Below are 288,358 nucleotides of genomic sequence, written 5' to 3' on the forward strand. Positions count from 1 at the left end.
ACACTTCCTCCCCAATGCTGTTCCCAAGAGCCCATGGACAATACGGGGTTAAATTTCAGGGGACACAACTGACTTCAGTTGGAGAGGGAAGAAGGAAAATTCATTAGTACTGTTCTGCTTATGCCAGTAAGGATCCACCCCACTGTTATCATATCTTTGCGGAGAGAGAGACCCAATTATTACTTTTAAAAGCCATATTTGCCATTGTAAACAGCCATTTCGCTCACCAAAAGGCAACTCTAATATGCAGTCTAAACAGAACTGCAACTATACCATCAGGCAGCTTTGTTTAGAATTTTTCCTCTGAATATCTTTTAAAGGTAAAGGTAGTTTCCTGTGCTGACCCATGTGGTGATGTCACATCATGATGTTTTCTTGGCAGACTTTTTATGGGGTGGTTTGCCCTTGCCTTCCCAAGTCATCTACACTTCCCCCCCCCCAGCAAGTTAGGTACTCATTTTACCAAGCTCAGAAAGGTGGAAGGCTGAATGAACCTTGAGCCAGCTACCTGAACTCAGCTTCCGCCGAGATCGAACTCAGGTCATGAGTGAAGCTTGGACTGCAGTACTGCAGCTTACCATTCTGCACCACAGGGCTCCATTCTGCGCCAAAGGCAGAACCCAGATGTTTGGGGGCCCCCTGCAGGTAGGTTTTACACGTGTGCAAAGCAGGCGTGATGACATCACCCAGAGATGATGTCATCACGCAGGGCACTCGGTGCATCCCCTCTGCAGTACTTGCCAAGTTCAGTGGGTGCTGCGAAGGGGGACACACTGTTCTTTCTTGGCTTTAAGGGGTTGAGGGAGCTCCCTTGATCCCTTAAAGCCAAGAAAGAACACTCCCGGCACTTACCAACTTTGGAGGGCACTGAGGACAGAAAGGCTCAGGTTTGGTGCGAGTGGGAAGGGGGCACCCGCCCCTGCTAGGAGTTGACGCCCTAAGCAGCTGCCTAGTTTGCCTACTCCCATGCGCCGGCCCTGATCATACATCTTTTTCATCTATATGTTACACCCTTTTGTACTTTTGTGTGTCATGTCAGGTGCCACACAGGCATGTTTCTTGTCATCTCTGTGCCGAGACCTTTGAGGTGGTCATAACTGAAGATTCAGTGGGGTGAGGACAGAGTTTGGGGAAGGAAGGGCAGAGGAGATGTGATACTATGTGGTCAGCCTTTTGAAGCTGCCAGTTTCTTGTTTGGAAATGATCCCTGTAGTCTGGAAAAGCAGTTATTATTCTGGGACTATATGTAATTCTGTATAGTCAAAGCAATGATATTCCCAGTAGTAATGTATGGCTGTGAGAGTTGGACCATAAGGAAGGCTGAGCACAGAAGAATAGATGCTTTTCAGCTGTGGTGCTGGAGCAGAATCTTGAGAGTCCCTTAGACTGCAAGAAGATCAAATCAGTCAGTCCTAAGGGAAATCAACAGCCCTGTAGCCAGGATCTGAAGAATTGGGGGGCCCTGATTTTTTTCAGGGGGCACATAGTGGCCCCAACCTCCATGGCTTTCTCTCCTACCACCGCTGAGGAGGAAAGCTGCAAGCTCACTGCCATACAGCCTCCCCCCTCCCCACAGCTGCCCCAAGGTGATCCCTTTCCACCCCTCTTCCAGCAGCTCTGGTGGGGAGCCACTCAGAGGTTTAGATACGTGCTGCACTGTCTCCTGCCCTTACCTGTAGCATGATCCAGCTAGGCAAGCCCGGCAAGACAAGGGGGGGGGGGGGTGGAAGCTGCCACCAAGTTGCAACTGACTTCTGGAGCTACAAGACCTCTAATTCAGATTTCTTCCTGTCAGAGGGTGAGCCAAGACTGCCCAAGCGCAGCTCCCACCCTCGCTCGAGTGGCCAGCGAGACCAGGCCAGAAAACCCCTGCAGGCGAACATCACCTCTCCACTGCTCCCCAGCCCAGGACTGCAGCCGGGACCTCCACTTGTGTGTGCCAGCCTACCATACCCTGCCCTGTCTGCAATGGAGCCATCTGCCCCCTACCCCTGCCGCCCCACTTGAGGGCCAGAACGGCCTCTTCTTGCAGGTGCCCTCTAGCCCAACATCAGCCCAACATGGACCTTAACTTTCAGTCCTGGGCGCTGAAAGTGCCCCATTGTTTCTGCTTGCTGGGGTGGGGTGGGGGGTCAGAGATTTCTTCCAGCCCCTAAGCAAGCAGAAGCAACAGGGATCTTAACTTTCAGTCCTGGACACTGAAAGTGCTCCATTATTTCTGCTTGCTGAGGGGTCAGAGAGTTCTTCCAGTCCCTAAGCAATCAGAAGCAAGGTGGAGCTGAACTTTCAGTCCTGGGTGCTGAAAGTGCCCCGTTGTTTCTGCTTGTTGAGGAGTCAGAGATTTCTTCCAGCCCCTAAGCAAGGTGGAGCTTAACTTTCAGTCCTGGGCACTGAAAGTGCCCCCTTGTTTCTGCTTGCTGAGGGGGTCAGAGAATTCTTCCAGCCTCGAAGCAAGCAGAAACAACTGTGTATGATCACATCCCCTAAGCAAGCAGAAGCGACAGTGTATGATGGCAGCAGAATGGAGAAGGATGCAGTTGAGGCACTGGAGGCTGGTTAAGGGCCCCAAGTCAGGGGGCCCTGCCTAGCAGTCAGGGGGCTGTGACCCCACAGGCCCCCTCATAGCTATGGGCCTGGAAATCAACCCTGACTGTTCCTTGGAAGGTCAGATGCTGAAGCTGATATTCAAATACTTTGGCCACCAAATGAAAAGGGAGCACTCACTGGAGAAGACTCTGATGCTGGGAAAGACAGAAGGCAAAAGAAGAAGGGGAAGGCAAAAGATGAGATAGCTGGACAGCGTTACTGATGTAACTAACATGAATTTGAGCAGACTTCGGAGGGTGGTGGAAGACAGGAGGGTCTGGCGTGACTTTGTCCATGGGGTCGTAAAGAGTTGGACTCAACTGTGCGACTGAACAACAACAAATGTTATTCTGGAAACCCTACACTCTGCTAATGTAGATCCTAGGACACCAAGTTAAGGAGTTCTTCCATTTGAGGAAGTGCCACTTTTTGTTCCAAAAGCATTATACCCTCCTAAAACAATTGACTTTAAAGGGTTCAGAAGAGTGTAATTCTATTTAAGACAGTACTGTGAAGTTGGAGGAAGGCTCCTAAACCGGAGGAAGCTGCCAATCTTTGCTGAGAAGAATGATTGGCTCATCTGAGAAAACTCTACTGCCCAAGGATTACTTTAGCCATCCACTCACTGCATTATTTTGACAGAATTGTTATTTGGAAAGAGAAAACCAAAATGAATCTGTGTTTATTGTATCACACCATTTTAGCACCATTAAGTTAGTATTCATGAAAATGACTAACCTCCACATTGCATTTCTGCAGTACACCATAATATCGGGCTGACCTGCAGCATTTCTTATATTTAAATAAGCAACAACGCTTTTCATAGAAAGACTGAACATGATTAAGGCTGCAGTCCTCCGTGTGATATGTGCATCTGAAGATAATGGTTAGGACAGCATAGTTAAAGAATCACAGAGCTAAGAAAAGGGGCTGGATTGACTAGGTTGGAGATGTATCTTCTATCTAAAAGAATGGCTAAAGCTGAATGTGTGCTGATTTCTGATCAGCCCTTCTTCGTTTTCCTGGAAACGCCTTTCACAAGACATGCCCCTAGCTGCTTGCATCACAAAGACCCCAGTGAGCTTCATATTTTCCCATTGTTGCAATACCAGCATAAATCTACCAACTGTCTTATGTTATAACAATCAGTGGAGAACAGACTAATACGTCAAAGCCACTATGGCCAGAAGTTGGCGTAGCAGTGACATGTTGTTGCTTTTTGAAAGATGGATGTTTTGAGGATTTAGAATATGTTATTAATGCGTTGGCAGGGCCTAAGATGTTTTGACAACCCAGAGAGGTGTCAACACTGCCCATCAATATATTTCAAAGAGGAGAGAAAGGAGGTTATGTTGGCATGTTTGTTCACCATCGTCTGCTACAAAAAGAGTACACTGAAACTGCCTTTAAAACACTTGAAACACATTTAGCTGAAATAAGATAACCTTGGGAACAATCTTTGGGATGTTTTCTTGTGCAGACTGCCAATGAAATGAATAGCTATCAAGTTGGGGAGATGCTAGATATCAAATTGGTGAGATCATTTCACTCCTGTAGCACAAGGAAGGTAAACTTTGAATGACATCAACCAAAACTCTGGAAGAAAATTCTCTTGTAATTTGGTTTAGGTGTATGTAAACAGAACAAAATGTCTGGCAGATTTCATCATTCGCTTTCCTTTTTCTATTTTTTTTAAGGCTGTACAGTTAAAAGTCTTTGTGAGTCTATATAGATTGTAGTATCTGGCAATGGACATGCTTAATGCAGCTGCCTATAATAGCAGCCACTGGAGAGCAGGAGGTCTTTAAACTTTGTTTTATAGGGAAGAAACTCTGCTTCATAAGGGCAGGGGTTATTTTGATGGAAATAGAACAGACTTTGTTATATGGGAGAAGGGCAATGGTGCTGGAATTGATTTTCAAACAACAGCACACTATTGAAGGTTTCTTAATAAGGGCTAATGATTTCAGCAGGTCTTCATGGCAGTGGATTATCTAAGGCAAAATCTGAGATGATCCACTGTGATAAGCTGGAAATACAAGAGCAATCAAAATTGTTAGCACACCTAGACAAATAAGCTTTGATGGAAGTGTGGAAGGCACTTCAGGGCTGGCACTTCCATTATCAACCCCACTGGGCTGCAGCAACTGTAGGGACATATGGGCTGGATTCAGATGGCCAATTTGAGCCAACACAGGCACTTCAACCAGGCAGAAGTCAATGTCAGACAGGCACAGCTGCTGCTCATTCCACTCATGCATTCAACCCATCCTCCAACATCTCTGAGATGGATCAAATAGCTACCAGTAGGGATGTGGTAGCAAAATCTTCTGCCGGACCTCTCCCACGTTTCCTGCCTGCAAGAGAATGCAAGCAAGGTGGATTGGCGGTGTGAATTCACCAATCTGCTCTAGACACTCACCAGGGGTGCTGCCAGACATACCATTAGTGGTGACACAGCTCCGTCTCACTGACGGATTAAATGTGTTCGTTCAGACATCTACATCTGGCAATCGAGCGTCATCCAGGGTCATCCCGGCTTGCTACGCCTCAATGGCGCATTAATTTGACAGCACAGAAAGTCCGGTCCTTTTTCAAAAAAGCTGCACAAGATTGGCTTTTTCCTGTTTGGACAGCTCACGCGTGATACTGCCTCTCACCTTTTATTATAAAAAAAGCCCCAGCAGACATGTGCATTGCCAGATCATCCGGGAATCTGAGGTGATGCTTCTGCTTCTCCAATCAACACAGGATCGGGGGGGGGGGGGACGTTATCCCACTATTTAGAACAGGAAAAAAAATCTTTTTTTCAATGTGGAGGATTTCTGGAAACTTCCCCCCCCCCCGAAGTAATGTTTGATTTCCCACCTCCAAACAGTTGGGCGCATGTTCAATGGACCCCCCCCTCCCAGAAATCACCACCTGATCACGCATGCTCCAAGAAAAGAGCGTGATAGTATTGGATGTCTGAACGCTCAACAACAGAATGAGCCGCATTCTTGGATGCTCATCTGAATAGCCCTGCATCGAATCAATATTCAGCTGTTCAAATTTGAGCGCCACACACACACTTTTAATGTGACGTGTGACCGCACCCCAGTATTCTTTTTTTAAAAAAATCACTGCCATGGAGTGCGTGAGCACATGAGCACATAGCCACTAAAAATGTATGGGGAAAAAGAAACCCAAACTGCACTAAGGGGATGGCATGCAACGACTGTGTGAACATGCCAAAGTGCCCCCTGCACGATATACAGGGGCCTCACATGGGAGTGTGCGAATGGGATTTGTCCACTCCATTTTGGGGCAGCATGATTTGAGATGATTGAGATCCCATGATTGAGATCCCATGCGCATAGAGCTGCCCGTCTATACCCAGCCATAGTTAGTAGCAACAAGAACTTTAACAAAGTAAACAAACAGGGAAGCTTCAATTGAGAAGGGGTAGGAAGTATTAACTGGGTTCTAAAGGTAAGTCTTGTGGTAGTGGCAAGTGCCATCAGATCATACCTGATTTATAGCAACCCCATAGGGCCATTCAGATCAGGGCAAGTTAGTCTTTAAGTAGCCCTTTTATATTTGCCAGTTAAACAGCAGAAATGGCAGGTTCCAGGCCCTTCTTCCCAGGGCTTTCCTGGCACAGTCAGTATAACAAGTTTCTACTTTGGAGTTTCAGACTGACAGCAAGAGTTCAGATCCTTTGCTTCAATTTCCCCAAGCTGCTAGTCCTGCAGGCGTCCTCTCCAGTCCCACAGGCCTTTTTCTCCTGCAGTTTCCCACTGAAACTTGTGCTCTCTCCTTTTCAACCCTTTTTCTCTAACCCTCTCTCTCTTTCCCTCAGGAATAAGGCGATGGTTTCTTAGGTCAGAGTCAAGGCTGTTGGGAAATGTAGTCCTTCAGTAATTCCATTACATTAGAAAGCTTCTTAAGCAATGTTTGTGGCTCTCAGTCATGTGAACTTCACCTACCATCTGAAGTGGTACAGTCCAGATGTCAAGTTGCCCTCTTATTAGTTTTCTGTAAGTTGATGTCAGGTCCCAGTCTACGGTGAGTCACACCAGCTCCATCACTACCACCATTTTTTTTCAATTTCAGATTTTTTTTTTGAAGGATAAAGATATCAGGAGGCAGGAGGAAACGAGAAAGTATAGTGCATGTCATGAATGGAAAACCATGCATAGTTTGAGTCAGAATTATCAGCAAACACAAATAGCCAAGTTTGGAAGTATTCCTAGTCTATGTGAATACATCTGAACAGATTTACTTGGGAGTAAGTTGACTGATATTATTTAAAATGTTTATTTCCAGAGAATTGTTCTTAGAATTGCAGTCCAGATCTCTTAGTTATATGGTTCATGATTCAACTCAACTTCTTTTGTGTGGTTGACTGGATTTGAAGAAGGCCCAGGAGGATACTTCTAAAATATCATAAGAATAAATAAGACTGGTGGTGGTGGTGGGAGGGATATAATCAGTTGATATATTTCAAGCTCAGATACATAATTCTTACTATGTGTCAAGCGCCGATATTTCTCAATAAGCAGTCTTTTGTTTTAAATTAAAGCTATTTTATTGTTAGAAACTCAGGAGCTGTACCAAGGATACAAGCCTTGGGGGTGATGACGTACACATGGTTACACAGTTGCTATATAGGATATCATCAAAGATTACCATACAGATGCATGCTTGAGTCATGGGTTCAAAGGTTGCTAAACAACTAGCTATTTTATTACTAAGGAATTTAGGCTATTGGAAACATCAACCATTCTCACAGTATTCTGGGAGAAGATAAGAGTTGTCTGTGTGAACCTGTGGGAGAGGCGACTTGAAAGTAATGCCAGCCAGGCTGTAGCATAAACATCCTTGGGCCAGATGGATTTATTACTTGCCCAATGGTTGTAAATAAGGGGGGAGCAGAAGAGAGCTGGTGACCTGCTCTTTCTCTAGAAGAAGATATGTTATAGAAATAAGCGTGCTTGACACTATGGTAATTAGGAGAGCAATGTCCAAGGCAAAAGTGCCATGGCTTTGTTGATAGCACACAGGATTTTAGTATGGCCATTAGAGATGTTACAGCAGAATTCCAAAGGTGCAATGTTCAACCTAAATTCAATCAGCAAGTCTAGTATTAAAATAGTTAAAATACAAAACTAGAGATTATGGAACAAGTGAGAGGAAATGACCTAAGATAGGAACTGGTTGGGTGTTAACAGGAAAAGGCATAGGCATTTCATGTGAACTGTTTCTACAAGCAGTAAAGATTGAAGCTCTCTGGTCTAGAGCTTAAAAAGCTTCCTCAGAGAAACCAAAACATCTAGAAAGAGGTATGTGTGCCTTTTTCATATTACTATACACTTCCCATTAGAAGCCAAGCAAATTTCTGAAAACATGCAAAATGGATTAGAAGTATTAAATGAAAGTAAAGTGGTCCTCTTTATGACTAACCTCACAGGAAGGTGGTGGCCTCGCAGAAGCAAGGTGTAAAGTAGGTATTTCAGTGACAGGATCCAGGCTTCAAGTGTTTGTGATATAATCCTGATGACTACTTTTAGAACAGTTTTTTTTAACCTCAAGTTGCAACCTGCCTATGGCAACCCTGTGGGGCTTTCAAAGCAAGAGAAGGTGATTTGCATTTGCCTGCCTCCACGTAGCAACCTTACAGTAAAAATGTGTTTGCATTGTCACACGCATACATTTTCCTTAGGATTGAAATCATTGCCTCCCATTCAAATACTTTCCAGAGCCAACCCTGCTTATGTATGCCTTTGTTGAATGTAGGCCTGTGCTGGTAAAGAGGCTCTGGTCCAGTCTTGATTAGCAGACAGCTTTGCTACTAGCTGTCAGTACTTTGCATAGTAAGCAAAGACTTATGAGAAATACATTGAAGGAGCCACCATAACTGCAAGAGGTATTATTATAATGAATGGAGTGAATGAAATGGGGAAGACGAGGAGTGCTGAAGACTGTATTATTGGATTGTAAGACCTTGGCAAACCTTGATGACTATAAGGTAGGAGCTCAGTGATTGCTAGTTATTGAAAAGGCAGATGATACAGAGCTGAAGTGACTGATAACTGGGAAGAGTTAACCAGTGTCTTCCCTGACTGCTGATTGACTTGAAGTGAAAAAGAGCTGAAATTAGGGCTACCAAGCTTCTGCTGGGGGCAGAGTTTCCCCTGGTTTGAGGGCCTCCAACCCACCAGCACGGAGCAGGATCCCTGTCCCCAAAGAGCTCCATCATCACATGATGTGCCTGGCATGATAACATCACCTGGAAGTGACATCATCGCATCAGGCACATCATGCGGGGAATGCTCTAGCATTTGGGTAACCCAGATCCTAGAGTGTCCCTGACGTGATGTGCCCAGTGCAATGGCATCACTTCCAGGTGATGTCATTGTGCCACACATGGGAAAAATCTCCCAACAAAGCCAAGATAGGACTTGGCAACCCTAGCTGAAATCACTGTGAGCTGAACTTAAGCTCCTCATGGGCTGTACAAGGCCCTGCACCCTAGTCAAGAGCTACCTTATTTCTTTGCCTGGCAGGAAAGGAGAATGGTTCCTAGGGCAATAGAGCAATCTTTGTGGGAAGAACTCCTGCTTGTTGAAAAAAAACAATTGTGGCATCTTAGATACCCCTGAGGCCTAGAGCTTGTAAAACTCACTGTGCTGTGACTTGTGCGGGTTAGATTATGAGCAGGACTCTCCCCTTCTATAGGACTCTAACTTGTGCTAGTTGTTAATGAACCATTTCGACATTTTCTTGGATTCTGTAATGTTCTTTGCATTGTTTAATTAAATTGTATTAGAATTTCTGAAACATTGGGTGTGGGACAAAAAGGGGATACATTTAGGTTCTGAAATCTGATGAGATTGGGCTACTCAGATCAGGGTTAGAACAGCACAGATGTTGTCAAAAGAGGCACTCCCCACTCAAAATCACGTTGTTGTGATTGCTCCTGTTTCCCAGCTGAATGAAGACAGAAACACTAATTTTAAATGCTTGACAGAAATTTTGCTGAGAGGAAAAAGGAAGTATTATGAACAGGCAGGGCTGGCGTGTGGGAGTCAGCGACCTAGGTGATTGCCTAGGGCACCATCTTCCAGCAGGGGCAGCAGGCAGGCACCCCCTCCCCACTTGCACCATCCCTGAGCCTCCGACTGGATGCTGAGGGGTTGGAGGAGCTCCCCCAGCCCCTCAGCACCCAGAAAGAATGGCGCTTCCAGTTCTTGGCTCCCTCCAAAGCCCAGAAAGAATGCTTCCAATCCTCAGAGCCCTCCAAACTTGGAGAGCGCCAAGGAGGGGAGGTGCCGTGTATTCTTTCTGGGCGCTGAAGAGTCACTCTCCCCCGCCCCCCAAATATGTGTTTCTGGGCTCCAAACTACCTGTTAGAATGTTGCCTAACTCTAAGATTTGACAAACTTTCTAATCTTTTCCCCCACAAAAAATGGGAAAATAACCAAAACATATAAAGCAGACAGATGGAAATGTTCATCATGCCACTGTGGCCACACAGGATAAAGCAATTTAAAAAAATATCATGTGAGTAAGGTTTCATTATGACAATTATAATTCAAAAGCATTTTAAGGTGGATGCTCAGTTGATATAATTTAGTAGACCTTCCAGTGATGACAGGGGTGTGTGGCATATGCAAATGAGTTTTGCAAATGAGTTTGAGTTTTGGTGTAGTGGTTTAGTAGAGCCAGTTAGGTGTAGTGGTTAAGTGTGCAGACTCTTATCTGGGAGAACTGGGTTTGATTCCCCACTCCTCCACTTGCACATGCTGGCATGGCCTTGGGTCAGCCATAGCTCTGGCAGAGGTTGTCCTTGAAAGGGCAGCTGCTGTGAGAGTCATCTCAGCCCCACCCACCTCACAAGGTGTCTGTTGTGGGGGAGGAGCATAAAGAAGATTGTGAGTCACTCTGAGACTCTGAGATTTGGAGTGGAGGGTGGGATATAAATCCAATATAATCATCATCTTCTTTTTTTTTGCTAATGAGCTCTGGCACCTCTTTTTCTACAAAATGACCCCTGACTATGAACATGCATTTTTTATGCGTGGCTGGGTGTCAACCCATGCTGTTAAGAAGCTTAAGAACAGTGACTGAGCACATACACTGTAGGAGGAAGATATCTGGAACAAGCTTTAAGGATTTCATTAGTAGGAATGAAGATTGGGGTCTAACAGTACCTAGAGTTATAACTCTTCTAAACCCATAGATTCCAATGGACTTAAAAGGTGTAACTTTGCTTAGGATGGCACTGTAAGATCCTGGCATGGCCTTGTTGTTGAGTAGGTAACAATGGGCTCGTTGAACCAATGGTGTGGCTCAGGATGGAGCAGTTATGTGTATCCTAATTTACTTATTCTGTTCCATAGGGTGCTGTAGTAAAAATGTGTCTATAGTAGGGTTGCAGAGGGGGGTGGAGGGAACTGTCTGCTGGGCACTCCATTATTCCCTATAGAGACAATTCCCATGGAGTATAATGGAGAATTGATCTGTGGGTATCTGGGACTCTGGGGGAGGCTGTTTTTTGAGGTAGAGACATCAAATTTGCAGCACAGCATCTGATGCCCCTTCTCAAAAGTCCCTACAAGTTTCAAAAAGATTGGACCAGGGAGTCCAATTCTATGAGCCCCAAAGAAAGGTACCTCTATTCTTCATTATTTCCACTTGAGGGAAGGCATTTAAAAGGTGTATGGTCTCTTTAAATGTAATGGCCAGAACTCCCTTTGGAGTTCAATTATGCTTGTCACAACCTTGCTCCTGGCTCCACCCCCAAAGTTTCCAGATATTTATTGAATTGAACTTGGCAACCCTAGTCTAAAGTGTCACAATCCTAAATTTTCCTTCGGATTGAAATTTCCCCATCAGATTTTGGCTTTAATTTATTTAGTTGCCTCAAAATGAAAGTTCTTTCATGTTCTGCTTGGTGCTACAATATTTGAAGCTATTGCAAACTATTCTAGAATCTTGATCTAAAACAAGCCTGTATAAATCAAGCCATTGCCTAGCTCTTTGTGGAGATCTAGGGCTTGACATGACTTCAGTCTCAGATCTGAAACCTGTTCTCAAAACCAGGATTCAGAATTTGAGCACTTGAAGTAATTCTCAGTATGAGTGTGCAGGAGAACCAGGTTCATTTAGATACCAATCACAGGAGAACATCTACCTTGTGCTCTGGGATCTGCAACCTTTAGAATGTATGCACATGTTCTGTTGCTTTATGTTCCTTTATAGAAAAAGAAGTGTAGATGCTTTTGAACATTTCCATCTGCTTAACACAAGGCTAATACCACTGTCAGAAGAAAGGGTGCTAATATATTTACCAACAGGCCTTAAAAATAATCTAACCAGGCCACCAATGTGAATTTTATGGATTGCCTGCAGCTGGCAGCGATAGCTCCTAGGCTGCTTTGGCAAATTTTGCTCCCCTGGAGAGGGAAGAGAGGATCTCGGCCTGTTTGGGCACGAATTTCAGGGGGCGGGGCTTGACTGTGTTAACGGCCAAGCCTCTGCTTCCCCGTGCAGTCAGTTTTGTTGATCGGGCCTGGCTGGGAGCGTGTTGAGACACTCCGTGGGAGAGACCTGTGAGGCACGTCGGGTCTGTGCTGTTGGGTCCTGGGGTTGCTTTCTGCAGCGCTGGGGGCTGTTCTGGAGGCTTTCGGAGAATGGAGTCTTCACTTGCAGGCTGTGTATGCTGGGGGGGGCTGCCTTTATTGCCTGGTTGGGGGACCATGTCCCTGTGGGAGCCGTTTGAGGCTCCTGCCTTAATTCTTTGGGGGCTGCCTCTATTCCCCGGTGGGAGCTGTGTTAATGTGGAGAGCCCTTTGAAACTCCTGCAGCTTTTCAAGGGGGGTAATTGTGGGAGCTGTTTCCAAATTTTTTCCCCGTGGGGAGCCGTGTTGTGACTTGGGGGCTGTTTTCAATTTTTTCCCCGTGGGTGCTTTGTGACATTTGGGGGCGCTCTCTATTTTTTCCCCTTGGGAGCTGTGTGGTATTTGAGGGCTGTTTCTATTTTTTCCCCTTGGGGAGCTGTGTTGTATTTGGGGGCTCTTTCTATTTTTTCTCCGAGTTGTTTGAGGCTCGTGCACCTCCTTAAGGCGGCGGCCATTTCTTAGAAGGATCTTCTTGTTGTACTGCGGCAGCCATTTTGGGTCACCTTTTTCCTTAGGGGAGGGTGGCCATTTTAAGTAACACCTCTGTGGAGACCATTTTGTGGGTCTGCTTGCTGGGTGTTATTTGCCCTTTAAGTGGTGTAGTTATTCTTCAGAGCAAGGATGTCAGGAAAAAAGGGGGCTGGCAAGTCAAAGGGCAAGCAACCTGCGCCAAAGGCCCCTAAGGCCCCTGCCAAGACGCCTCCACCTCTGTTTTCGTCATCTGACGACGAAGGTGATGAGGAGGTTTATATGAATATTGTGCAGAGGCTTTGAGCGCTGGAGGAGGCGTCTGGTTTGCCTCCTGTTGAAGGGGTCATGGTAGAAGGGGTGACCAAAAGGGCGATCCAAGCAAATGTTTTAACCCGGCTGTCTATGCTTGAGGGCAGGTCTGGTGCGCTCTTCACTGGTATCAGTGGTTCAGATGGTGGAGCGGGCCTGTCGACAGGAGCTGCTGGAACGGGGTCATCGTTGGTTCCTGCTGGATTTGCTGGTAAGGCTGGTGAGTTTTCTCAAGCTTTTGCTGTGTCTGCCTGGTCTTGGGGGCCTTGGGGGCAGGCTTCGCTTGCTGGACAGGCCTTCTCGACTGTGGGAGCAGGGTGCCCTTCTCCCTCTGGTGCCAGCCAGTTGTCCAACTGGGCTTGGCCAGCTGGGCAGTGTGGCCCTTATGGTGCTTGGCCGGGGGTGGGGCAACATGGTTTGGCAGGTTCCTTTATGGGGAGTTGGGGTCCACCATCCCCTTATGGGGCGGTTCCGTTTACCGCCTTACCGTTTGGGGATGTGGCTCTGCCTTTTGGGGACCATTTGTTGCCTGCAACTAGGGAAAAAATTTTAAAGGGAGAGTATGTAGATATCTTCTCTCTCCTTTTTCGGGAGCTGGAGAAAAAGGATAAGGAAGATTTAGATGAGAGAAAAAAAGAAAAACTAAAAAAGCGGAAGGTGAAGCGGACCTGGGCTAATTGGCTTCCGGGGTTTTTTATCTATGCTGGGGTGATTGCACGGGCTCAGCCATGGAGGGCAGCTTCCCTTATACAATACATGGATATAATTTATAAGGGGTACTCGGCCTTTAGTGGGCCCGCCTGGCTGCAGTATGATGAGGAGTTCAGGATGAGGACTGCCTTGTACCCTTCGCTGCAGTGGGACCGCATTCACCAACCGCTGTGGCTGCAGGTTATGTCTCCGGCGTGGCCAAATTTAGGTGACCGCTCTGATAGCAGTCATTTGGTTGCTAAGTCTGGTGCAGGCTTTTCAACTTCGGCAAGTTCTTCCCGCAGTTCTGCGGGGCAGGCGGTTCAACCCCACCTGCTTTGTTGGGAGTTCAGTTCACAGGGAGTGTGTAATTGAAAGGCCTGCCAGTTTAAGCACCAATGCCCCATGTGCGGTGGGCCTCACTCATTTAATAACTGTCCGAAGGTCTGGGGGTCCAAGAGCCATAAGAAGCCAGGAAGTGGGGGAGGAAACAATCATTTGGGAAAAGGGGCCCAGCCCGATAAGGGTGGGTTCTCTTGAGCACTGGCTATCTAGGTACCCAAGAAGGGATGATAGTGGCTATCTGTTAAACGGTTTTAAGTTTGGGTTTAGGATCCCTTTTCAGGGGACCCGGATTCTGTTTATGTCAGGGAATCTTAGTTCAGTTAAGGGGTTAGAGCAGGTCGTTAAAGATAAAATTGCCAAAGAGTTGGCTGAGGGTAGGATTTTGAGCCCTTTTTCACACACCCCTGTGTGTGACCTTAGGGTTTCCCCCTTAGGGGTGGTTCCTAAAAAAGTGCCTGGTGAATTTCGTTTGATTCACCATCTTTCCTTCCCCAAAGGGAAGTCTGTTAATGATGGGATTCCTGAGTACTTATGCTCCATCAGGTATACCAGCTTCCGCCAGGCCGTTGCCGTGGTACGACGCTGTGGGGTGGGTGCAGAGTTGGCAAAATGTGATATTAAATCTGCATTTCGCCTTTTACCAGTTCATCCTGCGGACTTTGAGCTCTCGGGCTTTGCTTTTGAGGGCCAATTTTACATGGACAGAGCATTGGCAATGGGCTGCTCTGTATCGTGTTCAGCTTTTGAGTGTTTCAGCACATTCTTGGAATGGGCTGTGCACAAGAAAGTGGGTTTGCAGGATGTCATTCATTATTTGGACGACTACTGTTTTGTAGGTCCAGTAGGGATGGGGTGTTGTGCTTGGCTGCTGTCTGGCTTTATGGAGCTGGCTGCAGAGCTGGGGGTTCCTCTGGCTAAGGAGAAAACGGAGGGTCTGGCTCAAAAATGGATCTTTTTGGGGATCGAGCTCGACACTCTTGTGCAGCTGTCTAGAATCCCTTTGCAGAAAACATTAGATTTAAGGAACAGGGTTATTCTTTTCTTAGTAAGAGGAAGGCCACCCTGCACGAGTTGCAGCAGCTAGTCGGCCACCTTAACTTTGCTTGCAAAGTGGTTGCTCCAGATTGCTTCCATTGTAGGCTATGTGATGCTATGGCAGGCCTCCACTTGCCGCAGCATAGCACATGAGTTACCAGCAGCATGAGGGATGATTTGCGGGTTTGGTGGGAGTTTTTGGAGTCCTTCAATGGGGTCTCATTTTGGAGAGAAGACATGAGGCTTGAAGCCGAGCTCCAGGTCATGTCTGATGCTGCTGGGTCTTTGGGTTTTGGAGTCTATTTCCACGGACATTGGTGCGTTGATGGTTGGCCAGACTCCTGGATTCAGGTAGGTGTGAACCGAGATCTTACGTTTCTCGAGTTTTTCCCTATTCATGGTTTGACTGTGGGAGAAGGATATGACTAATCGCACAGTTCATTTTTGGTGTGATAACATGGCAGTAGTCCATGTCATTAATTTCCTTTCATCCAAATCACAGCAGGTTATGAGGTTGGTGAGGGCCTTCACTCTGTGTTGTTTAAGGCTTAACATTGTTTTTCGCCAAGCATGTTCCGGGGGTGAATAACGGGATGGCTGACACTCTTTCTCGCAAACAGATGGAGAGATTTCGTCAGTTGGCCCCCGATGCCAATTGAGACCCAGTGCCAATGCACTTGGAGCTATGGCTGATTGGAGAGCCGAAGCCTGCAGAGTGATAGGTCTAGCCATTGCGCCCAGCACCACGAAGTCTTATGAACGTGCTGTGCGGCAGTTTGACGACTTTAGGGCTGAGGTAGGGTATTGCATTGTTTGGCCCCTCCCGGTGGAGCAGCTGCTCCACTACTTTGTTTCCCTGCAAGGTAAGGGATTGGCTGTGTGATCTATTAGGGGGCGCCTGGCTGGGTTGGCATTTGCTAGTAAGGTGCTGGGTTATAGGGAAGAAACAGCTGGTTTTCGTCTTCGAAAGATGCTGGAAGGATGTGCCAGAGAAGTTGGTTCTAGGCCCGATACACGGAAACCTATTTCCCCTCTGATTCTGAGGGGCCTGAAGAGGGTTTGGGGCTCGGTGTCCGCTTCATTTTTTGAGACTGCTTTGTTTCACGCTGCATCCCTAATAGCCTTTTTCAGGGCTCTTAGAGTCAGTGAGCTGGTGGCAGGGTCCAGGAACAATGTTTCTGGCAATGCTTTGATGTTAAGCGACCTGAGGTTAGCTGAGGGTAAGGTGGTTATTACAGCCCATCACTCTAAGACTGACCAGGGTCAAAAAGGAACTGTGTTGGAACTGGGTGTTTGTTCTGAGTTAGAGTTGTGCCCTGTTTCTGCTGTGGCTGCTTATTTGGCAGTTCGGGGGCCTGGGGAAGGGTTCTTGTTTTGTCACAGCAATGGTAGTCTGCTCACAAAGCACCAGTTTTCGACTGTGATGTCTCGGGCTTTAGGTAAGCTGGGGTTGTTGGGGGTGTGGTTTGGTACCCACACTTTTAGGATTGGTGCCGCTTCTACAGCTGCTGCCCTGGGGTATCCTTCATCCTCCATTCAGCGTTTAGGCTGCTGGCGTTCTTCGGCCTACAAATCTTACGTTCGACTTTTGCTCAGTACCTAGGTTGGCTGGTTGGTTGAATTGTTATTGGTTATGTTCTTGTTTGACTGTTTTTTATTTTTAGATGCTGTTGTTCCTGGCCAGAGGAGCCGAGTTCTCGTCTGTGGCCATAGTCATGTGTTTTGGGCTGCACATCAGGCGCGGAGAACTTCGGTCGGCTCTCAGCTGGGGCTCAGCCAACATGTTTGTATCGAGTGGCGGGGGCGCCGGGGCCTTCAGTGGCTGGGCCTGCTGCCTTTGTTATTCCATGGGGGTTTAGGCTTACCTCCTCAGGTTTTAATTATTCACCTGGGAGGCAATGATCTTGGGGTAGTTAAAGGCAAAGCATTAGTCTGGCAGGCCCCTGATGATTTTCGGTATATTAAGGAGCATTGGCCAGAGACCACGATAGTTTGGTCCACCATGATTCCTCTCCTTGTTTGGCGCAGTGCTTGGAACCCTGCTGCCATTGAGAGGGCCCGGTATAAAGCCAACAAGGAAATTAGGAAGGCTCTGGAAGCTGGGTTGGGCCACTTTTTGCCCCATCCAGATATCTCTACTGAGTTTCCCAACCTCTACAGAGGGGATGGGGTACATTTCTCAGAAAAGGGTAATATGCTTTTCTTGAGAGATTTACGGCAGGGGTTGCAAGTGGCTTTGGGCCTCCCAGTGGATGCTAAGCCCTAAGTAGAGACTTGGTCTTAGTAGTGGCAGGTTTTACTGGGTTAGGGTACTTTGCGGCTAGGGGAGGACCATGAAGCAACCCCCCCTTTTGGGGAGTGTTGGGGTCTGTCATAAGCAACCTTGGGGTTTGATGACCCGGCTTGGGGAAAATGCAGACTGTCCTGGAGGCTCAACTAGATGGTGCCTTTCATTGAGACGTGCGTCTGATGGTTGGGCCTTCTAGGGCGGGCCTCCCTGCTGGGCTGGCCTGGCAGGAGCTGTGTCTCACAGCTCCATCTGGGGGCTGGGTCTCTTGCCCGTTAGTGGCAGGGGAGCAGTCTGTTGAGACCCCTAGCCCTGACCAGGCCGCTCTTTTGGGTGCCCTTGCCGTTTTGGTTATTATGATCAATAATGTGGCCCTTAGTTGTACCAAAACCTTGTGTCCGACTCTTCATTCTGATCTTGGGGGGCAATTTCCAGCTGGATTCTGTTAAGGGGGAAAATATCAGATTGGAGGACTATATAGTACACCACGTTAAACTTTACATAGTATATCTTTCATAAAGGTGGACTACATTTCCATGACTTCAGTGTTGGTGGATCAGTGCTATTCTACGGACAATCTCAGTAACCATTTAAGAGGGTCTCAGTCTTGTGCTCCAACTTGCGCTGTCAAAGAGATTGAGAAATTTTTGGAATAGGTTTTGAAGGACTTGTATGAATATGCATGTGACTAAGAATTGGATTTGTTTCTGTGGAATATTATGGATTACTTCTTTATGTTGGAATTGTACAAGTGTGTGGGATTGCATACAAGTGTGTATGTCTTATGGAGCGAAGGGACGATAGGACGTACCTTCCTCCGTCTCCGATCCCGGCGCTTCCCCCGCGCCTGCCTGCTTTGCGAGCTCCGGCTGCGGAGGGGGCGGCGTGCTTCCTCCGTGCCTGTCTGCCTGGCTCCAGCTCTGATGCTTAAAGCAAGTGCCGGGACTGGAGGGTGGAGGGAGCAATCCTGGCACTTGCTGTAAGCATCAGAGCTGGAGCCAGGCAGACAGGCACGGAGGAAGCACGCTGCCCCCTCTGTAGCTGGCGCTCGCGAAGCACTGGGTTTGCGGTGGGGGCAGCGTGGAGTGATCCCAGCACTTGCTGGAAGCAGAGCTGCAGCCAGGCAGGCAGGCGTGGGGGAAGCACCGGGATCGGAGGCGGAGGCAGCGGATCGCCCCCCAGGAGGAAGGTGCGTCCTATGGTCCGGAGCGCCTTATGGACCGAAAAATACAGTATATCACAAGAAAAAAAAATTATGTAATTGCACAAGAAGAAACCTGTGAGGAATAACCTACTCATTTTAATAGATCCAGGTGGGCAGCTGTGTTGGTCTGAAGCAGTAGAATGAATTTTGAGTCCCGTGGCACCTTTTAAGACCAACCAAGTTGTATTCAAGATATGAGCTTTCGTGTCTGAGGAAGGGTGTAAGCTTTCATGTCTGAGGAAGTGTGTGTGCACACGAAAGCTCACACCTTGAATAAAATGTATTGGTCTTAAAGGTGCCACTGGACTCAAAATTTGTTCTGCTACTCATTTTAATGCACTGAAGTGAGAGTTGGGTCCATTCTTTGGGCCACTTGTGGACATTTTTAACAAGTATTGAGGTAAAACATATGGCTACAAATTTGTTTGAACCCTGAATGCAGTCTGTGAAACCCTAGTAAGTATCTCAACATTATGTCCACATGCAACCTAGCAAGTTCAGAAGTAGGATATAGACAACTGGACACACAGAAAGTGCTTGTGTTTTTCTCTAGAAATACTTTGTACCATGATCTGATAAAATGAGTTTGACTTACAAAAACTTATATTTGGAATTTCTTTAACTGGACTTGAATTTTATTCTACTAATACCCATCTGGAAGCATATTTGTACCATTATACATTCGATATCTATCTATCTATCTATCTATCTATCTATCTATCTATCTATCTATCTATCTATCTATCTATCTATCTATCTATCTATCTGTCTGTCTGTCTGTCTGTCTGTCTGTCTGTCTGTCTGTCTGTCTGTCTGTCTGTCTGTCTGTCTGTCTGTCTGTCTGTCTGTCTAATACATATATGTGCACAGTTATTAGGGTTGCCAACCTTCAAGTAGGACCTGGAGATTGGAATTTACAACTGATTTTCAGACTACAGAGATTAGTTCTGCTGGAGAAAATGGAGTCTTGGTCATTAGACCCTACAGCATTATACTCCACTGAGGTACTACCCCTTCCCAAACCCTGCCCTCTCAAGAGTCCATCACTTAATCTCCAGGAATTTCCCAACCCTCATACAAATGACTTCTCTGACACACATATACACATACCTGTTCACCCACATACCACACACACATCACTCATACATGCAGGGCCAGCCCAAGGGCAGATGGCGCCCTAGGCAGCCTTGCTGCCTGCCATCCCCCCGCACCCTGCCACTCCCAAGGTGCCTCCCCTCCCTCCCAATTTTAATGCCCGGGGAAATGGAAGTGAAGCGCTGGCACCCATGGCTCTTTCAAGACCACCCCCAGCTGATTGGCAGGAAAAGCCACCGCCAGCTCCTATGCTGGCCTTCCAGCACTCTCAGCACTTTCAGTTCTGGGGCAGTGGGGGGGGGGGGGAAGGACAGCAAACCGCTTAAAAAAGCAGAGGCCGCTGCCACTGCCTCCTCCCCACTTCGCTCCAACATGATCCAGGGAGGAAGTGGCGGCTGCCACTTTTTCAGCGGTTCACTGTCCTTCCCACCACCGCCCCAGTGCTGAAAGTGCTGAGAATGCCAGAAGGCTGGCATAGGAGCCGCCAATCAGTGCTTCACTGCCAGTTCCCTGGGCAGTAAAAATTGGGTGGATGGGAGGGGAGGGAACTAGAGATTTGCCAAGGGGGTGGGGACGAGGGCCAATTTTGGCACCCCTGTCTTGCCGACGCCCTAAGAAAATGCCTAGTTTGCCTAGTGGGTGGGCTGGCCATGCATACATGCTATGTTCTCACACTACTTGTGATTGTGCTCTTTCCTTCCAAACTGAGAGCCAGTTTGGTGTAGTGGCTAATTAGTGCCATTGACAGAGCTGAAGAGCTTGGGGGTATTCCTGGATACCTCTTTATCTATGGAGGCCCAAGTTGCCATCACTGCAAAGGCTGCCTTTTCCCATCTATGATGGGCCTGACAGTTGGCCCCCTACCTTACTCATGATCTAGCCACAGTGATTCATGCAATGGTCACCTCCAGATTAGACTATTGTAACTCTCTCTATGTGGGGCATGACCCTGCTCTGGAAACTCCAGCAGGTGCAGAACGCTTCAGCCCGGTTATTAGCATCAAGGCCTATACATGCGCGGATTCACCCGGTGCTGCGCAAACTGCACTGCAAGTACCAGATAAATTTCAGGGTGCTGGTCCTTACCTTTAAGGCGCTTCATGGTCTGTGGCCTTCATATCTCTGAGACCACCTCTCCCCATACAAGCCCTTCTGGGCTCTGAGGTCAGCTGCACAACATCTTCTTGTGATCCCTGGTCCTAAGGATGCCCTACTAGTTTCAACGAGGACCAGGGCCTTTTTGGTCTGGGCCTCTACCTGGTGGAATGAGCTCCTGCTGGAGATCTGGGCCCTGCGGGACTTATCCAAGTTTCACAGGCAGGGCCAGCCCAATGCCCTGAGGCGCACTAGGTAGACTTGCTGCCTGGCACCCCTCCAAAGTGCCCCCCATGGCTCCCCCCCCCCGCGGCTCCGCGCAGAGACAAAAGAGACATAAAAGGCAAAACACGTAGGCGTGAGCTGCAAAGCCGGCAAAGCTTACTTTTAGCCGGTGAGCAGGGGGAAGGGAGTGAGCGGAGTGCTGCCACTTTTAGCAGCAGCGGGCAAGCGGGCAGAGCACCGGGGGTGGGTGGGTTGGATGCCGCACTGGGGGGGCGGCCGCGGCCCGGAGGGGGCTAGTGGCGGCAGTGGTGGGGGGAGGAAGGCAAGCTAAGCGCTTGACTGTGGCACCGGAGGGGGGGCGAGAGCCCAATTTGCTGCCCCCGCCTCTTGGCACCCTAGGCAACTGCCTCATTTGCCTACTGGGCGAGCCAGCCCTGTTCACAGGGCCTGTATGATGGAGCTCTTCTGTCAGGCTTTTAATTGATCCAGCAGGTGTCCCCTGAAGTCATCACTTTCCCCAGTACCTTACTACCTAGGTGCTCAAGTTATTCTGAATACTACCAGCCTATATGTGGCTTTATGACTTGCTGCCAATGACATGGATCATGGTTTTGATCTAATTTGATAATTTTGTAATTATGATATTGTTCAGCTTGGATGTGGTTTATTTAATCTTGCTGTAAAGTTTTTAATATTGTAAACCGCCCTGAGCCCACTTGCAGGATAGGGCGGGGTATACATGAAAAATTAAATTAAATTAAGTGCACGGACTCTTATCTGGGAGAACTTGGTTTGATTCTCCACTCCTCCACTTGCAGCTGCCGGAATGGTTTTGGGTCAGCTATAGCTCTCATAGGAATTGTCTTTGAAAGAGCAGCTGCTGTAAGAGCTCTCTCGGCCCCACCTACCTCACAGGGTGTCTGCTGTGTATGTGGGGGGGGGGAAGGTAAAGGAGATTGTGACTGCTCTGAGACTCTGAGATTCAGAGTATAGGGCAGGATATAATTCCAATATCATCTTCTTCTTCCTTCTATGAACTTCTTTTCAGTAACACCTCAAAGCCTCTCCTCCTCCTAGCGCCTCCTTGTTTGTAGCTGCATGCTTTAGATATCAAATGTCAAGAACCTCCTATGATACCAGAGCTGGAGGAAGAACCAGTTTCTCTGATATCCAGGCTTCTGCGGCATGAGAAAAGCTCAGCCAAGGGCTAGAAGGTATCGAAGGCTGGATAATGTATATAGCTCAGTTTTCCTCCTGTTTCATTGTTTTAAAATTCCGGCGTCTTTCTTGGTGAATTATAATTTTTTGGAGGGTTTTTTAAAAAAATTGCTTAAAGGTATAGCATTGTAAGTGCCATAAAGCAGCCATTACATTGTGTGTTTTGGGGGCGGGGCAATGAAGTTGGGAGACTGATCTGGAGAAGTATAATAGTTCTCTACATACTTCTTTAAACTAAGCAATGTTGTATAATACTGAGTATTTCCTTAATAAATTAATATTCACTCAGTTGTAATATAAAATCTGGGAGCTGGACTAGGATTTAGGATGATAGAAGCTGGACTAGGATATGGGAGACCCACGTTCAAATTCCTACTCTGTCATGGAAGCTGATTGGCTGATCTTAGGTTAGTCAGCCACACAAAATCAGCCTAACCTACCTCACAAGATTGTTGTGAGAATAAAATGGAGGAGACAAGAATGATGTAAGTCGCTTTGGGTCCCCACTGGAAAGAAAAGTGGGGGTATAAATGAAGTAAATTTAATAAATTAACAGATTTACTGTGAATTGAAATCCAGTACTCTTGTTAAGAATATACATAGCAGTACAGGTATATAATGTGTCTATACCAATTCATATGCCCCAGAGATAGATGGTGATAATTGACTGAAATAGAGATGAACAAGGAAGTTTACTGTAAGAAGAACAAATGTTTACTTACACTAAATAGAAATGCATTCAGCCACAACAGTATAAATTCTGCACATGACAAAGCATGTGTTTTTAAAGTATAAAACAAAAATTACAGCTGTCTTCCTCCACCTTTGTTAACAATACTGTGCTTCCTCTAAAGTGGATATGTTACTTTAACTGCACAGTTTTATCATATTTATATTGGACGTAAATCCTTTCATTTCTCATCTGTGATGTGCTAATGGAATCCTTTTTATACAGTTGATCTAATAATATCTACTGCTCTCTCTCTCTCCTTCCATTATTTCTGTTTCTAAGTGGAAAAGTGCACAGCAAAGAAGAGGGAAAATTCATTGTGAATATCTCTCTATTGATGCTGATGGAAATTTTTCTTGTTTGCTTATACAATTCCATCGCTTTGAGTACTGTGATCACTTTAAATGATTCAGTGTTTGAAGATGAGGAAATGTTGTCTTGCCAAAGCATCTATTAACCCTCTCCCCAACTTCTCCTTATATAGCTTTTGTAGTATCCCTTTTTCAAATGTGGGCATTTCTGGTGCTTCAGAGAGATTATTGAGGAGGGGAACAGCAAAATTTTAGGATAAAAGATTTTCTTTGGAGATTCAAAAGTAAATAGCAGAGGTACAAGGACAAGAAGGTCACTGTCATTTTCAAAAACGAGTAATCTTCCAAATTCCAGTGCCCAAAGCACCAAGTTCTGTGCGAAAGCAGTTGGATGGAAATCACAGATTTTCCTGGAATTTGTTAAGTAGTATTCAGAATTTCAATTTATTTTGCTGAAGCAGGACCCTCCAATTCACCTTGAGTTTCATTTGATCAATTTTTTGCTAGCCAAAATGAAATTCATGCAGGGCTTTTTTTGAGCAGGAACGCACAGGAATGCAGTTCCGGCTGGCTTGGTGTAAGGGGAGGTATGGATATATGCAAATTAGTCCCTTCTGATATGTAAATTAGTCCCTATGTAAACAAACAAAGCCCTGAATTCATGTATATTTCTACAGCAACTTCTACAGAGCAACACTTCCTTCAATTCCTCCTGAACAACCTCCTCCATCTTGCCTTGAATATTTCTCCAGGTGAAATCAAGAAAGAGGTTCTGGCCATTAAATGGATGTGAACTTTCTAAAGCACCAGCAGGCATTCATCACATGATGATTACTTTCCACAGTTACTTTCCTTATGAAGAAAGACTGATGAATTGGAGGGGGGGCATGGTAGAGGTTTTTAAAGCAATGTAAGGTAAGGAGAATATAAAATTTTTCCGCCATAGTAGTAGGACTCAGGACCAACTAGACATGATGGCATTCGTGATTAGACTCATAGACACCACCATCATTTTAAAGTGATTTTAAAATGTTATGAGGGCCTGGCCTGACTAGGTCTGCTGTGTGGCAGTCTGAGGCATGCTTGTTCCTCCTTGCACGTTTTCAAGTACTAAAACAGCTGCATTCCCATGGTCCTTTCGGCACTTGAAAAGGCTTGGAGGGCGACCAGAATGCCTCAGCCCACTACTTCAGGCCTTCACACTATTTGAAATTGCTTTAATTAAAGGACAAGCAAAAATAAATAGTTTATCATGCTATGCATGTTAACTTATGGAATTCACTGCCACAAGGTGCTTATTTTGATGTTTATTTTAAATTCATATCCCACATCTCCCTAATAGGGTTGCCAATCCCCAGGTGGGGGCAGGGGATCCCCCAGTTTAGAGGCCCCTCCCCCACTTCAGGGTCATCAGAAAGCGGGGGGAGGGGAGGGAAATGTCTGCTGGGAACTCTTATTCCCTATTATTATTCCCTATTAAGATTTATTCCCATAGAAAATAATGGAGAATTGATCCGCAGGTATCTGGGGCTCTGGGGGAGCTGTTTTTTGAGGTAGAGGCACCAAATTTTCAGTACAGCATCTAGTGCCTCTCCCCAAAATATCCCCCAAGTTTCAAAACGATTGGACCAGGGGGTCTAATTCTATGAGCCCCAAAAGAAGGTGCCCCTATCTTTCATTATTTCCTGTGGAAGGAAGATGTGTGGTCCCTTTCAATGTGATGGCCAGAACTCCCTTTGGAGTTCAATTATGCTTGTCACAGCCTTGATCTTGGCTCCACCCCTAATGTCTCCTGGCTCCACCCCCAAAGTCCCCAGATATTTCTTAAATTGGACTTGGCAACCCTACTCCCTAATCAGGATGCAGAACAGTTTACCACTGCATTCTTTCCACCACTGAAAACTGTAGAGACTGACACAAACACTGAATGAAACACACTTTCCAAAGCCAAACACACTTCCCAAAAATCCCAAATAGCAAATTGAACCCAAGGACAACAATTTAAAAACACAATTTATTATTTTTTTCTTTAAAGAAGAGAGAATAGGAACTGTTTCATCTAGCAAATAAATACAGTTAATTTCACCACCACCCTGCCCCAACTAAATTAGCAAAGACGTATGGGGGGAAGCTGTATGGGACATCTTTCATGCATTTATTTAAATCCCAGCTGGAATGCTTAGGCTTTTTAGTGCATAGATCTTTAAAGTGTATGAAAAGGAAGAATAGTAGTCTGCCAAAATATTTCACAATCAGCATCATTTACTTTTTAAAATTTTTACAATGCAATCCTCAGCAATGTTACACCTTTCTAAGTCCACTGAAGTTATTGGGACATAGGAAATACACTATAAAATATATCTGGCATACTAGTGTGTACATCTGGAATCATTTTTTGTGTCTGGAGATAAAACTTGCCCATGGGTTTCTTACCCAGAGGTTTCAAACCAATGCTGCTCCATTAATCCTCCCTTTCTGCTCGTCTAAGTGCAGCAGCTTCCACTTCCAAAAGAAGGCTATTCCATTCTGCACCAAGTTTCTGTACTTAGCTGAGCGAATGGGTGGATCCAGTCCCCTGCTCAGAGAAGTTTAGTCCTGTGTAATATTCTTTTTCCTGAAGGAGAGCTTGAAGACAGGAGTGTCTTAGCTGAGAACTGGCTTTGTCTGAAGGCAGATTTGCACCGGAAGTGGAAGGCGTGGGACGAAACAGCAGGCAAGTCCCATGTCCATCTGATCTCAGGACTCAAACATGATAACATATGACAGGAGTTGTGTTGGGGGAGTTGGTCTCAAGAGGGCTAAACGGGGAGAAAAGGGATTTCAGCCTTCCTTCCTATGCCATTGTTCTGAGTGGAAACAGCCACTCAGTTTGCCCTGTTGTGGGGCTTCATATGTACTGGGGTCATATGACTGAGAACATGTGAAGGGGCTCAAGCAACTCTCCTGAGAGCAACAGAGCTTTTGAAGGTGAATTCTCTGATCATGCGTATTTCAAGTCGGATTGGGGGACCCTTGGCTGGACTTGCATCACACAAATAGTGTAGTTTGACCCCACTGTGGGCTGCTAACTCCAACCTTGATTTGACCCAGGTTTTGCCATTTGTTGAAATCTTGTGAAACTTACATAGCAATTGAGAGATTTGGAGATTCTGTTTTAAGAAAGCCAGATACATAAATTCTAAACAACTGTATCTGTATTTCTCTTTTGCCTAGCATGCGTTATTGCACACTATTTTAGCATCTGAATGTATCTGTCTTTGTTGTGAATAAAATGTTCACTTAAAAAATAATAATTTTTCCAGACTGAATACTGTCATTTTTAACAATAAAAAGGAATTATTCATGCATTTCTGCAAATTTATGTTGTTTCCCGAGAGTATAACAGCTTGTATCCTCCTGTTTTTATGTGATCAAACAAATGAGTTGATTCTCTCCTTTTCAAATTGTGCTTTCGTTTTCTGTTAAAGTCAGTTCTCACAAAGAAGCAAAAATCATGCCTAACTGGTTATTGCATAAGGAAAGGATCAGATGGAAAAGTGCTGTTGACTTCCAGGGCCTTGCAAAAGCAGCACATGCTCTTTAAATTCACTTGAGGGTTTTTTTTAATGACCAATTTGCTGTACATATGACTACAATGGTTTTTAATTCATTTAATTTTCTTTTTGACCTGAACCAAGCATATGTGTGTGTTTTAAGAGACTATATAAATAAATGTTTAATTATAAAAGTATATATCTTCATCCATTATTAATAACCAACTGTGTGTATCCATTAGGAAGATAAACTGACTATGGTCCTAAAAGCAACAACAGAATTTCATCTGTACATATGGATTTAGGGGGGAAAAACTTGCTGAGTAAGATTTTCAAAGGTACAGGAAATAAATTGAATTCCATTGCATATGAACAGAAGAACTGCTGTCTTGGGCTGAAGTCCCATAACACAACAGCTAGAGAGAAAGTCTGTAGAAACTCACAAAGAGGACATGATGCCAACTGCCTTACCTTGTAACAGATTTCCAGAGGGAATTGTCTCTGAATATGAAGCTTCACTAGCTATTATGACTCAGTAACTTAAAAAAACCCCTCTATGTATGGTCTTTTATCATATTTTGTGCATTTTACAGCCACTCTAGAATTCTATACACAGAATTCTCTCATGTTTGTATATCCTCCCTCAGCAGGGATAGCAACTATGAAATTCTACAAACCCCCCCCCCCCCCCCAGAATTTTCTTTGTGATGCTATACAGAAAGTTCAAGATTTATAATCTAAGGCTGTTACACAGCTCTGGCTGGCAAATATGATCTCTTTAGGAATTGTATTGTATTGTATTTGTTTCTTGTTTCAATGGATATATTCATCGGGGAGTTATGCCAGTTTCAGCAAAGAAGGTTCATGGGAATTCCGTTAGTTGTTTCAACATTAGTGATAGCAGACTTGAGAGATCTCCAGAGCTAGTTCCAGACACTCACTGGTTTCATGACAAGATTCCAGGATGCTGCAATCTATGTCACAGTCACAGCTGCAGTCACCGTTGCTGTGGTCATCACTTGAGGTTTGGTGATATCTATGGGAAGGGCAGCATACTTGCATCAACCAGTTTTCACAGACATCAGGCAACATGAACAGAAAGTCCCAAAACTGGCAGAACAAACAAGCCAGGATGAGTGTGGCACATTCATCTATTTTCAAAAAGAGAAAAGAAAGGAGTGAGTTTCCCAGAATATATTTAAGAACAGTGCTATTTATCCAATTAGTAAACATATAGCATTACACACATCATGTGTGGAATGGGATACCTTATATTGAATCAGAACATGGGTCCATCAAGGGCAATATTGTAAGAACATAAGAGATCATATCAATATTCCATCTAGTCCAGCATCTCACACAGTGGCCAACCAGTTCCTCTGGATTGCCAACTGCAGAGCATAGAGGCTGAGACCTTCCCTTGATATTGCCTCCTGGCTCTGGGATTCAGAGGCTTTGTTGTTGTTCAGTCGTGCAGTCGAGTCCAACTCTTTGCGACCCCATGGACCAAGTCATGCCAGGCCCTCCTGTCTTCCACCATCCTCCAAAGACAGGCAGGCTTAGTGCCTCTGAATATGAAGGTTCCCCTCAGTCACCATGTCTAGTAGCCATTGATAGACATATCCTGGCTGTTTTATTCACAAAACCTTTCCTAATAATCCCTAATCGAGTTTGTCTTCTTCACCGCTGCAGCACACTGGGCTGACACTTTCTTTGAGATATCTACCACAATCTGAAGATCTCTTTATCTCTCAGGAAGTTCAGATCCCATTAGCCTATACTTGATTTGGGATTTTTTTTCTCCCAATGTGAATCACCTTACACTTGCCAACAGTTGCACTGCAGATCTGGACTGTGCTTCTATTTTCCTTCAAGCTTGCAGGTAGTTTGCCAGAATGTAGCCAAAGGCAAACCCTTTGAGATGAGCCAAAGGTGTCTTGGCTCTTGGCTATTAGCCCTGGCTCAAAACTTGTGGTCTTGAGTGACTAGCTCAGAAGTAGGAGTTCCAACTGCACATTTTTTGTTGTTGTTTGTCTAAATTATATATGTGTTTCCTTGGCTCCTCAGCTGGAAGAAAAGAAGGATGGAAATATTTAAATAAATACATGAAGTGAAGAGATTTGATCTGATTCTGAAGTGAGCTAATGCAAATTAGCAAAGAGAATTGTGCTTATTTCTGAAAATGCAATACAAGGGAGGAAGAATTAGGCTTTAATCTCCTGGAAGGTTTTTGTGGACAAAAGTTTTCTTGCAAAGAGCACCTTTATCACCTCCCCTCTCCTTCAGTGGTCTGAAATCCCCCCAAGCCTGTTCCTGGGGGTTCCCTGTTCCCCAGGAAGATTTTGTATGGGGGTATTTCAAGGTGCTGCAGGACAAGAAAAGTGAGAAAATTGTACTCTGAAAGTGCAAATCCCTCTGCCCCGAGAAAACCTCCTGGGGATCTAAGCTGTCGTTTCTTCTGAGGACCCTGAAGAACAGAAACTTAAAAAAAAATGAATTGTAGACTTTTGAGGAATGAAAAACTGGTTCACAACTTGCTCTGGTAGGTTTACAAATATGAATAAAAACTGGCCAGGCAGGTTTTCTATTCTAGCTCAGCTTCTACCATTCATAGCTGTGTAAGCCACAGAAATTCAGGAGAAACTCTTCATGCATATGCAGCAATGAAAAACAATGTTTTATTTGCTGAATAACTGCCTGTTACACTGCTGTTATTGGTATAAGACCCTTTGTGGGAAGGGGGAACCCCTGTTGGCATCAATAACAAGAAGCTCTTCTTAAGCTCAGCATTGTAGTTTTTAGGTGTTATATGCCAGTGCTCAAACAAAATTTTCCTGGAAGCTCTGTTTAGATCCCAACTTGTGATTCTTTTAATCTGCTAAAAAACATTTCCATGATTTTGCATACTAATTCACTGCCCACTCTCTCTATGACTGCTTTCCATTTCATCCTATTGTCTGATGAAGTGTGCTTCTAGCACATGAAAGCTTACATTCTGAATAAAGGTCTTAAAGGTACTACTTGACTCCTGCTTTGTTCCAGATCACTGAGTATTATCGACTCTCACTCAGAGGAGAGAATCCACACAGTGTGGCTAGCCTGTCAAGGCTGCTGTTAAGCTTTCTCCTCTCCACCCCCAAAAGTGCTTAACCATACAATCTCTCTTCAGACTTGGCACTTCACTCACATGCTTGTAAATTTTAAATTATGAGAAAAAATATGAGAGAAAAAAAGGGGAACTAAATAATCCATACTGGGAAGAACCAGCCATGCCAAGAAGTAATGAGTAGTGCATAATTGCCTTACAATATTCCAGGTGCCTTGGCAGTCACTCATTAGATGAAGTATTTATAACTTGTCCCATGCGTCTTTATTAATATGCTGTTGTACTCACGGAAGATGAAGTTTTGAGGCATACTGCTCCTCTCGTTGCTGCAGATTTTCAAAAAAAATATATCTTTCTCATACAGGAACTCATCCTGGAACCTCAAATGGCCACTTTCTACAAAATGTCTGGCACACATCGGCCCATTTTGCTTCTGCATTCTCTTGAGTTCCTTTGGTAGCAGCAGCTCTACAACACTGACCAGCTTTGACCATTGAACTGTTCAGAAAACTTGGTTCCTCGCATTTGAAATTTTCGTTCATCTCCCTTTCCTTATTCTTACTTATTTTAGGCTTATAAACTAATGCTGCAAGTTTTTTTTTTTTTTTAAAGTCCACATTCCAGAAGAAAACTCCATTTTCAAATGTATATAATTCTGAAATGAAGAACCAACCAATCTGTTCCTGTTTTATAGTCAAGACCAAGAGTGCTCTGGATCACAGTAAAATCTCTGACTGGTTTGCCTACTCGGGGCAAGGTTTGACTCAAAACAACATACATGGGTTAACTTGAATGAGCTATACAGAGACCAAATCTAATGGATTTCCATCGCTATAACTAATTATGCTGTCCTGACTCTTTCCCCCATTGCAAAATCTGCATAATAGGACCAAACACAAAGGGGAGAGAATCTTCTGCATATCTGGAAGAATTCAGGTATGGCTTTTGAAATTAACCTTCCCAAGGGAAAAAGCCCCAACTAAACTACTTTGGCACTTTGACCCCACAGTAGAGCAAAAAGCAAACCTGATAGCTTTCTCAGTTATGGCATTAGCTACTAAGAAAAAAAATCAGGCCTCAAGAATAACTCCCTTCAGAAATGCAAAGGAGAGTCAAATTTGGAAATGGGCTCGAAAATAACCCTCACTGAAAACATCTAAAACCCGCAAAAATGTAAATGCTGTCAAATTGACCCCACCATTTAAAAAGCAGATAATACAGTTGGGAATCTATAGAACTGTTTATTTTAAAGAAAGCAATCATTGTAACCTTCAATACATACACCCCAAATATGTAAAGCTGAAAAGGTGACTCAGAGGTTTGGAAAATTTGAAGGTGAATAGTTCAGTGCATGGGTGGCTATGGATCACCTAAAGTAACTTCCCCCTGTAAAAATTCAGATGGACACATCAGAGGTTTGATGGACAAAGGGAACCAATCAGCTCAGTGGACTGGTGGCTGGGGTCATCTAGAGCAGTGGCTCCCAACTTTTTTGGCACCAAGGACCGGTTTTGTGGAAGACAAATTTTCCATTGACCGGTGGGGGAGTGGCACTGCGATTTTTGCCACCCTAGACTGCCCCCCTGCTTGTGCCAAACCCCTGCGCCTCATGGGGGTCTTTAATGGGATAGGGAGACTGGGGCTGTTTCTTCTGTCTCCCCACTAGGGGGCCAGGCAGCAGAAGACCAACCTGCCTCCACCTCTCATTTAAACATCTACAAATGAAGGATAGGCTAAGGTCACCAACCTGGGAGGACGAAAGAGGTGGTGTGGCTTTGCTCCAATGCTGCCTCCCTAAGGGGAGCAGCTTCAGAGTGAGACTGCGCTGCCTCTTTCCTCCGCCTGAATCCCAGATGGGCAGGGGTGATGTGGCACCTCTGCCCCTCCATGGCCCGGTTGCTAGCAGGCCGTGGACCAGTACCGGGCCACGGACCAGTGGTTGGGGGCCCCTGATCAAGAGTGCTCCCCCCCATATGTAAAGTTGAGAAGATCACTTCAAGGTTTTCAAAATTTGAAGGACAAAGGGAATAAAACAGAAAACAGACAAAGGGAATAGCTCAGAAAACAGGAGGCCAGGGGTCATCTAGAGTTCCAGGCTTCATGGCTCCTTCAAGTCTGGAAAATGTGAGGTTCAGAGGATGCCTTCAAACATGTCCAGGCTTAGCCTACTATGGGATAGAATGACTCCATTTCCAAAAGTGCAGCACAGTTCAATTTGAGCTTTTCCATGAAGCTGTGGGCATGAGGCAAGCTTTGACAGAACACAAACATAGGGCTTTTATCTGCTCCTACTATATACTCAACAATTCTTGCTGCAGAATGCTTTCCATTGGGGTCATTGCACCCCCAATTCCAAAAGTGGTGTAAAACCACAAAGCCAAAAAAAAGTATCTAGATATAAAATATGAGATTTTTTGTTTTGTTTTCACTGCTTGCTCCACCTTTCAAAAAATGGAGATAATAGGTGCTGGTCCATCTATAACAGAGGTGTCAAACTCATTCGACACCCCTAATCTATATAAACATGGGAACAGTGCTAAAATCATCCCCCCCCCAGTGCTAAAATCATTCCCCCCCCTCCCAGTATTTGTTGGCATAAATGAAACCCCCAGTGACTATTATGCATAGTGCTTTCATTTTCAAGCCAAGTCTATTGGGGGCCAGATTGACCCCATTTCCCTTTTCATGAAACTCAAAATTAAAAAAAGAAAGGCAGTGGGGAGGGGAGAGAGGGACTTCAGGGCACTACAGTTCACCAAGGAGAAGGCTTAACAGGAGGTTGGTGCCTGTAGAAAGCTTTAAATGGGTAAACCATTTTTTCCCATGACTCCAGGGTGACCCCCTCCTCGATTGCTTGAGAGGGTTAACCAAAGGGGGCAAACTCTAAAAATGGCTTTATGAGCATGTCATTTTTACCACATCCCTTCCCATTTTGATTAATCGGCACAATCATATTTTCCTGCATTCCTGGAGAGTCCTTCAAGTAGAAAGAGATTTCTGCTTTGCATGTTCATGGCCCACTTTTTCTGCTCCCCCCCCTTTACTGTTTAGTACTGATATAGTTGCAATTTTACCCAATGTTCCCTTCCCCCACTACCAACTTAAAAAATGGGATCTATACCTGATCACCTATCACCTGATGCACCAGGTTTCTGGTAAAGATACTGATGCTGGCTTAAAACTTGGTATCCCAGGTCTAAATATACAGTATTAAATGTTCTCTTTCTTTCTAATTTACAAATGCTTTTAATAAGCAAATAGAAAGGAAGCAGGTTATCCACATGTTTAGGTTGCTGTAGAGCTTTGACTGAAGAAAAAAAGTCAGTGTGAACTGATTGTACCAATAGAGTGATATTGGAAGTGCAACGACACTGACAAAAACACAAAAGGTGGCTGCAGTCTAGAAAATGCTTGAGCAACAGAAGTTTTTCTTGATCTGGCTTGAAAGGAAAATCCCTGGGATCCCCACGGGGTAAGAAACAGCCCAGATGACCATACATTTTATATAAGCAAATGCAGCGCACATCAGATGGTTTTTAATTACTTAACACACTGAGTCAATGTTAGCTTGCATCATTCATTTTACTGTTGGCTGAATTAGTGGAGCCTTTTCCAGATATCATGTTTGGAGATATCCAAATCATGCATACTGGGAGAATATGCTACCCACAATCCTCTCTGTATGCATGGCCACCATTTTATCTGAATAAGATTTCATGCATGTTTTCAGCTTCATTGCATGCTACCTGCATGATGTCAGATGAAAAAGTGACCATGCATATTGGGAGAATTGCAGGTAGCATGCACTCTCATCTTGCACAGTTATAACATCTGAGAGCAATGCTGATTCTGTGAATTAGACAGATCATGAGAAGGAGGGCAGGAAGGGTTGCATCAGTGCTTAGTTCTTGTGGCCCTTTCTTACACACTCAGGGAAATGCTGATTGCCACGTTGGGGTCAGTCAGCAGTTTTTCTCCAGGCCAGATTAGCAAGGGATCCTGGAGGTCTTTGCTGACTTCTGAACATGGAGCAGGGCTCATTGGGGATGTATGTGTGGGGGGGGAGGTATTTGTGAATTTCCTACAGTGTGCAGGGGGTTGGACTAGATGAACCTGGAGATCCCTTCCAACTCTGTTGTATGAATCTACCTGGAAAAGGCTATGGAGCTAATATGCCACAGTGTTCAACCAGTTGATAAATTGGTTAACTGTGTTATCCTCACAAGGAAGAGAAGCATGTTACTTTACATCTATTCCCAATCTGTAAACTGAATAAGCAAATAATTCATAAAATCCTCACCACCAGCTTGCAGGATGATACCATAACTCCTTTACCAAGAAATGATGCACATGCTATGGTGAGTTACTACTTGACAACTTGTCATCTGTCACCCTTTGATGTGCATTTATGTATAGAAGTCACATCATATTTCACAAAGCTCTCTTAACAGGGCCGACAAAATGAGACAAGGAGTTCATCCCTAGATACTTTCAAACACTCACGCAAACGCTTCCTTAAACACCCCAAATGTTACATTAAAATGTAGTTTTACAGCATCAGGTAATAATACTAGGAGGCACAGCATTGAATTAATTTCTATTAGTAAGCTATCACCCATAATATTATCAATTTTAATAGTTATCTAAATTTGTCAGGGATCTATTTAAGTTCAGACAAGCACAAGTAACTTCCAAGTCAGTCCGGGAGAATGAAAATGACTAGATTTGGGAGATACTTAGTAAATTCATGCTTATATTTTTTTCTGAGTAAATGAACTGAAATAATTATCAAATTGAAACATTTTATAAGGTGACACTGCTGCATTTAATTGTATGAAATTTACAGTGTAGAAAATGTAATCATTTTATCCAGTAGTCCATGGTGTAATTAAGGCTCTTCTCTTTTAGGTACCATATATTTATGAAATATCCCCCTTTTCTCCCTTTTGCACTGAGATATAAAGGATATCAAATTTGAAATTACTCATCAATTAGAGATCTTTTCAGTTCTCTCTTGAAACATAAGATCTGTTTCCTTAATAATATGCACAGTCTTCAGCTTATTAACCTCGTTGGCATCTGCATAATTTTAATCAGAGAATGGATATTGCTCTTAAGGCTCCCCCCCCCCCATTATTCTGGGGAAAGGACCACACAAAAAAGCTCAACATTTCACTAATAAAGTAATGTTTCAGTGCATAGACTATGCTGTACCGTAAAGATGCTTTTAAATCCCCATCACAGCACACACCACAAAACTGTGCTAATGAAAATTACCCCTTTTGCAAAATCTGCATGTGTGAGCATTGCCCCCTCCCACCCGTTTTAAGACAGCAATGTATATAAATAATAGATATTAGCAATTAAACATTCATTTCTATGCATTCATTTATATATTTGAAAATAAAATAGCCATAAACTGCAGCAATGCAGCTGCAGCGCTTCTATTTTCCTAGCTTGTTCACTAAGAAAGAGAGAAGCGTTACTGCATTTATCTCAATAAGAACAATGACCTCACCTTGCCCATCGGTAGATTAATTATTGCAAAAGAATCAGGTTTAATAATGTTGCTAGGCTGACTTCACTCAACAGTTCCATGCTCTTGGTGGCTTCTGGTTGTCAAGCCAGTCTTGATTTACACTGCCAAATCTCCTAAAACAGGACCTGATCCAAATATACCATATTTATGTCAGATTTTCCACTGATGTTTCTGGGCTGATGCTAATAGAGCCATTTTTGGAAAGACAGCTATGTTTGTCCTTCCATTTGTGTCATTCATTATGCTACACTGCTAGCTTCAATGAAATATGCTGTTTGGATTTTGCTGTTACATCCAGATTTAGCTTTCTCTCGGCTTCTGCCTGCGCTGCAATTCTGCAGAATTTAGAAAATATTTTTGACCTCAGCATAACGACTGCATGTCCCCCATGTTTCATTCAAGCCAAACATGGGCTACAATCCTATATATATTTTCCTGGAGGGAAGCTGCATGGGATAAAATAGGGCTTATTTCTGAGTAAATATGCATTGAATTGCACTGTCAGCAGGGAGGGACTGTGGCTCAGTGGCAGGGTTTCTGCTTGGCATGCAGAAGGTCCCAAGTTCAATCCCCAGCATCTCCAGTTACAAGGGCCAGGCAGTGGGTGATATGAAAGACCTCCATCTTAGACACTGAGTAGACACTGCCAGTCTGAGTAGACAATACTTACCTTGATGGGTCAATGGACTGCTTCAGTATAAGACAGTCTCTTTGTGTGCGTGTGCGTGCGTGTGTGCATACCACCTGGTGAATTTCCTCTGAAATTATTTCTACTCACAGACTTACAGCTACTTAAAGCTAGAGCATTTGCAGCTGTCCTTTGTCATGAGCAATCAAGTGCATTATACAATGCCTGGAGCAAGTGTTCTATTACATATATGGAGTGCATGCATGGAAGATCTGTCTGCTCATTTGATGGAGAAAAAACATTTCTAACCGCTTGTGTGTATGAACTATGAAGTCACAATGAATGCCATTGGTGGGAAAGAGTTCAGGAGCCCAACACTACCTAAGAATCATCTTTTTAAAATTCTAATCTGTAAATACATATATCTGTGTAAGAGAGAATGGTGTAGCAGTTAGAGTTATGGGCTAGGATAGGGAAGACCCAAGTTTGAATCCTTACTCTGCTGTAGGGCTGCCAAGCCCCCAGTCTGTGCAGGGAATCCCCCACCTGGGAGGTTCCCAGCCCACTGGCCCAATGTGGAGGTGGGTCTGGCGTGATGTGATGTCATCAAAATGGCGACGCATACGCAGGCCGCTCTAGGCATTTCCGGGGAAACTCTATTGTTTTCCCGGACGCTCTAGCCACTTTGGAGGTAAAATTCTATGGTACAATAGGTACCATAGAGTTTCAGCCTCCCAAATGGCTAGAGCATCTGAGAAAACCATAGAGTTTTCCCAGAAACGCCTAGAGCGGCCCACATGCGCGCTGCCATTTTGATGATGTCACTTCCAGGTGACATTATTTTGTCACACATGCATGAAAGTCCCCTGCCGGGACTTCAAGAGGACTTGACAACCCTACTCTGCCATGGGAACATGCTGAGTGACTTTGGGCCAGCCACTTCCTTTCAGACTAACATGCCTGACAAGGTTGTTATAGACAGTGATCCTGTAGCTCAGCCATGGGGGACTGGATATAGGAATTTGGCTCCCAGCTCTGGGTGGGGTGCCACTGATACCAGCACTGAGAGTAGGAAGCTTAGAAGTAATACTGGATGCCTTATTATCCATGGAGGCCCAGGTCACCCCAGCTGCCAAATCAGCTTTTTCCATCTTTGGCAGATTAGGCAACTAGCCTCCTACATTTCCTCCCATGATTTGGCTACAGTGATTCATGCAATGGTCACTTCCAGGCTTGCAACCTGCTCTACACGGGGCTGCCCTTGTACCTGACCTGGAAACTGCAGCTACTGCAAAATACGGCAATGTGCTTGCTGACTGTACATCTTCATGAATGTACATTCAGCTGGTGCTATACCAACTGCACTAGTGGCCAATAGAGTTCTGTATTCTGTTCAAGGTGTTGGTGTTAACCTTTAAAGCCCTTTATGGCCAGGGATCAAAGTACCTACTGGACCAGCTCTCCCCATATGTGCCCCAAAGAGCCTTGCACTCAGTAGATCAACATCTACTGGTAATCCCCAGCCCCAAAGATGTCCATCTTACCTTGATCTGGGCCATCTTACCTTGACCTGGTGGAACAAGCTCCTAATAAAGATTAGGGCCCTCCAGGATCTATTACAGTTCTGCAGGTCCTGAAAATGGGTTGGTTTTGCCAGGCCTTTGGTTGAGGCAGCAGATTTCCAACAAATTTGGCCCCTCCTGCTCAACCTGCCCTTGATCTTGATGGCAGCGAATCTACCACTCTAAGAACCCATATCAATCAGTTTCCATATTTACTAGAAGTGGCCCAAAACCCCAGAAATGCTGCCCTAGAGCAGCCATTTGAGTGGGGAAGCAAAAAGGACCACTCAAATGGCTGCAAGCCTTCAGTGACCCTGATTGCTGGGAAGGCTTGCAGCTAGTTTAGACTAACCACCTGAACTGACTGCAAGCCTTTTCAGTGATCAGTTTTGCTCCTCTCCACCTGATTAGAAGTTGGGGGAAGCAAAACTGGACATGGAATGGCTAGCAGCCATTTTAGTGGTCCTTTTTGCTTCTCCCTAGGGACCACTCAAATGTCTGCCAGCCATTTCTCTCAATTGCCTATCCAGCCCCCAAAATGTCCCACAAAGGTCCCCCCTCCCCGAATGGTAAGGAGACCTGGCAACCCTATTTCCATCATTTCATTTTAATGGTTCATGAAACTTACATAGAGAAGAGACCATCTACATCTGAGGAGCCCTTTCCGTTAAAAATAGCTAGGGTTGCCAAGTCCAATTCAAGAAATATCTGGGGACTTTGGGGGTGGAGCCAGGAGATGTTGGGGCGGAGCCAGGAGCAAGGTTGTGACAAGCATAATTGAACTGCAAAGAGAGTTCTGGCCATCACATTTGAAGGGATTGCACACCTTTTAGATGCCTTCCTTCCATTGAATATAATGAAGGATAAGGGCACCTTCTTTTTGGGGCTCATAGAATTGGAACCCCTGGTCCAATTGTTTTGAAACTTGGAGGGTGTTTTGAGGAGAGGCAATAGATGATAGGCTTCAGATTGGGTGCCCAGAGCCCCAGATACTGGCAGATCAATTCTCCATTATACCCTATGGAAATTGGTCTTCATAGGGAATAATGCCCAGCAGACATTTTCCTCCCCCTCCCTCCGCTTTCTGATGACCCTGAAGTGGGGGAGGGCCTCCAAACTGGAGGACCCCCTGCCCCCACCTGGGGATTGGCAACCCTTAAAATAGCTAAAGTTCTCTTGCTATAGGAGGACATGGGAGAGTTCTGATTATTGTGAAAGATCAGTCATAAAATAGATCCTACCTAATGGTTGCTTTGGAGCATTGTGGTTTCTTCGGCTGATCTGTACTTAGTATTTCTTAGTTCAAGGATCATTAATATGATAGATGTGACACAATCCAGCCCTATTTGATGGTAATCCATTCTATTGCTGTCTTCTAAATAGCAATATCAGCAACTTTTCATCCAAGAACAAAAGCATCCCAGATGTTGTAGTGGGGCATTTCATGCCTTTGGAATTTGAATGTTTAAAATCAAAGTCAGAGACAGTGTAAACTGAGATACATCCCTTTGTGACAACTAAGGAGTCATGGACTTCCTGATTACAGAAGACTTGAACATTTATGGAACTTACATAATGTTACAAGTGAGCCAGGTAGGTGTAGCTGAAGGGAAAAGGTATGGGGAAAGAGGCAAGATTTAGAGAGAGAGAAGCAAGGCAAAGGTCAATAAAAATAAACCCAGACAAATATGAAACACAAACAGGAAATCCTGGGTGGGATCCAGCCAACTTTTCTGTCAGTGAGAAAGGAAGGAGGGAGTCTCTCTTGATTGTGCAAAAATGCTATGCCTGTGTATCATGGGACATGCATGGACAAAAGTAATGTGAGATTGAAGTTGTGGAAAGAAGCAGAATTGACCAGGACTGACTGAAAAAGATGACCGGATCCAACACTCTGCCTAAAGGTACTGACCAGCCTGTCTGCCAAAATATTCTTCCTGGTTCCTTTTAATTAAGCCAGTTGAAGCCAGTTTTAAAAGTTTTGAATAATTTAGTCTAAACCATTAGATTGATTTAGTTTTTTATTTATTGTCAGCCCTAATTGGTGTTTTTAAACTGTGACCTTTTAAATACATTTTTTAAAAAATAATTGTTGTTTTTATTGTGTTTGTATAATGTTTTGTTTATATTGTTAATATAAACAAGGGGAAAAGGTGGCTAATAAATGTTTTAAATAAAGAAATAAATAAATTTCACTTGAGAGGACCTGGCTGAGGAAGTATTCCTGACATAATAATGTGATCTTTCTGTGTGTCCCTATCCATTTCCCAATTACTAGTTAAGAACATAAGAGAAGCCATGTTGGACCAGGCCAATGGCCCATCCAGTCCAACACTCTATGTCACACAGTGGCCAAAAAACCCAGGTGCCACCAGGAGGTCCACTGGTGGAGCCAGGACACTAGAAGCCCTCCCACTTCCCCCCACCAAGCACCAAGAATACAGAGCATCAGTGCCCCAGACAGAAAGTTCCATCAATACACTGTGGCTAATAGACATTGATGGACCTCTGCTCCATATGTTTATCCAATCCCCTCTTGAAGCTGGCTATGCTTTAGAGTCCTACATTTCCACTTCCATATTTAAGGGGGAGCAATGCTCAGGACACCTCATTAATGGTGGATCTTCCAAATACTTTTCTGCAGTGCTTTTTTTTTTTGTAGAAAAAGGCCAGCATGAGCTCATTTGCATATTAGACCACACTGGTTGGCCTGAGAGCACGTGGCTGCCACATGGCAGGTCAAGCCAGCCAGAGCCCTGGCTAGCCCAGGCAGAGCTCCGCTCTTGTGAGCTCTGGGAGAACCAAAGCCCTGGTTTTCTGTAACAGGATACTAGGAAGCAGTTCTGGGGACCACCAGCAACTAACTGAAATATAAGGAACCAGTCAAGATCAGTTGGAGGAACAGCTGCACTGTGTTACGCACCATTTAGAAGTGTGGTGGTGGGGGGAGTATTTTTCAGAATAATCAATCTGGGGGTTTCTAGGGTTCTGGGGGCTTGTTTTTTGAGGTAGGGACACTGAATTTGCAGTGTAGCTGCTGGTGCCTCTCAACTCTCCTCCTTCAAAAAGACTGGACCAGGGGATCCAATTCTATGGCACCAGAATAAAGGGGGAAAGGGACACAGTCTCTTTAAATGCCTTCAAGCTAGGTATAACTCCACACTATGACTCCACACCAAAGTGATTGAACTCCAAAGGCAAAATGCAAAGTTCCCTCCAAAGGCATTTAGGTGGGTGAATGAACCCTGAAGGCATTTAAATTTTAAATGCCTTGCTGAGAGATCTCTCTGTTATACCCTCGGCTCCATTATAGCCTATGTAGACTAATCCGTTATAACCTACAGGGAGGGGGCTGTTTTTTGAGGTAGAGGCACAGGGTGTCTGTTGTGGGGGGAGAAGATATAGGAGATTGTAAGCCACTCTGAGTCTCTGATTCAGAGAGAAGGGCGGGGTATAAATCTGCAGTTCTTCTTCAAAGTTGCAATATAGCTGCTGGTGCCTCTCCTCAAACCTCCCCAGGTTTTTAAAAGATTGGACTAGGCCCCCAAAGAAGGAGCCCCTGAAAAGGCATGTAATGCCTTTAAATGCCTGAGTTCACTTGCCAAGTTGTGCCGCTGCCATGGCACAACTCAGCTTCTCCAAGCTGTGCCTGAATAAAATTTGAATAATTTAGCTTTTATTTGGGACTCCATAATTTGGTAGCTGAATCTGATTAGAGAGTGTGATTTGATTTAATGAATACCCAAATAATAGTGATAAGGTATTATTCAGATATTTATTTGGCTTGGTATACTGAATGCACACCTCTACAAGAACTCGTGGGCATTCGATGAAATTGCTGAACAAACAGGTTAAAACGGATAAAAGGAAGTACTTCTTCACCCAAAGGGTGATTAACATGTGGAATTCACTGCCACAGAAGGTGGTGGCGGCCACAAGCATAGCCACCTTCAAGAGGGGTTTAGATAAAAATATGGAGCAGAGGTCCATCAGTGGCTATTAGCCACAGTGTGTGTGTGTGTATAATTTTTTTGGCCACTGTGTGACACAGAGTGTTGGACTGGATGGGCCATTGGCCTGATCTAACACGGCTTCTCTTATGTTCTTATGTTCTCTAGCACCATTTAGTCCTCCAGTCTTCTATGATATCATCTTCCAAAATTTGCCACAGTTAATGTTTTATGCAAGCCTTTATCTCACATTCTGCAAATTTATCTCAGGTGCCTTGTGTTTATCCACTGTTCAGGCCTGTACTTCACACACACATGCAGAGAGGGCAATAAGCAGGGTTGTACCTTTCTAAGTCCACTTAAATCAGTACAAGGATGCAACTCTTGTTTAGGATTGCACTGTTTGTATCAGACTCAATAGTCATTCAGTTTTCCAGCCTTACACAGAACTAATTCACAGAGACACTTTGGGGACTTCTTTTTCCATACTGACTATAATTTTGGTGGACTCACACATCAGGGGATGTGCAAAGCCATTGGCTTACTATTTCTCCATATACCTAGTTTGTTTGTTTTTTCTCCTTCCATTACATATCCACATGTAATTTATACATCCCAGCTTCTCCTAAAGAAGATTTAGATTATTTAGCTTCCCAATTACATTTGCATAGTTCTTTAACATCCAGAATTACTGATGTTGACTTTGACCGAGCATCACAATTTCTGCATACATAAATGCCTCCTTCTCATAATTGCTTCTCTTTTCATCCAATTAAAGTTTATCTCCATTAATTTCAAAAAGTTTTCATGGCATGCCTTCCTTTACCATCACTCCTATGACTTCAACCCAAAATTTACAAAAAAAAAAAAAATGCTTGTGTGTCAGCTTTTAACTCTGCTAAATGTGTTTCCATTCCCTGATGAACTCTTTTAAAATATTCCTGAAAACATCTGTGATCTGTTACCCTATCAGCCTTCAGCAGTTTTGCCTCAAAATCTGCTTTCTGTCTTCAACCCCTTCCTCTTGCATACTATCCTCCTAATATGAAATGTTCTGAAATACTCTTTATCTAACCTGTGGAGGATAGGGTCTACCCACCAGGGGCCCACACCTTGGATGAAACTTCAGCTTTGGTAGGTAAGCGAACAACCAAGCCTGGGGGAGGGGTAGTATTGCTGGGCAAATCTAAGGCAGGTCAAGGGTGATTAACAGCTGTGGTATGAAGTGAGGGTGTGCCATTATGCGTGAGGAGAGGGTGGGGCAGAGGGCCAAGAAGGCCAGACCATAATGTGGGTTCAGTTATTGAGCTGTACCCTTAGAGCAGTGGCACAGAGAAAATGGAAGTGGCTAGAAGGAAAGAAGGAGCAGGAAATCGGAAAGACCAAGCTTACCTAACTGAGTGGGGTTAACTGCCCTGGGGAAGAAGTTGGCTTGCAGCCACTGCCTAAGACTTCTCCTTCCGGGCACAAGCAACCCCATCCATCATCTAGCCTTCTCTAGGCTTCAGCATTGTAGGCACCCTGCCTGACCACACCCATCCTAGGCCCATTCACTCTCTCTTTCCTCATTATTTGCATATTATTCCACTTTTCATTCAGGATCTCATAATTCCACTTTTCATTCAGGATCTCATAATTCCACTTTTCATTCAGGATCTCATAATTCAGGATCTCCCATTGTACCTTTAGGTGTTACTGCACTTACACTCTGACCAGACTAAGATCTCAATGGATTTCATAATTTATTATTCTGGATACATGGAATCATAGAGTTTTGTGTTCAATATTGTGTTCAGTTTTGGATACCACATTTTAAGAAGGATATAGACAAGCTGGAATGCGTCCAGAGGAGAGTGACGAAGATGGTGAGGAGTATGAAGACCAAGTCCTATGAGGAAAGGTTGAAGGAGCTGGGGATGTTTAGCCTGGAGAGAAGGCAGCTGAGAGAGGCAGCTGAAGGGCTGTCATATAGAGGATGGTGTGGAATTGTTTTCTGTGGCCCCAGAAAGTAGGACCAGAAGCATTGAGATGAAATTAAATCAAGAGTTTCTAGCTCAACATTAGGAAGTTCCTGACTGTTAGAGCGATTCCTCAGTGGAACAGACTTCCTCGGGAGGAGTGGGCTCTCCTTCCTTGGAGGTTTTTAACAGAGGCTAGATGGCCATCTGTCAGCAATGAAGATTCTGTGAATTTAGGGGGAAGTGTTTGTGAGTTTCCTGCATTGTGCAAGGGTTGGACTAGATGACCCTAAAGGCCTCTTCCAACTCTATGATTCTAAACAGTTGGAAGGGACCTCCAGGGTCATCTAGTCCAACTCCCTTCACAATGCAGGAAACTCACAAATACCTCCCCCTAAATTCACAGGATCCTCATTGCTTTCAGATGGCCATCTAGCCATGATAGATATACTCAAAATGAGCATTCAACTTGTTTCTCAATCTTTATCTAATGTGTCTCGGTGTCAAACTACACAAGACTTTTTTAATGAGCCGTTTTGATTCCCTGGACTCAATTTGCTTTCCTCACAGATACACAACTGCTGTGGGGAATGTCCTTTTAAAACTCTGTGTGGGACTTATTCTACTTGGACTTCAGAACAGCAGGGCTAGGAGGCAGTATCGGAAAGGCCCTGGGCCGTATATCCTGCTCAGTTGGCCCTCCAGGTATTTGACTGGCCACTGTGTGAAACTGGATGCTTGACTAGATTAACCACTTACATGATCCAGCAACACTCTTCCTATTTATCTAAAACATTTCTGTGCTGCCTTTTCACCCAAATAGGGTCCTCAAGGAGGCAAGCATTAAAACATTAAACCATTAAAACAGCACTGAGAATAAGGCATATATACAACAAATTATTCAATTAAAACATAAAAAGCTACAAGGTAGTCTCCTGTGCAAGCACTGACACCTAACAACACAACCAGCGAGAATGGCCTAATATAGTATGCCCAACAAAATTAAAAAAAAATTCCACCCACTAGTGGGAGACAGACAAATCTCCCTGGAGACGGGGTTCCAAAGTTATGGTGGCACACCCAAAGAGGTTTTCTCTTGGGTCGATATCTGTCTTATCTCAAAAGGCAGGGGTACCTGAAGCATAGCCACAGAAATTGACTGGGTAAGGAGAGTTGCTAGTTCATACAAGTAGTCCACCTACTCCAGCATCCAGTTGCACACAGTGGCCTGTTAGGTAATGCTTCCTAGAACTGGTATTGAGAGGTTTGCTAGTTCTGTATGTGGGAGTTCCCTTTACATACCATGAATAGTAGCCATTGATGGACTTATCCTCCATGAATCTATCCTCTTTTAAAAGCTGTTTAAACTCACGGTCATCATTATGTCCACTGGCACCGAATCCCACTATTTAATCACTTGTTCAGTAAAGAAATGTTCCCTTTTTACTCATCCTGAACCTATAACCCATCAACTTCATTGGGTGCTACCGAGTGCTTGCATTATAGGATAGGGAGGGGAAAAAATCTCTCTTTATCATCTTCTTCCATCCTACACATAATTTTATAAACATCTGCCATGTCCCCCTCCCCTTAATCATCTTGCCTGCGCTCTTCTGTATTTTTGCCAGCTCTCCAATATTCTTTTTGAGAGATAATCATAACCGTACATAGCATTCCAAATGACACCACACCTTAGCTCTAGAAAAGGGCATTACAATATTGGCCATTTTTTATTCTCAGTCCCTTTCCTAAGAATCCCAAGCCTGGAGTTTACCTTGCTTAATTGCCGCAGAGTGCCTCCTGTTTTCTGAATAGTTAATTGTTTTGACTGGCTGTATACACAGTGCAGTTAAGCACATGTCAGGGAAGTAGGATCATGTTCCTCCTTCCCAGCCTTTATGATTGGTCCTGCCCCATCCTGCAATTCAGCATCAAATTGTTCTGACCCCAACATATCTACGCCACAAATATGGATTCTCTATGAGGTGTTCCCTCTCTCTTATTCCCTTGCTCTGTATGTTTCATTAAACACCTGCAGAAGGCACTTAGATTACTTCTAGGAATCATTTTCGTTTCCGAAACCTACCGTTGCTGTCTCTTTCATGGACTGATGTGTTGTCTTCGAGGTAGCTGAACTGTTTCCTGCATTTCTCAAGAGATGATAATGTAGATGTACAAGATTCTGACTGTTTCCTTTCGTTGTCTTTGGATGGCACATCAGGGATGCTAAACTCAGATACTGAGCTCAGAACAATACTTTTCATTGGTTTCTCATCCTTAATTGTTAGCTGATTTTCTAGAGTGGGAAAAATATTGTCAACATCGATTTGTCATGATTTGAAATTTAACATTTGCCATATATACTGCACCCTTAACACATGTACGACCCCAAAGCCACCATATTTAATATTCAGTTTGGTGCTATTGTGGGGGTTATTTTTTGATTGCTCAGTTCAGCTGCCCATGAGCAAAGGTCCTGAATCTAAAAGACTTATCTCACCCTACATATCTATTACTCAATCCACTGAGACTGCTGCTATCAACTTAAAAGAGTGAGGGGCTGTTTAAGCTATATGACAGGGGCGGGGAACCTCTGTCCCAAGGACCGTATGCTGCCCTCGAGGTCACTTGGTGTGGCCCTTGGGGATTGCTGGGCCTAACCAAGCCAAGTGGCAGCCTCTCTGGGGCCTGGCTGGCCAGCGAGGATTGGGGGGCCCAGCCATGCAGCCTCCCCAGGACCAGGCAGGGATCACAGGCCCCAGATGTACTGAACGGCAGCCTCCCTGGGACCTGGCTGGCCAGCCAGAATTACTGCAGAGCCTGGAAAAGTTACTGTCGCAGTTCTGTTTGCACTTGATTATCCCAGATGGTGTGGCCTAATATGCTAATGAATGTGTGACCTAATATGCTAATATTAGGGGATATGGTCTAATATGCTACTGAGTTGCTGCTGGGCTTTTTCTACAAAAAGCCCTGGACCTATGCATTTGCTTAGAGTGGTGGGCCGTGTGTGTGCGCGCGCGCGCCAGACTAGGCTCTCCCCACATTACTTCACATAGAAAAACAATTATTTGCATTAATTTTGCTGGCCTGAATCATTCTCTCTCAGCGGAGCACTGTTTTTTAAGTTGATAATTTTTCATGGCCCGTGAATGATGTTATAAATATCCCTTTCGCCCTTGGCAGAAAAAAGGTTCCCCACCCCTGCTATATGATGTCGATGAACAGAGATTTTAAAGCAAATTGACTGGTTGTGAAACATTCCAGCTCTGACAGTTGCTTTAATTCTTGAGACAGACCTAAGGGGCCTTTCTTCTTGCTGTTTTTTTCCCCCTAATAGAGAAACTTTAACTCAATGTGGTTCAGTTTTGTAATCAACAACAACAACAACAACAAATTTTATTTGTATCCCGCCCTCCCCGCCGGAGCAGGCTCAAGGCGGCTAACAACATGGTTCAGAGTTAAATTATACAAGTAAATAAAACTACATTAAACATTATCAGCATTTAATTAAAATCTGGTTAAGCTTTAAAATTAAATTAATTAATTTTTAAAAGTGCTAGTGCTATGTTTACTTTTTCTGATGGCGGTTTCCTTCGCAATTTCCATTTTCATCAGGGAAAGCCAGTCTGAAGAGGAAGGTCTTGCAGGCCCTGCGGAACTGTTCTAGGTCCCGCAGGGCCCGCATTTCCTCTGGAAGTTGGTTCCATAGGCTCGGGGCTATAGAGGAGAAGGCCCGGTTACGGGTGCTTTGCAGCTTCACCTCTCTCGGTCCGGGGATAGTCAGCAGGTTTTTCCCGGCTGACCTCAGTGCTCTCTGGGGTTCATATGAGGAGAGACGGTCCCTAAGGTAGACAGGTCCTCGACCATATAGGGCTTTAAAGGTAATGACCAGCACTTTGTAACGAACCCGGTATGTAACTGGCAGCCAGTGCAGTTCACGCAGCCCAGGCTGTATGTGCTCCCATTTAGGGAGTCCCAGCAACAGTCTAGCCGCTGCGTTCTGCACAGAGGCAGCCCCATGTAGAGGGCATTACAGTAATCCAGTCTCGAGGTGACCGTTGCATGAAGCACCATTGCCAGATCTTGGCGCTCTAGGAAGGGAGCCAACTGCTTTGCCCGCCTTAGATGGAAAAAGGCTGACTTGGCAGTGGCTGCAATCTGGGCCTCCATTGATAATGCAGGCTCCAGTAAAACTCCCAGGCTCTTAACTCGGTGCGCCGCTTTCAACGGCGCCCCGTCGAAGACCGGGAGAGGTATTTCCCCTCCCCGAGCGCCCCGACCCAGACAAAGGACTTCTGTCTTCGCTGGATTCAGTTTCAGCCCGCTCTTCCTCAACCATTCCATTCTTCTGTGTTAAGTGGTGGCAGGGCCACCGGAAGATAATCCTGGTCTCAGGGTAAAATCCTAGTCTCCCGTGTGGAGTCACATCCTGCATCCCCCTGAACAGTTGTGAATAGGCAACACAGCATATCTGAGCACACATGATATTGAAATGATAAATATATTTTATACTTCACTATGTAGTATTTAATGATGATAAATCCATTAAGACTCATGAATGGTGATGCCTCAGACAGACAGGTTGCATGTGTGACTCTGTATGTCACTGTCCTGAAGGTCAAAGATGAAAGGTTGGATGGGCACAATTTTATTTGTAGCTTTTAGGATCAAAATCACTAAGAGCCCTGAACAAATGCAGGGAGTGGGTAGGATAAAGAAATATAAAATTGGATCAGATACTGAAGGTTCTTACCTGGCTTTCCCTTACACATGAAGCAATTCAACTTGATGTGAATGCAGATCTTTTAGGTATGATATTTATTTATTTATTTTATATCCCGCCCTCCCCGCCGAAGGCAGGTTCAGGGCAACTTACAGACCAAGGGTCGACACAAGCACATTAGTGTGACCGATAAAATAAACAACAATTAAAACATAAGACATAAAAACAATTTTAAAACATTTGCATGTGCTATATTGGTGCTGTTGCTTTATACCAACTCCCAAAGACCATTTCTGCTAGAGAGTCCCCATTTTTATTATTTCAGTCACATGGTCAAGTGTATTAAATCAATAACCAGTTCATCCCTTAGAAATTTAACTAAACAGATTTTCAACTGTAAGATTTTTGTGTTGTTTTTTTAAAAATCAAATATATATCAATATTCAAAAATCTCCATTATGGTCTCCTAAATGGCCGTAAGCATTCAACAATAGTAAATAGAGAAACTGGGAAGAAATAATCAGCAAATGCTAAATAAGCATTTGCTTTATCCACATGCTGTTCTGTGCATCGTCGAGCTTTTTCCTTCAAGTGCCAGCAGAAAGGAAATCAAAACTTGATATATAAAGGCATAGATTTAACCTGAGTTCCCCATTAAACCACCCTCAAAGAAAAGGGTAAAAAAGCTGTCATTCAAATACTCTTTTGTTTGTTCAAAAATGAAAATAGAGTGCATTTTACTGTCAGACTTCTATTCTGAAAAGTGTTTCCACTAAGTAATGTTATACGTGCCTTGTTAGAGCAAGATCAAGTCCTGGTACAATCACCATAACAAGCAACTTGCTATGACAAGCAGGATCCTGCCTTCCAGAAAACATTGTTGTCAAGAAGAAAGAGGGGCACAATTATAGGTCTCCATTACATTTTTATGCAATTACCCTCAGCTCAGCCATGGGCCAATCTACATTACGTCTTTTATCAATTTAATGCTTGCAGAAAGTGTCTGCAGAAATCAAGTTTACACTGGGCCAGCATGAAATCATGTGGTTAGCTTTTCCTGTAGAGTTTTTTTTTTTTGGCATTATATTGGTATGATAAGAGGCCCAGAGCCTGGTGGGGGGAAATTAACAAGACCAAAGACTTTTAAAATATATAGTGCATCATTTGTATTATTTATGAGACATTTAAATGAAACAAATTAAATTACAATTAAGCATAGCCAGGATGTCAAAGTCAAAATGCCAGATTCTGAATATCAAAGCACACAGTGCTTAAAAAACAAACATACACTAATATATATATATATATATATATATATATATATATATATATATATATATATATATACAGGTGATTCACACAGGAGTGTCTGATCAGAATTTGGCCAGCCATTTTGTGGTGGCACTGTTTGGGATGGCTCCGGTTCACATGAATCTGCCTGTCTGTGCCCAGCCTATGACTTGAAGTGTTGGTGTGTTAGAACTTCAGTCATTAATTTCTGTTCTGAGGGTGTAGCCAGAAGGTCTTTTTTCACTTAAAGGGACAGTTTTTCACCAGCTGTTTGTATTCCCCTATCTTTGAACTCATTAGAAATCTGGAACAACCATCTATCACCCTTGATAGATGGTACCTTGGCTCTCACACACCTTCTTTGTGTACTAAAACTTGAGAACTTAAGACATATCTATTTCCAATGTCATTAGAAGATGAAGATTCTCAGTGGTAGGCCTGTATTCTGATAATGTGGTTTAGTAATAAAGTTCCAACATGAGGCTAGCTAAGCTTTTTTCCTTCACAGATGTCTAGTGGAAGTTTAGAAACAGATAATCTTGACATATTGCATCCCTTGTGGTTTGTCTTCAGCATCTGGTACTTGTAGATTTTTTTTGTTTGCTGTCACTGTATACCCAATTTAAGTGGCTTGAAGACGATAAGATCTATTGTAACTTGAAAATTTGCTCCTTGTTTTTAGATAGAGTTTAGTGCTGATGCTTTATGCATTATATTATTTTATGTTATGTTTTTATACTGTTGAGAGCCAGTGTGGTGCAGTGTTGAAAGTGCTGGACTGAGATCAGGTATCTCCAGTTTGAATCCCTACTCCACCATGGAAGTTCATTTTCAGTTATTTACTCTCAGCCTAATTTACATCACAGGAATATTGTGAGGATAAGGCTAGTGTTGGGGGCAAACCACCTAATGAATTATAGTTTGCCATGGTTTGTGGTTCACAAACTGAAGAACCATGATGAACTTCCATGAATATTGACACAATTTATGGTGGTTTGTGGCAGTCCGTAAAGACCAGAAAGCAAACACCCTGCTTTTGGTACTTAATGAGAAACAGCTGAGTGGCTGGGAGCTTCCCGCTGCTCAGCTGTTTCGTTTTAATGGCTCAGAGCCATTTAAACCTTCCTTTCAGCTCCCCTTGGTTTTTCACAGGGAGCAGAAAGTAGGGTTAAATGGCTCTGAGCTATTTAAACCAGTGCTGCTTTCTGCTCCTCATGGCTGGGAGCCATTTAAACTCTGCTTTTAGGTCCCCACAGCTTTTTACAGAGAGCAGAAAGCAGGGTTTAAATGGCCCTGCTTTATTCACTCTGCAAAAAGCCATCGGGAGCAGAAAACAGGGTTTGAATGGTTGGATGCCATTTTAAACCTGCTTTTAGCTCTGTGGCTTTTTGGAGGGGGCAGAAATAAGGGTTTAGATGACTCTTAAGTTTTGGGCTGTCTTGTGTGGCCTTGTTTAAGGGAGACCAATAAAGCTGAGCCTTCAGGGAGAAGTCTCCCCACCGGCCCAGTTTTGAGCTCTCTTGTGCAGCTGCTTTAAATTGGGCTGCACAAGGAAGCCCAATGGAGCTGAGCCCACAGGGAGAAGTCTCCCCATCAGCCCAGCTTTGAGCTTTCTTGCACAGCGCCATTTAAAGTCCCCAGGGGGCACTTCAACCCCTCCTGCCTGCTGACCACTGCTGAACAAATCTGGCTCAAATGCCTTCAACTGGAACTCAGTTCTGAGTTCCAAATGAGATGGTCATGGATATAGACTCTTCTCGCCATATATGTCTTATTACTGCTTGCCAACAATAGTAGTGGTATCAAGAAACCTTTACTGACTTCCACAGCTGCCAAAAGCCACAATGCCACCTTCAAGACCAAGATTCTTTCTGGGTCCCCTTCATATCATGCAAAAATTATTTGAATGACCTTCTAAGATCCTTGGACTCCCAGATGGACAGGAGTTCTAGCATTTTGAAAGAAATGGTACAGATTAGGGAAGTAGTAGATAGGGGTACCCTATCATCATCAAGCCGCATACCAAAGTGACAGCTGCCCTCCCACACACACCCACGCACACAAAAATGAATACCGTATGTTTTCCTATGGGGAAGTGAGGCAACTGTCCCCGATGGGAGGCTAGGGATCCACCCACCCAAGGAATGCCAGATGTTTCCTAAGAGGGAAAAAGGGGGGTCAGCCTATGCTTCTGGTGTAGCCTGCTTCATATTTTTTGGGGAAAGCATGTTTTGCAACACAGACATTATTTAGAGAATTGTGGAGACATACCTATTGGATAAAATGATGGCTTTAAAACTGAACACAGCTAACCTTATACGTGTAACATGTCCCTTTAACATCAGGTTTCATCAGGTTGCGTGTCGATAAAACTCTCTGGGAACTCAGTAACGCCATAGAGTTTTGCATGAATCCTAGATGCTTGGTTTGCAACACCCCACAGTTATTTGTTGAGAGGATGCAGTTGTGTGTGTAAAATGGTAGCTATTTTTGCACCGGTTTGTGTTTGCAATGGGTGAGCTCTTCAAAAACAGATGCTTTGTAATTCTAGGAGATTCCCAGCCCCGAGGTTGGCAACCCTAATGCTGGGCATCTGTGCAAAAGCTGTGCTTTGGGGAAAAAACTATGTTGAGGGTGTTAAAGGTTTTTCAGTGTCTCTCTGTACAGGGTCCCGTGCTCTTTAATTTGTTCATTAATGATCTGGAGTTGGGAGTAAGCAGCGAAGTGGCCAAGTGGCCAAGTTTGCAGATGACACTAAATTGTTCAGGATGGTGAGAACCAGAGAGGATTGTGAGGCACTCCAAAGGGATCTGTTGAGGCTGGATGAGCGGGCGTCAACATGGCAGATGAGGTTCAATGTGGCCAAGTGCAAAGTAATGCACATTGGGGCCAAGAATCCCAGCTACAAATACAAGTTGATGGGGTGTGAACTGGCAAAGACTGACCAAGAGAGAGATCTAGGGGTCATGGTAGATAACTCACTGAAAATGTCAAGACAGTGTGCGACTGCAATAAAAAAGGCCAACGCCATGCTGGGAATTATTAGGAAGGGAATTGAAAACAAATCAGCCAGTATCATAATGCCCCTGTATAAATCGATGGTGTGGTCTCATTTGGAATACTTACAGTTCGGGTCACCGCACCTCAAAAAGGATATCATAGCATTGGAAAAAGTGCAGAAAAGGGCAACTAGAATGATTAAAGGTTTGGAACACTTTCCCTATGAAGAAAGGTTAAAACGATTGGGGCTCTTTAGCTTGGAGAAATGTTGACTGAGGGATGACATGATAGAGGTTTACAAGATTATGCATGGAATAGAGAAAGTAGAGAAAGAAGTCCTTTTCTCCCTTTCTCACAATACAAAAACTCATGGGCATTCAATGAAATTGCTGAGCAGTCAGGTTAAAACGGATAAAAGGAAGTACTTCTTCACCCAAAGGGTGATTAACATGTGGAATTCACTGCCACAGGAGGTGGTGGCAGCTACAAGAATAGCCAACTTTAAGAAAGGATTGGATAAAAACATGGAGCAGAGGTCCATCAGTGGCCATTAGCCACAGTGTTTATATCTATATATGTGTGTTTGTGTGTGTCTGTCTGTGTGTGTATGTATGGATGCATATGTGTGTGTGTGTACACACACACACACACATATATAGACCACTGTGTGACACAGAGTGTTGGACTGGATGGGCCATTGGCCTGATCCAACATGCCTTCTCTTATGTTCTTATGTTCTCTGTGTGTTTTACGGGGAAAACTGTTGCAAAGATAAGCATGACTAGTTCTGCAATCCATTCTAATAACACTGCTCCATTAATTTTTAATCGCAAACGTCTATAGTTTCTTATAACATTAAATCCTATTTTTCTAGCACCTTCAGTGGCCTGTTCTCAGACGATTATGAAGATTGCCTCTTGTTCTCTGCAAGCACTCAGGGAGCTTGCCAGTCTCAAGACTGGAGAATCTAACTTTGGCTGCCAAAACAAAAAAGCACAACCTTGCAAAAGAGTTCTCACAGGCCCGTGTCTGGGACACTGATTTCTTCCAAGGGGCTTAATAATAATAATAATAATAATAATAATAATAATAATAATAAAATTTTATTTATCCCGCCCTCCCCGCCTAGGCAGGCTCAGGGCGGCTAACAACATTTATAAACATACAGAACAATAAATATATAGGGCTTTAAAATTAACATTAATAAAAACCAGTCAATATACAATTAAAATTTAACTTAATCTGGCAGTGGTGATGGTCAGTTTACATAGTTTGGAACACAGGTTTAAAAACAAACAAATAAGGTAGAGGTTTTCAGCTTCATGATGTTTTGATAACTGCCTTATAATTTGATCAGTCTTATATATTGCTATTTGTGATACAAAAGTATTTGACCCACAAACAGTCTTAAAAGGTCAGGGGCTCTAGGTCAATAGGAGCCAGAGATGTTGTACAATATATTTCAAATGTTGCCGGTCACTCTGTCACGGCTGGGGCCGGGTCAGGCAAAGTCCAGAGGCAGTCCGAGGTCTGTAGCCAGTAAGCAGGAGGGTCTGAGGCGCCAAATCCAAATCAGTGTACAAGTATCGCAGGTCCGAGGTCCAGAAGCCGAGGTCAGGGAGTCCAGAAGTCAAAAGCCAAAGTCAGGGAGTCAGGAACCAAAGTCAAGCCGGAGTGGATGCTAGGATGTCAGGGAGATGACTAGTTGCTTCCACAAAGCCTCCTCCCAAAGCCCACAGCTATATAGCCCTCTGCTGGCTGTTGCCCGTTTGGGCTAATTGCTGGCTCAGGGAGGCAGCCAGGATCCTGTCATAACTCAAGCATCCTTGCTCTTAGGAGGGCCAGAATCCTCTCAGAACTCAGGGCTCAGGGAGCGTCTTGCTTGTGAGCGTGCCGCCCTCCTCCGATCCCTGAGGTCCTGCCGGAGGCGGTCACGCACACGAGCCACCCGAGAGGGCGAGGCAGGGGGGCTGGGGTCTTCTCCAGCAGGAGGCAGGGGCCCTGGTGCAGGTGGCAGGGGCACAGTTTCCTCATCAGACTCAACTTCCTCTGCAGGGTCCCCAGCACCCATGACACTATCCCCCCCCCCCAGGGCCCCCCTCCGTCGAGGGGCCTGGAAGGTCGGGGTGGTCGTTGTGGAACTGGTGCACCAAGTCCGGGGCATGAAGATTGTCCTCGGGCTCCCAAGACCGGTCTTCTGGGCCATATCCCTCCCAGTCCACCAGGTATTGGAGGCCTCCACGATGGTACCGGGAGTCCAGGATCTGGCGCACCTCATATTCTTCCTCGTCATCCACCAACACCGGTGGTGGCGGCGGTGGGCAAGGAGGCTGAGCTGGGTCAGGGGGTGCAGCTGGAACAAGGAGGGAGCGATGGAACACAGGGTGAATGCGGAGGTGGGGTGGCAACTGGAGCCTGAAGGCGACGGGGTTTATTTGGTCCGTGACGGGGTAGGGTCCAATGAACCGCGCATCCAGCTTGTGAGACCGACCAGGCCGGCGCAGGTAGCGAGTTGAGAGCCACACCTGATCCCCTGGCTGGATTGGGGGGCCTTCCTGCCTCTTCCGGTCCGCAGCCAGTTTATAGGCTTCCTTGGCCCGCTGTAGCTGCTCCCGGAGCAAGTCTTGGCTGGCGCGGAGTTCTTGCAGGTAGGCCTCGACGGCGGGGACATTCGTGGGTGGCAGGATCGCCGGGAAGAACCGAGGGTGGTACCCGTAGGTTGCAGCAAACGGGGTCATTTGGGTGGACGAGTGGACCGCGTTGTTGTATGCAAACTCCGCTAGAGGCAACAGACTGGTCCAGTCGTCCTGCTGGTAGCAGGTGTAACAGCGGAGATATTGCTCTAGCGTGGCATTGGTGCGCTCTGTCTGACCATCAGTCTGTGGGTGGTAGGCTGAGGACAGGTGCACTCGAGTACCCAGGCTGGAATGGAGGGCTTGCCAGAACCGAGAGGAGAACTGGGGGCCCCGGTCTGAGATCAGGTGGGCTGGGAGTCCGTGCAGACGAAAGATGTGTTGCAGGTAGAGCTGGGCTGTCTCCTGAGCTGTGGGAAGTTTCGGACACGGAATGAAGTGGGCCATCTTGGTAAATAGGTCGACGACCACCAAGATGCAAGTCTGACCTTTGGATCGTGGGAGTTCTGTAATGAAGTCCATCGAGATGGTGTCCCAGGGTCCTGAGGGTGCGGGCAAGGGCTGTAACAACCCCGAGGGTTTGGCCGGGACGTCTTTGGCCCGCCGACAGACATCACAGGAGCTGACATAGCGGGCAACATCGGAGCGCACTCGTGGCCACCAGAATTCTCGCGTCAGCAAGTGGGTGGTCTTATGCTGTCCAAAGTGCCCGGCGGGTAACGAGTCATGAGTCAGGCGTAGCACTTCTGCCCGCAAGGGCCCGGGCGGCACATAGAGGCGTTCGCGGTGTAGCAAGAGACCGCCTCGAGTCGTGAACTCGCCTGCTGAGTCGTCTTGGAGTGCCTGGAGGTGTTGCTGGACCCAGGGATCGTTGGCCTGGCTAGCACGAATGTCCTCCACGAGTGTGGGTGAAGTGGAGGTGGCTGCAAATACTGAGGGCGGCAGGATGGGAGCAGCGGGCGCGGCCTCAGTTGAAGCAGGGGCGTATTCCGGTTTCCGGGACAGCGCGTCTGCTTTCCGGTTCTGGGTATGGGGGATGTAGGAGATCCGGAAGTCAAAGCGAGAGAAGAATAGGGACCACCGGATCTGGCGCTGGTTGAGACGGCGGGTGGTCTGGAGGTGCTCTAGGTTCCGGTGGTCAGTGAGCACTTGAACAGGGTGGCGAGCCCCTTCGAGGTAGTGCCTCCAAACCTCAAAAGCCGCCTTGATCGCGAGCAACTCCCTCTCCCAGATGGTATAGTTCCTTTCCGCAGCCGTGAGCTGGCGCGAGTAATAGGCGCAGGGCTGGAGTGGCTGAGACGGCTCCTCGCGCTGGGACAGCACTGCTCCCAGGGCCACGTTGGAGGCATCAGCTTCCACCGTAAAGGGAAGCTGGGGGTCAGGGTATCTCAGGAGTGGCCCGGTGGCAAAACGGGTCTTCAGGGTGGAGAAGGCGTTATCGGCCTCTGGGGACCAGCAGAAGGGTTCTTTGGGGCGGAGTAGTTGAGTCAGGGGTGTTGTCAGGGAGGCATAGGCTGGGATGAATTGCCGATAGTAGTTGGCAAAACCAAGGAATCGCTGCAGGTCTTTGCGATTCTGAGGAGCCTGCCAGGTCAGGACCGCTTCTACTTTTTTCGGGTCCATGAGGATCCCTTGCGGGGACACAATGTGACCGAGGAACTCGACAGAGCGCAGGTCGAAGTCGCACTTCTCCAGCTTGGCGTAGAGGCCATGGGTTCGTAGGCGCTGCAGGACCTGGCGGACGTGCTCGGCGTGCTGGGCAGGATTGCGGGAGTGAATTAGAATGTCATCTAGATATATGATTGCGAAGCGGTCGAGCAGGTCCCGGAATATGTCGTTCATGAACCTCTGGAAGACAGCGGGGGCGTTGGTCAATCCGAAGGGCATCACCAGGTGCTCGTACTGCCCGTACCGGGTCCCAAATGCGGTCTTCCATTCGTCTCCAGGTCGTATGCGCACCAAATTGTACGCTCCACGGAGGTCCAGCTTGGTATAGATTTGGGCCCCCTTTAAGCGATCCAAGAGTTCAGGGATCAGTGGTAGAGGGTACCGGTCGCGGATGGTGATCTTGTTCAGGGCCCGGTAATCATTGCACAGCCGGAGCTCCCCACTTTTCTTCTTCACGAAGAGGACTGGAGCAGACAGGGGAGAGGTTGAGGGTCGGATGAAGCCGCGTTTCAGGTTCTTATCTAGGAAGTCTCGCAGAGCGGCCAACTCAGGCTCCGACATTGGGTACAGACGCCCCACCGGGAGTGGTGCCCCAGGTACCAAGTCAATGGCACAGTCATAGGGCCGGTGAGGGGGAAGCTGATCCGCTCCCGTCTCTTCGAAGACATCGGCGAAATCCGCATACTTCTGAGGGAGCTGAGGACCACCACTCGGGATGCCAGCTGCCAGAGTGGTGGGAGGAGTCAGATGGGGGCATGGGTCTTGGAAACGTAGTTCCTGCTGGGCCCAGTCCACGATGGGGTTGTGCAGCTTCAGCCAGGAAAGGCCCAGAATCAGTGGGAAGCGAGGCATGCGGGCGACATTAAACTGCAGCTGTTCTTGGTGCTGCTGGACGTGGAAGGTGATGGGACAGGTCTCCTGGGTGACAGGCCCAGAACGGAGGAGGCGCCCGTCAATAGCCTCCACCAGCGACGGAGTCTCTTTTGTCTGCACCGGGATCTGGTGCTGTTTTACAAAGGCGGCATCTATAAAACAGTGGGCTGCTCCCGAGTCCAGCATGGCATACACGAACAGCCAGCGTTCGTCAGGCAGACGGAGTTTGACTGGTAGCAGGAACGGGCCCGGGGTATCAGCCCGCTGTTCGGAGGACCCAGCTAGTCGCCCCAGGCTGGGGGGTCCACTTACGCCTGGGGCTGCCCTTTTGGCGGCGGTGGCGGTGAAGGCCCGGGTATCTGATGCTTAGCAGGGCAGCCAGAGGCATAGTGGCCTGCCGTGCCGCAGTAGAGGCACAGATTCTGTGTGCGGCGTCTGGCCTTTTCCTCTGGGGTCAGGCAGGGTCGAGCAGCTCCAAGCCGCATAGGCTCGTCCTCGGCGCTGGTACGAGCTGAGGATGGGCGAGGAGCCAAGTGGCACGGCGCAGGGAGCTGGCGCCCTCTGGTCTTGGCTTGGCGGCGACTTTCCAGGCGGCCATCGATGCGGAGGCAGAGGGTGATAAGTTGTTGAAGCGTGGGTGGTGGCTCCACCCTGGCCAGTTCATCCAAGACCTCCTCTGCCAACCCCTCGGTAAACTGGTCCATCTGGGCAGCCTCATTCCACGCCAAGTCTTGGGCCAGGAGCTTGAATTCGGTGGCATACTGAGCCACCGAGGATTTGCCTTGTTTCAGTGCCCTGATCTTCCGGTTGGCTGTGGCTGCTTGGACTGGGCTAGAGAAAGCAGCAGACAGGTGGGCCTCAAACCCTTGGTAATTAGTTAGTAGGGGAGAGGATGCGACCAGCAAGGGTGTGGCCCATTTGGCCGCCTGCCCCTTTAACAGACTGATGATGAAACACACCTTTGTCTTGTCATTGAGGAAGTCCCGTGCTCTCAGTTCAAAGTACAGCCGACACTGTGCTAGGAAGGCAGGAAATTCTTCCACGGCACCCCCAAATCTGTCAGGTGGGGAAACTGGGCACTTGGCTGGAGCACTGGCCGCAGGTTGTTGCTGCAAGTGCACTACTGCCTGTGTTAGCTGCTGTACCTGGGCTTGGAGCGCAGCCAGTAGTTCTGTGGTTTCACTTGCTTCAGCATCCATCCTGTGGAGTGGGTGTTTGTCGGGTGGAAGCAATCTGTCACGGCTGGGGCCGGGTCAGGCAAAGTCCAGAGGCAGTCCGAGGTCTGTAGCCAGTAAGCAGGAGGGTCTGAGGCGCCAAATCCAAATCAGTGTACAAGTATCGCAGGTCCGAGGTCCAGAAGCCGAGGTCAGGGAGTCCAGAAGTCAAAAGCCAAAGTCAGGGAGTCAGGAACCAAAGTCAAGCCGGAGTGGATGCTAGGATGTCAGGGAGATGACTAGTTGCTTCCACAAAGCCTCCTCCCAAAGCCCACAGCTATATAGCCCTCTGCTGGCTGTTGCCCGTTTGGGCTAATTGCTGGCTCAGGGAGGCAGCCAGGATCCTGTCATAACTCAAGCATCCTTGCTCTTAGGAGGGCCAGAATCCTCTCAGAACTCAGGGCTCAGGGAGCGTCTTGCTTGTGAGCGTGCCGCCCTCCTCCGATCCCTGAGGTCCTGCCGGAGGCGGTCACGCACACGAGCCACCCGAGAGGGCGAGGCAGGGGGGCTGGGGTCTTCTCCAGCAGGAGGCAGGGGCCCTGGTGCAGGTGGCAGGGGCACAGTTTCCTCATCAGACTCAACTTCCTCTGCAGGGTCCCCAGCACCCATGACACACTCCATGTGTTAGACTCCCATCAACAAGAATCTTAACAAATTATGGATATTCTTAAAGCTGTCACAACTTAGACCAGACAAGTTAAATAAACAGAACTTCAGCTCTGGAGAAATTAGGATCTCATGACAGGGTGAAGTGCAATATATATTTTTAAATTTTTAGTTCTTTGGGCTGCCAAAGCCTCTGATTTTAAATGCATAATTTGTCAAAACAAAAATTTAATAGCAGGGGTCTGATAGGCACAGAACTATGGGCTCCAGCCACAATATGAATCACCCAACAAATACATTTTATTTTTACACAATGTATAGCCCGTATTAAGCAGTTAGACATTCACAACATTACCTTAGTAATATTTGCTTATAACATTGCAAATTATTGTGACTACCTGCATATTATAAATGGTATTATTGCTTCAATTTTTAATTTTGTATTAATGTTGACTTCTCCCCCTTGAAATGGAAAATGACCAGTGTGTCTGGTCACAACTATACAGCTATACAATTTTGAACTGTATCATTATATATCAAAATTATTGCTTAAAATGACAATAATGTGTATTTTAAAAAAGAATAATAAGAATACAGAAAGAAAAACAGAGAACAGAGAGAGAGAGAGAGAGAGAATATTATATGAAAACTTTACATTTTAACAAGCAGATTCTCAGCATTATTGTAAAGTACAATTGTCATAAACTGTAGAACTGAGATTAAAGTTAAGATTAAAAGTGAAAATTTCACAAACATGATTATTGACTAGATGACTGTTCCCCCAGCCTGGAACTCTTCATCTGTAGCTTCAAATAGTTAAGCAAACTCGGTTTGGTTGAAAGATAAGATTTTGCCTCTTTTTTGCAGTATTTATCAGAGGAATCAGATGCATAATTAGTTTCTGAGGAGACTGTAGGTTTGGCATTCAGATGCATCTTTTCCTGGGGTATCACAGTTATGGGGGCAAATGCACTGATTGGGGATTGACATTTTTTCTCCCAATTACATTTATTAATTGATTTATGTCAGAAGCAACGCTCGCAACTTTTCCTTCAACATTTTTTAATGTTTTCAAAGAGGCTTTTAACCGTTCTAGCAGTAAGTTCAAGAAGTGCAAGCCCTGTAGGACATACTTATCAGAACATGGGGAGAAGTAGAACAACGTATAAACTGTTTACAAGGCTTTAATTCCAGGGGGGCTAGCCACCCCTACCCCACACATCACTGTGTTGTGGCAAAAGTACAACTGCGCCTTATGCAGGAACAGGTTTTGCAATTGTTAGGGTGCAGTTGGGTCTTCCTAAGCCGATTTAGTTTCTCCAGCTAGAATAGAATCCGTGTGGGAATACTTTACCTCAGCCTTTCTGAAAAAAGAGATAGTTCAGACCGGATCTTCACTAATAAATTTTCATATGAACAAATCTGTACTCAATAGCGATGCATGGTATAGGCTCATCATTTTTCACAGGACATACATCCACAGCCGTTTTTGTGCGCATCTGTGTGTGTGTGTAAGTTGCGCAGATTCTAAATTCTGAGAGGCTGTTCGCAAGATCAAAATTCATCTTGAGTAAAAATTAGCCACTAATGTACAACGGATCAATGCTAAAGCCTATGTAATAGATGCCTCTTTCCTTCTGAACGTATGTGCACGAATCCTGCCTTCTCTGTTTTGTCCAGGCATCTGCAACACAGATTTGTAAACATTTTTTTAAACTCATCACAAAGCACAAATGTCTGAAACAAAAGAACGATCCTAATAATTTGTGAGAAACAGGAGAGATTATGAGCGGCGTATATTACACCAGGAACAAGCTTTGCAGCCTCAAAAATATAACGGATCATAACCAAATAGTGTTTAATTAAATAGTTTTTATGGCGGCTGCGAGATTTTATTTCCTTTGGTTATGATGGTACTTGTATTCTAGAACATAATAGTCTTTTTATACGTTATAACACATACCGTGAATACATGGAAGATGATCTAGATGATACGCTTCACTTTTAATACAAGGGCAAGCAAATGGGGTAGTTTCTAAAGCATCTGTGCAATTCAGTGTTTTGATCATTCGTGTCTTAGCGGGTCACGGTATATAACCGAATAAAATATAATACGTAGTCACAATGTATATAATTATACAACCTGTTACTTTGACTTTTGATGTGCCAAGCTGTAAAGCCAGGTCCCACAAAGCACCTTTTTGCTTCACCTGAGAAAATGACAGATGGGGCAGAAATCTGTACACCGAAGAGGAGTAGGTGTTTCCAGGGTGGTGAGAGTTGTGACTCCATGAATCCGCCACAACAGGATACGTTTAAGGTGGGTAGAACAACATGGGAAAGATGTGTAAAGGTTGTGTGGTTTCTGTTTAGGCTCCTTTTCTCATTTTGTGTGTTTGTGATTTTTTTAAAGAAATTTTGTCTCGTGGACTTGTTTGGTGTTCAGACATTGATTCATACCGTCCTGCAAAAATATGTGGGAGTGTCCAATGAAGATGTTCCACCTTTGGACAAGCAAAAGTCACATTCTTCGATGTACATACTGATAACTGCTACTGCTTATTCAGTTCTCAGTTATTGCTCCAGCAATCTCTCTTATTCTGTGTGTGAGGGATGCATTTTAGATAGACCTGAACAGAATTCTCATGTATGTTTGACGTGGCCCGCTGCTTTTTATGATGAGAACTTAAGATACGTTTGTTGCAATCTGAATACGGGCCCTGTGTTGTATTTGATCACGGTTATTGCGTGTTTTCTGAATTGCTGCGGTATTAACAAGTATCATATCATAGCGTTGGCCAACCTGGTGGAAGGCGTACGAACATCCCCAACTCCCTGTGAAAAATTGAGAACATTGTTTCAGAAATGCCACCAACCTTATGTGACACTTGTTGAAAAATTTCTGCATAATACATTTCAGAATGGCAGATTCTTTCTTTCCCACCTTTTATAAATAAATTTTAAAAACTGTAATAAATGTACATTTTATACATTCACATGTATTATAATAAAAATGTATTTAGAAGCCATTGAGTTTTTGCAAAAAGAATCGGTCCCATCATTGTTGCTGGGAAAAAATTGAATTTTTGATACTAAAAAACATTCCCTATTAAAAAGATCACATTTCATTTAGGGAGGTCGCTTTTGATCAGTAAGAGGGAGATTGACACTGATAGACAGATATTGGTTTTTTACCAATAACACTGAAAATAACATCTCTGCACCAAGAAAACTTAAGATAGGACGAGAGCTATTTAAACACAAGTCTTAGTACCGACATCATGTTTTCATGGGTTCCTTACTTTATAAAGCAACACCATGCACGCTCTTCCCCCACATAATCCTGAACAGCTCTTTAAAAGTTCTTTAAAAGCCAGAGCTAGTCTTTTTTTCTGTAGTGGTCCTGTTCTTATGCCCCTGCTGAAGGCGAGGGCCATCTCATCCAATATCACCAACATAGAAAGTCCTTTTCCTGGTTTGGTTTTAATAATGTTTAATCATGTCAATTTTTGGCTAATGGCTTTTTTGTAAAACACTTTGAGCAACAAAGAAACATGGTATAAAAATACACCGAATAAATGGACACTGCCGGTTATTACAAATATAAGCTTTTTTTCTTTATTTTCACTTTACAGTGAACACTTCCCTGTAAGTATGACCTATTGAACAGGATAGGAGTGATGGTGTAAAGGTTGTGGATCGCAATTGTGGGAGGATAGGTTTCTTAAGAACATAAGAGAAGCCATGTTGGATCAGGCCAATGGCCCATCCAGTCCAACACTCTGTGTCACACAGTGGCCAAAAAAAATTATATATATATACACACTGTGGCTAATAGCCACTGATGGACCTCTGCTCCATATTCTTATCTAACCCCTTCTTGAAGCTGACTATGCTTGTAGCCACCGCCACCTCCTGTGGCAGTGAATTCCACCTGTTAATCACCCTTTGGGAGAAGAAGTACTTCCTTTTATCCATTTTAACCCGACTGCTCAGCAATTTCATCGAATGCCCATGAGTTCTTGTATTGGGAGAAAAGGACTTCTTTCTCTACTTTCTCCATCCCATGCATAATCTTGTAAACCTCTATCATGTCATCCCGCAGTTGACTTTTCTCCAAGCCAAAGGGCCCCAAGCATTTTAACCTTTCTTCATAGGGAAAGTGTTCCAAACTTTTAATCATTCTAGTTGCCCTTTTCTGCACTTTTTCCAATGCTATAATATCCTTTTTGAGGTGCGGTGACCAGAACTGTACACAGTATTCTAAATGAGACCGCACCATCGATTTATACAGGGCCATTATGATACTGGCTGATTTGTTTTCAGTTCCCTTCCTAATAATTCCCAGCATGGCGTTGGCCTTTTTTATTGCAATCACACACTGTCTTGACATTTTCAGTGAGTTATCTACCACGGCCCCTAGATCTCTCTCTTGGTCAGTCTCTGCCAGTTCACACCCCATCAACTTGTATTTGTAGCTGGGATTCTTGGCCCCAATGTGCATTACTTTGCACTTGGCCATATCGAACCTCATCTGCCATGTTGACGCCCACTCACACAACCTCAACAGATCCCTTTGGAGTGCCTCACAATCTTCTCTGGTTCTCACCACTCTGAACAATTTAGTGTCATCTGCAAACTTGGCTACTTCACTGCTTACTCCGAATCCCAACTTCTTCAGTGTTTGCTTGGGTGAACTAAAATTAGGCGGGGCAGCTGGGGCAAGAAACAGCAGGAGTCTATTTGATTTTATATAGGAAAACGGGTTTAATATTTTATAAAGTTGGCTACGAATCAAAGGTGCCAAGGGTGAGCATTATGGGAAAAGGTGGGAATGGGGAGGTCGGAATTAGTTTGGGGTACAATAAACATATTATAAAGTAGCACACAAGCAACAGCATTATAGCCCGCTGCTGGATCATGCTAGGTAAAGGGGATGGTATGTTTCGTGTTTATACACGTAGGTAATCTCATCATTCTTTTACCCCTATGTCCTTTCGGACAGTACTTCCTCTACATTTCTATGACTGTATCTATTACAGATGCTTAATTTGTCAGCTTCTTGTTTTGTAATAAACCTACTGATTGGGGGAAAGTAGGCTGTAAAACCATATCTGTATAGAACTGGCAGTACGGGGCATGGTTGGAGTGGGCCGACATATTTATCGGCAGTCATCAAAGATTCACTATGCTGAGCGATCTGACAGCTGAGACAATGCGGCTGGTGGATGACTACTTGCAACGCTACCTCAGTGGTTCGGCACTGTCTCACAGCCACACAGCCAAGACCCTGTGGAGAGTGGCTGACAAGCTGGAGAGCCGTGAGAAGAAGTTCTTTCACTTGATTTGCTGCACAGCTATCTTGCCAGAGCCCGGTAGGGCAGCCGCCCACTTGAGCCGTGTGGCGGCGCAGATGGAATCTGATGGTGGGCTTAACTGGGGCCGAGTAGTGGCACTGTTTGTGTTCACCGGCACCTTGGCAACAGCGCTGACTGAGCGGGGGGCCCGCGAGGAGATCAGCATCCTGACAGAGGCATCGGTCATCTATCTGTCTGTGGAGAAGCATGAGTAGCTGGAGGCACACGGTGGCTGGAATGGTTTCTATCACTACTTCAACAAACACCGTTCTGATTCAATCAACCAGTACGATACCAAAAGCAACACTATCATAGCAACTGCAGAATTTCTCCTAGCAGGATTGGCTTTCCTTTTGGCTGTGCGATACAAGTACATTGTGAACTTGAAACTATGAACAAGTACCTATGATGAGTCAATTCTATATTTTTACAATTTTAAAAATGTTGTTTAAATTGGTGTCTACGGCAGAATGTTTAAAATGAAGCACAACCCACCTTGGCAACGTCAAAAAAAATGGAAACAAAGATTGTTCAGATTCTAGATTTGTATGTTTTGTTATTTCCATTTTAGAGAACTGATACGTTATGCTAAACATGTTAGATGACCTTGTGATGCAACCCATGTAATGATGTGTGTTTGGATTTTTTATGGAGGGAATTCTAATCTTATTTCAGTTGAGCGCTCCACTTGTTTCATACCGGATCCAAAAAATGGTTCTATACACTGTCATATCTAATATAAAAGTATTTTATTAAAGCGAGAATATACAAAGCGTAGCTTTTTTTTTTATTATCAACAATTTGCCTCCCAACCCATGTGAATTCAGTTCCCTGTGAATGAGGTGCCTTCCACTTTGGTATTGAATAGGCGGGGAGGGGGATTGCCGAGAAATCCTGCTGGGGCAGTGTAAGAAATACAAGGCATATATCTTTGTCGTGTTGTGATTCACAAGGATTAGACACGTATGTATGTACAGAATGTGTAGGAGAGATAATCTCTTTCCTTCCCACAGATGGCATTTGCTGTTTGATCAATATCACACCAATACATCCACTTTATCTATGTGAGAAAACAAAAACAAGTGTACTATTCTTCCACCCTACTGAAAAAATACAGTTCTTACTACCTACTTCAGGATACGGATCTTATATACAAACCAGACATGAGTTTTCTCATCTACATGTGGCTGGGACATTCTCGATTCTAATCTGCATGTTTTTCCTTCTTTGCAACCTCTTCTTCTTCCCCCATGAGGGAATCAACCTCCTTTGGAGGTTCTGGTGTTTGCGCTTCAGAAGATGATGACTCCTTTACTCCTCCTTCTTTCTCACGATCCTCCTTTTCATTTTGAACATTATATACAGTCCTGCATTCCCAGCAGCAACTTGGTTCTGCCTTCACAGGGAAGACATCTGCCACCTCCGAAAACGGGCGAGTTTTCCCTACCTTGTCAGGAAAAAAAAAAGTGTCTAAGTCTATTTCCCTTCTAGAAATCCTCATCCCAACCTTTAAAATAAAAAACTTACACCTGGATATAAATCTCGCACGCAGGGGGGATGCTGACGTTTCATGTCCGTTCTCACCCAACTGTCCTTTTGATACCAAGCTATTATTTCACAATATGAACAGCAGCTGGAAATAACCCTCTGATGCGCCAACTGCACCGCTTTTGAAAACACCCTCCAATCCAAATCACAATCTAGCTGCGAGAGATAAAACAGCTTTGTGTTTTCTGCTCCCCCACATCACCATGATCTTTCTCACATCCCATTCCCCCCCACCACACCCCTGCTACTTACCAGCTCTAGGTGATATTCGGCACACACTGGTTCTTCCAACACCTCTTCTTCTCCCTTGATGGAATCATCCTCCATTGGCGGCTCAGGTGTTTGCGCTTCATAAACCGGGGATTCCCTCGCTTTTTCCATGGCTTCAGGTTCCATGTCTGCTCCAGAATCTCCAGAGGTATCCTCCATGTCCGCTCCAGAATCACCGGTGGTACCGTGCTCAGCATCTGCTAGGGAATCTTCCTCATCATCCCTGTCATTGCCTAAATCTTGAAAGTGAGCTAGACCCCCACAGTATGGGCAGTGACAGGAGTCCAGCCTCCCTGAGTTGACTGATGCCACATTCTTTATCTAGAAGGTTGAAGAAGCAAAAAAAAAAAAAAAAATTAGTATCCTGCCTCATGACTGTGCCTCCCCAATTCCACACACCTCATTTTTAGTTCTTACATCCGGATAGAGTGCTTTCAAATAGAGTGTTTCCTCCACAATCTCCATATTTTCTTGTGCCTTCCCTCCATGTTCTGACTCCTTGATAGAGATGCTATTCTCAGAGAGCTCTGTCAAAAGTACAGCTTGCTGATCCTCCGCAGTCTCTGTCTTTTCCCAAGCCTTCTTTATGGAACTTTCCCCCAAAGGGGATTCGTTATTCTCCACCTCTGTTGAGTTGTTGAGATTAGAACCACACTTTCTTAAAGATTTGAGCAACACCAGGGTTAGCATCCCACACATGACCAAATCCTCTAAATCAGAGGCTTCAGTCTCTGATCCCTCTGCTGCCTGTTTTTTTTTTTTAAAGGTTATAACACTACATGACCTGCCTTTGCATTCCTCCCCACTTTCCTCTTTTCTCACAACTTACCTGTGCATCTGTTTTTGCTTCCTGGTTCTTCAAGCTCTCCTCTTCCATGTTTTTGGGTATAGATTCTAGAGGGGTCTTCTTGGGGTTAGTGTTCTCCACTTCTATCTCATCACCGTTGCCTGTTCTTGAATGTTTGTGGGGCTTAATGCCTAGGGGTTTCTCCATGTTAGAAAATTTTTCCATGGTGCTATGGAGCCTTCAGAACGGTGCTCGGCTTTCCCATTTTTAAAGAGAATCCAGTGCTGACCCTCCCCACCCACCCTCTTTGGTGTGTTTGAACAACGGCAACTCTCCTATTGGTGGTGGGTTGCAGAGCTGAATTCAAAGAGAGGCCTATTTCCGGGGTTGTGGTATCGCTACCGACGAACGTGTTACAGCTTGGCACATCAAAAGTCAAAGTAACAGGTTGTTTAATTTTATACTTTGTGACTAAGTATTATATTTTATTCGGTTATATACTGTGACCCACTAAGACACGCGTAATCAAAACACTGAATTGCACAGATGCTTTAGAAACTACCACAAAGGCCCCATTTGCTTGCCTTTGTATTAAAAATGAAACGTATCTTCTAGATCGTCTTCCATGTATTCACGGTATGTGTTATAACATATAAAAACACTATTATGTTCTAGAACACAGGTACCACCATAAACAAAGGAAATAAAATCTCGCAGCCACCTTAAAAACTATTTATTTCAACACTATTTTGTTATGATCTGTTATATTTTTGAGGCTACAAAGCTTGTTCCTGGTGTAATATACGCCGCTCATAATCTCTCCCGTTTCTCACAAATTGTTAGGATCATTCTTTTGTTTCAGACATTTGTGCTCTGTGATGAGTTAAAAAAATGTTTACAAATCTGTGTTGGAGAGGCCTGGACAGGATGGAGAAGGCAGGATTCGTGCACATACGTTCAGAAGGAAAGAGGCATCTATTCCATTGGCTTTAGCATGGATCTGTTGTACATTAGCAGCTAATTTTTACTCAAGATGAACTGTGATCTTGTGGACAGCCTCACAGAATTTAGCATCTGCACAACTTACACACACACATGGACAAAAACAGCTGTGGATGTATGTTCTGTGAAAAGTGATGAGCCTATACTGTGCATCGCTGTTGAGTACAGTGTTGTTCATATGGAAATTTATTAGTGAAGATCTGGTCTGAACTATCACTTTTTTCAGAAAGGCCAGGATAAAGTATTCCCACACAGATTCTCTTCTAGCCGGGGATACTAAGTTGGCTTAGGAAGACCCAGCTGCACCCTAACAATGGCAAAACCTGTTTCTGCATAAGGTGCAGTTGTACTTTTGCCACAACACAATGGTGTGCGGAGTGGGAGTGGCTAGCCGCCCTGAAATTAAAGCCTTGTAAACAGTTTATACGTTGTTCTACTTCTCCCCATGTTCTGATAAGTGTGTCCTACCAAGCTTGCACTTCTTGAACTTAGTGCTACAACAGTTAAAAACCTCTTTGAAAATATTTTTAAAAGATTGGTTTCCGGTAACGGCACGGCGCTAACAGACGTGTTTGTCGGAGCTCTGGCTCTGCAGCGTCTGTGCTGGTCTTTTTTTTGGGAGGGGGGGTTCTTCAGCTGGTAAGAACTCGGTGGTGCCCCTGTTGGAGGGGCACTCGTGCGGAGGAGTGCTGGGTGCTCTGTGCCGTTTTTTCTGAGCATAGAGCCCGTTCAACATACTACTTCAAGCCTGGATAGACCAGACGCTTTAATGGCGAATTAGCTGTGACCACTGGAGAAGGGGAGTAGGCGAAGCGGCATTTGGAGGACAGAATAAATGGTAAAGAAGGGGGGGGGGAGTATATCTGACCCTAAACTGGAGATATAAACAAAGGAAAGAACTTACTAAGTGAGTTGTTTTTCCCCTACTTTTGAGTGGAGTCCGAAGCTGGGGGGAAAGAGACTTGGTTTGGCGAATGCACAAAGGCGGAAAACGGATGAGTGGTGGAGGACTACCTTGGCAGCAACGGCAGAGGTTGGGAGTTGTAGACTGGCTGTGATTGTAAAAGTTTGTGAAGAGCATTGAGACAGAGGAGGTGAAGAAGGAGGTGAAAGAGGAAAGAAGCAGGAGATTTCTGACGATTTAAGGGGAGTCTTCATGAACTTCTTTTCCTCTCCCTTTTCCCATATGCTCGTGCATGGCGATTTTCTTAAAGCGATAGGGAGCTAAATAAAGGCTGAACGGTGGTTATAATTTACAGGGTGGAAAGAAAGTCACCGGACCTTTGAAATGAGTTGAATCTGAAGATGGGAGACTTTTGATGTAGTATAGAGTTTCCAGGAATGCAAGGGCGGAGGTGAGGTGGAGAGGCTGGAATTCCATTGGCAGAGATGTGGAAGAACAGGAATGGATTTACTGAACTGGCTTTTTGAACTGGCAGCAGAAGAGAGGAGCAGAGATTGAGATTAAGAAGAGGAAGAAAAGGGAGAAGAAGAAGAGGAAGACAGAAGGATAAGCGGTTGGAAAACATTAAGGATTCAAAAGAGACAGTTAATAAATAATTAATGGATTAAATAATTAACTATTGTTAATTTGATTACTGCTGATTTTCTATATGTAATGAGTTAATGTGAATGTTCAGGTGAAGAGTGTTTGGTGGTAAAGAATAGTAATTTAAGGATATAAAAACCAACTGGCATGTGAGAGTGTTAAAGGAAGGTGATGTATGAATTTTGAGTGAAGTAAGTCGAAGTAGTAGTATATGAATTGGAATCAGGGTGTCAGTAAGACCTTGGACAATAGAAAAATGAGTACGATATACAAGTAAGACAAAAGAGATAGGTTAGTCCCACTATTGGCAACTTTAAAACTGATGGAGGCAATGTCCTCACAGGAAGTTATAGAGGAATTGCAGAATCCTATGCAATTGTATTTTATGAATGCATTGAGTCAGGGGCAGGCAAATCTGACAGAACAATTAGATGGAGTAAATAAGAAATTAGATGGCCTGCAAAAGCAATTGACGGAAGTAAAGGAAGAGATTCATGGCTTGACACAATCTGCAAAATATGTGGAAGGAAAGTTGGAAGTAGTGAATGAAAAGTCTGAGGAGATTGGAAAAGTTCAAAAATATGAAGGGGACAGATTAGTGAGAATAGAAACAGCGCAGCTAGTGCATATTTCAGGAATGCAGAATATTCCTGAGGATAGGTATGACGATATAAAGGAGGTGATAGTAGAGATCTTGACACCAGTTCTTGGTATGAAGAAAAAGGAATTGGAGAAAGATATAGAAAATGGCTATAGAGCTTGCCTTATTTATTTCAAGGAACACCTCCTGCTGAGAGAGGTTTATATAAGGTGTATTAAGAGGAAAATGAAGGAATTGGTCTGCCAGACGATGAGAGACAAATCATTAAAGTTTTATTGTTGGCATATTACACCAATAAAACTGAAGAGAGAGTATTCCGAAATTGCTGGTTGCTTTGTTGCAGGGAAACAAATTGATACCATGCAATTCATAAACAAAGTAAGATGATTTGAAATGCCAATGGTTTTTTTCCCTTCTTTTTTGGACCACAGTGTAGAAGAAAGAAAGTTTTTTTGTTGTTGTTAGTTCTAGACTTAGCTGAGGTAGATATTCTGATGGAGATATTAAGAGAAGAAATTAACAAATGGACAGATAGAAGGAAAATGGAACTTATTGTATGAAAGTGTATTTTGAATTTGCTGGGGGGGGGGTTGTTGTCGTTGTTGCAGGGAATTAAATTGATACTATGTAATTTATAAACAAAGTAAGATGACTTGAAATGCCAAATGTTCTTTTGGATCACAGTGTAGAAGAAAGAAAGTATTTTTGGTTGGTTCTAGACTGAGCTGAGGTAGATACTCTGATGGAGACATTAAGAGAAGAAATGAACAAATAGACAAATAGATAGAAATGGAACTTATGGTATGAATGGTAATGGGGGAAATATAATAAGAATATAGTGTAAAAAGGGGTTAACTGTAGAATGTATGATTTGGGTTAGGTTAGAACAAAAGATTTGTATTCTAATGATATAAGTATATAATGCATCCCGCGGTCTACATCCCTAATTTTATGTTTTGTGTGTATATATATATATTTGTTGTTGTTGTTAAATGTAATAAAAAGTTAACCCCCCCCCCAAAAAAAAAATGTTGAAGGAAAAGTTGCAAGCGTTGCTTCTGACATAAATCAATTAACAAATGTAATTGGGGGAAAAATGCCAATCCCCAATCAGTGCATTTGCCCCCATAACTGTGATGCCCCAGGGAAAGATGCATCTGAATGCCAAACCTACAGTCTCCTCAGAAACTAATTATGCATCTGATGCCTCTGATAAATACTGCAAAAAAGAGCCAAAATCTTATCTTTCGACCAAACTGAGTTTGCTTAACTATTTGAAGCTACAGATGAAGAGTTCCAGGCTGGGGGAACAGTCATCTAGTCAATAATCATCTTTGTGAAATTTTCACTTTTAATCTTAACTTTAATCTCAGCTCTACAGTTTATGACAATTGTACCTTACAATAATGCTGAGAATCTGCTTGATAAAAATGTAAACTTTATATATAATGTTCTCTCTCTGTTCTGTTTTTCTTCTGTATTCTTATTATTCTTTTTTAAAATACACATTATTGTCGTTTTAAGCAATATTTTTGATATATAATTATACATTTCAAAATTGTATAGTTATGACCAGACACACTGGTCATATTTCATTTCAAGGGGGAAAAGTCAACATTAATACAAAATTAAAAATTGAAGCAATAATACAATTTATAATATGCAGGTAGTCACAATAATTTGCAATGTTATAAGCAAATATTACTAAGTTAATATTGTGAATGTCTAACTGCTTAATACGAACTATACATTCTGTAAAAACAAAATTTCTTTGTTGCGTGATTCATATTGTGGCTGGCGCCCATAAGTTCTGTGCCTATCAGACCCCTGCTATTAAATTTTTCTTTTGACAAATCAGAGGCTTTGGCAGCCCAAAGAACTAAAAATTTTAAAAAATGTTAATTGCATTGAAATGTGAGGGGAAACTAATTACTTAAAAATGTGTAACAGACACAGCACTGCACAGCTTTTGCACATGCACAAATGCATGTGCATTAGGGATTCCATGATGATGAAAATTGTTGCGTTGTATGCTAACAGTGGATTTTAAAAGCTTTGTTGCATTAAAGATGGTTCTTCACACTCCTTAATACATCTGTTCTGGGGTTGGGGGGCTCAGAAAATATATTGCAGCTAGACTGTGTCATGAGATCCTATTTTCTCCAGAGCTGAAGTTCTGTTTATTTAACTTGTCCGGTCTAAGCTGTGACAGATTTAAGAATATCTATAATTTGTTAAGATTCTTGTTGATGGGAGTCTAACATATGGAGTGACCGGCAACATTTGAAATATATTGCACAACATCTCTGGCTCCTGCACTCCCAACCCGTAAAACTATTGACCTAGAACCCCTGACCTTTTAGGACTGTTTGCAGGTCAAATACTTTTGTCTCACAAATAGCAATATATAAGACTGATCAAATTATAAGGCAGTTATCAAAACATCATGAAGCTGAAAACCTCTACCTTATTTGTTTCTTTTTAAACCTGTGTTCCAAAGCCCCTTGGAAGAAATCAGTTTCCCAGACACGGGCCTGTGAGAACTCTTTTGCAAAGTTGTGCTTTTTTGTTTTGGCAGCCAAAGTTAGATTCTCGAGTCTTGAGACTGGCAAGCTCCCTGAGTGCTTGCAGAGAACAAGAGGCAATCTTCATAATCGTCTGAGAACAGGCCGCTGAAGGTGCTAGAAAAATAGGATTTAATGTTAATTAGAAACTATAGGCGTTTGCAATTAATAATTAATGGGGCAATGTTGTTAGAATGGGTTGCAGAACTAGTCATGCTTGTCTTTGCAACAGTTTCCCCCGTAAAACACACAGAGAACATATGAACATTAGAGAAGCCATGCTGGATCAGACCAATGGCCCATCCAGTACAACACACTGTGTCACACAGTGGCCAATACACACACACATCTTGTAAACCTCTATCATGTCACCCCACAGTCAACGTTTCTCCAAGCTAAAGAGCCCCAAGCGTTTTAACCTTTCTTCAAAGGGAAAGTGTTCCAAACCTTTAATCATTCTAATTGCGCTTTTCTGCACTTTTTCCAATGCTATAATGTCCTTTTTGAGGTGTGTTGACCAGAACTGTACACAGTATTCCACATGAGACCGCACCATCGATTTATACAGGGGCATTATGATACTGGCTGATTTGTTTTCAATTCCCTTCCTAATAATTCCCAGCATGGTGTTGGCCTTTTTTAAAATTGCAATCGCACACTGTCTTGACATTTTCAGTGAGTTATCTACCACAATCCCTAGATCTCTCTCTTGGTCAGTCTCTGCCAGTTCACACCCCATCAACTTGAGACCCTGTACAGAGAGACACTGAAAAACCTTTAACACCCTCAACATAGTTTTCCCCCCAAAGCACAGGTTTTGCGCAGATGCCCAGCATTAGGGTTGCTAACCTCGGGGTTGGGAATCTCTTAGAATTACAAAGCGTCTGTTTTTGAAAAGCTCACCCATTACAAATGCAAACCGGTGCAAAAATAGCTACCATTTTGCACACACAACTTCATCCTCTCAACAAATAACTGTGGGGGATTGCAAACCAAGGATCTAGGATTCATGCAAAACTCTATGGCGTTACTGAGTCCCCAGAGAGTTTTATCGACACGCAGCCTGATGCAACCTGATGTTAAAGGGAGATGCTACATGTATAAGGTTAACTGTGTTCAGTTTTAAAGCCATCATTTTATCCATTGGGTATGTCTCCACAATTCTCTACATAACGCCTGTGTTGCAAAACATGCTTTCCCCAAACAATATGAAGCAGGCTACACCAGAAGCATAGGCTGACCCCCCTTTTCCCCCCTTAGGAAACATCTGGCATTCCCTGGGTGGGTGGATCCCTAGCCTCCCATCGGGGACAGTTGACTCACTCCCCCATAGGAAAACATACGGTATTCATTTTTGTGTGCGCGGGTGTGTGTGGGAGGGCAGCTGTCATTTTGGTATGCGGCTTGATGATGATAGGGTACCCCTATCTACTACTTAGGGATTTTTCAGGTTTGGCTATAATGAACCTGAAAAACATCGGTATTTCCCAGTATTCCCAAATCCCAATACTGGTATGGTATTCAAATTCAGGAAATATCTGAGAAACCCAATTTTTGTTTTTTTTGGGGGGGGTCTTCCATTATGCCTTATGAGCACCTATAGTCAGTGATCTGTGGGGTATAATGGAGAACCAGTCTGGGAGTATCTAGAGTTCTAGGCAGACTGTTTTTGGAGGTAGATGCACCAAATCTGCAGCATAGCTGCTGGTTCCTCAAACTCCTCCCCTCAAGTTTAAAAAAGATTAGACCAGGGGTCCAATTCTATGCCCCCCCAAAGATGGTGCCCCAATCCTCTATTGATTTCAATGGAGGTCTCTTAAAATGCCCTCTCAAAGCTTTGCAGCTCTGTGGCTTGAAGAACTCCAATGTGTTTAAAGGGTTCACAGTCCCTTTAAATGCCTTCCAGTGAACTTGCTGTGACCCCTTTAAACACCCTTTAAGTTTATCTATGTGGCAGTCCTGAAAAATTTTGGGGGGGCTTAGCCATTTCGGATAGACAAACCATATCCAAAATCTATATCCAGCTTAATCAATACCTGAAAAATACTGATAAGGTATTTTCTGGGTATTTTTTTTCATCTCAGATTTAGCCAAATGCACACCCCTAGTACAGATTACATCATACCCTTTTGAAATCCATTTCTACAGACTGGATCTTACCTGGGTGATCGGTTGTGTTCAGGATTACGATCGGAAGAACTTGCAGAGGAAGGGAGCTGGTGGAGCTGTCTTGGTGGAAAATCAAACAATAACAGCATCAGCAAATAGTATTCAGGAAACATTATTTAAGTATTACCAATCTCCAGGTGAGGCCTGGGGATCTTCTGGAATTACAGCTGGTCTCCAGATGACAGAGGTCAATTCCTCCAGAAAAAAATGGCTGCCTTGGTGGACTCTATTTATTTTGCCCCACTAAGGTCTCTTTCCTTACCATACCCACTTTCCCCAGATCCACCCCCAAATCTCCAGGAATTTTCCAACCTAGAGTTAGGAACCCTAGGAGAGAGTGGCTGTGGCAAAACTAAAGAAAGAGCTATCAGGTGGAATATGACACCAGTTGCATTTATCTATGTTTCAGCATACCCACATTTAATCTGGGTTGACTGTTTGTTAAGAGACAAAGAAAAAAAATGATGCAGTGGGAAAATAATTCTGGATACCAATACCCCTATTCTGGATATCAATACCTAAATGTTTTGTGCCAAGCTTTCTCAGAGGGCTCTATACATATATTAGAAATGAAAGAGAAAATAATTCTGTACATGCTCAGAAGTACTTTTAAAACATATTTTATAGTTGTTTTGATGTTTTTAACAAATAACGAAGAGAGATAGCAATGTTTGCTCACCTTGTTCTTTTTAATTTCATTTTTTAAAAATGTATAAAACCTCCTCCGGATGTTTGGTGTGAAACATGTAGATGTATTGATATTTGGAATAAAGAAATATTTTCCCACTGCACCATTTCTTTTGTCTCTTTGCTCCTATTGGTGCAGCTGTCTGTTCTTTTCTCATTGACTGTTATCTGCAGGTAAGGCACTTTTTTGACTCAGCTGACATCATCTCCTCTGATTTTGCTAAAGGCTGTTTTGATCCAAAGGCAGCACAAAAGACGGTTGTAATCTCATGCCAGAAAATACAGAAGCCTCTCCCAATGAATGGGACCAGAAGCCACTCCCAATGAATGGGACCATAATGTCTTTACCAAGGAGAGTCTGAGCCCCCACTCCAACTACACACATTTGGGATCATTCCTTTTTTAATATAGTGACACTTGGTCAGTAGTAATAACTGTTACATTTTTATCCTGCCCCTCTTCTCCAGCGGTTCAGAGCACTAGTGACAGTGCTCTCTTCCTTAATGTATCTTTATAAGAGCCAGTGCAGTTGTTTAGATTATGAGAGAGATTTGACTGACCTAGAGTCACCCAGTGAATTTCATAGCTGAATGGGGATTTGTACCCTGGTCTTCCTGGTCCCAGTCTAACTATAGTGTTTTCCCTTAAATGTCTCTTTTCTAATTGCTGTCCTATTCCATAGCAATTTTAATTACAGAAGCTGCATCTATCTTAGGGTTGCCAAGTCCAATTAAAGAAAAATCTGGGGACTTTGGGGCAGAGCCAGGAGACTTTGGGGGTGGAGCCAGGGGACATTGGGGGTGGAGCCAGGAACAAGGGTGTGACAAGCATAATTGAACTCCAAGGGAGTTCTGGCCATCACATTTAAAGGGACAGCACACCTTTTTAAATGCCTTTCTTCCATAGGAAATAATTAAGGATAGGGGCACCATCTTTTGGGGCTCATAGAATTGGATCCTCTTGTCCAATCCTTTTGAAATTTGGGGGGTATTTTGGGGAGAGGCACTAAATGCTATACAAAAAATTTGGTGCCTCTACTTCAAAAAATAGCCCCCCCAGAGCCCCCAATACCCACGGATCAATTCCCTATTATTCCCTATGGGAATCATTCTCCATAGGGAATAATAGAGTGCCCAGTAGACATTTCCCTCCCCCCCACACTTCCTAAAGGGGGGGAGGGCCTCCAAACCAGGGAATCCCCTGCCCCCTCCCTCTCTCTCACACACAAATACTTACCTGGTCTTGTTCCTGTAGAACTTTGCTTGCTGTGAAAACGAAAGCAAAAGAAAGGGAGGGGCCGTTCTCCATGGAAACTGTTACTGACCCTTTCCAATGAAGCCCTTCCTGTTTCCTGTTTCCTGCACAGCCTTAAAGGGGCACACATTTTACAAACGGATCAGGAGCTCTACAACAACATGATGCCTACACGTATGTTCTCCCCCCCCCCCGCTTCCGGATTTTTGGAGTGCGGGGGAGGAGGCTGCAAATTCAGGGGTTCCCCACAAGGTCAGGGGGGTTGTGAATATAAATAAAATGTGAAATGTGAATGAATGAAGCCTAATCTATCTCCAGATCAACTAAGGTGGATCAACTAATCTATCTCCAGATCAACTTAGTTCTCCAGATGAACTAAGAGGAAAGATGGGGTATAAATACTTAAATAAATAAAATAAAATAAAACATGCCCACATTATGTCATATATTTGCAGGAAGCTAGTCGATCACTGCAGATGTTTTGGAATCCCACACATGTGGACATAAACATAATTTTAATGATAGGAAAGGATACCCTGGCTCAATATTAGGTATGGTATACAAATATGAACTCAGCAATACTTGGAGTCACAGGAATAGAAATCCTATGGTTGTAAAAAGAAATGAAATACAGGTTGTGATTTCAGTTCAGAACTCCTTTCCATTTCTTAGGTTGAGGCAAAAGGATGTTTAGAGGTTTGGAAAGAGTTTATTTTTGCAATATAAGAACAGGAAACTGCACATGAGGCTATAAATAGATGATGGATTGCTTATGACATCATTCACCCATGCAACCCTCTTGTCTTTTGATTTACAATGATGGAGAAGTAATTCACATCGTTTTGGGCTTACTGGATTTGCTGCTGCAGTACCTCTGAAAAATGGATGGTTCAAGTTTTGAAAGTGAAAGTGGATCTTTGATTCCCACCTTCTCAAAGGGGCAGACAATCAATTTTTCTGCAAGCCTATTATAATCTGCGGGCCAAATACTTTTGCCCCCATCCCGAAGCCTGTGTAGATGGACCACATTCCATGTATTATTGTTAATATTATTTTGTTGTAAACCATAAACATTAATATACTCAAGGGTTTCATAATATTTTAACCGGTCTGGAACCAGGGGAGAAAATCATTTTCTCTCCCACTCTTAATATCTTTTTCCTATTCATCATACATTTGAATTTGATGATGAATGAAGCTGAGCTGCTTTTTAATTGCCTCAAATATGTTCCATGAATGGCTGGACTGGATATATTTACCTCCCCTATCATGAGTGCAGAATAAAGAGAACAGATGGACAAAGAAAGATGATACAATACAGAATAAAGGGGGGGGGGAGATTGATGGAAATAGATATGGAAGGAAATGAGAAATGCCTGACCCAACATCTTATAATAATATTTGGAATCTATAAAAGGCTTTGGATTGTAGAAAGGTTGTTACTTGGATGGGGTTGGGTCCAGGGATCCATCAGCAGAAGGCACTGATAGTCAAGGATCTTTCCTGCATTACCGCTTTAATAAGCAGTTCTTTCAGACCCCAGGAAAGTTTATTTCTGGGTTTGCAGAACCATGTGGGTTAGGGGAAAGGGGCAAACATCTGCTATCAGCAGCACAAGAAAGAGCTGTTAATTCATGTGAGTCCTGCAATGCCAGGAACAAAATTTCTGAGGATCAAAAAGAATTACTGTCCAGGAAGGGAACACAGTAAAGATAAGTGATCCTTGCATCTTCAGGCTGCATCCAATTAATTAATCAATCAATCATCGTATGGCAACATGTGTAGTATAGTTAAGCGATCCTAAGATTGTCTGGCAGCCAGAAGTTATAGTTCTTTTAGTATCATATGCCACTCGTTGGTGAGCTAGTTTTTTTTTAAGGCAAGAAATGCTTCAGAGGTGGTCTGCCATTGCCTGCCTCTGCCTGGTATTCCTTGGAGGTTGCCCATCTGAATACTAATCATGGCTGTCCCTGTTTAGCTTCTTCAGTCTGACAAGTTCAGGCTAGCCTGAGCTATCAATTATCCCACAACAACATAATAAGGCAGATCAGTATTATTATTCCATATTGAAGATTGGTGTCTGAGATTAAGGAGGAGTGATTTCCCTATGATCACGCCAGAGCACTTAAAAGAGAAAATATACATTGGCGATAGATCAATTTGATTTTTCATTAGGAGAGAGCTGATACAGCCATTCGTTCATTCTCTCTTTTTTCCCTGTGGCATAGTTAATCAATCAATCAAGTGCTGGACTAGCATCCAATACTCAGGTTTGAATGCCTACTCATGCCATGGAAGTTTGCTGGGCTAGTCACACTCTCTCAGCCTAACCCACCTCAAAGGGTTGTTATGAGGAGAAAATGGGGAGAAGGGAATGACGTCAGCTGCTTTAAGCCCTCACTGAGGAGAAACATGAGGTATTAACAAATAAGTACATGTTACTGTTATCTGCCTTTTGTCCATCTCATTTTTACTTCTTCACTAAATTTCTTTTATGCCATTGTATACAATTTATATACACACTGTATTTTCACACCATTTATTTATTTATTTTATTTCGCTTTTATCCCGCCCTCTCTGCAGAGCAAGCTCAGGGCAGATTACATCAGAAACCAAACAATTAAAATGATTAAAAACAGATTACAGTTTCTGAATTTTAGTGCATTTCCTTATGATCTACATAGAAAAAAAACTTGTTCAGAATTTCAGTGCATTTCCTTTGTGATCTACATAGGGGGGGGAAAAGCTACCGTAAATACATTGGCCATTTGTATGCATAAACCTCAGGGGATGCTTATAATATTCTCTGATCACCATTACCCAATTAAATTGCTGAGCAGTTGGGTTAGAACAGATTAAAGGAAGTACTTCTTCAACCAAAGGGTGATTAACACGTGGAATTCACTGCCACAGGAGGTGGTGGCAGCTACAAGCATAGACAGCTTCAAGAGGGGATTGGATAAACATATGGAGCAGAGGTCCATCAGTGGCTATTAGCCACAAAGTATAGATGGAACTCTCTGTCTGGGGCACATGATGCTTTGTATTCTTGGTGCTTGGGGGGCAGCAGTGGGAGGGCTCCTAGTGTCTTGGCCCCACTGGTGGACCTCCTGATGGCACCTGGCTTTTTGTGTGACAGTGTTCGGCCACTGACCTGATCCAACATGGCTTCTCTTATGTTCTTAAGCTGATCATATTTGCTGGCTAAATTGCATTTGCCTGCTTTTTGGACCTTGGATTCTAGATGGCTAGTTGTGTTAGGTAACATGTTGAAAACCAGTGTTCCCTCTACGCTGAGTTAGTGTGAGCTAGCTCACATATTTTTAGCCTCCAACTCACACATTTTTGTCTTCATTCAGGAAGGATAACTGTAGAGCACAATAATTTATGCAGTAGCTCACAATTTTAATGCCAGTAGCTCACAACTTTAATACCAGTAGCTCACAAAGCAGAATTTTTGCTCACCGAATGCTGCAGCTTAGAGGGAACATTGTTGAAGTCTAAGAAAAATAATGTCAATGTGAGTGTTTATAAGCCAGAGCTCACTTAACTAGATGCATAGAAGTGAACATCACTAGGCTTGATGAAATACCTGGCAGGAGGGGAGTGGAATGTTACAAAGAGGGGCTGGTGTGAAACAAGAGCTATGAATGGGATTGGTTGTTTTCTATTAATACGAAAATTAATTCCTGTCCCGTAACTTGAAGAAAACACTGAAAATGTGTCTTGAATACAATGTATTCCATGCTCTCTTGGGGAAGGAGAATCTCTTTCATTTTGTATATGTTTTTAAATGATATGCTAATTTTGCATGCATTAAAATGTGGCATGAAAAAGTGTTCCATGTAAGGCAGTCAAGACACAGGAGGTTAAAACTATTTTGAAGATTTGTGTCTTCAAGAAGTCTCAGCTACTGGAATTATTGGGATAAATATATGGTATAGTGTCGACATTTGGAGCAATTTTGCCTCATCTTCTTCAAGCAAATCCCCCCCCCCCTTTAATAAAGAAATGTCTTTCTCTGGAAGAAATCTTGTAACCAGATTTTGTGCAAAACAAAAAGTGGGGGAGAAGGATGGCAGGAAAGGGAAGTGAAAGAAAAAGGTTCTGTCTCCCACATCCAGTTTAATAAAATTAAAGCAATTTATGTAATATTGATATGTCGATATGTTTTTCAATAATTTTTCCCTACAATTTTAAATAAAACTCTCATCATTACTTCAAAATTATAATTATATGTCTTCCTCCCACTTTGAAAATGGCACAAGGTGCTCATTTGCAGACTTCTACTCTTCAAATTTTCCCTGAGAAAAGAAATGTCATGACTCAGTTAACAATGCTTTTTTATTCACATTGATCTTTTTTTATAGTGTTCTTTATCTCAAAAACATTGTAAATCAGATAGCTCCCTCCCACTCTTTTGTTCATTTGCAAATTTTTATTATTCTCATTTAAGAAAGCAGTGGAGTGTCAAGAGTCACTATATATTGTTTATATTCCTTTTCTTCCTTTAAAATTACCTTTATATGGGAAAAAAATAAAGCTTAGCAGTTAGGAGAAAATATCTGAATTTTTTAAAAGCATAGATTTGGAAAAGGAAGAGGAGGATTTGCTGCTGCATGTGTCTTTGGAATGGAACAAAGCTGCTTGCACATGGATGGCTACTATGGGTTGCCAGGTCTGACTCAAGAAATATATGGGGATTTTGGGGGCAGGGCCAGGAGCAAGAGTGTGACAAGCACAACTGAACTCTGAAGGGAGTTCTGGCAATCACCTTTAAAGGGACTGTACACCTTTAAAATGCCTTCCCTCAATTTGGAGACAATGAAGAATAGAGACACCCAGGGACGCAGCCAGGATTTGGAAGGTCGGGGGGGCATTTTTTCGGGGAGCACTGATGCCCCCCAGTGCCCTACACGATAGGGTTGCCAAGTCAATTCCCAGAAATATCTGGGGACTTTGGGGGTGGAGCCAGGAGACTTTGGGGGTGGAGCCGGGAGACACTGGGGTGGAGCTAGGGGGAGGGGGGGAAATGGCGCCAAGGAGAGCGCCGCGCTGCCGCCGCCCCCCCACCCCACCCCACCCCAGCCACTCCTCCGAGATGGGCCCAGCCTGAGCTCGGAGGGGCGTCTATGCAGTCCCCCCCCCCGTTCCCCTCTGGATGGTCTCGCCGGCTGCTCAAATTCTGCAGTGGTGATGCAAGGAGTTTCTAGGAAAGCGCAGGTGATTGCGCTTGCTCACGGCTCGCTCCCCTTTTGCAAAGCGGCGGCGGCGGCTGCTGCTGCTTGCCGGCACGGCTCCAGCGGCTAGTCCACCGTGTGGTTGTGTGTCGCGGCTTGCTGGATGTTATTTTTCTCGCCCCCTCCTCGCTGGAGTTTCCCTCCCCTCCCCATGAGACGCACCGGCCTCTGAATTAGAATCCTGCATGTGGATTTTATTTATTTTTTCTTCCCCCCCCCCAGAAAAGTCGTGGCTTTCCACCCCCCCCTTCCCCTCCTCTCGTCTCCCCTCCTCCTTTCCCCCCTCCCCGGGTCTGGTTGGGGAGGCCGCTCCGGCTTTGGCTCCGGCGGCCTGTTTACTTCGCCTTCTCCGCAGCCAACCTGGCAGGTGGCGAAGGCCGGGGCTCCGGAGCGCGGCTGCGGGAGAGCAGGGAGAGGAGAATCCCGCAGAGGGAGGCAACATGATCCTGGAGAGGAAACCCTCGGAGAAGCCTGGTTCAAGCCCCCCCCCGGACCCTTCGGGGGGCGGCAGAAAGCCGGAGTCGCCTAACTCGGGCTCCCCCGCTGCCGGTGGAAGGCGGCAGCTGCGCAGCGGCGCCGCCCGCCCTGAGATGGGGCGGCCGGCGCCGCCTCCCCCCCCGCCTCCGTTTTTTGGGGGAGCGGGGGAAGAGGGTGGAAATCCTGCTTTCCCCCGCCAGGGCGGGAGGGTTGGGAAGCCTACTACACGACCTTCCCTCTAATGACAGGTAGGGCTGGCCCTAGCCCTTCTGGCTAGGCAGCACAGCTCCGCTCTGCCCCAGTCACTGGATCTGCTGCCTAGTCATGAGTAGCCCTCCGAGTAGACGGCAAGCATGGGGCTACTCGCGGAAACAGGCGGGGGGAGAAGCAGGCAGCAGAGGCAAGGAGAAGCAGAGGCAATTGGGGCTGGGAGGGAGGGGAATGGGCAAGCAAGTGGCTGTGATCGGTGCTGGGTGGGAGAGGAAGAGGCGAGGAAAAGCTGCTGCGATGGGGCTGGGTGGGAGGGGAAGGGGCAGGAGAAACAGTGGGGATTGGGGCTGGGAGGGAGGGGAAGGGGCAGGAGAAGCCACTGCAATGGGGCTGGGAGGGAGGGGAACGGGCAGGAGAAGCCTCTGCGATGGGACTGGGTGGGAGGGAAAGAGGCAAGGAGAGGCCACTGTGATGGGGCTGGGTGGGAGGGGAAGGGGTGAGGAGAAGCAGTGGAGTTCAGGGCTGGGAGGGATGGGAAGGGGCAGGAGAAGCTGCTGAGATGGGACTGGGTGGAAGGGGAAGGGGCAGGAGAAGCCACTGCAATGGGGCTGGGTGGGAGGGGAAGAGGTGAGGAGAAGCCGCTGTGATGGGGCTGGGTGGGAGGGGAAGAGGTGAGGAGAAGCCACTGCGATGGGGCTGGGTGGGAAGGGAAGGGGTGAGAAGAAGCAGTGGAGATCAGGGCTGGGAGGGAGGGGAAGGGGCAGGAGAAGCCGCTGCAATGGGGCTGGGAGGGAGGGGAAGGGGCAGGAGAAGCTGCTGTGATGGGGCTGTGTGGGAGGGGAAGGGGCAGGAGAAGCCACTGCGATGGGGCTGGGAGGGAGGAGAAGGGGCAGGAGAAGCTGCTGTGATGGGGCTGGGTGGGAGGGGAAGGGGTGAGGAGAAGTAGCTGCGATCAGGGCTGGGAGGGAGGGGAAGGGCCAGGAGAAGTGGCTGCAATTGGGGCTGGGAGGGGAAAGGGCAGGTGAAGTGGCTGCAATCGGGGCTTGGAGGGAAGGGAAAGGGCAGGAGAAGTGGTTGCGATCGGGGCTGGGAGGGAGGGGAAAGGGCAGGAGAAGTGGCTGCAATCGGGGCTAGGAGGGAGGGGAAGTGGCAGGAGAAGTGGCTTCAATCAGGGCTGGGAGGGAGGGGAAAGGGCAGGAGAAGTGGCTGCGATCAGGGCTGGGAGGGAGGGGAAGCGGCAAGAGAAGTGGCTGCAATCGGGGCTGGGAGGGAGAGGAAAGGGCAGGAGAAATGTCTGCGATCGGGGCTGGGAAGCAGGGGAAGGGGGCAGGAGAAGTGGCTGCGATCGGGGCTGGGTGGGAGGCTGAGACTGCTTCTGCCCCCGGCCGGCCAAATTGCTGGTGGGGCCAGCAGCAGCCCCCGGAGCTATGGCAGAGGCCCTGGGGACTGGTTGGGGCGTCCAGTCAGGGGGCTGGGAAGGAGGGTAAGGGGCAGGAGAAGTGGCTGCAATCAGGGCTGGGAGGGAGGGGAAGAAGGGAGGAGAAGGGGCAGCGATCAGAGCTGGGAGGGCAGGAAAGGAGGTGGGGAGAAGCGGTGGCAATTGGGGCTGGGTGGGAGGGGAAGGGTGAGGAGAAGCAGTGGCAATCGGGCCTGGGAGGGAGGAGAAGGGGTGAGGAGAAGCTGCTGCAATGGGGGCTAGGTGGGAGGGGAAGGGGCAAGTGGCTGCAAAAGAAGGGAGGGTGGTGGCGGGGAAAGCAGCAGGGAGAGGAGGGAAGGGAAGCTCTTCCTTGCCTACCTCTGCCAACACCCTCCCTTCTTTCCCCGCCATTAAAATAACTTCTGTTTTCCTTGAAGTAACAAGCTTTGTGGACTTTATTTCTAAAGCAGCAGCACCCTTTGCAGCAAAACCCAAGTTCTAAGCTAACACTGCTGCAAACTTCTGTAAAAAGTAGGTGAACTGCTTATTGCTGAAAGTGAGATGGTAGATAGAATTTTTTCTTCCCCTCCTGAAAGGTTAGAAATGGAGGGGGGGGGACCCTTAATGAAACTGGAGTGTAGTAAATGTTTCTTCCTGCAGCTCATAAAAAGCATGTAGAACTCCCCTGACCTGAATAGCCCAGGCAAGTCTGATCTCATTAGATCTTGGAAGCTAACCAGGGCCAACCCAGCCAAGTACTTGGTTGGGAGACCTCCAAGGAATACCAGGAGCGGGAAGTAGAGGCAGGCTGTATTAAGTCACTTCTCAGAACGTTTTTCATGTCCCAGTAGGGGTCACCAGAAGTTGCCATGACTTCCAGGCATACACACAGACGCATGCATGCACACACACACAGACACAACTGGTTTCTGTCATCAGGAGATCACCTGTAATTTCAGAAGATTTCCTAGCCATAGCTGGAGGTTGGCAACCTATCTGGCAGTATTTTTTTTTTTTTAATGTTAAGCCTCCTATAAAAATCATGCTTGGACAAAATTAGACCAAACTCTACCTTCACTTTCACTTGAGGAGAGATCCTCTCTCTCCCTCTCCCACTTTTAGCATCTGCTCCATATTCAAAGCCAACACTTTTCCCTGTCAGTATATGACTATTGTTCATGACTCCAAATGTATTAGAAACACAAGGGCATTTTACTCTGTGTATTGTGCATGAGAAATATTGTTACATGACAAGCTCCAATTGGCAAGTGAAAAGAGGTTTTATTGAAGGTAATAGCAGCAGCAAACAGTGAACTATGCAGAATAATGGTAATTGTTCCTTTAACATTGGCAACACACGCTCACTTAATATGACTCGTTCCTCCGTCTCTGCCTCATCAAGGCCCAGAGGACCTGTTAGACAAGCAGCCAGCCACCTCTCTCTGGGATCAAGCTGTCAATGCAAACTTGCTTTCTTTCTCTTTCTTTGAGCTAAGCTATACCCCCAGAGCTCCCAAAGCTTTTCCTGAGTGAAAGCTTTTCGTTAAAAAAAAAAAAATGAAAGCAAGCTCCGTTCTAAATTACATCACATGAGCACTTCTGTTCAGACTGACAGAACAAAAGAGGTGTGTGTGTCTGTGTGTACTGTGGTGGGAGGAAGAAAACTCCAAAAATATAGCCCGAGCAACTTCCGTATCACTTTCTGTACATTTGGCTTCTTTCGGTTTATGAGGAAATGTCAGAGTTGGTCTGTCCCAAGGTGCTGAACTCATTTGTCATAAGGGCCGGATCTGACATAAATGTCACTTTGTCAGGCCAGGTCATGTGTGCCATAAAATGTAATGCCTGGTACAGGAGATACAAAGTTTATAAAGGACACAGGCAAAGCCATATTATAATTTTTTTAAACACAGAATAAACAGGCTTTAAACATGAACCCTCTTACAGTATTTCCTTACGGTATCTACCTGATGCCCACCCTCCCACTTCCACTGCCCATTACTCATTAGCAATGGGACAGTTACAGGGACATAATGCACAGCCTCTGTCATCTGGCAATAAAGGTAATGGCCAGCTACTCATGGCCTAGATAAGAGCCCTGGACAGGCCAGTTCTGTCCCATGGGCCACATGTTTGACAGCCCTGATCTATGCTATGTGTCCCCAAAGGCACAGCTGGGAACCCAGAATAAAGGTGTAGCTTGGTAGTAGAATCAGGCCCCAGATTCAGCAGGAGCTTACAGGAGCACAACTCCTGAATCTTTCTGGCAGCCCCCTCCCCACCTGCCTTGTCCATTGAATAGGAGGTGCAGCTGCATAACAAACTCAGGATTAGGAGAGTGCACAGCCAGCCAGCCACCAGGAGCTTTGTCACATCCCCAGCAGCCCTCATTAACCCCTGGAGAAGCCCACACAACCCTTTCTCCACTTCTTATGTGATTTTGGGTGACGGATGGCTTGCTGGCCTTTTAACTGTGTGCGTGGGGGGTGGTCTAAAAGAGCCCCAGGAGAGTGAGGCCTGCTTGGGCTGGCGGGATCTCTAGGCAGCCCAAGCTGGCCTCACTCGCCTGGGGCTCTCCTTTCTTGGATCAGGTTGCTTTTGGCTGTTTGGGGGGGCAGCATATGCTAATGAGCTCCACCACCTATTTTTCTACAAAACAACATGAGTAGAATAAATATTGTGTGAAAATACTGGATTACTTGACCTCTGTCATACTTGTTAGTAGTGATTTAAGTTCCAATTTGAGGGTAAATTCCAAGCTACTCAGTGATCCACTACAATTTCAGCTGATTCTACTGCAAATCCTCTCTTTGTTATCTATGGTATTCCTTGGGGTCCCGTGACAACCAGGATCAAAATTCCAGAGGGAGGAGGAATCATCATTTAGTAAAGCCCTTCTCTTCCCCAGGAAAATAATGAGTGGGTAGAATACCTTTTAAGAAACCACTCTGGATACATTAGAGTGACTCCTTCCCCACTTGTCTCATTATCCTACCTGAATGAGGATGGGTGCGTGGATGCAGCTTTGGAATGGATGTGGGCTAATAAACTGAAACTTAAGCCTGAAAAGATGGAAGTACTGCTGGAGGGTAGAAGGTCTGATCCAAACACAATTCCCAAATACCAAAGGCTGAAACAAGGTAGGCTCTCCAATTGCTTCCCTGCAAAAAGAAGCAGAGAACTCTGCACAGTTCAAGGCCCGTATCAAGGGTCCTTACCCCCTTATCACCCTTGCATCTTACTAGTACAGCAGTGGATAATTTATTTGTATAATTGTCACATTAAATTAATGCCTTTCTGCATTAGGGGGAAAAAGCAAACAGGAGTTTTTTTTGTTTTGTTTTAAATCACCCCTTCCTTCTTTTCTTCCTTTCCTGATACAATTTCCAATCCAGGGAGGAAAATAATTCAATCTGGGAAGGACCCCACTTTCCAGACAGCAGGTCTAAGGTCAGAACTCCCTCTCATCCAGGAGTTACCCACAGAGCAAGCAGAGTATATTGGTGGGGAGGGTGTTCGTTAATGGAAGCACCAAACACAGTTTTGCAGGTGCTTTTGCATGACATTCATTCATGTGGACTGTGCCACCTACACTGATTTCGTTTTCATTTTCCTTCTCAGAGCATCCAGCACTGCATGAATTTTAGGAGTTAATTAAATACCCTAAACCAAAACTCCATATTGTCATTCTCTTGTAAGCTCAGTGGTGTCTTTTCTTTTTCCTTTCTTCTTTCAGTTTATCACCTGATATATTTACTCTTGTCTGCATACTTCTCCCTCCTACTTCTAAGCTAAATAAAACCTACTGTGCCAGTTGTATTATTATTTCCATTTAGCAGGGTGGGAGGGAATCTATTGAATAAGGTTGTGTGACAAACTCTAACCTTGACCTGAGGCATGACATACACGGTTGTCTTGAAATATATTGCACATTATGCGTCAATCCAAACATGATGTGAAATCATGATTTAATTGAACAAACTATGGTTGTGATTGTCTGAATGAGGGCCAATTCATTAACTATGGCTATTTTAGGATCAATTGACTATTTTAGGGTCAACCTGGATCTGAAACCATGGTTTGAAGTTGTTTTATTTGGTGTTTTGTTGTTGTTTGGTGCCTTTTTTCTGGTTGAGAGAAAAGTGAGTTTTATAAAATCATGCATAAAACTATTGGGATGTATCTGGAATGGTGTGAGAGAATTTTCATGAATGAATACCAAAACCATGAAAGGAGAAAAAATTCCATGGTGTTGCCTCTGGTTTTTGAAAAATTTGTTACCAAACATTTGCGTTCCCTTCATCTTCATTACATTGACGGAGCAGAGCTATACTTCCTATGGGATTGCTGCTAAGAGTAGCAAGACTTAACCAATAATGTTAAGAGAAATTCTCTTAATTCCTCTTTACTCAGTTTCTCCCTGAAACCCCACAATTCCTTTTCTTCTTTTTAGAAACTTGGGGTCTGTTTTGAATCAAAAGAGAAATTTGAAGAGAAGAGGGGCAGGAAGAGAAGCTACAAATTTCAGAATTTTACTCTGCAGATGCTTAGAGGTAGGCAATGTCTTTCCCAAACCCTGTTCTTTTGCTAGAGCACCACCCTGTGCTGTATACCATCAAAACAATTGCAAAGGTAGAATTAAAAAAGGGCTTATAGAGATCACCATGAGGTGTGACAGAAAACCATAAAGAGAAATAAAAGAGAAATTCCTTTTTTAAAAAAAGAGAAAAAAGAATAAATTGCTATAGTAAAAAAAGTGAATTGTGGAAAAAGAAACTCCATTTCCCATAGCAATGCTACTAACCAAAAGGAAGAGACCTTGTTGGGGTTGCTTAGCAAATTGAAGTATCTTTTAAAAATTGGGGTACACATAAATACAAACAGACAAATATTGCAAAAATGTTATTTGTAGATGTGTGTGGCAGGACATTGTATGAACCAATCTATCATTTAGGATAATGGCAATCTTATCTATACCTTCTTGAGATTCTATCTTTTGAGTCTTAATGTGTGGAAATGGGCAATTATAACTTTTCACAGCATGGAAGTAAATAACAATACCTGCTGGTATTTGCTGCAAATGATGAAAAAGAAGAGATTGGATTTGTACCCCGCCCTTCACTACCTGAAGGAGCCTCAGAGTGGTTTACAATCTCCTTACCCTTCCCATCCCCACAACAGATACCCTGTGAGGTAGGTGGGGCTGAGAGAGTTCTTTCAAGAACTGCTCAGGAGAAAGCAGCTCTTTGAGGGATTGTACATATATACAAAAAACAACCATGGTCAATTAACTAATAATTTTTCATAATATATTAATCAATATTAATTGATTAATAATTCCAAGTTATAAATTTCTCAAAATATACTGAATTTCTATATTGAAAAACCTCCAGTCCAATAAAGTTGTCCAATGCAATAAAGTGTTTGTGCTGCATTGTCTGTTTACAAATTCTGAATCACGGACACCCCAGAACTGCCTTTGACATCGCTCGCTAGTTGGTCAGGATGTTTCAGTCAACCTTCCTCATGGAGGGAAGGGTAAGTTGTCCACAAGTTCATATATCACTCCAGTTACATTGACATTTACATCAAGTACAGAATGTCTACTGTGGAGAAAAACTCTACTCATTATTATTATTATTCTTTGAAGAACTGTGACTGACCCAAGGTCACTCCGCAGGTTCATATGGAGGAGTGAAGAATCAAAAGCAGTTCTCCCAGATTAGAGTCTGTGCACTGAACCACTGCACCAAACTAGCTCTTAAGCTGATAATAACAGGATCCAGCTGATATTAACAGGAAAACTAGCAAATACAGCTTCAAAACACAAAACAGAACACCCACATCATTGATTATGTGAAATTTTGTTTGACCACAGGAAAAGAATTTGCTAGATTAGGAAAGTAAACTATAAAAAGTGGATTGATCCTCAATAGTTCACTGAGTCGTCCCTTAGCCAGATATTTATTTTCCCAGTTTGGAAGAAAACCCCTTGTGGATCGTCATACAGATTTTATATGGCTGGAGAATCAGATGCTCAAGGTTTTCACCGTTCTCACAATTTCTCATCGTCTCTGAGGTGTGGGGCTTAAACTGTCCAGACCTCAGGGAGTTATAAGAGTTTTGAGTGATTGGTGGTCTAATAGGCAGAGGTTGATTGTTTTTATCTATAGAAGACAACCCTGTGACCTCTGCTGTAAGAGATTTTAGTTGTATTTTGATCTCTTCAATACTTTTAAAACTAATCCTTGCAATAAAGTGGGGACCTGCAATACTTGTGTCCAGGGGGGCAGGGGGGAGTGAATCCCCCATCATTGCTGATACCCTTGGGGCTCTCACCCCTCTCAACAATGGCCCACCAAAGCTTCTCCCCTCCCACTGCCACTAGGCCTGCCGAGGCTTCTTCCTCACATCAGCAATGACAAGGGCACCAGTAAGCCCTGTGTAGCTCCCAGCTGTCACTCCCAGGCTTCTTGTCCCCCCCAGAATACTGCAGGAGAGGCTCTGGTGTTGGCTGCAGCAGTGGAGGAAGTTGGGAAATGCTTATGCCTAGTGGTGACAGCAACAGTGTCTGGGAGTGGCTCCTGGAGTGCTCCACTGCAGCAGCTGGGTCTGGAGCAGTAACCTTCAGGGCCCAGAGCAGTCCCTGGAATTGTCCTCCATCGTGGCCAAGCAAGGAGCCAAGACTGGATTGATTCCCTACTGTGGCTCCATTGGTAAGTACATGGGCTGCACATGCAGGGGCAATGCTTTTTTATGGGGGGGGGTTAACAATATGTTTTTGCTATGATTTGGGGGGTTTCTGCAAACCTGGTGTGTTTCCCAAGCTTGCAGAAAAATCTCTTTAGCCTCCATCTGGCCCTGACCCACAGATTTAGATATCTGCAGATGGGAGCCACAGATGAGAGGTCCATCAGTGGCTATTAGCCACAGTGTGTGTGTGTGTGTGTATATATATATATATATATATATATATATATATATATATATATATATATATATATATATATATATATATATATATATATTTGGCCGCTGTGTGACACAGAATGTTGGACTGGATGGGCCATTGGCCTGATCTAACATGGCTTCTCTTATGTTCTTATGTTCTTATGGCTAAGACTGTATAGATAAGAAGATTAGCATTTTGATAGCTGACTAGGATAGAATTAGGTGGGTAGCCATGTTGGTCTGAAGCAACAGAATAAAGTAGGAGTGCAGTAGCACCTTTAAGACAAAAGCTTATACCTTGAAGAAAACTTTGTTGTTCTTAAAGGTGCTACTGAACTCTTTATTCTTTTATGATATAATTGTTATTTAGCCCCTTCTTTTTCCTTTTGCAGTATTACCTCTATATTTCACTCCCATATCACCCAGAAACACCTTCTGCTCTCTGACTATATAATGAAGTTTTAACTTTTAACCAACTGTAACTCTAGGGAAATGCCCTTTTTGCTAGCTGTATGTTTCAGAACTCAAGCCATTTAGAATAATAGAGTGGGAGGGTACCTCCAGGGGCATCTAGTCCAACCCCCTGCACAATGCAGGAAATTCACAAATACCTCCCCCTAAATTCATAGGGTCTGCATTGCTGTCAGCCTCTGTTTAAAAACCTCCAAGGAATGAGAGCCCACCGCCTCCCAAGGAAGCCGTTTCCATTGAGGAACCACTCTAACTGTCAGCAAGTTCTTCCTAATGTTGAACTGGAAATTCTTTTGATTTAATTTCAACCCGTTGGTTCTGGTCCTACCTTCTGGGGCCGCAGAAAACAATTCTGCACCATCCCCTATATGACAGCCCTTCAAGTACTTGAAGATGGTGATCATATCACCTCTCAGCCGCCTCCTCTCCAGGCTAAACATGCCCAACTCCTTCAACCTTTCTTCATAGGATTTGGTCTCCAGACTTCTCCCTCACCATCTTCGTCACCGTCCTCTGGACCCATTTCAACGTGTCTACATCCTTCTTAAAATGTGATGACCAAAACTGAACAGAATACTCCAGGTAAGGTAAGTGAGGAAACTTTCCTATTGATAGCCAATTAGGTGACTCAGGTTGCAATCCTAAAAATACTTTCCTGGGAGTAGGCCCCATGAAATTTACATCCAAGCATACCTTCTTAGGATTGCACTATCATACTTTCTCTGAAGCAAGTTGTTGAGGACCACTTTTGCCAAGGTGTCACTTTCCAAATGTCAGGGTCCTGTGTCAGCATCTTAACAATGCAAATTAGTCAAGCATATCTGTGTTTTGAGTCAAACCTTGCCAATGTAGTATCTTCTCAGATTTGAAGTATCTTCTCAAATGGTTATGCAGTGTGGCTTTGTTATATACATTCAACGCGTAATCCATGCAACAGTTACCTCCAGACAGGACTACTGTAACTCGCTCTCTGTAGGCCTACTCTTGAGACTGACTGGGAAACTTCATCTGGTCCAAAACACAGTGGCACAGGTCCTTACAAGGACCCTGTGAATAGCATACATTTAACCTGAGCTGTATGAGCTGCACTAGTTACCAGTTGAACATCAGATAAGGTTCAAGGTTCTGATGCTTACCTTTAAGGCCCTTAGTGGTCCGGGATCCACATATCTTATGGACCACCTCTCCAGGTATATCCCACAGAGGGCATTATGCCCTATAGATAAGAACGTGCTTATGGTTCCTGGTCCGAGAGATATCCGGCAGTCCTCAACCAGGGCTTTCAGTGCTTTGGCCTCAACCTGCTGGAACTCTCTGTTAAGGAACATCCATGTCCTGTAGAACTTGATGCAGTTCATCTGGCTGGCACTCTCCACCCCGCAAGGCAGTAGCATAATTGGAAATTTAGATCACATTCTGATTCAACTTAATACTGCATTTTTATTGTAATTTTAATGTTTTAATTTATATGATATGTCTGTTTTATCTATTGTTGTACACCACCCTGAGCCCTGTTTACAAGGAATGGACAGTATAAAAATAAAATTTAATAAATAATAAAGAGAGTCAGGTTTGGTGCCAAATATGTACATGAAGGGCCACTGCCAATCTCCGCTCCTTCACAAGTGTACTTGATGATATATGTCAAGGCAAACACATTTTAGCATTCTCATTTTTAGGCATACACATGAAAAATGTAACATCTGAAGTAGTCCTGTGTTTTAAACTCAATAGCAGCCACAGTGATGAATATTTACTTACTCCCGCTGTAGACTGCCTTTCCTGCTGAGATCCAAAATTAAAAGCAACACAATATGCAATGGCTATGTAAGGGAGCAGGTATGTTTTGGGGGAAAAATTATTTTATTTTATTTTTTTTTCCAATATACAATTTTTATTATAATAAAGAAAGAAACAAAAAGAGAACAAAACAACTCAACATTGGAACACAAAGTAACAATAATAACACTAATAACAATCATACAATCATACAACAGACCAACGTACACCAGATAAACATCATTCCAGAAATCCCCAATCATACAAGGAGCATTGGGGGTCGTCCATTTACATGCTCTGTTGTTCCAAGTCTACACCTTTTTCTTTCACCCAAAGATAAACTGGATTCCACGTCTCACTACATTTCTGCATATTACCTTCTCGTAGTCTTATAGTCAACATATCCATCTCAGCAGCTTCTAATAATTTTGCGATAAATTCCTCTCTATTTGGAATTAAGGATGTCTTCCAGTACTTAGCATAGAGGATTCTGGCTATAGTAACTATATGTAATAATAATTTACTGGTGGATTTAGGAAGGTTGTTTCTACAGATACTTAAAAGGTACAATTCTGGCACATGGGGTAAATTAATTTTAAGGATTTTTTTGATCCATGTACTAATCAAAGCCCAATATTTTTTAGCATAGTCGCATTGCCACCATATATGGTACATGGATCCTTTAATTTTTTTACACTTCCAGCATTTGTTGGAATAGTCGGGATATATCTTTGCCAAACGTACTGGGGTAAGATACCATCGATATGCCATTTTATACAAATTCTCTTTATATACCGTAGATCTTGTCAGTTTAAGGTTTTGTTTCCATAAAAAAAATTATTTTAATAATGATAGATTAGGAGCAGGGGTGGAATTCTAGCAGGAGCTCCTTTGCATGTTAGGCCACACACCCCTGATGTAGCCAATCCTCCAAGAGCTTACAAAAAAGAGCCTTGTAAGCTCTTGGCGTATTCACTACATCACGGGTGTGTGGCCTAATATGCAAATGAGCTCCTGCTAGAATTCCAGCCGTGATTAGGAGTTTATGTTCTATATATCCCAGAAACAATACTATTGAATTATGCACCTCTTATGACACTGGTAGCACTCAACAGCAAGGAAGAAGAAGAAGTAGTAGTAGTAGTGTTGGATTTATACCCCACCCTTCTTTCGGAGCAGCTTACAGTCTCCTTCCATTCCTCTCCCCACAACAGACAAACTTTGAGGAAGGCGGGACTGAGAGAGCTCGGAGATAACTGCTCTTGAGAGAACAGTTCTGAGAGAACTGTGACTGACCAAGGTCACTCAGCTGGCTGCATGTGGAGGAATGGGGAATCAAACCCGGTTCTCCAAATTAGAGCCCACTGCTCTTAACTACTACACCAAACTGGCTGTAGAAACAAACAGTGCTCCTCAATTATGATAGTTTTAGTAAGCGTAAGAGAAATATTCTTATTAAATTTATAGCTATGCAAGTTAATGTAGATAAACATTACTCTGGAAGCTGGTATGGCAATGAATGGATAGTATATTGCTATAGTAAAACTAGTTAATTTGTTAACAGTCATATATAGCTCAGTCTCATTATATCTCAGAAGCTAGGTAGACTCAATCCTGACCCGTACTTAGGGTTGCCAAGTCCAATTCAAGAAATATCTGGGGACTTTGGGTGTGGAGCCAGGAGACTTTGGGGGAGGAACCAGGAGACATTGGGGGAGGAGCCAGGAGCAAGGGTGTGACAAGTATAATTGAACTCCAAGGGAGTTCTGGCCATCACATTTAAAGGGACAGCACACCTTTTAAAATGCCTTCCTGTCATGGGTGCTGGGGACACTGCAGAGGAAGTGGAGCCTGCAGAAGAAACTGTGCCCCTGCCACCTGCACCAGTGCCCCTGCCTCCTGCTGATAGATAGATAGATAGATAGATAGATAGATAGATAGATAGATAGATAGATAGATAGATAGATAGATAGATAGATAATTTTATTTGTATCCCGCCCTCCCCGCCAAGGCAGGCTCAGGGCGGCTAACAACATCATACAAATTTCAATTATACAAAAAGCAAAAAACACAAAATTACATTTAAGCATTAAAATTCTGATTAGGTTTAAAATTAGTTAATTAAGTTAATAAAAGTGCTAATACTGTTCTTTAGGATGGCGGTTATCATTAACAATTTCTTCCTTCGTCAGCGAAAGCTAGTCGGAAGAGGAAGGTCTTGCAGGCCCTGCGGAATTGTTCAAGGTCCCGCAGGGCCCGCATTTCCTCTGGAAGTTGGTTCCATAGGCTCGGGGCTACAGAGGAGAAGGCCCGGTTACGGGTACATTGCAGCTTCACCTCTCTCGGTCCGGGAGAAGATCCCAGCCCCCCTGCCTCGCCCTCTCTGGTGGCGCGTGTGCGTGACTGCCTCCGTCAGGACCTCAGGGGTCGGAGGAGGGCGGCACGCTCACAAGCAAGACGCTCCCTGAGCCCTGAGTTTTGAGAGGATTCTGGCCCTTCTAAGAGCAAGGATGCTTGAGTTGTAACAGGATCCTGGCTGCCTCTCTGAGCCAGCAATTAGCCCAAATGGGCAACAGCCAGCAGAGGGCTATATAGCTGTAGGCTTTGTGGAAGCAACTAGTCATCTCCGTGACGTTCTAGCATCCACTCCGGCTTGACTTTGGTTTCTGGACTCCCTGACTTTGGCTTGTGACTTCTGGACTCCCTGACCTCGGCTTCTGGACATCGGGCCTGCGATACTTGTACAGTGATTTGGATTTGGCGCCTCGGAACCTCCTGCTTACTGGCTACAGACCTCGGACTGCCCCTGGACTTTGCCTGACCTGGCCCCAGCCGTGACACTTCCTTCCATAGAAAATAATGAAGGATAGGGGCACCTTCTTTTGGGGCTCATAGAATTAGACCCCCTGGTCCAATCCTTTTGAAACGTGGGAGGTATTTTGGGGAGAGGCACTAGATGCTATACTGAAAATTTGGCACCTCTCCCTCAAAAACAGCCCCCCCCCAGAGCCCCTGATACCCGCGGATCAATTCCCCATGATTCCCTATGGGAATCGTTCACGGAGGTGCATAATGGCGGTGGGGGCGGGCCTTCCCCCACCGGCCAGCTGGCTGGGGAAGGGGAGAAGTCTGTAAAACCGGGGGATCCCCCGCTAGGACCTGGGGATTGGGAAGCCTACCCGTACTTGGATGGGAGACCACTAAGGAAGTTCAGGGTTGCTATGCAGAGGCAGGCAATGGCAAAGTCTTGCATTGAAAACCCTATAGGGTCACCATCAGTGGGCTGCAACTTGATGGCACTTCCCATCACAGTTTGTGTGAAATTCCTTGACCTGGATGGCCCTGACTAGAAGCTAAGGAGGGTCAACCCTGGTTGGTACTTGGATGGGAGACTACAAGGGAAGTCCAGGGTTGCTGCCCAGAGAAAAACAATGGCAAACCACCCCTGTATGTCTCTTGCCTTGAAAAGTCTCCAAAGTTGCCACAAGTCAGCTGTGACTTGACGGCATTTTCTACCACCATTCGTAAAACTGGGCTTCATTGTGAATTTATGCATTCATTACATGGATGTACCGAGTTAATGTTTAATATATATTAGAAACAGTATGTTACAAACAATGCAATAAAATAATTTGTTTATCAATAATTAACCAATAGTTTTCATTAGGTCAGGGCATGTTGTATGTAGATTTTTTAGTTAGAAAGAACTCTTCACAATAAAAAAAAAGGTAATTAGTGGATTACTGATGCAACTTTTTTGTTGTGGTCTTTTTGTTAAAGGTAAAAGTTTATATTCTCTGCAAACAAAAATCATTAAATGATAAGGGGAACACTGAGAGCTTGCCCATCATTTTGAAGGAATAGAAAGGAGAGAGGGCCATAGCCCAAGCCAGGTAGGTGGTTCTGATGCTGAGATGGTAGAAGCAGGAGCTGGTCTTTGCCAACTGACCAGGAGCTGTCACCTCCACCGCCCCCCCCCCACCAGCATGTCAGCCAGAGGGGAAAGCTGAGGGTGGGGAGAATGGGGAAGATGGTGGAGTGCGAGCCACCATTGTGTGACCCAGGCAGGGCAGGTGATGCTGCTGCAGGTGGTCTGACCAGCAAGTTGGGGGGATGACTAACAAGTGTGTGAGGGACTGACCAGCAAGTTGGGGGACAGACCAGCAGGGGAGGAGATTGGATCCACCGCATATATCTTGAAGGTCCACTGCTTGTAAACTCATTATTCCTTAACCTTTAACCAGTTCTTTAAACAATAATACTGACTGAATTTATTTGTTGTGGCTTCCCTCTCCCCTCCCCTCCATCCACAAATCCAAGGAACCAGGTGATTTATAGTTAATATTAATCATATGGGACCATCAAAAAGGCATTTATTTGCTAGTGAAATATCAATTAAGATAATATGCAAACTAATACAGTAATCAAATAAGTCTGATGGATAACATAAACTTTTCTCCCCTCAAAGCTGCAGAGGCATGCTAACAAATCTATTTGATCAATATATGGGATGTAAAAAAAAGAGAAAGACAAGATTGACTGATGAATAAAATGAAACTGACACAAATAGGCTGACAGCCAGTTTCAAGTCTCTTTAGGGCAAATGCAATTAACTTAGAATAATAGACTCAAATTTGATGGTTAGAAATGCATTTTTATTAACAATCACAGCTCGAATCATGTGAGCTTATGAATAAAATTGAACTTATATTTAGCATATGTGTGTATACATATATCAATGTATAAATTAAGAAGGAAGAATGTGGTTTTAAGCATCTTAGCAAAAATGATGAGATTTTAAATTTTAAAAACTCACATGTTACCACATCTGTAAATATCCCAAGTATACAAGAATGCTGAGATTAGACATAAAGTAGAGATCACTACCTCCCCCACCCAGCAAGTCCCCAAACTCCTGGGCCTTTTGGGATATAGATCTGCAATCAGGGATTTTTACCAATTTCATTTTGAAGAAGAGAAGTCATTACTAGAAAACTATGCTCATTCTCTTTCATTTAATAGCTTTTTAAAATGATTCCTTTGCTGGGGGGAGGGATAAGATTAACTATCTATTTACCAAGCATCATCTTCTGTCAGCACCACTATTGTATCATGATATTTAACCTATATTTAACAAATTGTAAATTAAAATATTAACAGTACTAAAATGTTTCCTGTGACATGCTTACATGCCTATTGTTTCCAGTTTGCAAATAATTTGGGATATAACAATGTTGCTGGATGGACAGGAAAAGCAGAAAGATGTACAACTCATATATTCAACAAATTTGTTCAACTCACATATTTAACAAGTTTACAAACTTACATGATAAAGCAACATCTTAAAAACCATTAAAACAATAAAATCATTAAAACAAAAAATCAGAGTGAAAATGCACACAAAAACATGAACTGGTGATTAAAAACATGGGGTAGAAAGGAGGAATTACTGAGGAGACACTAAATGAAACAAAAAAAAAATCTTGATCTGCTAGCAGAATATAGCAATAGTATAGGACAGATAAGTCTCCCTGGGGAGCGATTTCCAGAGTTTGGGTGCCATGACCAAGAAGGCCCTCTCCTGGATTGCCACTTGCCTAATCTCAGGAGATAAATGCACCCAAAGCATGGCATCAGAAGACAACCACAGCAGTTTGGTAGATTCCTATGGGAATAGTCTGCTTTCATGTATGTTGGTCCCAAACCCTAGAGGGCTTTAAAGATCAACACTAGTACCTTGAATTGTGCCCAAAACAGATTAGGAGCCTGTGTAGATGGCCAAAACTGGAGGGATATGGTCCAGCTATAACCACTTCCAGTCAACATTCTGGCCACGGTATTCTGAACTAATTGAAGTTTCCAAACACTTTTCAAGGGCAATCCCACACAGAGTACATTGAAGTAATCTCATCTTGATGTAACCAGGGCATAGGCTACAGATCTTTTCTACACTGGAAAGACCACACTTGGATAACTGGTTGAAGCTGATAAAAGACACTCCTGGCCATAGCTACCACTGCTTATCCAGCAGCAGGCCTGCATCCAAGAGCATCCCCAGACCACAGATCTGTTCCTTCAAGAGGTATGCAACCCCATCCAGAATGGATAACACCTTCAATCTCAGGTCAGACTTTCCACCCACCAGTGGCACTTCTGCCTTGTCAAGATTAACCTTCAGTTTATTCGCTTGCATGAACTGCAAAACTGCCTCCAGGCAACAATTCAAGGTTTCTACATCCACTCTTGCCTTGAAGTATCCTCATATGCTTCCTATAACAGTTTTCTCCCATATTCCTCCATATGTCCCCATGCATGCAACATCATCAGTCATGACAGAACAAAAATCTATTTCCTTTCTACAGTAATATAAACTAGGGCTGATTCCACATGGGGGCATGAAATTGCACCCCCAGAGCAGAAGTAGCAGCAAACAGGTTGGAGGCAAGCATGGCCAACTCTCACATACTGCTGACCCTGTGCATCTCCTTCTTGGCACTGCCCCTCCCTTCCTCCTGTTCCCTCTTTACATTGGTGCAGAAATGCCAACCCAACAACAATCATGCTAGGCCCTCTGCCGGATACTGGGATTATAGCTCAAATTGAGACCCATATGCTGGTTTGTTATGTCTTGCATTTCAGTCTGGAGGTTACAACACAGCGAACGCTACAGAGGCGACCAGTGGAAGCCCACTGGTCCCCGGATGCAGCTCACTAATACGCCCCGCCAATCAATATCTGTGGTGGGAAGTTTAACTGGCTAGGATTGGACCTGTCCAGACAGAAGGTTGTTCCGGGGTATGTATATAACCGGGGCCCGGCCTGCGTTTCTCTCTCTTGTGATGTACTCGCCAATATGTTGCCTTTAATAGCTCTCGTCACTCAGTACATTACAGTGGCGACGAGGATGGGATCCTAGCCAGGTAACTCCCCAATTTGCTGACCTGGCCAGAGATGAGGAAGGCACACAGTCTAGGGAGACTGAAGTGCCTGCCACCACCGCCGCCATGGCTAACCCGAGTGTGATGACGGGCCACCTTTCAGAGTTCGACCCCGCCAACCCTGATAGGTGGGAGACCTACATGGAGCGGGTTGACTGCTACCTACGAGCAAACATGATCACGGACGACAGTCGCAAGAGAGACGTGCTCCTGAGTGTCTGCGGGGAGGCCACATTCGAGATTGCAAAGGGTCTCTTGGCCCTCACAAAGATCATGGAGAAAACGTACGAGGAGATAGTCAGACTCCTGACCGGGCACTTCTTGCCCCAGCCCTCCATCATCGCCTGCCGATTTCTCTTCCACAAGAGGGATCAAGGGGCGGGAGAGACAGCCACAGTCTACCCGGCCACCCTCCGCCAACTTGTGGGGAACTGCAGCTTTGACAAGCTGGATGAAGCCCTGAGGGATCAATTCGTCTGGGGCCTCCAAGACGAAAGACTGCAGCAAAAGCTCTCGCAAAGGAGGAGCTCACCCTTCAACTTGCCTTCAATGAAGTCACAGGGTTCGAGAGAGCAACCAAAGCTTTCCACAACCCGCAAGCAGAAGCCATCCACCAAAAGGAGATGGCACCGGGGAACCCAGAGGAGGAGGCACACCAGCTCCATCGCCAACCAGGAATGGGGCCGAGAGCGACCAATCAGCCATGAGCGACCGAGAGACCAGCCAACACCAAGTGCGCCAGCTTTGGGAATCCAAACGAGCGACAGGACTGCCCCTATTGCAACGTAGACTGCAGGAACTGTGGAAGAGTGGGCCACATAGCACGGGCTTGCTGGGCCAAGGCCACCCGCAGACGCCAGTCCACCAACCATGACTCGACTGAGGACTACTCGACCGCATCAACTAGCCTACAGGTACAGAACTTGCCCCTCAACACCACCAATAAGGTCAGGGTGTCGGTCCTAATCGAGGGCGCTCCATGTCTAATGGAGCTGGACTCAGGTTCCTCCACCTCCATAATTTCGGAGGAATCTCTAAGAAAACTTTGCCCCGTGGCTGGCCCAGGCTGCGACCGGCTGATTTCATACTGCGGCACTTCCAAAAAAACCCTGTACAGATTTTGGGTTGGGCCACTGTTAGGGTAGAGTTTAAGAACTTTAGGGGCAAACTAGACATACTCGTGGTCAAATGCCAGCTCACCAGATTACTGGGGCTGGCCTGGTTTCGACCACTTGGTATTCAGATAGTGGGGGTACAGCAGCTGTGAACGCAAAATTTCAAGCACATGTGCTGGGAAATTCCAGAAGTGTTTGATGGGTCCCTGGGGTGCTACAAAGGGCCTCCCATCACCTTACCCCTCGATCCCCAAGTGAGACCGATAAGGCTGAAGGCCAGGCGAGTTCCATTCGCTCTTAAGACAAAAAATGAAGTGGAGCTAGACTGCCTCACGGCCCAGGGAGTACTAGAACTGGTTTCCTACGCTGCATGGGAAACACCCATAGTCACTCTAGTGAAGCCTAATGGAGATGTGCGCATCTGCGCAGACTATAAGTGCACAATAAATAAGGCACTTCAGGACAATCCATACCCCGTTCCGGTGGTCAGCCACGTATTGGCAGCACTAGCGGGCTCTAAGGTTTTTGGGAAACTGGACTTGGCCCAGGCGTACCAGCAACTCCCGGTGGATGCTGAGACAGCAGAAGCCCAGACCATTGTGACCCACAGGGGAGCTTTTCGGGTGTGGCGGTTGCAATTTGGGGTTAGTGTGGCTCCGGGGATTTTTCAGAGCATAATGGATTCTCTTCTCAAAGGGATCCCCAGGGTGCAACCGTTTTTCGACAATGTTTTGATCACCGCCATGGATGCTGAGGAGTTCAGCAGCCGTCTGCGTGAGGTACTCCACCGTTTTCAGGTGGCAGGACTGAAAGTAAAGTGGGAGAAGTGTTCCCTCGTGGTGTCGAGGGTGGAGTTCTTGGGGTTTGCAGTAGACACCGTGGGCATCCACCCGACGGCCGGCAAGACCAGGTCTATTGTCCACACCCCGGCCCCCACGTGCAAGACGGAGTTACAAAGTTTCTTGGGATTATTAAATTTCTATCATTCATTTTTGCCCCACAAAGCAGCCATCACAGAACCCCTTCATAGGCTCCTAGATAAAAATGCTCCGTGGGTCTGGGGAAAGAAGCAGGCCGCCGGTTTTCAGGCTGTCAAGGACCTCCTAGTTTCCAATGAGGTGCTCCACCATTTTAACGAATCCTTACCAGTGATTCTGGATTGTGATGCTTCCCCGTACGGGGTGGGCTCTGTCCTGGGGCACCAACTCCTGGACGGGAGGGAGGGTCCCATGGCCTATTATTCGAGGTCCCTTACCCCCACCGAGCGCAATTATGCCCAGATAGACAAGGAGGCCTTGGCGATCGTGGTGGGTATGCATAAATTCAACGATTATCTGTACGGTAGGCGTTTCACGATCGCCATGGACCATAAGCCGCTACTGGGCCTCCTCGCCCCAGACCGCCAGATGCCGCAAATTGTGTCACAGCACGTCCTGTGGTGGAATCAGTTCCTCAATTCATACACATATACCCTGATCCACCGCCCTGGCAAAGCTTTGGGACACGCTGACGCCCTCAGCCGCCTGCTGCTGCCCTCTTTGGATCCGGCCCCGGCTCACCATGTGATGCTGATAGAGACTCTACCAAAGAGGCCCCTCCACGCCGCCGAGGTAGCTAAGGCCACGGGTAGAGACCGCATCCTCACCCGTGTTTTAGACTGGGTGGGAAGGGGATGGCCCACGGGCAAACTAGACGCAGAATTCAGGGCATTCACATCACGCAGAGAAGAACTGTCCATGCACAAGGGGTGCCTTCTCTGGGGAAACAGGGTGGTGCCCCCCCCCACATTGTGGAAACAAGTGCTTGAAGCCCTACATGAAACACATCCGGGAATAGTGCGGATGAAGGCCCTGGCACGTAGCTATGTATGGTGGCCGGGAATGGACGAAGAGATTGAAGGGTGGGTTTGAAGGTGCCAACCCAGCCAAGAGTCCCAGCCTGATCCACCCAGTGCCCCTGTCCACCGCTGGGAGTCCAATAGGAAGCCATGGTCCCGGTTACACCTAGACTTTGCGGGGCCATACCAGGACCAAATATTCTTTATTCTTGTAGATGCATACACCAAGTGGTTGGAAGTTATTCCCGTAGCTTCAACCTCCACTGCGGCGGCAGTCAGAGCCTTGCGTGGGGTCTTTTGCTCGCAGGGGATTCCGGAAGAACAACAAGCGGTGGACAGTCCTCTTCTGGCGTCACCCCAAAACGAGGAGCCAGCCACAGCAGCCACTCCAACTCCCCAAATAACCCCAAGGAGGTTGACCAGGGAACGTAGGGCGCCAGCCTACTTGAAAGACTTTGTGTCCTGAACTAGGGGGGGAGGAGTGTTATGTCTTGCATTTCAGTCTGGAGGTTACAACACAGCGAACACTACAGATGCGACCAGTGGAAGCCCACTGGTCCCCGGATGTAGCTCGCTAATATGCCCCGCCAATCAAGATCTGTGGCAGGAAATTTAACTGGCTAGGATTGGAACTGGCCAGATGGAGGGTTGTTCTGGGGTATGTATATAACCAGGGCCTGGCCCACGTTTCTCTCTCTTGTGATATACTCGCCAATAGAGTATGTTGCCTTCAATACGTCTCGTCACTCAGTACATTACATGGTTACAGACTGCCAGCTCAGGGTGGCATCAAGTTGACCTGGAAGTGAGCCGGCTGGAAAAGGAGGGCCCAGGATCATGCAGATGGTGTGCGGCCTGCCCCCGGAACAGGGACAGGCCATGGGCACCCTGGAGGAGTGTCAGAGCGCTCATGCGCCCATCTGCCACTTCCCAGATGCTTCCCAGACACTTCCCAGCCTTTCAGATGGCTGGGGAGGCACCTCAGAGCTGCTTCAGATATTAGGTACCACTTTGGAAGTGGTACCTTTCTGAGGTGGCTGCCATCCAGACCAGAATGGGGTGAGTACAGGACAGGGGTGGCAGGCAGATGTGCACATTTGGATGTGCTTTTAAATCCACTTGTCTGCCGTTCCTGGGGTGGCTTAAACTACCCATCTGTAACCAGCCAAATTTCTGGTAAAGTGTTCCTAGTTTCCTCCCCATCTTGCCTATACCTATGGATCTACAATTCTATCTGCTATAGCACATATGTGGATGGTTTCACAATTTCCACTTCTGACAAAGCTACAGCTGCTTTTGAGATTTATTTGGATTTCCAAAGCAGATTTTGCGTGGATATCTACAGCAATAGTAAAAAAAAAATTGGAAAGCTGAACACACAAAGAGAAGCCATCCAGACTGCCCTTTTGGCTTACCTAAGCAGATTGGTGTGTAGAATAAGGCAATGATGTAACCTGAAAAACATATTCAGTTAAAAGCATAGCTTGTTTACATCAGTGTAGCACATGGAGTACTAGTGCAGTAGAATTAATTCTATGCATTTTTCTTTAGTGCATGTGTGTTCTGCAATGTGCTGTACACTGGAGGGTTACAGCCTTGAAGAAACATGACAACCTGGTGACAGAAATCAGACTGAGACCTATGTCTGTCAGGGCCAACCTGGTGCTGTCTTTGGCTAAATCTGAATGTAAATCTAAGGCATGCTCTCTATGCATTACATTTTTTTCTCTTTACTTTCTATTCAAGTGCTCAGGGTGGTGTACATGGTTCTCTTTTTCAATTTATACTCACAAATCTAGTCTGGGAGAGAGAAAGACTGGCCAAAGCTCAGTCAATGGGCCTTGTGGCTCAGTAGTAATTTGAACCTGAATCTCCCCAGTCCAACATTCTAACCAATACATCCCACTGGCTGAAATACATGAGGGAGAAATTGCAGAGGCAAGATGCTCAGATTCTAGTATTTATATTCTGTCTGGCCAGCTGGATTATTGTACCTAAGAATGCCAACAAGAAGTCCACTGATGCAGCAAACATGTAGAGAAGGTGCCTCATATCCTTAATCACATATCATAACTCCATTCCATTTTAGCTCTGATAAAGATTTTTTTTCCACCAGTGAAGATAAATGATTTCCTAAATAATCATGCGAGCAGGTGTTTCCGCTGAAGGAATGGAAAGAAATTTAAAAACTTAATATAGGAAATTGGTAATCTGAACTCATCAGAGCTAGTTATCTACATCTTTTTCCATATTAAGGAGACCCAAGTGCAGGAGATGGGGTATTTCTTTTAAGAATCATTTCTCAAATCTGCACTGAAAACCTGAAAAATCTGCACTGCTTGCCTGTGTGTTTCTGGGCACAATTCAAAGTACTGATGCTTACCCTCAAAGCCTTAAGTGTCACGAGCTGGGGCTGAGTCAGGCAAAGTCCAGGGGCAGTCCAAGGTCGGCAACTCGTGAGCAAGGAGGGTCCAAGGCGCCAAAACAGAATCGTAATCCAGGTATCACAGGTCAGAGGTTCAGAAGCCGAAGTCAGGGGGTCCAGAGGTCCAAGCCAAAGTCAGGAATCCAAAAGCCAAAGTCAAGAGCCGGAGTGGATGCTAGGATGTCAGGTATGTGACTAGTTGCTTCCACAAAGCCTCCTCCCAAAGCCCACAGCTATATAGCCCTCTGCTGCCTGTTGCTCATTTGGGCTAATTGCTGTCTCAGAGCAGCAGCCAGGATCCTGCCGAAACTTAAGCATCCTCACACTTAGAAGGGCCAGAATCCTTTCACCACTCAGGGCTCAGGGAGCGTCTTGCTTGTGAGCGTGCCGCCCTCCTCGATCCCTGAGGTCCTGACGAAGGCGGTCACGTACACGAGCCACCCGAGAGGGCGAGGCAGGGGGGCTTGGATCTTCTTCAGCAGGAGGCAGGGGCACTGGTGCAGGTGGCAGGGGCACAGTTCCTTCTGCAGGCTCTGAAGGCTCGGTTTCTTCTGCAGGGTCCCCAGCACCCATGACACTATCCCCCCCCCCCAGGGCCCCCCTCCGTCAAGGGGCCTGGGAGGTCGGGGTGGTCGCTGTGGAATCGTTGCACCAAGTCCGGGGCATGAAGATTGTCCACAGGTTCCCAGGACCGGTCTTCTGGGCCGTATCCCTCCCAGTCCACAAGGTACTGGAGGCCTCCACGATGGTACCGGGAGTCCAGAATCTGGCGCACCTCATATTCTTCCTCGTCATCCACCAACACCGGTGGTGGCGGCGGTGGGGAAGGAGGCCGAGCTGGGTCAGGGGGTGCAGCTGGAACAAGGAGGGAGTGATGGAACACAGGGTGAATGCGGAGGTGGGGTGGTAACTGGAGCCTGAAGGCGACGGGGTTTATTTGTTCTACGACGGGGTAGGGTCCAATGAACCGTGCATCCAGCTTGTGAGACCGACCAGGCCGGCGCAGGTAGCGAGTTGAGAGCCACACCTGATCCCCCGGCTGCACTGGAGGGCCTTCTTGCCTCTTTCGGTCCGCAGCCCGTTTATATGCCTCCTTGGCCTGCTGTAGCTGCTCTCGGAGCAAGTCTTGGCTGGCGCGGAGTTCTTGCAGGTAGGCATCGACGGCGGGGACATTCGTGGGTGGTAGGATTGCCGGGAAGAACCGAGGGTGGTACCCGTAGGTTGCAGCAAACGGGGTCATTTGGGTGGATGAATGGACCGCGTTGTTGTATGCAAACTCCGCTAGGGGCAATAGAGTGGTCCAGTCATCCTGCTGGTAACAGGTGTAACAGCGGAGATATTGCTCTAGCGTGGCATTGGTGCGCTCTGTCTGGCCATCTGTCTGTGGGTGGTAGGCTGAGGACAGGTGCACTCGAGTACCCAGGCTGGAATGGAGGGCTTGCCAGAACCGAGAGGAGAACTGAGGGCCCCGATCGGAGATCAGATGGGCTGGGAGTCCGTGCAGACGAAAGATGTGTTGCAGGTAAAGCTGGGCCGTCTCCTGAGCTGTTGGAAGTTTCGGGCACGGAACAAAGTGGGCCATCTTGGTAAATAGGTCGACGACCACCCAGATACAAGTCTGACCCTTGGAGCGCGGAAGTTCCGTGATGAAGTCCATCGAGATGGTCTCCCATGGTCCTGAAGATGTGGGCAAGGGCTGTAGCAACCCTGAGGGTTTGGCTGGGATGTCTTTGGCCCGTCGGCAGACGTCACAGGAGCCGACATAACGGGCAACATCAGCGCGAACTCGTGGCCACCAGAATTCCCTTGTCAGCAAGTGGGTGGTCTTATGCTGTCCAAAGTGCCCGGCGGGTAACGAGTCGTGGGTCAGGCGTAGCACTTCTGCTCGCAAGGGCCCGGGCGGCACATAGAGGCGTTCGCGGTGTAGCAAGAGGCCACCTCGAGTCGTGAACTCGCCTGTTGGGTCATCTTGGAGAGACTGGAGGTGTTGCTGGACCCAGGGATCATTGGCCTGGCTAGCCCGAATGTCCTCCACGAGTGCTGGTGAAGTGGAGGTGGCTGCAAATACTGAGGGCGGCAGGATTGGAGCAGCGGGCACGGTCTCAGTTGAGGCTGGGGCATATTCCGGTTTCCGGGAGAGCGCGTCTGCTTTCCGGTTCTGGGTATGGGGGATGTAGGAGATCCGGAAGTCGAAGCGAGAGAAGAATAGGTACCACCGGATCTGGCACTGGTTGAGACGGCGGGTGGTCTGGAGGTGTTCCAAGTTCCGGTGATCGGTGAGCACTTGAACAGGGTGGCGAGCCCCTTCGAGGTAATGTCGCCAAACCTCAAACGCCGCCTTGATCGCGAGCAACTCCCTCTCCCAGATGGTATAGTTCCTCTCTGCAGCAGTGAGCTGGCGCGAGTAATAGGCGCAGGGCTGGAGTGGCTGGGACGGCTCCTCGCTCTGGGACAGCACTGCTCCCAGGGCCACGTTGGAGGCATCAGCTTCCACCGTAAAGGGAAGCTGGGAGTCAGGGTATCTCAGGAGTGGCCCGGTGGCAAAGCGAGTCTTCAGGGTGGAGAAGGCGTTATCGGCCTCTGGGGACCAGCGGAACGGTTCTTTGGGGCGGAGTAGTTGAGTCAGGGGTGTGGTCAGGGATGCGTAGGCCGGGATGAATTGCCGATAGTAGTTGGCAAAACCAAGGAACCGCTGCAGGTCTTTGCGATTCTGAGGAACCTGCCAGGTCAGGACCGCTTCTACTTTTTTCGGGTCCATGAGGATCCCCTGCGGTGACACAATGTGCCCAAGGAACTCGACGGAGCGCAGGTCGAAGTCGCACTTCTCCAGCTTGGCGTAGAGGCCATGGGCTCGTAGGCGCTGCAGGACCTGGCGGACGTGCTCGGCGTGCTGGGCAGGATTGCGGGAGTAAATTAGGATGTCATCCAGGTATATGATCGCGAAGCGGTCGAGCAGGTCCCGGAATATGTCGTTCATGAACCTCTGGAAGACCGCGGGGGCATTGGTCAATCCGAAGGGCATCACCAGGTGCTCGTACTGCCCGTATCGGGTCCCAAACGCGGTCTTCCACTCGTCTCCGGGCCGTATGCGCACCAAATTGTACGCTCCACGGAGGTCCAGCTTGGTGTAAATCTGGGCCCCCTTTAAGCGATCCAAGAGTTCAGGGATCAGTGGTAGAGGGTACCGGTCGCGGATGGTGATCTTGTTCAGGGCCCGGTAGTCATTGCACAGCCGCAGCTCCCCACTTTTCTTCTTCACGAAGAGGACTGGAGCAGACAGGGGAGAGTTTGAGGGTCGGATGAATCTGCGTTTCAGGTTCTTGTTCAGGTAGTCTCGCAGAGCTGCCAACTCAGGCTCTGACATCGGGTACAGACGCCCCACCGGGAGTGGTGCCCCAGGTACTAGGTCGATGGCACAGTCATAGGGCCGGTGAGGGGGAAGCTGATCCGCTCCTGTCTCTTCGAAGACATCGGCGAAGTCCGCATACTTCTGAGGGAGCTGAGGACCACCACTCGGGATGCCGGCTGCTAGAGTGGTGGGGGGAGTCAGATGGGGGCATGGGTCTCGGAAACGTAGTTCCTGCTGGGTCCAGTCCACGATGGGGTTGTGCAGCTTCAGCCAGGAAAGGCCCAGAATCAGTGGGAAGCGAGGCATGCGGGCGACATTAAACTGCAGCTGTTCTTGGTGCTGCTGGACGTGGAAGGTGATGGGGCAGGTCTCCTGGGTGACGGGGCCAGAACGGAGGAGGTGCCCGTCGATAGCCTCCACCAGCGTTGGAGTCTCTTTTGTCTGCACTGGTATCTGGTGCTGCTTTACAAAGGCAGCATCTACAAAACAGTGGGCCGCTCCCGAGTCCAGCATGGCATATACAAACAGCCAGCGTTCATCAGGCAGACGGAGTTTGACTGGTAGCAGGAATGGGCCCGGGGTATCAGTCTGCTGTTCGGAGGACCCAGCTAGTCGCCCCAGGCTGGAGGGCCCACTTACGCCTGGGGCTGCTCTTTTGGCGGCGGTGGCAACGAGGGTCCGGGTATCCGACGCTTAGCAGGGCAGCCAGAGGCATAGTGGCCTGCCGTGCCGCAGTAAAGGCACAGATTCTGCGTGCGGCGTCTGGCCTTTTCTTCTGGAGTCAGGTGGGGTCGAGCAGCTCCAAGCTGCATAGGCTCCTCCTCGGCTCTGGTACTAACTGGGGATGGGCGAGGAGCCAAGTGGCACGGCGCAGGGAGCTGGCGCCCTCTGGTCTTGGCTTGGCGGCGACTTTCCAGGCGGCCATCAATGCGGAGGCAGAGGGTGATAAGTCCTTGGAGCGTGGGTGGCGACTCCACCCTGGCCAGTTCATCCAGGACTTCCTCTGCCAGCCCCTCGGTAAACTGGTCCATCTGGGCAGCCTCATTCCACGCCAAGTCTTGGGCCAGGAGCTTGAATTCGGTGGCATACTGAGCCACTGAGGATTTGCCTTGTTTCAGCGCCCTGATCTTCCGGTTGGCTGTGGCTGCTTGGACTGGGTTTGAGAAGGCAGCAGACAGGTGGGCCTCAAACCCCTGGTAATCAGTCAGCAGGGGAGAGGACGCAACCAGCAAGGGTGTGGCCCATTTGGCCGCCTGCCCCTTTAACAGGCTGATGATGAAACACACCTTTGTTTTGTCGTTGGGGAAGTCCCGAGCTCTTAGTTCGAAGTACAGCCGGCACTGCGCTAGGAAAGCAGGAAATTCTTCCACGGCACCCCCAAATCTGTCAGGTGGGGGAACTGGGCACTTGGCTGGAGCACTGGCCACAGGTTGTTGCTGCAAGTGTACTACTGCCTGTGTCAGCTGCTGTACCTGGGCTTGGAGCGCAGCCAGTAGTCCTGTGGTTCCACTTGCTTCAGCATCCATCCTGTGGAATGGGTGTTGGTTGTGGGTGGAAGCAATCTGTCACGAGCTGGGGCTGAGTCAGGCAAAGTCCAGGGGCAGTCCAAGGTCGGCAACTCGTGAGCAAGGAGGGTCCAAGGCGCCAAAACAGAATCGTAATCCAGGTATCACAGGTCAGAGGTTCAGAAGCCGAAGTCAGGGGGTCCAGAGGTCCAAGCCAAAGTCAGGAATCCAAAAGCCAAAGTCAAGAGCCGGAGTGGATGCTAGGATGTCAGGTATGTGACTAGTTGCTTCCACAAAGCCTCCTCCCAAAGCCCACAGCTATATAGCCCTCTGCTGCCTGTTGCTCATTTGGGCTAATTGCTGTCTCAGAGCAGCAGCCAGGATCCTGCCGAAACTTAAGCATCCTCACACTTAGAAGGGCCAGAATCCTTTCACCACTCAGGGCTCAGGGAGCGTCTTGCTTGTGAGCGTGCCGCCCTCCTCCGATCCCTGAGGTCCTGACGAAGGCGGTCACGCACACGAGCCACCCGAGAGGGCGAGGCAGGGGGGCTTGGATCTTCTTCAGCAGGAGGCAGGGGCACTGGTGCAGGTGGCAGGGGCACAGTTCCTTCTGCAGGCTCTGAAGGCTCGGTTTCTTCTGCAGGGTCCCCAGCACCCATGACATTAAGTGGCTTGGGGCTGGGGTAGTTGGAAGACCACTTTCTCCTATAGTATTCAGTCCACTACTTAAGTTCTGCCTCACAAGCTGTGCTCTCTGTGTCCTTGCCCTCAGAGGTGACGCAGGTGACAAAAAAGTTTTTTTCACTAGTGGCTCCTCAGTTATGGAAAGCCCTTCTCTTTGAGGCTCACCTGGCATCTACATTTCTTTCTTTAAGGTGCCAGGCCTTTCTCTTCACACAGGCTTTTAATTAAGGAATATAAGAGAAGCCATGTTGGATCAAGTCAATGGCCCATCCAGTCCAACGCTCTGTGTCACACAGTAGCCAAAACTCAAGGGCCATCAGGAGGTCCACCAATGGAGCCAGAGTTGATCTCTTAACTATTTTAGTCTGGAAACCATTATTTTAAGTTGTCAGTGGCCTGCTTTTATGGTACTATGTTTTCATGCTGAGGTGGGCTTTTAATGGTGGATCCCTCTTGGAGGGGCGTTTTCCAACATCTCTAAAAGAGGCTTTGGTCCGTCCCCTCTTGAAAAAAAGTACAACAGACCCGGCCGAATTGGCAAACTACCGACCGGTCTCCAATTTACCGTTTTTAGGTAAAATTATAGAGAGGGCAGTGGCGTCACAGTTGCAGGACTTTCTGGATGACGCTTCCATCCTAGACCCTTGCCAGTCTGGCTTTCGCCCGGGTCATGGGACGGAGACAGTACTGGTCACCCTAGTAGATGATCTCCAACGGCATCTGGACCGGGATGGTGTGGCGGTGCTGATGTTGTTGGACCTGTCAGCCGCGTTCGACACGGTCGACCATCGGCTACTGACCCGCCGCCTCGCCGATGTAGGGGTTAGGGGGTCTGCCTTACAATGTCTTTCCTCCTTCCTTGAGGATCGGGGACAAAGGGTGGCAATTGGGGGCGAGCGATCCCAGAGGCGCACACTGGACTGTGGAGTGCCTCAGGGGGCAGTTCTCTCACCAATGTTATTTAACATCTATATACACCCCCTTGCCCAGATTGCTAGGAGACATGGGCTTGGGTGCCATCAATATGCAGATGACACCCAACTCTACCTGCTAATGGACGGCCGGCCTGACTGCGTCCCAGAGAATTTAGACCGGGCCCTGCAGGATATGGCAACCTGGTTGAGGAGGAGCGGGCTGAAACTGAATCCAGTGAAGACAGAAGTCCTTTGTCTAGGTCGAGGCGCTCGGGGAGGGGAAATACCTCTCCCAGTCTTCGACGGGGCGCCGCTGAAAGCGGCGTGCTGGGTCAGGAGCCTGGGAGTCTTACTGGAGCCTTCACTATCAATGGAGGCCCAGATTGCAGCCACTGCCAAGTCAGCCTTTTTCCATCTAAGACGGGCAAAGCAGCTGGCTCCCTTCCTAGAGCGTCAAGATCTGGCAACGGTGATTCATGCAACGGTCACCTCGAGACTGGATTACTGTAATGCCCTCTACATGGGGCTGCCTCTGTACCGAACCCGGAAGCTGCAGCTGGTGCAGAACGCGGTGGCTAGACTGCTGTTGGGGCTCCCCAAGTGGGAGCACATACAGCCTGGGCTACGCGAACTGCACTGGCTGCCAGTTGTATACCGGGTTCGTTACAAAGTGCTGGTCATTACCTTTAAAGCCCTATATGGTCGAGGACCTGCCTACCTTAGGGACCGTCTCTCCCCATATGAACTCCAGAGAACACTGAGGTCAGCCAGAAAAAACCTATTGACCATTCCCGGACCGAAGTTGCAAAGCACCCGTAACCGGGCCTTCTCCTCTATAGCTCCAAGCCTATGGAATCAACCTTGAACAGTTCCGCAGGGCCTGCAAGACCATCCTCTTCCGATCAGCTTTCGCTGAAGAAGAAGGAAATTGTTAAGAAAACTGCCATCATAAAAGCAAACATAGCACTAGCACTTTTATTAATTAATTTTAAAAACTTCATCAGGATTTTAACTAAACTGTTTAAATGTAGTTTTATTCAATTTTGTATAATTAATGTATGAACTATGTTGTTAGCCGCCCTGAGCCTGCTCCGGCGGGGAGGGCGGGATACAAATAAAAATTTGTTGTTGTTAACTAAGAAGTTGTAATGTTTTGGTTTTATTATTTTTATTATGTAAGTCACCTCAGGCAGGTTCCTGGAGATGTGACAAAAATGTTCTAACTAAACGAATAAATATTAAAATGGCTAGTTTTGTATTCCCAGCCCCTCTGAAGTTAGTTTTGAACCAGAATAAAATAGTCACGAGTGGAAATGACAACTGATGAAGGTTAAAGCAGGATTACAGCTGAACATCAAAAAGAAAATAATGAGTTAGACAGCTTTAAGTCTGATGGTGAAGAAACTGAAATTGTTAAAAGATTTTGTATTCCTTGACTCAATCATAAACCAAAAGGGAGACTGCAACCAAGAACTTAGAAGGAGATTGAGAGTGGGAAGGGTAGCCATGAAGGGCTGTGGCTCACTGGCAGAGCATCTGCTCGGCATGCAGAAAGTCCCAAGTTCAATCCCCGGCTTCTCCAGTTAAAAGGATAAGGAAAGAGGTGATTTGAAAGACCTCAGCCAGAAAGCCACTGCTGCTCTGAGTAGACAATACTGACTTTGATGCATCGAGGGTCTGATTTAGTATAAGGCAGCAGCTTCATGTGTTCAGAAGATCGTTAAGTGTAATGATGTGTTGCTGATGACCAAGATCAAGATAATTCATATTCTAGTATGTTGCTATGTATGGGTATGAAAGTTGGGCAATGACAAAAGCTGACAGGAAGGAAGGTAGCCATTCAGGTTGAGTAGTCATGGTGGTCTGAAGCAACAGAACAACATTTGAGTCCAGTGGCACCTTTAAGACCAATTAAGTTTAATTCTGGGTATAAGCTTTCATGCACACGTCTTCAGATACATTGAAATAGGCTTCAGTTCTTTTGAAATATGGTGTTGGAGGGGAGTTTTATGGATACTGCAGACTACCAAAAAAGGCAAATAAGTGGGCTCAAGCCTGAACTCTTCCTGGGAGCTGAAATAACCAAACTGAGGCTATCATACTTTGGTCACATTATGAGAAGACAAGGCTCATTGTGAAAGGGCCTTGTGAATCCTGTGAATTTAGGGAGAGGTGTTTGTGAGTATCCTGCGTTGTGCAGGGGGTTGGACTAGATGACCCTGGAGGTCCCTTCCAACGCTATGATTCTATGAAAGACAATAATGTTAGGAAGTTGAAGGCAGCAGAAAAAGAGAAAGCGCATGAGATGGATTGACTCAATAAAGGAAGCCATGGCTCTCAGTTTGCAAGACCAGAGTAAGGCTATTAATGATAGTATGTTTTGGAGGTCATTAATTCATAGGGTCACCATTAATTGGAAGCCACTTGATCACCCACACACACATAGTTGATATTATGGTAGCTATTGGACAAGACAAAGTTTAGAAATTGTTGATAGGAAAACCGGAAACTAAAGTGGGGTTTCTGACTCCCACATATCCAGGACATCCTTAAAGACTTGTTGACGGAAGGTGTGGTAAGCAAGAGCCCAGGAAAACCCCAAAGGATCCCTATCCATTTGGATCACCCTGACTCAGCTGACACTGTGCCTGTTGATGCACTTGGTGCTCCTCCCCTACTTTGCATCTCTTATCGCTGTTTGTGTCAGTGCTCATATCCCTCAGCTGCAGTTTTCATGTGCATACAGTTGCCAATTCTCTGGAAAACACAACTCTAGCAAAAAGCAGATCTGGTTGGGCCTGGGTGAGCCCCATCCCACAAAGGGACAGAGCTCAAGCTAGGGTTCATCCATTTAATTGTGGGATCTGTGGGGAACTGAGTGAGGTCAGAGGAGCCCATGTGTACATGAACAATGCTGAGCGGATCAAAGGGAAGAACTAAGGGTCAAGGGGCACTGAATTGTCTGATTTTCTAGTCTCTCCATTATATCTTTTTTAAAAAAACCTATCAAAACAAAGTGACTATTGGCAATGACAGTAGAAAACCGGCTCCCTGGCTGTCCAAATATTCCAACAGCCATCATTCCAAGGGTACAAGAATCCCTCCACCCCAAGTCTTGAGGAGATAAATCACAGCAATCCCCCTCTCTTCCAAGGCGAATCTGATTAATATCTGTGACATTGTGTATTTTTATAGATAGAAGAGAGATTGCTGTGATCGCTTGACTCAATGGATAAATAATACAAAACACAGAAATTCATCCACTTGAAGCAGAGGGAATTAATATTCCTTAGTGCATCAGTGAACAATGTCAAGCCCGAAGAGTCAATGCACGGCCAGTTCTGCACCCCACATTTAGTGCTGTGCTCAATCCCTTTCTCACTGAAATGAAAGGGGGACACTGCTGTTGACTTTGATGGAAGCAGGATCAAGTCCTTTCTTTTGCGAGCCCTGACATGGAAGGTGGTGTTATAAAGAATGATTATATTTAAAATAGCTATGATGTAATATCAGTGTCAATTCCATTATTTTAACAGATGTAAATTTGCTCTGCTCTTGAACTCTGGTGAATTTTGATGGCAATATTAAAGAGATACTATTAAAACTACTTAAAAGATCTATTTGTCAGAGTGCAAGAGAGAGAAAATATATATGTGCATGTTGTGGAGGGGGGAACAGTTTAAATTACTTCCTGATTCACTTGCTGCAATTATTTATCTAAAAAGCTTTGTATATTCTACTAAATTAATATGAATAAGCAGCTAAAAAGCAATTCAACACACACAGATTATTATAAGATTATATGAATGCAGAAAAATGTACTTCTCATGGGTTATTCTTATCACATATTTGATACCTCCAGGAAGGTTATCATACCATAGAACAGGGATGGCCAACGGTAGCTCTCCAGATGTTTTTGCCTACAACTCCCATCAGCCCCAGCCATTGGCCATGTTGGCTGGGGCTGATGGGAGTTGTAGGCAAAAAACATCTGGAGAGCTACCGTTGGCTATCCCTGCCATAGGATTATCCCACTGTAACCTCCCTACAACCTTGGTTACACATACACAGCACTGGTTCTCTGTGCAGGTATCATTAGGAGTGTGCATTCTGGAATTCCGGATCAGAAAATATAAACAAAAATGGCTGTTTCAAGTTTCTTACTGTGATTTTTTCTGGAATGGTTACACAAATTTGGGAATCTTTAGCATTACAAAAAATACCCTCCCCCCCAAAAACACCCCCAATTCTGTTTTTTTGGTTTTTGGCATTAGGGTGCTTACCATCATCAATAGCATCTGCCTTGTTTTTCTTTGATTCTCCAAATGTACAAGGCAGGGTCCCAGAGAAGGCAGCTCTTGGTGGTGCAAGCCAGGGGCAGAGCCTGGCAGAGTTGTGGTTCAGGCTCACTCTTTCTCCTTTCCTCCCTCCTTTTGACAGGGACCTTTTCCCCCTTACAAGTTAGATGGCTGGGGCACCTTCCTGAGGGGTCCATATAAATTTCAATTTATTTCAATTTGCTTGAAACTTGGAGGGTCTTTAGTGGGTAGAAAGCACTAGCTCCTTTAAAATTTGGGTGAAATTTGCTTGAAAACCAGCCACGCCATTCCCCTTAGGGTTGCCAGGTCCAATGATTGCACTGGTTGGGGGGGGGGGGGGTAGAGACTTTCTGGGAGTGGAGGCGGAGCACTGTGACATGGTGACATCATCATGTTGGTGATATTGCATGGCGATGCTCTGGTTCTGGGGCAAAACACAATGGTAAAATTGCCCCAAACCATAAAGTTTTGCCCAATAACCAGTGTCACCATGCAACATTGTCAAAATGATGATGTCACTTTTGTATGATGTCAGCATGTCTCATTTGAAGGCAGGATTTCCCCTTGCCGGCCCCTCGGCTGGCAGAAGCCTGAAAAACAGAAGGATCAGCTGCCCCCAACTGGCATCCCTAAAATTCTCTCATATGGGATAATTGCAAACCTGCCATTCCGATTAGTGACTTCTCCTTTCCTCCCTCTTTTGTGAAGCCCCTTTCCAGGGTCATTTTTTCCTTCTAGTCTGCTCAAAAGTTTCTTTAAACTTTCATTTTTTAAAAAAAGTTTTTTATTTTAATATAGTCTAATTAGACCAGGGGTGGCCAACGGTAGCTCTCCGATGTTTTTTGCTTACAAATCCCATCAGCCCCAGCCATTGGCCATGCTGGCTGGGGCAGATAGGAGTTGTAGGCAAAAACAACATCTGGAGAGCTACCATTGGCCATCCCTGGTCTAATGCACAGCAGGATCTGCCAGGCCATTTCACTGTTCCCCAGCAAGGTTTCCACTTGGGCTGCAAGCAGACTGGAAGGGAAGGAAGAGAGTGATGTCTGGGAAATAAAGGATGAGATAAATTAGAGAGCGTTCCCTTTCTGCTCTGTGCTTCTGCCATCACTTGGCTCATCCACTGCTCAGGTTACCTTTGCTTCACTAGGGAGCCTAAGTATGTGAACAGGGAGAGACAGCATTCCATGGCACCAAAATTGTGGGAGTCCTTCCCTGGAGATATTTATCTGTCTCCATCTATCACAGTCTCCTGTCAGCTTTGTACCATCAGGCATCCCATTAATAACCTCTTCTTTTTGTCCTATGTTTGAATTGCTGGGTCTGTGTTTTCAAATATAGACTGTACTCTAAGTTTTAAATTGCTTTTATGATTGTTTTAAAACATTTTGCTTTAAATTATTAGCCCATCTTGGTGGCCCTGACTAAGAAGAAGAAGAAGAAAGATTATGATGAAGAACCATATCAACATAAGCCATGGAAGTCTCAGATGACAACACAAGAAAACATTTTCCAGCTTCATCCACTACGTTTCTCAGCCACATTTGTCTTTCCCCACAGTCTGACTGTAAAGGACACAAGCCTGGCTCTGAGCACACCTGTTGCCACCCCAACTTCATCCAGGCTTCCTGAGGCTTGGGAAGCCTGGGCAAGGTTGGGGGCAGCATGTCAGTGGGCACTCTGAGTCAAGCTCTGAGAAGTCTGCTGCCGTGACCCCCCCCCCCCCCCCGGACACCAGGGGCGGGAAGCAGGGCTCTGCCTGGGGCGGCCGAACCCTCAGCGCTGGGCCTGCTTCCTTCCATAGATTTCTCTAACCATGCACAAAACCATCTAAGGTGGGGGTTTTATGGGCCCCTGAGCTAGATGTCACCACTGCCACCCATCCTGCCTCCATCCACCATGTAAAACTGTAAAAATTACTTCATTTTAGAATTAGGCTCAGAGTTGACAGGGTGATCAGAACCAAGTCAACACAAAGAAGGAAAAGCAACCCAACTTTCTGGCCAGCAGAAAATGTTCTTGCAAAGCCTTTATATGCAAATCTGTTCCTATATTAATGGAATAGTATATGGCACTCTTGGGAATAAAAAGTGTATATCTCACAGTCCATTACAGCAGTGTATTGGAAAAACTTCCCATTAATAAAACACGGCGTGTACAGGTTAAAAAAAATATCAATGTGAAAAAATGGGAAATATTTACATTAGTGACAAAAAAATGGGCTGGTAGAAATGCCTGAGGAAAGTGATTTGTGCAAAAAAACAGTAGTCTGAAAGTTGGAGTAAAGTGAGAATGAGAAGAAGCTGTACGCCAGGAAATGCGTGGCTTCTGTTGTTTTAGGTTTATTCTGTTGTTGCTGCTTTTAAATAATTATGAAAGGCAGCTCAAACATAGTTTATACAAAGGCACAATATAAATGTAGGTGGGGGAGATACATAATGGGAAGTGGCTAGTTCCTAAAGTGGACAAATAAGAAAAAACAGCTCTGTTCTCAAGTTTACCTACCTGTTCAGCTCGCATTCTGCCAGTCATGAGCAGGGAATTATTTTTTTAGTGAACAGTTTAGCTGTTCAGAAGTAGCTTGAGCCTGTTTGTCAGGTGGCTTACTGCATTGTCAAACAGTATAGCAAGGTACAATCAGTGGCATTTCATGCATGCATGTTCTCACACAGCGCAATGGGTTCTCGTGCAGTTTCTTTCCCACAGTCCTGGATGCTGGTCCCCCTCCAAGTGTTTAGATAAAGAGTGTGTATGCATTTACTCACACTAGTCAATCAGCTGGTGATCATAAATGAATACTGCACTTACAAAAAAGTTGTAACATTTGTTGTTCATCTAAGTCCATGATACAGATGTTATTTCATGCATGTGTACAGTTTCCCATTCACACATCATTTAACTAACTAAGCTTACTATCCATGACCCTGGAGGAGAGTCTATTTCATCTTCTGTGCAGATGTAAAAGCACCTCCAGGCAGGGTTTGAACTCCACCCTCAAAGCTACTGTGCAGCTGTAAAGCTGTTTGGTATAAGGATACCAGGCCCACATTGCTGGCTGGTGATTTAGGACTAATTACGGAAGGAAGGAAGGAAGGAAGGAAGGAAGGAAGGAAGGAAGGAAGGAAGGAAGGAAGGAAGGAAGGAAGGAAGGAAGGAAGGATGGATGGATGGATGGATGGATGGATGGATGGATGGATGGATGGATGGATAGATAGATAGATAGATAGATAGATAGATAGATAGATAGATAGATAGATAGATAGATAGATAGATAGATAGATAGATAGATGACACACATTTTTGCTTATTAAAGAGATAATAAATGAGGTGAGATAATTAAAGGCTATAATGTGGTATAATTGTTAGAATGTCAGGCTAGGATCTGGGAAATCAGAGTTCAGAATCCCAGTCTGTCAAAAACTTACCTTATGCAGTTTTGTATTATGAGATAGTCATGCTTCAATCCATAATTTTAGCTGTTTAAGAACTTTCAGAGCTTCCTAAGTCTATATTTAATGCTGTTTTTAAAGTTAAAGGGGCCTAAAAAGACTAGGAATTTTTTTTAAAAAAAAAGCTGAATGATAATATTGATCCACTCAGAATCCAAGACCAAGAATGAAATCCATGTAATACACTTAACTGCCACAAAATATTGGGAAGGCTTCAACTCTCCAGAACTCTTCATCAGGCTGGATGTTACAAAGATAGAAGGGTAAAAAACAGATGTTTCAGGTCTTGATGTTAAAACCTGATGCACTGTTTTCCACCTTTCTATCTTGGTTAGTCCTAGCAACAGGACCACTTTGGCCTGCAGACTGCCAGCTCTTCCTTCTACCTGCAGAGCTGCAATTCTGCCCTTGCCCAGAGATGGGACTGAAGTAATGCTGCCAAGCCCCCAGGGTGGGGGGGAGCATTCTTCCACCCTGGAGGTTTCCAACCCTCCAGCCCACATTGGACCAGTGGGGGGAACCTCCCCCAACATCGTCAGTGCAATGACATCACCCAGAAGTGATGTCATCATGCCAGCAATGCCATGCGCCGACCGCTCTAAGCGTTTCCAGGAAAACTTTATGGTTTTTACAGATGCTCTAGCAATTTGGGAGGGAAAACTCTATGGTACAGTAGCCAGAGGCCTGGGGGACTTGGCAACCCTAGATTGAAAAGCAGTGTTGCCAACCTCCAAGTGGGGCCTGAAGTTCTCCAGGAACTGCAACTGATCTCCTGCCTCCAGGCCAGTGGGAGGACTTACCAGGAGCAGGAAGGAGGCCCAGGCAATGCTGCTGACAAAGTGGTAACATTACTTCTGGTGTGTACTGGAAATGACATCATCATATTGGTGGTGTCACAGTGATGCTCTGCTATTTGGGCAAAAACTCCATGGTAGATAACATTTTAACCACAGAGTTTTGCTCAAATATCAGAGCATCATCACAACGTCATGTGATAATGTCATTTCCAGTTTATGTCTGAAGTGATGTCACCACATTGCCTCTGTCCTGTAAGTCCCTACCCCTTCCAGTTGACAAGAGGTACCTGGCAACCCTAACTCATCTGCAGACTACAGAGATCAGTTGTCTTGAAGAAAAATGGCTGCCAGAGCTTTCCCAGCCTCCACCCCCAAATCTCCAGGAATTTCCCAACCTGGTTCTGACAATCCTAGAAAGGAAGATGCTGCTTACCACCTTGGCCTACAGATTCCCAGTGTGTGTTGCTTCCCCTCCCCACCCCCCATCCCAATTGTATTTGTGTGGTAATGTGGGGGTGCTCATGTTTTGATGTATTAGACTTCTTATGTTTGGATGTATTATTCGAATTTTAAGTGATTGTCCTAATCTTGGATTTGTATGGCTAAAATGCTTTGAGTCTGTACACCACTCCCTAGACTGTGAGAGCAGGGCTTCTGATAAGGATTTAGATTAGTAGGCGAGCAAGAAGACATACTCTGTGTTCCCTGATAATAACTAGCTTTGATTGAATTGTTGCTGGAAAAGCTCTGGCAGCCATTGTAGATATTTTACACTGACTAGCTGTAGTCCTTGTAACAGACTTGTTAGCAGCTAAATCTAGGGTTGCCAGACACCTGCCAGGGATGGGGGAACCCCTGATTTTGCAGGGTGCTTTCCCACTACTGGCTAGCTGGCTGGTGAGGGGAAATCCCACCCTCAACTGGCCTGAAAAGCTATGTGATGACATCACCTGGAAGTGACACCATCACATTACTGACGTTGCATGGTGACACTCTAGTTTTGGGGCAGAACTCTATGGTAAAGCTAGAGCACCAGAACCTCCAATGTTGGTGGCATGATGACATCACTTCTGGGTGATGTCATCATGCTGCATGTACTTTGTGCATGTGGCAGAAGCTACCAGAGAGGACCAAGGATCCTCTTGCTGGCTGCCAGGTAGGACCTGGCAACACTAGCTTAATCATTGTGCTGTGGACCTGTTAAAGTTTTTGAACAAAGACAGTCCCACATACAATGGATTGCACTAGTCCAACTGGATGTTGTGGACCAGCCAAGGTTCAGCAACAGTGAGGATTCTTCAGAAGAGGAAGGGCCCTGTGCAGCCAGCCTGTAGTCAACAGGAGCCAAGGAACTGCAGCTGAAAGACTGGTGCAGAATTGTACCACCTTCCAGCTCTGATCTGGCAGTCAAAGGCCAGTCACTTACCCCTTCTTCCCCAAGGTCACAGCTCCCTTGGAACACTGCAGAAGAAAGAACAGACTTATAGGCTAGGCATCAGATTGCATGCCTCATGGCTCAGCTCCAGCTGTCTGCTGATAGTGAAGATGAGTCTTTGCAGGATTGTTACTGAGGAATTGGCGATGTCTCAGCTGGTGAATATAAAGTCTCTGGAGAGAAGTTGGTGGGTGTGGATATGCAACATGTTTCATAGGTACTGAACTTGCAGACACTGCCTTGATTGATTCCTTGGTTAACCACCTGATCCCTGACCTGTTCACAACGCTGAATTTCTGAAACCTCCTCTGGCCTTGTGTTTATTGGAACTTGGAAAGACACTGTAACATGACACTAGAAACCTGTTCCAGCAGAAGTCTGCACCAGAACACTGGTTGTAATAAAATAATTATGGCCAATCATACCTCTCAAGTAAGAGTTTTGATTGCTGAACCAGCTGAAACTGGTTAAAAATGTACTCTTATCCTTTTTGGTTTAGTGGAATCATTCCAGGTGTAAGTGCTAACATTGTGAAGAGAAGTTTATCAAAGTAACTCATGGAGGCCATGAGTAAACCTTTGCTTTAAAAGTTTTCTTTGGCATAGCAGGACATGGCCAATAGATTAAAGTGACTGAGTGGATGGTGGCATAGCAACTGCAGGTACATCTGGATGATAACATCAACCTTTGACCAATTTCAAGCTGGCTTCATTTAGCTTTGGTTCATGACTAAATTACAGTAATCCCTTTGTTCCAGATCAATTGGATTTATTTGTGGGCTTTGACATGGTTGTTCACTCCATTTTGTTAATCAGCTAGAAAATGCGATGTATTTTAAGAGAACAGCTTCTCTGTGGCAACTATACCTGTGGAATTCAATGAAGTCCAGTATTGTTCCCTGCGTTCTTGAATATTTATATTTGGCTACAAAATTAGATTGTGTCATGGGGGTCATGTGTTATCAATATTCTGGTGAGACCCAGCTCAATGTGTCATTAATACAATCTACAGAAGGAGCTGTCTCTGTCCCGTATTGGTGCTTTGAGGCTGACATTAAGCAGCTTAAGATAGACTGCTGAAATTTTATCCAGAGAAAATAGATGTAACTCTGGTTGGTAAAGCTGATTTTCTAGAGAAGAGTGACCTGCTTACCGTGACTGAAATAAAATGACCATTTGTAGGTCATGTACAATGTTTAGGAGAGCTCTGAGACCTAGCCTTGTTGCTTGAGAAATTGGTTGGTGTTGGGCATTTTCCCAATTACATCTTGCTAGTAAATTAAGCCTCTCATGGATTGCTGCCTTGACATGGTAGAGGGCTTGCAAGGTTCAATGAAGTTGTGGGCTATGCCACGCAGGGCCACCCAAGATGGACATGCCACAGCTGAGAACCCAGACAAAATGTGATCCACTGGAGAAGGAAATGGCAAACCACTCCAGTATCCTTGCCAAGAAAACCCCATGGACAGTAACAAAAGGCTAAAAGATATGGCGCTGGAGGATGAGCCCCTCATGTCTGAAGGTGCCCAATATGCTACTGGGGAAGAGCGGAGGGCAAGTCCAAGTAACCACAGAAAGAGTGAAGCGGCTGGGCCAAAGCTGAAAGGACGCTCAGCTGTGGATGTGTCTGATGGTGAAAGAACAGTCTGATGCTGCAAAGAACAATACTGCATTGGAACGTGGAATGTAAGATCTATGAATCAATGTAAGCTGGATGTAGTCAAACAAGAGATGGCTAGACTGAACATCGACATCTTGAGAATCAGTGAACTAAAATGGAAGGGAATGGACGAATTTAACTCAGAAGATCACTACATCTATTATTGTGGGCAAGAGTCCCGTAGAAGAAATGGTGTGCCCTTTATAGTTAACAAGAGAATGAGGAAGGCAGTAATGAGATACAATCTCAAAAATGATAGAATGATCTCAGTATATATCCAAGGCAAACCATTCAATATCACAGTAATCCAAGTCTATGCCCCAACCACTGATGCAGAAGAGGCTGAAGTGGACCAGTTCTATGAAGATCTACAACACCTTCTAGAAGTAACACCAAAAGAAGATGTCCTACTCATCATAGGGGACTGGAATGCCAAAGTAGGAAGTCGAAAGGTAACCTGGACAACTGGCAAGTTTGGCCTTGGAGAACAAAATGAAGCCGGGCAAAGGCTAGTAGAGTTTTGTCAAGAGAACAAACTGGTCATAGCGAACACCCTCTTCCAACAACCTAAAAGGCAACTCTACACATGGACATCCCCTGATGGGCAACACAGAAATCAGATTGATTATATACTCTGCAGTCAAAGATGAAGAAGCGCCTTATAGTCAGCAAAAACAAGACCTGGAGCTGACTGCAGCTCAGATCATGAGCTACTCATTGCAAACTTCAGGCTTAAACTGAAGAAAACTGGGGAAGCCATCAGGCCATTCAGGTTTGACCTTGATCACAATCTTATGAATATACAGCGGAGGTGAAGAATAGGTTTAAGGAACTAGAGTTGATAGACAGAGTGCCGGAACAACTATGGATGGAGGTTCGTGACATTGTACAGAAGGCAGCAATCAGTACCATCCCAAAGAAAAAGAAAAGCAACAAAGCAAAGTGGCTGTCTGATGAGGCTTTACAAATAGCTGAGGAAAGAAGGAAAGTGAAAGGCAAAGGTGAAAAGGAAAGATTCACCCAACTAAATGCAGATTTTCAGAGAACAGCAAGGAGAGATAAGGAGGCCTTCCTGAAAGAACAAGATAAGATAAGATAAGATAAATTTATTGTCATTGTTCTCAAAAAAGAAAATGAGAGCAACGAAATGAGGTGCTCTTCCACAAACATACCAACACATCAACACCCACAAAAGGACATATACATAGACCATTTAAATGCATCTAAAAACACATAACCATTCATAACCCTGCATTTAGCTTAACCATGGCACTTGGATAGAAGCTGCCCTTGAATCTATTTGTCTTTGCCTTCAACACTCTATATCGCCTACCTGATGGTAAAATCTCAAATAGCAAGTGGCCCGGATGTGAAGGGTCCCTTAGGATCATTTGTGTCTTCCTTCTACATCCCTTATCATACAGATCCACCAATGAGGGGAGAGAACATCCACAAATCTTCTGTGCTCTCACCATCACTCTTTGGAGCACCCTTCTCTCTGCACCCTTCTCTAATGCAAAGCAATAGAGGAAAATAATAGAATGGGAAGGACAAGAGATCTCTTCAAGAAAATTGGAGAAATCAAGGGAACGTTTCGTGCAAAGATGGCCATGATAAAGGACAAAAACAGTAGGGACCTAACAGAAGCAGAAGAGATCAGGAAGAGGTGGCAAGAATACAAAGAAGAATTGTACAAGAAGGACCTCAATGTCCTTGACAAACATGACAGTGAAATCGCTGACCTTGAGCCAGACACCCTGGAGTGTGAAGTCAAATGGGCCTTAGAAAGCATTACTAACAACAAAGCGAGCAGAGATGACGGTATCCCAGTTGAGCTATTCAGAGTCCTAAAAGATGATGCTGTTAAAGTGATGCACACATTATGGCAACAAATTTGGAAAACGCAACAATGGTCACAGGATTGGAAAAGGTCAGTTTATATCCCAATCCCAATCCCATGAAATTAAAAGATGTTTGCTCCTTGGGAGGACAGCTATGGCAAACCTGGGCAGTATAATAAAAAGTAGAGACATCACCCTGCCAACAAAAATCCATATAGTCAAAGCGATGGTATTCCCAGTAGTAATGTATGGCTGTGGGAACTGGACCATAAGGAAGGCCAAGCGCAGAATAGATGCTTTTGAGATGTGGTGCTGGAGAAGACTCTTGAGAGTCCCTTGGACTGCAAGAAGATCAAATCAGTCAGTCCTTAGAGAAATCAACCCAGACTGTTCCCTGGAAGGTCAGATGCTGAAGCTGAAGCTCAAATACTTTGGCCACCAAATGAGAAGGGAGCACTCCCTGGAGAAGATCCTGATGCTGGGAAAGACAGAGGGCAAAAGAAGAAGGGAATGGCAAAAGATGAGATGGCTGGACAGCGTTACTGATGTAACAAACATGAATTTGAGCAGACTTCGGAGGATGGTGGAAGACAGGAGGGCCTGGCATGACTTTGTTCATGGGGTCGCAAAGAGTTGGACTTGACTGTGCGACAGAACAACAACAAAAATAAACAGCCTGCCTTTGTAATTCCACCCACCTCACCACAGTGATCAATGCCTTGAGGTTGGACTATTGTAACACTCTCTACGATCAGCTGCCTTTAAAGATGACTGGGGACCTTTAAATAGTAAAAAAAAAAAAAAGTCAATTTACTGAATGGACAAACTGATACAAAGACATTACATACAGTAGCATCACTGACTGGGTAGCTCTTTTTGGGCTTAGTTAACAAAGCTGGTTCTAATGTTATACTCAGCCCAGGACCTATTTATCTGGGGAACCATCTCTCTCCCTATGAACCTGTGTGCCAACTGAGCTCCACTCAGCACCCTCTGCTTGCTATGCTGCCTTTTGAGAGTGTCTGTTCTTTGCTGGCCCAGGCGTTTGCTTTTTCAGTCACAATGCCATCCTTGTGCAGTAGCATTCCCCAAAAGGGCATGAGGACCTACTGATCACTTTTTACTGACTGATAATTTATTTATTTTATCAAATTTTTATCCCGCCCTCCCCTGACAGGCTCAAAGTATCTTTGATAAGTCTGCCAGCAATAATTCCTACAAATGTTACTGATTTTTAAAGACCCGTACACAGTCAATATTGTAAGGAGGAGGGGCTGATATAACTGCCAGAATTACTTCTCTGAGCATTTTGATAGTGATTTCTAACATATCTGCCTTAGGCAGGAGAAAGTTTCTCTAGCCAAAAAAATCCTTGCTCCAATAGTAGAACAACTTAAGCTGGAGGAAATCTACTTCAACTGAAGGAAGTCTTTCTATTAGGGTTGCCGGGCTCCTCGAAGATGATGGTTGGGGCTGGGGAGATGTTCTGGAGTATTCAGGCATGTCAGTGATTTTGGGGGCAATGCTCTGTTTTTTGTGCAAAACTCTATGGTAAAATCAGCCTCAAATAATAGAATTTTACCCAAAAACCAGAACATCATCCCCTGACATCACTTATGTGCCTGTGTCACTTCCAGGTGATGCGGGCACGTCACAATTATTTCTTGCAATGTTGCTGTTGGGGGAGGGAAGTTTCCTCCTGCTGACCAGCAGTGGACAAGAGCCCATAAAAGTGGGGGATCCCCCACAAACTGGGAAATGGTAACCCTACTTTCTACAGCAGAATGGTAGGCTAGTAATTGCCTGGAACTATATTTGACTGCCAGAAACAAGTGTCAGAGGCTAGAAAATTGATTTCCAGAAACATTCCATGCACTTACACAGGGCCATCTTTCCCTCCTTGTTGACGCTCAAAGTCAGACAGGTTGGTCTACTGATGAGAGGTCCTTTGGAATGGGATTTGACCTGACAAGCAATCCAAGAAAGTAAGGCACCAATTCACTTGCAACGCCCTCATTTCCTGGCTTGCCCACTGAGTAGACATTACATCTGGCAGCAAGTTTGCCTGACAATATTTAGATTAAGACCCATAGCAGAAGGCCCCTTTATAGCTAAAGCTGTAGTGGTTAAATTGTTATATTATGTGGTTAAACTTAAGTGGTTAAATTGTTATATTATGTTCGAAATGTTCCAGGCTGGGCTCTGTGACATTCTCTGCACCACAAAACATTTCATCCACAAGACAGATGTAACAATATAACCACAAACCAAAGGTACAGCTTTCCTCAGAGTGCTCCAGCTGTGCCCTGGAGGGGGCCTCTGGAAGTCATGATGGGCTAGTTTTTAATCGTCGTATCTTAAAATATGATCATGTAAAAATAAATAAAATAGAAAACTAAGCAGTGGTTTTACAGTATGACACAGCAGCATTACTCGCATTAGGCCAATTTACCACTTACGATAACAGTAATGGGACTAAAAGCCAATAAAAGTGGTCTGCATGTTCAGAGATTGGCTTTTATGGCTTATTCTAAATATTATCAGGTGAATCAAAAGCTGTCATTAGAGTGTCTAAAAAGCCTTCATACCTTGTAAGCAAACAGTGTGACTTTGACAAATAATCATTAATAAGCCTGTGTGAAGCCAAAGCCAAGAAAAAGGAAGAAAAGGGAAAACCTGATATTTCACTTTACATAAGTCATTAAGATAATTTTAACTAGATTTAAAATGAAACAGTTTTATATGTAAAATGACTTAATTTGTACCTTTCTACCCCATTGTGTATAATACTCAGACAACTAAAAAAACGTCTGGCACCAGCAAGGAGATGTTTAGTTGCACAGACTAAGAATATCTCCACCGACTCTGAAAAATGTGTGCAATAGTATAATGTTAGGCCCTTCAACAGGCAAACTGGAACATCACTCCCTGTAAAGGTGAAGAGGCTGACTCCCCATTAGGATCATGAAAGCAACCCAAGGGAGCTACCTGAGGCAAGGTGTATGTTTTTAAATACTCATAGCCAGGGCTTTTTTATGTAGCAGGAACTCCTTTGCATATTAGGCCACACCCCCTTGATGTAGCCAATCCTCTGAGAGCTTGCAGGGCTCTTAGTACAGGGCCTACTGTAAGTTCCAGGAGGATTGGCTACATCAGGGGGGTTTGGCCTAATATGCAAAGGAGTTCCTGCTACAAAAAGAGCCCTGCTCATAGCAAAAGAAAAGCAGAAAAATATGACTTGGTAATTTAACCAAACTGGAATGGGAAAAGAGAAGTTGCTTGCTGGGGAGGGAGTTGCTTATGCTCTGGGAGGCCTGGAATATTGAGACCAGTTGAGAGTCAGTGAAGCTTTTCATGGCATAGGAAAGGAAAGGTCCCCTGTGCAAGCACCAGTCGTGGCGTGGGGATAAGTTATATCCAGGAGGCAACTTCCTATTAAGCCTCTATTATGGGGGCTGGACATTTCCACCACCCACCCAGGACAGTTAACAGTGCTTGTTTGTCTTGCTGTCTGAATGCAGAAGTCAGAGTTTGTTAACTAGCACCACTCTTCTTAGCCCCCTGCAAAAAGAGACAGAAGAACAGACCAAAACAAAACCTTGCTGCATCAGCTGCATTTAGCTATGGACCACTCCTCCCGCCTCGGTGCTCCCTTCCTGTTAGTGACGACCCACCAAGCAGGAATGTGCTTCAGCAGCAATTAAAAAAAAAGTCAACAGAGGAAGTGGAGAGAGCTGCAAAAGATTAATTTTGTTTCAGGGTGCGATGGAACTGGCCCGATTTGACTTTCAGACCCACTCTCTCTCAGGCTGCCAACTCCTGGAGAGAACTATTTTTACACCTGCCCCTAGGGCGCGCTGCCACCACCTGCTCAATTTAGGGGTTCCTGACTGAGAGGAATAGGCTTCCCAATCCCCAAGTCACAGCGGGGGATCCCCCGATTTTACAGGCTTCCCCCTGCCCCCAGCCAGCAGGTCAGTGGGGGGGAAGCCATGCCCCCACAGCCACCAGTACCTCTAGAGCTTCTGCAGGTTAAGAAACCTGCAAACAGGTCCCGTATTCAAATGCCTCTTTGTGTGTGTCTGTGTGTGTGTGCCCCTTTAAATTTGAGCAGGAAATACTTCATGGGGAAGGATAGACGCAGAACCTCCATTTGTGTCGCTTTCGTTTCACAAGGAGAGAGAGAGAGCGTAACCCCTGTAATTGTCAGATGTCTTTGTAGAGGAACCAGACCCAGTGAGTGAGTGAGAGAGAATACTTTTCAGAAGTCTTTGTAGGGGGAGGCAGTAATAGTGTGTGTCTGCCTGTGCTTGTTTTGCATTGTTTTCAGAGTCTTTGTATAAGAGCCTGTTTATGGGACAGAGGAAAATTCCACCTCTCTCTCTTTTGTTTACCTGTGTTAGGCTGAAGAACAGCAGTTCCTGTGAATAAAGCCCCAGTGAGATCACAAAAATGTGAGCTTGCAAACTCTGTGCATTTTGGCTGCTTTTTGTGTGTTTACACTTTTATTTACTAGAATTGCAGCTATTGAGGGATGAGGAAATGATGACTATTCAGGTGAACTGCACTGCTGTATTTTTATGCTTTTATTTTGGAAATGGGAAGTCTGGCTCTGCCCCAAAGTCACCAGATATTTTCTGAATTAGACTTGGCAACCCTAGAGAGGAACAGGACTCCCAAATCCCCTTTTCTGGTTCTGAGGTCTGGCCTCAAGGTCCTCTGCTATCCAGCACTTGGTTATCACAGACACCAAAGTCCTTCTTTGGGAGACCCCTGGAGGATTGGCACCCTTGCCAACTGCATGCCTTTTCTGTTCCTGGGACTCCCTTCTTATAGTAGCGTGGTCTAAGGCGGTTGGGGAACTATGTGGTACAGAGCTTTACTGCCAGCCTTCAAAATAGTAAAAGGTTTATTTAAAAAAGAAATAATAAGTTGCAAGCATAATCTTAGCACAGCACACGATCAGCAACCAGAAGATCAAATAAAAGTTGGTTTGAAACGCATCCTTCTGTCCTTGGTTTAAAAATTTGCCCTACCAGATGTTTAAGCAGAGCAGGCACATATAAGCTTAATAAATTACAAAATCTCTAATGATACCTCATTGCTTCTGGTTTCCTGCATCCAGTCAGGCCCAGCCACATGGTCAAATATGGCTGCTGGCTACTGGCTGGAGAGTAGAAGTCTGTTGTCTTCCAGTCCCAGCTTCCAGAGAGAAAAGCCCTGTGCTCTTCAGAGCAAGCACTTTTGTTAATCCCCTGACTCTACCCACTTCACATCACTCTCCACCCCTTGTTACCTGGTCCGCCCAGGTTTAGGCTTCTTTTCCTGTCGTCCCCAGGAAGCCTCTTTTCTGGGAGGCATTCTGGGAAACCCCCATGCGTTCTGGGAAATCTCCAGCTCATTCCTGGAGATAGTTTCTGGGGCTGGTCTAGCCCAATGCTCTGTTTCCTGCCTGGAGGAAAAGGATGCCCATTGTCTCTTCTTGTAGCCTGCTTCGGCAGGGGAGGGCGGGGTACAAATAAAATTTATTATTATTATTATTATTATTATTATTATTATTATTATTATTATTATTATTATTATTATTATTATTATTATTATTATTATTATTATTAGCATCTCTTAAGAAGTAGCCCAGATGCTGCTGTAATGCCAGAGGCCAAATTCCCCGATTCTTCCTGCTTGTCTCTGAGCTCAGAGACAACCTTTTAAAGTTGGCTTGCCACCTCTCCAGGAGGCAAGGCATTTCTCCACACAGGGTTTAAAAGTTTAAGGTTTCAATGAAACTGCTAGGCAGAAAAAAGGAAGGAAGCTAAAATGGTGGAGATGGTTTGGTTTGTCCTAAGTCCTTTCCACACTTAGACCTCCACTCGGGTTTTCTCTGAGTTGAATTTGTGTTCATTTACTTTGTAGGAAACCCCCCTGGGCAAAACAGAATCCATACATCCTGGGACAATCATGGAGCAAAACTGTGGTGAACTCAGTGTAATGTGGAAATGGGAATAAACTAGGGTTGCCAAGTCCAATTAAAGAAAAATCTGGGGACTTTGGGGGCGGAGCCAGGAGACTTTGGGGGTGGGGCCAGGAGACATTGGGGGTGGAGCCAGAAACAAGGATGTGACAAGCATAATTGAACTCCAAGCGAGTTCTGGCCATCACATTTAAAGGGACAGCTCACCTTTTTAAATGCCTTTCTTCCATAGGAAATAATTAAGGATAGGGGCACCGTCTTTTGGGGCTCATAGAATTGGACCCTCTGGTCCAATCGTTTTGAAACTTGGGGGGTATTTTGGGGAGAGGCACTAGATGCTATACTAAAAATCTGGTGCTACCACAACCCTGTAAGGGCGGAGAGCCTATTTTGGCTCGCCCGCGGAGCCTGATGGACCCGGAACGGTTCCAAACGACTCTTCGGGATCCTTGGCCCCCTTGCGATTCCCTTGATGCCCTGGTTGATGCCTGGCAAGACCGGCTATCTTGGGCAATCAACGAGATCGCACCCCGACGTCCTCTGCGCCCTCGTTCAAAGCTGGCTCCCTGGTATACCCTGGAGCTACGCCGGTTGAAACAAGGACTCCGACGACTAGAGAGGCAGTGGCGGTGCACTCGTGGCGAAGCGGCAAGAACATCCTACAGAACGTTTATGAGGTCATATGAGATGGCAGTCAAGGCCGCGAAGAAGAAGTACTTCACGGCCAAGATTGCATCTGCAAATTCGCGCCCGGCACAATTGTTTAAAATAATTGGACATTTAACTACACTGCCCCAGGGCAGACCAAACGTTAAAGAATTAGAAATAGGCTGTGAGGCTTTTGCGAAATTTTTTGCAGACAAAATCATGTCGCTCCGCCAGGACCTGCCCATCACCTTAGATACAGTACATGAGCCCGAGGCCCCATGCCTGTCTTCTGATTTAACTCTGGATCATTTCGACCCGCTCAGCCTGGAGGAAGTTGACGGAATTCTCTCCTCTGCGCGCCCTACAACTTGCGATTTGGACCCATGCCCCTCCTGGCTAATTAAATCCTGCCTGAGGGAGTTTGAATGTCCTCTACGGGACATCATAAATAGATCCCTCTCGGAGGGGCGCTTTCCATCATCCCTGAAAGAGGCTTTGGTCCGACCCCTCTTGAAAAAAAGTACAGCAGACCCGGCCGAATTGGCAAACTACCGACCGGTCTCTAATTTACCGTTTTTAGGTAAAATAATACAGAGGGCAGTGGCGTCGCAGTTGCAGAGCTTTCTGGATGACGCTTCCATCCTAGACCCTTGCCAGTCCGGCTTTCGCCCGGGTTATGGGACGCAGACAGTACTGGTCGCCCTGGTAGATGATCTCCAACGGCACCTGGATCGGGGCGGTGTGGCGGTGCTGATGTTGTTAGATCTGTCGGCCGCGTTCGACACGGTTGACCATCAGCTACTGACCCGCTGCCTCGCCGATATAGGGGTGAGGGGGTCTGCCTTACAATGGCTCTCCTCCTTCCTCGAGGATCGGGGACAAAGGGTAGCAATTGGTGGCGAGCGGTCCCGGAGGCGCACACTGGATTGTGGAGTGCCTCAAGGGGCAGTTCTCTCAGCAATGTTATTCAATATCTATATGCGCCCTCTTGCCCAGATTGCCAGGAGATATGGACTTGGGTGCCATCAATATGCAGATGACACCCAACTCTACCTGCTGATGGATGGCAGGCCTGACTGCGTCCCTGAAAATTTAGACCGGGCCTTGCAGGATATGGCAATGTGGTTGAAGGGGAGCGGGCTGAAACTGAATCCAGCGAAGACAGAAGTCCTTTGTCTGGGTCGGGGCGTCCGGGAAGGGGAAATACCTCTCCCGGTCTTCAACGGGTTAGGAGTCTGGGAGTTTTACTGGAGCCTTCATTATCAATGGAGGCCCAGATTGCAGCCACTGCCAAGTCAGCCTTTTTCCATCTGAGGCGGGCAAGGCAGTTGGCTCCCTTCCTAGAGCGCCAAGATCTGGCAACGGTACTTCACGCAACGGTCACCTCGAGACTGGATTACTGTAATGCCCTCTACATGGGGCTGCCTCTGTACCGAACCTGGAAGCTGCAGCTGGTGCAGAACGCAGCGGCCAGACTGTTGCTGGGGCTCCCTAAATGGGAGCACATACAGCCTGGACTGCGCGAGCTGCACTGGCTGTCAGTTATATACCGGGTTCGTTACAAAGTGCTGGTCATTACCTTTAAAGCCCTATATGGTCGAGGACCTGTCTACCTTAGGGACCGTCTCTCCCCATATGAACCCCAGAGAGCACTGAGGTCAGCTGGAAAAAACTTGTTGACCACCCCCGGACCAAGAGAGGTGAAGCTGCAATGCACCCGTAATCCGGCCTTCTCCTCTGTAGCCCCGAACCTATGGAACCAACTTCCAGAGGAAATGCGGGCCCTGCGGGACCTTGAACAATTCCGCAGGGCCTGCAAGACCTTCCTCTTCCGACTGGCTTTCGCTGACGTAGAAAGAAATTGCTAATGATTACCGCCATCATAAAGAACAAATAGCATTAGCACTTTTATCAATTTAATTAATTAATTTTAAACTTATCAGAATTTTAATGTTAATGTTTAATGTTAAATGTAACTTTGTCTTTTGTATAATGGAAATTTGAATGATGTTGTTAGCCGCCCTGAGCCTGCTCCGGCAGGGAGGGCGGGATATAAATAATTTTTTTAAAAAATAGCCCCCCCAGAGCCCCCAATACCCACGGATCAATTCCCTATTATTCCCTATGGGAATCGTTCTCCATAGGGAATAACAGAGTGCCTAGTAGACATTTCCCTCCCCCCCACGCTTTCTAAAGGGGGGGAGAGCCTCCATACCAGGGAATCCCCCCTCCCTGCCCCCTCCCTCTCTCACACACACAAATACTTACTGGGTCTTCTTCCGGAGAACTCTACCTGCTGTGAAAACGAAAGCAAAGAAAGGGAGGGGCCGTTCTCCAAAGCCCTTCCTGTTTCCTGCTTCCTGCCCAGCCTTAAAGGGGCAGACATTTTACAAACTGCTCAGGAGCTAACAGCATGAAGCCTACAGGTATGTTCTCCCCCCCTCCCCCCCACCCCCCGCTTCCCAATTTTTGGAGAGCGGGAGATGAAGCTGGGAACCCAGAAGTCTCCCGCCAGAGCGGGAGGTTTGGGAAGCCTAGAATAAGCCAAGATAAAAACGGGTGAACTTGAGTGTAGCGTGGAATATCAGTTCAGGGACAGGGTTGAACAAGGATTAAAGTCTAGTATGGAAAGGGCTCCAGTCTTCTTCCCCACTATTCCTCTCACTCAGGGCTTTTTTTTTGTAGAAAAGCCCAGCAGGGACTCATTCACTTATTAGGCCACACATTTGACACCAAGCCAGCCAGAACTGCGTTCCTGTGCATTCCTGCTCAAAAAAAGCCCTGCTCTCATTTATTGCAAATGACAAACAGTAAGCAGACTATATATGCAGCAAGATTTTGCCAGAAGCCTGGCAATAGAAGGGAGCTTGGAATAACATCTGGAAATTCTGCTAGAAGGTGTGAAAGGAGGCAGGCAGCAGACTAGCCGGGTTTATGAACTGTTATTTATATCTGGTAGACATTTGCACTACAAGCTGAGATTTAAACAAACCACAGTTTATTGTGATGTCCCAGAGAATAATGTGAACTCCCAGATAAAGAGTCATGAGAACAAGCAGTCTCGTAGATAAAAAGGGGCTGCATCCATGATGCTGTTTGCTGCATTAAAACCTAAATAATATTGCCATCTATTTATGAGTATATAATAAGAATATTTATTTATTTATTTATTTAGAGAATTTGCCACCTATCCAGACTTAACCAAGGTGTCTCATTATAACAAAACAAATGCCAGTGTGCAAAAAAACAAAAGGAAGGAAAGGAAAGGATTAAAAGCAAGCCAAGACATAAAAGCACATAAAATGCTCTAATCAGTGGTTAAAGACACTGGACATTTTTAATAGTCTGAGGCTGGGTCCAGACCAGCATTTTGAGCTGGTACACAGATGGAACATGGATCAACCAAAAAAGCATGACCAAACACACATGTACGCCTCCCATCCTACTCCCACCCCCAACCCGTCCGAGGGCTGTCCCAGTTGTGCCACAAAAAGCTAGAACTTTTTTGCAAAGTTTTATCATTGTGAACATCAATAAGATACAGGAGGAAGAAAAACACTTGAAAGGACAACTGCAACAAGCTACTCATTCTTGTAGAGTGCTCTGTCCATATTCAGAAATATTAATGGGAAAATGAAGAAGTTCTAATGCATTTGGCTCTACTTCTGAAACAAGGTCTGGTCATTTGGAAGGCCAAAATCTGGGGAGAAATCCAACTGGAAAGAATTTTATGCATCCATAGAAATATCCCTAATTCAAATGTTAGTCCTTGTACAATCAAATTTAGTGTGACTTTTTGCAGAGCACTGTAATACCATCTATGGCAAATAGAGTGAGCCCTACAGAAACCAGTGACTGCAGATGGGCAAAAGATCAATCTTTGCACAAAGATTCTGGGGGATATGGTGGGTTTTTCCAGCAGCTGGCTTGAAAGTTGTGCAGACATTCCAGTGTATGAGCATATTAATGCCTGTTGGCCCCTGTCTGAGTATTTGCCTGAATATCTGCATAGTTTTCTTTTCCCCCTGTGGTTGATAGTAATGCAAAAAAAAAAAAAATGCACATCTAGACACTAGGCTGAGCATATCAGAGTCAGGGCTAACTGGCATGAAAATTCTGTTTGGGGTAAAGACATGAAGCTGTTTTATACTGAATCAGACCTCTTATCCATCAAAATCAGTACTGACAGCAGCTGTCCAGTGTCTCACGCTGAAGTCTTTCACATCATCTATTGCCAGGTCCCTTTAACTGGAGATGCCGAAGTTGGAACCTTTCACCAAGCCACAAACCCTCTGTGGTATCTATGATGGACCATATCCTTCTGCAAATTATCACTTGCTGTTGCTCTCACCAAGAGATAAACATGCACATTCAAAACAAGTCTGTGACTCTAAATGTGCTGTAGTGAAATAGTTATGAGGTGTGCAGGAATTTCAATGGATTCCAAAGATTTCGGCCATTGCAATAACTCACTGAAACTCCTGCCAGATGTCCCATTAAGAGATACAAGTGAGAGATAACTAATTTTCTTTATTCAACTTCATTGTTATCGAATGCTTAAAATATATGTATTTTACAGCAAAATCCTTTCTCAGGCCTTATCCAATTAGGTTACAATAAAATGTAAAATATTATCATATATAACAAATGTAACTTATTCATTAGGCATATGCTAAATTAAAAAAAAGAAGAAGCGAAATCTCTCTCTCCCCTGGAGTTTTATTCCAGATCAGTTTGTTTTAATGGTAAGAGATTAATATCATCTTTATTATTTATGCTTTGAAGTAATTCATGATTAAATAATACAAGAAAGCAGGCTACAAATTTACCTTTTAATTATAGATGTGGCAACACCGCTAAATTGTGTTCCTGTCTCCACTAAGTAAGCTCTGGAATCGAGCAGGAGCTTGGCACCTGAGCCCTTCTGTCAATGTCACAACAAAGTGTTTCCCTTACCATTCAAAGTGCTTACAGGGGTTTTCCAGAAAAGCTGGAAAGGACTCTCATTTATGCTGGTAGGTAGTGCAAAAGATGTATGGTCAGCAAGAAGACCTTTAAAAAAAAAAAAAACCAAAAAGTTGGCTGGAGAAGTTGGGATGGCTCCAACCATCCTCCAAAGAGCTTTTCCTCTCCCAATAGAAGAAACACTTTAAGTTTGAAGGAAGACTGTCTAGGGTGGAGGAAGGTTTCAGACTCTGCTCACTGGAGTGGGCGATAGGAGTAGGATTTACCCCACTCAGTCGAGAAACATTCTGGGACTTTCCTAACCTTGGGCTGCAATCCTGCTTGTTGCTATAGAATCATAGAGTTGGAAGAGACCTCCAGGATCATCTAGTTCAACCCCCTGCACAATGCAGGAAATTAACAAATACCTCCCCACCAGTGAACCCCTGTTCCATGCCCAGAAGATGGCAAAAAAAAAAAAAAACCCTCCAGGATCCCTGGCTAAACTGGTCCTGAGAAAATTGTTTCCTGACCCCAAAGTGGCAATCAGCATTTCACAGGGTGTGAAAGAAGGGGCCACGAGTACTAAGTACTGATGCAACCCTTTTGCTCTCTTGTTACTACATGTATACAGTCATATTATTGGTTTATATTTCCATTCCAGTTTCCTCTGCTGAAAAAAGAACAACCTTTCAGCTCTTTCTGTTTTAAAAGGTGAACTGTAAAACCAAGTGGAAGGTTCACCAAGTTCTAACAGAGTTTACTGAACACCATTAGCAACAAAGTATTCTTTCCAATTGTATTAAGGAAATAGTATGGCATTGTCATTTGTAAATGGGGATGCATATGAACATATGGAAATGCCTTCTATTTAGTCAGACAGGGGTGCCAACCTACAGGTAGGATGCCAGCCTACAGGTAGGACCAGGGGATTCCCCAGAATTACAGCTTATTTCCAGAAAGCAGTAACTCACTTGTAGAGCATCTGCTTGGCATGCAGAAGGTCCCCAGTTCAATCCCTGATGTTTCCAGTGAAAAGATCTGGCAGTAGGTGATGTGAAAGACCTCAGCCTGAGACCTTAGAGAGCCTCTTCCAGTGTGAGAAGACAATACCGACCTTGATAGACTTATGGTCTGATTCAGAATAAGGCAGGCAGCTTCATCTTGTCAAGCATGCAGTTTCAATGACGAGTCGAAATTGCTACAAAACTACGTTTATTGATAAACTGATACTTTCAGTGTAACAAATTCTTGAGAGTGATGCTGCAAATACATTGATACAATACTTTTAAGGCTTACTTCAAAAAGATTCCAAAAGATGGGAGCGAGGGGTAGCTCTCACATATAAACTATCATAAATGTCTACATTCTCATAGTGTTATCAGGACTCTGTCCTTGCTTTCCCCAGATGTGTCACACCCCCTACCAGGAATGTATGGGAAGGTACTGATTACTTCTTCTCAAGTTGGTTTCATTTCTCACTACTTCTACTTTGCAAGCAATAAAGCAAGAAGGGGGAAGGGAAAGAATAACAAAGCTAACAAAGCTTGGTCCTCCATGATACTTCACAGACCAGTGTTATGAAGGACCCTAAAACAATCAATTATCAATGGAATTTCACCATGCTTGACATACTGCCCCCCTTAACATCAGTGTCGGGGTTTTTGAGGGAATGTTTTATAAAACTTGTTTATCAAATCAGGGGCTAAAACATCTTGTTCTCCTACCCATTCATTTTCACTGGCTGGGAAAGGTTTCCATTTAATCAAATAATACAACACTCCACGTTTTATTTTAACATCTAAAATTTCTTGCACTTCATGATGACTCTGATTCCCAATCTGGATAGGTTGTGGAGCTGGCGGTCGAGGGTGCCAAGGAGTACCACCCGGGTCTCTTCGCAAAAGACTGCAATGAAAGACAGGGTGTATTTTACTAAACATCTTGGGCAACTCCAATTCTACTGTCACTTTATTGATTACCCTCTTGATCTTAAAAGGACCCAAAAATCTATAAGCCAGATTCTTTGAAGGCTGATTCAGTGGAAGGTTTTTTGTTGACACAGAATCCCCCACTTGGAAATCCCAAACGGGCACATGAGATTTATCATACTGCTTTTTATAAGCTTTCTTGGCTAATTCCAAGTTCTCTTGGATCCCCTTCCAGCTGCTCTCTAATTTCCCCACCATTGCTCGGAAGAGGTGGGATCTTGGGTTCGGTCTCCCCCCGGCAACAATGGCACAGGCTTGCCTTTATACCCATTTACAATCTGAAATGGGGAAGCCTTGGTTGAGCTATGCACACTGTTGTTGTAATCATACTTGGCAAACGGCGAGAGGTCTACCCAGTTAGGCTGTTGGTGATTCACATAACACCGTAAGTACTGTTCTAAAAGCGCGTTCATTCATTCCATCTGTCCGTCCGTCTGTGGATGGTAAGCTGAGCTCAACCCCTGTTCTATACCCATCAGTTTGCAAAACTCCTGCCAGAGGTTGGCAACGAACTGTGGGCCTCAGTCACTAATGATCTTATCAAGGAATGAGTGGAGTTTCACAATATGGTGGAAAAACAAATAAGCTAGTCTTTAGCGGTTGGCAGTTGCGCACAAGGAATGAAGCGCGCCTGTTTGGAAAAGGTGTCCACTACTACCAGAATTACGGTCTTTCCTTGCGAGGCTGGTAGTTCAACTATGAAATCCATTGACACTACAGACCAAGGACGTGTGGCTGTTTCTAAAGGTTTTAATAGCCTGGGGGGCTTTCCTCCCCTTTTCTTAGCCATTAGGCAAATAGGGCAGGAGCCCACGAATTCAGAAACGTCCTTTTTCATAGAGGGCCACCAGAATTGCCTATTAATTAGATGCAGTGCCTTCACATACCCAAAGTGCCCAGCTAGCTTGATGGAATGGCAGAATTGCAGGACCTCTGAGCGGAGGCTCTTAGGAACATAAAGCTTGCCATCTTTATACCAGAACCCATCCTTCTCCTTTTGCACTTCACCCGGTCAGTCGTCCCCTTCCTTTTGGTCTCTGTGGCCAGGCGTTCTCCCCCGACTTCTCCATTTGCAGATTCCGCCTGGTTTTGGATCGGTGGTTACCATGGCGGCTACTTGAGAAGGGGAGATTAAGGAGTCCACCACCTCCTCCTTTTGGCTATTGTGCTGAGGGAGGCACGAAAGGGCATCTGCCAAGAAATTTTTTGTCCCCAGGATGTGCCTCACTATGAAATCGAATTTGGAAAAGAACCCCGCCCACCTAATTTGCTTTTCATTGAGTTTAGACAACCAGTGAGCGCTTCCAGATTTTTGTGATCGGTCCAAATTTCAAATAGCAATTTGGTGTCTTCCAGTCATGACCTCCATGTTTTTAAGGCATAAGTCACGGCAAAAGCCTCTTTATCCCACACCGACCAATTCCTCTGCTCCTGGGAAAACTTTTTAGAAATATAGGCACAAGGCTTTACCCTTCCCTCCTCATCTTTTTGCATGAGGATGGCTCCAACAGTGATGTCGGAAGTGTCACATTGCACAATGAAAGGCTTCAATTCATTGGGGTGGTTTAAGACTGGCTCACTTGTGAACAGCCTTTTGAGCCTATTGAATGCCTCCTGACATTTCGGCATCCAATTTAGCTTCGCTCCCGGTTTTTTGGAGTCTGGACCCTTACCCTTTGTTTTTAGTAACTTAGTGAGGGGCAACATTATTTGGGCGAACCCCGGTATGCAGGTTCAGTAAAAATTTGTGAACCCGAGGAACAATTGGAGCTGTCTACATGTCCTCGGGGGAGCCCAATGTAGTAATGCTTGAACCTTACTTGGGTCCATAGACGACCCCTGCCATGATACTCTGAAACCCAAATAGTCGAGTTCGGTCTTGTGGAACTCACATTTTGACAACTTAGCATACAACTTATGCTTCAACAGTGTACTGAGGACCTCCCTCACCAGTTTCACATGTGATTGGAGATCTTGTGAATAAATAATTATGTCATCCAGGTACACCACCACCCCCTTAAACAAATATTCTCTCAGCACTTAATTGATAAAGTTCATGAACACTCCCGGCACTCCTTGTAACCCAAATGGCATTACTAGGTACTCAAATTGTCCCACTGGTGTATTAAACGCCGTTTTCCATTCATCCCCCTCTTTGATGTGCGCCCTGAAGTACGCATCCCTCAAGTCCAGCTTAGTAAAGATCTTCCTCTCCGACACAGTACTGAGTGAGTCCTTGATGAGGGGTATTGGATAAACACTGGAGTGGAAATCCCATTAATCCCCCCAAAATCAGTACAAAGTCTGAGCGAGCCGTCCTTCTTTTTCCTAAAGAGGATGGGGGCGGCATGGGGGGCTGTGGCAGGTCGGATAAATCTTATTTATTTATTTCAATTTATATCCCGCCCTACCCCATCGAAGCGGGCTCAGGGCGGCTCACGACATAAAAATTCTAACAATAAAATTAAAAATTAAAATACATTAATAATTTACACAATAAAATAAACACAATTCATCAGTGTGCTATCCCACAATCTTCCTTAAAATATTCAGATGCCGGTCAGTTATATGCCAACCGGAAGAGGACTGTCTTACAGGCCCTGCGGAACTGCCCAAGGTTTCGCATGGCCCTCACTTCTTCCAGCAGCTGGTTCCACCAGCAAGGGGCTGTGATCAAAAAAGCCCTGTACCTAGTTGACTTCAGACAGGCCTCCTTTGGCCCAGGGATTGTAAGGAGATTTTGAGAACCCGATCTCAGTACTCTCTGGGGAACATATGGGGAGAGACGGTCCCTAAGGTAGGCCTCTCTTCAAGTTCTTATCTAGGAACTTCCTCAGTTTCACCTTCTCAGCCCACCCCATCGAGTACAGCTTGGCCTTAGGCAGGGTCTGCCCCGGGATCAGTTCAATGGCATAGTCCGTGTCCCTATGGGGCGGAAGTTCATCGGCTCCCTGTTCACTGAACACCCCCCCTTAAGTCTTGATAAGCCTTAGGGATTGTCTGGACTTCCTCTATTGTCAAGCAAACCTTTTCATTTTGGGGCAGCGGACTGGGGCCCCACTCCTTATTCCAATGATGGCCTCAACACCTCAGTTCATTGAATTCTATCATCTGGTCTCCCCATCGAATGTCTGGCTCGTGCTTGGCTAGCCACCCTACTCCCAAAACCACATCGTAAGAGGATGATGGGGCTATTACAAAAGCCTCCTGGTCCCAGTGGTCTTTAATGCCCACCGGTACTAATTGAGTCTCTAATACACATGGCTCCCCCCTCATTACTGACCCATCAATCTGCACAAACTGGATGGGATGTGGCAAAGCCGTCATGGGAAGCCTCAATGCGTCCACCAGCTTAGGGGTGATTACGTCTTTCGTGCGCCCTGAGTCAATCAAAGCTTTCACCTGCCCTCCAACACAGTACTGAGTAAGTCCTTGATGTATTTGCAGCATCACTCTCAAAATTTCAAGCATGCGGTTTCAACATCTGTTCATGTGACTACAGAGTAGTTCCCCCTGGAGAAAATGGATGCTTTGGAGGGTGAGCTCTATGGCACTGTATCCCATTGAGGTCTCTGTCCTCCCTAGGCTCCATCCCCAAATTTTCAGGAGTTTACCATCCCGGATCTGGCAACTCTACCACCCCTGCCCCCATCCACCGTTGGGGCCCAGCAGGACCTGGCATCCCCATAGTTAGACAATCAGAGATCAGTTCACTGGATATGCTAAGGACTAAACCTGGGATCTTCTGCATACAAACCTGAGCCATGATTCCAATCCACACTAACTACCAAGATATTGTAACAGTGAATTTAACAGTGCAATCCTAAACACAAGTTTTAGCCTTTTAAGTCAAATGAAGTCATTGCGCGTTTTCACTGTAATCTATCTTGAGGCCTCTTCTGGTTCTTTGAATTATTGTGGTCTGCAATTTGGAAACAGTTTTTGTTCAATTCTCATCACCTTTTGCCTTCTTATCTGTATTTTGCACAAAGTCCCATAGGAACAGAAAGAAAAAATAAGCCATTGACCATTCAGAAGAGGAAAAAACCCCCCAAGGAAGTGACAAGGAGGGAGAAAGAAGAAACTAAAAAAAACCCAAAGTACAAGATAAGAGGGTGAATGTACTTCCTGATTGCGTCAACTTCATATGTGAGAAATCAGTAAGATTTTGAACAGAATAAGAGTGAGGTGGGGGGGGAGGACTTTAAAGCTAAAGGATTACCTTAAAAGGCAGCAAATAATGGGGAGGGAAACAAAAGGTTTAAAAGACCATATTGCCGGCTAGGGAAAAGCCTAAGATGATGGCATTATTTCAATCGTATTCTTCTGGAAAAGCTCTTTCACCTCTTTCCTTACTCAGAATAGCAGAAACAGATCATGAAAATGGAGACAGTGTAAGCCAAGAATTGAACTACAAAAAATGTAGAAGCCCAGTCTCTCCATTGTCATGATCCTTGGGGCCAAGCAGTTCATCAGGATGGACCACTGATTACCCTACAGTTGTCCAACAGATGCCATCCTAAATGAACCCTGTGCTTTTTAGAGACCCTGCAATGTTGTTTCTCTGTGACTCCATTTAAAATCTTTCTCTTTCCCAGGAGATTGCATTGCAGAGTTCAAGAGCCACTCAGCTTATAAAATTGCAATTAATAGCAGCAAGCTGGAAGTATGCTACATTTGATAGACTCTGTGCCCACTGGAAGGGAGTCTTTAAATCTGCTCTTTTACAACATAAAGGAAGAGCTGCATTGATTAATTCACTTGATCGTAGGCCTAAAGCTGACAAGGCATCTTTCCAGGTTTCTAGCCCTCTGGGACTTGCATCATCACTTCGCAGGCGCATCCCCCCCCCCTCACCATTCTTGAAAATGGAGAGGAGTTACCTAAGTTTGCGCAATTGGTATTGGGATAGGGTTGCCAAGTCCAATTTAAGAAATATCTGGGGACTTTGGGGGTGGAGCCAGGAGACTTTGTGGGTGGAGCCAGGAGACATTGGGGGTGGAGCCAAGATCAAGGCTGTGACAAGCATAATTGAACTCCAAAGAGAGTTCTGGCCATCACATTGAAAGGGACCACACATCTTCCTTCCACAGGAAATAATGAAGGATAGGGGCACCTTTTTTGGGGCTCATAGAATTAGACCCCCTGGTCCAATCGTTTTGAAACTTGGGGGATATTTTGGGGAGAGGCACTAGATGCTGTACTGAAAATTTGGTGCCTCTACCTCAAAAAACAGCTCCCCCAGAGCCCCAGATACCTGCAGATCAATTCTCCATTATTTTCTATGGGAATAAATCTTAATAGGGAATAATAGAGTTCCCAGCAGACATTTCCCTCTCCTCCCCCCGCTTTCTGATGACCCTGAAGCAGGGGGAGGGCCTCTAAACCGGGGGATCCCCTGCCCCCACCTGGGGATTGGCAACCCTATATTGGGAACATTTTAGTCGGTGGTCCCATGAAGAAGTAATTGCATCACAAATAATCTTCTACCTAAATCTACAAGCACACCCCTTCCCAAGTTCAGCTAAAATGAGAAAGCAAGCTGGTTTTAAATGGAAAAGCAGCTTGCCCATTGCTCCAGGTGACTTGTGACCCCTGCCCCCCTGCAAAAAAAAAGTTTTAAAAAACCCACGGGCTCTGTGCATATTTCTCCCTATCTAGGATGACTGTCTAGGATTGCAGTCTACAGCTGCACTAACAAAATCGGTCCTGCCATTTTGTCCCTTATTTTCAAAAGTTTCAGAGAGGGAAAAAGCCCTGAAGTTTTGGCAACTGGACATGTCATTAGCAAGTAGCATTGGAAATATGTAAATATGAATGTTAATTACACTTTGTAAACACAGACAACTCTCCAGATTAGAAGTTTTACTAAGCTACAGTAAGGTTTTGTATAACTAACAGCTTTCTAAGGAGACTTGAACATAGTATAATACTGCTCAGGGGGGGTTTTTTGTATAAAAAGCCCAGCAGGAACTCATTTGCATAATAGGCCACACACCCTGGTGCCAAACCAGCCCAAACTGCATTCCTGTGCGTTCTTGCTCAAAAAAAGCCCTGATACTGCTACAGCGGTCTATAGGTACATACATTTTCTCTCCGAAGTGTAGCCAGGAATTTCTAAAAATTTTGGGGGCGGCTGAATTTTTAAACAGTCCCCTGACCTGGCAGGCCAGGTCTAACTGCTTCTGGCAGCTGGTGGGCTGCCAGAAGCACAGAAACTCTTCCCCTCTCTTTTCCCCCTCCTGCCTTGTGAGCAAGAGGAGAGAGAGAGAGAGAGAGGCAAGGCTGGCAAGCCTGGTCTTCCTGTATCTCACAGCTGTCTGAAGATGTTTCCAGTCAGCTATGAGAAATGGGGAGACCATTCCCCTCTCTTTCTCCCCTCTTGCCTTGCAAGCAAGAGGAGCGAGAGAATGGTGGGGCAGCAGGCTGGGTCTTCCTGCTTCTTGCAGCCAGCTAGAGAACTCTGGCTAGCTGTAAGAAGCAGGAGACAACCCAATCCCAGCCTTCCCTCTCTGCCTCCACTTACAGACAGCCCCCTCTCTCCCCAGTGATTCAAATTACATGGGAGGGGTGGCAGCATGTGCAATTTAAATGGCCCACTGATCAGCTGGTTGGTGGGCTCTTTAAATGGCTCAGGGAGGCAGGGGCTGCTTCAGCATACCCCTTCTACACAATATGAATCGCCAGGGAGGAAGGAGGCTGGGGTAGAGGCCACAGGGAATGGCAGTCCGTGGATTGGGAAGCCCAAGATCCTTAGAGTACGGTTGCCAGCTTTGGGTTAAGGAATTCCTGGAAGTGTAGAAGTGCTTGGGGAAGTCTGAGGTGGAGCTGTGAAGACCTGTGAGCAAAATCTGTTTTGTGAGCTACTGGCATTAAAGTTGTGAGTGAGTGATTTGGCTACTGCATAAATTAGTCTGCTCTATGGCCATCCTCCCTGAGCTAAGACAAAAAAAGTGTGAGCTGGAGGCTAAAAATGTGAGCTAACTCAGCTTAGAGGGAACACTGGGTGGGACCATAGTGGGCATAGTGTCATATGATCTGCCTTTAAAGCAGCCATTTTCTGTAGTCTAGAGATCAGTTGTAATTACCTGGTGGCTGGCAACCCTACTTGGAGGAGGAGGAGGAAGAAGAAGAAGAGGAGTTGGATTTATACACCACCCTTCACTCAGAGAGGCTTACAATCTTGTTCCAAAGGCTTTTTTGTAGCAGGAACTCCTATGCATATAAGCCACACACCCCTAATGTAGCCAATCCTCCTGGAGCTTACAGTAGGCCCTGTACTAAAAGCCCTGTAAGCTCTTGGAGGATTGGCTACATCAGGGGCGTGTGCCTAATATGCAAAGGAGTTCCTGCTACAAAAAATGCCCTGCTTGTTCCCTTCCTCTCCCCATAATAGACACCCTGCGAGGTAGGTGGGGCTGAAAGAGCTCTGAGAAAAATGCTCTTGAGAGAAATGCTCTGAGAATTGTGACTGACCCAAGGTCACCCAGGCGGCTGTATGTGGAGGATAATCAGACTTGGTTCTCCAGATTAGAGTCCACCACTCTTTCCCACAAAATCAACCTGGTTCTCACCATGAATAGCCAGCACCTTGAATAGCCAAAGAATATCTTTAAAATATGTAGTCCACAACAGCTACACATTTGGTTACTGCATTCTGGAATAATTGCAAAATTCAAATTATCTTATAGGGCAGCACCAGAGTTTGATGCAATATACTAACTGGAGGAGGCAAGAGGCTGGATTACAGAGGCCTGATCACACATTGAAAGGAAGGCAGTTTGGCAAGCCAACTCAAGCTGATTAAGGCACTTTACTCTACCAAAGAAATCTAGGCCTCCAGCTGCAATTTGAATCTAAAAGCACCCAAGTGCTGAACCTAGTCCCTCAGAGGTAGTACAACCCCATGCAGAGTAGACTATCCCCCAACCCCCTAGGGATGTGCATTCATTTCACTGTAAGAACTGTAACAAAAGTGGAATATATTAATTTTAAAAAGGGGTCCTTGTGAGTTGTGATGATCTCTGAACTGAACCAGATCCAGCTGAACCTGCTTTGAGCAGCTTCAAATTGCCAGCTGTTTCATCAGGCTTTCTCTTCCTTTAGCATCCCCCCCCCCCCCCATCATCTTCTATGTAGAGAAAGCTGCTTCCAAGCAGTTATAGTAAGGTCAGGCAAGGGACCAAGGATTGCCAGTTCTGAGCTAATGAGGCACATAGCAGCTGAATGAAAGATGCTGATGGGTGCATTCCTCTTCCAATCAGTGTGATCCTTTGGAGGGTACTATGAAAATGTGAGCAAACTGTTTTCTTTTCTGTGTGAGATTTTTTTTTTTGCAGTGAATGTTTGCAAGAGCTTTTAAGGTGATATTTAAATCAATACATTCCATTCCCTCTGTTTTTTAAAAGTTAGTTATACTTTGCCGCAGCACTTAAAAATCCAGTCCACAGAAGTACTACACACTGCCATGCAATAGTGATTTATTTGAGAACCCCTGCATTTATCTTTCCAAAACTCTGCAAGCAATTTTCCTAGGGTCAGCTCTGGGTTTTCCAAGAATTTTGTTCCAACAAAATAATAATGAACTGAAAACTCTCATACTAGTTTTCATGGAAAACCTCTGAACACCTGCACTTAGCTTCTGGATATCTTAGAGGTATCTTATCTAAGGGCACCTCTATATTTCTGTATGTTTCATGGAAACTAATAAAAAAAGCATGTAGGATAAACAAGAACATTTACTTGGATGAAATCTAACAGACTTTTCCTCTCACGGAGGGCTTGTATTCTAATACATTTAATCTAAATCTACCAGTTTTGGGGTTCAATGAAAGATCTTGGTTATCACAAACAAAACCCTTCACAGTCAGTGAATCCACTTATCTGCACAACTGCATCTCTTGCTATGTTCTACCATCACAGCTTTGTTCATCTGAGCCAGGGGTGGGGAACAGTGGCTCTCCAGATGTTTTTTGCCTACAACTCCCATCAGCCCCAGTCATTGGCCATGCTGGCTGGGCTGATGGGAGTTGTAGGCAAAAACATCTGGAGAGCCACTGTTCCCCACCCCTTAACAAAGCCTTCTGAAGGTAAAAAGGTAAAGGTAGTTCCCTGTGCAAGCACCAGTCATTTCTGACTCTGGGGTGACATCGCATCACGACATTTTCACGGCAGACTTTTTACGGGGTGGTTTGCCATTGCCTTCCCCAGTCATCTACACTTTCTTCCCAAGCAAGCTGGGTACTCATTTTACCGACCCTGGAAGGATGGAAGGCTGAGTCAACCTTGAGCCGGCTACCTGAATCCAGCTTCCACTGGGATCAAACTCAGGTCGTGAGCAGAGAGCTCGGACTGCAGTACTGCAACTTTACCACTCTGGCCTACTTTACCACTCAGGGCTCCTCCTTCTGAAGGTGCCACCCTGCAAATGGGTAAAAGCAACATGTGCCTGTACACATTCATTCTCTGTGAAGGCTCCTGTTGTGTATGTGACTCCGTGTTTAATGTGGGTTGCTAGTTCCTGCCTGGCTCATTGGAGCCCCTAGCGCTGAGCTTGGGGACATTGAGTCAATGGGAAGCAGGATCCAGATCTCTGCTTCCCTGGACCAATTGCAAGCCCTTGCTGGTTCAATTGGTCCAATGATGGGCAAGCATGGGAACTTTTGTGTGTATATATTTGGCCCCGTTGGCCCAGTTCAGTAGTCTCAGTTTAACCGTTGCCATGCTGTAATCGCTAATGAAGGGCTGTGATGAACCACAACCAAGTCTCCTCATGCATCGAACCCACTATTCAACAGCTCCCACCTGGTTGGTCAGCCTGCCTGAGGTCAGAAGGGCTCCCTCAATTGCATCCACACAAAGTAAGTATACATATTGAGCTAACTAAGAAACACTCATCAGGCAGTATCTGTCTTCATTTTGTAGGTATTTGGCACAGCTATGCAAGAAGAAAATGGGATGATGTTTGTTGTCCTGGCTATCTCCTTTTCACAAGACTTTTATCTCATGAGCACAGCCATTTTTTAAAATCTATGCTGTTACTCGTAATAATCACAGTTGTTGCTGAAGGACTGGTGATAAATCCTTGCATGTGTGTACAGTAAGAAAGAGAATTTGGTCAGATTTTGATTGGAGCATAAATTATTTTTGGAAAGTGAACAAAATTTGATGTAGCAATGTTGCTATCTATGTCCATCTGAATTATATAAAAAAATGTGTTTAAATTGGAAAGGCCTGATTTCAGCAGCCATACCAGTTAGATGTGTTTAGTCAGAAAGAAGTCCCACTGTGTTCTTAGAATATCACTTCATAATTTTCTCAGATAAACTACTGTACATAAAGGCACTACATGAACTGTCCAGAAATATCCAGAACTCAAACCAGCTCTGAGCTATGATGCAACATAATAGACATCAGGGACATGATGTCCCTGATGTGATGACATCATGCAGAAGTGATGTTGTCATGCTGGGAATGTCATGCAGCAATGCTCTGGTATTTTGGGCAAAATTTAAAATTACTATGAGTTTCCCCCTAAATATCTAAGTGTCACCGTGCAATGTTCCCAGTGTGATGATGTCAGTTCTGTGTGATGCCATCATGTTGAGGACATAATGCCAGGTTGTGTGCAGAAGCCCACAAAATCTGGGGGCTGGCAACCTCAGACTTTTCCCACAGGTGTTATTTCATCAGTCGTGTCCCTGTTCTGTGTCATCCCCCCTTTTTTTTCTGTGCATGTTTCACTCTCTCTAGTGCAGTGATGGCGAACCTTTCAGAGACCGAGTGCCCAAACTGCAACCCAAACACCTCTTATTTATTGCAAAGTGCCAACATGGCAATTTAACCTGAATACTGAGGTTTTAGTTTAGAAAAAAACAACTCATAGTGAAATTAACAAACTGAAAGAACATTTGGTCTGGAAAGCATTTGCTTAAGAAACTAACAAAATAGTAACATGTCAGAATGGGAGAATGATGGTGAGAGTGTTATAAGGCAATAAAGGGAGGCTGTTCATTGCTCTGTTGCTTGCAGGTCTTGGTTAAACTGAGAACATGCCATTCCCAGAGGTGCTCCTGTCCACCTAATTTACTTTTGAATATGTAACATACATTATAAACATCATTTTAGTTTGCCATTAGGAAAAAAGAATACATTAAAATATAGTGTGTTTAGTAGGAGCTGGTGATTAGGGTGTCCAAATCAGATCTGGGAGGTCCTGATTCATATGTCCACTCTGCCCTGGCAGCTTGCTGGGAAACCTTGGACCAGTAATATACTCTGAATTAACCCGCCTCATAGGTTCCTTGTGAGGATAAAAGAGAAGGGGAGAGTGTGTCAAACCACTTCAGTGTCCTTTTGGGGAGAAAGGCAGGGGATACATGATGTTAGATAATAAATTAAGTTGATGAAAGGAGTCCACTGATTTATATGGCTAAATCTGAGTCCAGCAGCACCTTAGAGAACAAGATTTTTGAGAGTCAAAGCTCCTTTTATCTAATCGAGAGAGCTCTAATGTTGGAAAGCTTGTGCCCCCTCCCCCAAATCTTGTTGGTCTCTAAGGTGCTCCTGGGCTCAAATCTAGTTGTTCTACTATGGACCAGAATGGCTACCCTTGGAAACTTCAGGGATAATCTGAATTGCATTAACTAGAAAGTCTGATATGAGAAAGGAAGGCCAGTTTGGTGTAGAGGTTAAGTGCGTGGACTCTTATCTGGGAGAACCGAGTTTGGTTCCCCACTCCTCCACTTTCAGCTGCTGGAATGGCCTTGCGTCAGCCATATCTATTACAGAGCTGTCCTTGAAAGGGCAGCTTCTGGGAGAGCTTCTCTCAGCCCCACCTACCTCACAGGATGTCTGTTGTGGGGGAGGAAGATAAAAGAGATTGTAAGCTGCTCCGAAACCCTGAGATTCCGAATAAAGAGCGGGATATAAATCCAATACCTTCTTCTTTCTTTAAATGAAAACTGCAATCCTGTGCATGTGTAGAGAGTAGGTTCTACAGTGCTCACTGTAGATTACTTCTGAGAAACCATGGAAAGCAAGCCCAATGAGGAAAGACTAAGGGACTTGGGGATATTTAGTCTGGAGAAGAGGAGGTTGAGGGGGGAGACATTATTGCTCTTTTAAAGTATTAGAAGGGCTGCCACTTAGAGGAGGAAAGGGAGCTGTTCCTGCTGGCAGCAGAGGAGAGGACTGGCATAGGAAAAACTTTTTAACAATAAGAGTTGTTCAACAATGCAATCGACCCCCTCACTGGCAGTCGTTAAGCAGCGGCTGGACAAACACTTGTCAGGGATGCTCTGAGAAACCAGAACAGCAGTGCAACAGTTCAAAAACAGCTTATTAACAATTTGCCTTATGGTCCCTGTAGCTTGAAAGAGCTCTGCTCAGATACTGCTATCAGAAGCATCATATTTGAAAGCAAGGAAACCTGCAGTTCCTCCCTTTCCACTCCTAAACCAGAGGTGATTCCGGCCGCTGTTTCTGCCAGATTAGTGGGATCGAACATTTCCTGTAATAAACCCACATCCCTTCAAAAAAACATGCTTGATTCAAGGTCCTGTTCTCTCATCCGCACGCACCCATGCTCTCTTCTTCACTTCGGCTTGGACCGTGCCACAAGAGTTTTGAAATATGAAACTCAACCAGGTCTTGGCCACATGAAAACGTAAAGCTGCCTTATACCCATCTCTCTAGTGCAGGGGTGGCCAAACTGTGGCTTGGGAGCCACATGTGGCTCTTTCACATACATTGTGTGGCTCTTGAAACCCCCACCAGAAAAGGCATTGGTCTCTTTAACCACTTCTTCAAGCCATGCCCACCAGTGGCATTGATAATGCATTTAAAGTCCAAGTTGCTTTCTTTCCACCTCTCTCTCCTTCCCCACATATTTTCCTTCTTTCCTTTCCTTCCTTCCCTCCCTCCAACATCTGACGTTCATGTCTGGTGGCTCTCACACATCTGAAATTTATTCTATGTGGCTCTTATGTTAAGCAAGTTTGGCCACCCCTGCCCTAGTGGGTCCCATCTAACCCCCTCCCTAAAACTGCAGGAACACCTGCAATGAATTTTCCTCTGTGTGTTGTGCTTGGGGGCTGTAGTGTGGTTGCACCCCCCCACGTCAGAATTCCAAAGGTGCCCATGAGCTCAAAAAGATTGGAGTGCCCTGTTGTCTCTCTGAAGGAGGCCCAGTTAGAGTTGACAGGTTTGGGTTGGGAAATACCTGGAGATTTGGGGGAAGGAGTCTGAGTTTGGAGAGAGAAGGAGCTTCAATGAGATATGACTCCAGAGCCTTGTGCATGGAAGTGGGAGGCAAGGGAGCATGTGTGCTCACAGAGAGGGCTCCAAGTGCTGCCCCTGGCACCCATGCCATAGGTTTGCCACCACTGCTGTAGTGGTTGGTTCAATCTTTCCTAGCTGTTTCTCGGGGGGGGGGGGGAATTATGAGTTTAAAAAGCCAGATAAACAGCAAAGGAAAATTGAAGTGTCTACTAAACGGAGTGAAACACTAATGGAAAAGAAAAAAAAAGATGCAGTATGGGCACACAACAGAAGAAGAAGAAGAAGAAGAAGAAGAAGAAGAAGAAGAAGAAGAAGAAGAAGAAGAAGAAGAAGAAGAAGAAGAAGAAGAAGAAGAAATTGGATTTATATTCCGCCCTCCACTCCGAAGAGTCTCAGAGAGGCTCACAATCTCCTTTACCTTCCTCCCCGACAACAGACACCCTGTGAGGTGGATGGGGCTGGAGAGGGCTCTCACAGCAGCTGCCCTTTCAAGGACAACCTCTGCCAGAGCTATGGCTGACCCAAGGCCATGCTAGCAGGTGCAAGTGGAGGAGTGGGGAATCAAACCCGGTTCTCCCAGATAAGAGTCCGCACACTTAACCACTACACCAAACCGGCTCTCCAGACAGAACATGTGTGGAAAAACCTGAGAAGAGAAGAAAGGACCAAAGGAGTGTTTCCACCAGACTATTGAGTGTTTTCCACCAGACTACTTGGGAGGAGGAGCATTGCACACTGACCTCTCCATGCTCCCCAACCTTCTCACCCAGTCTTCTCTTCCCACCCTATTCAGGCCAGCCAGCTTTGGTCCCTGGCTTCAGCAGCAGCTCTTACAATGAGAAGGCAGCAAGCTCAGATGGGAAGGCATAGAGCTTTTCTTTCCCTGCACATGCCAGCCTTCTTGCTCTTGTCCCAGGCTGCAGTGGTGGTGTGAATGCTCAAAGCCAGGTGGGTGCAGTTAACTGAACAGACAGCTTTGGGTGAGGGGAGGGTATATTTAAATGAGGCCATGCCCAGGGAAAAGGGGGCGAAACAAACTGACTGGGAAGAGGACATCAGAGAGCAAAGGCAAGGAACACACTGGGCACGAGGCAGAGGCGACTTACAGCAGCTGATGGGGGAAACACACGAGGGGCGGGGTTGGGAGAGAGCACAGGGTCATTTCTATACATCAGAGGTGAATAAAGAGGACAAGCAGTGCTACCCCTGGGTGCTGCCTCTTCCTTATCCATGACAGGGAAACCAGAATGTTTGAATAGGAAAGGAAGGTATTTTCTTTCCCATACACGTGCCAGCCAGCTTGTTCTTGTCCCAGGCTGCATCAGTGGCAGCCAGGACAAGAGAAGATCAGCAGGCTTGGGGGAGCAATTTTCTCTCTCTACCTCTACAGACCAGCCAGCTTGCATTGGCCTCAACAGCAGCCCTTGAACTCCTGGGAGGAGAAGCCATCTTGTTGTTCTCTGGGACTGCATTGGCAGAGCTCACAAGGAGAGGGAGCCAGTCAGTTTCAGTGTGAAGGGTACCAGGAAAAGTATCGATAGGTTCGGTTGCATCCATGGTTGTTGTGTTGGGGACCCCTGGTTTATGGTATAAAATCTTTTATACTTTTTTTGGGGGAGCATTTTCTAATTCTGTAACCCTAATCATATTTAATCATTAATTGGATATTTTATGCTGCCTGATTGGATAGTTTTATAGTTTGATATATATAATGACTGAGGGGTGACAGTCATAGAGGTTTACAAGATTATGCATGGGATAGAGAAGGCAGAGAAAGAAGTACTTTTCACCCTTTCTCACAATACAAGAACTTATGGGCACTCAATGAAATTGCTGAGCAGTTGGGTAAAATGAAGTACTACTTCAGCCAAAGGGTGATTAACACATGGAATTCACTGCCACAGGAGGTGGTGGCAGCTATGTGCATAGATTGCTTCAAGAGGGGATTGGATAAACATATGGAGCAGAGTGGCTATTAGCCACAGGATACAGATGGAACTCTCTGACTGGGGCAGTGATGCTTTGTATTCTTGGTGCTTGGGGGGCAACAGTGGGAGGGCTTCTAGTGTCCTGGTCCCACTGGTGGACCTCCTGATGGCATTTGGTTTCTTTGGCCACTGTGTGAAAGAGTATTGGACTGGATGGGCCATTGGCCTGATCCAACATGGCTTCTCTTATTTTCTTTTGTTATCTGCCTTGAGTTTCAGCAAGAAAGACAGATTATGACTAAAACAAATACATAAATAGTCTGAAACAGCATAGACGCCAAGTCAGCCTCCTGCAAATAAGTCCCAAGGGGCTTACAGTTCTGCAGGTTCAGTAATAAAAAGCTTTATAAGTGCCTTAACAACTTGGGGGAACTCTGCCATATGGTGCTCTGTGGATGCAATGTTGGCAGAGAACTAGATTTTCTTCCATGCCAATATCATCATTGCTGAATAAACATTCAAAAGGCTCAGAACTTTGTTCATTCAGACTCATCCTATCACTTGTACTTTAGCCATTGTTCCAACTGTTTTAGTCCTAAGCAGAGAATACAGGTGTTCTGTTCAGTCAGAGGGGGCATATGAGGTCATGACTGTTCAACTGTAAGTCAATTGCATGTTTCAGAAATCATCTAGTTTTCCAGAAACTTTCCAAAGCAAACTGGAAATCCATCATCTACTCCTTTCCCATGGCAAGCTAATTTGATCCCAATGCTATATCTCCTCTATCTTCCATCACCAACATAGCTAATGAAAGTATCAGAATGCCACTTGTAATGATCCTAAGCCTAGTGAGGTCTACAGGCTCCAGGGACACCTATATCAGAGTAGCTACAGGATCTACGTTTCCCAGGATCCCTTCTATCCCTTTGATTGGGTAGGCAGCAGTTTTTGAGGGAAAACTTGCCTAGTGGAAACTAGAGGAGTGGGACCTGGAAGGAGGAAAATAAAAGGCCCAAGTAGAGAGGGAGTGTTGTTCACTCTGGAACGGCTGAGCTGGAGAAAGGGCTGCAGCGGGAGGGTTCCCCCATCCAGAGTGCTGACTCAGTTGGAATTAGAGGAAAGGGACATATAGTTAGTCACATCAGGGCTTTTCTTTTGCTTTGTACCAGCTTTACTGTTTTTCCATGTTCACTATTGCACTAAAAGTTACAACCCACTTTTTTGTTTTTGAGCACTTACAACCTTTCAGGTTCTCCCTGTCACTTTGCCAAAGGTGGTTAAGTTACTCCTGACTTGTCCTCACTATGGGAAATATAAGGTAACTGCTTCACAGATCACTTACCCACTCTTAGTGATGGAGCAGTAGAGAATTAAAGAAATGGATTTCTGTTGTTCATCAGTATCCCCAAACAGGGAAAAGGCTATCCTCACAACAACACTGAAATCAGCTATTGAGTTTGTCCTTCACTCTTCTTCCAATCCAAGTATTTATCCAATGGTTAACCATTGGTTAAATGTTTCAGAAATTTCACTTGACCCAGAATTCAATAGCAAGACAGCTAGCTGGAATGGAATGCAAGCATAATATCATTTCAGTGCTGGAAGATCTTCATCAGTGATGGATGTTGGCTTCCAATTCAATTTGCTAGCTTTGACCTAAAAAGGTAAAAAGGTAAAGGTAGTCCCCTGTGCAAGTACCAGTCGTTTCCAACTCTGGGGTGACGTTGCTTTCACAACGTTTTCACAGCAGACTTTTCTTACGGACTGGTTTGCCATTGCCTTCCCCAGTCATCTACACTTTCCCCCCAGCAAGCTGGGTACTCATTTTACCGACCTCGGAAGGATGGAAGGCTGAGTCGACCTGGAGCCAGCTACCTGAACCCAGCTTCCGCCAGAATCAAATTCAGGTCGTGAGCAGAGCTTAGGACTGCAGTATTGCAGCTTTACCACTCTGCGTCTACACAGCTTTAAATGGTTTGACAGCAAGATTTAAAAGGCCACCTGACCCCATTTAGTCCTGCCCAATGCACTTGATTTTCACCTCCTTCTTGTCTACCCCTTTCTGAGGTGACAGAAATGGTCATGAGACAGGCTATTTTCAGTGGTTCTCCTGCTCCCAGTTTTGCAATACACTTCCCTTCCCTTGGTCATTTTTCAGCATTTAAATTGTTTATAATTTCACTTGGTTTTTAATTGATATATGAATATTTTTGTCCCTCCACTTGTCACTTTCTTCTTGTGTCTTGATGGTAATCAATGGGTGCTGTTTTGATGTATCAAGCCCTGTAGCTCTATGCACTTAATACTTTTGTTAAATCATTTCCAAAAGGAGAAATATTAAATTTATGAGCACTTCACATGCTGAAGGACACTTTCTTCAATGGCTTATCTACATTAGAGTAATATACTGTGCCATCTGCTCCTGTTTTCAGCATTCAAATCCTCGTCCTCTAGGGACTTAAATGGCAGTGCCAGCTGTCAGAAAGGTGGCATGTTCTTGTGGTCTATGGGCCATGGGCTGCCTGACAGGGAGCCACAAGGCTCCCTTCTTCCCTGATTAAAGCATACAGAGACTTCAGATAAGTGGTGTTATTCAGAGAGCTTGCTTTAGAAGAATTAAGATGAAATAAGCCCAGCCATTTCTTACAGACACAAATATCCCACAATATGGCAAACCACATTGGTGAGATTTCAGGTTACTTAATAAAATTACAGAAGTGATCTCATGAGGAACAATCAATTCAGAGCATAATTGTTAACCAATACTCTTATGAGTTAGCATAGTATTGACTAAGAAACATATATGTCCCATGTTGATTAAATAAGACAATGCAAACACAGAGAGACCTATCTTTCCTATCGATAGCTTTGACTTTCTAGGAAATGTTTGTTTCTCAACCAGCTGTTTCACTATGTATAGCTAGAACAATCATGTTCCTGGAAGCCATACTGGAGCTGGAATCAAATATCATATATCCTCTTCCAATCTGCCTCTCCATCTTAAAACAAATTTGATTGTAGCAGTCAATAGGTTCTCGTTCACAAAAGCATATGTGACCATAAATCTTAACAGCCACAAAACTCTTGTTTCTACTGCCACAGATTATATAGCCTCTCCTCAAGAGCAGCCCTTGTAATCTTGACAGAAACTTGTAGCGATCTGTAGACATTTCAACATGCAAAATTAGATGTCTCTGGCGTTAGGCAGACTGAGGCCAACCAAGTCAAGAGGCTGCATATATGTAAGGTGCCATCAAATTGTAGCCGATTTATGACAACCCCATAGGGTTCTCAAGGCAAGGGATAATCAGAGGTGGTTTGTCATTGGCTGCCTCTGCATAGCAACCCTGGACTTCCTTAGTGGTCTTCCATCCAAGAACTAACCAGGGCTCACCCTGCTTAGCTTCTAAGGTGCGGTGAGATCAAGCTAGCCTGGACTATCTAGAGCAGGGCAAGAGGTCACATAGACCTCTGATATGAATCTTCCCAGAGAGGACGTATTTCAGGAGTCAATATTATGTTATGTTTTCTTGTGAAATTTCATATAAGTAGTTCTCGAGGACAAACACACTTTCTTGCACTGTATTTTTTGCATATTTCCTTGCCTACTGTTATTGTTATTGGTTTATGAGTACACACATGCTTTTGGGGCATGTCTGATATAAATGGCTGGTGTCAAGTGGCTTCTTAAACTAGTTGTTATGACTTCATAATCTCTCATAATCCCTGTTACCTAACTGCTTGTCTCATGGACTACAAATTAGTCCACAAACCTAGTTTGAAATTATTGTGACAAGGAATAAGGCCCATTGGGAAGAAAAATACAATGGGCTCTTGAAAGAGGCTCTGGGCGAGTGCCCTCCCACCCTTGCTTTCTTCCCACCCACCCAAGTGATTCACTCCCCTCCCCCATCTCAAGGGAAGCTGGTCTCTGCCATTTGGAAAGCAGTTGTAATTCTGTGTCATGAGCCCTGATGAGGGGGAGCTGGAAGAGTTGCCAGCCAGTTCCTCAGCTGAACAACCAGCAGCTGGCCCATCAATCATTCTCCCAACATCCCAGGCACCAGTGTCAGCTGCTGACAATCAATCTCCTCCAAGCTCTTCCCCCTCCCATCTCAAGAGTTCAAAGCAGGCTCTGGAAAGAACTTTCAGAGCGAAGACATGAGGCATGCAGATGCTTCAGATCTCTCAGCCCTGAGTTCTAGCAGAGTCACTGCCACCCAGGGAGCAGGCTGATTGAGGCTCCCATATACAGTATGTCACAGAAGTGAGTACACCCCCTCACATTTTGTAAATATTTAAGTATATCTTTTCATGTGACAACACTGAAGAAATGACACTTGACTACAATGTAAAGTAGTGAGTCTACAGCTTGTATAACAGTGTAAATGTGCTGTCCCCTCAAAATCACGCAACACAAAGCCATTAATGTCTAAACTGCTGGCAACAAAAGTGAGTACATTCCTAAGTGATAATGTCCAAATGGGGCTCAAAGTGACAATATTTTGCACGGCCACCATTATTTTCCAGCACTGCTTTAACCCTCTTGGGCATAAAGTTCACCAGAGCTTCACAGGTTGCCACTAGAGTCCTATTCCACTTCTCCATGATGACGTCACATAGCTGGTGGATGTTAGAGACGTAGCTGGTGGATGTTAGAGACCTTGCACACCTCCACCTTCCATTTTAGGATGCTCACAGATGCTCAATAGGGTTTAGGTCTGGAGACATGCTTGGCCAGTTCATCACCTTTACCCTCAGCTTCTTTAGCAAGGCAGTGGTCATTTTGGAGGTGTGTTTGGGGTTGTTATCATGTTGGAATACCGCCCTGCAGCCCAGTCTCTGAAGGGAGGGGTTCATGTTCTGCTTCAGTATGTCACAGTACATGTTGGCATTCATGATTCCCTCAATGAAATGTAGCTCCCCAGTGCTGGCAGCACTCATGAAGCCCCAGACCATGACATTCCCACCACCATGCTTGACTGTAGGCAAGACATACTTGTCTTTGTACTCCTCACCTGGTTGATGCCACACACGCTTGACACCATCTGAACCAAATAAGTTTATCTTGGTCTCATCAGACCACAGGGCATGGTTCCAGACATCTATGTCCTTAGTTTGCTTGTCTGCAGCAAACCGTTTGCGGGCTTTCTTGTTCATCATCTTTAGAAGAGGCTTCCTTCTGGGACGACAGCCCTGCGGACCAATTTGATGCAGCATGCGGCATATGGTCTGAGCACTGACAGGCTGACCCCCCCCCCACCCCTTCAACCTCTGTAGCAATGCTGGCAGCACACATACGTGGGAACAGGCAAATTTATAGGCGAAGGGGGCCGAGACGTAGTGGTGCTCGGCCACCTTCCACCCTGTGTCCCATCCCGATGGTGACAGGTAGTGTGGCCAGACGAATGTACTCGCCTCTGTCACTGGTGTTATTTAATGCCAGGTCCATTAATAACAAGACCATGATCCTTCGGGATTTCCTGCTGGAGCAGGATGCGGACCTGGCTTGCGTGACCGAGACCTGGGTGCGGGATGGGGAGACTGTGGCTCTCTCCCAGATGGCCCCCCCAGGATACTCGGTCTTTCACCAGTCCCAGACTAGAGGGCGGCGGGGAGGAGTGGTATTGCTCATACGAGAGGCTTACTCCTTCAGGGCTCTCCCAGCGTGGAATGTGCCGGCCTGATGTGGGACGTTGGGGAGGGGTTGGCGATCTGGCTGGTGTACCGACCGCCTAACGCACCGGCTAGCGCCTTACCATCCCTGATGGAGGCGGCGGCGGGCTGGGCGTTGGAGTACCCTAGGCTATTGGTCTTGGGTGACTTCAACGTCCATGCCGACGACGCGGCTTCCAGTCAGGCGTTGGACCTAGTGTCATCCATGGCGACACTGGGACTCTCCCAGGTTGTTACAATGCCCACTCATCAGGCGGGACACATGTTAGACCTGGTCTTCGTGGCGGGAGTTTTAGTGGACGATATTGCTACTATAGCAGTGCCATGGTTGGATCACTATGCCCTCAAGGCTCGTGTGGATGTGTCACCCCAAGCCTGTTTAGGCAGAGAGCGTATTTTAGCTCGCCCGCGGAGCCCGATGGACCCGGAACGGTTCCTAATGGCTCTACGGGATTCCTGGCCCACTGGCGACTCCCTGGATGACCTGGTAGAGTCCTGGAATGATGGACTCTCTAGGGCCATTGAGGAGGTCGCACCTAGGCGCCCTCTGCGTCCCCGTTCGAAGCCTTCACCTTGGTTTAACCAGGGGCTGCGGCAACAAAAACGTGGACTCAAACGACTAGAGAGACAATGGTGGCGTACTCGAGACGAAGCAATTCGAACATCCTATAGAGAGAGTTTGAAATTCGATGAGATGGCAATCAAAGCTGCAAAGAAAACATACTTTGCGACTAAGATTGCGTCCGCAACTTTGCGCCCGGCACAATTGTTTGATATAATTCAGAATCTTACGACACTGCCTCAAGGCAGACCAAATTCTATTGAATTGGGGATTGGCTGTGAGGCTTTTGCGAAATTTTTTGTGGACAAGATCGCGTCACTTCGCCCCGACCCCCCGGCCATATTTGAGGCAGCTAGTGAAACCGAGGCTCCGGGCCTGTCTTCGGATTGTGTTCTGGATGGCTTCGGTCCTCTCAGCCTGGAGGAAGTTGACAGGATTCTCTTATCTGCACGCCCAACAACTTGTAATTTGGACCCTTGCCCCTCCTGGCTTATTAAATCTTGCCAGAGGGAGCTTAGATATCCTGTACAGGATATCATAAATAGATCCCTGATGGAAGGGCATTTTCCAATGCCGCTCAAAGAGGCAGTGGTCCGCCCCCTCTTGAAAAAACCAACCTTAGACCCGGCCCAATTGGCGCATTACCGGCCGGTCTCAAACTTGCCCTTTTGGGGCAAGCTTATTGAGAGGGCAGTGGCGATGCAGTTACAGACTTTCCTGGAGGATGCTTCCGTCCTCGACCCACTCCAGTCCGGCTTTCGCCCGGGTCATGGGATGGAGACGGTGTTGGTCCCCCTGGTGGATGACCTTCAACAGCATCTAGATCGGGGCGGCTCGGCGGTGCTGATGTTGTTGGACCTGTCGGCTGCGTTCGACACGGTCGACCATCGGTTACTGACCTGCCGCCTCGCCGATGCGGGGATTCAGGGGTTGGCTTTACAGTGGCTTTCCTCGAAGGTTGGGGACAAAGGGTCATGATGGGGGTGAGCTATCCCGAAGGCGCACGCTTGATTGCGGAGTGCCTCAGGGGGCGGTTCTCTCCCCGATGATATTTAACATCTATATGCGTCCCCTTGCCCAGATTGCCCGAAGGTATGGGCTGGGTTGCCACCAGTATGCTGATGACACCCAGCTCTATCTACTTATGGACGGCCGACCGGTCTCTGCCCCAGAAAATCTAGACCGGGCATTACAGGAAGTGGCTGGGTGGCTCAAACTGAGCGGGCTGAAGCTAAATCCGGCGAAGACAGAGGTCCTTTGCTTGGGTCATCGGGGTCCAGGGAGGGAAATCCCCCTACCAGTTTTTGAGGGTGCGCCGCTGATAGCGGCGGACAAGGTCAAAAGCCTGGGGGTACTATTGGAGTCCTCCTTAACGATGGAGGCTCAGATAGCAGCCACTGCCAAGTCTGCATTTTTTCATCTTAGGCGGGCAAGGCAGTTGGCCCCCTTCCTGGAGCGCGAAGATCTAGCAACAGTGATCCATGCCATGGTCACCTCGAGGTTGGACTACTGCAATGCTCTCTACATGGGGCTGCCTTTGTGCCGAACTCGAAAGCTGCAGCTAGTGCAGAATGCCACGGCCCAGCTGCTGTTAGGACTCCCAAGAAGGGAGCACATCCGGCCAGGGCTCCGGGATCTGCACTGGCTGCCAATAGCTTACCGAGTCCGGTACAAGGTGCTGGTTATTACCTTTAAAGCCCTATATGGCCTAGGACCTGCCTACCTGAAGGACCGTCTCTCCCCACATGTTTCCCAGAGAGTACTGAGATCGGGAACTCAAAATCTCCTAGTTATCCCCGGGCCAAAAGAAGCCCGCTTAAAATCTACAAGGGACCAGGCCTTTTCTGTTACGGCCCCCTCCTGGTGGAACCAGCTGCCGGAAGAGGTGAGGGCCCTGCTGGACCTCGCCCAGTTCCGCAGGGCCTGTAAGAAAACCCTCTTCCGGCTGGCCTATGAGGACTAGCTGGTACAAGAAACTGAGTGTAGTTACACTAGATGTCTGCTGTCCCTAATGTTTTAAATGGTTTAAATGTCTTAAAATTTTAAATGTATTAATTATTCTAACTGTTTTTATGCTTAAATTCTATTTATGTCAAATTCTTATGTTGTGAGCCACCCTGAGCCACTTGTTGGGAAGGGCGGGATATAAATCATTAAATAAATAAATAAATAAATATGTCTGTTTCCCAAAGCCAACTTCTGGATATGACACTGAGCACGGGCACTCAACTTCTTTGGTCGACCATGGCGAAGCCTGTTCTGAGTGGAATCTGTCCTGTTAAACTGCTGTATGGTCTTGGTCACCGTGCTACAGCTCAGTTTCAGGGTCTTGGCAATCTTCTTATAGCCTAGGCCATCTTTATGTAGAGCAACAATTCGTTTTTTCAGATCCTCAGAGAGTTCATTGCCATGAGGTGCCATGTGGAACTTCCAGTGACCAGTATGAGGGAGTGAGAGCGATAACCTGCTCCCCCTTCACACCTGATACCTTGTACCACTAACGAGTCACATGACACCAGGGAGAGAAAATGGCTACTCGGGCCCCATTTGGACATTATCACTTAGGGGTGTACTCACTTTTGTTGCCAGCAGTTTAGACATTAATGGCTGTGTGTTGCGTAATTTTGAGGGGCTAGCACATTTACACTGTTATACAACTCACTACTGTTATAAGACTCACTACTTTACATTGTATCCAAGTGTCATTTCTTCAGTGTTGTCACGTGGAAAGATATACTTAAATATTTACAAAATGTGAGGGGGTGTATTAACTTCTTTGACATACTGTAACTCCCACCCAGGACCTGTTAACCTTGTGGAAGCAACAAGTCTATTCTCTGGCTTGCATCCAAGCTCCTTCCTGATTCCTGATCCTGACCTGCTTGAATTCCTTGGCACTCTGATCCTTTGGCTTTTGGACACTGACTTCTGATTCCGGTTTGCAATTTTACTTTGGTGACTTGGCTCCTGCTTGACTTCTTGGACTGGCTTTGGACTCCCGCCTGCCTGCGCCCTGAGAATGTGACATTCTGAGTCATCTCCAACCCTCACATGGAGATTGGCAACAGTGGCTCTCCAGCAGGAAATGGCTGTTATGGAGGGTGGGGTCTATGGCATTTTACCTGTCTGAGGTCCCACTCCTTCTCAAATCCTACCCTCTCCAGGCTCCACCCCTCAAATCTCCAGGAATTTCCTAACCTGGAGTTGGCAACTGCTAAGTTACGCTGTCTTTTAAAAGGGGACTGCTGCTGAACAGGAGTACGAAGTCAGGCCTAGTTAAGTTAAGACTGTCAGGTGGCATCAAGTCACCCAGAGAGTGCTGACAGGCCTAAGGTAGCCAACCTCCAGGTGGATCCTGACGATCTCCTGGGATCACAACTGAACTCCAGACAACAGAGCTCTCTCCCCCTGGAAAAAATAACTGCTTTGGAGGGTGGACTCTATGGCATTATATTCAGCTGAGGGCAACATTAGTTGCCTTGCAACAGCCCCTGGCTAGCAGCTTCCCCAGTGGGGAGGAGGGAGGGAGAGAATGACAGGAGAGAGGCAGCCACCATTGCCTCTGAGGAAACGTTTTGTGAGGCTACAGTAGAGTGGCAGCTCTATCTGAGGCAGGTTGATTGAGAGGACAGAAAGAAGAGTCAGAGATGTGTCTTTCTCTAAGGTAAGACTATTTTGGCAGTTTGTTCAGTGTTACTGGACCTGCAGTAGGCAGAGGATTGGGAAGTTAGCCAATGGGAACCAAAGGTGATGACTGACACATGATGGGACAATTATTTGTTGAGTGCACAGAATGCACCCATAAGCCAATGGGAGAGCTCCATTTAGCCACCACCTTAGGGGAAATATATATATATCTCATAAACAAGAGGGAAAATAATAAAGAACAATAATGGCCAAGGCCCTGCTTTATTTATTATTTATTTATTTATTTGTTCGATTTATATCCCGCCCTGCCCCACCAAGGCGGGCTCAGGGCGGCTTACAATACAAAAAGCTAACAAAGATCAGTTTAAAATACATTGATAATTATACAATAAAATACATTAAAATACATAAAACTCACATCAATATGCACTATGCTACCTTTTCCTTAAATCAGTTCTTCAAGTATTCCAGTGTTCGATATTCTGATGTTCAAGTTTAAATATTCAGGCATCCCGGTATCAATTAATTGTATGCCAACTGGAAGAGGGCTGTTTTACAGGCCCTGCGGAACTGTTCAAGGTTCCGCAGGGCCCTCACCTCCTCCGGAAGCTGGTTCCACCAACAGGGGGCTGTAATCGAAAAGGCTCTGTCTCTGGTTGCTTTCAGACGGGCCTCCTTTGGCCCAGGGATTATAAGGAGATTCTGAGACCCCGATCTCAGCACTCTCTGGGGAACATGTGGGGAGAGACGGTCCCTAAGGTAGGTAGGTCCCAGGCCATAAAGGGCTTTAAAGGTCATAACCAGCACCTTGTACCGAAATCGGTAAGTTATCAGCAGCCAATGCAGTCTCCGGGGCCCCGGCTGAATGTGCTGCCGTCTAGGGAGCCCTAACAACAGCCGGGCAGCGGCATTTTGCACTAGCTGCAACTTCGGGGTTCGGCACAGGGGCAGCCCCATGTAGAGGGCATTGCAGTAGTCCAACCTCGAGGTGACCGTTGCATGGATCACTGTTGCCAGATCGCCGTTCTCCAGGAAAGGGGCCAGCTGCCTTGCCCGCCTAAGATGAAAAAATGCGGACTTGGCAGTGGCTGCTATCTGGGCCTCCATAGTTAGAGTAGGCTCCAATAGCACCCCCAGGCTCCTAACCCTGTGCGCCACTGTCAGAGGCACACCATCGAGGGCCGGTAAGGGAATCTCCCTCCCTGGACCATGGCGACCCAAGCAAAGAATCTCTGTCTTTGCTGGGTTTAGTTTCAGCCCGCTCAGCCTGAGCCATCTAGACACGGCTTGCAATGCCAGGTCCAGGTTTTCTGGGACACGGGCAGGCCGGCCGTCCATAAGCAGATAGAGCTGGGTGTCATCAGCGTACTGGTGGCAACCCAGCCCATATCTCCGAGCAATCTGGGCAAGAGGGCGCATGTAGATCTTAAACAACATCGGGGAAAGAACTGCTCCCTGAGGGACCCCGCAATCAAGCGGGTACCTCTGAGACAGTTCACTCCCAATCGCCACTCTTTGTCCCCAACCCTTGAGGAAAGAGGCAAGCCATTGTAAAGCCAACCCCTGAATCCCCACGTCGGCAGATGCAAGTCATAGACAGAGATCAAACACTTCACAGTTCCTCACAGATCCCAGCAGAACAGTTTTCTGTTGCTATCACATGCCAACTTCCACAATACCTTGACCTTTGTTTGCTGGCTCTGCCTGAAGAACACTCAGACCTCTAAGTCCTCTCACTTAGAATTGTCCCTCAAAACAGTTGTAATGTGGTAACAAAAATCATCGGGACTATGCTTATCTTTAGCTGGATCATGTCCTACATCTGTGGCTCCAATCTCATTTTTGAAGTGGCTGACATTGCAGGAATCAAATACCATATCCCTCTTCCAAAAGACTATGGATAAATAACGTCAGTGTTCAGATCAGTATTTCCTCTGCAAATTAAGCAGGTCATGACCTTTATAGTCAACAGACACTTAATGGATACATTATAAAGATCACAACCTAAATTGTGTACACAGCAATTGTGCCAGCAGTACATAAGGTATTATATTGTAAAATGCTTTGGAAGCTCTGAGTACTGCTGGCACTATATAAAGAGAAATTCCACCCCATATTTCTTTGGCGTATTTCTTCCACATTGTGTGGTTCATGGTGTTTTTTTTTCTTTTAGAAGGCACAAATAATCAATAAAAAACCATGAATAAAAATAGCTTTCCTTTAAAATTGGATGCTAAAAGAACATACTGCTTTCTTTCTCAGCAGTGAAGATCAGGTTCTGCTGTGCAACTTGCTCTTTTGCTAAGAGACCTGAAAACCAGTATTTTTAACTGCAGAAAAGCATATATAAGAAAGAATGTTGCTTCCTTCTTCAGCCAGTGCTCCAAATCTAGGACAATTTTGACAAATCTGGGCAATTTATAGTCCGTACAGAAGCCACAATTATATTTACATGCAACACTAAAACACCACTTAAACATCATCTTCACGTCAGGTTCTTCTACTTCACCCTAAAACAATTATCACATGTTGTGACATCACCATATTGTGTATTTCCACAACCAGTGATGTTACACAGGGGCAGAGAAACTCATATGATGTCACCACCAGACAGGACAATGTTCTAATCTGAGAAGCCACAAGCGTCTTCTATTTATCTGAGGGGGAAGAACTTCTAAAGCAAAGAGCCTGGTAACCAAAGGTTCTACTAATTAATACATTTCATTTTGTAAATTAAGCCATGCTAGAAACCAAGTGTCTTAGGCCATCTTCTTATTGATCAAATTTGTGGATCTTTTTCTTTCTGATATCAGGGGCACCCCTAAGTACAAGGGGTCACTACAATGACCAAAATAAGTTTAAAATAATGAGAAACACAAAGGGGCTATATGTTCACCAAGAAAGCTAGACTGAAAGTACAGCATACTCGAGGATAGAAGAGTTACATCGTCCTCCTCTATTTAATTCTTTGCTAGTTTGGCCTGGCCTCTCATTTCCACTTTCACATCATTTGCTTTCATCGCTTGACAGTATTCTGTGTCGAAGTCCAAGTATGGTCCAATTTGACTGTTTTCCTCTTTTTATTTTTGTATATGCTTTTCTGACTCCTTAAAAAAAAGATGCTAGAGGAGAGAGGCCATTCAATGTTTTCTTTTTTCACCCATTTTGCTGTTTGAAGGATGATATGGTTTGCTCCCCCCACCCAATATGTTGTCTATGACTTTAACCAATGAAACAGTTTCTTTATGTCTATTATTTGCAATGAACGTGCCATTGAAGCCAGTGGATTCAGAATATGACACTAGCCTTAACACCACTTAGGACTGCAATACTAATGTTGTTGATGTTATAGAATCACAGTTCACTGTTCAAAACACCTCTCTGACACACACACACACATGCATTATCTAATAAACAGCATAAAATTCAATCTCAAGCAGAGTTATGCCAATTCAATTTTATGAAGCCAATGCATTCAGAAGGCTTTAACTCAACTTAGGGTTGCTTCTGTTATCTACTTTACAAATTCCAAAGGGCAAATGCATTAATTTGTGGCAGAAAAACAAAAAGAAATCCTATTGCAAGTTTACTCTGGGATCAGATTTTATAGACAAAATCTATCATGAGTCTCATGCATCTAATGGTGCATATTTATTCCATAGTAAAAAACTGGTCTTGATGAAAGCCTAGTTTTGCTGTACATGACAAGGAGGCCATTGTTTTACCAGTTCTCCACTTCCTGCTGAAGACTTTCTCAAACCCCCCCCCCCCAAAAAAAAAAATCACGCTCTCAAGTGGGCTCATAGGAACAAAGTAAGGGCCAGGCCTCGGATTCAGCAAGAGCTCACAGGAGCCTCCCCCTCCTCCCCACCTACCTTGTCCATTGAATAGTAGGTGCAGCTGCATAACAATCTCTGGATTAGGAGAGCAGGCAGTCAGCCTGCCACCAGGAACTTTGCCATGCCCCCCAGGAGCCCTCATAAACCCCTGGAGAAGCCCACACCACCCTTTCTCCACTTCTTATGTGATTTTGGGCGGCGGGTGGCTTGCTGGCCTTTTGACTGTGTTGAAGGGGGGCAAGAGACCCCCAGGAGATCAAGGCCTGCTTAGGCTGACTGGATCTCTAGCCAGCCCAAGAAGGCCTCGCTTGCCTGGGGCTCTCCTTTCTTGGGCCAGATTGCCTTTGGTTGTTCAAAGACAACATATGGTAATGAGTTATGCTAATGAGTGCCACCACCTATTTTTCCACAAAACAACCCCTGATAAGAGCAAAGGGGGTCTGTGCAACAGGAGGAAGGAATCAGCAAAAGAAACTTCATACACCTTCCACAAGAAAAAAGTGTAGATAGGATCCAAGGCTCAATCTTATTCTCTGAGAATGCTGTTATTTTCATTATCCTCCATTAATTGAGATATGAGATCCTAGAGATGCTGAAGCATCAGTGATTTTCCGAGTCACAAAATAGCTCACAACTTTTTGCCTTGTCATATAAATGCATTTTCAAATGTTTGGTAAGCCAAATGGCACAACATTCATGCAATATCCCTCGGTTAAAAAAAAAAAGTTTACTCTCCATACAGATCGTTTTATTGAGTACACATCACCATTTTGCTGCGTCAATATCACTTTCCAATATCCATTTGTTCTTTAATCTTTTCAAAGATCCCTTTTTTTGCATAACTGGAAATGCCCAGTAGCTTGACTAGAGACTAGGCTCATTTTCTCTGAAGCACTTCATACTTCTTTTGGTTGTTATCATGCACAGAACTGGGCAACTGAAGAACTCTGGCTGCTCAACTCTACAGGCCAAGCTACTGAAGAGCTGCTGGTTCTTATAAGTGGAATGATGGGTCTTTATAGCTTTTAAGGTATATGATTAAATCCCAAGAAGGAGTAAATAATTATTCCCTGTGATAAACAGGGTGACTCACCTTCTTTCAACAATGCAGAAGAATTTTTCTGGTCATTTTCAAAGCTTGATGTGGTTCTAATTTTGACTTTGTCTGTCTCTTCTTCTGACATCTACGTGAAAGAAAGCGAGAGGCCTCTGTAAATTTCCAATCTAGAACAAAGTTTGAATGCAATGAGCAAATCTAAATAAAGTTTACTTTTGCATCATGTGGATGGATGGGACAGTTAAGTATGTGCTCAGTGCTATCCTAAACAGAGTTTATCTCTTTCTAAGACCCTTGACTTCAATGGATTTAGAGGGTTGTATCCTGGTTGAAGATGGCACTGTACATCTCTCCCATTGCAATCAGTGAAACTTAATGTTTAACATTAGCTGGATTATGCCCACTATTTATGTGTCTTTATATGTTGTGTCAAATGATGAACAATTCACCTTTTAAAAAAGATTACTTATACTGCAAAATCTCTAATGTTTAAATTAATACATCTTTCCTAGTGCTTTATTAATATTCTATGTATTCTTCAATGATGCTGCTATCAATTTTATCTTGCAAGGGATAAATCATTCTCAGTAAACGGTAGCACACAGATATGCTGTGCTTGGGCAAAACATGGTTCCAAATGTCAACAAAGCATGCTCTTACAGTGATAACAAATATAAACAAAGGGAAATCTATACACAAAGGCAAAGTATAACCAGTTTTTGTCTTTATTGCCCCTTTCTCTTCCCTCCCCCCAGTGAAAATCAGCAGCCCCCAAAGCATGCAAAATCACAGCACCTGGAAACATTATGTGTGCATTAGCTATTGGATTGCCCCTGCTGTAGGTTACCTTCTGGGATGGCTGGGAAAAACAAAAGTCCTGGGCTGTCCAGTCATCTTTTCACTGATTTGCCTCACTGTCAGAGTCCACTTTGCTCAAAGGCATCGCTATAAAAAGATGTACCTGTATATTCCAAGCCAAAGAGATGCGGATAGTGAGATCCAGGAGTTGCTCTTCAGTCCCTCCTGCAGACTCCCAAGTTGTGTGTTGCCCAGCATTCCCTCACACTGATAAAACTGCAAGGATGAGCAAGGAAGGCACTCTCTTTCCTCTGCTCTTTAGTGCCAGGTTTGACTTGCTGCCAGGTTCAGCCAATTTACTACTAAAAGGACTGTTTTTAATATATATTGTTCCTGTTGTAATCGTTGCAAAGATTGGGCACTTGACAAGTCTGAAAAGTTAGTATCCTAGTGATTTAAAAAAGCCAGACTTTAGATCACTGTTTTCTCCTGAGGTTCTTCTGACGGGGATTCCATTGGGGGGGGGGGGGGAGAGACACATGAGGATCTCTGACAAATCAGAATGCTTGGTTTGAAGTGATTTTTAGCTGTAAGTAAATGGATATGCAATGATGTTTAGAAGGGCCATATTCAGAATAATTAAGACCCTGATCATATAAAGTGTGCCATATTACTCATTTGTTTATTTATATCCTGTTCTTCTCTCCAAAGGGAACTCAAAACTTCTTAAATCATTCTTCTCTCCATTTTATTCACATAACTCTGTGATGTAGGTTAGGCTGAGAGACAGTGCCTGTCCCAGGATTATTCAATGAACTTCCCTGGCAAAGTAGGGATTCAGGTCTTGGTTTCCCAGATTCCATGCCAACATTCAAACCACTACATAATGCTGGATTTCTTTCATATTTGGATTGAAACAAAGAAACCAGAAGTGGAGGTGGTTTGCATCTGGGGAGGTTCAATTTTCCCTTGAGCTCCTTACATACAAGGAGGCAGAGCTGCCTGATATTCAGTCAGGTGAGTAGCAGTGTTGGTCTGAAGCATCAGAACAAACTTTGAGTCCAGTGGCACCTTTAAGATCAACAAAGTTTTATTTAAAGTACAAGCTTTTGTGTGCAAGCAGACTTCTTTGTTTGTATCTGAACAAGTGTGTTTGCACATGAAAGCTTATGCTTTGAATAAAACTTTGTTAGTCTTAAAAGCAGGGATTTTTTGTAGAAAAAGCCCAGCCAGAACTCATTTGCACATTAGGCTACACCTCCTGATGCCAAACCAGCTGGAACTACGTTTTTATGCATTCCTGCTCAATAAAAGCCCTGCTTATAGGTAACACTGGACGCAAACTTTGTTCTGATGTTCAATCAGTCCATTGTTCTATTTAGCTCTGTAGGTTCTAAAATGCCCTCCAGCTAGGAATCCTTGCCATCTCTGATTCCTGAGATACGAATATTCCAGTGATTTAACTTAGCCTTATGTTCATGTAGAGATTTCCAAGTAGACTAGTTATTGAATTTTAGAGCTGAGCCAAATTTAGAGTAAAAAACTGCATGTTCAGTGAAAGAGATCATCTCAGATTTCACTATATTTGAAAGTGTTTCTCTTCCCAATTTGATTTTTAGGGTTTCAAGGAATTGTGTAATTCCTCAACCATTGGTCTACAGGAAAGGTCTGGGGTTTTAGAAACAAAGAACCTAAACAGTCTCTGCTCAGGAAACTCCCAGCCTCACTAAAATGAATCTTAGGCAGAGTTCCTTTTTATATTTTCTGTGAGTCTTTCTCCTGTTCATGTGTGTGTGTAGACAGACAGACAGACAGACACACATATAGTTGTTCCCCTACTGAAGCTTTCCCTTTTCTATAGCGGCTCCCACCTCATGAAATGGTTTCTCTGGAGATAAATACACAGCTGTGCTTACAAGATTTTTTTGGAATTGTAAGCTGTCTTGAGCCTGAAGTGAAAAGCAGGATATAAATATTTTAATTAATAAATAATGGGGGAAAATGTGCCTAATCTTTAACTGAGTGTGCAGCTTTCCCACAGAGGTTCTCTATGTTGAGTCAGATGAGCTCACAGATTTGCATGGGATCTTTTGCCTTCACTACTTCAGTATTTCCCTAACTTGTTTCTAAGGACTTGTTCAGGGACATCACAAGTATTTGGTCTGCAGTCTTAAAAACCAGTGTTTGTGGGGTTTTGCATACTTTCTTTAAGTGTTCAGTACTTGGCATTAAAAAAAAGAAAAGAAATGAATGCCTAACATTGTTTTACTAGAATACAAATTAAAATATTGTTTTATCTCTGTTATGTTAATACACGGCCAGCATATCTTACTATTGGGGACCCGAAACTGGTCAGGTTTTGGGGGTGAATCTATACAGCAGGATAGGTATACTGTCAGATGCACACCTGAGGAACCATGGGTCAGATCTTTTAAGGACTTCCATGTGTCCTCAGGGGGGTGAGGTCATATGACCTGTGACACAGGGGTCAGGTGGGCTATAATGCTAGGAATGTTCCCTCTAAGCTGTGGAGGCTTGTGAGCAAAAATTCTGCTTTGTGAGCTACTGGCATTAGAGTTGTGAGCTACAGGCATTAAATTTGTGAGCTACTGCATAAATTAGTTTGCTCTAGGGCCATTTTTCCTGAGCTGAGACAAAAATATGTGAGCTGGAGGCTAAAAAATGACCTAGCTCACCCTAATTCAGCTTAGAGGGAACACTGGTCCCAGGCTGGGACATGTGGTATGTGACCTCAGAAAAGGGGAGGCTCCTTGGTGATGTTTGGAAAGTAACAGGGGATAATGGGCTTAGCATAACTTAACAAACTTATCTAATGTGACAATATAGGGCTGAATTGTTATCTAAGGTGACACCCAACCTACACAATGGTGTTGGTCTCTGGGTCTGGCTTGGTCTTTGTCTTTGACTCATCTTGGCTACTGGCAGACCTCTGTGATGCACCCCCCGAAGCCCATCTTTTTTTCATGCGCACACAGCATGTACATGACAATATGATGTGATGTCACCAGTCACGTTACCATGCAGGGAGATGGGCGGCGCACATTGCCTCACAGATGGAAGGAAGAGACGGACACAAGGGTTTGGGTAACTAAGGGCCACTTTCTTTATTATTAAATTAACAACAAGGGCTATAAACATAACAGGCAGCACGGCAGGGCCAGGGGATTAAATACCCCTCCCCTGCCACATGACGGGCGAGCCACCCTGCCCCTAGATATAGCCAAAATGCATGTCTCATACCCAACCAGCCTAGCAAAGGTTATGCCCTGGAGTTCCAACCCCCATCCGCATGGATGAAGGGCAGATCAATCTATGAAAACCTGAGGCAGTCCGCTTCATCACTCAACTAGTCCACACGGCCCAGGAATGATTAGCTAGACCCCGTGCCCCAAAACTGGGGTGCTATTGGTGCTCACCGAGCTGCATAATGGAAGTTAGGCAAAAACCCCAGCCACCACGAGGCCAAGCCTCTGCTTAGGCAGCTGTGCCCACCAAATGCCTAGCACTTCCTGAAGCCCAAGTTTTAAGTCATCCAAAAAAGTGTTGTTTCCCTTATCGGAAAGATGGACACCATCAATCCTGTATAAATCCATGCAATCAGCATGGATCCCAGGATGAAGGAGAAAGTGCCCCCCCCCCATGTCTAAATTGGCTTTGCGGTGAGCTCACTCAATCGCCCGTGGATCCCATGCCCCACGCCATACCTGACATGGGATCATGGCTGACCACACAATCAAAACCTGAGGCCAACAACTCCTAATGATTCAAAAGTCATCCCTGGCCTGCAGCACAAGGGCCTTACCCTTGAGCAAGCCTTGATTGATTCCTCCCAAATGTATCACCACAACATGTGATGCCAAAACATGAACGTTTTCAAAAAACAAAGGCAACAGGCCTGACCAATGGAGACCACGCTGTCCACACCACTCTATGGTAGCCCATTTGCTGAGCCCCAGCTGTGACCCGACTGAAGTCCTCCTGGCCCGATGGGCAGCCCAGAACACGAAGTTGTGCCCGCATATGAGGATGCATTGTCTCTCCCCATGGACAACAGCACCTGAGAAAAGAAGAAAACAGTGAATAACCACATCCTCAATAACCTGATGCCAGTTACTGCAGCGCCAGAGGGTGGACATAGCCTTTATAGGCCGAGGAACAGCACCTACCAAGCTTCTGAATGGATGGTGGGGAGTACCCCAGAGCTGCCATAGAAGCTGCCGCTATGCGGAAAGAATGAGTGCCAAACTTAACCCCCGCCAGGTCAAGCCTGGTGAGAGCTTTGACAGTCAGAGACCAAAACTGATACTTCGTCAGGGGACTACCATTCCCATGCCGGAACAACAGACCAGCCCCAGAACCGCGGACAACCAGACACTACAGGACACAGTTCCCCCTCAGTACAGGCGCCCAAACTAATAGTGTTCCCCTACTGCAACTGGTCAGTCTTAGAATGATGCACTGTAATATATGCCACTCCATCAGCAATGTGAATCTCTTGGGCCAATAAAGCCCCTTCCAGAAACATCCCCTCCGGACTGAGCTACCAGCTCACTCACCCGGAGAGCCCCAAAAAATGCCACCAGGGAGGCAGCATGAAAGAGAAGTGTTTCGTACAAACGGGTGAAATCAGCTGCCTTGCATCCGACCTAACCCCGGCCTCTCTGGCCCACCCTTCAAGCATCTTACGAATGCGGAAGTCACTAGTTAGTTCCTGTAACCCCATGGCTTTACTGGCAAAAGCCAAAGCAGACAACCGACACCGAATGGATCGAACTGCTAGGCCCCTGCACTGCAATGATACACAATAGTGGAGTAAATGCTCCACTGGAAGAGGCCATTCCATGCTGTAACCTACGGTGCTCCTAAAATTCTCAAACTGGCTCACTGCCCTTGTGTATGATTTTCTAGTGCTAGGAGCAACAGTGATACTTATTGCTCTGCTGGCCTCGACCTGCCAATTGTCCAAATCTCCGGGGGCATCCTTGTAGGAAGAAGATCTGCATCCGGGGCAAGCTGACAAAACCTCTGCATCTGTTTGTGAGAGAGAGCATCAGCCACTCCATTATCCACCCCAGGCACATGCCTGGCAAAAAATAAAATATTCCGCCGCAGGCATTGCAGTGTGAAAGCCCAAACTAACCTCATAACCGTGGGTGATTTAGAAGTTAGGGAAATGGTGACATGCACCACAGCTAAATTGTCACACCAAAAGTGGACTGTGTGGTCCGCCAGCTCATTTTCCCATAACCAAACGGCCACCAAGATCGGGAAGAACTCTAAAAAGGTCAAGTCCCTGGTCCACCCGGCATCTACCCATTCCATAGGCCAGTCCTCCGCACACCAGAAAATAGACGCCAAACCCCAAGGACCCTGCAGCATTGGATTTAATTTGAAGCTCGGCTTCCAACCTCAAATCCCCCCTCCAAAAGGAGACACCATTAAATGAGGTCAAAAACTCTTGCCACAAGAAAAGGTCCTCCCGTATGCATCTGGAAATCCTAATTCTATGATGCGGCTGATGTAGACCAGCCATTGCATCACACAGCCTCCTCCAGAAAGGGTGACCAGGAGCGGCCACCTTACAAGCCAAGTTTAGGTGTCCCACTAACTGCTGCAGCTCCTTCAAGGTTGCCTTCCACTGCAACAAAAACTGGGCAACCATCCCCTGGAGCCTCAAAATTTTTCCCCCTGGGAGGCGAGAGGTTTGCTGCAAGGAATCTAGTTCAACACCTAGAAATGTCAATTGCTGGGTAGGGCCCTCTGTCTTCTCATGGGCTAGGGGGATGCCCAACTCCTCAGACTGCGTTGTAAAGGCTGCCAGTAAGCAGGTACACTGGCCAGAGCCCAAGGAGCTGGAAAACAAAAAGTCATCAAGGTAATGCTCCACATTGCTTAAACCAGCCCTACGGCACACACTCCATTCTAAAAAAGAGCTAAAGTGCTCAAACACCGCACAAGAAATGGAGCACCCCATGGGCAAGGCCCTATCCATGTAAAAATGTCCATCAAATTGGAAAACCAGCAATTCAAAATCCAAAGGATGAACAGGGAGAAGGCAAAAGGCAGACTTTATATTGCATTTTGCCAACTCAGCACCCACCTCACAGCGCCTTACCATGTGAACTGCTGCATCAAAAGATGTGTACCGCAAGGTACACAATACCTCGGGTATGGCATCGTTCACCGACTCCCCATGAGGGTAAGATAAGTGGTGGATCCCTGGGGTCTTTTTAGGCACAATGCCCAAAGGAGAGACCCTCAGAGAACTCACAGGAGGTGCAGGAAATGAACCAATCACCCTGCCCTCAGCCAATTTTTCCCTATTTTTTGTCAAACTATATGCTCCATACCTATAACTGACTTCAGGTTATTGGCCATAAACAGCCTTCTGGGTCCCTGACAAGGAATTCTGAAACCGAACTTAAATCCGTTGAACAAGTAAACTCTATCTTCAACCTTAGGATAATTACGAGCCAGGACTCAAGCACTGTCACCATTATTGGGCTGGGGCCCTTTTCCAAAAGGCTTATTTGTCCCACTAGAGCCCTGCCTGTGCAACCCCCTCCTGGGTTTACCGCAGGAACAATTCGTAAAGGAGTGAAACCCTCCGCACAGAGGGCACTCATGCCTAAATGGGCAGTTTTTCCTTCCACACACCTCCTGCGACCCAAACTCCCAGCAGAGCAAGTGGAGTTGAACTGCCTGCCCTGCATTACCGCGGGAACCAGAAGCAGCAGCTGTGCGCTGCACAACATGGCTGCTGTCTGACCTATCTCCAAGATTAGGTCTTGCTGGAGGCATAACCTGCAGCCACAACTGTGGCTGAATGTGATCCCATTGAAAGGATGGTTCAAGGTGGCCCTCATCCTGAATTCCTCATCGTACTGGAGCCAGGCAGGGCCACTAAAGCCAGTGTAACTCTTGCATATGATATCAAAATACTGGAAAAGGGAAGTGGCCCTCCATGGATGAGACCTGGAAATGTATCTGACTGCCCCCACAGCCCCTAGGGCCAAACTATATTAGTGTGTTGAATAGACTTGCCCCTATCAAACTGCACACCTTGCTGGGCATCCACATCAGGAACTTCCACCAGAAGAGGTGACACTCCATCCATCACAACAGGGCCAGACCTGCTCTCAAGAGAAGACAAACGGTTAAGAATCTCTTCTTGCAACTGTTTCCTATCAGCAGCCTTGACAGCTTTGGATGAAACGCCCTTCTTACCCCTGACCTCTGTGATATGGGGCTTGCCACTAGAACCCTCCAAAGCAGCCAACCTAGCTAATACAGACTGCTCAAAGGAGTCATCCTTGTCATCAGACAACATAAGCTGAGGCGCTGGGTGCTTATAAGAAACTGGCCGGCAAGGCTGGGATTTTGGTGCAGGGCTCTTACCCTTTGATTTTCCTTGCTCCTTCGGCATGGCTAGCAAACCCAATATCTAGCCTATAAAAAAGTGGGGAGGGGGAGCTCTAAGCAGAGACTAACAAAAAATGGCTGCCACCTTTCCTAGCAACAGGGAAGTAATAAGCAGAGAAAATGGCCGCCGCCTCCCCAGCAACAGGGGAGTAATAAGCAGGGAAAATGGCCACCGCCCTGCCCAGCAACAGTGCAGACCACCCCAACAATCAGTATGGGGGAATGAAGAGGGCCCCAACGCTAGACCCCATAAACAACAGGACAGCTGGCCCACAAAAAGAGAACATTGGTGGGGAGCGAGGAGCCAAAGAACCCAAGCTGCAGTGCCCATCTCCGACTGCAGACCCACCCCCGATATTCCCAGCTACAAAGGGGGAACAACCCCCAGGAAAAGGCAGAGAAAAAACGCTAGCTGCGCTAAAAAAACCCGCAGCCAGCAGCAAACCACCATGCCAAAAAGTGCTCCCGCTGCGTCCACACAGCTGAAAACCAGGTGATCACCATCCCTCGATGCTCAAAAGTGGCTGTGGCTGCTGCCACTGAGCTATGCCCCTTCCTCTGAAGCTCAGCCGAGGGATCGCTGCTGCTCGCTGCAGCACGAAAACCAACGCGCTGAAAGGTCCCATGCTGGGCAGCACAGGAGGAGCTCGTCCAAGCTCTATGCTCCCAGAGCATGAGGCGAAGACTGGGAGGCAGAAGCGGAGACAGCCGTTAAGGCGTGCCTGCTCTGCCCTCACCTCCCATAATGTCCTGCCCGCTCCTCCTCCTTACGAAGGGGCCAGGTGCAGCAGGGAGAAAGTGGTGGCACGGCAGCACTCTTGTGCACCGCCCATCGCTCTCTCCCACACGTTGCCCTGTATTGCCCTTCACTGCATTGCAAGGAAGCCTCTGAATAGTGCAGCGGCTGCTTTTGGCTTGAAAGTAGCTGGATGGCGCTAAAACACCGCACTCTTCGGAGGCTTCTAAGGAGTGCGGTGGTCGAGCGGTGCTAGGAAAAGGGCAAGAGGAGTAAGGGGACACCTGGTGGTGCCCTAGGCAGCCGCCTACCCCACCTACTCCCACGCACCGGCCCTGCTTGGCTAGCACAGTCTTTTGTGTGATGTTCCACTTAGAATGGCTGGCAGAATACATACGGAAATAAGCTTGATTGCTTTATGGAATGTCCAGGTTGCACATTGGGTATGTGGGGCTCCTGCTTCGCTCTCATAATGTCCAAACATGCAGGAAGATGCTCTCTGATGCCGTTAGCCCTGGTAATGGCTTCCATCAGGAGGGCTGAAAACCGCATAGCTGGACAGCTCATGGTGGCCGCACGATCTGTTGTTTTGCAGAGTCGAGGACTTGCACACGATAGCAGTTGGGAGTCCTTCTTACTGTGTTAGGGCCTGTCTGTGGGAACAATGCCTTGAGGACTGATGCCCAAATAGGCCTTGCAGGAAGCTGGCAATTTGGCTTATGCCCGAGTGTAGATATGTGAGAGAACTAGAATTCCAGGCATACTGGCAGCTAGACCAGAAAACACGATGTCCGTATAAAATAGAGAGGGGTCTTTGCTCACACCTGTCACAGTTCTATCAGAGCTGTCTCAACCCATCTACCTCATAAATTGCCTGTTGTGGTGAGAGGAAGGGAAGAATATTGTAAGCCACTTCAAGACTCCTTAGGGTAGAGAAAACCGGGTTATAAAAACCAGCCCTTCTTATGTGAAAAAATCTTAGTGAAAGCCAGCAGTGGTGGAGCCAGCTGTGGTTAGGAGTGGTAGACTCTAATCAGGAGAACAAAGTTTGATTCCCCACTCCTCCACATGCAGCCAGCTGGATGACCTTGGGTCAGTCACAGTTCTCTCAAAGCTCTCTCAGCTCCACCTACCTCATAGGGTGACTGTTATGGGGAGAGGAAGAGAAGGAGATTGTAAGCCCTTGTGAGACTCAGAGTGAAAGGTGGGGTATAAATTCAACTCTTCTTATTATGTTTTGTCAGAACCATGACTTATAGAAAAGCCTTGATTTAGAAGGAAAGAGAACAAATAAAATAGGTTATGGTTAAAACACAGCATTTTCTTCAAAAATGAAAGAAGTTGATTTCCAGTACATTATATATTGAGCTCAATCTTATCACCTTTTATTCACAAATGGAAAAAACTGAATGAAATTAGTGTATACTTCATTCAATGTGCCAAACTGAAAAGTAGAAACTATCCATTCTGGTTTGTAAAGGTGAGCTTCGGAAATCTGTACTGTGGAACAAATTCCATGTTATCTTCCAGCAATATTTACAAAATCTCATGCAGCATTTGTCACCCAATATTGTAATCCTGGATCTGCATGCTTATGTTTGTCCAATAAATAATAACATATTCTTTTTGTTATGACAGTAGCATCTTTTACTCTCCCATCACATGTCATTCTCGCTCACAGGAAAAATGTTTTGTTGTGTGTGGATTTTTTTTTTCAAATGCATGGGTTACCTACAATTAGCAGTGAATTGTGCATGTAAGGACTAGAGTGACTTAAATAAAATTATATTTCCTAGAGGATATTCTAGACCTAGGTGCCATGAGAGAAGAGGGAAGAAGCAAATTTGCACTAGTGTAGCCTGTTTCTTAGATGTATGTCCCTGCAAGGTTCATGCACAAGCATTCTTTCCCTAGTTCTTCCCTTGATAAATATCAATAGTCAAGACAATTGATCAGTGGAGTCAGTAAACTGGAACCACGGCACCTAATAACCTGCAGTTGGGAAGTTAGGCCATTTATTTTAATGGAAGAAAACACATCCACAGGAGATTATTTAAAAAAAACCAGGAAAAAATAGGTACAAGAGAAAATTAATTTCAATATGACATTCCCAACACATTGCAAGCAGTTAGATCTTCATTATGACTCTGTCACTAAGATCAGATAAATAATACTTTTGTCACAACCGGTCGGGACAACTTTAATATTGATTAAATGCACCAAGTTTTAATCAGGAGTCAGGCAGTCACACAAAGAATACAAAGATCCAAACAATTATGAATACATTTGAATAACTCATGCTAGATTTTAAAAATCTAACTGTAATGCTAAGCAAGTCTTCTGAGAATCCTACTCAGGAATGCTAACAATGTCAAGAGAACTACAGCTCAAAATCTCACACAGAAGTAAACCCTCTGTAATAATTTTGCAGAGGATTCCAGAGCTAATATAGTAGAAAAATCTAAAAAACTGAAGCACAAAATATATCAACACCTATCATTATCATCTTTATTAAGAATAATGAGCCTCATGTGACATCAATGCTTTAATCATAAGTAAAAACTAAAGAAGCTAAATATATCATAGCACCCATGAAAAAGGAGAGGAATTTCTGTGTGAAATAGCTTATGTAAATAGCTACTGCACAGCTAAAGCCTGTGATGATCATGACAGATCCTATGATCATTGAATCATAGAGTTGGAAAGGCCCTCCAGGGTCATCAAGTCCAAGCCCCTTCACAATGCAGGAACTTCACAAATACTTCCCCTCCACACACACGTCCACCCCCTGCGACCCCTGCTCCATGCCCAGGAGATGGCAAAAACCTCTAGGATCCCTTGCCAAACTGGCCTGGAGAAAAATTTCATCTTGACCCCGAAGTGGCAATCAGCATTTCCCTGGGCATGTAAGAAGGGGCCATGAGAACTAAGTACTGATGCAGCCCTTCCTGCCCTCCTTCTCATTATCTGCCTTATTCACAGAATCAGCATTACTGTCAGATGGCCATCTAGCCTCTGTTTAAAAGCCTTCAAGGAAGGAGAGCCCACCAACTCCCAAGGAAGCCTGTTCCACTGAGGAACCGCTCTGTCAGGAAGTTCTTCCTAATGTTTAACTAGAAACTTTTTGATTTAATTTCAACCCACTAGTTCTGGTCTGACTTTCGGAGGCAACAGAAAACAATTCTGCACCATCCTCTATATGACAGCCCTTCAAGTGCTTGAAGATGGTGATCATAGTGATATGATATCACCTCTCAGTCATCAGCTCTCCAAGCTAAACATACCTCAATCTTTCCTCATAGGACTTGGTCTTGAGTCCCCTAACCATCTTTGTTGCTCTCCTCTGGAATTGTTCCAGCTTGTATGTATCCTTTTAAAACTGTGATTCCCCAAGCTGAACACTGTGCTCTAGATGAGGTCTAACCAGAGCAGAATGAAGCAATACCATCACTTTGCATGATCTGGACACTATACTTCTGTTGATACAGCCCAAAATTGCATTTGCCTTTTTAGCCACCGCATCACACTGTTGACTCATGTTCAGCGTATTGTCCACTAAGATCGCCAAGATCCTTTTTGCACATACAACTCCCAAGACAAGTCCCCCCCGTCCTATAATTATGCATTTTACGTTTCCTTCCTAAATGCAGAACTTTACAATTATCCTTGTTAAAATTCATTTAATTTGTTTCACCCAGTTTTCCAGCCTGACAAGACTATCCTATATCCAGATGAACAACTGCTAACAGCTGCCAAGCAGGTTTGCTTCAGGTTTTTGCAAAACTGCACATGTTCAAAGATACTGCCAATTCAAACCTTTCAATGCCCATTGGCAACACTAGGGACTACTTAGACAAACACTAAAGGGTAGGATTTTTATTAAAACACTGCATTTATTTATGACTGGTTTGTCTATTGAAACAATTGCCTGCACAGCAGAGCATTTAAGGGGGAGTAGCAGAATTCAATTGGTCTCTGTGAGAATGTGCAATTGTTGCTCTTAAAGTTGCCATTGGAGTCAAAATTTGTTCTACTACTTCAGACCAACATGACTGCCCATCTAAGCCATACAGCATGGTTAGGAAGGAATACAGTGACAGTCTTAAATGGGTCAATGAACAGTTGAATTAATAATTGAAAAATCAGTTCCCTGTTGTGACTGGTAAACAGCATGTAAACTAAACCGGTGGCTGTTAAAGCATCACTAGTTCAGGAGAGGTAGTTAAGGAGTTTTCCAGTTGCCAGGATAATTAATGGCATATCATAGTTTGCATTGGGAAGACAGTTTGTCTCCACTGACTTTGCTGTCTCTAATATAAACCTTCCACATTCTCCAACTCCAGCTCCTGGGGGGGGGGGGGGTGTCAGGATCCGGGGTGGGCATACCGTCCAGTGTCTGCCTTTCTTTTGCACACAGTACATCTGTTTCAGCAAAGGGGAGCCCTCTCTCTTCACCCTCTGATTGACACCGGTGTTACCAGGCCTCCCCTCTTAGACTGCCTTGGGGTCATGCTTAATACAGGCTGTCCTGGGGGTGGAGCCATCATGGGCTCTGCCAATGCCATCCCAGTCAGGTGGGGCCAGGTTTAGTCTCAGTTTCTGGGCCAATGGGCCTCCTTCTGGCTGCCCTCCCCAACTTGATGCTTCAAAACAACATACTGTTGGCTGGCACTAATTACAGGGGAGTAACTGTCCCCTGCCTCCAGGCCCTTCCTGTGAGTCTGCTGTCCCCAGCCTGCTCTAGCCTCCTTCACCTGTGATGTCCCTGGATGTGAAGGTAAAACTTCCTTCCTGCTGCCCCCACCTACTCTGGATAGGTAAGTCTGCTTCCAATGGACCATATGTTTCATCCGAATGTTCAACATACCAAGCCATCCTTCAGAGTATTTCTGGGAAGAAAAGAGGAGAGTGATGGGGGAGGGGAATTCAGCATTTACAGTTCTAAAGGAAGTTTTCCATCACTGCAATGGGCTGCCAGAGCAAAACTTTACTATAGATCTGCACTAAGGATACCTGCTGGGCTGAAAACAATAAAGAAGTAGTCTCAGAAGATTATCATAGAGTTGTTTTCCATTTCTTGTTCTTGAAAAAAACTGACAAGGAATTCACGAGTGAGCAACTAGAATGTGTTGCATTTTGTTTTCCATTTTTAGAAATGTTTCTTTCTTCTTTCAATCCATTGTCCATTGGTACAAACAGTCTCTTGGCTCTTGCACTCGACAAATAAAAATGTTTTTTTGAAAAAAAATGAAACAGTTTTAACCAATTGAGTCTTTCCTTATAGTTCAAGAGAAAAAAACTTTTTTTTTTTTAGTACACAGATTCATGTTTGAATCCACACCAGAATTATATGTTAACATTTCTGTGGCAGTGGCCTTTTTTTCTAAATTAGTATGAACTGAGGGCAAAACATTTTCTTAATAGTAAAGAACAAAGTCAGAAACATTTGCTGTTTAGCGTGATGTTCATTCCCAGCTTTCAATTAATCTCTCTCTCTCTCTCTCCTCCTACCTAAGAACATTTTCTGAAAGCTTTTATTTTCTTGTCAATTCCAGCTGCTGTTTACTAAAAAAGGCTATTTTTTACATCATAATTTCTTTTCATAAAGTACGTTACCAATATCTCTACTTACCAATCAATCTTAATATCGTTAGCCATAAAGAGAACCACTGTATATTCCTTTTACTTGTTCCCAGTCTTGCCAGAAAACTAAGGAAATAAGGTTATACTAACAGCATTTCATAGGAATGAAAGTCATTTACAGTACATTTCATAGTATGTCCTCATGAAACAAGACATGTGGCATGAGTCAGGTAGGGTGAATATGTAGGCTGACATGTGAAACTGGCAGAACGATGAACAGCTCCTTCCCCAACATTTATTTTATTTGATTTATATCCCGCCCTCCCTGCCAAAGCAGGCTCAGGGTGACTCACAACATAAAAACACCACAAAACAATACATATTATAAAATAGTACACTCTGTAAAATTATACATTCAATAATTAAAATCAGCATTTCATTTATTTATTTATTTATTTATTTATTTATTTATTTATTTATTTATTTATTTATTTAATGGACTTATATCCCGCCCTTCTCACCGAAGTGTCTCAGGGCGGCTTACAACATAATGGTTCATACAATTCAATTTAAAACGTTTACAAATACAATTAAAACCATAATCAATAAAACAAGATAAAATAAAACCAGCGGTCTATAAAAGCATTTTGTTCCATCCAGGGATGTTCTCATTATCAGTTAGGTGTTATAGGCCTATTTGGTGCTAAGATCTAGGTATTATTATTCTAAGATCTATGATACCTTATTCGATTTTTCAGTGCGACAGCATTCCATCTACTATGTAGGCTCCATGTTAATTAAAGGCCAGCTGGAAGAGGATGCTTTTGCAGGCCCTGCGGAACTGGCCAAGGTTCGGCAAGGCCCGCACTTCCTCTGGCAGTTGGTTCCACCAGTGGGGGGCAGTGATCAAAAAAGGCCCTTTCCCTGGTGACTTTCAGTTTGGCCTCCTTTGGCCCAGGGATTACCAATAGGTTTTGAGAACCAGATTGGAGTACCCTCTCGGGAATATATGGGGAGAGACGGTCCCTAAGGTAGGCAGATCCTTGACCATATAGGGCTTTCAAGGTAATAACCAGCACCTTGTGATGAATCCGGTACACTATTGGCAGCCAGTGCAGTTCCCGCAGCCCCAGCTGTATGTGCTCCCACTTAGGGAGCCCCAATAACAACCTGGCCACCGTGTTCTGCACTAGCTGTAGTTTCTGGGTTTGGCACCGGGGCAGTCCCATGTAGAGGGCATTACAGTAGTCCAACCTCGAGGTGACTGTTGCATGGATCACTTTTGCCAGGTCGTCGCAGTCCAGGAAGGGGACCAACTGCCTCACCCGCCTAAGATGGAAAAAAAGCAGATTTAGCAGTGACTGCTATCTGGGCCTCCATTGTCAGGGCATGCTCCAGGACCTCTGTCTTCACTGGATTCAGCTTCAACCCACTCAGCCTGAGCCACCACACCACAGCCTGCAGCGCCAAATATAGATTTTCTGGGACAGTCAGGCCGGCCGTCCATCAGTAGATAGAGTTGTGTATCATCAGCATATTGGTGACAACCCAACCCATACCTCCAGGCAATCTGGGCAAGGGGGGGCATGTAGATTTTGAACAACATTGGGGAGAGCACCACCCCCTGTGGCACCCCACAGTTAAGTGGGTGCCTCCAGGACAGTTCTGCCCCAATCGCCAACCTTTGTCCCCAACCATCAAAGAAAGAGGAAAGCCATTGCAAGGCCAACCGCTGAATCCCCACGTCAGCAAGGCAGTGGGTCAGTAACTGATGGTCGACCGTATCAAACGCAGCCGATAGATCTAACAACATCAGCACCGCCGATCCAGATGCTGCTGGAGGTCACCCACCAGGGCGACCAGCACTGTCTCCGTCCCATAACCTGGGCAAAAGCCGGATTGGTGGGTGTCTAAAATGGAAGCATAATCCCAAAAACTCTGTAACTGTAGCGCCACTGCCCTCTCAATAATTTTACCCAAAAAGGGTAAATTCGAGACCGACCGCTGGTTTGCAAATTTGGCTGGATCTGATGTAGCTTTTTTGAGGAGGGGACGGACCACAGCCTCTTTAAGAGGCATTGGAAAAAGCCCCTTCGAGAGGGATCTATTTAAAATGTCCCATATAGGACATCTAAGCTCCCTCTGGCAAGCTTTAATTAGCCAGGATGGGCAAGGGTCCAGATCACACGTTGTTGGGCATACAGTGAAGAGGATTCTGTCTACTTCCTCCAGGCTGAGGATGTCGAAGCAATCCAGGACTGGTCCAGAAGACAGGCACGGGGCCTTGATTTCACATACTGTCTTCAATGTTGCAAGGAGGTCACGACGGAGTGACGAGATTTTATCTGCAAAAAATTCCACGAAAGCCTCACAGCCTATCTCCAATTTCCTAGCATTTGGCCTGCCTTGCTTCAGTGTTGTAAGAGTTTAAATTGTCCTAAACAATTGTGCCAGGCGCAAGTTTGCAGATGCAATCTTGACTGCAAAGTAAATTTTTTTTGTGACTTTGACTGCCATCTCATAGGATCTCATAAACTCTCTATAAGATGTTCTAGTCACTTCGTCTTGAGTACGCCGCCATTGCCTCTCTAGCTGCCTGAGCCCTCATTTCATCTGTCATAATTCTGGGGTATATATATTCACGAGTGCTCCGAGGCGCGATCTCATTGATGGCTCCGGAGAGCCGGCCATGCCAGGACTCAACCAGCTCATTGAGAGAATTACTAGGGGTCCAGGGATCCCGTAGAGCCCTTTGGAACTGTTCTGGGTCCATCAGGCTCCGCAGGCGAACCAAAATATGCTCACTGCCTAAACGGGGTTGGGGTGGGACATCCACACAAGCCTTAAGGGCAAGGTGGTCTGACCATGGCACTGCTTCCACAATAATATCATCCACCAAAACCCCTGCCTCAAAGATCAAGCATGGGATGGAAGGTAGAGAAGGCTGAAGCTCCTTCTGCCCCTATGCCATGCATGCTCTGCAGCCATTTAAACCACTCCACAATTGTTGAGAAGAGTATCGGTCAGACTTGCAACTCACATGACATGTGTAATGAGGATCTTAATATTTAGACAAAACTTTGTTCATAGGTGCAATTTGTACAAACTGATTTTTACAAGAGGCCCCTCTATTCAGGGAACCCTATATTTGCTTGCTCCTGTATGACGTTATGGAGATTATTGTTGTTACATGATTATTGTTTTTAGGGATACTGGAAAGTTTAGGGATTTTTATTTGTTGTGGAAGTAACAAGAGCCAGTTTGGTGTAGTGGTTAAGAGTGCGGATTGTGATCTAAGAGAATCAGGTTTCATTCCCCACTCCTCCACTTGCACTTGCTGAGTGACCTTTTATCAGTCACAGTTCTCAAAAGAGCTGTTCTCTCAAGAGCAATTTCTTGAAAGAACTCTCTCAGCCCCACCTCACAGGGTGTCTATAATAGGGAGAGGAAGGGAAAGGTGATTGTAAGCTGCTCTGAGATTCCGAGTGAAGGGCGGTATACAAATTCAATCTTTTCTCTTCTAAATAATAAATGAAAGAAAAATGAAGCCCATGTATCTGGCCCTACCTCTAAGGAGTTAGATACTTCTATGATATGTAGTAGTTATGACCTTTAAAGCCCTTCACAGCTTGTAGCCTACATGTCTTAAGGGCTGTCTCCTCTCATACATTTCTGTGACCAGCTGCAGTTTTCAGGCTGCTACCTGCCATTTAGGGTTTCATACCCATGAATGTATAGAGCTTTTTCTAGGCCCATAGCCAGGATTTTTTTTTCCTGGGGGGGCAGGCAGGAGGCAGTTTAGTGTGGTGAAGCTTACTTCTGAGAAAACCTACTAAGACAATCAAGCTACACAAGGAATAGAGAAGCTACTTTTGTTTGGTTTTGACTGAGCAGCCGATGTGTCCAGGTCAGGGTTTGCAAACAAACATTTGTAGGAAACTTCACATTAGCTTTACTTGTGGAGAAATGTGTTCTACTGACTACTTTGGAGGTTTGGATTGTTCATAACTGACACCTTCATTGAACACTCTACAGCATCACACAACAAACACCTTAGAAATGCTAATGACCTCCCTGGCCAGAGACAGTGAAATGGAAATGGTCAATTCACACCTCCATCTGACAGCTAGCAGGGAAATAGAAACAGCTTTAACCTACAAAAGGGATTGTTCTCTCCTAACAGTTCAGATGTGGCACAATCTGGGGGAGGCGCAGCCAAATGCAGCTCTGTGACTATAGGCCCAGCCTTTTCCACTCTGTGGAATGGGCTCCCTGAGGAGCTGAGGGGAGTCACTTCACTGAAGATCTTCAAGACCCTCTGCAAGACTTGGTGTGTTCATTTCTACAGAAGCCTACTCTGGACCCAGGATATCTCATTAACTATCAACCAGGCTCAAACATTCCATTCTTGAACACACTGATTGAACAGGTGGTGGCTGGACAACTTCAAGCTTTCCTGGATGAGGTAAATTGTTTGGATCCTTTACAGCCTGGTTTTAGTCTTGGTTATGGGACTGAAATAGCTTTGGTTGCTCTAGTGAATGACCTGTGCCAGGAGGTAGACAGAGGAAGGGCAACTCTGTTGATTCTTCTGAATCTCTCGGTTGCTTTCAATACTATTCCCTCGAAGGAAAAGTTCCATAGTCTGGGGGTGTTGTTGGACCTGGTCCTACTGCTGAATATGCAGGTGGCAGCTGTGGCCAGGAATACCTTTAACAGCTTCAACTGGTTAGCCAGCTAAGGCCTTTCCTGGGCAGGAAAAATCAGATCACTGTGTTGTGTGTCCTGGTTATTTATAGATTAGATTATTGCAATATTGCTCTGTGTGCGACTTCCCTTAAGAAGTGTTCAGAAACTTCAAGTGGTACAGTGCTGCAGCCAGACTGGTGACTGGAGTGGGTTGTAAGGTCCTTATTGTGTAAGGACCATATCAGAGTCCGTATGGAGTGGGCGGCATACAAATTTAAGGTAAATAAATAAATACCAGTCTTGGTCCATCTACACAGGTTCCCAATTTGTTTCCTGGCAAATTCAAGGTGTTGGTCTTGATCTTTAGAGCCCTATTTTATTTGGAACCAACACATCTGAAAAACCACCTCCTCCCTTATGAACCTGCACTACCACTGTGGTTATCTTCAGAGGCTCTGCCTCAGGTTCTCCCACCTTTCCAGATTAGGTGGCTAGCAGCCTAGGAGAGGGCTTCTCAGTACTGGCACCTAAACTTTGGAACTTTCTTCCCAGCTTTGCCAGTCTGCTTTTGTTGTTATAATCCACCAGTGGGTGGAGACTTCTTTGTTTCACTTGGCATACCCTCAGTCACCCCTTTCTCCCCAGCATTTTAACTGTTGTTTTTAATCTTTTAATTTCAACTGTTTTTAATCTTAATTTTAAGATTTGATTTTAAATTGTTTTAATGGCTTCTAAAATATTTTAATTTATATGTTTTAATTTGTTAGCCACCTTGGTTGTCTCAGGAAGCAGAAATGTGAGGTAAAATCTTGTTAATAAATAGATAAAATGTAATGTAATGTAAAATTTTATTTGTATCCAGCCCTCCCCTGCTGAAGCAGGCTCAGGGCGGCTAACAACATTTAAGGTGAACAACACAATAATAAAACAATAAATTCATATTAAATTCACATTAAAACCAATCAATGATTAAAACATTCCTAGATCTGATACTGGCGGTAAACATTATTAATCTGGCGGTAAACATTAATTTAGTCATTGGTGAACGCCTGTTTAAAGAGGACGGTCTTGCAGGCCCTGCGGAACTGGTCTAAGCTTCGCAGGGCCCGCACCTTCTCTGGGAGCTGGTTCCAGAGTTGTGGGGCCGCAGCGGAAAAGGCCCGAGTGCGGGTGCTTTGAAGTTTAACTTATTTTGGCCCAGGGATATTCAGTCTGTTTTTTCCCATTGACCTCAGTGCTCTCTGGGGCTCATATGGGGAGAGACGGTCCCTCAGGTAGGTCGGTCCTTGGCCATATAGGGCTTTAAAGGTTATGACCAGCACTTTGTACTGGATCCGGTATACGATCGGCAGCCAGTGCAGTCCGCGCAGCCCTGGCCGTATATGCTCCCATCTTGGGAGACCAAGTAACAGCCTGGCCGCCGCATTCTGCACTAGCTGCAGCTCCCGGGTCCGGTACAGAGGCAGCCCCATGTAGAGAGCGTTACAGTAGTCCAGTCTTGAGGTGACCATCGCATGGATCACCATTGCTAGGTCCCGACTCTCTAGGAAAGGGGCCAACTGCCTCGCCCGCCTCAGGTGGAAGAATGCTGACTTGGCAGTGGCTGTTATCTGGGCCTCCATTGATAATGAAGGCTCCAGTAAAACACCCAGGCTCTTTACCCGCTGCGCCGTCTTCAGCAGCGGCCCGTCAAAGGCTGGGAGGGATATTTCCTTCCCCAGAGTGCCACGACCCACATGGAGAACCTCTGTCTTCGCTGGATTTAACTTCAGCCCACTCAGTCTAAGCCACGTTGCAACAGCCCGCAAAGCCTGATCCAGGTTCCCCGAGGCGGAGGCGGGCCGGCCGTCCATTAGTAGATAGAGCTGGGTGTCATCTGCATATTGATGGCAACCCAGCCCAAATCTCCGGGCAATCTGGGCGAGGGGGCGCATATAGATGTTGAATAACATCGGGGAGAGAACTGCTCCCTGGGGCACCCCACAATCAAGTGTGCGCCTCTGGGATCGCTCAACCCCAATCGCCACCCTCTGTCCCCGACCCATGAGGAAGGAGGAAAACCATTGTAGGGCCAGCCCCTCAACCCCTATGTCGGCGAGGCGGTGGATCAGCAACTGATGGTCGACTGTATCAAATGCAGCCGACAGGTCTAGTAACATCAGTATTGCCGCACCGCCTTGGTCCAGTTGCCGCTGGAGGTCATCCACCAAGGCGACCAGGACCGTCTCCGTCCCGTGGCGCGGTCGGAAGCCGGACTGGCACGGGTCTAGGACAGAAGCGTCATCTAGAAATCTCTGTAGCTGCAACGCCACTGCCCTCTCGATAATTTTACCTAAAAATGGTAAATTGGACACCGGTCGGTAGTTTGCCAATTCGGCCGGGTCTGCTGTAGATTTTTTCAAGAGGGGGCGGACCAAGGCCTCTTTTGGAGACGTTGGAAAATGCCCCTCTAGGAGGGATCTATTTATGATGTCCCGTAAAGGACATCTAAGCTCCCTCTGGCAAGATTTAATCAGCCAAGAGGGGCAAGGGTACAAATCACATGTTGTTGGGCGAGCAGCAGAGAGAATTCCATCAACTTCCTCCAGGCTGAGTGGGTCGAAGTGGTCCAGTACTAAATCTGAAGACAGGCGCGGAGTCTGAACTAATATGAACTAATCATATCAAATCATATCAAAATAATCATATCAAAATAATCATATCAAAAGCTTTTAGCTCAAGGAGACCTAATTAAAAAGATCAATCATTTTAACATTCTGGAAATACTGTAAAGGGCTTTTGCATTTTTTTTTCCAAAAGAGTTTTAATTGATCATTTCCTTTGGATTATTCCATCTGTGAACTTGTTTTTTGTTGTTGAGCTTTTCCTTTTATAATGCTGTATTTCAATACTGGGTGTAGAATGCTGTCTATTTTTCTTGAGAATTATGCTTGTATCATATCAGTACACAAGGCACCAAATGAACACAGCATTCAACCAAGGCCCAAAATCTTGCTACAGAGGCAACCTGATGTCTCTTCTCAAAACACCCTCCAAGTTTCAAAATGATTGGACTAGAAGGTCCGATTCTATGAGCCCCCAAAAAGGTGCCCCTATCTTTCATTATTTCCAATGGAGGGGAGGTATTTAAAAAGTATGTGGTCCCATTAAATGTGATGGCCAGAACTCCCTTTGAAAGTCAATTACCTGCCCTCTGGAATGCCCTCCCTGAGGAGACTAGGGCCCTGCGGGATTTATCACAATTCTGCAGGACCTGTAAGGCATATCTGTTCAGACAGGTTTTTAATAACTAAATGGTACTTTTAACATCTATGGGGGTGTGTACTATCTATCCCACAATATCATCACAAAATAATTCAAAACGCCATCTGAACTGTATTTAAACTGTTTTAATATTTTAATGTTTTGATAATGTTTTATTGTTATAATGTGAATCCGTCATTGAATTGTGACCGTTGTTAGCCGCACTGAGACTATTTGGGGAGGGCGGGATACAAGTGCAATAAATAAATAAATAACGCTTGTCACAACCTTGTTCCTGGTTCCATCCCCAAAGTCCCAAGATATTCCTTGAATTGGATTTGGCAAGCCTATTTACTGACCTTGCCTGAATGTGTTCTCTCTAGCTGCCCCAGGCAAAGATGAATCCTCCACCCTGCCAGCCTCTTCTGTCCACCATGTCTTGTATTATCTTTCCGGGAAGCCCTTCGCCTTAGTTCAGTCAAAGTTAGGAAATCTGCAGATTCTCATCCTGGAGCCAACATTAACCGCGGGACTTTACAATTGTTTCTTTGATATTCTTTTGTGATGGTTTCTATACAACTATTGCTGTTCTGCCAGCCAAAAACTGTGCCATCTCACCCCTCTACTGGCTCAGAGGGGATCTTTGGAAACTCTGCCTAAAGATTCCCTATACTGAACCTCTGGATCACCTGCAGAATGATCATGTGCTCTATCTACCCAGCTCAACAGACTGAGAATAAGAAAACTGTGTCTCTGTTCATTCCTTTTCTCTTTAAAAATGTTCCTTTCCCTTTCTTTAAATTCATCTCTCTCCCACACGGACACTTCTCCTTGTGGCCATTCTCTGGTGCAGCATCCCCACAGAGCCCGAGGCTTGGCTCTGTTCTACTTTCTCTCATCTGATGTAACTCTTAATATGCACAACTTCTGAACACAGTAGTTTCACTGTTCTTATGCTTAAGAACCTTTTCAGTCCCCGTACCCCTTCATTCCCCTCAATGAATTTTAACCTTGCTTTGGAAAAGACCGGATTGTTTTGTGGTTACTGGCAGCCTATTAGAGGCACGTTGAGCTTGCACCCTAAATCACATGTTCTGCTCCCCATAATTGGTGATTGTGTCAGCTTTCCAAGCTAGTCAGGCTGAGGAAGCAGGAAGAGGTTTTCCCCTGACACTGAATTTAATTCCCCCAAACTGATTCTGGTTCTGGACAAGTGCCCTGCCCCGGACCCAAGCTAGAGATGTGTCTACGAATACATGTGAAGGGGAGCACATGTGCCAACAACACAGAAAGGCACCAGAAAAAAAAAATCCACATTATATCCAAATATTGTTGATTTTCCACATTAAATTATAGTAACTAGATTTTAAAAATGAGAGTATATTCAGTTTGACTTTTGATGCATTTCTGTCCAAGTGCACATCCATGTTTTGAGATATTTTAGGGAGTTCACTGCTCTGCCTTCAGCCATGTGCTGTTAAGTCTGAACAAGTTTGTGTAGTTCTTTCGGTTGAGGTCATAGCGCTTCACTGGGCACTTTTCTCAAGTGAAAAAGGACTATGTAGCTATTTCAGTGGAGTCTTCAAATTTTCCTCAGGGTTTGCCTGGGAAATTCACAGCTCCAAATTAGTGCAAAAGAAGTTGACAAAAGGTAGAAAGTATATCCACATGGAAAGAAGGAAGGAAGGAAGGAAGGAAGGAAGGAAGGAAGGAAGGAAGGAAGGAAGGAAGGAAGGAAGGAAGGAAGGAAGGAAGGAAGGAAGTGGAGATGATGCTGTGGCTTACTGGCAGAGAATCTGCTTCTCAGGTTCAATCCCTGGCATCTCCAGTTAAAAGGACCAGGCAGTAAGTGATGTGAAAGACCTTGGAGAGCCACAGCCAGTTTGAGCAGACAATACAGTTTGAGTAGACAATACTGACCTTGATGGGCCATGTTGTCTGATTCAGTATAAGTCAACTTCATGTGTTCAAGTGGTTTAAGTTCAGTAGAATGTTGGATTGAATATAAAGAAGCTAGTGAGTTGGCACCTGCAAACCTGCTCCACTGGTGCAAAGAGCTTCTTTCTGATGCAGGAGGCTCTGCTGCTGATGGAACAGCATCAGGAGGACATTCCTTGGATAGTCTCCATTAGTAGAACAGATCCACAGGATTCCACCCACTTTGGTATGATCATGAACCCTCATGAGTCAGGTGAACCTTAGATTTTCATACTATTTAAAAAACACACAAAATGGTTTTAAATTGCCTTAAGAAGAACCCCTGGCTAATGAAGAACTGAGATTATTGTTTCTCTTTCTCCTGATACAAGACTAAATTAAATACAAGCACATTTTGGAATGCCTCCTCGGCTATTCAAATTAATGTAGCTGAACTGTGTTTGATGAAGAGAAAGCCTTAGTAGTTACAGAACTAAAGAAGGATTGGGGGGGGGGGGTGTCTTGAACATGATAATATTTTACAACAAACTTGCCTTCTTATGTGTTATTGGATCATTGTATGGTTTGATTTTATTACTGTTTCATTTTAATCATTGTTTCATTTAATAATTCTATTTAATCATCATTTGCCATTGGTTTGAATGGAAGATGCCTCACTTTTCTTTGGGTTGTGACTTTTCATCTTCCATCCAAACTGGAAAAAATTACAGAGGCGGTTTGCATCACTCTCCTAGGACATCCATTCTGCAGATTTCAGACTGATAGAGTAAAGGAATCCCCCCTTTTTTGAGGAAATGAATGGTGCCCATGTTTAACTTTAAAGAACACAGGATAATTGATTGAGATTTCAAACACACAATAAAACAGCAGCATTCTGTGAGGGAATTTTGCACTCTAGCCATTTCATTTGAACAATAGCACAAGGAAGAGGCAAACTAACAAGGCAAGGGCATTTGGTGGCACAAGGAGGGTCAGCTCTGCGGGCAGGTGGGCAGGCAGGCAACAGGAGGAAGACCCAGGGGCAGATTTGCTTGGACAAGGGATAAGGTTTGGAGAGCAGCAGGCAAGCAGAAAAGTACAGACTGCAAGAAAAAGCTTGGTACAGCAGGGCAGGCACTGGGAGGACAGAAGAAGGCAAAGTCCTATCTCATTTCCATTAGGATAGGAATACTTCACACATGGATGCAATCCTAGTAGCTATAGCTTGCAGTTATTAAAGAAAGCTCTGAGTATCTCTCTTCCTCCTCCCCCTAAGGAACACAGTTTATGCTTTTACTAGGAATACTCTGGCTGCCTTGTAAAAGTGAAACCAGATATTCAGAGAGGAGAAAGACTGCTGTAACAATAAAAAAAAAGAAAGAAAACCATGCTTTTGCATTATAAACTACTTAGACTGGGAATTTGTTCATTTTCATATTAACTATAATAATTAAGAAACACTACATTTTTGTACTCATAATTAATCATGGAAGAATCACAAACATCTTAATATGCATTAGACATCATTTTTACATCATTTATGTGGTCTTTATATAATATCAGACTAATTTTTTAAAGCCACATTTCAACTAAATTTCATTTGCATGGTTGGGGGTGAGGGTGGGAATGATGACTGCCGTAGTTATTGTTTACAAGATTTTTACCCTGCCTAGGGTGGCCATAGTATCTGCAGGCCAGCCAGGGACACCTTGAGGGGGGAAGGAATGTGTGTGCTGCCGGAAACAGGAAGTGATGTCACTTCCTGTGATGTCGTGCCACCGCCGGAAACAGGAAGTGACATCACTTCCTGTGACATCATTTTCCCCTGCAACCTGCCGGAAACAGGAAGTGACATCACTTCCTGTGATATCATTTCCCCCAAATGACATCATTTCCCCCAAATGACATCATTTCCCCCAAATGCCACTGCCGGAAACAGGAAGTGACTTCACAGCACTTCCTGTGACGTCCCCAAAAATCCCCCAAATATCACCACCGGAAACACCAAGATTATTTATAGAGAGGGAAAGGGGGAAATAAAGTTAAATAAAACTCTTTTTTTACTTTTTTCAAAGTGAGAAGACTAGAGAGAACGGGTTCCACGCTGAGAAGCCAGTCAGATTCCAGTGAGATTCCAGCGAGACTGTGCTGCATAATGCAGCCTATTTATTTTGTCCTGTTTGCTCTGTTGGCTCTATCTGCGCCACCTTCATCACTTTCGGGGTGTGGATCCCCCAGTGGGGTGGTCTCCCGACTCCCTCCGCCGGCTGTTTCTGATAGCCCTGCGCCCCCTCTTTCATTTGATATGTGTCCCGTGCGGGTGCCACCCTCCCGCCGGGAGATGCTGCAAAATGAGCCCCCTTGAGGCTTATGGCGGCAGGGCTCGGGGGAAGCGAGCTAGACTGCTGTTCTTTTGAGGGGTTATAGAGTGTTTCGAGCCTGTCCCTGTGGCATTGGTCCCATCGTTGTGGGACCCAGGGGGCCGGCGCAGGACAGGAACCCGGAAGTGACCGACAGGCTGCTTCAGCGGGCCGCTGCACTGGCCCCCTGGGTCCCACAATGATGGGACCGATGCCACAGGGACGGGCTCGAAACACTCTATAACCCCTCAAAAGAACAGCAGTCTAGCTCACTTCCCCCGAGCTCTGCCGCCATAAGCCTCAAGGGGGCTCATTTTGCGGCATCTCCCGGCGGGAGGGTGGTACCCGCACGGGACACATATCAAATGAAAGAGGGGGCGCAGGGCTATCAGAAACAGCCAGCGGAGGGAGTCGGGAGACCACCCCACTGGGGGATCCACACCCCGAAAGTGATGAAGGTGGCGCAGATAGAGCCAACAGAGCAAACAGGACAAAATAAATAGGCTGCATTATGCAGCACAGTTGAGAAAGTGCCTTATCCCATATACTGATGAAGTAAATACAGGATTTGAGAACAAAATTGCACCAGAAGACACAAACACAAAGCTCCCTTACACTGAATCAGTGCTTGGGTCCACCAAAGTCAGTATTGTCTACTCCAGGGGTGGCCAGAGTTGCTTAACAAAAGAGCAACACAGAATAAAGGTCAGATGTTTGAGAGCCGCAAGACATGAACATCGGATATTTGAGAGCCACGGAAGGAAGGAAGGAAGGAAGGAAGGAAGGAAGGAAGGAAGGAAGGAAGGAAGGAAGGAAGGAAGGAAGGAAGGAAGGAAGGAAGGAAGGAGGGAGGGAGGGAAGGAGGGAAGGAAGGAAAGAAGGAAGGAAAGAAGGAGGGAGGGATGGAAGGAAGGAAGAAAGGAAGGAAGGAAGGAAGGAAGGAAGGAAGGAAGGAAGGAAGGAGGGAGGGAGGGAAGGAGGGAGGGAGGGAAGGAAGGGAGGAGGGAGGGAAGGAGGGAAGGGAGGAAGAAAGGAAGGAAGGAGGGAGGGAGGGAAGGGAGGGAGGAGGGAAGGAAGGAAGAAAGGAAGGAAGGAGGGAGGAAGGAAGGAAGGAAGGAGGGAGGGAAGGAAGGGAGGAGGGAGGGAGGGAAGGAAGAAAGAAAGAAAGGAAGGAGGGAGGGAAGGAAGGAGGGAGGGAGGGAGGGAGGGAAGGAAGGAGGGAGGGAGGGAAGGGAGGAGGGAGGGAGGGAAGGAAGAAAGAAAGAAAGGAAGAAAGGAAGGAAGGAGGGAGGAAGGAAGGAAGGAAGGAGGGAGGGAGGGAGGGAGGGAAGGAAGGGAGGAGGGAGGGAGGGAGGGAAGGAAGAAAGAAAGAAAGAAAGAAAGAAAGAAAGGAGGGAGGGAAGGAAGGAAGAAAGGAAGGAAGGAGGGAGGGAGGAAGGAGGGAGGGAAGGAAGGGAGGGAAGGAAGGGAGGGAAGGAAGGAAGGAAGGAAGGCTGCCCCCTCCCGCCAGCCGCCCCCCCCCGCTTTCAGCCCCCTCCCTCCCTGCCTGCCTGCTTAGCTTCTTCCAGGGCGGGTGGCGGCCTCCCCTCCGGGCGTGCAGGCTGGCCAGGAGGCGCAGCGGCTGCTCGTGCTGCTGGCGGGGCTGGCGGCGGCTGCGGAGGCCGGGGAGGCGGCGGAGAGGCCGGCGCTGATCGCTGGAGGGCCTCCAGCAACCAGCGCCGGCCTCTCCGCCGCCTCCGCTGGTCTCTAGAGGGCCTCCAGCGACCAGCGCCAGCCTCTCCGCCGCCTCCGCTGGTCTCTGGAGGCCCTCCAGGGACCAGCGCTGGCCTCTCCGCCGCCTCCGCTGGTCTCTGGAGGACTCCAGGGACCAGCGCCGGCCTCTCCGCTGCCTTCGCTGGTCTCTGGAGGGCCTCCAGGGACCAGCGCCGGCCTCTCCGCCGCCTCCGCTGGTCTCTGGAGGCCTCCAGGGACCAGCGCTGGCCTCTCCGCCGCCTCCACTGGTCTCTGGAGGCCTCCAGGGACCAGCACCGGCCTCTCCGCCGCCGCCACCGGGCCCCGCGCGCGGGCGGGGAAGGCGGCGAGTGAGGGAGCCAGCGTCCCTGCGCGTGCGCACGGCGTTGTGGCGGGCCCCGCGCATGCGTAGAGCCCGCCACACCGCCGTGCGCACGCTCAGGGACGCTGGCTCCCTCACTCGCCGCCTTCCCCGCCCGCGCGCACGGTCCACTGGCTAAACCGGGACTTCTAATGGTCCCGGTATAGCCAGCCCGGGAGGCGGGAATTGGGGGCCGGAACCGGGACTTTCCCAGGTGACCGGGACGGTCTGGCCACCCTAACCCTGCCTTTCTGCCCCCAAAAGGCATGCTGAATGGTATGATATAGTCTGATCTTGTCAGATCTTTAAAACTAAACTGGGTTGTCACCTGGATGGAAGGCTGCAGAAATTAAAACATACACATTAAAATATTGTCTTAAAGGCCATTAAAACCAATGCACAAATACATAATTAAAACAAGATAAAACCAAAGCACCTCTTTCTTCAAGGGGAGTGCTATTCTATCCAGAACAGGTGACACATTACATCCCAGGTCAGACCTTCTGCTCACCACTAACAGTTCTGTCTTGTTGAGATTAAGCGTTGATTTATTAGCCTGCATGCATTCCAAAACTGCCTCCAGGCACTAGTTTAGGCAGCCTCCCTATATATTCATTCCTCCCGCAGTTTCCCATAGGCCTCAACATCCTTTATTAAGGATCGTGGCCTTCGTGAACAAAGTGCCATATGGTACTGGGGGCTGCAGTGGGGAAAGAAAACTGGGCAGAAATCATCCTCTACTGTTCTTTCATGAGTGCAGTAAACTCAGTTCTAGGCTTTCTGTACTCATTCAGCAGCAAGAGATGGCAACTGTATGATCCCAGCATGGCTTTACACTTTGTCCAGAAAGGTCTCTTGACCTTCAACAGAGGTTTGGAAAGAGGGCATGCTGAAGAAAGTGAGGAGCACAGAAAATTCTGTTACCTGTGTTCCAGGGCACACTTTTTTTTAAAGAAAAAGCCCAGCAGGAACTCATTTGCATATCAGGCCACACACCCCTGATATCAAGCCAGCTGGAACTGCAATCCTGTGCATTCATGCTCAAAAAAAGCCCTGCTGTTTTCCTTCTAGTCATGCAACCTTAGAAAATGTCCTCTATTATGTTTCATTTTTCAAAATGTTTCTTAGAATTTCTGGAATAAAAAACATAAATAAAAGAAACAGAGTATTTAATTTGAAGAAAAATGTGTACTGAGCAATGGAAAATTGAAATGCCTGTTCACATCTAAAAGTCTGCATACAATCCATAATTCTGTTTTATTTAATATGTTCAGAAATATAACCCTTACACTCCTGTTCTTTTTAACTTAAATTGCTTAAAAGCAGAGTTGACTGAAAAAGACTTTTCAATACATTTCAATATCAACATAAAGGTTAGTGAGAAAAAGCAACATTATCCCTGCTCTTTCTCCAAGGAGCTGACATAAGTCTACAGAGTTCTTTTCTTCATTTCATCTGCTCAACAACTCTAGGAAATGGGGTCAGATGAGAGCTGCTGATCTGCCCAAGGTTACGCAGTTAACTTCATGGTTGAGTGAGAACTTGCGCTCAGATCTTCCCACTCTTGGCCAAACACTCAAGCCAATGCACATACATTGTATTAATCAACTTGCTATTTATTAACACTCTAATCCTGAAGGAAAGGAGATTCACCAAGTCATTGATTATGCATTCTCACTCTAATTGTTAACAGTTGGCCTTAATCAGTGGAACCTTGACAGTGTAATGTGTTTATGGATGATATGCTGATTTTTTGAGATATTTTGGAACTCATTCCTGCAATTCTTTGAGCTCTTTTTATTACCACACTTCACCTAAAGCTAAATTAGAAGAAAAATCTGGAAGTTCCTGCTCAAATGAAATATGTATGTCCAGGAAAGCAAATCACATATTTCGGTTGAACCCAGAACATTTCTCAAAGGGATTCCATAAACACCCTGCTGAAAACTATTAAAACATTGACTGTAGATGGTTATTGGCACTGGCTGTCCGTTTGTGAGAATGGCTCACATGAAGAAGTATCCCATGTAGTTTTCAAAGCAAATTGGGTAGGAGAAGATCTGGGTCTACAGGTGGCACCAGTTTTTACTTAATAGTTCAAGATGAATATACAAGGAAGAACTTTTAACTAGCCTAGCAAAGAATTCCAAGGGGTCCTTAAATTCCTCCACTCAATAAGCTGGACCTAAAGTGAGCATTTCTTCTAGTTCAAGAAGAAGAACGATTTCCTTATCCTTTACTTTGCAGTCCCCAATGTTGCATCCCATTGCATTTGAGGTGGAGGCTGGCTCAGGAACCTCTTTCAGTGAGCACACAGGGGCTGCAGTTAGGAGAAACAGGAAGATGGTTGCAGGGATGCTCCACTGGCAATTATTTGAATTCAACAAATAGATTCAGTGCCTGTGGTTTAGGCAGTCAGGTGCAGCTTTAGCCATTAACAGGGTGAAGTATTTGGGGTGACATGTCTTTTTAAAAGGCATGGCAGCAATGCACAAAAGGCCAAAAAATTGCTACTAGTCAACATGTTGTGTCAGCTGGCCTATTGAGGGTACAAAGGAATTATTTCTACATCTGTGCTTGTATTTCCTTGTCTTCCACAACAGGAATCAGGATGTTGGTGTACAGTAGAGGTCTCTCTCAAGTAGCTGAATTCCCTTCAAAAGATTCAGTGGATAAACATATAAAACCATTTTATTATGAGATAGAAAACTGACCTATTTAGCCCAGTGTGGTCAATTCTCCTACAGTGACTTTCTGGAATTTCAGTCAGAGGTTTTTCCCAAGCTTGCTTCTTGCGTTCCTTTAATTGATGATGCTGGGGATTGAATCTGGGACCTTGTGCATCCTACCACTGGATGGGTGGGTTTTGCTCAACCTCAGAGTAATTCGTCTCACCAGTATGGCATAGTGAATGGAATTGTGACTAGGGCAAGGGTGGCCAAACTTGCTTAACATAAGAGCCAACATAGAATAAACGTCAGATGTTTGAGAGCCACAAGACATGAACATAAGATGTTTGAGAGCTGCAGGACAGGGAGGAAGGGAGTGAGGACAATCCATGGGGGAGAGGGAGGGAGAGGTGGAAAGAAAGCAATTTTAACTTTACATGCATTCTCCAAACAGCTGGCTTGCTTGGCTTGGATAAGTAATTTAAAGAGAGAAATGCTTTCTCCAAGCCAGCTGACAGGGTGGTGGGGGCTTTGAGAGCCACACAATATGTGTGAAAAGTCACATGTGGCTCCTGAACCACAGTTTGGCCACCCCTGGACTAGGGAGACCTGGCTTCAAATTCTACCCATCCATAAATCTCACTGGGTGACTTTGGCCAGATACACTTATGACTGCCCTGCACCACTTAAGGCGACTTATGGAGACATATGGCGACCCCAGCCCCTCTTGCAGCCTCTGTTTCTTCCTTCTGGTTTTACCTCATGACTACTGAGTAAAGGGGGTGGGTATAATAAGGATTTCTAGTCTCTTCGGGGTTCTCTTTTATTTTCAGATAGATGGATAACTATGCATGTAGGGGACCACTGCTGATTTGCTGCTGATTCCAAATACTCAGGCACCAGAGAACTTAACAGTTAACCACAGATTTTTATTTACACACAGGGCGTTTTCGCACTGACCTTCAAGTGGTGCGACCACCCTCCTCACGCCGGCGGATCTGCAGGGATTTCGCACCAGAAGCGCCGGCGCACCCAAAAGAGCCGGCGACTTCCGTCGCGAAACCAGCTCAAACGGAAACCGCCAAGAAGCAGGAAAACGTTTGAGCTGGTTTCGTGCCGGAAGTCGCCGGCTCTTTTGGGTGCGCCGGCGCTTCTGGTGCGAAATCCCTGCAGATCCGCCGGCGTGAGGAGGGTGGTCGCACCACTTGAAGGTCAGTGCGAAAACGCCCACAGTCTTCAGCTGGGGGGAAGGGATGTATTTACATAGGCTATTTTGTATCTTGGATGAATAACAGTTGCTAAACAGTTCAGGCTTTACAATACAGAGGTTCACTGATGTATCTCAGGGTCCACAGTTCTTATATTCTTCACTCTCCAAACTCTAATTAGGTTGGCCTCTTGGGCTTTATGTGTCTGGTCTCTTGAGTCGACTGGTGTGTCTGCTCCCAGCCCTCCTGACTCCCTCAGACCCACATCTCTCCCTCAGCAACCTTGTTAGGTCTTAAGAGTAGTGTAAATATTTCTGTGACCACTCAGGTCTTTCACTGTGACACTTGATTGTCACTCTCAGCCACCTGGCTGTCTCCACAGAGCTAACAGCGAGCTTCACTTTACTAGAAGTCTCTTCACAGCTCTCTGTATCAGCTCTCTCTTCAGCTCTCCTGCTGACCATAAACTGCCCACTTCAATTGTCTCCCTCTGACAGTTGCTGACAGTTGACTCTCCAGCTGTTATCTGTCACTCACTCATCCTGAGAGTTCCAAGCCCTCCGGCCCCCACCCTCAGATCACATGACTCAGACTCCCTGAGTCCTTAGCTTTTCTATTAACCCTTCCAATTCCGTCACAACACCCTTTCAGCCTAACCTACCTCAGAGAGTTGTTTTGACACTGAGACGATGGAATGAAAAATCACATAAGCTGCCCTGAGCTCCTCAGAGGAAGCATAGGATAATAATGCACTAGGCAGACAGATATTGCTTGTCGGTTCAGATTAAATGACCCTGTGACCCTGACTGGGGTACCCCAGGCAAGCCTGATCTCATCAGATCTGGGAAGCCAAGCAGTGCCAACCCTGGCAAATACTTGCAAGGGAAATCTCCAAGGAATACCAGGGCCAGGACATGGAGGCAGCAATATCAAGCCATCTCTCTGAAACATCCTAGCCCCTCTAGGGGTTGCCAGAAGTCACAACGACTTCCAGGCATGCAAGCACACAGACACTTATATATTTTTTTTTTTTTTAAGTTTGGTGGAAGTTAAGGAGAAAGAATCTGCTTGTTTCCCCTCTGTATTTTTGGTCTGATTTGTATCATTTGCTCTTCAGGCACTTTCTCCCTGTTAGGCTGCAGTTTACTTACGGTACACCCTGGTATGTATCAATCTAGCTCTACAGATTCTTGGTATTCTTGCTATCCAAATATCTGGACTGGTCCTAATGGACAGCATCATCCATTTTACACTGCTCCTTTTAATAGGTGGCAAATATTTGAAGAGATGCATTTTACAATATCTGCTTAGCTAGCTTAAATACCTTTTAATAATTGATGCAAATTCAGAGTTAAAATATATCGATGGTGTGTTCAGGAGGAGCTATCTTTACACACACCTTTTGGAGAGCTTTCCAAAGTATTACTTTTGAGTGTCTGATTAACTTCCAGAGAGGGTACACCACTCTCCTTTTGGATGGATTGATCAGTGGCTTAACAGCAAACCATATTTTCCAAGTAATTTCCCAAGAGTGTTGTCTGTTCTCAGAATTCACTGCCACAGGAGGTGGTGGCGGCTGCAAGCATAGCTAGCTTCAAGAGGGGATTGGATATAAAAATGGAGCAGAGGTCCATCAGTGGCTATTATTATATATTGGCCACTGTGTGACACAGAGTGTTGGACTGGATGGGCCATTGGGCTGATCCAACATGGCTTCTCTTATGTTCTTATATTCTTATGTTCTTCCTTAGGGAAGAAAAAAAGAGACTTGTATTAACTTTTTTTACTCAAACATATTTGCTTGCAGTACATGAAGCATGAGTGGTTATCCTTGTTTTATCCCTATCCATCATCAATGGATGTGGGCTTTACAGAATAACATAATCAGCAATAACAAAGATTTAGACTCAAGTCCAGTAGTGCCTTAGAGAGCAAGGTCGCCCTGGTGGATGATCTCCAGCGGCATCTGGATCGAGGTGGTTCAGCGGTGCTGATGTTGTTAGACCTATCGGCTGCATTCGATACAGTTGACCATCAGTTACTGACCTGCTGCCTCACTGACGCGGGGATTCAGGGGCTGGCCTTGCAATGGCTTTCCTCTTTCATTGATGGTCGAGGAAAAAAGGGTGGCGATTGGGGAAGAACTGTCCCAGAGGCATCCACAATTCTGGGGTGCCACAGGGGGCGGTGCTGTTGTTTAACATCTACATGCGCCCCTTGCCCGGATTGCCCAGAGGTATGGGCTGGGCTGCCACCAGTATGCTGATGACACCCAGCTCTATCTACTGATGGATGGCCGGCCTGGCTGCATCCCAGAAAATCTGGACCTAGTGTTGCAAGCTGTGGCAGGATGGCTCAGGCTGACGTTGAAGTTGAACCCAGCGAAGACAGAGGTCCTTTGCCTGAGCCGTGGCGGCCTGGGAAGGGAAATCCCCCTACCACCTTTTGATGGTATGCCATTGGAAATGGCATGCAAGGTCAAGAGCTTGGCGGTGCTGCTGGAGCCTTCCTTGTCAATGGAGGCCCAGATAGCAGCCAATGCTTAATCCGCCTTTTTTTATCTTAGGCGGGTGAGGCAGTTGGCCGCCTTCCTGGAGCACGATGACCTGGCAACAGTGATCCATGCAATGGTCACCTCGAGGTTAGATTACTGTAATGCCCTCTACATGGGGCTGCCCCTGTGCCGAACCCGGAAACTGCAGCTAGTGCAGAACGCAACAGCCAGACTGTTATTGGGACTCCCTAAGTGGGAGCACATACAGCTGAGGCTGTGGGAACTGCACTGGCTGCCACTTGTGTACTGGATTCGTTACAAGGTGCTGGTTATTACCTTTAAAGCCCTATAGGGTGGAGGACCTGGCTACCTTAGGGACCGTCTCTCCCCATATGTTCCCCAGAGGGTACTGAGATCTGGTTCGCAAAATCTATTGACAATCCCTGGGCCAAAGGAGGCCAAACTGAAAGCTACAAGAGAAAGGGCCTTTTTGATCACAGCTCCCCACTGGAGGAATCAATTACCAGAAGAGGTGCAGGCCTTGCGAAGCCTTACCCAGTTCCGCAGGGCCTGCAAGACTACCCTCTTTCAGCTGGCTTTTTCTTAATATGGAACCTATTGTACCATCACCACATAAAATTATAAGATGAGTAACATCGAGACTGTAGCACCAAACTAATTGTTGGAATTGAATTTGATTGTTTTAAATAGATGGTTTTAATGTAAGAATATATAGAAGTGAACTGTAATATGTAATTTTGTTATGTAACCAGTGTGTTTTTATTATTGTAATGTTTGTATTTTATGTTATGCTATGTGAGCTGCCCTTAGCCTGCTTCGATGGGGGGTGGGGGCGGAATACAAATTAAATATTATTATCATTATCATTATTAACAAGATTTTCGAGATATAAGCCTTCGAGAGGGGTATCTGATGAAGGGAGCCGTGATTCTCAAAAACGTTCTTTTTTTGTTGCAGACAGGGCTCACTTTGTAGCAGGAGCTTCTTTGCATATTAGACCACACACCCCAATGTGTAGGGTGCAGGAAGTGTACCAGACACCACGCTGGCAAACCACGTGGAAGCCTGTGCAGCCTGCACCCCACGTTGCCCTATCAGGAACTGCTTCGTGTGTATGTACTTTGCACTTGCGCTGCACTGTGGCCAAAGGTTATCAATCATTACCTGAGCCAACGCCTAGAGTTTAAATAAAGCAGCGCTCCTGCCTCAGGAGGTCAGCTTTCACCCACGGTCGTCGTGTCTTGCTTCCCGACTCCCACAGCTGGTGACCCCGACGTGATCAGCTCCCGGCTCCTGCTCACCCGACCCTTCGGTCTTCACGGTGCACCTCCTTTCAGGTGAGTATGGGGGAAACGTTGTCTAAGGAACAAGTTGTGCATGCAGATGAACTAAGGAAATTATGTCAGTCGCAGCAGCCAGACAGATGTCCGTCAGGGAAAGAGATCCTTGAGCTCCTGCGGGAGATAGACTGCCAGTGTCCATGGTATCCACAATGTGGTTCCATGAAGCCCAGTGACTGGGGGAAAATCGGAGCGGAGTTGCGGCAGGAACCCCGCGCTCCTATGTCTCTGCTCATAACCTGGCAGCGGATTCATCATGCTATTTGCCAGTTCACTCCGGCTGATAACATCCTCTGTAAGCCCCCTGAGACGTCGGGTGAACCCCCTCCTTATCTCTACCCGGCCCTGGCCCCTTGGTCAGAGGCCTCAGCTCCCGCGGGAGCTCCCCAGACGGTTGTGTCTCCCAGTGAGCCGCTGGGCTCAGCCCTCCCGGTGCCCCAGTCCTCTCCCGCCATCCTTCTCAGTCCCTTAGAACGCTCTTTGGCTCGAGCCCGAGAGGCAGGGGAACTGGACTTGTCAGAGGATTGGGGCGGGGAATCCCCAGGCTTGTTCCCCATAACACGGGGACCAGATCCTAATCACCCTAACCGAGTTCAGGTGACCTGGACAGGGCTACCTTATTCTGTTCTGAGAGAGTTGAATAAATCTATTAAAGATTATGGGCTAAAATCCACTTTTGTGCAAGGCACCTTGGAGGGCATTGCGACTGGCTACGCCATGTTGCCTTATGACTGGAAAACTCTCGCCCGTATGATCCTGTCTCCTTCACAGTACGTTGTTTGGGATAGTGAATATCGGGCTGCCGCTGTTGCTGCTGGCACCGCACAAATTACAGCCGACCAGCTCTACGGAGCAGGGCAGTTTGCTAGATTGGAAGAACAAGCGCAATTGACCGATGCCCATTTAGCAGGCGTTAAAGCCTGCATCCTCCGTTCGTTCCGCCGGGTTCCTGTAACGGAGAAGGCACAGAAATCCTTTAGTGCCATTAAACAAGGTCATGGGGAACCATATGGTGCCTTTATCGATCGCCTTCAAGAGGCTATTCAGCGGCAGCTCGACAACATCGAGGCGCAGAGCGAAATTAGGCTATGAAAATGCTAACACTGATTGCAAGCGGGTGCTAAGTTCAGTTATAAGCCGCCCTGGGTATACGTTGGCTGACATGCTAACCGCGTGTGCAGAGGTTGGGTCTAAGCAGCACGAGATGGCCTTACTGGCAGCTGCCCTCCGAGGTGGGGAGCGACCCAAGAAACCCACTGGCAATTGTTTCAAATGTGGGAAAGGCTATCATTGGGCCAATCAATGCCGCTCTGTCCCATCAAGCGATACGGAGCGAAAAAACTCATAAGCGGGCAGTCTCCTTGCCCAAGCCCAAAGGGAGACCCTTTACTTTGGACCCCGGAGACGGTGTTTGCTGCCGCCCAACCTTTACCAGGGGAAGTAACCACCTTGGCTGTCTCTTTGCCCCCCGACTTCCCTGCAGCGGCAGCCTTGCTTTTACCCCTGCATGAGATGCGGGAACAGGGAGTGTTCATCATTCCTTCTTGTGAGGAAGCCCCTCCCCCGGGGGTGCCGCTCCTAGTACAAGCATGGAGCCAACTCCCTTTTTCACTTCCGCCCGGGACTCCTGTCGTTCACGCGCTTCCCATAAGGGGGTGCGAGGGTGGTTTCTCTTCTTCTTCTGTTTTTCAGATCGCTCTGGTGAACCAAGAGATTCTTGCTTCCAAGCCTTTACGAACCTATTTGGTCAACGGAAAACCCTTTGAGGGCCTTCTGGACACCGGAGCTGACATTTCTGTTATTGATTCTGCTCAATGGCCGGCCGAATGGCCGTTAGACGATAGTCCAGCGGTGCATGGTGTTGGTGGGACCAGGGCCGCCCGTCAAAGTCAGCGGTCCCTCCCCGTCGCTTCCCCGCACACGGCAACTCTTTTGGGCTATATTCAGCCCGTTGTGGTCCCGCTGGGGTTAAATCTCTGGGGGAGGGATCTTCTCAATCAGCTAAAAGCAAGCCTGATTCTTGATGAGTAATGGCCAAGCCTTCCGCAGTGGCCCTTTCTTGGCTTTCTCAAGAACCTGTTTGGGTAGAACAATGGCCGCTGCCCCTTGAAAAATTACAGGCTTTGCACTCCCTGGTCGATGAGCAAGTAACCGCAGGCCACCTCACGACCTCTACCTCGCCTTTTAATTCTCCTGTTTTTGTTATTAAAAAGTAATCTGGGAAATGGCGCTTACTACATGATTTAAGAGCTATTAACGCCATCCAGTCTCATGATCTCCACCACCAAAACGCTCGCTCTCTGGCGAAAGCGTTTCATCTGCCCCTCAGGGAAGCCAAGGCGATAGTGCAGCAATGCCCCCTGTGCTCCGCCATTGCTTCCCACCCCTCCATGGGCGTAAATCCCAGGGGTACCGCTGCCAACGATCTCTGGCAGATGGATGTCACTCACTTTCCTGCCTTCGCCCCCTGGAAGTATCTTCACGTGTGCATAGATACCTATTCCGGCTACATTTTTGCCTCCCCCCAACGTGGGGAGACTGTTAAACAGGTGATTTCCCATTTTGTTCGTGCCATGGCTGTCATGGGCCGTCCCGCCACCCTGAAAACAGACAATGGACCTGCTTACTGCAGCTCCGCCTTTGCTGAGTTTTGTGCCCGCTGGGACGCCCGGCATCTCTTCGGTATTCCCTTTAATTCCACAGGTCAAGCTATTGTGGAGCGTGCCAACCGTACCTTGAAAACTGCCCTGGCTGTTCTTGAAAAACAGAAAGGGGGAGAACCCCCCTCCGCTGTCTCCTGTGAAATGCTCTTAGCACAAACCCTCTTTACTATTAATCACTTGAATTTATGTTTTTCTCAGCAGTCGTCGTATACGCGTGCTCAACGCCATTTTCAGCAAGAGACCCCCTTGGCCCGGCCATTGGTTTATTATCGCCGCGCGCCCGATCCTGCGTGGCTGGGGCCTGCTCCCTTGATAAAGTGGGGGTCCCGAGACGTGGGGAACGGGGCGGGCGGCCGCTGCAAAGTCTCACAGGCATTTTAACCTTAGGCGGCTATTCTAATATAGTAGCGCAGGAAAACCGCGCTTCCATCATTGGACTCACCTGCCGTCTAGAACAATCCATTAATGCAACCACCTCCATCATTCGTGATCTGCAGAATGAAATCTTCAGTCTGCACCAAATACAGTTGCAGCACCGGCTTGCCCTGGACTATCTGTTGGCACGCCAAGGAGGGTTTTGCAAGATTGTTGGGCCAGCAGCCTGTGAGGTACGGTTTCAAGACTTCAACCGGACCATCGAGGAAGAATTGAAGCACTTGCACAGCCTCGTTGCAAATAATGCACTCCATCCTGATTGGGACCCTTTTGCTTGGCTAACCTCCCTGCTCCCAAACCTTACTTGGCTCCGACAATTGATTTGTGCTATAATTGTTATTGTTGTTTTTTTAATTATTACTGGTTGTTGTATTCAGTGCCTTCCTAATTTGCTGCAAATGTATACGCGTTCTAAGGAAACATGGCAACGGCGTGCATTGTATTATGCTTATTATCAGCTTAAAAACAAAAAGGGGGAGATGTAGGGTGCAGGAAGTGTACCAGACACCACGCTGGCAAACCACGTGGAAGCCTGTGCAGCCTGCACCCCACGTTGCCCTATCAGGAACTGCCTCGTGTGTATGTACTTTGCACTTGCGCTGCACTGTGGCCAAAGGTTATCAATCATTACCTGAGCCAACGCCTAGAGTTTAAATAAAGCAGCGCTCCTGCCTCAGGAGGTCAGCTTTCACCCACGGTCGTCGTGTCTTGCTTCCCGACTCCCACACCAATGTAGCTAATCCACCAAGAGCTTACAGGGCTCTTATTACAGGGCTTACTGTAAGCTCTTGGAAGATTGGCTACATCAGAGAGGTGTGGCCTAATAAGCAAAGGAGCTACAAAATGAGCCCTGGTTGCAGACCAACATAAGAGTTGGTTTTATACCTCACCCTTCACTACCAGAAGAAGTCTTGGAGCAGCTTACAATCACCTTTGCTTCCTCTCCTCACAACAGGCACCTTGTGAGGTAGGTGGGGTTGAGAGAGCTCTGAGGGAACCATGACTGTCTCAAGGTGACCCAGCTGGCTTCATATGGAGGAGGAGTGGGGAATCAAACCCAGTTCTCCCAATTAGAGTCTGCTGCTCTTAACCACTACACCAAACTGGCTCAACAGGGCTACCCTCCCAAAACAACAAGGTTGATTTCTGCTCTAGGGAGCTTGTATGTTTACAGCATTTTACGTAATGCTTTCATGGAGTTACATTTACATGTATGTTACATGTAAACAATCTTTAATTGCCTTTGTCTATGTCCTTTATAAAGTTTATATCTCTGCTATCTAATCTTAAATAGGCACACACAAAGCCCGGCCCAACATGGCCTGGCCCGCCATGGTCTCATTTATGTCTGATCCACCTTTCATAACAAATGAGTTCGACACCCCTGCTCTAGGGGGAGTGAGATCCATTGTCTGGAGTTCAGTTGTGATCCCAGGAGATCTTCAGGCTCCACCTGGAGATTGGCAACCCTAGGCCTGGCAGCACCATATGAGTGATGTAATGCCACCTTACTGGCTCCCTTGAGGTGCATACTCTGTGGTACACCATAACACAACCAGGCCAGGCCAGAAAACAGCAACAGATTATGCCACAAGCTCATGCTAATGCTAAACGCCATAGGGCTGAACATGACAGGAAAAGGTGGCAACAATGCACTGCAAACAAAAGGAATGCTGGGCTTTAGTGTCTGTGTGACCCTTGTCATTCCACCCCCCGCACTCCCTATAATTATTCTTCTGACTGGTATGACTTAACTAGGCCTGGCTGCTTGCTCCTGTTCAGTAGCAATCCTACCCCCAGGATAATCAGTGTGACTTAGCAGTTGCCAACTCCAGGTTGGCAAATTCCTGGAGATTTGAGGGGTGGAGCCTGGAGAGGGTAGGTTTTGAGGAGGGGTGGGATCTCAGTCAGGTACAATACCATAGACTCCACCCTCCAGATCAGCCATTTCCTGCTAGAGAACCACTGTTGCCAATCTCCATGTGAGGACTGGATATCGCTCAGAATTACAACTGCTGTCCAGATGGCAGAGATCAGCTACCCTGGAGGTAGATGGTGGAGTCAATGCCTTCACTTGGGTGGTTGGGAAGACAGCAAAGATGGGGAGCACTCACCCAGAGTCTCTCTGTAGAGCCTGTTGTATTTTTCTTCACAATGGGCCTTATTTCTAGTATACACATAATTACACATTGCTAAAATCTCTTGGATAGATGTAGAGTGTTTCTCCAGCTGCATCATACATACTGCCTATTTAAAAAGAGAATTATTTTCAACTTGTTTCCATCAACCCAAGGTTTTACTGGTAAACTGAACAAAATATGTGAAAATCCATTTGACTGATTCTTTGACCTTTGTCTCTCTAGTCTATATCTGAAATTCACACACACATCCTTCATACTTGGAGGCTGAGAACTAGGAAAATATACTTCATCCCTGGCTATCTGCTGTGCTTCTCTTCCCACTCACAGTCCACGGTGCCCTTCATAGCCAAAACAACCTTCTGCTTCCCTCATAATAGTTGTACTAATTCAGTCATTCATGAATGAATGTTTCCATCTCTGTCATCAAATACAGGAATCCTACCATAATCAAAGACAGCTTTTTACAGTATATTAAAACTGGGATGTTTGATGCAGAATCCATAACTGCTGAATAACTGATCATTCGTCCCAAGAGTCAATCCTATGAGCCACTGCTCTAAAACACTTGTATATGATTGGCTTTGCCCCATAGAAATCAATGTTAGCATTCATTTGTCAGTGGCGGCCCACTCGCATCATCCTAAACATTCAACATTTTCTTAAGGTAGGGCAATTTCTGGCCAGTTTGCAAAATATAAAGTTACTATTTTGATTCAGTCACTGCTTGCACAGCTGCACCTAGTGTGACTCCTCTGTAAGATAATTCAATGCATATCCTAAGTTTTTGTTTTGTTTTCCCATTAGAGCCATTTCCATTCTACCTAGGGTCAAACCTCTTTGGAGATTTTTAAACAGAGGCTAGATGGCCATCTGACAGCAATGCTGATTCTGTGAACTTAGGGAGAGGTATCTGTGAATTTCCTGTATTGTGCAGGGGGTTGGACTAGATTACCCTGGAGGTCCCTTCCAACTCTATGGTTCTATGATTCTAAATCTTCTAGGGTGATTCAAGGAGATGGTGCAATTCTGTTAGAGGTTTGTGCCACAAAACTTCTAGAGTTGTAGAAACAAACCATGGAAACTAAAGCGTACGCTAGAAATGACCTCAAGGAATAATAGCTCAAGGAATAATAATATACCATAATAAAAGCTTTCAATGACAACATTAATATTTTTATTTAGTTATTTGATGTAGAACTCTTTTTACCTTGTCTTTCCCAAACAGCCCAAGTTAGCTTACAAATTGGTGAAAGACTAGGAAGAAAACAATTAAAATGTCAGACAAAATAATCAAACTAAGGATAATAATAATGACTAAAGATAATAACAGTAGGTCTAGAAAGTAATATCAGTTGAAGTCAACTTATAGAGTTTTAACAGCAAGAGACATACAAAGATAGTTTTGCCATTGTCTGCCTCTGCATAGCAACCCTGGACTTCCTTGGTCATCTCCCATCCAAAAACCAGGGGTAACCCTGTTTAGCTTCTGAAACAATATCGACCTAGCCTTGGCCATCCAGGTCACCATTCTGCCTCTCTGCAAAAAATCATGGATATGTCTCCCTCAGAAGACCCACTGGGGAAAAAACCCCCACTATATGCTTGCAGAAGGAAAGAAATGATGGCACCATTCCGGAGCTCCTAATGCCTTCCTTTCCTCCATTCCTTAGCATAGGAGGAATAATGGAGACATCAGGAATAGGCAGAGACAGAGCATGCTACATAAGAATGGAAATGGTAAACAGAACCTAAACTGAAGAATGCATGAGTTGCAATATGTACCATCCTAGACAGATGTGCATTTTGGCTGAGGTAGCAAATGTTATGAAGAACAAAAATTCGTTTTATATATGTACAGTTTTAGTTTGCATTGTAAGGTTCTACTTAAGCAAACTAATGACAGGGGAAACTCCAAAATTAGGGCAGCATGGATATTAAACTTCCTGTTATCAATTTGAGATTGGGCCGTACAGAGTCCAGCTTGATCTGAAACAAATCTATAATCATGGTTGGCTCTTTAAAGAGGTCAGGTGAAGCTCTAGCCTTGCACAGAAAAGTGTGTTTGTTTAATTACTTTGGGCCTCAAGAATATAAAACAATGTAATTAGATACAATAAAACAATGAACAATGCAATAGGACTAGGATTACAGAATTAGAAAACCATGCAAGCAATAAACTCTTTAAGGCAATATGTACTATAAACAATGAAAATTACAAGGCAGTAAAAGCAAGATAATCTATAAAATAATATTTTGTCTTGCAAAACTGAGCAACCTGATTAGTTGGGACTGGGTGGGACTGTAGTGCATCAACCTTTGGCCTGTCAAACTATCAATCAAGAGTACTTGCAAGCCATTGGTTGAGACTACTCTTCTCTCCTGCTTGAATGCTTGTTGCTAACCAGCAAAGTTGATTCCATCAGTAAAAGGCAACCAACCTTAGTTCTGGCAGTTACTGGCTTTCCCTACTCTCCCATTTGCTGAGCCACCTGTCACAGTGATTCACAGAGAAGAGATAGAAACCCTTCCCTAGATTGGCTGAGGGAGGGAGAAGGAGGGAAACAGCCAGATAAAGGCTTCCCTTGATTGGCTGAGGACTCCTCCCTATCCTCCTCTGGAAAGTGGAAAAAATGGTGTCCTGTGGCAATAGACCAGATACAAAGAGAGAGATACAGAGGGAGGGAAAGCAAGACACACAGTGAAATTGAAGTACTGTGCTTAAGACCATCAATATTATTAGGCAGAGTGTGTTGGTCTGAAAGGTATCACTAAAGGCCTCTGAGGCAGAACTCACTGAGCCCAGTCCTGACTATGGCTGCCAGTTCCACGTTGGTGCGAAATTCCTGGAGATTCTGTGGTGAAGTTTGAGGACGACGTAGGAGTTAGGGCTTCAAAGTGGGGTCTGCCAGACACAGGTTCTTGCTGTGGAAGCCCGATCCATGATTGGTATTTCTCAATGTAACATTCTAGACATATTCAAGAGAACTGGACATTGAAATTGGTTGGGATTATTATACTGCAATTGATTTTTCATTAATCAATAGAGTATGCACAATCAATTGCCAACCTCCATTGTACATGAGAGACAAGGCAGTATGTGTACTTGGTGTATCAGGAAAGCAAACAAGAAACTCCTTCGTTTTCACAGCCTCAAATTTTCAGAAAAGTATTTAATCCATAAAACAATTACAAAAACATACATCACATTCAAATAATGCACTAGCATTTTTTAAACCTAATTTTTAACCTTAGACCTGCTTTCTAAACTGGGTGGGAAAAGACTGCTTTAGGGAGTCTGATATCATATAGAGAAATTGTGAATAATAATTAAATTACAGATAAGGAAGCAGGATCCAAAGGGGTGAAAGGGAAAATGTCAAAAACTGGCAAGGGTGTTTTTTAAAAAAACCTGTAATTATTTTACATTCAGATTATATACCAAACCAATCCTGTCTAATCTTAGCCCATTGGCACAGAGAAGGTAACCTTAACTCTGTGGACGACCGTGTTTTGCTTAGATAGCAAGAATATGCGGATACAGACAGGACCAATGAATCAATTAAAGGGAGCATCTATTACTGTTTTGGGCCCTGATAACCATGATGCATTTTATGTGGATTAAAGTGGTACACCCCTCTCCCCCTTTTCTCAGGCTCTTATATGTAACCTAGACCAGTTTGTTCTAAGAACCTCTCTGTATGGCAGTTGTATATGAACCCAGTGTTGATAAGGATGGCATTAAGTTAAATTAACAGGTGAAGCACTGAGCAGGAGTTAAAGAAAAGCTTACATTTTTTCTCTCTCCCTGCAAAGCAGGAGCAAAGAAGTGAGTGCAGCCTCAGCTCTAGCAGGATCTTATGCACAAACAAATTATGCATGAGTTTGCCCTAGGGACTCCTCAGCTACTCAACAGTAATGGGTAATTGCCCTAGCAAACTTATACCTCATATCACTGATACACACCAACACTTATGCTAAGGAGAAAAGACATGAAGAACAAATTTCAAGATAAAACACATTATTATTATTATTATTAGCAGGGAAATGACAGCATTTTATTTAACCCTTTGCTAGTTAAAAAAAATAGGCCCATGTGCTTTCAGGGTTTCAGAAGTTTTATACTTTGGCGGAACTCTTTTTTGCCGATTTACAGACTGACTGATCTGTATGTGTACACTTCCTTTGTATGTGTGTTGGCATCCCTTTTTGTAGCAAGGAGCATAGGAAAAGTCATCTAAAGACCCTGCAGCTATTCATCTGTGTTCCGCCTGCCCATTCCTTCATCTGAAAAGTCCCCATTTTTCTCCACACAACAACCTTGTGAGGTTGGTTAGACTGAAGGATGACTAGTCGAGGACTAGGCAACAAATCTCATGGCTGAGCAAGGACTTGAACCCTGATCTCCTCCATCTCATTCCAGTATACTGACCAGTGCAGTCCATTGGCTATTGGGTACTTTCAAGGACACAAGAACTCTGCTAGATCAGAACAATGACTCAATTATCCCCAAAGCCAGACAAAATTGTGGATTTTGAACTCCAGGAAAATGAGACCCTATAGAACAAGGATTTTCATTTATTGTACTGGCTTGTGAAGTACAGAGACTGTTTCATGATGTAATGGTAACAGGTAAATGCACGATCCAGCTCCTTCAGCATGTGTCGGGAACAGTTTTAAAAACATTTAATATGTAAAACAGATGTAATGATGTAATATAATAACTTTCCCTTTTGTCTTTCTCCTATATAATAACATCTTTCAGGCCCACAACAACTGTAACTCAATATCCAAATATAGCCTACAAGCTAGTGTAGAGCTTTGTTTAACAGGCCTAGACAGGCAGACAGCCAAACTGGTCCTTTGAGGGGCACTCTCGTGTAACTATTGGGCTCTGTTCATCTCAGAGGCTTACCAATTTGTGCTAGCCTGGTAAGTAAGTTAAGGTTTTTACTGTTTTCCATTTTATGTCTCTCAGGATTTTTAAAAATGAACAATCAGTTCGGTGACTGTGTGCACTTGACACAACACATTTTGCTGAAATTTGACTTTTGATTTGCTTCTAGTCAGCTATCTTTAATTATATGCCAGAATCCACACCAGGATTTTCCCTGTGATAACTGTGGAACCTTATCCTTAGGCTGAAGCTTCTGGAAGGAAATAACCAATGGGCCTGTGGCCACCAGCACACATTTTGGCTATCATTAAAAAGGCCCTCATGGTCATTCATAGCCGTCTTCTTTTTGAAGGATTTTTATTTTATTTTATTTATATCCCGCCCTTCCCACCGAAGTAGGCTCAGGGCGGCTCACAACATAAAATCACAGCAGACAATTAAAATCAATATATATTAAAAATTATACATTCGACATTAAAACAGAATATTAATCAGATAGTAGGTGGTGTGAAAGGCCTCTGCCTGAGACCCTGGAGAGCCGCTGCCTATCAGAATAGCCATATTGACCTTGATGGACCAGTGGTCTGATTCAGTATAAGGCATCTTCAGGTGTCATGCTACTATACCATGCTCAACTCATTCCAAATGACTGAGATCATAAATTCCAGCTCTCCCTAGTCCATGATCCATCCACTCAAGACCACGCTGGCTGTTTAAAATGTTACAACACAAAGCTGATGAAGAGATGCAGAGTGTTCTGGACAAAACTTGGCTGTTAGGCCTTGATTGGAAGTCATCTGGCAAGATTTCCTTCAGATATGTGAAACCCTTAGCTACTCACCCAGTTACTGAATGTCGATATCTTTCTCTTGCACAGCCCTGATTAGAAAAGTCTGATTAACCTGGTGACAGCTTTTTTCACTGAAAAATCTAACTGAACTTTAGGACAGAGAGCATATGAAAGATTTGGCTAGTTTTCCACCAGAATGGCTCCTTCTAGAGAGGCCTATATATATGGTTGACCCTCAGAGACCCAGCCTCACCACTTTTGCACCAATATCAGGGGCCCGGCCCCACCACTTACCACCTTTGATTGGCCTCCTTGGCCTTCTCCACTGCCAGTCCCTTGTTCCCTGCCACCAGACCTGATGGCCCCGGCCTGCCAACACCACCCCCTACCATGCCATCACCCTGCTGGCCTTGCCATCCCTGCTCCACCCCATGTGCTGCCCAGCAAGACTGGAGGCAGAGGTGGAGCCAGTACCACCCCTTTGGAGTACCGGCTGCTCTTCCTCTTGCCCACTGGACATGTGCTGCCTGGCCGCTGCCACCTTAGCCAGCCAACCAGCCAGACGCAGGCTGTTGAAAGCTTCCGGGATTTCAGATGTGTCACTTGGCCCTGAAAATGAAAATTTGGTCCAATCTGAATTGATACTATGATGTTGGCCACATGGGATTTAACTGCCTTCCCTTCACGCAATTCCGTTGATTGAAATTATCCTCCCTGTTGTTTAACCCTTCCAAGAAATCAGGGGTGGCTTTGTTTTTTTTACCCTGAAGTCATGGGGGTGGGGGATGGTTTACCCATTTAAAGCTTTCTACAGGCACCAACCTCCTTTTAAGCCTTATCCTCAGTGAACTGTAGTGACCTGAAGTCCCTCTCTCTTCTCCCCACTGCCTTTCTTTTTTAAAAAATTCAAGTTTCATCAAAAGGGAAATGGGGTCAATGTGGCCCCCAATCTGGCCCTTGAAAATGAAAGCACTATGCATAATAGTCACTGGGGGTTCTATTTACACCAACAAATACTGGAAAAATGATTTTAGCACTGTTTCCATGTTTATATAGATGGATCAACACCTATTACCTCCATTTTATTGAAAGGTGGAGCAAGCAGTGAAAACAAAAAAAAAATCATAATTTATATCTATAGACTTTTTTTGGCTTTGAGGCTTTAGAACACTTTTGGAATTGGGGGTTGCAATGCCCCCAAGGTAAAGCAGTCTTTGCAGCCTGAATTGCTGAGTATATAGTAGGAGCAGGTAAAAGCCCTGTGTTTGTGCTCTGTCAAAGCTTCCCTCATGCCCACAGACTCATGGAAAATTGAACTGCACTGCACTTTTGGAAATGGGGTCGTTCTATCCCCCAGCAGGATAAGCCTGGACATGTTCGAAGGCATCCTCTGAATCTCACATTTTCCAGACTTGAAGGAGTCATGAAGCCTGGAACTCTAGATGACCCCTGACCACCTGTTTTCTGAACTAATTGGTTCCCTTTGTCCTCCTGGCCAGCAGTTTTCTGAGCTAACTGCTTCGTCTTTCACATTTTGCAAACCTCAGACTGATCTTTTAAACTTTACATATCTGTGTGTGGGGGGGGAGAACTCTAGATGATCCTAGCTACCTGATTGGTCCCCTTTGTCCTTCAAATTTTCCAAACCTCTGATTTGACCATCTCATCTTTACAGGGGGAAGTTACACTGTGACCTATAAACACCTGTGCACTGAACTGTTCGCCTTCAGATTTTCAAATCTCTAAGTCACTTTCTCCATTTTACATTTTAGGGGGTGGGGTGGAAGGTTACAATGATTGCTTTCTTTAAAATAAAAAGTTTTATACATTCCCAGCTGCGTCTTCTACATCAGGTTTTCATTGCTTTTTGCTCTAATATGGAGTCATTTTGACCCCTATGTCAAAGTAGTATAGCTGGGTTTTTTTCCTTGGGAGGGTTAAAGTCCCAGTAAGGGAAAATCTATCCAGACACAATTCAGATCTTGCTGGAGCTTAACGCAGCTGAGGGCTGATATTTCTAGTCAAGGGATATGCATCAAGCCCCACTTCCCCATCCCTATAACCCAGTACAGATAGTTTCTTCCTGCAGCCTCTTTCTAGGACCAAACTATACATTTGGGGTTCCAGTCATGGAATTCCAGCATCATGTGTCATTTGACCTTCAGTGCTTAAAAGAAAGTGTGAGGGAAAGGGCTTCCTGGTCTTTTGAAATTTGAAAACAACAATTTGGAAAAGAATGACCAGACTGACGGCCTTGGAAAGGGAGAAAGAACATCATTACTTCCACGCATCAAAACAGTAATGGCTTCAATTCATGAAACGTAAAAGGATAATATTTCACAATCTCATCGTGATGTTGGCATTTTGGTGGTGCAATGGCTGGAGTATTATGACTGGGTTATGGAAACCTAGTTGAGGGTTTCTGGTTTTAAAACAGGCTGTATCTCAGTATGGAGTATTACGCTTGCCACAAAAGCAGGAATAAATTATCTCCAGGTCTTATCCAATCTTGCATTTCATTTGTTCTGAATTTGAGTCTCATATACAATAAGAACAATTTCATTGTATTTGAAGTTTGGGTTGGTTCCCCCCTCCCACATAAAATGCCAGCTTCAAAGTCAGAGGAGGGAGAAGTCTAGTGATAATTGTTTGAATGGGATGGGTTTGCATTTCTTTTATATTTTGAACAGAAAAGGGACATAAAGGTTATTGGAACATCTGTTTTTTCTTAACAGGGATCCTGAGGGTTTTGTTCTTAATGTGGAAAGAAGCATCTTTATATAAATATAATCTCTGTTATCTGGGAAATGCAGTGACTCATAGTCAGGTTTAAAGAGCAGGTTAAGTGAATAGAGATTTAGCTTGCCAAAGACACATTTATCAGAAAGAAAATTAGGACATTCTCTTTATTTTCTGTGTGGTGGAAAATGTCTAGAAACTGCAGACTCCTTCCTAAACTGTGGTGAAGTGATTATTCTTGCTTGACTGCCCTCTGCTGGAATTGCTGAATTATGCACTAAAGTCTCAAAGTAGCATCATAAAGCAAGCAACCTGGGTAATTTGTCTAGTCAAAGTTACTACATTGCAGTGGTCTTCAATATGGACATATAATTGAGCATTATGGGATAAAACTTTTATTGGTTTGAATGAATGACTCTCTAAACAAGTGGCATTTGCATTGTTTAAAGAAAAGCAGTTATAAAATATTTGTTGAAATAATGAATGTGGCTTGAAATTTGCCATTCTTGGATTTTTTCTTAATTTATTTCAAAAGTATGGCTGTTAGGAATAGCATAAATTGGAGAAAACTGAAAACAATAGGCTTAACTATTGTCATATCTCTGAGTTGATTTTCAGCAACTGTTTTTCTGATTAAAGCTTATTGAAGGGAAATAATCAGACCTCAGATTCAGCAGGTGTTCCCAGGAGCACAGCTCCTGAACCTTTCTGACAGTTCCCCCTCCTCCTCTCCACCTTGTCCATTGAATAGTAGGTGCAGCTGCATAACAATCCCTGAATGAACTCCACCACCTATTTTTCTACAAAACGAACCCTGGAAATAATAATTGATTTCACAGCTTCTTCACACAAAGAAGAAAAAGATTTATACCCTGCCCTTCACTTGGAGTCTCAGAGCAGCTTACAATTTCCTTTCACTTCCCCTCCCCACAACAGACACCCTGTGAGGTAGGTGGGGCTAAGAGAGCTCTTTTAATAACTGCTTTTGAGAGAATAGCTCTGAGAGAACTTGGGGCTGACCCGTCACATCAGCAGCTACATGTGGAGGAATCAAACCTAGTTCTCCCAGATTAGAGTCTGCACTCTTAACCACGACACCAAAATGACAGGATTTGTAAAATATCTATAGGCCAACTCTGCAGATTTGAAGTTCTTGTCTTTTCCCCTAAGCTTTTGATAAATGCCCTTTAGTCTGACCTAATGCACTCAGATATGCTGATATTCCAACCTCTCACATTTCACTTACGTTTATTATGTTTTTACCATGTTAAGAGTAAGACACAACAATATAATTTGCCAAACACAAAGTTCTGAGATGTTCAGTTTGTGGTTGATTCCCTTCAGGTTGCCATATTCCTTTCTCTGGAGTAAAAGGTTCTACTGACAGAAGACGTTGGAAGGGTGATTTTGCCATCTTCTTCCTCTTCACTGTGGCCACACAAGTTGCTTAGCTTTTTATCTACACAATTCCTTAACATGATTACCTTTTAGGCATTTACAGATGCTAGAGGGATGGGGAAAGTGGAAAAAGATCACCTATGCAAATAATTTGTTAGTATTTCATAAGATCTAACCCAATATGTGGTCAGGGATCCAGTACTTCCAGCATTTGCATACAAGTGAATTAGTGAAGCTAAGCAGAAGTTGAAAAAGGGCCAAGTCCCTCCTACCGTTCCTTCATTGAATGATATTACACATGCATGCACTTCACCTTTTCTATAAACTGATAGAAATCTGCTATATTCATTATCCCTGTTTTGGCATGGAAGGTCAACAGTTGAGAACCCAAAGGGTTGAACTGGGTTTCATCCGATCCAGTAATGGCCAAACCCCATACTGCCTCAGGAAAGTATTTGGAGAAGGCAGAAAGGTAGGCCACCAAACAGCACGTAAGCATGGTTTTTAACCAAGGCAAGGAGGAACAACAAAGTAGACAGGAGCATGTCTAGGAAAAACAAGCTCTGAACAAGCTCTGGTCTTTTCTTCCTTGTTCTGTGGCAACTGTGGTGGGAGTCATAGAAAACCTTGCGTGGAAGCACTTGGACCTTTATCCACATAATATAGGCAGCTGGAGCAGAAATTGTGATACACTAATATAACTTCTTTGGGGTGGGGTGGGGAGTAAAGTTGTGGATTTAATAGTTTTCTTTCACTTCTGTCTTTCTCTGCCCTTAAAAAATTCTGTTAACCCTGCTCATATTCATATTTCTATAATGTTAGGGGGGAAACCTCATCAGGCTCTCTGAAGGGCATCATCTGGTCCACTTATGGCCAAGCCCCATACTTACTCAGGGAAGGTTTTTGTTTTCATTCTCAAAACAAGCAGATCTACACTTTCTGCCCTTGGATATTGCTATTAGGCTCTTCATTCTTCATTCATAAAACAATATTCTTTTGCTAAATGGGATTGATTTAGAGCAACTGCAAAAAGCACCATAGTTCCTTGGGATTTCACAAGTGTAGCTCAAAAGCAGAACACATCCAGGATGTGTCAAGAAGAGAGAGACTATATAAATAAAAGCAGTTCTACATGCTCTTAAGTTGTCACATATCACCTATTCTGTATGTCTCCTCAGTGGCACTAGCACATTTACATACACTGTCATCGAATTTCAAATTGCACCTCATATCAATGCCAAGTTTAAAATTACCTTTCAGCTCACTGCTAGATTCTTTTAAAAGGATGCTCTTTCTCTATTAAATGGTAGTTCTGACCTTCTTGTTTTCATCACTGGGTCAGCATTTAGCATTTAGTAACATCTCACAATGGTTAGCCTTCATGTCTGCTTAGTTGTATGGGGCAGGGGAAAGGCAGCTCTTTGCCCTGATTCTTTCCCTAAATATTTGTGTTAACTATATGCAATACAGTTGTTGACAGCAACCTGGTCACTGTTGATAGTTGCCAATAATGTTAACATTTTAAGAAAATGAAAAATGCCAGAAAACTCATCTATAAAATTAGGAATGGTTCTGGATTTCCTTGTTTGGCTGCTTTAGTTTCACACATCCCTTGTATGAATGATTTTAAAACTTTTTAATATTGTTTTGTTTACATACACCACATATTTTCCCATAAAAATATATGCTTTTCCCATCATTATTTGTGCATATGTTGTATATATAAATCCTATATAAACTGCGTACAAAAATCATACATGACAATATATTCAGATCTATAAAAAGCACAACAAAAAGCAGAGAACTGACACCAGTGACAAAAATGTAAATGGATATAAAAATAAACATTTACTTTTCTATCTAGGGAAACTACTGAATATCTTTGGTCAATGGCCAGACTTTGCTTTGTTTTACTGGTACATGCTAGTGTATACAAGGCAGTGGGGAAGAAGCTCAAAACAAGTTTGCCAATTCTGTTTTATACTGGGAAATGTTTGAAAACTTATCTGATTTCTGTGGCTAATGACCCTTTCTCGTTGCCAGTATTCAAATGGTAATATTTTCTGAGGAAGGACAGAATAGTCCTTTAAAGAACCTATTGCTCCTGTAGAAAGATGCTACCCCTCTGTTTTGACAGATGAACCCCATCTTCCCTGCCGAGGCTAGAGATTCTGAGAATTTTATAGCAAAAGTGTTCAATAGTCAAACATACTTTATTCAAAGCCACATTCAACAGACAAACAGGTTTGAATTGCTTGCAAACAGTGAACTGATCAATGGACAATTGGCTCAATGTGATCCAAACTGGCAGATATTTGAGCATCCTTGTGTAAAGCTAGAGTGCAAATATTGTGATAAAATAATTCAAGTCTATCACTCAAGGTCAAAGAAATAATTGATGAATTCACAGTATGGCTATTCTATTGAATTCAACATTAGTCTATGCATGGATTGTACATATATTCACAGTAACACATATGCACAGGAAATGTTTAGCATTAACTATTTGATGGATTTTGCTATCAAGGCAAACTTTCACAGAGGATCCTAGAAACAGCTAATAGTATTAAAAGCTGCTGTATAAAGAAATGTCTCCTAGCAGCAGCAAATGCAAAAATAGAATGCGGAGCGGGGAAGTTAGGGATGATGGAAAAGGACAGTGTATTGAAAATCACAACTATTTTACATTCTTATCAAACATAACAATATGTTTGGCCTGCTTCTATTACCTGTTTCTATTACAAAGCTCTTAAGGGCAGTTTCTGAAATGGAAAAATAAGATCTCTTAAGTCACAGCTATGGAGAAAATTGTAAACTTATGGCCATGTCTGTTCATGAGAAAGAAGGGCAAACATTGCTTCATTTTGGGAATATTCAAGATTAACATGATGAACAGGCATTATTAATGCAATCCAGCCAGAGTTAAGTAATTTGATTTCAAGGTTAATTAAGCATGAGCTGTGGGCTCCTGTAAAATTCCATGTCCCCCACCCAGTGCTATTATCTATATGAAAATCTACTTGAAGTTTTGAGCCAGGTGTCAAACTACCACCAGTATACTCTAATGTTTCTTCGCCACTGAATCAGGTGGAGGTAGTAATAAGATCACTGAGTGCTAATACGGGCTGGTTTACATGTCCCTTGTGTGGACTGTCTATAGATGTGTTCAGGGCGTACTGCACTGGGAATTCCCAGGGCCAGGCACACATAGGCCTGATTCAGATTGGGACCATAGTGAATTAAGGCTGGGGCCAGGAGAACTAGATAGCCACCTGATAATTTAATTCCTGGCTTTTTTGTAGAAAAAGCCCAGCGGGAACTCATTTTCATATTAGGTCACACTCCATGATGTCACCATTGTTTTGTAGAAAAAGCCCAGCATATTATTTGCATATTAGGCCACACCCCTGATGCCAAGCCAGCTGGAAGTACGTTCATTATCTTAAATTACTTGACCACAGGTTCTAAGTGCTGGCTAGGAGTTACTGAGAGAGCATCTCAAGGCTTACAGTTGATGACACAGCTAACACCAAGCACCAAAGATATGAATGATCAGCTTCAAATTTCTCATGTAAATGAGCAGAAGCAAATAGACCAAGTCCCCAAGCACGCCACAATTTTCAGGTAAATGGCTCAAAGCTACTAGTATCTAGCCATCTCTGATACCTATCTATCAAAAGAGACTGAAACAAATAAAGGATGATTTCTGACAACCCCAAACCATGCTTAAATGTGGCTGACATTTAATCCAGCAACATTAGCAGTGATGCATTGCCTTTGTCCATTTGTAAATGTAAACCATCTACTAGCACTTCTAGTGGTTTCTCTGGCGGAAAATCCAATTGAAAAGCATCAAAGAACGAATGCTTGCCTATTGCTCTGCCACCACAGTAGTATCACCTTGAAAAGAAACAGAAGAATGGATATCAGTCTTGTTTGTTCAGTAGTTTGTTCAGTTAGCTATACCCAGCAATGGGTTTCTCTATAAATCTGCCCCCATTTTTCATAGCTGCTTCCTCCAGCTTTCTAGTATGGTGATCTTGCAAAATAGAGGAATCTATTAATATCAAGAACATTTCAACTGATATTGTGAATGCAGGGAACCTGGGGTGGAAAATAAAAAAAAGTGTGGGAGGGTTTTTCAAAAGTATATTGGTACAGAGAATTTTAAATATTATTGCACCTTCATTCTACATTTTTAATAAATGATTGATTTAAAAAAAATAGATAGTATGTGGGAACAGGAAGTGAGCAAGATATTAACATTTAAATTAGTGGCTTTCCTAAGTAAGACGTGGCATAGAGTATTTTTTTTCATTTTTATTCATTAAGACTTTTCTCACTGATCATGTTAATATCCATAATATGTGAGGGCAATCTGACTCCGACATCTGTCACCCCATTGATCGTGAGGGTCGATTTGGCTGATCTGGCTGGCTAGGCGGGTGTCCCCTCCCTCCCTCACTGCTCCATGTGTGTCCTTCCCAAAGCTGCCCACTCGGTGGAGGAGTATGGCCATCCCAGATAGAAGAATAGACAATTCTTTGGTCAAGGGTATACAATAGTTAATATCCATAGTCTTTGAAAAGCACTGAGAAAACCAGTTACCTGCCAAATAACTTAGAACTTGCTCATTAAAAATTAGGATAAACTCTCACGTGCCATTAGAGAGGTGAACAATGATATGGTGGCAAACACTATTTCTGATACATGCTGACTAGCATCTACCGAATAAGTCTTGTTTTCATTTTAATTTCTGAGAAAAAGTCATATTGTCCTCTCTACATAAAAGTAAGTTGTTGTTTGGGAAAAGCAAGCTACAGTTATTTAAATAAATATATGACATCATCATCATTTCATTACTATAACTTTGCTACAAGTTACACTTATAAAAATTTACCCTGGAGCAGCTAATTATGGCACTGTTGAAGCTGCGACATCTCTGCCTTTCAACATGGGGTTTATTTTATCTGGATCTTTGGATTAAACACAATCCAGGATGTAGTTGGTGTGACAATTTAGATTTTCTGAATGGAGAAGTCTCTCATAATCACATCCCCCTTGCATCTTAAAAAGCCTTTTATTTAAAAGAGTAACTTCGGTCACACTGTGTCTTAAACACCATTCAGTTTCATCATGCTGTTTTAATCAATCATCCCTTGGTTTTTTTTTAAAGAAGGTAGGAGTTAGAGAATAATACACCTTGATAAGATATTTTAATAAAGTATGTTTGCCACCTCCACATCATTTTAATTTCCCACTGCATTATCCCAAAGTGAGTCCTTAGCAAAAAGGAGGGGGAGGGGAAGCAACTAGTGAACATGTCTAAACACTATGTATATGTAACCATTTCCCTAGGGCATTCAGTCTTTGTATTGCCTTTCTGTCTGATTGTCTTCTCCACTTGCTGCACCGTGGTTAGGGCTGGGTCCAACCAATGTTTAGAATATTCCTCGAATACATCCAACTCTCTGATCCCAGTCAATGAGCCAATCATTCAACAAGCTGTTTGTCTGCATCTGAACAATTCATATGTGCAGGACTTTTTTTGTAGCAGGCACTCCTTTGCATATTAGGCCACACACCCCTGATGTAGCCAGTCCTCTAAGAATTTGCAGGGCTCCTAGTACAAGGCCTACTGTAAGCTCCAAGAGGACTGGCTATATCAAGGGTGTGTGGCCTAATATGCAAAGGAATTCCAGCTACAAAAAAGGGCCCTGCATGTGTGTCTGTTTATGTGATTCTAGTTTTCTGACTGGCCTGAACTCTTCAGAGCAAGCTTGGATGATAAGCAGGTTTGGCCGTGGCTAGTACAAGGATGGATGACCACTAAGGAAGACCAGGGCTGCTGTGCAGAAAAGCAATGGCAAACCACCTCTGCTTATCTCTTCCCTTTAAAAGCCTATTAAGGTTGCCAATTTTCAGGTGGTGGCTGGAGATCTCTTGGTATTACAACTGGTTTTCAGATTACAGAGATAATTTCCCCTGGAAAAAAATGGCTGCTTTGGAAGGGGGAATCAATGATATTATACCCCTTCTCCTCTCCAAAATCTGCCCTCCCTAAGTTCCACCCCCAAAATCTCCAGATATTTTCCAGCGCACAGCTGGAAAATCCTACCCATGGTTCTGGAGTCACAATGAGTTGGTTGTGCCAAGATGACAAACTATTGTTGTTATTCCATCATGGCAGTTGCCATTCCTCCATGACTGCCTGTCTATTGTCACTGCCATCTGCCAACATTAAAACTGATATGATTCAAATATAAAAACAGAAGGGCTTGCCCCTGCTTCTTACTGTAATGTTTCTGTGGACACTCTGATACCACTACTGAATCTCTGCCCATGAAACTGGATTTCAAATCTGACAATTACTTCTCACAATCATTTCACAATAGAGGTTACTAAGCATAGTGATCCAACTATGATCTGGGTGATTATGTGCATCTACTGCAGTGACTTAGAATATTTAGTGTGGACTGTGCAAGGGCAAAAGTTGCCACAAGCTACAGCACTGCTTCTTACTCATTTGCAAGGCATGACTTGGCCATGACTCTGTAGGACAAGCAGCTACTGCTCATGGTTGGTTGAGAAAGGCAGTTAGTGGAGAGACAGAAGGAGCCATTTTTCCTTGTAATCTATCCCAGGTTTGAAATGTTGCCTCTAAGAAAGGATGGATTATATTAAAAAATCTTCGAGTGTGAACACCAAATCGAGTGTTGAAAAGGATGCAAAATATGTACCTTCTATTAGCTTCCAAATTGCTTGATAGGTCCTATTATATTATATTGCTGTCCCTGTGACTCTTCACAGCACCATCTGAGACTTAGAGCCTGACTTGGTCTCTGGCCCACTTTCCTTTTTCTTCCAATTGCCACATGAGATTACCCTGTCCTTCTCCTTCTTCCCTCCAAACTCTACAGGATTTCAGCTTTCTTTAGGACAGGGTTGTATGTTTGCTTTTACCCTCCTTTCTTATTTCCTCAAGTGATTGTTGTATTGCTAACATATTAAGGGTTATTGGTGTTACGATTAGTGATGGGCACAAACCACATTTTTGCTGTTCAGTTCGTGGCTGAACCACAAACCAAACTCTGTACCCTTATGCACAGTGAGGCTGGTTCGTGAACTGACCTAATTCGTATTGGTTAGTGAGCCATTTAAAGTTTAAACCCCTGCATTCTGCTCCCCTTCGCTTCTTGTGGGGAGTAGAAAGCAGTAGTTTAAATAGCTTCCAGCCCCCTGCTTTCTGCTTCCTGAGAAAAGCTGTGGGGAGCAGAAAGGAGGGCATTTAAAACACCCTGCAACCCAGGGGTGTCAAACAGGCCCCCAGAGGGCTCCTATCAGGACCCTGAGTAACTGGCTGTCGTCTGCTTTTCCCCCCTCTCTTGCTTCCTTCTTCATCACAGCTTGCTTTTCCATGCTTGCTAAATCACGCAGGAGCTACAGAGCAAGCCCTATATTTTCTCCATTGGCTAAGAGTCCTCCCTTGGGAAGGAAGGGAGTAGGGAGAGCTTGCTTTGCCAGACTCTCTCAATTACACAGCAGAGCTACTGAGCCAAGCCTCTCTTACTTCTGTTGGGAGACTCTTCTCCCTCCTGGTCCCCTGGGGAAAGAAGGAAAGAGCCAGAGCTTCCTTTGCCCAGTTTCCTGGATCGCATGGGAAAGATACAAAGAAAGCAACTTTAAGACCAACAAATGCTTATGTTTTAATCATGTTTTACTTTAAGTTTTTAAAAAACCTTTAATTGTGTTTGTCTGTGTCCTTTATAAAGATTATATCTGTGCTACCTGGCATTACATTTTATGACACACATGATCTGGCCCGACAAGGTCTCATTATGTCAGATCCGTCCCTCATAACAAATGAGTTTGACAGCCCTGATTTAAACCACTGCTTTGCAGGAAGCAGGAAGCAGCGGTTTAAATGGCTCCCAGCCATTTCTACTTGCAGGGAGCTATCTAGACCCCTGCTTTCTGCTCCTCGTGGCCTTTAAACCCCTGCTTTCTGCTTTTCATGGACCATCATGACCTGTACCAAAATTCATGAAAGTTTGTGACAGTTCTTTAGTTCACAAACATTGATTTGCAAACCACAAGCCAGCCAGTTCATGCTCATCCCTAAATTGAATTTACTGAGTCTGGTTATGTGTGTGTTTGCATGAGTATACAATTCTCTGTGTGCCCCATTTTCCTATTTGCTATTTTTCCAAATGAAGATTTGAATTTGATTCTATTTTGCACCTTTTATTTCTGGGAATCTCCACATTCCCATAGCAAAAATTATCCAAATTAGAAACCCTGGTATATACCAAGAAATGATCTCTTTATATAATTTTACCCAGGAATACACTTCTGTGTTCTTGACACGCAATGGGGACTTTTCAAGAGTCAAAGGTTACATTCATGTCAGCTATTTGGAACAGCATGGGGTGGGGAGGGAGCATTTTGGACAGCTGCAGGAGGATAAAGGCACGAAAGTCATGCTGCACAGGCAGAAATCTGTGCCAGTTTGGATTCATGCTACTGTTTCCCTTTTCATGGTGCTGTTGATGCTAACAATATTAACTGAACAAGAACAAAGCCAGAACTGCTGCTGCTCCAGTATTTAATCTGATCCGTATTTTCTCTCCAGGTAATATAACTTGTTTCTTACCATGCACATGGACTAGCTTGTATGAATACAAAGGGACTTCATTTACACAATTACCACCCATATCACAGCTACAACTTCAAATCAAAAATAGAAAACATATTTTTGAAACTTGCAAAAAAAAAAAAATTCTCCAGCAGTAGCAGCAGCATCAACAGCAGTTTGCATGCTTCCAGGCATCCAGGTCTGCTTTGCAGATTACACATTTTTAAGGTGATGACACATCTCAACTCAAGATGATATTTTAAACATAACAGTCACATCAAAGTTTCATTTAACTTCTTCAGTAGACCAAGCTGCTGAGCCTGACAGTTTATATTCTTGACAGCACAGGTAAATTGGTATTTAGGAAATGCATGCGGAAGTGCAGAGAAGAAAGAAGACATAGAAAAGAACAAAGAGGCATAAGGCTCACTGCAGACAATACTGACAGTCTTTGGATCTATATTCCCAAGAGTGGAGAAAGGCATGAGTGACTATAACTCAATAGCATAGGACTCTCTCTGTTCCCTGCAGCAGTTTAGTATCAAACCCTGTGGGTTTCAGGGTAATGCACAAAATCTTGCCTTAGCTAAAACCACCAGGCAGCCTCATAGATTAAGTCTATTAAACACCAAATTTTATCAATATGGTCCTGGTTTTATATAAGAAGGACTACTGAGGATGTGGCATGTGCTAAGATTTTGTTCCTTGAACCTATTACATAGCACCAGGGCTGTGTTTAGCTGCATGTAATTTTAAGGGTACATCAAGATGATAGATAGATACATGGTGGGATATTATTGGGGCTTTTTTTGAGCAGGAACATACAGGAACGCAGTTCCGGCTGGCTTGGTGGCAGGAGGTGTGGCCTAATATGCAAATATGTTCCTGCTAAGCCTTTTCTGAAAAAACCCTGTGTGAAACAATGGTGATGACAGGGGGTATGGCCTAATATGCAAATAAGCTCCTGGTGGGCTTTTTCTGCCAAAAAAGCCCTGGATGGATGGATGGATGGATGGATGGATGGATGGATGGATGGATGGATGGATGGACGGACGGACGGACAGACAGACAGACAGATAACATGATAAAGTTATGGTGTTTTTATTTTTAAGCTTCCACAAGCAGGACTCAAGAAAGGAACCATCCTAAATAAATGAATAATCAGTTCCAAATGTGCACTTGTATGCTGACTGAGAAGCAAACCTAGAAAGGATAAGTAAACTTCCCCCCCAGTTGTTCAGAAAAACCCTAAAATATGAGTGATACATGTGCCATTTCACACTTTACATGATATTGAATTTAGATTTGCCATTAAACATGCACTCAAAGTAGATTCACAGCTCCAAGCTCCTGCTTGGTTTATCATTATCATACCCTATTTGTAAACACTTTTTTTACATTCATATTTCATGTTATTAAATATATCTGAGTACCCCTAAAATGGGAAATAAGGAAGAGTCATTAATGTAAATAAAAGTTGATTTCCATCTCCCCCCCTGTAAGATCACACTGACATGATGCCTTCATATAGTGCAATCTGATTCAAAAGATCGTCAATCACATCAACAGATGTTTACGTTATAAAAAAGTTTCATATGCCAGGGTTTCTACTCTATATTCATGTTTCCAGTACCATTTGACACATTACACTTTTGATGATGAAGGATTACTTCCAAATATATCAGACATTAGAAACTAGGGACTAAGTTATGATTTGTCTAATGAAATGATAATTTTTGACCAAGAGAAAGGTTATGGGGAAAATCAGTTAAGCCCAGGAATGATTAAAGGGGGATTTGTGAAATTTCAGAGCAGTAATTTCTATTAATTTGGACCTGTGTTAGTTTATATGCTAAAAGTGGTTTGTATGTTTAGCTTGCAGAGTTCTTCTTTAGCCTTTCTAGGGGGAATGTAACAAGTTAAAGGAGGGGAAGACCTCTTTAGTAAGGAGCCCCAAGAGAGAGAGTGCTGAAAAACCTTGACACAAGAAAATTCAGCTAAGAGACAGCTGATTTCTCAGTTGGGAAGTACTTCAGGAAGAGATGGCATCTTGCCTTCTCCACCAGGACTTGGTAATAATTCTCACTATTCATGAACAGATGTCTTGGTTAGATTCCTCAGGTGTAACTGAATTTATTAAAGGATCGAGGGACTCAAGATTAATTCTGAATCATTACATGCCATAGCTATCTCTTAGGATAACGAAAGTGGGGGGAAGAAACTGTGATGGAGATAATTATCTGAGTGCTGTAAAGGGTATTGACCTCAGTGAGAGCATGTCTGAGTCTCTCCGTTTGAGAGTCAGTTGGTTGCTTAAGGCCTGATTTTCATGTCAGCTTTGAAGTGTGCTAAACTTGCTGCAGAGTGACTTTTCCACATAATTTGAACCCGATTGAGCTTTTAACTGACTGGCATCATACACTGAGAATACCCCTAACTAAGATATCCTGTGCCACTCTCCAGATATGCACTGGTATCTTTCTCACCATGACCTTTGTGCTTCTCCCAACACACGCAAGCTTCTCCTGGGTTCTGTTACTCTTCAATGCAGCATCCAAGGTTACAGTGAGAATTATATGCTTGCAGCCTGCAGCAAAGCTGCTAGGCTGCAAAAGCATGCTTTGCCTCCCTGGTAGGGAAGGGAGGAGTACAGCCCATTTGGGCGCGCAATTTAGGGGGTGGGGCCAGGCCATTGTAACGGCCATACCTCCGCTCCCTGCTGCATTCCTTTGAAGATCAGCTCTTGCGTGGAGTGTGCTCTGGCGAGGAATGTGTTGTTCGTGCGGGGATGGAGGCCCCGTTCTTTGTCGAGTTGACCAGCTGCGAGAGACACGAGCCGCGTGTCTCAGTGCAGCGGGAGACTGCTTTGGCGCTTGAGGCTCCTAGTGTGTAGGCACCGGGGGCTCCTGGGGCTCGTCGGCAGTCTTGGGGTCCGCGTCGAGGGATCTGCAATTAAGGCGGCAGTATCAATTTCGTTGTTATTGGCTGGGTGGCTTGCCCTCTCTCTCCTTGGGCAGGGAAGGGGTTTTTTGCTTTGCTCTTGGACTCCCGGTGGGGGTTGGTGGGAGGTGTGACTTAACTGGGTCATCCATTTTTTGCTTCCCCCTTCTTGGTGTGGGGTGTCGGCCATTTTGGGCTCCCTTTCTTCCTAAGGGGAAGGCGGCCATTTTAGAAGGCTCTGGTTTGGTTGCCATTTTGAGGGTCAACATCAGCTGATTAGGATGTCAGGTGGAAAAGGGTCTGGTAGGTCGAAAGGAAAAAAGCCGGCGCCAAAGGCCCCTAAGGCACCTGCTAAGAGGCCTCCACCACCGTTGTCTTCATCTGATGAGGAAGGCGATGAGGCAGTTACTGATAACATTATGCAGAGGTTACAGGCACTGGAACAGGTTCTGGTATTTCTCCTTCGGGGGGGGGGGTGGAAAGGGGAAAGGCTTCTAAAAGGGGGCTCCAAGCAAATGTCTTAACCAGGTTGTCTATCCTTGAGGGCAGATATGGTGCTTTCATCGCTGGCAGTGCCATGGGTTTCGGCGGTCCAGACGCAGCATTGGTGTCATCGTCAGGAGCTGCTGGAGTTGGGTCAACGCTGGTGCCTGCTGGATATGTGGGTAAGTCTGGGGACATTTCGCAGGTGTACACTGGGGCCGGCTTGGCCATGGGGGCCTTGTGGTTCTGCTGCGCCTGCTGGGCAGGGCATCCCTGCTGTGAGTACAGGGTTTGTTTCTCCTTTAGGTATGGGCCGTTATCAAATTGGGCTTGGTCGACTGGTCAAGGTGGCCCTAGTGGAGCTTGGCCGGATGTGGGGCAGCAGGGTGTTGCAGGCTCTTTTATAGGGAATTGGGGCACCTCTTCTCCTTATGGGGTGGTTCCTTTTACTGCATTACCCTTTGGGGATGTAGCATTACCTTTAGGGGACCATTTGTTACCTGCAACTAGGGAAAAAATCTTAAAGGGTGAGTATGTGGATATTTTCTCCCTCCTTTTTTGGGAGTTGGAGAAAAAGGACAAAGAGGAGTTAGATGAAAAAGAGAAAGAAAAGTTGAAAAAGCACAAAATGGAGCGGACTTGGGCTAATTGGCTGCATGGGTTTTTTATCTACGCTGGGGTGATTGCTCGGGCTCAGCCTTGGAGGGCGGCTGCCCTTATCCAATACATGGATATAATTTACAAAGGGTACACTGCGTTTAGCGGGCCTGCCTGGATGCAGTATGATGAGGAGTTTAGGATGAGAGCGGCCTCGTATCCTTCCCTTCAGTGGGACCGCATTCATCAGCAGCTGTGGCTGCAGGTCATGTCCCCGGCTCGGCCAAACTTAGGTGACCGCTCTGATAGTGGTCATTTGGTAGCTAGGTCTGGTGCGACCTCCTCAGTGTTGTCAGCCTCTTCCTGCAGTTCTGCGGGACAGGCGGTTCGACCCCACCTGCTTTGTTGGGAGTTCGGCACTCAGAGAGTGTGTAGCAGGAAGGCTTGCCAGTTCAAGCATGAATGCCCCATGTGAGGTGGGTCTCAGTCCTTCAATAACTGCCCCAAAGCCCGGGGACGCAAAAATCAAAAGAAACCAGGAGGGGGGAGGAGCTTCTCAGGCTGGAAAAGGGGCCCAGTCCGATAAAGGTGGGTCCACTTGAGTGCTGGCTGTCTATGTACCCACGAAGGGCTGACAGCCTTTACCTGTTAAAAGGTTTTAAATTTGGTTTTAGGATCCCTTTTCAGGGTCTGCAGGCCCCCTTTTATGTCTGGGAATCTTAGTTCTGCTAAGGGTTTAGAACAGGTTGTTAAAGATAAGATTGCCAAGGAGTTGGCTAAGGGCAGGATTTTGGGCCCTTTCCCACATCCCTCTGTGCATAACCTTAGGGTTTCCCCCTTTGGCGTTGTGCATAAAAAGGTGCCTGGGGAATTTCGTTTGATTCACCATCTTTCCTTCCCCAAAGGCAAATCCATTAATGATGGGATTCCTGAGCACTTTTGCTCCATTAGGTATACTAGTTTTGATCAGGCCATAGCCGTGGTGAGACGCTGCGGGGAGGGGTGCTGAGTTGGCTAAGTGCAATATTAAATCTGCATTTCGCCTTCTGTCAGTGCATCCTACTGATTTTGAACTCTTGAGTTTTTCTTTTGATGGTCAATTCTACATGGACAGAGCATTGCCAATGGGCTGCTCTGTATCGTGTTCAGCTTTTGAATGCTTCAGCACATTCTTGGAATGGGCTGTTCACGTGAAAGTGGGTTTGCAGGACGTCATTCATTATTTGGATCACTTCCTTTTTGTGGGTCCCGTAGGGACTGGGCGTTGTGCTCAGCTGCTGTCTGGCTTTATAGAATACAAAAATATCAACAATATTGTGCAAAAACACACACTCTTGACTAGTATATACAAAATTAAGTAAATTATATATCATATAATGAACAGCCTGCAAAAGTAGGCATACATTCATATAGTAGAAATTAAAGACAAACAAGAGTCTCAAATACAGTATTACAGGGAGGACCCCACACAGTCTCTTAATTTTCCAAACAGAGTACTAAGACTCAATAATAAAGTTCCACTGGAGTCCCTCCATTGCTTGTTGACTTCTGAAGGAAAAATTCTTGCCTTCACGCAAACTCCGTCTTTGATTGCGTTCCGCTGCTCCTGCAGCTTCCTCGTAAGCCAACTGTAAACAACAGAGGTGACCGATAAATACCACCCTAAACAAATGCAATATTGACAAAAACATACAGAAACAGTTGATATAACGACCTGAAAGTTCCAGCCAAGTTCTCTCTCAAACGCCCATTTTGGTATCTTAATTAGCAGCTTAGGCTAACTGAGCACACGGATTTTTTAAAAGGACGGTCACAGCTGTTGTTACTCAACCATTTAAAGGAGACATCACCAAAATCTAACAACATACCCCAGAAACAACATACATTATATAAAACAAGAAAGATCATTGTATTGATTCAGACCAAAGGGTTCAATAGTGTTTAAACAATGTATCCACCGTGCCTCTTTTTGTAACATAGTCCTTTGCAAATCACCCCCTCTACTTTCACCAATTTCACCAACTTTTTGAATCACAAAGAATTTTAAGGATTCTAAGTCATGATTAGTCTCAATAAAATGTTGAAGGAGAGGAACACCAGGGACTTGATGGCGAACCCTTGAAATATGTTCCAAAATACGTGTCTTAATCGCCCTATGGGAACATCCTATGTACATTTTGGAGCAATCTCCACAGACCAGGGCGTAAATGACACCTTTAGAGTCACAGTTAGTGAACCCTGTTAATTTAATAGTTATTTGGGATCTAGGATCCACATACTCTTTTGTTTGTAGTGAGTACTTGCACGCTTTGCAACCCTTGCAATGAAAATGACCAGGGGGCAATCGAGAAGACGTATGTGCAGTCTTCAAATCAGTATGTACCAAATAGTCCCTTAGATTCCGAGATCTACGGAAACCAACTATAGGTGGGGAGGCACATCCTGCAATGCTGGAAACAATACTCCAGTGGCGCAAAATGATATTTTTAATCGCATTGTCTGGCTTTATAGAGCTGGCTGCTGAACTTGGGGTTCCTTTGGCTCAGGAGAATATGGAGGTCCAGCCCAGAAGCTGACTTTTTGTGGGATCGAAACAGACACTGTGGCACAGTTGTCCAGGATAACTTTCCCAAAAATAGTAGACTTAAGGAACAGGATTCATTTCTTTCTTCTTAAGCGGAAGGTCACCTTGATTGAGTTGCAGCAGCTGGGTGGGCACCTTAACTTTGCTTGCAAAGTGGTTGCCCTGGGGCAATCCTTTCTCCATAGGCTTTGTGATGCTATGGCAGGACTACACTTGCCTCAGCATAGTACACGGGTTACCAGCAGCATGAGGGAAGATTTGAGGGTTTGGCAAGAATTTTTGGAGTCCTTTAATGGAGTCTCTTCTTGGAGAGAGGACATGAGGCTTGAGGCCAAGCTCCAGGTCATGTCTGATGCTGCTGGGTCTTTGGGTTTTGGAGTCTATTTCCGCAGACATTGGTGCACTGATAGTTGGCCAGACTCCTGGGGACAGGTAGGAGTGAACCGAGATCTTACGTTTCTCGAGTTCTTTCCCATTCTAGTCGCGATTTGGCTGTGGGGGAAGGCTATGGCCAATCGCACTGTTCATTTTTGGTGTGATAATATGGCGGTAGTCCACGTCATTAATTTTTTTTCATTCAAATTCTGGTGGGTTATGAGGTTGGTGAGGGCCTTCACTCTGCATTATCTGTGGCTTAACATATTGTTTTTAGCCAAGCATGTCCCTGGGGTGAGTAACGGAGTGTCTGACGCTCTCTCTCGTAAACAGATGGAAAGGTTTCATCAGCTGGCCCCAGGTGCTGACCGAGAGGCGGTGCCAATGCCCCAGGAGCTATGGTTGATTGGAGAGCCGAGGCCTGCAGAGCGATAGGCCTAGCCATTGTGTCTAGCACCAGGAAGTCTTACGAATGGGCTGTGCGACAGTTTGAAGACTTTAGGGCTGAGTTAGCATATCGCATCGTTTGGCCCCTCCCAGTGGAGCAGTTGCTCCACTACTGTGTTTCGCTTTGAGGTAAGGGATTGGCCATGCGATCCATTAGGGGGCGCCTGTCTGCATTGGCTTTTGCCAGTAAGGCACTGGATTATAAGGAAGAAACAGCTGATTTTCATCTTTGAAAGATGCTGGAGGGGTGGGCCAGAGAGGCCGGACCTAGGATGGATACTCGAAAAACTATTTCTCCTCTGATTCTTAGAGGCCTGAAGGGGGTTTGGGGCATGGTGTGTGCTTCCTATTTTGAAGCATCTTTGTTTCATGCCACATCTTTAGTGGCCTTTTTCGGGGCCCTTAGAGTCAGTAAGCTGGTGGCACGGTCCAGAAACGATGTTTCTGGTAAGGCTCTGTTGCTAAGGGATGTGAGGTTATCTGAGGGTCATGTGGTGATTACTGTCTGTCGCTCTAAGACTGATCAGTATCAAAAAGGTACTGTGCTTGACCTGGGTAACTGTTCAGAGCTTGAGCTGTGCCCAGTTGCTGCATTGGCTGCTTATCTGGCAGTCTGGGGAGGGGGTTTTGTTCTGCCACAGTTTTGGGCTGTGACATCACGGACTTTAGGTGAGCTGGGGTTGTCTGGGGTGAGGTTTGGGACCCATTCCTTTAGAATTGGGGCAGCTTCGACAGCGGCTGCCCTGGGATATCCTTCCTCCTCCATCCAGCGCTTGGGCCATTGGCGCTCATCGGCTTACAAATCTTATGTTCAACCTTTGCTCAGTCCCTAGTTTTGCTTGTTTGGCTGAAATGTTACTGGTTTGTATTCTGATTTGACTGTTTTTTTTCTTTTTAGATGCTGTTGTTCCTGGCCAGAGGAGCTGAGTTTTCGTGTGTGGCCATAGCCATGTGTTTTGGGCCGCTCATCAGGCGTGGAGAACTTCATTCGGCTCTCAGCTGAGACTCAGCCAATATGTTTGCATTGAGTGGCAGGGACGCCGGGGTCTTCAGTGGCCAGGCCTGCTGCTTTTGTTATTCCAAGGGAGTATGGGCCTCCCTCCTCAGGTTTTAATTATTCACCTGGGAGGGAATGATCTCGGGCTTTTAAAAGGCAAGGCCTTAGTCTGGCAAGCCCGCGAGGATTTTCAGTATATTAGGGAGTGATGGCCTGGGACCACAATAATTTGGTCACCCATGATTACCCGCCTTGTTTGGCACAGTGCTTGGGACCTTGCTGCTATTGAGAGGGCCCGATACAAAGCTAACAAGGAAATTAGGAAGGCATTGGAAGGGGGTTGGGCCACTATCTGCCCCATCTGGATATTTCTACGAAATTTCTGGACCTCTACAGAGGGGATGGGGTGCATCTCTTAGAAAAGGGTAATATGCTTTTCTTGAAGGATCTCCGGCAAGGGCTGCGGGTAGCTTTGGGCTTCCCGATGGGTGCTAAGCCCTAAGTAGAGACTTGGCCTTAGTGGTGGCAGGTTTTCCTGGGTTTATGGTATGATGCGGCTAGGGGGGAGGACCATGAAGCATCCCCCTTTGGGGGAATTAGGGGTCTGGCATGATCAACCTTGGGGTTTGATGACCCGGGGTGGGGAGAATGCAGACTGTCCTGGAGGCTCGACTAGATGGTGCCTTCCATTGAGATGTGCGTCTGGTGTTTGGACCCTCTGGGGCTTGCCTCCCTGCTAGGCTGGCCTGGTGGGAGCTGTGTCACACAGCTCCGGCTGGGTTTCTCGCTCGCAAATGGCAGGGGAGCAGTCTGTTGAGACCCCTAGCCCTGACCAGGCTGCTGTTTGGGTGCTCTTGCCGTTTATTATGATGATTAATAAAGTGGCCCATTATTTATACCAATGTATTTGCGTCTGACTCTTCATTCCGACTTGGGGGGCAAAAGGAAATCAGCACTACACAAAAATGAAACTAATGAATGCACATGGAAATTCTTTGATACCAGTCATAATAGACTGGATCCAGTGTAAAATCTCTGCTTCTGCTGGAGTGATGCCAAGTGGTACCACAAGAACAAGACTGCTTGTGCTATCAAATGAGTTGTATCTCACCACTGGCATTTCTGCTTACACAAGAGTTGGTGCAAGCATTTTATGGGCACTATAACATCTAGGGAGGAAAGTGTTAGGTGTTGCACACCTTGTGCCAGTGGGAATGTGTTTGTGTCCATTTATGTTTCTACTCATACTTCACTGGATACATGCCAGTATCTCACACATCATTTTTAGAGGGTCTCCACACATTGTAATATGGTAAATACCAGCTCACAATATGATGGATTTTGAAAAAAAAAAAAAACAATTTTGATAATGAAGGATAGTATTCATGTCTGATCTTATAAACATGTCTGGGACCGGGTAGACTTTAAAGAACCAGATCTTAATGTGCAAGTTTCTTTTACGTATTTAGTCATAATATTGTGAATATTTGCAAACTGACAGTACTTCAGTTTCAAGATCTTTTCCTTTCTATTAATTATATTTCAGTGCTCAATCTGATTTTTGTAATTTCACAAGTGGTTTCCTTCTACCATTGTTTAATATCTTACAGTACAATGGCTTTTCCCAGACATTTTGAACACTGTGACTGCAGGGGTACACAACATGTTAATAATCAATTATAATGCGCTATAACATGCATGGGTCCCCAACATGGTGCCAGTGGGCACTGAGCCTGCTGATAGCCTTACTTATGCCTGCAAAGGGGGCAGGGCCAGGTGGGACTCTTGCACTGTAGGGCTTCTAAGTGGTCTAAAATTCTAAGATTTGTTGGTGCATATTTTTTAAAAAACATTGCTTTGGCAGCATCTGCCACCACAGCACAAGGTTCTTCATTTTGTGAGCAAAAGTAAACCAAGGCAGCCATTTTGTGGCTGGCTCTGCCTCCTGAGGCAGCTATTCAAAAAGAGTCAGGGCCCCTGATACAAGGATTCAGAAATCAGTGCTGTGTATCCTATTACTCCTCTTAGCAAAGTCAGAAACATTCCTCCACCCTAGGAAATCTTGCTTTAGCTTCTTCTGCCTAAGGAAACTCATATTAGCTGAAGGAAGACTTCTTTGGATGGTGAAAGGCTTCTTTGGATGGTGAAACTCATATTAGCTGAAGGAAGACTTCTTTGGATGGTGAAAGCTTGCTGAGCAGAGAGGTAGAATACTTGCCAATGATGTTTTTGTGTGGATAAAAATATGGCAAGTGAGAGTTTGTTTGTCCTAAATTATGATGCACCACAACACAATAGCATAACTGTGAAATACAGCATAACAGTGTTTTTCTGGACAAGGTGTTTTCTGAACTGGATAATGTTCCCTCTAGAAACACAGAGGAAATCCCCATTTCAGTTGTGCAACATTGGAAAGAACAGCACTTAACTGTTTAAAAACACACACGCAAATACAAAGACCAACCACATTTATTATCAATCCCTTCGACAAGGGCTACATTTGCTTCTAGTGGCCAGAGACAATGATGCCCATATCATAGCACAACAGACAACCTCTGAATTACAATTACACCAGAAAGCTCATAGCAAATATCAACAGTGAATACAGTGAAAGAACATTATCAGCATGGGCTCAAAACATATGTTGACCTGAAATTACACTTTAAAAAAAAATAAAAAACCCTCCCCCTTTCCAGACCAGACAAATTATACCTTCTTATACAAAACTGGTAATTCATAAACATCTTTGAGTGGGTGGGGGGAAGGATAGTGTCTGTATTTAGTGAAATATCTGGACTGAATTTTGTCTCCAAAGTAGTCAGTTTCCAGAAATTAAGATTCTGTTTTCTGGAAGAAAAGAATTGTTCCAGGCTTCTTTATAATGTTATCAGATGCTTACAAGTAATACAATGAAAAGGACAAGCATTGCGGTATATGTCTATGCCAAATACTAGTGTTTAGTATTCTGTGTTTTTTTATAGATTGTTATTCCTGGTACTGAGAACAGAAAACAAGGGGGTGTAATTTTAATATAACTCCTATAGATTTCAGCCAAAAAGAACAAGAAGGGTGGGGATAAAGTAAAGGAATGCCAACGTGAGGGTGCAAACTGGATTTAACAGGGATTATTTACCACTGGTTTCAATAGAGATTGATTTCCTGAGAGAAAGCCTAACTGAATAAAATGAAACTTACTTCTAAGTAGGCCTGCTTAGGATGGCTCCCTTAGACACTGATTTAGGATGAAGGAAGCAAACAAATTTAGAAATATGGGGAAAGCTGTTATGGCAGACAACAAAAGGTACCTGTGTTAGTCATAGACATATGATGTCTTAGAATGGAGGTTATTGGATATTTTTGCATGGGATGAGCCAAACTGACTCCATCTTGTTTGTGACATTTCCATATTACCTGATGACCTCTTCAATTTAAATTCTCAGCCTATCAATCTAAACTGTTGTATCTGGATTGTACATATTCTGCGGGATTGGAAAACTTGATTTTAAGAATACTTTCCTGGGAGTAAGTCTAATTGAATAAAAGAGGACTTACATCTGAGTAGATCTGCTTAAGTTTGCTTTCCAAGACACTTAGAAGATGGAGAAAAGATCTTTTAAAATCCCCTTATGTTATTGAGGTTCAAATTAGACACGAGGCAATAAATCAGTAATTATAATTTCCAGGGTTTTTTTTTAATGAACACTATTAGCTGCAGAACCTGGCTTTCAGCTGAGGCAGTGGACGTCACTTGTTACCAGCTTTCAGCCGAGGCAGTAGACGTCACTTGTTACTGGCCTCTCCCCCTCATTCCATCTCAGTGCTATAAGATCTGCTGGACCTGGACAATAGGCCATGTCTGTCAGGCAGAACCTGCCATTTTACTCTCTATTGTCACTCTGTAGTTTTAGATTTTATACATTTTAAATTGGTCTTTTATTGTTTTTATTGTTGATTGTTTTTATGATGTAATGCACCCTGAGCCTGTCCTATGGGAAGGGTGTGCTAAAAATTGAATAAAATAAAATAACCTGACCTGGATAGCCCAGGCTTGCCCGATCTCATCAGATCATGGAAGCTAAGTAGGGTTGGTACTGGGAAACCTCCAAGAAATACCAAGGTCATGACACAGCGGCAGGCAATGGCAAACCACCTCTGAATGTCTCCTGCCTTGAAAACCCTACAGGGTTGCCATAAGACATCCGTGACTTTCTAGCACTTTACACTGCATTAGCTGTAGAATGCTTCATTGAAGCTCAGGGATCTATTTGTCACATTTTTTCCTCCACTTTCCAAGAAACTCAGCCGTTTCTTTCTCCATTTATTTTCACAACAGACTTGTAAATTTGCTTTGGTGGAGAGTGACCAGTCCAAGGCAATCCAATACAACGTTACAGCTTTGAATTCAAGTCTCTCCAATTGTAGTCTGACACTCTAATTGCTACACCAGAATGGATGGGTCACTGGGGGAAAATGGACATGTAACACACCCTCCCCTGTTTTTTCCTCTGGTTTAAATTGCCCCTTCCCTGCTGCAATTTAATTGATTGATACCCAACTTTTCTCCCCAATGGGGATCCAGACAGGCATACAACATCATTCTTCCCTCCTCCATTTTATCATCACACCTGGTGAGGCTGTGTTAAGTTAAGATATGGTGACTAGCCCAAGGCCACTCAGGGAGTTTCTGTGGCCGAGTGGAGATTCAAACTTGGGTCTCCCAGATCCTAACCCAACATGCTAACTACCACAACCTGCTGGCTCTAGATCAGCAATAAAACAGGGACAAATACAGCACTAACTGAGGGATGGTACAAATTGGGGGAAAGTCACATGATAATAGGATTAAAAACTCAAGCTTCAGCCATGATCTGGATAGCCCAGGCTAGGTCAATCTCAACAGAATTTGGAAGCTAAAGAGGGTCAGCCTTGGCTAGCATTTGGAAGGGCAACTTCCAAGGAATATCAGGGCCATGACACAGAGGCAGGGAATGGCAAACCACCTCTGAAACATCTTTTGTCTTAAAAACAAGCCTAACTTGCCACCTAGTGCTGCATAACACTAAAAGAGCTACAACTTCTGGCTGCCAAACGATCTTAGGATTTCCTGGCTATACTATACAAAACGATAACGATGATGGCAACAACGACTCAAGCTTCATAGTAGCCACCTGGAGCACTGATTCATTAAAAAGAAAATATTACAGGAGAGTCTAATCACAGATCTTTCCTCTTGCTTAAGATGGGCAGCCCAATCCAGACATACTTGGCGGCTGGCCGCTCGGCCGTGTGTGGATCTACAGCGCCGCTCGTTGGTTTCCAAAGGCCACCAGGGACTGGTCGATATCGGCAAACAGTCGCTCTACCCTCACCCCCCACTCCTGTGACTACCTTGTCATGGCCAGGAGACTGGACAGGTGACCAGTGGCCATGGACACGGTCCCTTCCATCCCCGCCCTCCAGCGTTGGCCCACGGCCATGGCCTCCCACCATTTCCGGTGTCCCTCCAGCTGGTCCCGCTCTATGGCTGCCCACATGGAGGACAGGGTGGTGGGGATTCTTTGAGCTGGCCGTGGTCCCCAAGCCCTGGGTCCCAGTTCCCGGCCACCTGCACAGCCTTCTGCATCGCTGCCACCTTCCGGATCCCCCAGCGGCTCCCCCTGGTTAGGGGCTGGGGCCTGCTCTGCACACAAGTCTGCCATGCCCCCCCCCCCCGCATTCCCGGCCCCCAGGGCATGGGGAGGAGATGTGGGCAGATCCAGGGTCCGCAGCATGAGGGAAGCAGCTAGGGCTGACCTTCTGCGTGGGGATGCCCTCCGTAGGTTCTCCACCATGTCAGCTGCCAGTGTCATGGTGTGGCTACCTGCAGAATGGGACAGGGGTCAGATGCTGGCATGAGCAGCCAGTCACGGACACCCCATGCCCCGCACTCAGTGTTGCACCTTGAGGGTACTCAGGCCGCTCATCATCTGTGGACAGATGGAGGTCACCCACTGCGGCATCCATGACCTCCTCACTCGATGTGTCCTCCCCCTGATTTGGCACCTCCTGACAGCTGTCCAGGCGTCTTGGAGGAAGTTGGGAGTGCTGGATCTGCCAACCTCCAGTCCCGCAGGTGCTGGGCAGCCAGCTGCAGTCCTCGGCTGTCTTGCTAGAGCGGCCTCCCCTTCCAAGTCCACAGTGGAGCTTGTGGCAGCCCATGATGATTCCTGGGAGTCACCTGGGGGGGGGGGCAAAGGGTGTTGCCATCAGAATCTGGCAACACCCTTTGTTGGCAAGGACAGGGGGGGAAGGTGCTAACCTACCGTGGATCACCTTGATGCCATAGCCAGCTACAGCCACTGGGTGGATGAGGGGTCCCATGACTGCCTCAGAGCCAGTCAGGGCCCGGGCCACCGCCTCCTCATAGGTCGAGCCCTCAGCGGACCTGCTTCTTGGAAGGGCTGAAGGAGTCGTTCCAACGCTTCAGGGTGGACTGCTTTGTGCAGAGGACCTGGCTGACAGCGGACACTCGCTCCACCGCCATACACCAAATACCCCATCTATGGGAGCTCACCCCACCAGCTCTTGTGGCAGCGAGCACCGCCGTGGTATTCTTGGACACCAAGCCAAAGAGGAGCGCCTTCTCTGCCTCAGTCCAGTTTGGTTGGTGGTGACTCTTGGTCGATGCTGATCTGTCTGCCCACATTCCACAGGCAGTGGAATGCAGGGGCTGCTGACCACAGCTGGCTGATAGTGGCCGCTCTCACGCCACCCCCGCCCTGCTTTCCCACGGGACACCAGCAGGACATCTGTTGGCCTCAACGGCCCCACACTGCCACTCGTGAAGGGCCCTCAGAGCTCCAGCGGTGTCTGGAAGCTGTGGTTGAGCGCCTCGGGGCCGCAGCACGGCCACCGCAGTCCGCGCCACAGCATGCAAACAATGGGGGCCATGGCTGGTGGTGCCCCCTTATCCTGCCACCAGAGCCCCCCCCGGGTGTGGCCATTGCACATCCTCCCTGCTCTCTATGTGTGGGTTGCGCGATGGTGGCGGAGATGCCGTCGGGCGCACCTGAGCACTTTGTGTCTCGAGGATGCCACCTGTCTGGGCTGCTTTTGCCTGGACCGCACCACCATCCAGGACCTATGTGAGCAGCTCGGGGCGAGTCTCTGCAGCTAGGTGACCGGCCTCTGCCCCATCCCTGTCCTGCAGTGGGTCCTCATCTCCTTGCGCTTCTTGGTGACTGGCTGCTTCCAAGGTGTAGTGGCTGAGGTCCTGGAGGTCTCCCAGTCGTCGGCCAGCTGCTGCCTCCACTCCTTCCTAGATGTGATGTTTCAGCGCCTCCAGTAGCGTGTGTGGTTCCCAACAGGCGAGGAAGAGCTGTGGACTGCCAGAGCTGGCTTCACGGCAGTCACGGGGTTCCCCAATGTCGTGGGGGCTGTGGACTGCACTCATGTCGCCCTGGTAGCCCTGCAGGAGGATCCCATGGTGTACCAGAACAGGCACCACTTCTACAGCCTCAATGTGCAGGCACCCTGCAACCACCAGGGACTCTTCACAGATCTGGTGGCAAAGTTCCCAGGGAGTGTACACGACACCCAGATCTTCACGTTCTTGGGCCTCAATCGTCCTCGGGCCTCAATTTGCCCCGGCACGGAGATGACCGAGAGACGGGGTGGGGGTGCTGCCAGTGGGATGGACGGCCAGGGTGCACCCCCATATGCACATGTGCGGTGGCTGGCACCCCGGCTGACACCGCAACCATGCTGGACGGCCTTGGAGACTGGGGGCCGCGGGGACTCCTAGCAGGACTTACACGTTCATACGGGGGGCTCTGGAAGAAGAAGATGATATTGGATTTATATCCCGCCCTCCACTCCGAAGAGTCTAAGAGTGGCTCACAGTCTCCTTTACCTTCCTCCCCCACAACAGACACCCTGTGAGGTGGGTGGGGCTGGAGAGGGCTCTTTCAAGGACAACCTCTGCGAGACCTGTTAGGACTGGGAAGCAGTGGTTAAACAGGCAGCCCAAACTTAGCTCACCTCCCCCCAAGTCCAGCTACTCTAACTTAACTAACATCCTTCTATGTGCCATTCCCTCCACCATGTGCACCCTTCCTCATGCTAAGTCCACACGGCATGGCCCTCCGGAGCAGAGTGCTGTGTTGTGCACCCTGCCCTCCCTGGGGAGTTGTGCATGGCAGGAGTCAAAACCTTTGTAGGGAGGGGGGCACTGATTGGGTGCAGGAGGGGGGCCGTGCCCAGCCTGGAGCAGAAGGGGATTGTTGGGGAGGTAACACAACTCCCAAATGGGTTTGTGTGCTGGCATCACCGGCGTGTGCTTTCTGCTTCCACTACACCAGCATTTTGCGTGCCGCAAGTTTGCACCTGGTGGGGGGAGCGTTCCTGCACCGAAAGCTCTCTGGGAGCCGACCAGCAGCAGCCACGCCCCTGGATCAGCCCTCTCCTATGCTGAAGTACCGCCCTGTGCCTCTGCTGCGCCCCAAGTGTGGTGTGGCGACACGCCACCAGCAGCCTGCTGCGGCGGCTGGAGAGTGGCGCATGCCCCATTTCCGCCAGCACGGAGGAGGATCCTTCGGCATAGGTCTCCATACCACCAGCGTAGCGGTAAGTCCACTTCCACAGCGCTTTCAGCCCCACCCCTCTGAATTGTGCTGTTAGTTCATCTTTTACTTAGAATAATTAAGATAGTACTCAGAGATCAATTAAACTGTGGAATTCACTTCCAGTGGATGTAGTGATGGCTATGAGCATATGTGGCTTTAAAAGAGACAAATTCATGAAATAGAAGTCAATCAATGGTTTCTAGACATGTTGACTAAATGGAACCTCAACATACATAGATAACAAACCTCTGAATATTAGCACTAGGAGGCAGCAGGATAGTAGAATGCAATTGTCCAAAGGTCTGTGGCTTAGGGTATAAAGAGCTCTGTGATGTCTCCAATCTGTTAAATTCTGTAGTTATTAGCACTTCATGAGAAATGGCAACCTACTTTGGAAATAAAATGGTATTTGACCATATGCTACCTTCATGCATATCTGGTTTGGGACCAATACATGAAATGAGCTTAATTTTGAAGACCATTTCTGCTATTATCTCATTGGTCCAACACCGTCTTATTTGCACACTTGAAAACTATAGCCTGAGGAATAGGCATGACTTAATGTCATACAATGAGCAAAAAAAAAAAAAAAAAAAGATGAGGAGACAACAAAACAGCAAATTTCTATTGGTGAAATACGCAGTGCTAGAAAGGCATTGATTGCCCATTGATTATTGTGTTTTGTAGGGATATATATACATATATAAAAGTTATTTTAAATATTTTAAGTGATCACATACTTCTGCCCTACCAAAACAAATGAATAAAAGGTATCATCTATACCGTTTAGGAGTTTGAAAAAGAACAGTAAAGAACCTGCCGTTGACCTTAGCAACATGCTTCATCCAGAGTCTCCTGTAGAAAGATTTTTATTGAAAACATTTCTTTTTCATGTTTTCTTTCAGATTCCATTCCCTTCCCATAATGTATGCTTTGGGTCTGAAATGACAGAACAATACATTAAACCCAGTGTCAAGAACTAGTGCTGAGAAAACATCCTGCTAGGAAACTTTAATCATCCATTCTCCAGACAAAAGTACACTCTCATACTGCTTATCCCACATTCTCTTGCCTTTCAAAGCACATACAGCATATTTTCTCGGAGCAAGTATAAATAGCGCATAGAAAGAGAGGCGTTATTTAGGGAAAATACTAATTAAATTTAACAATAGAAATGGCAGTCCTTGTGTTTCTAAAATTAGAGGCGGGTTATTTTATAATACACGGACATTTCATCATTATTACCTTTTGGACCCTGCTTTCTATGTCTGGCATAAACATCACAAGCACTGTTGTTCCTTTCTCATCTCTAAACATGGTTTGTCTTTCAGGCACTGCTTGTTGGCTTGCTAGGCCTTTTCTGCAATAAGATCCAAAACCTCTAGATAGTTGGGGGCAGAGTTTAATATGGAGTGACAGCCTTTCCAAATTAGTCTGGAGAAGAAATAAAATTTGTTCTGCATGAAATAACACTTATGTGAATATATTTGCCCCCCCCCAAGGTCAGAATAAAGAGTCAGACACAATGTATTGGAATAAACTTGAGCCACTTTTATTAAACAACATAATCCACGGCAAGGGTACCCAACCTGCGGCCTGGCCAGGGCTAGGGGTCACCGCGACCGCTCCCCTGCCATTAGCGGGCGAGAGACCCAGCCCCCCAGCCGGAGCTGAGTGACTCAGCTCCCTCCAGGCGGGCCCAGCAGGGAGGCACGCACCAGAGGGCCCAAACCCAGACGCACGTCTTGACGGAAAGGCACCCTCTAGCCGAGCCTCCAGGACGGTCTGCATTCTCCAAACCCGGGTCTCCAAACCCCAAGGTTGATCATGTCAGACCCCTAATTCTCCAAAAGGGGGATGCTTCACAGTCCTCCCCTAGCTACATAGTGCTCTAAACCCCCCAAACCCGCCACAACTAAGGCCAAGTCTCTACTTAGGGCTTAGCGCCCACCGAGAGGCCCAAAGCCACCCACAACCCTTGCCGCAAATCTCTCAGAAAAATCATGTTACCCTTTTCTGAGAGATGCACTCCATCCCCTCTGTAGAGGTCAGGAAATTTCATCGAAATGTCCGGATGGGGCAAATAGTGGCCCAACCACCCTTCTAACACCTTTTTTTCCCCTCATTAGCCTTATACCGGGCCCTCTCAATAGCTGCAGGGTCCCAAGCACAATGCCAAACCTGGCGGGGCAGCATGGCTGACCACACTATGATGGCCCCAGGCCATCGTTCTTTAATGTGCTGAAAGTCATCACGGGCCTGCAAAACTAAGGCCTTGCCCTTTAAAAGCCCCGGATCATTGTCTCCCAGGTGAACAACTAAAACCTGGGGAGGAGGACCCGCACGATCTTGAAATAACAAAGGCAGCAGGCCTGGCCACTGAAGGCCCTGCCGCTTTCGCCATTCGATACCAACATGTTGGCTGAGTCCCAGCTGAGAGCCGACCGAAGTTCTCCATGCCTGGTGAGTGGCCCAAAACACGTGGCTATGGCCACAGATGAGAACTCGGCTCCTCTGGCCAGGAACAATAGCATCTAAAGAGAAAAAAACACTTAAACAGGCACATAACCAGTAGCAATCAAATAACAAGCTACCTAAGGCCTAAGAAATGGTCGAACATAAGACTTGTAAGCCGAGGAACGCCAACGGCCCAAGCGCTGAAGTGAAGAGGAAGGATACCCCATGGCAACAGCCATTGAGGCTGCCCCAATCCTAAAGGAGTGGGTCCCAAACCGCACTCCCGTCAAACCCAGTTTACCTAAAGCCCGTGACGTCACCACCCAAAACTGATGTCTTGTCAATGGGCTACCATCGTGATGGCAAAACAAAAACCCCTCACTGGGCCCCCGGGCTGCCAAATAAGCAGCCAACGCAGTAACCGGACACAGCTCAAGCTCTGAGCAACTACCCAACTCAAGTACAACACCTTTCTGCAACTGATCTGTCTTAGAGCGACAAACCATAATCACTGCCTTACCCTCAGATAGCCTCAGATACCTCAATAAGAGAGCCTTGCCAGAAACATCATTTCTGGACTGTGCCACCAGATCACTGACTCTCAAGGCCCCCCAAAATGCCACTAAAGACGCAGCATGAAACAAACATGCTTCAAAAGCAGAAGCATATACCACGTCCCAAAGCCTGCAGAATCGATGGAGACATAGGATTCCGCGTGTCCACTCTGGGTCCGGCCTCTCTGGCCCACCCTCCAACATCTTTCGAAGCCGAAAGTCACCTGTCTCCTCCCTATAACCCAGCGCCTTACTGGCAAAAGCCAATGCTGACAGGTGCCCCCTAATGGATTGCATGGCCAATCCCTTACCTCGAAGCGAAACACAGTAGTGGAGGCTAGGCCTATCGCTCTGCAGGCCTTGGCTCTCCAATTAGCCACAGCTCCTGGGGCATTGGCACTGCCTCTCTGTCAGCATCTGGGGCCAGCTGACGAAACCTCTCTGTCTGTTTATGTGAGAGAGCATCAGCTACCCCATTACTCACCCCAGGAACATGTTTGGCTAAAAACAAAATATTAAGCCGCAGACAGTGCAGAGTGAAGGCCCTCACCAACCTCATCACCCGCTGAGATTTGGATGAAAGGGAATTAATGACGTGGACTACCGCCATATTATCACACCAAAAATGGACAGTGTGATTGGCCATATCCTTCCCCCACAGCCAAATCGCGACTAAAATGGGAAAGAACTCGAGAAACGTAAGATCTCGGTTCACACCCACCTTCACCCAAGAATCAGGCCAACTATCTGCGCACCAGTGTCCACAGAAACAGATTCCAAAACCCAAAGACCCCACAGCATCAGACATGACCTGAAGCTCAGCTTCGAGCCTTATGTCGTCTCTCCAAAAGGAGACTCCGTTGAAGGACTCCAAAAATTCCTGCCAAACCCTCAAATCATCCCTCATGCTGCAGGTAACCCGAGTCCTATGCTGAGGCAGGCGTAACCTTGCCATAGCATTACAAAGCCTTCTAAGAAAAGCCCTCTTTGGAGCAACCACTTTGCACGCAAAGTTGAGGTGCCCCACCAGCTGTTGTAACTCCAGCAAGGTAACCTTTTTAAGAAGAAAGGCAGAAATCCTAGCCCTCAACTCAAATATCTTCTGAAAAGGTACCCTAGACTGCTGTGCAACAGTATCTATCTCGATCCCTAAAAAGGTCAGTTTTTGGACCAGACCTTCCGTTTTTTCAGGGGCCAAAGGGACCCCAAGCTCAGCCGCCAGCTCAGTAAAACCTGACAGGAGCTGCCCACAATGCCCTGTCCCCTCGGGACTCACAAAAAGGTAGTCATTCAAATAATGAACAACATCCTTTCGCCTTCACAGCCCATTCCAAAAATGTGCTGAAGCACTCGAAAGCGGAACATGACACAGAGCAGACCATTGGCAATGCTCTATCCATATAAAATTGGCCTTCAAAAGAAAACCCCAAAAGCTCAAAATCCTTGGGATGCACTGGTAGAAGGCAAAATGCAGATTTAATATCGCATTTTGCTAACTCTGTGCCCACCCCACAGAGTCTCACCACAGCTACAGCCTGGTCAAAGCTAGTATACCTGACTGAGCATAAATTCTCAGGAATCCCATCATTCACAGATTTCCCCTAGGGAAAGAGAGATGGTGAATCAAACGAAATTCACCAGGTGCCTTTTTCGGCACCACACCTAACGGCAAAATCCTAAGAGTACCCACCGGAGGATGAGAGAAAGCACCCAAGATCCTACCCTCCGCCAACTCCTTAGCTATCTTGTCCCTAACAACTTTTTCCAAACCCTTAACTGACTTAAGGTTCCCAGCGATAAAAGGAACCCGAGGCCCCTGAAAAGGGATCCTAAAACCAACTTTAAAACCTTCTAACAAATACAAACTGTCAGCCCTTCGAGGATACCTTGACAGCCAACGCTCAAGGGGCCCCTTTCTTAGCTGGATAGGATCCACCACCCCCACCAGGCTTCTTTGCATTTTTTCTACCCCTCGCTCTGGGGCAGCTATTCAAGGAGTGTGACCCCCTTCACATGGGGCATTCATGCTTAAACTGGCAAGCCTTCCTGTTACACACTCCCAAAGACCCATATTCCCAGCAGAGCAAGCGGGGTTGAACCACCTGCCCCCCTGCACCACGGGGAGAGCTGGATGAAGTTGAAGACGATGCAGCTGACCTGCTCACCAGGTGACTGCTATCAGAGCGATCACCCAAATTAGGCCTAGCCGGGGACATAACCTGCAGCCACAGCTGCTGATGAATACGATCCCATGGAAGTGACGGATACAAGGCCGCCCTCATCTGAAACTCCTGATCATATTGCAACCAGGCAGGGCCACTAAATGCCGTGTATCCCTTATAGATTATATCTAAATATTGAAAAAGGGCAGCTGCCTGCCACGGCTACGCCCAGCATAAATACAAAACCCCAGCAACCAATTTGCCCAGGTCCTGTCAACTTTCTGTTTTTTTCAATTTTTCCTTCTCCTTACCATCCAACTCTTCCTTATCTTTTTTCTCCAACTCCCGAAAGAGCAAAGAAAAAATGTCCACATACTCCCCTTTCAAGATTTTCTCCCTGGTTGCAGGAAGCAAGTGGTCCCCTAATGGCAAGGCAATATCCCCAAAGGGCAAGGATGTAAAAGGAACCATCCCGTAAGGGGAAGGTCCACCCATAAAGGAACCTGCCAAGCCATGAAGCCCTGCGCCGGGATAAGCACCAGCATTACCTTGTCCATTAGGCTAGCCCCAATTGGGGATTGCACCAGCTCCCAAAGGAGCCGGCACCCCAACACCTGCAGCAGATGTACCCTGCCCGACCCCTAAAGCTGGTCCCCAAGGCCCCCATGGCCAAACTTGCCCTGCACCAGCCTGCCAATTATCACCAGACCTACCTCCAAATCCAGAAGGAACCAATGGCAAACCGCTTCCCGATGCGCCAGCCACCACCACTGTGCACAAATCAGGACCACCAAGGCCAAGATCCCTGCCAAGCACCACTCTACCAGACTTGCCCTCAAGAATAGACAGCCTGGTAAGTATATTAGCCTGCATACCTTTTTTGGAGGGCCTAGGTCCCTCTGGCCCCCCTGGAGAAGGGATACCTGATGCCTGCTCCAAAGCCCGCAGTCTACTAATGATATTAGCATCCACCATTACAACACCCTCCTCATCAGACGAGGATGACGGGGGTGGTGGCCTCTTAGCCGGCGCCTTAGGTGCCCTAGGCGCTGGCTTCTTTCCCTTGGGCTTACCCGACCCTTTGCCTCTTGCCATTTTAGCAGAAGAAACAGCACCACAAAATGGCCTCCAACAAATACCCACTAAGATAGCCGCCTTCCCCTCAACAAGAAAGGGACTTAAAATGGCCACCCTACTGTCTTTTTTATCACTACCCTCCCTCACAAGGAAAGGGCCCTAAAATGGCCGCCCACCAATGCAATTCTGTGAGCGTAACTAACCCTACTGTTAGCGTAACTCACACTAACCCAGCTCTGAGGAACACCAGTGATGACTCTGGACTTCTTTGCAGGTCCCTTATCCCAATCCCACCTACAATGGACCCCACTTAACTGCTTAAAAACAAACCCGACGAGGGTATGGTGGGATATGCCCCTCAGGGACACAGGAATGGCAGCCACCCTTTCCAATAAAGGGACTAAAAAAGGCAACACCACCCCTTCCTTCCAAAAAAAGGCAGCCTTCAATCCCCCAGCCACCCAAAAAAAAACCCACCTGGGACTCCACTACGCCTGCTCCTGACAAGTAGGCTTCCCAACCCCCCCCCCCTGCTCTGCCAGGGGACCCCTGGATTAGCAGCCTTTCCCCCCGTTCTCCAAAAACGTGGAAGGGGGGGGAAATGGCACGCCCTCCCTTTGCGAGGTGCATGCTGGGACTCGTAGTCTCCTCAGGGAGTCTGGCCGGCGGAGGGGGGGGAGCTCCGCCCCCAGAGGACCATGTGCGTTTCTACCTCCGGAATCTTCAGTCGCTGATGGAAAGGCTTCCTCTTGGGATGGGGTGTCTGTGTTACTTTGAAGAAGTTGGCAGCAACTCGTGAGTAGAGAGGCCAATCCCCCTTCAGTGTTGCCAGAAATGGGGGGGGGGGGGAGTCTGCTGAGTACTTCATTATTCTCTATGTGGAGATCGATTCTCCAGAGAATTGATCTGGAGGTTTTGGGGGCTCTGGGGGTGCTGTTTTTTGAGGTAGAGGCACCAAATTTTCAGTATAGTATCTAGTAACTCTCCCCAAAGTATCCCCCAAGTTTCAAAATGATTGGACCATGGGGTCCAATTCTATGAGCCCCAAAAGAAGGTACCCCTATCCTTCATTATTTTCTATGGAAGAAAGGCATTTAAAAAGGTGTGCGGTCCCTTTAAATGTGATGGCCAGAACTCCCTTGGAGTTCAATTATGCTTGTCACACCCTTGTTCCTGGCTCCACCCCGATGTCTCCTGGCTCCACCCCCAAAGTCCCTAGATATTTCTTGAATTGGACTTGGCAACCCTACCGACAAGTAAGGAGGCCAACCCCCCAGGTTCCAACCACCCAGGCTCCTGGAAGACCAGCCCCTGCCCCAGGCACACCCTGGCCCCTGGCAGCCCAGCCCAGCCCCAAACAAACTCAGCCTCAGACAAGCCGCCACCACCACAAATCCCGTTCCGCTGCTCAGACAAGCCGCCACCACCACAAATCCCGTTCCGCTCCCGACGCAACCCTAAAGGCCTCAGAAGCCCTCGAGCCGCCTCCCGAACGTCCGAAGGACTCAAAGGCACAGCAGGGTCTGGCAGTTAGGAACGCCAAACCCCGCCCACAGAATTGCGTGCCCAAACAGCGTGCACCGACTCCCGCTGTCCTGGGTGGCAAACAGGCTAATGCAGCCTAGCAGCGTTGCTGCTGGCTGCAAACCTCAGATTATATGAGTTTGGGGACTAGGGTTGCCAATCCCAAATTGGGGGCAGGAGATCCACCAGATTGGAGGCCCTCTCTCCATTTCAGGGTAAGCGGGGACAGGGGGGCACTCTGCCGGGCAATCCATTATACCCTATGGAGATTTGTTTCCATAGAGTTTAATGGAGAACTGATCCATGGGTGTCAGGGCTATGGGGGGCTGTTTTTTGAGGTAGAGGCACCACATTTTCAGCATAGCATCTGGTGCCTTTCCTCAAAGCATCTCCTAAGTTTTAAAAAGTTTTGACCTGGGGGTTCATTTCTATGAGCCCCCAAAAGGTGCCCCTTCATTATTTCCAAATGGAGGGAAGGCATTTAAAAGGCACACAGTCCCTTTAAATGTGATGGCCAGAACTGCCTTGGGAGGTCAGTTGTGCTTGTCACAACCTTGCTACTAGCTCCACCCCTAAAGTCTTCAGACATTTCTTGAGTAGGACCTGACAACCCTATTTGGAACCATTCTGCAATGGCTTGTTCTTTGTAGTGCCCTGTATATCCCTAGTGAATGATTAGATATACAATGGGTCAATGTGTGCTACTTTAGATGATACTCATTAGTTCAAATGCAGGTGACTTGCACCATTATGTATGCCTAAAAATATAATCCGTGTGCACAGCAAAAGTATGTGGCACATGGGTCTTTGAATACTCAGAGTGATCACTGGGAAATATTGAGTTGTAGCAACTGAGAAATTTAAAATTATATATACTAAATTTTGCGTGCAGGCATATTTCAGAAAATGAATATTTTGCTCTCATATGTCGTTAAAATAGCTTTGTGTTAAAAATTTGGAATATCATGAGGATAAAGGTATGGCATGTGCCTTAACAGCTTCACCAGTCTCAGCAAAGCCTTCTAGAAGTACCACCCTACAAAAGAATAACATCAAGGTTTGAGGTCTGGAGATTTCTGGTATTACAACGGATCTCTAGGCTGCAGAGATCAGTTCCCCTGGAGAAACTGGCTGCTTTGAAGGGCAGAGCCTATGGAATTATACCCTGCTGAGGTCCCTCTCAAACCCCGGTCTTCCTAGGGTTCATCTTGAAATCTCCTGGAATTTCCCAACCCAGAGATCTCAATCCTAGTAATATCTGAACCAACCTGTTCATGCTCATTGTCTGTAATGGATCGTACCTTCTGGAACGCTAGAAAGAAAGAAAGAAAGAAAGAAAGAAAGAAAGAAAGAAAGAAAGAAAGAAAGAAAGAAAGAAAGAAAGAAAGAAAGAAAGAAAGAAAGAAAGAAAGAAAGAAAGAAAGAAAGAAAGAAAGAAAGAAAGAAAGAAAGAAAGAAAGAAAGAAAGAAAGAAAGAAAGAAAGAAAGAAAGAAAGAAAGAATCTGGAAGTAACAGAAATGGCAACATTTGACCTCAGACCGGAAATAATCAATTCCAGGTTTTGCCACTTTCAACTCCAGTATGATTCTTTTGTCTTCTAGCTGTTGCTTGTAAAGTAGAAGCAAGAGTAGAAGTTGTGTGGCCCTGGTGGGTGTGTCCAGCTTTGCAGATTGACAGCTTTTTGAGGTACGACAAGATGGGGGAAGAATGATCTTTGCTCACCCCATAATATGCTTTCAGCATCTGGGCAGACTTTTCTCACTCATGCTTCTCTGTAAATAATCTATTTTAGTATGATCTATCATACTCACTTTGAGCTGCCCTCAGATTTAATTCATCTTCAATACACAGTATAACTAAATTTATAAAAGGGATGATGTAGACAAGAAGGGGTTGTACTAGGTAATTTTTTTAAATACAGAATTAATGATGGCACTCCTTGCCAAAAAGGAATGCTGTAAGGTCTAGATAACCATATGTGAATACTGGGGACTGTAATAAAGAACGAAAAAGATGGTGGGATGGGGGAGGGGGTGGTGGAGAAAAAAAACAGAATTCTTAGGGGGGGGGATACAGATAAGAGGGCAAAGGAGGATCAGGAAAGAAAAGGCCTGAGAAACCATAAAAATTCACTGCTGTCAGCTGAAAATTGGGGCGACCCTGTCAAAAAAATGACAGGAAACAGTACCTTTCTTGGCCATCACTGACAACATTTCCAGCAGCTGCTCTGGAAGGGAGGTGACTGGCGTGTGGGTGAAAATCTCTAAGACATTGTGCATTTATTTTGTTGAGAAGAGAGAATTTCGGCTGGGAACAAGGATTCATCTGTCATTATCATATCCTCTGTTGAATGAATGTTGCCCTTGGCAATGGGTACGTGGTTGCTAATTTAGTTTTAGTTGTTCAGCAGCTCCATTCTCCTCTTTGGTTCACTTAGCGGCTGCGATTAAAAATATATATAACTACATGACAAAATAAAATAAAAATATGTTTTGATTCCTGAGGGCCCGCTCGCTTGGTACTTTAAAATGTCAAATGCCAAATAACATCCTTGCTGTTTTGGTTGGCGTTATATAACAATGCAGGGAGAGGGAACCAGATCTGTGCTGCTGTTAGAGCTTTTGTTAAGGAAAATGTGTCAGGGAGCCAGATGCAAGAAGAACCTCTGTCCCTTGCTTGTGTATTGTTGCCTCAAGAAGTATATTGCCATCATTTCCTTATGAAGTCACTTTTGTTGAAAATAAAAAAGAAACACTGCTAGGTTTAAAAAGTATAGAACAACTGTCGTTTCCTGGTATGTGTCTTGCTTTCACCAGACTATGAAATCCACAATAATTCTCAAAAATTCTCAGTAAATATAAAGAAGGTTTCCTCTCCCCTCTCTATTATTTATCACACCCAAACCCTCCACCACACACTGTGGAGTGGATTTCTCATTTTACATTGGCAACAATCCTGTGAGGTAGGATAGCTTTGAGAATCCCATGTGAACTTCATGACTGACTGGAGAGTTGAACTCAGGTCTCCTTAGTGTTGCCAGCCTCCAGATGGGGCCTGGAGTTCTTCCAGTGTTACAACTGATCTTCAGGCAATAGAACTGTTCCTCTGGAGAAAATGGCAGCTTCAGAGTGTGAAAGCTATACTATCACATCCCTGCTAAGCTCCTTCCTCAAATTCTGCTCTCTTCAGGGCCAAGAAATTCTAACACATTATAGTTCTCAGGGATATGTACATTGGTAAGTTTTTGAAGACGTAACACAAGTCTAAAGAGAACCCCTACCCAGTCAACACTGTCAGAAGGTAAATTTAGGTGGGGGCAATATAAACAAGGCAGATGTCTTTTTATTTACATGCTGAGTCTCTCTAATGAGGCTTGTTCCTTCCTCCCCTTACTCTTTGCCTTGCCAACCCAGCTTGCGGAATGCCCCCCATGCGGCCATCCTCTCCAGCCGGCAGGTCACTGTGGCAGAATTTTGGGTTGGGTCCCTTATGAAATGGGCACTAACTTCTTCAAACGCTGAAGCTTTCATGTTTCTCTTTGAGTTGGCCCTCACAATCGTTTTTGGCTGCAGTTATGGAATTTGGCCACCAATACTTAGGTTTTCATTCAATTAACTCTTTTTAACAGGTATTAGATTATAAGACAAGGCTAAGTGTAGCTATTGCGAGGGACGGTGGCTCAGTGGTAGAGCATCTGCTCGGTAAGCAGAAGGTCCCAGGTTCAATCCCCGGCATCTCCAACTAAAAGGGTTCAGGCAAATAGGCGTGAAAAACCTCAGCTTGAGACCCTAGAGAGCCGCTGCCAGTCTGAGTAGACAATACTGACTTTGATGGACCGAGGGTCTGATTCAGTATAAGGCAGCTTCGTATGTTCGTATGTTCATGTCTGAGTCAAAATTCAAAAGGATCCCCCACCTGACTAGGCCCAGGATCATGACACCCCCCCCCCCAAAAAAAAGGGTATGAAATTTGGTATTTCCAGACCATTGGATCCATGGAGAGCCAACTGAGAGCCAGTTTGGTGTTGTGATTAAGAGTGGTGGTCTCTAATCTGGAGAACCAGGTCTGATTCCCCACTGCTCCACACACAGCTGTTGGGTGATGTTGGGTTGGTCACAGTTCTCTCAGTTGTTCTCTCAAGGGCAGTTCTCTCAAAGTTCTCTAAGCCCCACCTACCTCACAGGGTGTCTGTTGTGGGGAGAGGAAAGGAAGGAAATTGTAAATTGCTCCAAGATTCCTTTGGGTAGTAAAGGGCAGAGTATAAAACCAGCTTCTCCTCTTCTTCTTGTTCTTGTTCTTCTTGTTCTTGTTCTTCTTCTTGTTCTTCTTGTTCTTCTTCTTGTTCTTCTTGTTCTTCTTCTTCTTCTTCATCATCATCATCATCATCTCCTTCTCCCCCAAATGTCCTCTGAAATGTGCTCAAGTGGACAAGAGGACATCCGGGAACAGCATTTCAGACGGCATTTCTGGCTACAGTGGCAAAAGGGAGGCAAGAATGGCACAAATAATTTCTACCCACAGAAATGCTGCACTGGATCCAAGACAGTGTTTTTAACTGGACAGGTTATTTTTAAAATCCTCCCTCCCAAATTCTAAAACTTATCCAAGGCATACAGGACATTTCTTCAAGCCAGCAGCTTCACACTTTGGGCAATACATCTCTCAGTCCTGGAAACTCTGTTTTACCAGCTTTTTGCCTTTCACTAACAAAGAACAAGCACTGTAAATAGGGCTGCCAACCTCCAGGAAGAGCCCAGAGATCTCCTGAAAGTACAACTGATCTCCAGTTAACAGAGATCAGTTCCCCTGATGAAAATGGCTGCTTTAGAGGCTGGACTCTGTGGCATTACACCCTCCAGAGGTCCCTCATTTCCTCAAACCACACTCCCACCCCAAGTCACCTGGAATTTCCCAAACCAGATTTTGCAACCGTAGCTGTAAGGGAGATATCAGGCAAGTGTACAGTTTCCTGCAACTGTATATGGGGAAAAATACTACAGCTTATGTAGCAATCAAAGATATCTATGAACGAGTGCTTTTGGGGTTAGTGCTCCATGCAATTCCAAATTACAAGAGACCATTTTTAAATACGAAAATCTGCCTGTGCTCTCAACTCTTTAAGTACCTTAAAGAAGTAATAAGTGACACGGCTGGATATGATTGTAATAACATGAGCAAGACTCTCTTAGGTATCCCAGGCTCTTGCCTCCTACATCTCCAGATGACTGTAAGTCATGGCATGAGCGATTGCATTTGCTGCACATAATTTCTAGTATCCATTGAGATCCAATCACTCTTTAGATAAAGTGATTTTCAGACTATTCCTCCCACGCTTTCAGGGCTGTTTGTAGATATGTGTGTAATTTATCTGTTTATTATAATTCTGATAAGTGAAAAAGAGAGCAAAATGCTATTAGAAAGCCCAGCATGGCAATCAGTTTGTTGTTAACTATGGTCATGGGAAGCTTTCTAAAGCCTCCCATTTCTTGCTCAAAGGCATGTACAGCATTTTCAGAGTAGCTAGACATTTAGTGCAGGAGCCCCATGGCACAGAGTGGTAAGCTGCAGTATTGCAGTCTGAGCTCTGCTCACAACCTGAGTTCGATCCCGGTGGAAGCTGGGTTCAGGTAGCCAGCTCAAGGTTCACTCAGCCTTCCATCTTTCCAAGGTCAGTAAAATAAGTACTCAGCTTGTTGGGGGGAGGAAGTGTAGATGATTGGGGAAGGCAATGTCAAAACCACCCCATAAAAAAAGTCTGCAATGAAAACATCGTGATATGACGTCACCCCAGACTTGGAAACGACTGGTGCTTGTACAGGGGACTATCTTTACCTTTACCTGTTATCCAGATTGAAGTAGTAAAATGCTGAGCATGCTACTTAAGTCTTTGGATTGTAGGACAGGTCATGGGTGGTTCTGAGTAAGCTTCCCTTAAACAGTTCTTGGTTCATAGTATGTACATATGAACATATGAAGCTGCCTTATACTGAATCAGACCTTTGGTCCATCAAAGTCAGTATTGTCTTCTCAGACTGGCAGCAGCTCTCCAGTGTCTCAAGCTGAGGTTTTTCACACCTATTTACCTGGACCCTTTTTTTGGAGATGCCAGGGATTGAACCTGGGACCTTCTGCTTCCCAAACAGATGCTCTACCACTGAGCCACCGTCCCTCCCCAAAGACAGTGTAAAGAGCTACACTGAACACTGATATGCTCATTTTCTGGGTATGGTGGTGTGAGGGTGGTCCCAGAAGGAATTTTGTATCTGGGGGACTGTGGTGGCTTTTGGGTAAGAACATAAGAGAAGCCATGTTGGATCAGGCCAATGGCCCATCCAGTCCAACACTCTGTATCACACAGTGCCCAAAAATTTATATATATACACACGCGCAAACACACACACACACACACACTGTAGCTAATAGCCCCTGATGGACCTCTGCTCCATATTTTTATCTAACCCCCTCTTGAAGCTGGCTATGCTTGTAGCCGCCACCACCTCCTGTGGCAGTGAATTCCACATGTTAATCACCCTTTGGGTGAAGAAGTACCTCCTTTTATCCGTTCTAACCCGACTGCTCAGCAATTTCATCAAATGCCCACAAGTTCTTGTATTGTGAGAAAGGGAGAAAAGTACTTCTTTCTCTACCTTCTCCATCCCATGCATAATCTTGTAAACCTCTATCATGTCACCCTGCAGTCGACGTTTCTCCAATCTAAAGAGCCCCAAGTGTTTTAACCTTCCTTTATAGGGAAAGTGTTCCAAACCTGTAATCATTCTAGTTGCCCTTTTCTGCACTTTTTCCAATGCTATAATATCCTTTTTGAGGTGCGGTGACCAGAATTGCACACAGTATTCCAAATGAAACTGCACCATCGATTTATACAGGGGCATTATGATACTGGCTGATTTGTTTTCAATTCCCTTCCTAATAATACCCAGCATGGTGTTGGCCTTTTTTATTGCAATCGCACACTGTCTTGACATTTTCAGTGAGTTATCTACCATGACCACAAGATCTCTCTCTTGGTCAGTCTCTGCCAGTTCACACCCCATCAACTTGTATTTGCAGCTAGGATTCTTGGCTCCAATATGCATTACTTTGCACTTGGCCACATTGAACCTCATCTGCCATATTGACGCCCACTCACCCAGCCTCAACAGATCCCTTTGGAGTTCCTCACAATCCTCTCTGGTTCTTACCCTGAACAATTTAGTGTCATCCGCAACAATTTAGTGTCACCCTGAACAATTTAGCGTCATCTGCAAACTTGGCCACTTCACTGCTTACTCTCAACTCCAAATCATTTATGAACAAGTTAAAGAGCATGGGACCCAGTACTGAGCCCTGCGGCACTCCACTGCTTACTGTCCTCCACTGCGAGGACTGCCCATTTATACTCACTCTCTGCTTCCTATTAATTAGCCAGTTTTTGATCCAAAGAGGACCTGTCCTTTTACTCCATGACTCTCGAGCTTACTAAGGAACCTTTGATGAGGAACTTTATCAAAAGCTTTCTGGAAGTCAAGGTAAACAATAGTTATCAGGTCTCCTTTGTCCACATGTTTGTTCACCCCCTCAACGAAATGTAACAGGTTAGTGAGGCAAGATCTTCCCTTACAGAACCCATTCTGAGTCTTCCTCAATAACTCGTGTTCATCAATGTGCCTACTCATTCTGTCCTTGATAATGGTTTCTACCAACTTTCCCGGTATTGAAGTCAGACTGACTGGCCTGTAGTTACCCGGATCTCCTCTGGAACCCTTTTTAACGATGGGGGTGACATTTGCTACCTTCCAGTCCTCAGGAACGGAGGCAGATTTCAATGAAAGATTACATATTTTTGTCAGGAGATCCACAAGTTCAACTTTGAGTTCTTTCAGAACTCTTGGATGTATGCCATCCGGACCTGGTGACTTATTAGTTTTTAATTCGTCCATCAGTTGTAGGACCTCCTCTCTTGTCACCTCAATCTGGCTCAGGTCTTTCAACACCCCTTCCAATAGAAGTGGTTCTGGAGCAGGCAAACACTTCTCATCTTCCAAAGTGAAGACGGAGGCAAAAAAAATCATTTAACTTCTCAGCCATTTCCCTATCCTCCTTCAGTAATCCTTTGACCCCTTGGTCATCCAAGGGCCCCACTGCCTCCCTGGCTGGTTTCCTGCTTCTAATATATTTGAAGAAATTTTTATTGTTGGTCTTTATGTTTTTTTGCAATATGCTCCTCATAGTCCCTTTTTGCCTGCCTGGTAGAAACAGAATTCAGTACTTTTAAAATGAGGAATAACCTTCTGAGAAGCAGATCACCTGGGAGGGGGACATCGTGCCAATCAAGCCATGATATTCATTTTTTATTGGATGTTTCAGGTGGGTGTGGTTGTGTGAGGGTCCCCCCTCCCCCCTGGACTGTGGTGACTTTTGGTAGAGTGGCAAGCAGAAGAATATTCAGAAACAGAATTTCATTTGCAGGCTCAAGGACTTTCCCAGAGTTACTCTCCTACTTTATTCTAAAACCTCTACTACCTCACTCTACCACCTCATTCTGTGCATCTTGTCAAACAGATTTTACTACAGAACTGCATATGGAAGACCAAACATGAGAATCTCAACACTGAATTCACATCATAATTCTAATTTGAAAAATAGCATCTACAGGGGGACTCCGCCGAGTCTGGTTTTAATGTTTTTGTCCCTGGTGGCCCTCAGTATAACCTACCTTGAGCCGAGGAAAGGCAGGGTATAATTTTTTAAATAAATAAATTCAACTAGAAGAGAATACAGCTGAGAGGAAGGAGGCTTCTTGGGGAAAACTGATGGGTACAGGAAAGTTTAATCTTTCCTCTGGCCGTCCTTACCTTCACTTAGCAGAGTGATCCTTCTCAGCTTCAGTGCAGCAGTGTGGCCTGGTCTAATAGTTACCACACTATCTCACAAACCACAGAGAGCCTTGCTTTAAGTTAAGAAACCACTACTGGTGGATTCATTTATAGAAACATAAGATATAACTGTAGTGGAGAGAAAAAGTGTCTAAACTATTCTAGCTAACTTGATGGCTTTGGATTGTAGTAGGTCATCTGCTTAGTTCATTTCAGGAGGAGAAACACCATGCTGTTCCTCCTGATGCATGCAGGAAAGAAGAAGACGAGGAGGAGAACAAACAGGAAGGAAGTTCCCTGAGTTATATGCTACCAATCAACGAAGGTTAGTGATAGTAGAGTAGATAGGAAGGAAACAGATATGAACCTAGCTATCTAGCTTGCTGTAGGTGTTTGTAGTATTTGTAGTAGAGCAAGAACCATCACTAATCTGTTCTACTAACACAAACTTCCACATTCCACATTCCACTTGCCTTGGCAAATATGCATATTGGATAGGGTTGCCAAATCCAATTCAAGAAATATCTGGGGACTTTGGGGGTGGAGCCAGGAGACATTGGGGGTGGAGCCAGGACCAAGGGTGTGACAAGCATAATTGAACTCCAAGGGAGTTCGGGCCATCACTTTTAAAGGGACAGCACACCTTTTTAAATGCCTTTCTTCCATAGGAAATAATGAAGGATAGTGGCACCTTATTTTGGGGCTCATAGAACTGGACCCCCTGGTCCAATCGTTTTGAAACTTGGGGGGTATTTCAGGGTGAGGCACTAGATGCTATACTGAAAATGTGGTGCCTCTACCTCAAAACACAGCCCCCCCAGAGCCCCTGATACCCGCAGATCAATTCCCCAGTATTCCCTATGGGAATCGTTCTCCATAGGGAATAATTGCCCAGTAGACATTTTCCTCCCCCCGCTGCTTTCTGATGACCCTAAGGCAGGGGGGAGGGCCTCCAAACCTGGGGATTGGCAACCCTCTCTCTCTCTCACACACACACACACACTTACCGGTTGGTTCCTCCACAACGGCATCTGAAAAGAACAGGGGCTACACTGCTCTCTCTCTCTCACACACACACACACACACTTAGTTCCTCTGAAACGAAAGCAAAACAAACCGAGGGACTGTATTGCTGACAGACACACGCACATTTTGAAATGGACCTGTTTGCAGGTTTCTAAACCTGCCGGAGATCTAGAGCTGCATGGTGGCTGTGGGGGTGGGGCTTCCCCCACTGGCCAGCTGGCTGGGGGCGGGGGGAAGCCTGTAAAACCGGGGGATCTCCCACTGGGACCTGGGGATTGGGAAGCCTAATATTGGAGCATATGAGTATTACAGTAACATAAGATATGCATTTTGTCTCTGACATGAGTTAAACAGTAAGCAGATTCAGGGATGGCCCTGCCACTAGGCAAACTAGGCAATTGCCTAGGGCACGGCCTTTTGGGGGTGCTGAATTGGGTGCCCCTCATGTGACTTGGTAACATCATCCATGTGGGGGGGCACTAGAAATTAGCCTTTCCTAGGGTGCCAGACAGACTAGGACCGGCCCTGAGCATATTATTTTGTACTGAGAGTAGAATGTTATGTGTTACCTTAGACTAGGCCTTCAGAAGAACCAACATAGCATATAAGTCTAGGGCCACCCCAAGACACAGTTCTGCTGTTCTGCTGTTTTGTATATTGGTTTTTGTGTAATATATATATATATATATATATATATATATATATATATATATATATATATATATATATATATTGCATTGTAAGCCATTTTGGGTCCCTTTGGGGAGAAAAACAAGGTACAAATACTTATGAGTGATGAGCTTGTTGCCTGATGGGTGGTATGATTTTTGCTTGTTAGTCCAAAGGAGCATAGTGTTTGCAGTAAACCCCGTGCTAAGCCATTTCCCTCCAGGCTTCTGTGATTTTCTCTTCTCTTCAGATTAGTTATGTGTACAGGAAAGGCCTAAATTCTTGCAATACTTAGCCTTGAATGGACTCAAGTCTTGTAAAGACTTGCTGGAATTGGACAAGATGTTCAACCAGTGCAGAATTCTCTTACAGTTATGTCTATCAATATTTCCTCTCTCTCAACCCAACTTACAAATCATACAAAGCCATCAAAACCATCACTGCACCAATATTTTCCGATTTGACACGTGCTCAGGGCACTTCTGAATACTGAAAGACCACTAAGAGATCTGTCTTTGTTTGAGCTGCTTATTGGTTCAAGGAAAAAGGTTAGTTGCTATAATATATCAAATGTTATTTGAACAAGATAAGACTATTAAGCTCATTTGAAAATGAAGAAAGGATTTCAGCATGAACATTTCAGAACCTAAGTGGAAATGAATTTGGAATAATTGCCTAGGAAGTTTTGTCTCTGTACAATGAAAACAAAACTTTAAAAATTAAAATGTCAATGTTATTTAACATCACATAGGTTGAAATAGAATTGCCTGGCTGAGCTTGGCAAACAGGGGTAGGGTGGAGGACAGCATTACCCACATAATGACATCACTTCTGGGGAATGCCACTTCTGGGGAATGCCCAGAAATGATGATGGTAGCTTTAAGAACATAAGAGAAGCCATGTTGGATCAGGTCAACGGCCCATCAAGTCGAACACTCTGGGCATTTTCGCACTTACCTTTTACTGGCGCGACCACCCTCCTCACGCCGGCGGATCTGCAGGGATTTCGCACCAGAAGCGCCGGCGCAGTCAAAAGAGCCGGCAACTTCCGTCGCGGAGCCAGCTCAAACGTTTTCCTGCTTCTTGGCGGTTTCCGTTTGAGCTGGCTCCGCGACGGAAGTTGCCGGCTCTTTTGGCTGCGCCGGCGCTTCTGGTGCGAAATCCCTGCAGATCCGCCGGCGTGAGGAGGGTGGTCGCGCCAGTAAAAGGTAAGTGCGAAAACGCCCCATGTGTCACACAGTGGCAAAAAATTTTATATACACACATACACTGTGGCTAATAGCCACTGATGGACCTGTGCTCCATATTTTTATCTAAACCCTTCTTGAAGGTGGCTATACTTGTGGCCGCCACCACCTCCTGTAGCAGTGAATTCCACATGTTAATCACCCTTTGGGTGAAGAAGTACTTCCTTTTATCCGTTTTAACCTGTCTGCTCAGCAATTTCATCGAATGCCCACGAGTTCTTGTATTGTGAGAAAGGGAGAAAAGTACTTCTTTCTCTACTTTCTCCATCCCATGCATTATCTTGTAAACCTCTATCATGTCACCCCGCAGTCGACGTTTCTCCAAGCTAAAGAGTCCCAAGCGTTTCAACCTTTTTTCATAGGGAAAGTGCTCCAGCCCTTTAATCATTCTAGTTGCCCTTCTCTGGACTTTTTCCAATGCTATAATATCCTTTTTGAGGTGCGGCGACCAGAACTGCACACAGTACTCCAAATGAGACCGCACCATCGATTTATACAGGGGCATTATGATACTGGCTGATTTGTTTTCAATTCCCTTCCTAATAATTCCCAGCATGGCGTTGGCCTTTTTTATTGCAAACGCACACTGTCTTGACATTTTCTGTGAGTTATCTACCACAACCCCAAGATCTCTCTCTTGGTCAGTCTCTGCCAGTTCACACCCCATCAACTTGTATTTGTAGCTGGGATTCTTGGCCCCAATGTGCATTACTTTGCACTTGGCCACATTGAACCGCATCTGCCACGTTGACGCCCACTCACCCAGCCTCAACAGATCCCTTTGGAGTTCCTCACAATCCTCTCTGGTTCTCACCACCCTGAACAATTTAGTGTCATCCGCAAACTTGGCCACTTCACTGCTCACTCCCAATTCTAAATCATTTATGAACAAGTTAAAGAGCATGGGACCCAGTACCGAGCCCTGCGGCACCCCACTGCTTACCATCCTCCACTGCGAAGACTGCCCATTTATACTCACTCTCTGCTTCCTATTACTCATCCAGTTTTTGATCCACAAGAGGACCTGTCCTTTTACTCCATGACTCTCAAGCTTTCTAAGGAGCCTTTGATGAGGAATTTTATCAAAAGCTTTCTGGAAGCTTTAGGACTTGCTGGAAATTCTATGGTTTTACCATAGAGAACACAGGGAATAGGAGTTCAAGGTAGAGAATGCCCTGCCCCAAGTGGAGGCTTGGCAGCCCTAGGTTGAAACCAAACCATGATCTGCGTTATCATCAGTATTGGAGAAGTAGACTTCCTAATGCAGATTATATCTATATTTTTAGATGAGTTAAAATAAGAAATTCTGGGCATTCATGGCAGGAAGCAGAAAGCAGCAGATTAGATGGCTCAGTCATTTAAACCAAACAGCTGAGCCACAGGGAGTTCCTTGAGCTTTTTTCAGGGAGCAGAAAGCAAAATGCAGTCCATGCCCATCCCTATGCTTGCTACTTACCGTTCAACAGCCGTCATCCTATGGAAGCCAGTGTGATTTAGCAGTTAGAGCTTCAGAGTAGTGTCTGCAAGATCAAAATCTACATCCCCAGCTTGCTATGGAAGCTGATTGAGTGATTTTTGGACCAGTCACATACTTTCAGCCTGACCTACCTCATAGGGTTGTTGTGCAGATAAAAGGGAGGAGAAAATAATGCAAGCTTATTTGGTCCCCTCTGTGGAAAAAGATTGTCCTTTTCCTAGGTAGAGGCTGCAGTGGAGGAGCAAAGAGATAGAAATCTGAAGACAGAGAAAGGTAGGTTCACTGTTGGGTGGGAAGGGTATAGAGTTGCCAGCTCCAACTTGGGAAATTCCTGGAGATTTTGGGGATGGAGCCTGGGGAGCGTGGGGTTTGAGGAGGGGAGACACATCAGACATGTACACTGCCATAGACTCTACCCTCCAAAGCAGGCATTCCCTCCATGGGAAATACTATCACCAACCTTCAGGTAAGGGCTGGAGATCACCTGAAGTTACAATTGCTTTCCAGATGTCAGCAATCAGTTCCACTGGAGAAAATGGTGCTTTGGAGGGTGGAGTCTGAGGACAAATTTCCTTCCCCAAATGTCACTGTCTCAGGACTCCACTCCCAAATCTCCAGGAATTTCCCAACCTGGAGCTGGCAATTCTAAGAGAATTGATCCCTGTAGGTGGGAGAACCACTGTGATTCCTGGAGAACTGCTACTGCCACTGCCGCTGGGGGAGAGGAAGTAGATGAGCTTGCTAAGAGCCCCAAAGCCACTGCTTCTGCTGTGTGTGGGGAAGCAGATGGGAGGCCAGGAGAATGACAGTTTTCTTGTGGTCCCCATTTGTAATATATAATGCTGCTTTATCTCTGAAAGAAAATTTTGTTGCAAGGAGGTAGAAAATGGCACAAAGATTTTTTTTTTTTTTTTTAAACACAGATCTTACTTGCACAAAGTAGATGCAAAATCACATTGGTGATTTGGGGAAGGGGAACGAAACAGGCAGGGAAGAAGAAAATCAAAATAATTGCTGTCCCATCCCTTCATTGTACCTCCTTCCACTCCACCTTCTAACATATATTTTATGAATTAATATCTTTTATATTCACTTTTTTTTTGCAAAATCCAAAATTTCAGATTCTTTTGCTTCAGTACCTAGACAAGATCATTTTAATATTATATTAATGTGCTTACATTTCTACCCTAACCTACACTAAAGACAGAATGGAAGATAAGAAATTCTTCAAACTATGTAGCTTGCCAACAGAATCAAAGATCTGATAAGGACTCTCGGGAATAGAACAGTGAAGGGAGGGGGAATTTGTTCCGCATATTGTAACTGATGTAACTTGCCTTAAAGAAAGAAAATATTTTTAAGGATAAATTTATGCCTACAAATCTGGTTAAATTAAAATGTAAACCAGTACACAGTCAAAGGTAAGACATAAAAGTATTTGCAGCAACTGTGGCTTCCAGGAGAACAATCGTAAAATTAATTTCCTGACTTGCACAGTAATATCAATGGGAACATTTCATCAGTAAGTGCCCAGATTGGTTTCTAACATTGATGGATATGAGGTGGGAGAAGTATTGAATTTTCTATCTAATTAGCTTTTTTTTTCTTTTATGAAATTGCCTCGTAATAATTTTCCTTCATGTCTAGCACATAAAGGTATCTGTGTATAGGAATTTAATTTATATGCCAATGATGTTTTATGCATTGTCTTCCCTGCATCTCATTAGTGTCATTAATAGGCATTCCACTACATTGTGTTACAAGGTTAATTGGGACAAACCCAGAAAACATCATCCCCTCCCTTTGCACTGTAAATATGATATTTCCTTTCTGTACAATCCACCTGAATGGATTTGAGTCCTATTTGTTTTTACAAAAGGTTTTATTATAGTATTTTACTTGATTTCAGCAAGGCATTTAATGGATCCAGCTCTATTGGCAACACTTGCACAGTCATGCCGAAGCCTACTTTGCAAAGTGGCATGTACATTAATGGTGTGCTATAAATATTAAGAGATGATGATAAAATGAAACGGGCCTTTGAGTCGCATTTTCAGGCCTTCCTTGCTCCAACAGGTCCAGCACAACCGCATAGTAATGTGGTCAGACCAAGGGGTCCCCTCACCACAAGGAGGGCAAGGCTCAACCCACCTTGACTGTGTTTAGCCAGAGAGGCTCACAAAGTTTCAGTACCCAAATATATACAGGGCTTTTTTTTTTAGCAGGAACACACAGAAACGCAGTTCCGGCTGGCTTAGTGTCAGAGGGTGTGGCATATACACAAATGAATTCCCACTGGGCTTTTTTCTCCAAAAAGCCCTATGTGAAACAATGCTGATGTCAGGGGGTGTGGCCTAATATGCAAATAAGTTCCTGCTGGGCTTTTTCTACAAAATATATATCTTCTATTTACTTTTCAGTTATTCCTAATTGAGGGTTACAGGCACTTCTAAATTAATGACACTTCATGCTGTACATGTGGTATTAATGTTGGTTTGTGATCTCATTGCTACATAAATGTCTATCTGGAGTTGCCAATGCCAGGTTGGGAAATTCCTGGAGACTTGAGTGCAGTGCCTGGAAAAGGTGGCACTTAGGGATGAAAAGGAGCTCAGTGGGATGTGATGTCACTCTAAGACTTTATGGTATTCCTCCAAAACTACCCTCAAAACCCGACATGTCTCTGTAGTCTCTATGTCATTTGCAATCCCAATAGAGCTCCAGGCCCCACCTGAAGGTTAGTAGCCTTATCTATCACTAAGATATGGACTTGCTGGACGTCTTATGGGAGTTGGAGCCGTTGCCAAAATACTGCAATTATTCTTTAATGGTTTTAGTCATTTCCTCAGTGGAAGCTACTTGCCTTGAGATATCCTCATATACTTTCTAGTTCAAAGATCCATTTGCGTTTGGAGAATGTATTCCTCCTTTAGCTGAGAGGAGGAGACGGGGCAGGTGGGTGTGCATGTGCACAGAAACACATTGTACTTTGAGAAGAGGAAAAAGAGAAACAGAGCTCTGAACTGCTGAAGGTGGCTCCACAGGGTACACAGGCTCTGGTGTGGGATATTGGACTTTTTTGGCAGGACTGCCTCTTTGCTTCCACCTTATAAAGCAGGGGTGTCAAACTCATTTTGTTACAAGAGCCGAATCTGACATAAATGAGACCATGCCGGGTCGGGCCGTGTGTGTTCCTATTTAAGATTAAGTATCAGAGATATAAACTTTTAAAAGGACACAAACACAATTAAAGTTTTTTTTTCTTAACTTTAGAAAATGCTTAAAACTTTTGCATTAGTTGGTCTTAAATGTGCTCTGTTTGTATTTCTCTCATGGGATCCAGGGAATTGGGCTAAGGAAGTTCTGGCTCTTTCCTTCCTTTCCCAGGGGACCAGGAGGGAAAGGAGCCTCAACCAATAAAAGGAAGAGAGGCTTGGCTCAGTAGCTCTGTGATTGAGAGAGCCTGGCAAAGCAAGCTCTGCCTTCCCCCCCCCCCCCCCGCCCCTTCCTCAGTGCCAGATTAAACCCTGTGGAGGCTCCTAGACAGTTAAAATCTTGCAAATTGTCTCAGAGTCAGAGCTCCCACCCTGCTGCCTGTGGCCCCTGCCACAGTCTGAGGTTTTGCTCAGTAGCTCTTGTGCAATTGAGCAAGCCTTGCAAAGCAAGCTGTGATGCAGAAGGAAGCAAGAGAGAGGAAGAAGGAAGCAGATGACAAGCCAGTCACTTGGGGGCCTGATAGGAGCCCTCTGGGGGCCTGATTTAGCCCCCAGCCTGCATGTTTGACATAAGCATACATAAAGCAAAGATCCTGATGAGACCATAAGCTCCCAGAGCTACCTTGATATTAAAGTTGATTTCTTAGTCCACAACATCACTAACTTAGGAATGATCATTAATTAATTTTTTTTTTAAAAAAAATTCTTTAAGAAGATCTTGCAAATGTTTTGTCAGCTGACCACTGGCATAGTTCTCAAGGTAATATCAGTTACCTTAGCTTCTAATCCAGCAAAAGAGAATGATATAATATATGGCTAGCTTCCTATTTGTGGAATACCTTTTGCTCAGCTGCTATCCTGGTGCTGAGTTTCCAGTACCAGGTAGACATATCTCTTTGGTCAATTTATTGAATGTTTTTTTTCTTTTTATTGTTTGCTTGTTATGCTGTATATTGCTGATTTTATATATATATAAAATCATATATATATATATATATATATATATATATATATATATATATATATATATATATTTACAGTACAATCCTGAGCAGAGTTACAGCCTTCTAAGTCCACTAATGTAGATGTAGGAATGCAGAAATGCACTATAAATTGTGCTGTTGTTTTGTACAGTTTTATGCATTTGTGTTAATTCTGGTCATAATTGATTTCTGACTGCTTCTTTGAATGCTGCTTAGGACTAGTTTATACAGATAATATGGTTTTACTGTTGTTTGATGCTTTGGGACAATTTGATATTCTAGTGCATTCTTGCATTTAGTTCATTGCAGCTGCCCCAAGAACTTAAAAAAAATCAATAAATAGCAGTTCAAAAGAGAGCAAACAGGTGGAAAAGAAGAAGACGACAACGACATTGGATGTATATCCCTCCATCCACTCCGACTTTCAAAGTCTCAGAGTGGCTCTCAATCTCCCTTATCTTCCTCCCCCACAACAGACATCCTGTGAGGTGGGTGGGGCTGAGAGAACTCTCACAGCAGCTGCCCTTTCAAGGACAACCTATGGCTGACCCAAGCCCATTCCAGCAGCTGCAAGTGGAGGAGTGGGGAATCAAAAATAAAAAAGTAATAGCTGTTTATGCAGTGATAAAACTGGGAGAGGGAAATTTCTCTGTTTCTGACTCTTCCATGCAATTTGGGATTCAACCTAGAGCCTGAAAAGTACTGAACTAGGTTTGCCTCTCTATGTAATCTTATTCTAGTAAACTGGCTTTATGTCTTAAAATGAACACTGAGTAGAAAGAGAGATTTGGGAAGGGCTTCCCAATTTAAATAAAAATAATAGAGGTATAATGTAAAATTTTCCAGAAATTTTGATTCTGGGCAGGATTCTTTTTCACTGGCGTATGTGTGGAAATTTTAGGAATAACTGAACTATAAGCAATAATTACAAGTCTTAACTTATTTTACTGCTTTGATTTTATTGTTTTAATAATATAAAATACATCATTTTAAACGTAGTTCATAGAGTAAATGATACTATTTACCATATTTATGAAATGTATAAATGCCTCAGTCTTCAGAAAACAAAATTGGAAATATACTCAATACTGGAGTGAGTGGGGGGGGGCGGAGAGCGAGCTGCAACCTGCTGCACTGCATCCTACCTTAGCATATATATCTTAGTTTTTTCATCTGTGAGGCAAGGGGAAAGTTTGAAAACAGAAAGCAAATGTTATTTTAAACAAAAAAAAGGTGTGTTACTCCATGGAAACAGTTCCATACAGTCATCATGGGCACTATATGTTGAGTTAAATGTTAGAACAGTGAAATCATTTGACACTTGCATCATAACATGTTAATGGTGGACAAAATTAATCTCATTAAGCCAATAAATATAGTCTTAAAAATATTGCACATGTGTACAGTATACATAGGAATCACTATTCTGCTTATTCAAGAAATCTTGTATGACCAGCAAGCACCTAGAGCTGGGGAAACATGTTCAGCAAGGAAAATGTAGGATTAAGGCCTTTCGTTCCTAGCTGCAGCAATAAATACAAAACAGTGTTGCATTAGAAAACTGTACTTCAGCCTCTAATTAATGAAGTAGGGCCTATTATTTCCCTACAGCATACACATTGAATGGTATCACACCCTAAGCATGTTTTACATGTATTATTGTCATTATAGTAACTAACATGAAACTAGAAATGTGACTGCATCTTGACAATTTTCATCTGGATGGTTAAGACAGAGAATCAACAGTTCCAGATACTGAAAATTAAACATCATAAGAATATGAAATCTATTTCATTAGGCTATGGAATCTGTAATCTTGATTTTACTTTTAGAAAACTTTAATTTTTATTTGCAGGACTCCTCCTTGCCAGAGGCAGAAGTGGCTCAGCTGCAGTAGAAGAAGGTGCTTTCCAGAGCTAGAACAGAGCTGCAGGTAAGCTGTTGCTGAGTGAGGAGAGCTTGTTTGCTTGGGGGTAATTGCTGGACCCACCCCCCTGCTATTGCTCTGGCTGTTGAGTCAGAGGTGGGTGAGGGCTTGAGCCTTTAATTTGTAAGGCTCCTCCTTGCCAGAGGCAGAAGTGGCTCAACTGCAGTAGAAGAAGGTGCTTTCCAGATATAGAACAGAGCTGCTGGTAAGGTGAGTGAGTGTGATTTGCTTTTCTAAAACTGCTAGGGAGCATTACCTAGGGTTGCTGTGGGAGGGAACTGTGTGAGTGCTTGGTGCCTGCTGGAGAGGAGTTTCTGATTGCTTTTGTGTGTCTTTTGTGTAGTTGTTGCTGAGTGAGGAGAGCTTGTTTGCCTGGGAGTAATTGCTGGACACACCCTCTGCTGTTGCTCTGGCTGTTGAGTCAGAGGTGGGTGGGGGCTTGAGCCTTTAATTTGCAAGCCTCATCCTTGACAGAGGGCTCTTGGCCTGTGGGTCTTAGCCTGGGGGTCTTGCCTGGGAGTTCTATAGGAAGGTGGGTACTTACTCACAAATAGTTTCAAGTGGCAGCTGGTAGTGGAATTTGAAGAGAAGTCAAGATACAGAAAGTTTTGAAATGGATTGCAGCAGCATGGCTGGTGAGGGAGCAGAGGCAGTGACATGTAATGACTGTGGGATGTTTGTATTTCTACCTGAGAGTAGCAGCAATTACACTTGCAGCAAGTGTAAGTTAGTGGCCCTGCTGGAGGAGAAGATATGGGAACTGGAGACATGATTGTCCACACTGCAGTGTATAAAGGAAGATGAAGATTTTCTTGACAGAATACATGAGGCACTTATAACCAAGGATGAATATAAACAAATCACCAGTGCTTGTAGAGAAAAAGTTAGGAAAGCTAAAGCTCAGTATGAGCCTAGGCTGCCCAAAGATGCTAAAAACAACAAAAAAGGGTTCTTTTCTTATGTTCAGAGTAAGAAAAAGAGCAAAGACATGATAGGCCCATTGCAAGGGCAGGAAAGTGAAATTGTAACGGGTAATGAAGAGAGGGCAGAACTGCTCAATTCCTACTTTTCTTCAGTTTTCTCTTCTGAGGGAAACAGTGCTCGACATGGCAAAAACAGAACATATAAGGAGGGTATGAAGTTCCAACCTAGGATCAGCAAAGGGGTAGTACATAAACACCTAATTTCTTTAAATGAAACTAAGTCCTCAGGGCCAGATGAACTGCATCCAAGGGTTCTAAAAGAGCTTGCAGATGTAATTTCTGAGCTTCTGGCTGTTATTTTTGAGAATTCTTGGAGAATGAGGAGAAGTCCCGGAAGATTCACGACGGGTGAATGTTGTCCCTTTCTTCAAGAAGGGGAAAAAGGGGGATGTGAGTAACTACCGACCCATCAGCTTTACGTCTAGAAAAGTTTTAGAACAAATCATAAACAGCTGGGCCTGGAACATTTTGAAAGACTGGATGTGATTACTAAAAGCCAGCATGGGTTTCTCAAGAACAAGTCATGTCAAACTAAACTGATCTCTTTTTTTTGAGAAAGTGATTACCTTGCTGGGTCAGGGGAATGCTGTAGACATCATTTGTCTTGATTTCAGTAAGGCTTTTGATAAGGTTCCACATACTATCCTTGTTGACAAGTTGGTAAAATGTGGTTTGGATCCTGTTACCATTAGGTGGATCTGTAACTGGTTGACAGATCACACCCAAAGAGTGCTTGTGAATGGTTCCTCATCATCTTGGAGAGGAGTGACAAGTGGAGTGCCTCAAGGATCTGTCCAGGGACCTGTTTTGTTCAACATCTTTATAAACGATTTGGATGAAGGAATAGAGGGAATGCTTATTAAATTTACTGATGATACTAAATTGGGATGGGTTGCAAATAAATAGAAGACAGAAACAGGATACATGATGACCTTGACAGGCTGGAAAACTGGGCTAAAACCAATAAAATGAATTTTAACAGGGATAAATGTAAAGTTCTCCAATAGGGTAGGAAAAATCCCATGCGTAGTTATAGGATGGGAGAGACTTGTTTTAGCAGTAGTATGTGCGAAAAGGATCTAGGGGTCTTACTGGATCATACGCTGAACATGAGTCAACAGTGTGATGTGGTGGCTAAAAAGGCAAATGCAATTTTGGGCTGTATCAACAGAAGTATAGTGTCCAGATCACGTGATGTGATGGTATCACTTTACTCAGCTCTGGTAAGACCTCACCTGGAGTATTGTGTTTAATTTTGGGCACCACATTTTAAGAAGGATATAGACAAGCTGGAACGGGTCCAGACTCCAGAGGAGAGTGACAAAGATGGTGAGGGGTCTGGAGACAATGTTCTATGAGGAAAGGTTAAAGGAGCTGGGGATGTTTAGCCTGGAGAGGAGGCGGCTGAGAGGTGATATGATCACCATCTTCAAGTACTTGAAAAGCTGTCTTATAGAGGATGGTGTGGAATTGTTTTCTGTGGCCCTGGAAGGTAGGACCAGAACCAGTGGGTTGAAATTAAGTCAAAAGAGTTTCCGGCTCAACATTAGGAAGAACTTCCTGACCATTAGAGCGATTCCTCAGTGGAACAGGCTTCCTCGGGAGGTGGTGGGCTCTCCTTCCTTGGAGGTTTTTAAACAGAGGCTGGATGGCCATCTGACAGCAATGAAGATCCTGTGAATTTGGGATAAGTATTTGTGGGTTTCCTGCATTGTGCAGGGGGTTGGACTAGATGACCCTGGAGGTTCCTTCCAGCTCTATGACTCTATGATTCTAATTCCTGAGATTTCTGCCATAATGCTAAGACTGTGATCGGAATTGTTCCTCTCTGGAAACATCACTCTCCTAGCGTGGAAATCTGTATTATGACCTAGATTAAATCCTTTGACATACTAGTCTGGCAGAATGGGGTTTGCCATGTCATTACCTTTAGAGCAGGGGTGGCCAAACTGTGGCTCAGGAGCCACATGTGGTTCTTTCACACATATTGTGTGGCTCTCAAAGCCCCCACCGCCCTGCTGGCTGGCTTGGGGGAAGGCATTTGTCTCTTTACATCACTTCTCCAAGCCAAACCATCCGGCAGCTTGGAGAATGCATTTAAAGTCAAAGTTGCTTTTTCCCACATCTCCCTCCCTTCCCCCCATCTATTTTCCTTCCTTCCTTCTGGTTCTCAAACTCCGACATTCATGTCTTGCAGCTTTCGGACATCTAACGTTTATTCTATGCGGCTCTTCATTAAGGAAGTTTGGCCACCCCTGCTTTAGAAATTCCTCTTTACCAACTTCCTGCATTTTTTTTTTATTGTTTGAAAACTGAAGAACATAAGAAATCTGTTGTAATTCAGTAGGTGGTCCATCTAGTCCAGCATCTTTTTTCATACATTGGACGATGAGTTGCCCTGAAGGGCGTAAATACTGAGGCCTTGCCCTGAAGCTGCCAGCTAGTACTGGTATGCAGAGGTTTGCTCCTTCAGTGTATGGAAGTTCCCTTTACTCATCACATAGCTATTGATGAACTTCTCCTCTGTGTATGTTCAAGTGATTTTAAAGGCATCTGTGGTTGTGCTATCGCTATGTCCACTGGCAATGAATGCCACAATGTTATTACGTGTTGAGTAACAAAATATTTGTAATTCATATTTCATTGTAAAATCTTGAATGCAGTCTCCAACCCTTTGAAATTAGTTAGAAAATGACTAGCAATAAAAATCAGTTAATTACTATTAAATGTTTTTGTGAACTACTGGAACTAGTTGAACTGGAAGCCTTGCTTTTGTATTAGTACTTTCTTTTGAAATATTAATAGAGTGGCAGGCACAGTTTCAGTTGGTAAAACCAAATATGGAGGTTGAAGAATTAACTTCTATTCTCTACATGACTCTGGTGAAAACTGAGGCTGCACATGCCTGCTGCTCTTCATTGGGATTGTTTTTGCCCTTATCCTGGCTCCCTAAGGATATTCTGATTTATGTCATCAAAATTACTTTAGGTAGATAGTTCAAAAGCCAGAGCTGTGCTAAGCAAAAGGCACTTTTTCCATAAACCACCTGCACAACCTCTGAACACTTGTGAAGCTTAGGTAAGCTTGCCAGAACCAATTTGGGAAATCCCTGGAGATATTGCAGACAGGGCTTAGAAATGTTGCAATGTCATTTTGTCATATCATGTCCTGTGATGTCACTTTCAGATCAAAGATTAAATGATGCCCTGTCCCAAACCTGCCCTTTCTTTGATGTCACTTTTGGAGTTCTTCTCAGAACCTACACTGTTGTTTGATGTCACTTTTGGAGTTCTTCTCAGAACCTACACTGTTGTTTGATGTCACTTATGGGTCATGCCTTATGGAAGTCTTGGACAGATAAGGAAATTTTTACTTTGGACCAATTAATAGACAAGGTCTTGTTAGTTTCTCAGCTGAGATCTACATATGACTTCTCAAGCTCAGTCAAATGGCTATATTTACAGCAGCAACATCTGTTGGTATCTAAATATGGCCATAAGCGCTCAGTGTTTCAGAATCTCCCATACTCTTGAACGCTCTAACTGAATCAAAGCAGAAAATGATACCTACAATATTTGTTTATGAATATTTGGTGTTGATTAATGAATATACTATTCTACTGTAACCCATGCAGTTTTGTGGTTGTCAGTGACATGCAGGGATCAGGAATGCCTGCATTTATCAATAGATGGTGTGGCAATTAACCCTCCTTTTATACTCAGTTAATGGAGCATGCTTGGTATTTGTAGCTTCCCCTAAAGTGGGCTGGTTGTTCCTAACAGTCTAGCAGTTCAGCCTGCCCAGGAAGAGGCAACAGCACCATAAGGGTGGTGTTACATATTTGCGGTGTTTGTAGGCTTAGCTTGAAGCATGCTTCCATTACTGCCCAGGGTCCTGACTGATGCCTGCATTCTGATTGGCCATTTTCTTAAAACCGGCCAATCGGGATGTGAGGCATTTCTTCCAGGAAATGCAAATGAAGGATCCTGGAGAGACCAATAGGAGGGATTGCCACCAACTAAAAGGGATGTATTTTACTCGATCACAGTGTATATATTGAGTTGAGTTGCTTGTGTTGTTTCTGACTGTTCTTGTTCAATAAATTATTACTGCTTACCTTAAACTGGCTGAATTCACTTTACAATAAGTGGGAAAAGGTGTGCACAGATCTTACTGTTTCAAGGTATGCTTTGAATCATTGCAGATAATTGTGGGATTCAGACTCCATGAGAGAAGAACTACAAACTCCCAAATACAACCTAGAAATCTCATCTGCTGTTCCAGTACCTGTGAGCTTCAACCTGGACTTACAATATATGTATATTATTTATGTGTTTAGTCTGTTTTGTTCTGTGCATCTTTGTGGATGCTGAAGATATCTGTAACCAGTAATATTCTAAAGAGCCATTGCTATGAAGTAATAGCAATCCGACTGGAATGAACAAGGATTCCTATGAAAACCTCCATGCATTTGTTTATATAAAGAGTTTATTGTAATGTTAAAGTGCATTGTCTCGCTTATGTTTGTGTTTAAGTGTGTTGCTCAGAAATACATGTAGTTGCAGTAGTTAAACACTCTTGATAACCATGAGTGGGAGTTCTGCTGTCAAAACAGACTGAACCTGCCCACTCTCCATGCAAATATTAGGTTCATAAAGTTTCAGAAATATATGGAATAAGATCACCCTATTTTGCCTGAGTAATGGCATATGGCCCTAGATCTTATACCTGCTTTCTCTATGGCCCCCAAATTGCAACTTATTCAGAAAAAAGTATATTGGACACCACAGCACCTTTTTAGTAATAATAGTTAGTAATCATTAACTTTTTGTGGATAAGGAGAAGAAAGTTCAGTCACATCTACCACCTAAATACAGCCTTTATCCATTTGTTAGATGCATCAAATAACAAAGGGAGCTAAAAGAAAAGAAAAGTAGAAGCCAAAATGAAACAACAGTCTCTTGACTAACCTTTCTTACACACCAGGACAAGTTATCATCTTGACTAAATACTAGAATTGTTATTTTCAAGGGGGTAAAGTTGAAAATTCTATACAGACATGCAGTGCCAAGTTTCCATAGTCAATCTCTCGTAAGTCATTTTCTTTGTTATTGCAACCCCAAATAATTCCCTTCTAAAGTCAACAGGAGCCATATACATGGTATGTTTCACAAGTATATATTAAATGGCTATTTTCTTTCATGACTGGAATGTGAAAGTGGTGGGAAGGCTGTGAATATGCATTTGTTCAAGCAGCAGATGTACTGCTAACATGCAGTGGATCAAAGTTACATTTAAAGTTTAAAATTTTCAGGCCTGAAAATGGAAATCATTTCCAGAAGAACTATTCATGGGAGCTTCTACCATGAGTGGAGATAACAAAGAACAGCTTAATAAGCATAACATGCAAGCCACAAAGAGATTCCAGCTCTCAAGTGTCTGGTTGTGAATTTCTTGCTTATAATTCTTTAAAGTGAAAAAAAAGGAAGGATTGTATTATGTCGAATGCAAAGACTTGGTAGATGACATTTGCAGTGCCTAGTTGTGCTCCATTCTTCATATTCAGGCCGTACAACGGAACTATTCAGACAAGTTTAAAATCAAAAGAGAATCTATATATACATACTAAAATGTGCATTGCAGTTCAAGGTCTCAAAACTCCCAACTTGTTAACCATTATTCCTTCCCAGGCCTCCATTTATAGGACATGAAGTACTTGGTAGGTGGAAAATTTTATATGCTTTGCTCATCAAAGCACTCTGAATTTATCTTGGGTAGCTATCATTTTTTGTTGTACCAAATTCAGCTTCCATGGTGGCTCAACTACATTGTCTACTCCTGCCAAGTGTATGAAGGTGAAGACTGCAATCATGTGCCTTGTTCTTAAATTATTGTGAGGAAAAACCCCTTACAGAACATCGTAATCACCAACTTGGTTGCCAGAGCACCTGGAGAAGTGACTCACACACATCTGGCCAGAGAGTGTGAGTAAACCTATCCAGGGGCAAAAGGGACCGATGCAGTACTAGCAGCCATAACGCTACAAAGGCACTCAAGACCGGTACAAGAGTGCCCAACAGGAGAACGGATGGCTTCCCTTCGTTCTGTATGACGTCCATCCTGACCATGGAGCGGAGGAGACTGCGCTGCCAGGAGCTATCCAGGCAAATGGTTTTGAAGCACCAACCATAGAATCTACTGTGGAGGGATAACACCACACGCAGCCATCTTCCTACCAGGCCTGACTCCATTCCAGCGAAACAGATGGCTCACATACTCGCCAGATGTCACCTGTGCCTGCAAGCCATCTACCCACCCCAGGAGTGGCTAATAGTCCAACCGCCACTGCCTTTGGTCAGGAATGGACACCCAATTAGGTGACACCAATGAACTTCCTATTGGCTATCGTAGTAGTCCAGCCCTTATGGTCACTGCGAAGCCTCCCCTTTTTGTGAGGTCATGCACCAGCTGACCACCTTCCTCCTCCCTCGTACCTCCCATACCCTAAGGGCTCAAGAGAGTCCTTATAACCTGTGGACTAGCTCCCCACAGGTGTGTGTCTAGCAGTATCCCAATTTCCGCTGCCTAGATTCATCCCCGATTCTAAGGCCAAGTTTCGGGTCCCCTCTCCCACTTCCTTGCTCATCACCATTGGAGCCTTCCTTGAAGACTACGATCAGTAAATATCACCCTGTTCGTCTACCCTTGTGTTCCCCTATCTCTCTATCTATTTTTCTTAGGACTGTGTGTATGATTTTATGAGTATTTTATCTTGTATGGAAGCCTATATTTTTCTTAATAAATTTTAATTGTTTTACTTAATTAGTCCCTAAAATCCTCCTCTGCCTATAGGGCCAAAGCTGTGCCCTTCATCAGCCCAAGATCATTACCTCCCAGATGTATAACTAAGACCTGGGGAGGAGGGTAAGCACTCCCTTGAAATAACAATGGCATCAGGCCAGGCCAATGAAAGCCCCTGCGCCCCCACCATTCAATGGTAACCCACTGGCTGAGTCCCAGCTGAGAGCTGACTGAAGTTCTCCAAGTATGATGAGCAGCCCAAAACACATAACTGTGTCCAAAGATGAGAACACAGCTCCTCTGGCCAGGAACAACAGCATCTAAAAGGAAAAACAGTTAAACTAGCAACAAGAACAACAAACTCCAAGCTAAAACCCCCCGTGAAGTTAGGCAGGGGGTGAACATAGGCTTTATAAGCTGCTGAGTGCCAATGGCCCAGATGCTGAATGGCTGAGGAAGGATAACCCAGGGTGGCAGCTGTAGAGGCCGCCCCAATTCTAAAGGAGTGGGTACCCAACCTCACCCCAGACAACCCGAGCTAACGCTCGAGTAGTCACAGCCCAAAACTGATGTTTTGTCAACAGACTGCCATTGACATGACATGAAGGGCTGAAGGTAAAGGTGATTGTTGCTGATTGATTAGGAGTGGCTGTGTTCCCCACCATCTTTGCATTATTAAGCTGTGCCTTGCCAGAGGTGCGAGCCAAAGGGCGAGAGCTAAAGAGCCTGTGGCTCTTAGCCTGGGGGCTGTGTAAGGACCAGGAACCCAGATTCCTTGTGTTCCCAATAAGGTAAGTAGACTCTCCAGACAGGGAGCCACATAAACAAACAGGGTTTAAAAGGGGACTGTATATTTTTTAAAAAAGCTATCATGAAGATAGAATGGCAGCAGGGGGGGTGGGGGCTTTCCAGTGTTTTTGCACTGAGTTCGTACCCTTGAGGCCGAGCTGACTGACCTAGAGAAGCAGAGACAGTCAGTTGGGCACTCGGAGAAGACTCTCAGGGACGTGTTAGATGAGCCCCACTCTGAACGTGGCAGCCCCGTTGCTTCCCGGCAGCATGAGGGTTAAGAGGGAACAGGGCACCGGGCTGAGGATAAGGGGAATGCGCCCTCAGTAGGGACCTCTTCTTCAGTTGGTGAGCGGGAATCCTTTCATGCCAAGGAACCATCCCTGGGCAGGGAGGGGGGGGGGGTCTTGGTAGTTGGTGAATCGATCCTTAGGCAAGTAGACAGCTGGGTGGCAAAACCGCATACTGACCGTATGGTGACTTGCCTGCCTGGTGCGAAAGTAGCGGACATTACGCGTGTAGTAGATAGACTGGTAGATAGTGCTGGGGAGAAGCCAGTGGTTGTGGTGCATGTTGGCACCAACGATGTGGGGAAATGCAGTCGTGAAGTCCTAGAGGAAAAAATTAGGTTGCTAGGCGGGAGACTTAAGGTCAGGACCTCCAAGGCAGCCTTCTCAGAAGTGCTACCTGTTCCACGTGCATGGCTGGAGAGACAGGCACAAATTAGAAGTCTCAATGTGTGGATGAGACGATGGTGTAAGGAGGAAGGGTTTAAGTTTGTTAGGCACTGGGATGCTTTCTGGAACAAGCGGGAGCTGTACAAAAGAGACAGTCTCCAAGTGTCCCCAGATGGAACCAGGCTGCTGGCTCTTAAAATCAAAAAGGTGGCAGAGCAGTTTTTAAACTAAACCTTGGGAGAAAACCGACAGGAGATGAAATGTCTCTGGTTCGGGAGGACTCATCTCAAAGAGTCTTTTACTTTTCTACCGGGTAATGGATCAGAGTTGTCCACTGAGATGGTGACAAACAGTATGGACTGCCTGAAAGAGTCTTTGAGGTGGCAGGAGGAAGGTGGCAGGCCTAGCTTGACTGGGAAATTATAGATGTTTGTACACAAATGCTAGAAGTGTTTGAAGTAAAATGGGTGAGTTGGAATGTTTAGTGTTGGGAAAAAACATAGACATTGTGGGAATTTCAGAAACCTGATGGAATGAGGAGAATCAGTGGGACACGGTGATTCCTGGATATAAATTATATCGGAAGGATAGGGAGGGAAGGGTTGGAGGTGGGGTGGCTCTGTATGTCAGAGAGGGCATACGGTCCAGTAAGACTGAGGTCAGAGAATTAGATTCCCTTCTAGAAATGCTTTCAGTTGAAATAGAGGGCCCAAAAGGAAATTTAACTATAGGAGTTTGTTATCGCCCACCAAATCAAAAGATAGAGGATGATTATAATATGATGGAAGGCTTAAAGATAGTGGCTAGATGTAAAAACTGGGTAGTCGTAGGTGTTTTTAACTACCCGCAGATTGATTGGGTCAATATGTGTTCTGGTCAAGAGAAAGAGACTGAGTTTCTAGATGCTCTCAATGACTGTGCTATGGAGCAGATGGTCTCTGAACCTACCAGGGGTGGGGCGATCCTGGATTTGGTCCTAAGTAATGCCGAAGACTTTGTGAGAGATGTAAAAGTGATCACACCTCTTGAGACCAGTGACCATAACGTTATTGATTTCACTGTTTGTATAAATAGAGAGTTGCCCCAAAAGACCAGCACAACCACATTTAACTTTAAATTCTCTGAGATGAGGAGGCACGTGAAGAGGAAACTGAAAGGAAAGGTAAATACAGTCAAAACCCTTGGGGAAGCTTGGAGGCTATTTAAAACTACAATCCTAGAAGCTCAGATAAAATATATACCACAAGTTAGGAAAGGCACAAACAGGTATAAGAAAAGGCCTGCATGGTTAACAAACAAAGTAATGGAAGCTGTAAAAGGTAAGAAGGACTCCTTTAAGCGGTGGAAAGCTTGCCCAAATGAGATTAATAAAAGGGAACACAGGATGTGTCAAATCAAATGCAAGACTGTGATCAGGCAGGCAAAAAGGGACTATGAGGAGCATATTGCAAAAAACATAAAGACCAACAATAAAAATTTCTTCAAATATATTAGAAGCAGGAAACCAGCCAGGGAGGCAGTGGGGCCCTTGGATGACCAAGGGGTCAAATGATTACTGAAGGAGGATAAGGAAATGGCTGAGAAGCTGAATGCATTTTTTTGCCTCCGTCTTCACTATGGAAGATGAGAAGTGTTTGCCTATTCCAGAACCACTTATATTGGAAGGGGTGTTGAAAGACCTGAGTCAGATTGAGGTGACAAGAGAGGAGGTCCTACAACTGATAGACGAATTAAAAACGAATAAGTCACCAGGTCCGGATGGCATACATCCAAGAGTTCTGAAAGAACTCAAAGTTGAACTTGTGGATCTTCTGACAAAAATATGTAATCTTTCATTGAAATCTGCCTCCGTTCCTGAGGACTGGAAGGTAGCAAATGTCACCCCCATCTTTAAAAAGGTTTCCAGAGGAGATCCAGGAAACTACAGTCCAGTCAGTCTGACTTCAATACAGGGAAAGTTGGTAGAAACCAATATCAAGGACAGAATGAGTAGGCAGATTGATGAACACGAGTTATTGAGGAAGACTCAGCATGGGTTCTATAAGGGAAGATCTTGCCTCACTAACCTGTTACATTTCTTTGAGGGGGGTGAACAAACATGTGGACAAAGGAGACCCAATAGATATTGTTTACCTTGACTTCCAGAAAGCTTTTGATAAAGTTTCTCATCAAAGGCTCCTTAGTAAGCTCGAGAGTCATGAAGTAAAAGGACAGGTCCTCTTGTGGATCAAAAACTGGCTAATTAATAGGAAGCAGAGAGTGAATATAAATGGGCAGTCTTCACAGTGGAGGACAGTAAGCAGTGGAGTGCCACAGGGCTCAGTACTGGGTCCCATACTCTTTAACTTGTTCATAAATGATTTGGAGTTGAGAGTAAGCAGTGAAGTGGCCAAGTTTGCAGATGACACTAAATTGTTCAGGGTGGTGAGAACCAGAGAGGATTGTGAGGAACTCCAAAGGAATCTGTTGAGGCTGGGTGAGTGGGCATCAACATTGCAGATGAGGTTCAATGTGGCCAAGTGCAAAGTAATGCACATTGGGGCCAAGAATCCCAGCTACAAATACAAGTTGATGGGGTGTGAACTGGCAGAGACTGACCAAGAGAGAGATCTTGGGGTCATGGTAGATAACTCACTGAAAATGTCAAGACAGTGTGCGATTGTAATAAAAAAGGCCAATGCCATGCTGGGAATTATTAGCAAGGGAATTGAAAACAAATCAGCGAGTATCGTAATGCCCCTGTATAAATCGATGTTGCGGTCTCATTTGGAATATTGTGTGCAATTCTGGTCACCGCACCTCAAAAAGGATATTATAGCATTGGAAAAAGTGCAGAAAAGGGCAACTAGAATGATTACAGGTTTGGAACACTTTTCCTATGAAGAAAGGTTAAAACGCTTGGGGCTCTTTAGCTTGGAGAAACGTCAACTGTGGGGTGACATGATAGAGGTTTACAAGATTATGCATGGGATGGAGAAGGTAGAGACAGAAGTCCTTTTCTCCCTTTCTCACAATACAAGAACTCGTGGGCATTCGATGAAATTGCTGAGCAGTCGGGTTAAAACGGATAAAAGGAGGTACTTCTTCACCCAAAGGGTGAATAACATGTGGAATTTACTGCCACAAGAGGTGGTAGCAGCTACAAGCATAGCCAGCTTAAAGAGGGGGTTAGATAATATGGAGCAGAGGTCCATCAGTGACTATTAGCCACAGTGTATATATATATGTATGTATGTAAATGTGTATATATGTGTGTGTGTGTGTGTGTGCATATTGGCCACTGTGTGACACAGAGTGTTGGACTGGATGGGCCATTGGCCTGATCCAACATGGCTTCTCTTATGTTCTTATGACAAAACAAAAATCCCTCCCTAGGACCGTGTACTGCCAAATAGCCAGCCAGAGCAGAAACTGGACACAACTCTAGCTCAGAATATGTGCCCAGGTCCAAAACGGTTCCCTTGTGATGCTGGTCAGTCTTGGAGCATCGAACAGTGATAACCACCTTACTGTCAACTAACCTCAGATCCTGTAGTAACAAAGCACTACCAGAAACATCATTTATGGAGTGTGCCACTACCTCACTGACTCTAAGGACCCCAAAGAAGGCAACCAAGGAAGCGGCATGAAACAGTGTGGACACAAAATAGGATGCACACACTGTGCCCCAAACCCCCTTCAAACCCCTAAGAATCAAAGGGGAACTAGGCTTCCTAGTGTCAGGATTAGGTCCGGCCTGTCTAGTCCAGCCCTCCAGCATCTTTCGCAGACAAAAGTCTGCAGTTTCCTCCTTATACCCCTAAGCCTTACTAGCAGCAGCCAGAGCAGACAGGCGTCCCCTAATGGATTGCACGGCCAATCCCTTACCTTTTAAAGCAACACAGTAGTGGAGCAACTGCTCCACCAGGAGCGGCCAAACAATGTGATACCCTACCTGTGACCTAAAGTCCTCAAACTGCCACAGGGCCCGTTCATAAGACTTCCTGGTGCTGCTGGGCGCAATGGCTAGGCCTATCCCTCTGCAGGCCTCAGCTCTCCAATCATCTATAGCTCCTGGGGCATTTGCGCTGGCTCTTGATCAGCTTCTGAGGCTAGCTGACGAAACCTCTCCATCTATTTACGAGAGAGAGCATCAGCCACCCCGTTATTCACTCCAGGAACATGCTTGGCTAAAAACAGTATGTTAAGCCGCAGGCAACACAGAGTGAAGTCCCACACTAATTTCATAACCCTTTGCAACTTGGATGTAAGGGAATTAATGACATGTACCATGGCCATGTTATCACACCAAAAATGAATAGTGCGATTGGCCATATAATCCCCCCCAGCCAAACAGCTACCAGGATGGGAAAGAACTCAAGAAACGTAAGATCTCTGTTCAATCCCGCCTGGCCCCACGAATCCGGCCACACATCCGCACACCAATTTCCACGGAAATAGACCCCAAAACCTAAGGAACCGACAGTGTCAGACATGACCTGAAACTCGGCTTCAATCTTCATGTCTTCCCTCCAAAATGAAATCCCATTGAAGGACTCCAAAAACTCCTGCCATACTAAAAGGTCTGCCCTCATGCTGCTTGTAACCCACGTTCTATGCTGTGGAAGTCGTAGACCAGCCATCACATCACAAAGCCTGTGCAAGAAGGCACATCCAGGAGCCACAACTTTGCAAGCAAAGTTGAGATGCCCTACGAGCTGTTAAAACACAACTAAAGTAACCTTCCACTTAAGAAGGAAAGAATCAACCCTCTCCCTCAAATCTGTGACTTTCTCAACAGATATTCTGAACAATTGTGCCAGAGTGTCCAGCTCGATCCCCAAAAAAGTAAGTCTTGTGGCTGGACCCTCCATTTTTTCCTGTGCCAGCGGAACACCCAGCTCCACCACCACCTCAAGAAAG

At 45.2% G+C, this 288,358-nt stretch overlaps 1 protein-coding gene across 1 annotated transcript; it reads right to left on the reverse strand.

Moving 5' to 3' along the window:
* Nucleotides 1-27,564: 27,564 nt before the first annotated feature.
* On the reverse strand, nucleotides 27,565-178,771 carry MDFIC2 (MyoD family inhibitor domain containing 2). The gene is made up of 7 exons (XM_060238798.1): nucleotides 178,710-178,771; nucleotides 178,392-178,623; nucleotides 176,632-176,742; nucleotides 169,734-169,824; nucleotides 75,391-75,459; nucleotides 45,629-45,838; nucleotides 27,565-27,950 (listed from the first exon to the last, which is right to left on the reverse strand). The coding sequence occupies exons 1-7, from the start codon at nucleotides 178,769-178,771 to the stop codon at nucleotides 27,691-27,693; spliced, it is 1,035 nt and encodes a 344-aa protein (XP_060094781.1). The 3' UTR covers nucleotides 27,565-27,690.
* Nucleotides 178,772-288,358: the final 109,587 nt, after the last annotated feature.

The sequence above is a fragment of the Heteronotia binoei genome, chromosome 5, assembly GCF_032191835.1.
Source record: "Heteronotia binoei isolate CCM8104 ecotype False Entrance Well chromosome 5, APGP_CSIRO_Hbin_v1, whole genome shotgun sequence".
In the NCBI taxonomy this organism is placed as follows: domain Eukaryota; kingdom Metazoa; phylum Chordata; class Lepidosauria; order Squamata; family Gekkonidae; genus Heteronotia; species Heteronotia binoei.

What these genes read in the sequence shown, in the direction of transcription:
- MDFIC2 (XM_060238798.1), bottom strand. Translation starts at nt 178,771, where the DNA reads ATGGGCGGTGCACAAGAGTGCTGCCGTGCCACCACTTTCTCCCTGCTG. An exon ending in TTCTGCATTGTTGAAAGAAG is followed by an intron (nt 75,460 to 169,733) that starts GTGAGTCACCCT and finishes TTTTCCACCAAG; the next exon opens with ACAGCTCCACCAGCTCCCTT. An exon ending in GAACACAACCGATCACCCAG is followed by an intron (nt 45,839 to 75,390) that starts GTAAGATCCAGT and finishes TTCCCACTCTAG; the next exon opens with AAAATCAGCTAACAATTAAG.